This window comes from Antechinus flavipes, chromosome 4 (assembly GCF_016432865.1).
Source record: "Antechinus flavipes isolate AdamAnt ecotype Samford, QLD, Australia chromosome 4, AdamAnt_v2, whole genome shotgun sequence".
Lineage (NCBI taxonomy): Eukaryota > Metazoa > Chordata > Mammalia > Dasyuromorphia > Dasyuridae > Antechinus > Antechinus flavipes.
Window position 1 is genome coordinate 330,454,153 of NC_067401.1, and position 288,358 is coordinate 330,742,510.

The 288,358-nt window shown below is 34.5% G+C and overlaps 3 protein-coding genes, 1 long non-coding RNA gene and 1 pseudogene across 4 annotated transcripts; 2 read left to right on the plus strand and 3 right to left on the minus strand.

Moving 5' to 3' along the window:
• Positions 1–96,805: 96,805 nt before the first annotated feature.
• ADAT2 (adenosine deaminase tRNA specific 2) lies at positions 96,806–143,629 on the minus strand. The gene is made up of 7 exons (XM_051996741.1): positions 143,617–143,629; positions 138,695–139,431; positions 119,839–119,943; positions 107,141–107,291; positions 101,204–101,310; positions 97,274–97,346; positions 96,806–97,172 (listed from the first exon to the last, which is right to left on the minus strand). Exons 1-7 carry the CDS (start codon positions 143,627–143,629, stop codon positions 97,129–97,131), a joined length of 1,230 nt encoding a protein of 409 aa, XP_051852701.1. The 3' UTR covers positions 96,806–97,128.
• PEX3 (peroxisomal biogenesis factor 3) lies at positions 139,242–197,661 on the plus strand. The gene is made up of 12 exons (XM_051997877.1): positions 139,242–139,334; positions 144,689–144,820; positions 163,508–163,589; positions 169,071–169,114; positions 169,725–169,849; positions 170,184–170,250; positions 170,354–170,408; positions 170,913–171,081; positions 179,685–179,755; positions 192,397–192,519; positions 195,460–195,556; positions 196,745–197,661. Exons 1-12 carry the CDS (start codon positions 139,262–139,264, stop codon positions 196,826–196,828), a joined length of 1,122 nt encoding a protein of 373 aa, XP_051853837.1. The 5' UTR covers positions 139,242–139,261; the 3' UTR covers positions 196,829–197,661.
• Positions 153,757–160,083, plus strand: LOC127559243 (GTP-binding nuclear protein Ran-like; annotated as a pseudogene).
• Positions 167,866–179,663, minus strand: LOC127562283 (uncharacterized). The gene is made up of 3 exons (XR_007953647.1): positions 177,606–179,663; positions 170,896–170,958; positions 167,866–168,175 (listed from the first exon to the last, which is right to left on the minus strand). It is a non-coding gene; the product is annotated as an uncharacterized LOC127562283 (long non-coding RNA).
• A 9,980-nt stretch (positions 197,662–207,641) lies between the features above and the next one.
• Positions 207,642–227,553, minus strand: FUCA2 (alpha-L-fucosidase 2). The gene is made up of 7 exons (XM_051997878.1): positions 226,446–227,553; positions 220,921–221,108; positions 214,141–214,480; positions 212,770–212,980; positions 211,830–212,020; positions 209,595–209,703; positions 207,642–207,952 (listed from the first exon to the last, which is right to left on the minus strand). Exons 1-7 carry the CDS (start codon positions 226,685–226,687, stop codon positions 207,812–207,814), a joined length of 1,422 nt encoding a protein of 473 aa, XP_051853838.1. The 5' UTR covers positions 226,688–227,553; the 3' UTR covers positions 207,642–207,811.
• Positions 227,554–288,358: the final 60,805 nt, after the last annotated feature.

Sequence of the window (288,358 nt, forward strand, 5' to 3'; positions counted from 1 at the left end):
TATCTCATAAAGATTGTCCACTTCTAGACACAAAAGCTGGCTCCATGACTGAAATGTACAATTATATTTTGGCTTAAGGATTTATTTCAAATTGGGCAAGAATTGAATTATGGAATTAAATGGTGACATTTTATTCCATGGAAGAGTTCTTATGTATCTATATACCTACAAATTTCCATAAGGTAATTATTTAGTTCAAATTCAGATCCCATGAACATGATGGCTGACATCTGATGTCTTACACTAGAAATCTCAATATCATGACTAAAGTCATATGGATGTGAAGGTATTTGTGGAGGCTATCTAATATTCTAGGGCCATCTTTAAAATAAACTACAAGATTAGGAGGTATGTGGTAGAAGGAAAATGATCTTGACTTTACAGTGAGAGGACTTGGGTTCAGATCCTATCTCTGATGTTTTGTCTCTGTGCACGCGTTAGGCAAACTCTTCAAGCCTAAAGCCTATAAAATGAGGGAGCTGGACCTTTAAGGCTCCTTTTAGCTCTAAATCTATAATCCTTTGATCTCTTGAATGCCTTTCAGATCTCCTATTCTATATCTAGAACCAGATTAAACCCATCCCCAAAAGATGAGAAATAAAAGTGTAAACACCATCTAGAAGATTTTTTTTTAAACAACCCACATTATTGGGAAAATTCTAATTCTCAAAATAGGAAAATAAAGGCCAAGTTTGAAGTCTTAGTCTCTTTGATAGTAGAAACTGTTTTGTTCTTTGCATTTGTATCCTTAGTGCTTAGCGTCACATACTATGTACCTAATAAATGCTTGTAAAATGACTAGGATAATACAAGCTGGTCATAAAGTTATATCAAAGTTGGGTATAGTTGCCTGGAAAATATTCATAAATTACTTCTATTCTATAGAAAACACTTAATTTTGCTATTCACTTATTAATATAATTTAAGGCAAGTCACAAGCTCTTTTGAGTTTCAGGTTTCTTATTTGCAATGTAAGATTAAATTAATTTGATTAATATTTCTTTCACCTCTGATATTCTGTGAGTCAACTGAAAGTTCAAGGTACAGTTGAGATCAATATTTCACATTCCTTACAAGCATTCTACTAAATCAGGATATATAATGTTTAGTAGTAGAAGTAATTGTATAGCTAATATTTACTTACATTCAAACAACATTTTATAGCTGCAAAGTACTCTACATTTTGTCTTCAGACATTGAAAGAGCCTTCATGAAGAGGACATAAACATTATGTTATGGGAGAAGAACTATCTCTGGAATCATAGACTTTGGATTCCATGTCTGATATTTACTACCTATGAGACCTTTTTTTTTTTTAATAACTTTTTATTGATAGAACTCATGCCAGAGTAATTTTTTCAGCATTATCCCTTGCATTCACTTCTGTTCCGATTTTTCTCCTCCCTCCCTCCACCCCTTCCCCCAGATGGCAAGCAGTCCTTTACATGTTGAATAGGTTACAGTATATCCTAGATACAATATATGTGTGCAGAACCGAACAGTTTTCTTGTTGCACAGGGAGAATTGGATTCAGAAGGTATAAATAATCCGGGAAGAAAAACAAAAATGCAAGCAGTTTATATTCATCTCCCAGTGTTCTTTCTTTGGGTGTAGCTGCTTCTGCCCATCTTTGATCAGTTGAAACTGAGTTAGGTCCCTTTATCGAAGAGATCCACTTCCATCAGAATACGTCCTCAAACAGTATCATTGTTGAGGTATATAATGATCTCCTGGTTCTGCTCATTTCACTCAGCATCAATTCATGTAAGTCTTGCCAGTCCTCTCTGTATTCATCCTGCTGGTCATTCCTTACAGAACAATAATATTCCATAACGTTCATATACCACAATTTACTCAACCATTCTCCAATTGATGGGCATCCATTCATTTTCCAGTTTCTAGCCACTACAAACAGGGCTGCCACAAACATTTTGGCACATACAGGTCCCTTTCCCTTCTTTAGTATCTCTTTGGGGTATAAGCCCACTATCTATGAGACCTTGAGCAAAATACTTAACGACTTTGGGCCCCTCGATTTCCTCATCTGTAAACTAAAGGGGTTCACCTAAATGGCCTCTTGCAGAGTACAAACGGAAAAAAGCATTTTCATCAGAGGACCTTTGTTTTAAAGCTAACTTTTTTACTTATTACCTGAGTCATGTTGGTTGATGATGATGATGATGATGATGATGATGATGATAATTCAACTAGCATTTATGTAACACTTTAAAATGTGCAAAACACTTCATAAATATTTCATTTTATTCTCATGACAACTCTGCTAGGTACTTACTATTATTCTCATTTTAAAAATGAGAAAACTAAGTCAGACAAATTAAAACATGCTATTTCATTTCTTTAGTTTCTTATTTCCTGCCATTGTAAAAATAAGAGTGTTAACTTAGATGATCTCTAAGATCCTTTCCAGTTCTAAGTTGGTCATCAGATGATTTTAAGAGTGATATGAAGAAAAATTCCTAACAATGAGAACTAATCAAAAATAGAAAGGGTTGCTTCCAATGGCAGGAAAAGTTCCTTTCAAGAGAGATCTTCAAGTAAAGGCTACATGTCCAGTAGTTGGGTAAATTGTTAAGGGGAGTCTTGGGTCTGTTGAGATTTTATAAGATGCTGCTTCATTTGATCATGACAATCAGCCTATGAAGCAGACAGTGCACATATTTTCCTCATTTTACTTATGAGGAAACTGAGGTTCAGAGAACCTATATGACTTGTTCAAAGTCATAGCTCCTGAATGGAAGAAAAGGGACTAAGATGCTGGTCTTAGTTTTCTAAGTCTAATACTCTTTTCATGTTTTTATTTTTTTCCTGCTTGTGAACTTAATGGGATAAGTAACTCTCTGGGTTTGGGGGTATTTTGTTTCTCTTCTTGAAGGAAGATAACACTTAAATTTTCAGCATGAATTAAATGGTTTATTTATAAATGGTTTGGGGTTTTAGTAAGAAATATTTCTAAGTGATAAGTATGACTATAATTCTTTAGTAATTTCTATTAAGTCATTTCCCTCATAAAATAAGCACTTTGCTCCCAAAGGGCTATTTTATTTGCATTAGCCAGTTATAAATGCCAATAAGAATATAGAGAATTCTGTTTTTAAAAATCTTAGAGAATACCTTACTATAACTAAATTGATAATTCCCCTAAAACCATGATATTCTTCACTCAGAAACATTACAAGCCAATGAGTGTTCAAGAAAAGGCATTACCTAAGAATATGAATCATCATGGTTTTCCTGCCTACTCCAATATCTCTGATTAGATCTTCCCCCCCTTTTTTTTTTTACAAGAAGTTGGCAGTCTATCATTCCCAATTAGCCCCAGAAAGCTCTAAATGACCCAAGGAGTCTTTAGAGAAGGGTTGAAGTACTTGAGTGTGAATGAATTACTTACATCCAAACTCTAAATGAAAAGAAACCTTTCCTTTCCTTTTGATTGGCCACAATAAAATGCAAGTTGAGTAAAAGGACTCTCTGGGTATGCACATGACTGCCCTTTCCTGAAGAAAGTTATTGTTGTTCTGAAGTGAGTGAGACCTTCATTTTCAGGTTTATCCCACTCTATCCTTCTTCCACACTATTCCCCTACATGCCCTCCACATTGCAGCCAAGCTTGTCTGCATCCCTAAACTTGATGTTTCTATCTCATCTTAAGTCTTGGAGAAATTTCATCCCATTTATGGAACATACTCCTTTCTCGTTTTCATCTCTGGGAATCCTTAATGCCCTTCAAGGATTAGGGAGGTTGCCACTTCTAGAAATTTTCCCTGGTCTCCCCCAGTGATCAGTGCTATCTGTCTCCAAAAAATATCTTCTGTTATTTATATGAACATATTCTATATCTTTTCATGAGTAAACTCCTTGAGAAGAAGGATCATTTTTCCTAGTCTCCAAGATCTAGTTTACAACTATTTAACCCAGACTCCATATTTTATAGCTAAGGAAGCAAAGGCCCAGTTCTCTAATTGGGTTACTGAAGATCACATGACAATAAGCATTAAATGTGGTATTTGCATCCAAGTCCTCTATTTTTAAAGACACTTTTAAAAGAGTCCTGATGAGATTCCCTCATATAGACTTTATAAAAACTGAGGTCTTTAACACAATTTCAATATTTGGTGTCTAGGCTAATTACTATTTCTCAGGCTTCTAGGATAGTCTTAAAAGTACTGGGATTTTCTCTAATGCCATTGGCTCCCCATTTTAGTGTTTTCTTAACCACCAGTGATTAGGATCATAGAATCATTTAATTAGCTAATAAATTAACTTTTATGAAGGCTTATTTACTAAAATCATATAGAAGTTGTCAAAGCATACCCTCCAAAACCTGGGGCTGTGCTCTCTCCTGTGCCATCCCATTCCCTAGGAAGAGTGGAATTTATTTTAAAACAGATGCTAAAGAGCATTCACCCCATAGAGTTCGCTTACTAATGTGGCCTAGCTGATGGACAAATTACTGTTAATTCCTCTTGGCTTCCTTTAAGCCACTGCTATCTTGGGTCTAACACATTGCTCAGAATTTTGCTGTTTACCAGGTTTTACTATCCACAAAATCCATAGGCTCCAGCTCCAAGAGTTTTGATCTCCTGATTTTTCAAAACTCACAAGATTGCATATATAACCTAGTCTCATTCTGCTTTACCTAAGAGCAAAAGAAGAGCAAGGTACACAAGTCCCTACTCATAGTCTACATGCCAAACCAGATAGAAAAATGAAGGCCCAAGGCCCACCTAGAGAAATGTCTTCTTCTCTCAAATCAGTCAGACAGGAAAAAGGGAGGGGATGAGGGAGAAGAAAGAGGGCAGCCTTGTACCTTGAGAATATTTTTTGTATTTCTCAATTCCAGTTCAGAGGCCAAGCAAACAGATCCTATAAGGTAAGTGGCTAGGAAGCACAGAATACCTGCACCTGCTCTGAATCAGGAAGGGGAGCCCTTCTAACATCCTCATGCCTATTTCTAGACATAGATTCCCCAGCTTCTTCCACATGGATTCACAGTAGACACTGTGTGTACTGGGTCTTGATACATATAATTCTATGATCCTAGGAAAATTTCCACAGTTTTCTTTATCTCCATCTCAAAATTTCTACCTTCTTCTCTTTCTTTGTGTCTCTGAGGAAGAAGTATCCATTTTCCCTTGTATAGCTAATCTCATTTATCTGCCCTTGATCCCACCTTCCTTCAGCTCTTTTGGGATCTTGTTCCCTAATTTGTCTCATTTCTCTAATAATTTCAGGATATCCCTCTCAACTGGCACCTCTTCCTCCGAATTGAGAAAAAAGCAGATGGCCCCACCATACCATACAAAATGAAATTCTCTTGTCCATTAGCCCTCTAACTCGTTATCATGCTTCTTTCCTTCACCACTAAACTTCAGGACAGATCAGCCACATTACCTCTACTTCCTCACCATCCACTTGCTCTTCATCCCTCAAACTTCAGTCTCCACATTTCACTTTAGTAAAGTTAGACCATCATTGTTGTTTGTTCCATCTTCCTTTTCTTGTGCTCAGCTTCCTTTACTTCTCTGAAGTTCACAGTATTGTTGACCATTTTCTTCTTGGAACTCTCATTTCTCTTGGTTTATGAGGCACTCTGCCTTCCTGGTTTTCTTCCTGCCTCTCTGTGTAAGCATATTCTGTATTTCATGCTAGCTCCTCTCCTTTTCTCTGCTCTCCCCATAAACAAGTCTCCTCCAAGGTTCTGCGCTCAGACCTTTTCGTCTTTCTTTCTACTCTTGAAGAAACTGGAACTAAATTCATGACTCAGTACTTCTATGCACATAGAAGCACATTTATGGTGCTGCTTTGAGCAAGTTTCCCCTCAGTAAGCTGCAGTTTTCTAATGAGTAATAAATGTCACATGAAAAATAAGGGAATGCATAGTAACACTTGTTCTATCCATCTCACAATGTGGTGAAAAAAGTAATTAATGAAATATAAAGCATTATGTAAATATTTTGCTATATAACTTTTATAGTTATTCAGTCATTTCAGTTGTGTTCAACTGTTTGTAGCCCCATTCAGGCTTTTCTTGGCAAGGATATAGGACTGATTTGCCATTTTCTTCTTTAATTCATTTAAGAAATAAGGAAACTAAAAAAAAAAATTTTAAAACAAAAAAATAAGGAAACTGAGGCAGAGTTAAGTAACTTGTCTGGAGTCACACAACTAATATATTTCTTCAGCCAGATTTTAATTCAAGAAAAGGAGATTTCCTGATACCAGCCCTGAAACTCCCATCCATTGAGCTATTTAATTACCCTTTGTTATTTAACACTTTACTTATATAAATGTTATTATTATTTTTACCTTGGTGATCTTATCTATGCTCATGATTTCAATTGTAACCCCTATATAAATGATTTTCAAATATATTTCTTTATCATTAACTTTCTTCCCTTATTCCAGATTGAATCTCCAACTGTCTGCTATGCATCTCTAGCTAGATTTTTTTCTGGCACATCAAACTCAACATGTTCAAAACTGAACTCAACATTTTTTCCTGCTTCAAACCTGATCATCCTGACTTTCCAATTTCTGTTAATAGTACCATCATTCTAAGAGTCGACTAAGTTCTAAACCTTAGTGCCATCTTAAGTTCTGCCCATTCCCTCATTCTTCATGTAACAAGTCCTGTCAGTTTTTCATTTAAATATCTTTCATGCAAGTCCTCTCCTTTCCAGTCTTACAATCATTCTCTGCCCCTTCCCTAGTAAAAGCTTTCACAAGCTCTCATTGGAACTATTGCAATAAGGTTCAAGTTGATATTTATGCTTCCTATTACTCATATAACCTATACTTAACACTGCTGCCAAAGTAATCCCACTTGAGTAAAAAGTTAGTCATACCACGCTTCTGCTGAAAAACAAAAACAAAAAATAAAATAAAAACCTTCAATGGCTGCCTGTTGCCTAATAAATAAATTCTAAATTCTTTATCCTAGGGTTCAAACTCTTCTAGGATATGATATAAACCACCTTTTAACCTTACAGCTCTACTTATTTTCCTTTCCTTTCCTTTCCTCTACTTTTTTTCTACATACTAGTAATAATATTAATAATAGTTTGCATTTGCACCTTCTGATTTTACAAAGCATTTTGTATAGACCACCTCATTTAATTCTCACAATTTTATGAGATAGATATCATAAAGACCACTATTTTATAGATGAGGAAACTGAAACTTATGGGAGATTAAAAGAATTGCTTAGTCATATAGCTACTAAGTTTTTAAGGCAGAATTTGAATTCAGGTGTACCTCACTCAAAATCCAGCACTCGGTCCATGATACCATTTAGACTACTACTATATTCTTCACAGAAGGCTCTAGGAAAGAGGTAGAGTAAGATGTATCTCCCTTCTTCTGCTTGGTACTTTTATCCCACCTCTTTTCTGGGACCTTCTATATAGAAGAGAGATAGCTTGTCATAAATAAAACATATAGATCTCAAGAAGTCCGCCAAACCAGAGGTTTTCTCCATCTACCATAGCACTCAATACATTCTTTGTTATATATTTTTTCTGTGCAATTTCTTCCCTGTGGAAAGTGACTTATATATGAACAGGAATTATTTTATTGAATATTCTTATTAATAATAACATTTGTATGGCAAATTACAAACATATTTCTTTTCCAAAATCCTATAAGGTAGTTAGGGCAAATATTATCATTTTCATTTACAAGTGAGGAAACTGAAGCCCAAAGAAATGAAAGAGAACCAGATGTTTTGAGTTCAAAACCCATCCCTGACACTTTCTAATTGTGTAACCTTGGGGTAGCTATTTAACACTATCTCATCTGTAAAATTAGAATTAAACTATTTGTCCTCTTAAGGCAGTTCTCTGTCTATGAACCTATAATCTCATGACTTGCCCAGGGTCACACTGTTTTAAATGTCATTGTCAGAACTAGAAGCCAGGTCTTCTGACCCCAAGATCAGATTTCTTTTTCCATTGTTATTTCCAACTATTATAGCCAAGTTAGCAAAGCAGCCATCTGCCTGGATGATCTTGTTAACTTAGAAACTTATATTGGAATTACAAATGGTCTCATTAAAAATAAGACTTGATTGCTTACAGTATTTGTGCTAAGTTTTGACCTGGTGGTCCTTGAAAGCCAGGGAATATTCAATTATTTTCACTTAATTCAAACTCAATCCATGAAACTATGCATTCTGTAAAAAGCTGAATTAGGAAGAGCAGAACAGAGCAGGAAAGCATTTTCCTCTGACACCAATAGCAGCTGATTTCCCTGGTTACAGCTTATTCCTCTTCTCTGGCACCCCAGCAATCCCAGCTCCTTTCCCCTCCACAGCTGAGTAGTTATGTTAGCTCTTACCTGTAGGGATTTCACAATTCAGAATGATTCCAGACTGAACAGGAAAGGAGGTTGAGGGAACATTGCCTTTTTTTCTGTTTATAACTTTTATGACATTTCTCCCCAGTGTGTAATATGTGTGTGGTTATATTTTATGAAACTTTTATGAGAGCACTTCATTTTTGTTCTCCTCTGTCTTTTATGGTGGGCTTGCTGCTATTTTTCTGTAACTGAGATTTTATTTTTTTAAATTAAATTGTGATTATAAAATGAGGTTCTTTCTTCCCAGAGCTGCACTCATCTGTGTATGTAACTTCTTCTGACTTATGGGGAAGTGACTCCCACATCAGAGCTTCAGCAGCGGGTCCATAATTTGCAGGCATCAAATAGAGCTAGTCAGCTTCATATTGCAATGCAAATTATAGTACCCAGGGAACAGCAATATAATCTCCCAGTTAGCTAAGAAGGTAAGAAGGAGAAGAAATTACCATAATGGGCCACAGAATAGACACCAGAGAAATCACAGAAGTATGCACATGGCAGATTTCACTGGCTACCTAAAGATAGACTTGCTGTACTGTGCAAATGTGTTCTTATTTGTACACAGAGATGATGGTATTGCCCCAGCTTTGTAGGACCTTTGCTTGTTGCCTTTCCAATATCAGTGATAACATTGGCAGAGTCATACAGATTTTTCCACCTACTGCTGTTTATGAGATGGTACAGGGTGAAATATCTGGCCATGTAGTACTATGGTTTGGGGGGTTGTTTTCTTGAAAGTTTATGGTTGTTCCTGGCTAGGGCTCAAAGACAGAACTTTGGACACATTAGCCCCATGCTCTTGTCAGTGAAGTTAACTAGTGAGTCTAGATAGTTGCCTAATCTTCAAAGGAAGCAAATCTATATGGCAAACATAAAAAGAATGAAATTTAGAATTATTGAAATTCAGAGCTGGAAGGGACCTTAAAACTGAACTGGTTAAACTTTCCTCTTCCCGTTTCCAATTGTTCTCTACTTTCACCAGACTTTAAGGATAAAGTAACAAGATCAGAGGATATTTTATCAATATGTATATGTAACTAAAATGATGACTAATTTCTTATAATTCCCTACCCCTAAATTAGCTGGTTGCTGTGTTGTTATAAAGATAGAGTGGAAAAATAATATCATCAAATCGTTTATGGTGAATTTCTGAAACAGGGAACCTTAGATAGCATAGAGTAAAGAAAATCTTTGCCTTCTGTTTATTGCAGGCACATCAAGTTACTCATAAAAGTCACTGGAGCTTAGAGTTTTCCTCACATCTTTTTTGACTATTTGAACTATTAACGCCTACTCCTCTGATCTCATAGAGCTATTAGTTCACACAAATGCATTTATTATCTAACTATATAAAATCTTTCTGTTATTCTGGTCTCCCCAATTAGACTGTAAGCTCCTTGAAAGCTTGTCACATTTCTAAAAGAATTCATGCCATATTTCTACAATGAGACATGTCATATATTTTTAGGAGTGAGTTCATCAAGCTACCTTCCTTGAACCTCAAAGTAGTCTCTATCTTCTGGGGACCTAACCTGAAAATGTGAATGCAAGATGGGAGAACAACCTAAAGTGGCATATGCTTATCTGTTTTGCAATATCCCTCCAATAAACTATAAGACTATTTTGCATTTTGTCTTTGTATTCTCAGTGCTTGTCATTGCTCTTAGTATATAACATAGACTTAATAAATGATTGTTGAATGGGTTCAGACCTGCCATAGAAAAGTCAAGAGGATTAAAGCATATATTGAACAAATTATGGTCAATCAGATGATCGGCCCAATAAATTAATCTATTGTTAGATTAATGGGCAGACACAGAAGAAGGTGCTATACTTCAGATATGTTACAGTTCTTTCCATGATTTCACATTTTTCAGTGCCTAAAACACCAATATTCATGTGGTGATATTATATGTCTATGAATCATGGAGTAACACTATCTCTCAAAAATTTATATTATAAATGGCCTGAAGGTCATTAGAAAGATATATGGTGGGTTTCAGTAAGCAAGGGCACATTATCATTGATAATGTGCTCACCTAAAATTGTCAATGAATTGGTATAAAAAACAAGGACATATATGTAAAAAAAAAAAAAAAGAACATGAGTTGGTCATGTAGCAAGTATGGCAGAATCATACAGGTTTTTCCACCTACTGCTGTTTATGAGATGGTACAGGGTGAAATATCTGGCCAATAGTACTGTGGTTTTGGGGGTTGTTTTCTTGAAAGTTTATGGTTGTTCCTGGCTAGGGCTCAAAGACAGAACTTTAGACACATTAGCCCCATGCTTTTGTCAGTGAAGTTAACTAGTGAGTCTAGATAGTTGCCTAATCTTCAAAGGAAGCAAATCTATATGGCAAGTATATGGCAAGCATAAACAGTCTTAGTTCTATGGTAGTTGATCAATCAATAACAAGCATTTATTAAGTGCTTCTATTGCTAGAGTCATAGCAATACAAAGATTTTTTAAAAAAGAAATAATTTCTGCTCTAAAGAAGTAACATTAAAGGAGGTAATATGGATTATATAATTACATAGAGAACAAATACATACAGAATAATAATAAATATAATATGATATAGTTAACTCTGAGATATTTAGGGAGCCCTACTAGTTAAAGAAAAGGTATCAGGACAGTCTTTCTATATAAGGTGACATTTGAACTAAGTCTTGAATGAAGAAGGAATTACATGAGTTAGAAATGGGAAGGGAGTGAATTCTAGGCATGGACAATTGCCAGTGCAAAGAGCTGGAGTTCTATGGTCAGGAAACATCAATATCAAATTGACAAGATCATAGAGGATTGTTAAGAACAGTGATGTATAATGAACCTGGAAAGATAGGTATGAACCAACTTGTAAAGAATTTTAAAAGTCAAAGACAAATTATATTTAAATCTAGAATCAATTAGGAGCTACAAGAGTTTATTGAGAAAGGGGTGATATGATCAGATATGTACTGAGGGAAAATCACTTTGTTAATTGTGGACAAGATAGATTGGAGTGAGCAAAGACTCAAGGCAGGGAAATCAACTAGGAAACCATTACAGTAGACCATGCAAAAGGTAATGAGAGTCAAACTGGAGGTAATGGCTTGGAAATAGATAAAAGATATGAGATATTTCATAAAGGGAGAAATCTTAGAAATATTTGGTAATTGGCTGTATATTTTGGGTCAAGCATTGAAGATAATGTTGAAGTTATAAACATGGGAGACTGGAAGAATGGTGAAGCCCTTGACATCGATAGGGAAGCTTGGTAGGGGAGTGAGGATAGAAGAAAGTGGGTTCCGTTTTTGATATCAACTTGAGGTGTCTCTGGGACATCCACAGGTAATTGATGATGTGCAATAAGTTCTGAAAAGAGACTAGAGTTGGATATAATGATCTGTGAATCACCAGAATAGAAATGATAATAAAGCCCATGGAACCTGATGAATTCAACAAGAACAAGGGCAGAGGTAGATAAGAGAAGAGGGACGAGGTCAGGCATGATATGGATCATTAGCCATTAATAGCAGTTGTTTATGAACCACTAAAATAACTTTAAAAAAGACTTTGATCATTAGGAACATACTCTATGGAGGTCTAGAAAGATATGGACAAAAATGTATGGATGAGTGTGATATTCACTGATAAAGAAACTACCCCAAACCAAAGAGATTACAAATTCATTGAATTGTTGAAATACCTCTTATTGTTCTTAATATAGTATTCAGCATAGTTCTTAAATACTGATTGCTGATTAAATACTTATTGATTGAAAACTGCCAAAACTTATAGATAGATATAGCAGACAGTGATAGACAGATGATAGAAGAGCCAAGTACATACTTACATATATGCATTTTGTGGTATTTATACCTAGTAATGCATAGTAGCAAAATCATATAATATTGTTGTTCAATCATGTCCAACTCTTTGTGATCCCATTAGATTTTCTCTTTCTTCCTTTCTTTCTCCCTCTTTCTCTTCCTCCCTTTTTCCCCCTCCCTCTTTCTCTCTGTCTCTCTCTCCTCTGTGTGTGTGTCTCTCTCCCTCTCTCTCTTTCTCACTCTGTTTCTTCTTTTTTCTAAGGCAATGGGGGTTAAATGACCTACCAGGGTAAACATAGCCAGTAACTGCCAAGTGTCTGAAACCATATTTTTTTTTTAATTTTTTATTTAATAATTACATTATATTGACACTCGTTTCTGTTCCGATTTTTTCCCCCTCCCTCCCTCCACCTCCTCCCCTAGATGGCAAGCAGTCCTTTATATGTTGGATATGTTGCAGTATATCCTAGATACAATATATGTTTGCAGAACCGAACAGTTCTCTTGTTGCGTAGGGAGAATTGGATTCAGAAGGTATAAATAATCCGGGAAGAAAAACAAAAATGCAGATAGTTTACATTCGTTTCCCAGTGTTCTTTCTTTGGGTGTAGCTGCTTTTGTCCGTCATTTATCAATTGAAACTCAGGTCTCTTTGTCAAAGAAATCCACTTCCATCAAAATATGTCCTCATACAATATCGTTGTCGAAGTGTATAATGATCTCCTGGTTCTGCTCATTTCACTTAGCATCAGTTCATGTAAGTCTCGCCAGTCCTCTCTGTATTCATCCTGCTGGTCATTTCTTACAGAACAATAATATTCCATAACATTCATATACCACAATTTACCCAGCCATTCTCCAATTGATGGGCATCCATTCATTTTCCAGTTTCTAGCCACTACAAACAGGGCTGCTACAAACATTTTGGCACATACAGGTCCCTTTCCCTTCTTTAGTATTTCTTTGGGATATAAGCCCAATAGAAACACTGCTGGATCAAAGGGTATGCACAATTTGATAATTTTTTGGGCATAATTCCAGATTGCTCTCCAGAATGGTTGGATTCGTTCACAACTCCACCAACAATGAATTAGTGTCCCAGTTTTCCCGCATCCCCTCCAACATTCATCATTATTTTTTCCTGTCATCTTAGCCAATCTGACAGGTGTGTAGTGGTATCTCAGAGTTGTCTTAATTTGCATTTCTCTGATCAATAATGATTTGGAACACTCTTTCATATGAGTGGTAATAGTTTCAATCTCATCCTCTGAAAATTGTCTGTTCATATCCTTTGACCATTTATCAATTGGAGAATGGCTTGATTTCTTATAAATTTGAGTCAGTTCTCTATATATTTTGGAAATGAGGCCTTTATCAGAACCTTTAACTGTGAAAATGTTTTCCCAGTTTGTTGCTTCCCTTCTAATCTTGTTTGCATTAGTTTTATTTGTACAAAAGCTTTTTAATTTGATGTAATCGAAATTTTCTATTCTGTGATCAGTAATGGTCTCTAGTTCATCTTTGGTCACAAATTTCTTTCTCCTCCACAAGTCTGAGAGATAAACTATTCTATGTTCCTCTAATTTATTTATAGTCTCATTCTTTATGCCTAGGTCATAGACCCATTTTGATCTTATCTTGGTATATGGTGTTAAGTGTGGGTCCATGCCTAATTTCTGCCATACTAATTTCCAATTATCCCAGCAGTTTTTATCAAATAATGAATTCTTTTCCCAGAAGTTAGGGGCTTTGGGTTTGTCAAACACTAGATTGCTATAATTGACTATTCTGTCTTGTGAGCCTAGCCTTTTCCACTGATCCACTAATCTATTTCTTAGCCAATACTAAATGGTTTTGGTGACTGCTGCTTTATAATATAATTTTAGATCAGGTACAGCTAGGCCACCTTCATTTGATTTTTTTTTCATTAATTCCCTTGAGATTCTCGACTTTTTATTGTTCCATATGAATTTTGTTGTTATTTTTTCTAGATCAATAAAATATTTTCTTGGAAGTCTGATTGGTATAGCACTAAATAAATAGATTAGTTTAGGGAGTATTGTCATCTTTATTATGTTCGCTCGGCCGATCCAAGAGCACTTAATATTTTTCCAATTATTTAAGTCTGACTTTATTTGTGTGGAGACTTTTTTATAATTTTGCTCATATAATTCCTGACTTTCCTTTGGTAGATAGATTCCCAAATATTTTATGGTATCAACAGTTATTCTGAATGGAATTTCTCTTTGTATCTCTTGCTGTTGGGTTTTGTTGGTGATGTATAAAAATGCTGAGGATTTATGGGGATTTATTTTGTAGCCAGCTACTTTGCTAAAATTATGAATTATTTCCAATAGCTTTTTGGTAGAATCTCTGGGGTTCTCTAGGTATACCATCATATCATCTGCAAAGAGTGATAGTTTGGTTTCCTCATTGCCTACTCTAATTCCTTTTATATCTTTCTCGACTCTTATTGCCGAGGCTAGTGTTTCTAATACGATATTAAATAATAATGGTGATAGTGGGCAGCCTTGCTTCACTCCAGATCTTACTGGGAAAGGTTCCAGTTTTTCCCCATTGCATATGATGCTTACTGATGGTTTTAAATATATGCTCCTGACTATTTTAAGGAAAAGTCCATTTATTCCTATGCTCTCTGAAACCATATTTGAATTCAAATTCAGGTTCCCTGTCTCTAAGGCTGGTGCTCTTATCTCTATACCACCTAGCTGTCCCTTGGAGTTTTTATAACAAAGATATTGGAATACTCTGCCATCTTCTTCTCTAGCTCAATTTACAGATAAAGAAACTGAAGCAAATAGGATTAATTGACTTGCCCATGCTCACGCAGCTAGTAAGTGCTTGAGGCCAGACTTAAACTCAGGAAAAGGAATCTTCTGGATTCCAGGCCCAGCACTCTATCCACCGAATCATCTAGTTGTCCTGTGTAATAATTATTATATACACATTTGTATGTATTGTGTGTTGTATTAAAGTTTTTCTATGTCTATATAATATATAGTTTAATATTTACCAGATATAGACAGATAAATACACATCTATATTCAATATAGTAAGTAGCTCTAATTTTTACTATTCATAGTATATATACTTTACTATACTATATAATAACAGTTTTCTGTACTCAAATCTCTTTTACTATATGTATACTACACTATATATACACTATACTATATAGCGTAATGTATATATGTTCTCATTCTGGAAGAGGATCTATAGTATCAAAAGGGTGATGTCTTAATTTGCAAGTGAATTGGATTTAAGTGAGGCAAAGCTGTGCAAAATCTCAGTCTTGCTCTTTCCTCCAAACATTAAAGTCCAATGGCAAGACATAAGTCAAGACAACTAGCCATGGCTCTGGATTCAGTGGGAGACCTTGGCCTCTTTAAACCAGTTTTTCCCAGATCTCAGTTTGTCTGAGACAATGCCCATTCAGTGATCAAGACTAGGTAAGTCTGAGGCAAAATTTCACCTCATTTGCCTTCACAGAAGAATCTTTCTGAAAGGGGAAGACTCTTAGAATTTCTGGTCAGAACAGAAAAAAATTCTAATTATACTTACTCTGGGCCATATATATACATGGAGAATGCTAAGGAGAAATGCCGTCTCCTTGCCTGTTCATTCTGAAATTGTTCCGAGTTCTAAAATCTCCATACCTAAGAGTTCACTTAGCTACTCAGATATGAAGAAAAAAGAAGTTAAAAATATTGAATTGAAGGGTTGTTGCTTTGGGAAAGAGCCTATGAATTCTTGATCCAATACTATGACATATCCAGAGTTATTTTGGGTTCTTTCCCCAAAACTGTTTAAGTAGCCACTGTCTAGAGTTCTCAGACTATAGGAAAATCAAATGCACTTAAGTTATGTATAGTTTAATAGGTTAATTTATTTTCTTTTTCTTATTATAGCTTTTTATTTCCAAGATATATGCATGGGTTATTTTTCAGCATTGACAATTGCAAAACCTTTTGTTCCAACTTTTTCCCTCCTTCCCCCCACCTCTTCCCCCACATGGCAGGTTGACCAATACATGTTAAATATGTTGAATACAATATATGTATATATGTCCAAACAGTTATTTTGCTGTACAAAAAGAATCGGATTTTGAAATAGTGTACAATTAGCCTGTGAAGGAAATCAAAAGTATAGGCAGACAAAAATAGAGGGACTGGGAATTCTATGTAGTGGTTCACACTCATTTCCCAGAGTTCTTTTGCTGGGTGTAGCTGGTTCACAGTTCATTACTGCTCTATTGGAATTGATTTGGTTCATCTCATTGCTGGAGATGGCCACGTCCATCAGAATTGATCATCATATTGTATTCTTGTTGAAGTACATAATGACCTCCTGGTCCTGCACATTTCACTCAGCATCAGTTCATGTAAGTCTCTTCAGGCCTCTCTGAAATCATCCTGCTGGTCATTTCTTAAAGAACAATAATGTTCCATAATATTCATATACCACAATTTATTCAGCCATTCTCCAACTGATGGGCATCCACTCAGTTTCCAGTTTCTGGCCACTACAAAGAGACCTGCCACAAACATTCTTGCACATACATGTCCCTTTCCCTTCTTTAAAATCTCTTTGAGATATAAGCCCAGTAGCAACACTGTAATAGGTTAATTTATAGAATTTTATAGGTTACATATAGGCTAATATATAGTATTTTACTCTAACCAGTTAAGTGTGACTGAGTCTTTGAATCTTAGATCCCTTACCCAGGAATACCTGAAATGTCTAGGGAAAAAAAAAACTCTTTAATCATTGAGTAGCCCACCCTGAGTCAGTTTTCATATGTAGCTCCTCTCTGCTATCTGTTGCCAGGTTTTCTTGTCTTATGCCTTCCAATCTCCATGGTGATTGTAAGCTTCTTATTCTACTAACAAAACACTCAATATTCATCCTATGTGTTTTGTGGGAAGAAAAACTGAACAAAATGCATATAAAAGTATGATGAGTTACATATAAGCTTACTTTCATCTTAGATAGAGCATATTATAATTGAGAGAGAATTAGATTATTACCAAGACTTGCCCTGTCCTTTCCCATCCCTCAAATATGAAAATTTCAACTTTTCGGATTTGTGCAGAATGGAAAGGGAAGGGGAAATAGGCAAAGAGCAAGGAAGAAAACTAGGGGCAATTAACTAAGGGTAAAATAGAAATAATCCAATAGTAATAGCCTGAATAAAAAAAACTGAGCTTGCAAAGAGATAAAACAACAAAGATGGTCATAAAGCAAAAAGTAATGTGGCTAGAAAACAGTGCAGGTGAAATGTTTTGGTTTTGAATCATTGAGCTGAGGGGACTGTAATCTTAGTAGGAATAAATAGTGTGACATGGCAGCCACAAAGAACCCCAGTTAACTAATGAGATATTAGGCTGCACATGGAGAGGTGGGGTATGCGGAATGAGGAAGTTAATAGTCTTGTGCTTGACCCTGGCCAGACCCTTTCTGGATTACTGTGTTTACTTCTATAGGCCATATTTGGCAAGGAATTGACAAGCCAAAGTGTGACTTGCTTGGTGAATGGAGACCATTCCACTCAACAGCATTCATTAAGTACTTCCTAATATACAAGGTAGAATGACAGCATGATATAGATAGGACCTCAAAATACAAAAAGAAGTAGGAACCAGTCCCTTCCCTAAAGCAGTTTACATTCTAGTAAAATAAGGGGAATCACTTATAAGGAATGGAGATGCTTAGCTTGGTGAAGAGGAGACTTAGGGAGGGATGTAGTAGCCACATCAAGTATTTGAAGAATTGTCAAGTGGAAAAAGGATTAGACTTATTCTGCTTGGCTCCAGAGAAAAGAGCTAGGAACAGTATTTAGCATTGGCAGACAGGAAAGTTTTAGTTTGATGTAAAGAGAGTATTTGAATTACTCATACTCTACTTATTAGTAGAATGGGTAAGTTATTTAACTGTTATTAATTAAGCCATGTGCCAAACACTGAACTAAGTGCTTTGAATGCAAATGCATGTAAAAAGAAAAAGCCTCTGCTTTCAATGAGATTCCATCCTAATGGGGAAAGACAATATATAAAAGGAAGCTGGAAAAGATGGAGAAGCAAAAGTGCCCATATGGCATGGTAAAACAATGTGTGGCCTGAAGAGGACTGAGACATGGAGGCTTTGGGAGAGCCATTCAATCATAGGGAAAAACTGAAGAGGCAGATCTGGAAATTCTGGGAATGGAATAAGTCTTTAATATGAAGAGCTAGGGTATGGAGGAAGAAGTCCTGAGTGTAGACTGGAGATAGTAAATTTCCCTTCACTGGAGGTCTTTAAGCAAAATTGAGTGACCACTAATCAGGGATGTTGTGGAAAGGATTTATGTTCAGATGATTTCTAATCTCTTGCTCACTTCTGAGAAAAAAACTCAGTCACACTAGTGAAGGGAGAGGGAAACTGTTCCCTTTACTGAAGCTGTGTTCCCTTTAAGATATCACTCTGAAACTGTGTTCCCTTTTGATCTGTGATCCCTTTTGGAGTCTCAGCCCCTCCTGGGGAAGGCATATTCGGGCACACACCCCCCCCCCAATTAGAAATCCTGGTCAAAAAGCACCCTTTTGAAGTATTAATTCCAATAGATCTGGGCTGGATATTGATAAGCATTTAGGAACCTTGGCTTCCTGAAGCCTCAAGATTCCTTTTAAAGGGCAGCTTTTCTAAACTTATTCCTTGCAGAGGCCCAAGCAGCTTGCTAGGACCCTGCCCACTAAGAAGGCATTCTTTTCTCAGTAATAGACTCCATTTCCCCAAAAGGACTTTGCCACTATAGAAGTCAGTCTCTTAGCAAACTAGTTCCTATCCAATAACAAACTTTCATTTTTGCCAATTAATAATCTGAAGTTTCATTAATTCTTTCATGAAGAACCTTTGTGCAAACCATAAGGGGATTTTAACAACTCTCTAACTGCCGCTAACCTCATCACTAGAATGTTTGTTTATGTGTGATTACACTTGAATAGAATGATTTACTTGAATGACTTTTCATTTTATTCTGTTTAGTATGTGGTCTTCTTAATTCATATAGCACGTGTCCAAGAGCTGTGAATAAACCAGAGAAGGTCACTGGACTAGAACTATTTCTCATTTGTTTTGTGTTAACATGACTTGGTCTTACATCTGACCAGTGGGAAGACTTTTTTGGATTTGTTCACAGGTCCAGCAGATTATAAAGCAAGGACTATTTGTTTCTTACTTTGTATTCCAGTACAGTGTCTGGCACATTGGTGCCTAATAGATGCTTATTGAATTGACTGAATGCTGAACTGAGGTGAGCTAAAACTGTGGCTTCCTGAACACATAATCCAAGCTGTGTGAGTTGCCTAGCCCATGAATACAATAGTGACTGAGTTCTTTGGCCTTCAAGACCCATACAAGATTTTTCTGCTTCCACAAACATCTGCTCAGTTGGTTCTCCAAGCAGGAGTGTGGGCAGTGGGTGACTGCCCAGCTCTGTGACTGCCCATTAGGAGCAGCAGATCATCTTACATTCCATTAAGCATGTTATTACACCCAGATGCTGTGGTGACGGGCACACAACAGCTCCCTATAATAACAGTAATTACTATTATCCCAATGTTTCTTTCTCTCTCAACACAATCTGAACTTCTCAAGTCAGAAGACATTTGCAAGCAGAACTTAATAGAGTCTGAGATTAGAGAGATGGAGATCTTTTCTTTTGAAAAAAGAGGGGAAAATCCTGCCTGACATGTTGGCTTTCTCACAGGCTGCACTGACATCCTGTGGCCTGGTTTTGGAGACTTATCATGAACAGGATTGAGAGGCAAGTATTGCCACTCATGTTTCCCATTCTCCTCACGCTGAGCTCTCTCCCCACTTCTCTGCTGGTTTCCTCTCAGTTTCTTCCTCCAGGAAAACAAGCACCTGTCTGCCCATTAGCTCAGGTTCACCCTTTTCCATAGCCTGCTGACAGGCAAACCCAGTCTGACCAGTTGAGTGAGGTTCTCAAAATGCCCAGGAGGAGCGGAGCCAGAAAAAAGCTTCTCCAAGGCAGACCTTAATGCCTTGATCAAAGACAGCCATGTTGATAGATTTCTTTACGGAATATGGAGGGATTAAGGTTGGGTTTTTTTTGTATTTATTTATTAGTCTCCCCCTAATAAACAATAGTCTCCCACTTGAAAGATCTAGAAGTTTTGATCCCGAGTCCTTGAGCCACAAAAATCTGCCCAAATGAACCCAACATACTGAAGGCTAATTTCAAAGATAATGTTAGTATTCTGTGTCTCCTTGGCCCTGATCCCTTCAAGCATATATTGCCACTCCATGGTTGCATTTCACTTGGGCTCCCCTGTGGGAATAACATCAATCTGCAACTTTTTAGGCCTTATCCCATCTGCTGAATAATAGCTATTAGCTCTGGACTCTCGGCATTTTTATGAGATATTAGTTCCAGGGTTTGTGGTTTGGCATAAGGAGCATATTATTCACACACAAAACAACTGCATTAAAATAACATTAAGAGTCTGGCTTCAACTAACAAAACCTAGGAAGTTCAGAATTATGGTGGAAAGGCTGTCCTGAGTTCACCCTCACCATGATATCAGCCTGAGCAATGCAAGTCATGGAATAAGATGAACTGGAGGATCCAGCCTCTAACAGGCCATAGTCATTCTGAGGGATAACCATGTGAGATGAGATTGATAGTCAGAGTTGGAAGCAGAAAAAATAGCAGGGACATCAATTCCTCCTGCCCTGAGATTGTCCCCTTCCATATCAGCCTTCTAGGACTTGGTTGTAACCATGTGATATTAGATAATAATGACAATTCCAAAGAGCCATGATTTTTTTTTCAACATGGGTACTGCCATCAGAAATACAGATAAATACTCTTTCATGCTCTGAGTTCCTGTGTACAATTTATTATTTATTAAATAGGAGCCCTTCTTCTAATGAAGAGCTATTTGGTTTGGTTCTTGGACCAAAGACAGGACTATCTTTGGTGGTAAGAATATTTGTAGCACATAAAATAATTTATGGTATAGAAAGTGTTTTCCTGACCATTAGTTAATACTGTATCTCAATTTTACAAATGATGCAATTGGGCCTCAGAGAAAATGACAGACTTGTTCAAAAATTTACCCTGCCAGTGAGTGACAGATCTAAAACTCCAAACTCAGATTTTCTAACTCATAGTCCATTGTACTTTCCACTATCCCTCCCTAGTAACATGATGTTGGCCAAATGGGGGAGGGGGATCTACATATTTGGAATCATCATTGGCAAAGAAAACTTCCCAGCATAGCATGTCCTTTATAGCATTTCAATGAGGGTGGTACTTGACCCACTGCAACTCCTGGAGTTGCAACTCCAGGAGAATATAGCTATCAAACAAATTGTGTGAGGGTTCTATCTATAGAACGTTCATGGAGTTATATAAACTCTTATGGTTATGTGAGTCTTGGGGCTTGTGTATTAGCTCTTGGTGGGATTATTGAAATCATTTCCTAGTTGGTCTTCCTACCTCCAGTTTTTCCTGTACACAGCTGCCAATTTAATATTCTTCAAGTATATATATGACTGCTATGCTCAAGAAGCATTAGTGGCTACCCATTGCCCTTGGGATTAAATAAAAACACATCTGTTTAGAATTTAAAGCTCTTCAAACCCTACTTTCAACCTATCTTTTCAGACTACTTTCACATAATTCCTCATGTAGTTTACCTTCCAAATTGGCTTCCTTGCTTTTCCCCTTCTACTACAATTCAACTTACATTTGTTTAGATTTGCGGAGGCCATTCCCAAATCTCCCTCTCCCCATACCTAAAATGTTCTTTCTTCTTCCATTTGCCTCTCCTTAGTTTTCTTCAAGAATCAACTCAGGTGCTACACCCAAAACAAGCCTTTCATTCCACATACCCCTCCCCCAACTAGTTAATGTTCTCCCTCAAATATAAAATTGATTTATTCATATTTTGTCTGAGTACATGCTCTAGAATGTATGGTTTTGAGAACTGAAGCTATTTCATTTTTGTCTTTGTATTTCCAGTATGTAGCATGTAGGAGGTGCTTAATAAATGCTTCTTAAATTGAACTGAATTGAACTGTGAGGATTAAGAGTTTCTTCATCGAACATTTTGGAAAGTTCTGGATAGACAGGTGTTTAACTGGTCATATTACTAGCAACAGAGTTAGAGAACCAGTCTGGTAAGTTTGGGAATTCTTTTTTCGAATAAGGCTTTTCTTTATTCTGATTTGGACAGGGAATGAGGTAGAGAAAAGGTTTACTTCACCAGAAAAAGAAAAATAACCAAACCCCCTCCACTAGGGAAGAAGAACAAGCCCTAATTATTTTTAATGAAATCAATTTGTTCTCTAAACTATTTTCTGGGGAGGAATATCTATGATTCCATAATTCTCCAAAACATTTTCAGGAAGAACTTCTAGAAACTTGAAAGATATTCAAATGCAATCAGAGAGCTTAGAAGTGGGACAAGTCCATTTCTGATAAAGTAAATATCATCTCCATGCAATAAATTTTAAACTGGACAAATGTAGTTCTCAGGCTGGCTGCCATACTCCACCCTAGAGGGGATTGTATTTTAGCAGTAAAAGAGAAGGTGCAATATAACTATTTTAATATATGTGTGTATATATAGATATGTAATTTCAAAGAACTTTATTTGTTGAAGTAAAAATATATTAATGCATATTATTGTTCTTTCCCAGTGGCTTCCTACCTGCTTTAGAATTCATTCTTTTACCACCCTCATAAAGTTCCGCAGGCTTCCAATTATCTTATGGTACACACACACACACACACACACACACACACACACACACATTAACCCTTAATAAAGCTTAACCCTTCCTAAATTTCCATTTTTTTAGATACTGTTTTTGGTACCTCTTTATGGCCTGGTGGCGAATCATAGAATCTCAAAGCCAAATATCAGCTAGTCTGGGATTTAGTTAAAAAAATAAAAACAAAACAAAAAAACAAACAACAAAAAAAACCCCTCTTCCTCTTGGTTTTTAAGTCCCTTCACACCCTGACTCCAACCCATCTTTCTATCTTTTCACACTGATTTAGTGCTATTAGCAGTAACAGCAGCAAGCATAGCAGTGTTGGATATATACATTCCCCATGGAGGTAATGTATGTCTCAGTAGGAGGTATTACATGCCAGGCAAATAAAAGCACCATCACCACCTTTACCACTATCTTCCCTCAAACTCCAGTGGAGATAGTCCACGAATTTGAACTCAAGAGCTTTAAGAAAATCAGTACCTTTTAAAATCACCAGACTTGCTTCCACCCTAGTCCTCACAACTTTCACTGAGGGGAAACATCTCAGTCACAAGTGCTGATCATCAGACAGACAAGTATGAAACCTAAGATGATCTTCAAGTGATGATCATCAAGCAGGATGAAATTAATGGGAAAAGTGGGTAGCCATCTCATCAACTGCCAGCCTTCTGCCACTCACAGGTCAAGTAAGCTAGCTTGGCTGAAAAAGAGAAAGAAAGCAGCATGCACCAGGCAAGTCAAACCATCACCTTTCCCATTCCACAGACTCCAAAGGCAACAGTCCAAGGACCCTTTACCCAAGAGCCTTGGGAATAGTAGTGCTTCTGGTTGAGTATCCACAATCATCATTCTAGGAAGCAATCCCTATGAAAATTTAGTTTGACAACTGCTTCTGGTGATGTTATAGCCATAGATGGTGAAGGCTCAGAAAAGAAACTATTGTCGCTGAAGTCATTTTCAAATGGTTCAACATTAGAAATAGATGTGATTTTTTTAAATAGAAGTGATGCTAAAGAGGCATTAACATCTATTTTGTCACTGTACTCTAAGGACCAATGGGGTCTTTCTTTTTGACTTGCAGCTAGAGCAATATGTGTTGTCTTCTCCATTAGAATGTATGCTTAAGGACAAGCTTAATTTTCTATTTATATCTCTAGGGCTTAACACAGTGCATTGCTTATAATAGTTACTTTATAAATGCCTTTTTTCCTCATTAATTCATTTATTCTAAAAGTAATTCAAGGGACATGAATATATATCTTTGGAATCCTGTTCATCCCCCTTCAAGGGAGACTTCAATCCTTGCTTGGAAAGGAATGTGAGAAAGGGGAGAGGAGTGTGAAAAAGGGGTCATAAGGATGGCCATATTCTATGATTCTGAGAGAGATGGATACTGGACTAGAACTACATTTATTTTCATCCCTAAATAGTATTGGTCTAGGTAAAAAATTTTTAAGTACAAACTTCTTTCTTGATTGCTATCCTTTAAGAGGGAAGTAATGCCTCAAGCTTATATTTATAGGTTTGACTTGTCCATCAAATGTTAGTTATACAAGAGATTGTCATAGTTAATAGCAAGAAAACCAAATTATCTGAGCAGATAGCAAACAGAAATTGGAAAAAGTTATACACATTAGGATAAAATACAAAATACTCTAATGCAAATGAGTTCTCCTATTTGAAGAGCTCAACTTCAGCCCTGATTTCACCTAAAGAGAAATTCTCCAGTGTCTCTAGGGTGGTATTTTAGAAATCAGAGGCATGTTTAGGAATCCTGTCTTTCCCCTACATGTGTCTTCCAAGTCTGTTCTCCCTCACCATGGATTGCTCCCTAAAAAGAATTTGGAACTGTATATGATCTCCCCAAAATCAGGAATCAAAAAGAATGTCCCTACTCACTAAGGTTCCTAAACCAATTCTAGGTCCCTACTGAAGGAATACTGCATAAAATTTTTATTTCCCTCAATGAGGAGAGTCTTATGAAAATGCACCAGACTTGAAACTCTGGGTTATGTTATGATGGTTGTTCTTGTTATTTCTTTATAAATTGGTCTTATCTTTACCTGAACGGGTCTTTCACAACTTCCTTGACAAATGCTCATTCAGCTTCTAAGTCTCCAAGATTTTAAATTATAGAAAGTCCATAATTCCAAAGCTGTAAAGTTTATGAAGTTTTTTTCCTTAAATTGCCTTGAAATTTGGTCTCTTCAACTTCAATTCAATTAAATAAACATTTATTAAATGCCTTCTAGGATGTATTTGGCACTGTTATATGTTAAGAATACAAAGACAGACACATAAAAAGATCCTGGCTTTCAGGTGCTTCCTGGGTGGGTGCCATAGTGAATGGGACACTAATAATTAGGTAATTAAATTCAAGGTAATTTGAAGGAGAGAAGAGAATATATTAAAGAAGGTTTCCCATGAAAAGTTGCACTCAACAGAAACTTTAAAGGAAAATAAGATTTCCCCCACCTTTGGGGCAGCCACTATATAGAGTACCAGGCCTAGAGTCAGGAAGATTCAACTTCCTGAGTTAAAATCTGGCCTCAGACACTTACTAGCTACATAAGTCACTTAATTATTTGCCTTAATTTCCTAATTTGCAAAATGATTTGAAGAAATAAATTGCAAATCACTCCAGTATCTTTGCCAAGAAAACCCCACTTGTATTCTGTAGAGCTGGACATAACTGAAACGATTGAACAATAACAAAGAATTTTTCATGACTGAGATGAAGAGGGAATTGTAAGTCTGGAATGTACAACTTGTAGGAAGGTATGGAGATCAGAAAGAAAATTTTAGATTTTGAGAGTTTCTACACATTGCTGTTAGTTCTGTCTTCTAGGGTTAAGCAAAATCAACTAATTATCAAGCATTTATTAAATGTGTGCCAAGAAATATGCCAAATTCTGAGGATACAAAAACCAAAGGGAAACAGTCCTTCCCCTCAAGGAGCTTACAGTCTAATCCTTTTATATGACCAATAGTCCTTCAAATACTCAATGACAACTATAGACCTCATTACCATCAGTCTTCTCTTGGCTAAATATCCAGTTCATTTTTCTGAAGCCATGGTTACCAGTGCCCTCATCGTCTAAGATGCTTTCCATTAGTCACACACCAATTTGTCAACATCTTTCCTAAATGAGGGCACCCAGACTTAAACACAGCATTACAGATATGAACTGATCAGAGTGAAGTCCAGTGAATTTATCATTTCCCTAATTCTTAGTGACTATAGTAGATTACAGGGGCAAAATTCTTTCAGGTTCCTTTATATTGGAACAACTTAAAGATGTTTGTCTAGTATCTGAGGACCAACTTAGCAAATCTTAGAGAGGCTCATTTCTTCAAGGGTTGGCCCTTGACATTTTTTTACAATCACATATAAAGTAATATCTAGAATAGTGTAGAAGGATCTGTGGAGGAGGTGCCTACATTATAAAATAAAAGATAATTTGAAGTAATGTACCAAATTATTTAGCTATTCAGCATTCCAAAGCTTTTCTCTCTCATAATATTTCAACAGAGTTAAAAAGTTTAGTTATTGTAGGAAATATAAGGGGAGGACTGAGGAAATTTGTTCACTAATTTTACAAGTCCAAAAGTCCCCGCTAAGACCTTTATTTGGTCCTCTTCACACAGAGCTTGTGACTCCTTCAATAATCTTCAGCAACAGCTTCCATTAAGTTTTCCTATGTGTGACACCCGTAGATATAAAGATAAAGACAGACTTCACCTTTAAGGAGCTTAAAATCTTATGGAAGGGAATATATTACACACATGAAAAATTGATTAGTAAAAGAGTGAATTAAATGCTATGGTATGAGAATTCAAACATTATGTTAAAAAAAAATCTAAGAGCTGTAAGGTTATTTTATCCTGAATAGAAAGTGGAAGGAAGGGGGATGACACTAAAAATGGCTTCGTGGAGGTGGCAGCAAATGAATTGAGCCTCAAAGGAAGGAATAAATTTCAACAGAAAATCACTGGGAAGCCCATTATAGGCTCAGAATTGAGGGGGAAATGTGGTTTAGTAGATAAGACTACTGTACCTCCAGTCCAGAAAACCTGAGTTTGAATCCTGCCTCAAGACATTTTCTAACTGTTTGAACTTGGACAAATCATTTTAAATCTCTGGGTCCCATTTTCTCATCTGGAAATGGAACCATTACTGAGTCCCCCTGAATCTCCAATAACCTCTAATAACAATCTCTAAATTCATAATCCTATGATTGATGTGGGCAAAGGCACAGAGATGGAAGGGGGTAGATCAGGAAATTGCCAAGAGTCTAATTTGGTTACAGTGAAAAGGTAGAATGCTTCTTTTTACTTTGTTGCAAATAAGTATATACAAATCCTTTGAGGTATGTGGGATGCAAATCTCATTAGCTTCACCTTTTCAAAGAAAAAGCCTGAGAATTATGGTATACATGCAAGACCAACAGCAGCTCCATAAACAGTCCCTCTACAAATCCCTAACCTAATGTTATGTGCCTGAAATGTTTATTTCTTTACCTGAACCTATAATTTCATTATTATAGGGAGCTCTCCAGTAGGAAAATTCCCTCTACCAATGGAAATCAGTGATTGTTTTGCAGTTTACAATCTTAGAGAAAGACTGAGAACTTGACCAAAGCCACATACCAATATGTATCACAATCTGGGCTTCAACTCAGTTCATCCTGATGTTTAGACTGGATTTGTATTCACTATGCTATTCTGCTTCTCTAAAATGTTTGTGAACTCTGAACAAAAATGCTTAAATGCAAAGATTTGATAAGTGGAAGAATGTTACTCAGATGCCTCTGTCTCAAACACAATTGAGGACACCTTATATTTTGATACACCACATTAGTCACCTGATGCTCAGCAGTAGAACCCACCTGTGTCTTTTGGAGTTGGAGCAAAGAGTTATAAAGCACATCAATCAAGAAAGAAATGAGTTGGGGATGGGGGGAGGAATGGTTAACATGGCCTTTTAAAAATTCAAAAGACAGACGCACACAGCTACAGTGACATCAGTGGAACCAGACATTTCAGGGCTGGTGACAGACTTCACATGGCAGATTTCCTGTGGAGGCTCTAAATAATACTGTTATGATTGGAACTTTTATTCAGCAGTTTAGACGAGTGTATTAACTGTTACTTCACTTGAAGCAAGTTACATAAAATGCAAAAGAATTATCTGTGCCCCTTTGTGACATTTTTTGGGCAAAGAGACCCAGTTGACGCAAGTCAAGGTCTAGACTTCTGCTGTTGGGGCTCCCCCTTTTTTGCATCCTTTATGATTTGGATCTTGTTTCAATTCTCCTCTTTTTACCCCACCCCATCCCCATCTTCCCAAAGGAGTTCACCTTCAGTAAGTGATTTTACCCCATGCAGAGCTGAGATGCTGAGTCATGAGAGATGTGTATCTGTTAAGTCAAAGCAATCTGGCTCCATCAAAACAAATACTCATAATGTCTGAGCCAAATATGTTGTGGTGGAAATACTTCCTCACTTTCCATGGGAATGTTTCTCATTATAATAATAGCTCCCATTGATACTTCCCTTTCCTCCTAACAGCCTTTAGGACTAAGAGGTAGATAATATACGGATTGTTTTGTCTGGACATGACTTGCCCAAGTTCACATAGATAATAAATGACAGGCTAGATTTGAACTCAAGTCTTCTGAGTCTGACTCCAGTGATCTTTCCACAGGTTTGAGTTCTCTCTCTCTCTCTCTCTCTCTCTCTCTGTGTGTGTGTGTGTGTGTGTGTGTGTGTGTGTGTAGATATGAGTTTGGAGAAGATTTGAACATAGCAAATGAGAAAATGAGAAAATGGACACTGAAGATCAGAACAGTGAGAAATAAATTGTGGGAATCATTTAGAATTCTTACCCTTTTTTTCTATTTTTTTAAGTCTGAAAAAGATGAACTTTTAATAACTGCTTTTATCAACCTGTTAAGTCATGCAGTTACAAAATAGGGGGGGAAACATGAAATGTCTGTGATTTTTTTCTCTCCTAAACAAATACTCAGAAATCTATGCTCAGTTGAAAGTAGGTATTCCCTACCACAATGATGTTCACAATTCATCTCTACCTGCCTATCCTGTGCAAGTCTTGACCATGGCCTTCCATAAACAACATGCTGAGGGCCTCCTTTGACTTTTCTTGATGAGGTAAGGGCAACAATAAGAGCAGGTCAGCTTACTGCTTGCTTTCAACACAGGACCAGCCTGTCCTGTATAGTTCTAAATCCCACAGGTGTGGACAAAACAAAGCACGAAGCCCTGAGTTATTGTGCCATGAAGCAACACAACCTGCTGGGTCAGGTTAAATCAAGAAATGTTCAGGTTCAGAAAATTAGATAGTGGACATTGAAAAAACACCTGCCAGATTAAATCATCAGGTTCATTCTCCTGGCACCAGCAAGGGGTGAGACATTAATCTCCACTCACTTCATCATCAGCTTCTCTTGGAGAGTAATAAACTCATACAAACATTTAGACACCATGGAAACAATGGCAATGTGGTCTAGTCCTTCAGGCCCAACAGAGAGAATTGAATCTCATTGTTGATTATACCCTACAACTGTCTTCCTGTATTGTCACTATGCTGTGGTTTTTCCTTCGTTAAAGTCAGAGATAGTCCACAAGGTACAGCAAACAAGATAGCCATCTGTCCATCTGGACATATATCTTGCAGAGTGGCAGGAGAATAGACTATATACTAGACATATTTTTTTATTATTATTATTCTGCTTCTCTGCTTTCTGGCATCGTGGGGACTGACTGTAACAGATTCCTACCAGGGGTGGGAGTTTGAACTAAATGACTAGGAATGTCCTAATTTTGAAGACTGAGGATTCATGTCTGAAAATCTCTTGAGCTGAGAAGTATTACTGAATTACTTGTTATCACTACTATAAATGCTGAGACTGTTTTAAAAAGATAAACTGCTTATATGTTTTAAAATTATAAGCTAGAGACAAATGATTTCATCACTTTTATATAGTACCTGTGGTGTCTTTAGACTAGGTAGCATGGTAGATAGGGCACTATGCCTAGAGTCAGGAAAATGAGTTTAAATCTGGCCTCAGATACTTACCAGCTATGTGGCTCTAGTCAAGTGACTTAATCCTGTTAAGCTCAGTGTCTTTGTATGTAAAATGAGCTAGAGAAGGAAATGGCAAATCACTGAAGTGTCTTTGACATGAAAACTCCAAATGGGGTCACAAAGAGTTGGACATGACTGAATACCATGGTGTCTTCACATAGTAGGTGCTCAATAATGTTGAGCTGGAATGAGAAGATCACTGATTTAGATCTAGAAGTGAGCTGAGAAGTCATCTATTTTCCATCTGAGGAAACAGAGGCTCAGAGATATAGAATCATGTATCCAAGGTCACATATGTATTAAGTGACAGAATGAGGATTCAAACCAAGGCCTTCTAACTCCACATTTTGCAATCTTTCCCATGTTGTACATTTCTTCTTTAATGGAGGTCACTGAAGTTAATACATGGGGAGAGTTGCAAAGGAAAGTAATGATGCTGTATCTGAGCATAAAACACACAATATACATTCAAAATAGGTGGGAATCAATATTCAACATTTTCATAAATAGCAGGCTAGATGCATAGATGCTGACGAATTAATGAATAGACTGATGTCAAATTACTCCTCCCCATAAATTCTATGGTCTAATTCAGTGGTGTGAAAGTCAAGTACAACAGAGGTCACTAAAAGATCCCTACAGACACATATTGACTTATAAAATCATATATGAATATCATCTATTTTATTGTATTTTTACTTTGTTAAATATTTCTCAATTACATTTTAATTTACTTTAGACCATACTTGGGAGTGTTGTGGGCCACATGTGGACCACAGATCATGTGCTTGAAACTTCTGGTTCAATCAGCTTTCTGGCGCACTTTCTGTTCTTTCCAAACACTATTTCATTTCCAACCTTTAAGGCTTTGGACAAGCCATACCACATACCTGAAATGCTGTTCTCTCAGAATTATAAGTTGGCTTCATGACTAAACTTGTGCAACCTCCTACATAAAGACCCTCTTGATTCCCTCAGATATTAATGTTCCCTGATTACTTCTATGTATTTCTTTGTTCAGTCGTTTTAGTCATATCTGATTCTTTGTGATCCCATTTGGGGTTTTCTTGGCAAAAATACTGAAATTATTTGCCATTTCCTTCTTTAGCTCATTTTACAATTAAGAAAATGAGGCAAGCAGGGTCAAGTAACTTGCCCAGAATCACCCAGCTAGTAGCAAGTATCTGAGGTCTGATTTGAACTCAGGTCTTTTTGATTCCAGGATTGGAATCTGCTATGCTACTTAGCTGCCTCAATATATGGATAGATAGATAGATAGATAGATGATAGATAGATATATAGATGATAGATAGATATACATACCTATAGTATACATGCTGTCTATCTGTATATAACATATATGTATACATATATATATATTTAGACACACACACATACACCCTGTATTTACTTTTCTTTGAAGATATTGCATCTCTTAAGTTCAAGGCTTCTTAATCGATTTTTATATTGTGTAATGTACCCCTTTGACAAGTAATAAAACTTATGGACTTCTCAAAATAATGTTTTTCAGTGCATCAGTGAAGATAGGATTGCAAAGGAAATCAATTAGATTTAACTTTGGTCATCAAAAAAAAATTTTTTTTTAATTTCCTGAAGCCCAAATTAAGGACCTCTGCTTTAGTAATGCTTTAGGGATAGCTTTTTGAGGGCAAAGTCTAGAAAAATACCTAATTCTCACCATCAACTTTAGATTTTTTGATTAGGGTAGATATAGTTTGTATATATTGAAAAATAGAAAGTGCTCTTAAGAATATGTGTTTAAAATTAAATATTATTCATAAACAATTTGAATAATTTCTTTAATATGCACACAATTCATCATGGCCCTCACTGTGATGATGAAGGCCAGAGAAAGGCAGTGTTTGGTGAGCAAGCAGTAAACACACCAACAAAGGGTGACAATAGAAACTCAGATCAAATTCCAAACAAGTCACCACAGACTGTAGGCTATTAGGACTCATGGGAAGAACCAATCTGTCTATTCTGATTAATACTGACAGATCAGAATGGTAGAGATCAAGTAATCAGTCTACAGCCAAGAATTTTCTTCCAGACTGTAACTAACTCATTTCTGACAATATGTTGAAAGTGAAACGTGCTTCACATCCCCCCTCCTTCCTCAATTTATGAATTTTTGCTATTTTATTGAAACACAAAGCTAGTCAACATGTTCAGAATAAGATATTCCATCATGTGCAAAGCATGCAGAATATGGCATGTAGGAGGAAGAAAGGAAATTTGGTTTGAGTTTTTAAAATGACTGTTTAAAGGTACATGAGATAAAGTTTTTCTCCAAAAAATAAGAGAGAAAGAAATTAATTATAAAACAGAGAGTATAGAAAATATTAAAGAGGCTTGACAAGATTTTTTGTGATTTTCTATTGATTAATTTTCATTCCTGAAGGATCAATGTTCTCATAAGAGCAATTACCACACCCATTGGTTTTGCTTTCAGCAATGTTAACTAAAGACTTCAGAGCCAGAAGAGGAAAATTCACTTCTTTCTGGCTATCTGATTACTCTAGGTCAAAGCTAAGGTTCTCATTCATAGACCAAACACTTATACTGTTTGGGGTAGCTTATACTGCTATTCCTATCTCAGTATCATGTTTGTAACTAAAATTAGATATTGATCACTGCTCATTCATTCATTCCACAAGTTTTTATTAAGTGCCTACTATATTACAGGAATTGTGTTAGGCACAAGGAATACAGTCAAAGAGGTTTTATTGTTTTGAAAAAACTTACCTTTTCCTTCAGTTATTCACCTGGTATGTGTTTTTTGTTTGGTTAGTTTTTTTATACACTGAGCCATTGTTCTAAAAAATCATTGTATCCTTAGGAGGGCTATTGAGAGGAGCCCAAGTCTGTAGTGCAGAGGCAGGAGCTTTACTTGCTGAGGACCTTGTGTGTCCCCACAAGTAGAACAGAGAGAGATAAAAACTTCCAGGTTCCTGTAGAACCACTTGGACCTGAGGTACTAGTAGAGGATGTTGAAAAAGCAGCTACATTGGACCAAGTGTATTTAGAGGAGATCCATGTGGAAAGGGTTACAATTATGAGGTCTTCGAGGGATTGATAAACAAGAAACCAGAAGGAGGCAGATAAAAATCTTCTGACCTTAACAATACTGGAAAAAAAAAAGTGAATGAGAACACATAAGTAACTACCAACATACAGGGACATATAGGACCACTATATAAAATCTTTATGAGAGTTACTTGTCCTTAAATAACACCTTGAATTCCCTCTCCTTTGATAAGGGCATATCAGTACCTAACAAGCTATATGCAAACACGGACTACATTTTTACCATCTCACAATTCACAAGGATGTAAATCATATGAGATCCCATTTTATTGTTGTTTAAGTATTTGATTCAGTAGAACAAAAGATAGTCTTAAAGATTTTTTGACAGCAAGGAATCCTACATTCATATATTCAAATTAATCGAAATTCCTTGGGGGAGGGGAAGGGTAGTACTAAAAATAATCCTGCCTATTGTCTCTCTAATAACGAAAATCAGTCAAGGCACAAAGCAGGAAAAGCTTTGATTCCCAGTAGTTTTGACCATAGAAGCAACTAGTGGCTCAGTGAATAGAGCACTGGCCCAAGAGTCAAGAAGAACTTAGTTCAAATATTACCTGTCTTCAGGTCACCTGTGTGACCCTGCAAGTAATTTAATTTCTGTTTGCTGTAATCCACAGGAGAAAGAAATGGCAAACTACTATAGTAACTTTGCCAAGAAAACCCCACAAACAGTATTGTCTAGAGTTGTAAAGAGTCAGCCACAATTTAATGATTGAAAAACCACAACAGGATTCACCTTTGTGGTTAAAAAAGGTGACATGCAAGGCAAGGAGGAATAATGTCCTGTTCATGGTGAGGTCCTATAGACACTACAGTTTGAGTTGACATGGTGTTAATGGCATCACACCACAAGGCTTTGAAAAGCTTCCTGGAAGCAATCTCCAAACATCTCTCAGATTTTTGAACAATGAAAATAATGAAAAGGTCAACAGAATACAAAGGGCACAGAACTGGGGTAAGCAGACTGTAAACCTATAATCAAGTAGGAAATTCAAAGAATAGCAATATTAAAAGACGTCATCAGAGAGTTGAGTGATAGGAACAAATGAGCTAAACATGTGACAAAAGTAAAGGATAGCTCATGGGCACCCAGAATGCTCTCTTAGAACACTTAAAATATTGAGAGAAAATAAGGAAAGTATCTAGCATGTTGGGTAAACATATTGGAAACACATCGATGAATAAGTTGGATCATCTATGTTGAATTTTGAGGAAAACATGGTCTATAATTTCAAAGAATGAGCTGGTAGGGGTTACTTGTAATCTGCATCACTGGAGGGAATTTTTGATTCAGTGAGATTACAGCTGCCTTTGAATATATGGGCTGGAATTGAGAGAATTTAGAAAATGCAAAATATGACTCCTTTAACTAGATTTAAGGCCAGTTTCTAAGATGAAGTTACTTATATCAGAAAAGAAAAGATACAGTGTCTTCCTTTCTTTGCCTTCACAGGAATTATGTTATTTAGGTAGGAAAATGTTAGAATATCTCTTTTGACTAGGAAATCCCATTGATAAGCAAAAATTCCAGAGGTCAAATATAAAAAATAAAAACTCACATACAGCAAAATATTTATAGCAACACTTTCTTTGTTAGCAAAGAAATGGAAATAAAATAGATGCTCATTAAATAGGGAATATTTATACAAACTGTGGTACTTGAATGTGATATTAGATTACTATACTCTGAAAATTACAGAATACAGAGAAGTTGCAAAGACTTTATAAACCAATGAAAAGTGTTGTCAACAAAATCAACAACAACAAAAAAATATTACCACCCCAAAATGGGAATGACAAAAACATTAACTACGAATTTCAAATGAGTTGCTCCGTCTACATGAGCATCAGCATTTCCATATTGGTAATTTCTACAATGAGAAAATCATAGAACTGGACAAACACAAATAAATATGTAAAAATAAAAAGTTAATACAAGATCTTAAAAACACAGAAATTCAGTGTAGGAGAAAATCTCTCTCCATGCCTCAATAACTTTTGAAGGCATCACTGTATTAAACATATGTTAACCAGGATTCACAATGTTGAAATGATATCAAGAAAAAATTAAAATTCTGCTTAAGAGAATATGATGAAATCCATTTTAGAATGATTTCTAATAAAACTGTTAAATATGAAAAAAAGTTTTGTGAAAAAAGTTCAAAGGGGTGAAACCTAAACAGAAAATACTAGTTCAGAATGCCTTGCCTTAAGTGCTCAGGATAGCTAGAATTTTACCAAGAAGCAGTAGATTGGAATTATCTAGTGGATAAGACATCTATTGTATGATCATGAGCAAACCATTTTACTTTTCTGTGCCTTGGTTTTTTTCCTATGTAAAATGGACAAAATAATGGTTCTATTGCCTACCATACCTTTGTTGTAAGTTATTTGTACAATAAATATTTTAAAAATAAATGTGTCAAGTTCTGTACTATGCACTGGAGATACAAAGACAGTAAAAAGCCCTGTTCTCAAAGACCCCAAGAATCTAATAGGGCAGACAATATGTGTTAACTATGCACAAGCAAGCTATTTACAAGATAAATTAGAGAAAATTCACAGAGGGAAGATTCTAACATAAAGGATTAGGAATGGCTATCAGTAAAAGGTGGAATTTTAGATAGGACTTGAAGGAAGCAAAAAAACAAACAAAAAACAAAACAAAACAAAACAAAAACAAAAAAAAAAAAAAAACCCAGGAGGTGGAGGTGAGGGGGTAGAAAATTCCAGGCATGAAAAACAATCTGTGAAAATACACAGAGCCTGGAGATGAGAATAACTAAGGACAACAAAGATGGGATATAAGATGTAAGAATACTGGAAAGTTGGGAAGGAGGGAAAGACAGGTTTTGAAGGGCTTTGAATGATAAAAAGAAGATTTTATATTTCAGGTGATAAAGTGCCACTGAAATTTATTGAGTAGTGAGTGTCATGGTCAGGCCTGTGCTTTAGAAAGATAATTTTGACAGCTGAGAAGATGGATTAGAGTGAGGATAGATTTACAACAGGGAGAATAAGCATCAGGTTATTACAATAATCCAGGAATAAAGTGATGATGAACACCCACTCCCAACTCCTCACTGGTGGCAATTAGAAGAGAGAAGGAGAAATTTCAAAAGTTATATATAACTATATTATATTATATATAACTATGCTATTGTATAATAAAGTTATTATAAAATCTAAAATCAATAGGCCTTGGTAAGATATTAAGTACGAATGATGAGAGAGTCAATGAGGCCACCTAGATTGTCAATTTGAGTGACTAGGAGGATGGTGGAACTCCAAACAGCAATAGTTAAGTTAAGTTAAGGAAGTTAAATTACTCTCCTAACATGGATTCATAGTTTAGTGGCTGATTACCTTACTCTTGTCTATATGCTCTGCAGTCTAATGACACTGGCTTCCTTACTGTATCACATAAGATACTCTATTGCCCTGCTATTTGTATTTTCACTGGTTGTCATTCGTGCCTGGAATTCTCTCCCTATTCATCTCTATCTCTTGATTAATTGTCTTCCTTCAAGTTCCAGATAAAATCCCACCTTCTATAAAAAGCCTTTTCTGATCTCCTCATTTCTGTTGTCTTCCCCCTGTGGATTAAGCTTAATTGATATTTATATATTTTTGTACATACTTATTTGCTTATTGTCTCCCATGTTAGACTTTGAGTTCCTTAAGATCAAGGACTGTTATTTGTCTTTCTCAAAATCCCAGTTAACACAGTGCCTTGTACATAGTAGATATTTAATAAATGCTTGTTGATTTGAGTTTTATTCTCAGAGTTCTAGAGGGCTAATCCTGAGGGGCCTTGATTCCAATGTGTCCCTTCTGGTGGACTTCCCATTAACAATATACCAAAGATATTTAGCAATGGTGTTTTCTAAAATAATAGAATAAGATTGGTTAGTATAAACATGTTCTCCTCCCCACCCAAAAACAAAAACAAAACTGGGGCATACTATCTCATAAAAACACATAGGCCCATGGAAGAAATGACCTCAAATTAAGGTATAAATGGTAGTGAGAGACACACATAGCACATGTGCATATCAAAAATATGTACGTCACAGCTCTTGATATTTCATAGCCTAGAAGTCTTTTCCTGAATCCATAGTTACTTAATGTTCTCTTTTGGTTCCAAAGGATCATGGTCGTTGAAGTGACTATAAACTTAAGCATTATCTTTCTCTATCTCTTGCACATGCTTCCACTACTGTTGACCACTACCACTTCAAAGAATGCTGCTACTATCATTGAGCTCTTACCATTAATGGAGTTTCTAGTGAATATTTTGGACCTCCCAGGCTTATGAGGTTTCCTGGATTCCTTCCTCCCAGCACACTCATTCACCTAAGATCAGAAAAGAATAAATACAAGATATAGGTAGCCATGTTCTCATAGCTGTCATGGACAGCTGAGAACCATGACATATACCTTTCCTTTACCTAACTTCTAAAAAAGGAGCTCAAAATAGTCCTCAATGCCAGAAAGAAGATGCGTATAAAGACAGATAGTCCCTTGGTGAGTCCTGACTGGGCCACCTCTAAATCATCAGTTCTTAAAGCTTCATCAGACAAGTAGAGAAATCTGTCATCACACATTATCTATCCCCGAGTCATTCAAGTAGTTGCAAGTTCTTCATATGCTTCAAGAGCTGGTCTCCATAGGCCATTACAACTATGCTAAGGTTAGCTACATCACTTAGCTACATTCAGTATATATATTTACACTGCACCATAACACTCTCTGAAGGTTATTGTATCATACTAAGGTGATTTTAATATGGGGATGGAGGAAGAGGAAGCATAATTATTACCCTTAATGACTCCGAAATTCAAAATACAGAAATATACAAAATAAAATATATTTAACAAGATAACGACTGAGTCCCTATATACTAAAGTTACTGTCTCTTCCTACCATGTTTTCTGCACAAATTTCAGACATCTTTACAGGGCTGTACTTTCCCCTAAAGGCACTGATAACTATCAACTTTTAATTCTTCCCCTTAGCATTCAAGATTAACCAAAACCTTCTTTCACTATATTTTCTTGAAAGCAACAATGTAATATGTGACTTAGGGAAAACATGTTACAGTGGCTAGAATACTGGGATAAGAGCCAGGAAGATATGGGTTCAAATTTGATTCCACTAAGTATGTAACCTTAGGAAAGTCATGTAGCCTCTTGTTTGCCTCAATTTTATCATCTGTAAATAGGGATAATAGTAGCATCTATACAGGTTATATTGAGTTAATATGTATAATGCATTTAGCAGCGTAGTTTGCATATAGTAGGCATTTAATAAATGTCTATTACCTTCCTTTCATATGTTCAGCATGACTCTACTCCAAAATTTATTAATTTATTATTATTAATCTAGTACTTTTGGTTTTATATTTTTATTATGAATTTTATAACCCACAAACACAAACTTCCCAATATACAAACAGGGAATAAAAGGATGTATATGAAGCTTTGGGTTTCTATTTTATATGAGCCTACTTAAAAAAAAAAAAAAGAAGAAGAATTCATTGGATACTGTGAGACATCTTTTCACAATTATTTTTGTTAAGTTAGGAAACTGTTTCTATGCCTTCTTTTCCCCACAGTCCCTCAGGAAATGGTAAGTTTTTCCATTCCCCCCTCCCCCTACAAAGGTCTCTCAGGAGCTAACAGGTTTTTCCATTTCTTTTTTCCTCACCCCCATCACTGTTCCCACGAAAGAATGTCTCCTGAGAAAAAGTTCCCCCACCCATAGAATTCCAGAACAAGAAGAACTAGTCCATTATCAGTTTCTGAAAACTCAGTCTTCACCTTTTCCTTCATTCTATTTTTTAAAAAAAACAAACAAACCCAAAGCCCTAACCCATCTGCACACACGTATAGTTTGGACCTTGGCTCCATATGTGGATTCCCTGTGATCATTTACAACCACTTTTCCCTCAGAACAATACACATCCTTCTTTGCAACTTGATCAAAGACTTTAGGGACTCACTGACTAATAAAAGTGTGCTACAGTGGAAATATCGTTTTTGTTTGTTTGTTTGTTTGTTTTTTTGGTTGAAAGACCTAATTCAAATCCTGTTACTAACCTTCATTATCTGGGAGACTCTGGGCAATTCAGCCTTCATTTTTTCATTTGTAAAACTGAACTAGATAGCCTCTGTGGTCCTTTCAAGTAATAAATCATCCCACTGACCATTTCTTATAGAACAATCATATTCTATAACATTCATATATCACAATTTATTCAGCCATTCTCCAACTGATGGGCATCCACTCAGTTTCCACATCTTTGCCCCTACAAAAGGGTTGCCACAAACATTTTTGCACACATGGGTCCCTTTCCCTCCTTTATGATCTCTTTAGAATACAAATTCAGTAGAAACAATTGGATAACTTTTTGGGCAAAGTTCCAAATTGCTCTCCAGAATGGTTGAATCAGTTCACAACTCCATCAACAACATATTAGTGTTCCAGTTTTCAAACATTCCCTCCAACTTTCATCATTGTCTTTTCCTGTCATCTTAGCCAATCTGAGAGATGTTTAATGGTACCTCAGAGTTGTCTTAATTTGCATTTCTCTGATAAATAGTAATTTAGAGCACCTTTTCATATGACTAGAAATGGTTTTAATTTCTTCACCTGAAAATTGTCTGTTCATATCCTTTGATTATTTATCAATTGGAGATCAACTTGAATTCTTATAAATTTGAGTCAATTCTCTTTATATTTTAGAAATGAGGCTTTTATCAGACACTTGAATAAAAAAATGTTTTCCCAGTTTATTGCTTCCCTTCTAATTTTGTCTAATTTGATTTTGTTTGTACAAAAGCTTTTTAACTTAATATAATCAAAGTTATCCATTCTGATTCAATAATGTATTCAAGTTCTTCTTTGGCAATAAATTTCTTTCTTCTACATATACCTGAGAGGTAAATTATTCTTTGTTCTCCTAATTTGCTTATAATATAACTCTTTAATTCTGTATTTCCTGCCATCTTATTTACCCCAAAGTATGCTTTTCTCTTTCCTTTTCTCCTTTTCCCCCCTCCTGGTATTTTGCTTCTGACCATCACCTCCCTCAAATAGCCCTTCCCCTTTACAGCCCTTCTTCCCCTTTTCTTATACCTTTCCTCTACTACTTCTGTTTCCGCTTCTATTAACCTCCCCCTTCCTTTTTTCCTTTCCCCTCCTACTTCCTTATAGGATGAGACAAGTTTTGCTGTGAAGCCAAATGTGTCTGATATTCTCTCTTTGAGCCAAATCTGATGAGAGTAAGATTCCCACAATGTTCATCTCTCTCCTTTCTTTCCCTCAATTATAATAGGTCTTCTTTGCCTCTTCATAAGATATAATTTCCCTCATTTTACCTCCATTTTTCTTTTTTTCTAGAACAATCCCCTTTCTACCTCCAGTTTCTTTTTATGTTATCACAATAAAATCAAATTATACCTGCACTCTCTCAGTGTATCCATAACAGAGATATAGTTCACAAGAGTTCTTTTGTTTTTACTTTTTTATACTTCTCTTGAGTTCTATATTTGGAGATCAAATTTTTTGTTCAGCTCTGGTCTTTTCATAAGAAATAAATAAAGTTCACCTGTATCATTGAATGTCTATCTTCTTCCCTAAAAAATAATGCTCAGTTTTGCTGGATAGTTGATTCTTGGCTGCAATCCAAGTTCCTTTGATCCTTTAAGGTGGAAACTGCTAGGTCCTCGGTAATTCTGATTGTGGCTCCTCGATATTTGAATTGTTTCTTTCCGGCTGCTTGCAATATTTTTTCTTCGATCTGATAATTCTGAAATTTAGCTATGATATTCCTTGGAGTTTTCATTCTGGAATCTCTTTCAGGGAATATTGACGAATTCAATGACTATTTTACCTTCTGATTCTAGGACATCAGGACAGTTTTTCTCGATGATTTCCTGAGAGATGATGTCTAGGCTCTTTTTTTTTTCATCATGGTTTTCAGGAAGTCCAATAATCCTTAGATATCTCTCCTAGATTTATTTTCCAGGTCAGTTGTTTTTCCAATGAGAAAAAAATGTATTTTATATTTTCTTCTATTTTTTTTCATTTTTTAAAATTTTGTTTAACCGATTCTTGATATCTCATTGAATCATTTATTTCCATTTGTTCAGTTCTAATTTTTAGTGAATTATTTTCTTCAGTTCCATTTTTTGCTCCTTTTGTATTTGGCCAATTGAACTTTTAAATGAGTTGTTTTGTTCAATGAATTTTTTTCCATTTCACAAATTCTGTTTTTTCAAGGAGCTAATTTCTTTTCCCATTTCATCAAGTCTATTTTGTAAGGAGTTATTTGCTTTTTCCATTTCAATAAATCTATTTTAAGGAGTTCCCCCCCCTTTTTTTTTCCTTTTCCAAACCCTTTTGCAAAGTTCTCATTTCCTTTCCCCATTTTTCTTCAAAACTTTCTTTTAAGATCCTTTTTGAGTTCTTCTAAGAGAGCCTTGTGAGATGGGGACTTATTCATATCACCCTTTGGGCTTAATATGGAGATGATCAGTTTTAAGTATCCTCAGGGTTTGAAATCTGTTCTCTTTTTCTATAAAAATTATCTATGGTCAGAGTTCTTTTTTGCTTTTTTGATCATTTTTTAAAGGTTGAGATCTGCTTTCAGTGAAAAGGGGAGATTGTCCAAGCTTCCTCTACAGGTGACAGTGGCTGCCCTGGGTCAGTGCTGATTAATTTCTAGTGCTGAATGGCTGTGGCCAGGTCCCACATTATTCTGGAGTTCAGGGACTTATTATTTGCCTTTTATATTTGTGTTGGTTGTCTTAAAGCTAATCTGCTGATGTACTGGCTTGCAACCAGGACAGAGTAGTTAACACTGCTGTATATTACTCCAATTATACTCCCCAGCTCACAGGATGCCACACCATCCTGAAATGGCCTGTTCTTAGCCTTCCCTCCAAATCAGATTGAAACAGACCTTTTCTGAATTTCTTCCAAAATATTTTCTGCTGGAAATTTGTTACACTCCAAAAACGTGTGAATTCTGTCACTCCAAATATGTGTGGATTCTGTCACTCCAAATATGTGTGGATTCTGTCACTCCAAAACCAGTTCAGAAGCTTGATTTAGTGTTGATCTGAAAGACATCAGGGAGGGCTCGGATAAAGACAGTCTCCTCTCTGCCATCTTAGTTGTTGTCTATACTTCTATATATATACATTTTTGCCTCTATTAGAAAATAAACTTTTCTAAGGTAAAGGTTATTTTATCTTGACTTTATACAGCTCCTGGAACAAAATAACTACTTAATTGATCATTCTTAATTTAGTATTTAGACTAATTTCTACTTTGTGGTCCCAAAAGACTATTAATGCTTCCAATATTAACCACAGCAGCCAAGGGATAAGCTGGTTTGTCATATCATCAATAAATTGCTCTTAGCCGTTCAGTAGAGAAGAAAGAACCTTCCATTTGGAATTAAAGAACATGGGTTCAAATCATACTTCCAGAACTTATCTTTGGGCTCTTACCTCTTTACTTACCTTTAGACAAATCTAATCTCTCTAGACCTATTTCCTTATGTGTAAAATGGAAGCACTGGACTACATCTCTTCCATCTTTAAGTTTATGATCTTATGAACATATGTGTATTGAATTTGGGCCTACCATGATGCAAGGTAGCCATTCCAAAGGAATGTTTGTTGTACAGAGTTGGCTAATCAGTTAGGATCAACTTGCTTCAACAATCTCCAATTTTACAACAGATGGGAAACACTCCCTCATGAATGCATATAACAATCTTTGTTATACCTCCATCAATGATCTTCCTGAGCTGCTGTGGCCCACTCTGAGTTTTAAACCATACTAAATACAGAACGTAGATGTAGGGCACATCCAAAGCCCAAGTACTGCACTAGCCTAGAAACCACAACTTTGAAATTTTATTTCTGGCCAGGTGCATAATATTCTTTGACTTTAAAGCCAGACAATGTCTATTTCCTTCAATTATTTAAAATTAGCTATTTATTTCTTTCATTTATATCCTTTTAAAAAATATGGGTGTTATTCTCAAGACAAAAATATTAAAATATTTTTATATTTTCTAACATAGCTTATAATAAAAATTTTATATAATTTCTTTATATCATAATATAATAATTAAAATTAATAAAGCATTTTAAGGTTTACAAATCACTTTATAGATACTGAATCTCACAACAATTCTATGAAGTAGGTGCTATTATTATTCTCATTTAATATCTGAGGAAACTAAGATAACCAGAGGTCAAATGACTTGTAAGTATTGTATATAGGATTTGAAGGTCTTCCTGATTAGATATACTTAACCTAATATGCTTTTGTATATGAGGATTTGGATCTTTTCTTCTTACTTTAAGACTCAAAATTCAGCATATCTGATAGTCTTGTTAATTTCCACACTGGTTAGTGGGTTAGTGTGTGTGTGTGAGGGAGGTATCTCCTGTTTAAAATATATGAATAAAACTTTTGGTTTCAAAATTTTGAATTGAGCAATGAGAAACTGTGATCTTTCAAGAACCAAGTGAAATAAAGCTGACTTCAGAGATGTGGAATGAATGAGCACATATAAACAAATGCCCCAGGAAGCCATTTCTGGGTCTTAGTCTGGACAGGGGTTCAACAAATTATTCCACTAAAAATCCAGTGTAATTTAGTGTCATCAGAGGACTTGAAGTTTGTGTTCTCCCACATCAAACATCCTATGCTTCTCTTTGCCAAAACAAAAGGCTGTTGCTCTTTCCATCCCCTCCTTGTCCTTACCACAACTTTTGACCACTCACTCTGAAACACCCTCTGCAACCTTAGCCTCCAGGATACAATATTTGCTTCTGGTTTGTCTCCTATTTCTTTGGGTATTTTTCATTGGCCAACCTGAGTCCCTTGCAGTTCTATCCTTTCTCCTCCACTATGAAACTGAGCCATATTATTTGATCCCGTGGATTCAATTAATTTTTCTTTGATGTTGATTTTCCCCTAAATTATAATATCTCATCACTGACGTATTTCATTGGAGCAAATCCAAATAGAGGCAACCAGGGAAGTGAGAAAAGCCAAACAAAGACTTGGGACTCTAACCTAGAGAAGAGAAGACTTGGTGGGAATAAGTAGGTAGAATGACTATATATGCTATATTCAGGTATTTGAAGGAATATCATGTGGGGTAACATATTTATTTATCTTATAGTCCCAGAACTAGAAGCAATGAGTAGGAGTTAGAAGCTTAATCTGGCCCAATAGAAGAAAAATTCCCTAGCAATTAGAACTATCCAGATGTAGAATATATTGTCTTACAAGATAGTAAGTCCCCCCAGGATTGCTGGATCTGGAACAATAAAGGACAACTCAAGTTTAAATCTTGCCTCTGCTATTTAATACCTTGCAACCTTGGCTAAATCAGGAATTTTCTGGACTTTAATGTCTTCAAGATTAGACTAGAGGATCTCAAAGGTCTTTTTCAGCTCTGGACCTATGATGCTACAATGAGAAGATAGATGATACAGGGATATTATAAAATAAAGGCCTATTCAAGTACATATTATAGTAGATTACTACTGAAACCCTTTCTTCTGATTTATTTGTGATTTCTGAGTATTATCCTGACAAATCTGATTGTCTTTCCTCCTTGGTTTGGCCTCAGATATGTGTCTTAAATGAAATATAATAAAATCTAGTTACTTATCTTATACTTTCTTCCATCAATCCTTCTTTTCTTCCCATCCCAGTTGATAGTAATATCACCCTCTTTGTCAGACAGCAGTAGGAAATCATTTTTGATTCATTACTAGCTTTTGACAAATGATGGCACCTTTCCACTTTTCTGTGGCAAACTTATGCAATTGCATCTTTTGACCAATTTTGACTAATAATAATAATAATAAATAACTCACATTTATATAATGCTTTAAAGTATTCACTTTGTAACTTCATAAAGCCCTATTTTTAATGAAATAATATTAATATTCCATGGACAAGTAGATAATTGAGTCTCAGGGCAAATGTGCTTGCCTGCAAGCACATAGTTGTAAATGTTTTTTCTACTACACAGTACCTTCTCCCATTCCACAATCATATCTAAAGCTGTTCCCTTACATTTTATCAATGTCTTTCCCTTTCATTTAAATTTATTTGTTTAGAGATAGTTAATTTAAGGAATTGAGAAGTAAGCTAATAATTTTCTCAACAATTAGTAGCAGCTATAACTCATCCTTTTGTTCCCACAGGTCACCATACCATTAGATACTTATAAGACATATGTGACCAGGAAATATACATGGAAGTGTACACAAGTAAAGAGTACATATGGCCAGGACATTTGTAAGCCAATTTATCTTGATATTATCTAACTGTTCCCAACTACCATCAGGTGATGTTCAGCTGCAATGTAGCTTCTAGGTCTGTAGCTTTTGATGTTACAGTTTTGTGATTTAGATTCCAAACACATTCAGCTAGCTACTCTTAAGAAGTTTAAAATTTTTCTTTTGAGTCCTTTCTCCTTTTGGTCATTAGGTCCTTTCCTTATAAACCCTTATGTGCTTTAGAGTAAGAAAGTTCCTTTCCATTCTTGTGATACCAAGCATAGTTTCACAAATAACAAAATTTTTGGGGAAAGGACTGAAAGGAGATGATGACTTTTCTAGTATTTCCCTTTAATTTTGCCTTCCTACTCAACAAAATCATTGTTTTCCCTTCCATTTTAAAAATGTCTTTTGTGTTTTCAGGAATTGAATGATTAAATCAGTTAACTACTTTTCATGTCCATTTGCATTCTCTACCAAGTGCTTAAAAGACTTAAACATAAAAACACATGACAGCTGAACTTTTCAGTGATTTAATATCAAACCTAATACAGTTGGCAGCTCTCAAATGGAGTGAATTCTGTTCACTCCCTTCTCTGTCTCCTCGCCCTTTTGCTCATAAAGCCAAGATGCATTAGGGTAGGAGTTAAGGTGAGCCTATAAAGATTAAGGAGGGTCACAATCTTGTCTTTTCCCTCTGGAAAATAGCCGAGTAATTTTTTTTTTCTGCTAGCAATTGAAATGGTTTTGCTAATGGTCTTTCCTTTACTATAATAACCTGGAGATTTTATTTTGACTTTCTCCTTAGTAAAATATCCAAGAAGAAGTTTATTCTTGTCACATGATAGAGGAATAATAATAAAAGTAACTGACATTTATATAGCATTTTAAGGTACACAGGAGAATATATGTACATACATATATATAATTATACACACACACACAGCCATCTATACATATTTGTATACACACATATATGTAATTTTGAACCTCACAACAACCTTGTGAGATAAGAGCTACAGAAATTATCCCAATTTATAGATGAATAAGTTGAGGGATTTATTTACTTGTCTATGGGCAAGAGAGTAAAGGTTAGATGTGGGATTTGATCCCAAGTTTTCCTGACTCCAAATGCATGATTCTTTCTATTGTCAGAAATAGGAAGTAAAGATTCATACTAGGAACCTGTATCAAAATGGTAAGAATGGCTGAAGAGTAATTTGGAATATGCCAAAGGCTATAAAACTATGTATACCTTTGATCCAACAATACCACTACGAGAATTATATCCCAAAATGTACATATAAATATTTATAGCAGCTCTTTATATGGTGGCAAAGAATTGGATATTGAAGGGATGTACATCAATTGGGAAATGGCTAAACAAGTTGTGGTATATGGATATAATGGAATACTATTGTCTTAAGAAATGATGAGCAGATCTATTGTCATGGGAAAAATATTCTGAATCACTATTGAATTAGAGAAATGATCTAGCACTATCACTATGGGGCCTGTATTCCAAATAGATAATAAAAATGGAAAAGGTCCCACATATACAAAATTATGTATAGCAGTTCCTTTTGTGATAGCAAAAAACAAACAAACAAAATAAAAAAAACTGGAAATTGAGGGGATATCCATCAATTAAGGAGTATCTGAATAAATTGTGGCATATGAATGTAATGGAATACTATTGTGATATAAGGAATGATGAGAAGGCAGATATCAGAAAAACCTGGACTTAGATGAGCTGATGCTGTGTGAAGTGAGCAGGAACAGAAGAAAACTACATACAGTACAACAACATTGTATAATAATCAACTTTGATAGACTTAATTCATCTCAGTAATACTATGAACTAAGACAATTCCAAAAGACTCATGATGAGTTATCCACATCTAGAGAAAGAACTATGGAGTCTGAATGCAGATCAAAACATACTATTTTCTCTTTTTTATTTGTTTTCTTTCCCTTTTGTTTTGATGTGTGTGTATATGTGTGTGTATGAGAGAGACAGAGAGAGAGAGAGAGAGAGAGAGAGAGAGAGAGAGAGAGAGACAGAGACAGAGACAGAGAGACAGAGACAGACAGAGAGACAGAGACAGAGAAAGAGAGACAGACATTCAGACAGATGGACAGAGAGACAGAGAGACAGAGACAGAAACCGAGAGAGATAGAGAAAGAAAGAGAACCCATACTTTTACCACCACATTTGTTAGTTTGAGAATAGTGAATACCAAACAACTCTGGAGGAGAAGTGGAGGGGCATCATCTAGGTTTGTTCAAGAATATGACTGATGTTGTGGTTATTTTATAATTCAGTTCTTTCCTTACTAAAAGTTTACTGTTCTGATGCTGTTTATTTCTCAGGTCTGTTAGCACAGTATGCAACTGAAAACTGAGGCTTCATTAAGGTTTATCTGGGGCCTGTGTAGAAGCAAAAAACCCAGACAAGTCAATTGCAATTAAAAGTCCATAAATCCATATATCAATAGTCCATATAATGCAATAATGTTTGTGGCAGGTCTCTTTTTAGTGGCCAGAAACTGGAAACTGAGTAGATGCCCATCAATTGCAGAATGGCTGAATAAATTGTGGTATATGAATGTTATGGAATATTATTGTTCTGTAAGAAATGACCAGCAGGATGATTTCAGAAAGGCCTGGAGTGACTTACATGAACTGATGCTGAGTGAAATGAGCAGGACCAGTTGATCATTATATACATCTATATGTACAACAATATACTATCTATACATCATTGTACAACAATACATCTATATACAACAATACTATATGATGATCAATTCTGATGGACCTGACCATCTTCAGCAATAAGATGAACTAAATCAGTTCCAATGGAGCAGTAATGAACTGAACCAGCTACACCCAGCGAAAGAACTCTGGGAGATGATTAAGAACCACTACATAGAATTCCCAATCTCTATATTTTTGCCCACCTGAATTTTTGATTTCCTTCGTATACTATTTCAGAGTCCGATTCTTTTTATACAGCAAAATAACTGTTTGGACATGTATAATTATTTGTATTTAATTTATACTTTAACATATTTAACATGTATTGGTCATCCTGCCATCTAGGGAAGGGGGTGGGAGGAAGGAGGGGAAAAATTGGAACAAAGATTTGGCAATTGTCAATGCTGTAAAATTACCCATGCATATAACTTGTAAATAAAAAGCTATTTTAAAAATAGTCCATATATCAATATATCCCAAAGTCCATATACCAATAGGCTATGCAAGCATACATCATCTTCAGAAGTATTAAGTAGTAATGTAGAATTTAGAGTTAAGAGAATCTCATTTTTTTTCAAGTACCTAAGACCAAGTTTCTTCATTTCTAAAATGTATATATTTCTTTCTATTTTGCCACTTCACATAAAGATTGTGAGGCTTTTCTAAAGCTGCTGAAACCTATGTGCATTTTTTTTCTATTAAAATGTGAACTCATTGAAAGCAAAGGACTTCTACCCAGGCCCCAGATAAACATTATTGAAATGTCTTATTTGGATTTTTATTCTTTTTCCATAGCCAAGCTTAGCACAGTGTTTTGCAAACAGCAAGAGCTTAATAAATTCTTTTTTTTATTCTTCAAATTCTTATTAGATATCTTGAACTATATATATTTCTAAGTATCTTAAACTTAATATGCCCTAAACTGAACTCATTATCTTTTCCCTCTTCACCTCTCCCCATTTCCAAACTTCTCTATTACTATCAAGAAATTACCACGACAAGAGTACCTAAGTCACAAAGTGGATAGAGTACTGGGCATGGAATCAGGAAGACTCATACTTCTAAGTTCAAATATAGCCTCAGATATTTATTAAAACGCACAACCCTGGGCAAATCACTTTACCTTCTTTGTCTCAGTTCCCTCATTTTAAAAATGAGCTGAAGGAGGAAATGTCAAACTGGAATCACAGAATCAAAGACGACTGAAAAACAAACTATTATGACTATCATTACAATCACAAAGCTCAAAAATGGAGGTATAATCTTTGACTCTCATCCCTCATATCCAATATGTTAGAAAGACATATTTATCTTACCTTTACAATATCTCTTACATATGTTCCCTTCTTTGTTCTGACATCACCTCATTTCTGAACTATTGCAAAAGGCTTTGATTGGCCTCCCTGCCTCAAGTCTTTCCTCACTCCAGTGCAATTTTCACTCAGATATCAAAGAGATTTTCTTAAAGGACAAGTCTGACCTTATTAAATCTCCCCCATTCCAATTCCCATTCAATAAGCTCCAGTCACTCACTATTACTTCCAAGATCAACTATAAATTCTACTGTTTAACTAAAACTTCATAATCTGATATCTTTCTATCTTTCTGGTCTTCCTACCTTGTACTTCCCTCCATGTATTCTAAGATCCAATAACACTGGTTTCCAACTCAAACTCTTCATATTTTCTTTGGCTGTCCCCCTACTTAAAATGTTTTCCTTCCTCCTCTCTGTCTTTGCCTCTTCCAGCTCTCTTTTGCATCTCAGCTAAAATCTCACCTTGGCTAAGAAAGTTAGTGCTTTCCTTCTGAAATTACCTCTCTTTTATCTTGTATATAGTTGTTTGCATATTTTCTCCTGCATTTGAAGATAAGCCTCTTGAGAGCAAGAATGATTTTTTAACTTTCTTTGTATACCTAGTATTTAGCACAATGAGTGGAACATGATAAGAACTCAATAAATGTTTTAAAATATAAAAATATATATATGTATATACATATATATATATATACATATACATATAGGGATCTAAATCACTCCTTGTTATTAAATTAGACATCAAGGTACCTTTTTTAAGGCCATGTGGATACTTAACAATATAATATCTTTAAAGTAGCTACATAAAATTGTCTTTATGTAATTGGGGGAAAATATAATTGGGGAAAATATTTTTAAATAAAGCACTAAATACATAAATAATAAGAAAGTGTCCTAATTTAAGAAAACTTTATGTAGGCATTTATAACATATTAAACAGGTAAGTAGTAGAGGAAGGGAAGATATATACTCTGAAGAGGTTCCCTGGAGCATTTAAAATTGGACTTCATCTATATAAGACTTTCTGGAAATATAATTATTTATATAAAACAACTTACTGTGAAAAAGAAATCATTAAACTGGAGAAAGGAAAGTGGCAGGTAGAATGCTATCATTAACTAACTAACTTTATGGCTTTGCATAAGACACTTTTTCTGGTGTCTGTTTCCCTATCTGTAAGATTAGAAAGTTGACTTAATTATTTTTAAAGTTTTTTCCAGATCCCAAATACTCTGACTTTATCACTGCAATGCATGAAATGACCTTAGAATGTAATCACCAAGGAGTGGGCTTAGACATTGATGAGAAGCTAGTTCAGTACCAATGTTACCAATGTTGACTCTTCCAAAGCACAGAAAGAATCAAAACTATTTGGTTCATCTCTTCCAAGCAGGCTCTAAACTATTTAAATGTGGTGACATAGATCAAATATTTGAGGTTAAGGATTGCTTGTAAGTTCATGCTTTTTCTTTTAATCCATTTTTGAGATAACTCCAGGATAAATAATAGGCAGAGCACAGAAGAAGGTTGAGCATGGCTAAGTAGGATCTAATTCTTTTGCTAAGTAAAATTCTGAAGTGCTTAGTGTTTTAAGTAATATTTATTTTGTGAAAAGAATATAAGATCAAGGGAAGAGTCAAAGGAAACTCATCCATATATAAATAAGGGGGCAAACCACTACAAACAAAAATATGGCATTCTTCTATGGCTCAATATTTCTATTATTCCTATAAGTCCCAGAACAAAACCTAAATTTCTTTTTTAAAAAATGCTCTTATCTCTCAAATTTGAATATTTTCCAAATTTTCCAGAGCCCCAGTTCCCTATACATTATTCATGGTGAACATTTATAAAAACAGCTCCCATTCATTCATTTTTAATAACCCTACAGAGGTGATACTTCAAATTTATGTTAATTTCAACTAAATCTTTGTTGCTTCTCAAATTTTTTATTTCTCTTAATTACCATTCCACCATACACACAACTAACTACCCCCAATCTACTTTTCAATCTAATCACTTTCTAATTTATCTTCATTCTCATTCATTCTTGGTTGAAACTTCACTTCTAGGAAATCTATTGTGAACTCTCTCATAAATTCCCTTCTCTTCTTTGTATTGGGGCATCTAAGAGGCTCAGTGGATAAAGTGCTAGATCTGGAGTCAAGAAAACTCATCTTCTTGAATTCAAATCTGGCCCCACATATTCACTAGCTGTGTAACCCTGAGCAAGTGACTTAATCCTGTTTGCCTCAGTTTCTCATCTGTAAAGTGAACTGGAAAAGGAAATGGCAAATTACTACAGTACTTTGTCAAGAAAACATCAAAAATAGGGTCATGAAGAATTGGACGTCTGAAATGACTGAACAGAAATCTCTGTATCTTTAATATTTTTCTTGATTTCTGAATCATAGTTCAAAATATAAGAATGACAGGCTCCTAGTCAGGCATGGAATAAACCTAACAAAAGATGGTAATAATTTGTTTACCTAGAGACTTGAAAAGTACTTTAAACTGAAAAGAAAGAAATTTATCTATTTCTATTTTTCTATGAAGCTAAATGCAAGAGAACTTTAACGGATTATAATTCAAGCCTCAAAGGGGATTGGTGAGAGCTAAAAAGAAGAGAGATCCTAGTCTTTTGCTTTGTAGAGAGAAGAAATATGGTTCCAACCTCCTTTCAAACTGAAGGAAGAGAAAGACTGGAAAAACCCAATATGTACTGGAACAAACACTGCCACTATTTCCATGTCACTCTTTCCAGTTTACTGTGCTAGATATTTTAGGTAATGTTTTAGAATTTGAGACTCTCTCTTGATTGAGCTGAGTTATCTCACTCCCAAATAGAACTCATTCATTCTAATATATATGTGTATATATATATATATATATATATATATATATATATATAGAGAGAGAGAGAGAGAGAGAGAGAGAGAGAGAGAGAGAAGTATATATATGTGTATGTGTATATATATATTCCTAAATAAGCTTTTTTCTGATTTTTATTTTGCTATTGACTTGGATAAATGGGTTTATTTTCAATTCATTATGTATTCATTGTAAAACTGGCATCTAGTGGAAAGGGAAATAATCCTTGGATATGTAATTTGGGGGTCTCCTTCCCTTTAAAAAATAGTATTCAGAAGTATAACTTGAACCTAAAAATTATTTCCCCTAGACTAGCAATATGTTAAAGAATGATATAGATATCTTTTTGAGATGAGTACAATAGCTAGCCTATAGCCCCAATCACCTGCTTCCTGTCCTGAAAAGAATTAAAGTCTACCTTGGGGAAGGTTAGTGGGATTAGACCTTAGAGATAGCTTTTCATGCCTCCTTGAAAAGTACATTTAGACAGACTGTATGGACACATGTAACCTTCATGGGTAAAACAAAACAGCTTACCACATTCGCTACAAAAGTAACAAAAAACAATAAAAATGACCTTAAATTCATAGGAAACAACATCCAAGAAAGGAGCAAACAATAGGACCAATACCTTCAAATATCTATATGTTTACAAATAGACAAAAAATGGATATGCTAACACAAGAAGAACAAGAAGATTTGACATCATAGGTATTACTTATATTTGGTAGTATAGGACCCAAGAAAAAATTCCCCTTATTGAAAAGAAACAGGATAGATAAAAGAAAAGATGGTAAGAGTGGAGTAATATTGTCTAATGTTACATATTAGAGAATCCAAGAACCATAAGGAAAAGTATAATGGAGAGGATAATCAATGAACTCAAGAATAGAAGGAATATTATCACTGAAATATACTACATACTACCTGGACAGAAAGAGTAAAGAGAAGATGTTTTGAAAATCATATAAAGTTTAATATGGACGCAGGATGTAGCAGTGATAGAAGGAAGGGAGTAGCTTCTTTGATAAAGGTAAATGATAAAGCCTTTTTTGACAAAAGCAGAGTAGCTAATTATACTTTAGTTTAATGTAGTTCATTTTTCAAAAGGCAGAGGAAATAAGAAAAGAATTTTTCATTATGAAATTTACCCTTTCCACTCTGGTTGCTTGAGTAAAAATGATGGGAACCTCAAAGATAAAGATTTGATAGGGAAAGTTCAGTTAGAAATGTCTGAAGAATTAAATTTTAAAGACAGAAAAAGAAATTATTCAAGCGAGGAGGAAATAAAGGGAGTTAGCTAAAGATTCAAATGTAAAAGTATACAAAACTTTTTCACCAATAGATTTGGAAGTAAGAGCAGGTGAGTGTAGTGTTCTGGTTAGCTTTCTAGAGGACCTTCTAATCAGCCTTGGTCTCAACAGAATAATCACCACTAGAATAGTCAGGGATAAAGTCCAAAGTCTTTATTATCTCCTTCAGTCTCCCAGTCTGTGTAAGCAGTCTTAGTCAGCCAGCCAGTCAGCAGTTTGAACATCTAAATGTAATGTCCTGTTTTCTAAGAGCCCCCAAGTTGGGGTGACAAAATGTACCATTGCTTTCTAGAGCCCCCACACCAGGGTAGATTAAAATATAGCGTCCAGACTAGCTCTCTGGAAGATCCTGAGATCAACCTGAGTCCTTGGTCTTAGTGGAGGAGTGATGAAGGCTGGTCAAGTCTTCTCCCTGTGGCTGTTTGTGCCCAGTTTATATACTCTATTACAATTAAATCAATTCATCATATTGAGTATAAGCCAATCATTATATCACTAGGGAACCATTATTTGTTGCAAGATTAAATTAATCATACTGAACTAGAGAACTATTAATCACCATGCTAAATTAGATAACCATTGTCTTATCAATTCCACTAAGTTAACACTTATTATAAGAATCCTTGCCTCAAATATATTTCTCCAGAGTTCTGATCCATTACAGGTGAATATTATGGATGAGTAAAAGTAAGAAAGAATAATCCAATTAAAAAAAAAACTATCAAGAAAACCAAATCTCAAAAGAAGCTGAATTAGTGAAGAAAGCTAAGTAGAAACAACATAGGGTTTTAAGAATATATACTGGGGAATAAAAGATGAATGATGAGTTTCTCAATTCAATGTCCACCTGGATTCTCTATCAAGGAGAATGATCTTTGGCTTGAAAAGGACAGAACAAAAATGTCTAATAGGTAACTAATTATCAAGATAAATTGGGATTTGATAAAAGAGCAGCAGCTCTACTTGTTTTTGGAAGCAGTGTAGTCCCCAATCTTTTCTACATCATGTCTTCGTGCCAGCCTTATCATCTATTCCCTGAACTCTTCATAAATATTACCTTTATCTATACAGTTGGTTTGTAGTATACTCTAATGACAAAATCACTTCTGTTTTTCCCTTCATTGATCTTTTGTTTTGATTATGATTACCCCTTTCATTTCCTGAATTTCTTTATGAATATAGCTTTTAATAAACAACATACTATTCTTTACTCTACATTGTTTTAGTTCCTCTGTTTCTTTTGAATAAAGTATAGTTGGATTAAGTCAGAGACATATTCCAGGAATGGGTCTCATCCAACCAAAATACCTAAGAAGTAAAATTTGCATCCTTGGATGAAACATCTCTAGTCCATCTTGATTGGGGTCTAAACTTTGTATATTTGCCTATAGATGTTTGAAGTCAGATGTTTATCATGGATCCCTTCCTTGGATTTTGTTTCCTTTGCTTTTCAGAGTTTAAAGTTATTCTACTCTCATTGTAGTTAGTTTTTATGATATCTAGCTTGGATATATATTGGATATATAGGTATGTGTCTATATGTGTATATTTACAAACATAAATGTTTATGTATATATTTATATGTGCACACACATTGCTTGAATATGCATGTATATGTATGTGCATATATACAATATATGCAATTTCTTTGCTCTTTTATTCTTTCTGTTTTAATGTCTTTTTGATAAAATTTGTAATTCACCAAGCAAATATATTCTTACCAGTCTTTGTTATCTCTATTCCATTCTTGTCCAAGATTATCATTCCAAGATTTTAAGCCATAGTCCAGAAATTCAATTTCTGTTCTTAAATACCACTTTAATCAAGTGTTGATTTCTCAAGTTTTTCTCTTTTATATCCTTGAATCTAATTACTTGAAGGACAAGCAACTTTTTACTTCCCTCTATCATCAAATTATTTTCTCTCCAAGAGTAGCTTCAAATTTGTTTTATTTTGTTTTTTGCTTCCAAATACACATGATCCTTCTTCCTTTTCTCTTGTCTGACTTCTTTTCAATACCGCTTGCCTAGATCCTTATCCATATCACACCTTGACTTTGAGTATTCTCCCCAAGGCTTAGTCCTAGGCTCTCTTCTCAATATACTGACTGACTTGGTAAAATCATCCACTCTCAGTGTTTTAACTATCAACTATTAACTATGCAACTTTTTTTGCAGATTACTCATAGAATATATATACATATATGTATGCTTATATGCATATATTATATATGTTTACATATGATTTATGTGCAGCCCTAATATCTCCCTGAGTTTCATGTGCTCATCATAAACTGCTTATTGGATATTTCAAACAGTGTATCAGAAATAGCTAAAACTCAGTGTATACAAAGCTGAACTCATTATCTTTTCCCACAAGCCCTCCCTTTCCTTCTCTGTTTCTGACAAGAGTACCATTCTCTTTCTAGGCTCCTAGATTTATAAACTTGTCATTATCCTTGACTTTTCATTTTCTTTCACTCCACATTATCCATATGCAACATCTCTCATATTCAATCAATTCTCTCCACTCATATAGCCTCCTCCTTAGTTCAGGCCCTGAGGATTCTTTAAGCTCAGAAATGACTATGTCACTGCCTTAATTAATCAAATTTAGTGACTTTCTATTGCCTCTAGGATAAAATATAAACTGTTTAGCTTTTTCAAAATAAATGTTTGATGATTTCTTTTTAAAATATTTACATCAGCATTATTTCCTTCCTAGAAAGTCATCCCATTTAAGAAATATTATTTTTAAACTAAAAGAAAAAGAAGAAAGTCAGAATAACTAAACAACACATCTAAAAAGTCTGAAAATATATGCATTGTACAAGGATGCTTTTTTATGTTTCAACAAGTCAACAAGTATTCATTAGATACTTAACTATGTGTCAGGTACATTGTTACACTAGGAACAGAAATATAAGCAAAAAGATAGTTCCTGTCATCAAGGACCTTAAAAAAAATTCCAATAGAGGAAAACAATATAGAAAAGGGAGCTAAAAGGTACAGTAGATAGATCAAAGAACCAAACCAAAAGCATGTTAGAAAAAGATGAATCAGCAGTGCAGTATATGAAGGTACAAAGACATGACTGACCTAGGCTTCCTCCTTGAAATGAAGGTTCTTGAAGGACCCAGATAATCAAATGGAGAGGCCAGAAGGGTAAGAGGATATTTCCAAGATGAGAAGGAATCCAGGAGGATGGTGGACTTCCAGCATGAAGAGATATCTATGGCATAGAGAAAGTACTGTGGAGATGAGTCAGCAGTGAAGTCTAATCATAATAATTAACAGTTCTATGGTCTCTTCTTGGATCCTCTCATTATTTAGGATTTCATTGTTAAATCTGTGTTTGGGATTGGGTCTTTTGTTTATTAATCCATGAACTGGTTGCTATTTTTATTGCATTGTGGTCTATAAAAGATAGATTTACTACATTTGCCTTTTCCCATTTGCTCACTCTATCTCTGTATCCTAAATCATGGTAAATTTTTGTAAAAAATACTTTGTGTGGTGCAATGAAATGCTTATCTTATTTAGTGACCCTATTTAATAAACATCATATAGATAGATAGATAGATAATTAGCTCTAGTTTCTCAAACAATTTGTTCCATCTTATAATTCCCTTTTCTTTATCTTCTGTTCATTTATTTAAAACTGAAACATTGAAATCTCCTCTAGTGTATTACTATCTTCTTATGCATCAGCTAATTCTTCCTTTATGTATTTAGATGCTAAGGTTTTGGGAAGTTGTACTAAATAGAAAAATAGCTTCATGAGATATTTAGAAATTAAAAAAAAACATTCTAACCTTGGATCATGAGAGGTTTAAAAAGAAGGAAAATTAACCATATAACTTCTTCTATATATAGAATTCCTGCCTTCTTTTTTTATATGTATACTCATATATCTCTTTGTGAACTTCAAAGATTGAAAAAGTAATGTTCTCAATAGAAAGAGAAATTTGAAGTTGGAGTAGTTTGGGAGGGGATGAAAATAATTAGCTTTGTTTTAGACATATTGACTTTGAGATACTGATGAGTCAGTAACATCTAATAAGCATTTGGCAATGATGGACCAAAGTTCTAGCAAAAGATGAGGGCTTAATATAGAGATCTGGCAGTTATATGAATAAAGAAGACAAATAACCATTGAACTTATAGGAGTTAATGAGAACAGAAAAGATTTTCATTTATTAAGTCACAGTTTATTACCTTATGGATAAGAGATAAAGATTATTATATTGATGAAAATCACAGATCCTATAAATATATTTCATTAAGAGATGTTACTGATTAAAAGGGATAGTAAGATTGAGCACTGGAAGAGATCTTAGAGGTCACCTAGTCCAAATTTATCATTTAATATGCAAGGAAACTGAGGTCCAGAGATATTACACTATTTGTCCAATGTCACCCCGTTAATATGTAACAATGTAAATTTGAACCCCAATCTAGAACTTTTATCAAGAACAACAGATTGTCTCATTAAAACACAGTGCTTGAGGTAATAGGGAGAAAGAGCTTTGGGGTAGTTAAAAGAAAAATACTAAAGAATATGAAAAACTGGGGAAGGAAAAATATATAAAAACTTTGAAAAGAAGACAATAAGGAAAGGCAAAAACAATTATTCAGCCTCAAAGCAGGAAATTGGTACTTAAAAAGGAGACAGATCACTCAGGTTCCGCGTACTTAGTCCAGAAAAACCATGAATTTTGTACCAGGCCAAATAGTGATCAAGGAATCAAATGATAAACTAGAGTAAGTGACTTCTTCAGCAAGAAGCCTATAGTTAACAGGAAAGGGGGTCATCAGTAAAGTAAGAATCAATATGAACAAAGATGGGCTACCAACACAATATCTTCAAGGTTCTTGGTCTAAAAGCAACAAGAATGGAGATTTTCCTCCAAGAAAGCCTTGGAGTTATTAGAAAGACTTAGGCTGGGAAGCTTAGAAGTTCTGGGGAGAATGCAGATGAAAGCAACCACTATTGTTACACTGTGCTCAGTGCTTACATAGTGCTCAAACCAGGATAGCGTAAGACATTGGACCTACTCTATCCAATGTCTCTGAGGTCCCAAATACTCCATCTTGACATACCAGAGAGGTATGTCAGCAATTGAACTTTAAATATCCAAGTGGACAGAAGATGGCTAACCACAGGAGGACATCAATGAAGGAACTTAAGGAACCAGAGTAAGATCAAGTAGAGCAGACCTTCTAACTCTGTATCTGATAAAAGTCCCCATGCAAGAAAATTGATTAAATCAAATAAAACACTAATCAATCTTTTTTTTAAAAGTTACAGATTTTTCTAAAACAAAGCATGAGTAATTGTGTAATACCTGCAAGTTGAGCTGGAAATTGATACAGCCATTCTGAAAATTTGGAATTATGTCCTCAAATTAACTATGCCTTTGATCTTATGATGCTATTAATAGTCTTTCCAAAAGATCAAAGAATAAAGAAAAGACTCCATATGCTCAAAAATATTTATAGCAACTCTTTGTGTACCAAAGAACTACAAACTAAGGGGTTAGGGTGTCTATTATTTGTGGAACTGCTGAAAAATATGGCATATGAATATAATGGAATAGTACTGCATTGTAAGAAATGATGAAATGAATGTTTTTGGAAATACCTTGGAAGGCTTGCATAAACTAATGTAGATATATTTCAAGAAATCATAAATGCAAATTGCATAGAAACAATCCAATGATTACTTCCCAAAAATTGTCCCAAAAGAAAATGTCAAAGGAATGCCATAGCCAATATCCAGAGCTTCCACATCAAAGAAAAAATACTATAAGCAATCTAGAAAGCTATTTAAGTACCTAGCACCTTCTACTACAAATGAGTAGATCTTAGAACACAATATTCCAAAAAGAAGACAGAGAAAGGTTTACAAATAAGAATAATAAACAAAACTGAGTATAATCCTATACAGCATACAGAAATAAATGAGAACAGTAGTCTAAATATTACATATGCCTAGAGATGCTAGATTATGGGATAAAAAAAATCACTGTTTGATAAAAATTTCTGGGAAGACTGGAAAGCAATCTGGCAGAAACTATGTTAAAACAAATATCTGATAGCATATACCAAGGTAAGTTACAAATTATACTTAGAAATATCACATTTAGACATAAAGATACAATTAGATATTAGACATAATATCATGAACAAATGAGAGGAACAAAGAAAACTTACCTGTTTCAGATCTATGAATGGGAAAAAGGGATCAAAGAATATAACTAAGTGAGGTTTCAAAAGAAGAAATCTAAGTTATCAATAGCCATTTCAAAAAAAATGCTTCAAATAACTAATAATTAAAGAAAGGAAATAATGAAAACAACCAATATTCCACTTCATATCTCTCAGGTTGACAAAGTTGAAAAATAATAACTAAAATGACAAATGCTGGAATAAATATGAGAAATTGGGTATATCAACATTACCTGTGTGAAGTTATGAACTGGTCTAGTCATTACAGAAATCAATTTGAAACCATGCCCAAAGAATTACAACACTTTGTCCCAGCAATACTACTAAGCCAAAGAGATCAAAGAAACTGGGAAAGGAATCATATATACAAAATTTTTTGTAGGAGCTTTGTATATGTGTGTGTGTTGGCAAAGATCAGAAAACAAAAATAGGGTGCTAATCAATTGGTGAATGGCTAAACAAAAATATGGTATATAATTATAATATATAGCTGTTATGGTATAAGCAACAATGAAGGAGAAATCTCAGGAAAACTTTGGAAGGTTTCTATGAACTGAAGCAGAGTAGAATGAGAAAAACAATTTCTAAAGTAACAACACTGTAAAAACTAACAACTTTGAGAGATTTAAGAACTCTGATCACCACAATAATCAACCATGTTTCAAAAAGATTCGTAATGAAACATACTATCCACTTCTTAACAGAAATGAGAGGATATCAAGGTACAAATAGAGATATATTTTTTGGATATGGCTACTGTTGGATTTGTTCTGCTTGATTATGAATATATATTAAAAGGATTTTGTCTTTATTTCTTTTTCAATGGAAGATACGAGGGTTAAATAGAAGACAAAATAGATATTTGTTTAAAAAAATAAGCTGTTAAAAAGTCCCATTTACTTTTAAATGGACCACAATCTTTCTATTCATTCAAGTTCACAAACTATCATCCTTTACTCTTCTCTCAACCTTCACAAAAAATCAGTTGCTAAATTCTGTTTTTTCTATCCTTCATAAGCCTCTCAAATTCATATCCTTTTCTCCTCTGACATTCTGGTGTTGGTCTTCATAACTTCATATCTGGACTCTTGCTTAGTTTCCTTGCCTCTCTACTCTAGCTATCTACTACTCAGCTATCAAATTGATCTTCCGAAAATGTGGGTCTGATCATGTCACCTCTGATACGATTGAAACAATTGAACAACAAGAAGCAGCTAGTGAAAAATTTAAGTGGAGCAGAGAAGACATGAATGGGTAATGAGAATAGGGATGGGCATATTGATTGGTGATTACAATAAGGAAAAAGAATAAAAGAGGAAGAAGTGGCTGGAATAGGTTGTGGGTTTTTTTTTCAAGGATTTCAAGGTTTTAGATCTTAAAAGTAGTACAATTTCATTAAAATTTCAAGGACCTCAAAGGATGAAAATCTATTGAGAGAAAATACAGATATGAAATTGACAATAGGAAGCAAGAAGCATACTTCCTATTTCTTACCCTGGCTATATATGTGGGGAAGAAGAGTGAGAGAAGAAGTCACTTAAGGAGAAAGTGATATGATGACATAGTGATCTTAGGAGAGGTGGGAGGATATTGATTGTGAAATTTAAGAATTTGGGAACTTGGTTGACAACAGACCAGAAATTCTAGAGGATTCAGCTGAATGGGCCATGAAATGAATTAAGTGGGGAGAAATGGGATTCACAAGGAAAAAAAGAAAGATTAGAATTCAGGAAAAGAGGTATGCCTAAGGTAGAAAAGCTAGGTGACTGAAATTGGGAAGCCATTACAATGAGATATAAAGTAGTGTGGCATGGACCATAGGCAGAACTTATTCAATAGATCATTTGAGCATTTACTGAGATAATTCACTCCAAAATTTAGAATGTGGGTATCTTGAAGACTGTCTTTATGAAATATGATTCCTTTCAATGAGTAAGATCAGATTTTCTAGTCTTTGCTTAGCAGGACAGTAGAACTGCAACAGATAACCAATAATATGGAGTTTTCTTCATATTTATATGGTAAAATACACATCTTATCCTTATATATCCCAGTTTTAGACCAGTGCATGGCACATAATAAATACTTGATAACTGATGACTGATATTTGGATGAATTCGTGGTCATGGTTCATTCTATCTTTTCAGTCATATTTCATACTACTTCCATCAAATACTCCATATTTCTGCTTAACTTGATTAGTTGTTATGCTTTGTTCTCTTCCTGTTTACCATAATGTCTGTCATGTAGTAGATACTCCTCGTTTCTTGGAAAACCTGTCTTTACATTTCTATCTTTTGAAACACTGTCTTTTTTTTTTTTTTTTAGCAAGACCCATTTCAAGTCTTCATAAAGCTTTTCTTGATCAACTCACCTACAAACAATACATCTTTCTGTAATTTCTCCCCTCTTTGTTGGCCATCCCTAAATACTTTGGTAGAGGAAGGAGAAGCAATATTAGAGATTTCATAGATATGGAGAATCCCCAGGCAGGAACTCTTTAGGCAGTTAGATAACATAGTAGACAGGACCCTGGGCTTGCTGTCATGAAAACTTATGTTCATGTCCTGCTTCATATTCTTAGTAGTTGTCATTAAATTTCTGTTTAGAGTTTAGATTCTGGAACTATCATCTTAAAAAAAACCTTGCCTCAGTTTCCTCAACCATAAAATGAGCCTATAATAATACCTATTTCCCTAAGTTGTGAGATTTCAAATGAAATGATATTTATCAAGTGTTTACCTGGCACAGATTAGAGGTTTAACAAATATTTATTTCCTTCCTCAACCAATTCAGATTAGCAATTCCTCTGCAATTTATTGCAATTTAAGAAGTTTTCTGGGTCCATGAAAAGTTAAGTGAATTGCCCTGGTTTGTATAGTTAATATTAGATTTGGGACATGAACCCAGGTATTCTTGGCTCTAACACCAGACCTCTGATTATTGTACCACTTTGTCTCTAATTCTATATGATTAGTTCATTCTAATTTTTATCATAGTAATTTATATTTTGTTAGACTGCAGGTCCTTGACATGAGGAACTATGCTGTTTTTCATCCCCAATGCTTAGCAGTAAGTACTTAAATAAAATGAAATCTAACAGTAACAGTGAACAATGCCCTGAAACTGACTTGGGACATCTCTGCTGAAAGTGTACCTGACCTAAAACTTGGATTTTTCATAAGTTTTAGACAACAGTCTTTAAGTTGTAATGGGGAAAGCAGCTAGTTTGGTGTTGGCAAGAAGGCAAGACAAGTCATTAATTCCATCCTGTCCCATTAGTCTAAGTAAAGGACCTAGGAAATGATTTGCATGAATAATAGACTGTTGGGTCAAAGACACTGGGGAATTGAAAGGAATTGATAATAATTTTTTTATTTGTAGTTGTTGTTCCATCTTGTCTGACTCTTCATGACACCATTTGAGTTTTCTTGGCAAAGATACTCTAGTAATTTGCCACTTCCTCCTTCAGCTCATTTTACAGATGAGAAAAATAAGGTAAATAGTGTTAAGTGAGCAGTCCAGGGTCACAGAATTAGTCTCTGAGGCTGGATTTGAACTGAAGTCTTTCTGACTCCAGGACTATCCCTTGTGTCATCAAGTTTTTTTTTAATTGTTATTCAAAGAGTAAACTGAATTCAAAGAATAATCACTGAATCAGACAAAAAGCTATTTATTTACAAAAGGTTTAAAATGCCTAAATTTCTCAGACTATGGATTGGAACCACAAAAGAGATAACATAGACCCTGAAGCTATAATATAAAATAGATAATAGATCCTGTCCTCTAAGGGAGTCTTCATTTCACCTGCAATTAATAGAAAACCAGTAGGTGACAGTAGGAGAGTTCCAGACTCTTGGGACAATGTTGTAAAAAAGCTAATAAGCCATACCTCTATGAGGAGGCATCATATCAGCTGCAAGGAAAAGATAAGTTCAGTAGAGAATAGATTATCAGATGATCCCAGCAGTGTGCAAAACTGGAGAAAACCAACAATGGTCCAATAGTAGATTATATTGTGGCTCTTTGGAGAAGTATCAGCACTCTTGTTGAGAGGTATTCCAGTGGAGAGGCCATCTTAGTAGTAAGTTGCCCTATTTACATATGTTCCCTATTCATATGCTTTATCCCACAAATGGCATTATGTATTTGAGGGAAAATATTCTTATATTTATTTTGCTGTTAAATAAATCCTTTGTATTTTTGAACCTGTGTCTTCAGATTGGTCTAAAACAATGTTGGGGACTAATGAGCTGTGGTTTTGAGCAGATAATAAAGCAAAACATGCCTTCAATCTGGAATATCTTTTCAAGGATGCCAGAAGTAGGGAGGTAGGGCTACAATATATTTAAAAGTTACATTTAAAAATATAAATATATAAACAATAAAATAGTTAGATAAATAAAACTACAATTACACTTCCTGTATTTATAGTGTCTGGTAAAGTCCTTGACATTTAGAAGGTGCTTAAGATTTGTTAATTGACACCATTGATTAGAGAAATATAAATTAAAACAAGTTACATCTCTCATACTGGTTAGCAATCAACTGTGCATACCCTTTGAAAAAGCAATATCTTTTCTATAAAAAATAATCAAGAGGATGATTTCAGAAAGGCCTGGAGAGACTTACATGAACTGATGCTAAGTGAAGTGAGTAGAACCAAGAGAACATTATATACAACAATAACAAAATTATGTGACAACAATTCTGATGTCAGAAAAAGATTTGAATCTTTTCAACAGTGAGGTGATTCAGGCCAATTCTAATGGATCTGTGATGGTGACAGCCATTTGCATCCAGAAGGAGGATTATAGGGACTGAATGTGCATTACAACATAGTGTTTTCACTTTTTGTTGTTGTTTGCTTGCTTTTTTGTTTCCTTTCTCATTTTTTTTTCCTTTTTGATCTGATTTTTCTTGTGCAGCATGATGATTGTGGAAATATGTATAGAAGAATTGCACATGTTTCAACATATGTTGGATTGCTTGCTCTTTAGGGGAAGGGATTGGGAAAAGGGAAGATGAAAAAATTTGGAACACAAGGGTGAATGTTGAAAATTATCTTTTCATATATTTTGAAAATAAAAAACTACTTAAAAAAGAAAAAGCAATGTCATTACTAGGCTTGTATCCTGAAGAAACCATAAAAAAGAGAACATGACCTTTATGTAGAAAAATATTTATAGTAGCTCTTTTATGTGATGGCAAAGAAAAGAAAATTGAGAGGATGCTCATCAACTGGGGAATGGCTGAACAAGTTGTGATATATGAATGTAATGGAATACTATTGTGCTATAAAAAATTATGCACAGACAGATTTCGGAAAAACTTGGAAAGACTTACATGAACTGATGCTGAGTAAAATGAACAAAGCCAATAAACATTCTACATAGTAATAGCAACATTGTGCTATGATCAACTCTTCTCAGCAATACAATAATCCAAAAGAATTCCAAAAGATTCATAATGGAAAATGCTATCCACCTCCAGAGAATGAATTATAGAGTCTGAATGCAGATCAAAGCATACCCTATTCACTTTCCTATTTTTTGTGGCTTTTCCCTTTTGTTCTGTTTCTTCTTTCACTATATGACTAACATGGAAATATGAAAGGAAGAAAAACTATTTGTTGGTTAAAAAAGAAAAGTCAATTGCCAAAAAGCCTTCTTTCCTAGAATGGTTGCAGGGCATGTTAAAGAAGGATACATTTGAGGGATGGAAATTGAAATAGATGCCTCCTGAGATCTGTTTCAATTTTGAAATTCTGTATTCCATGAATCTTTGGCTATCTTAGAGATGTGTCTCAGACAAATAATTAAGAGATTTTCTTTAAGACACTTTCCATTTTAAAAAACAAGTTACTGATGGCAGGTTTGATCATAGGTAGAATGATCCTACTTTGATAAATGTACAGTTTGGGATAAGAGAATAGGACAGGTACAATATGTGCTCATGATACATTGTATCTCATAAATGTATAAACCATATTGGGGAAAAAAGAGATCAGGATGATTAAGAAATGTGAGAATAAGTATTTGAAAGCTGTGCCCTTCATTGATGACACATAGCATTTCTTCAAAGGATTTTCCAACACTCACTAATTACTCCTGCCAAGATTCCAACTGTGTAGCAAGTTTCTCTTTGGTTCTGGGTAAAGATGTCAACAAAGGGTTTTCCCAGTTTTAAAAGGCCCTCAAAAAAGCACGAAGGGGCTAAAGAGATTCTAAGCCTGACATTTAGATCAACTCTCCCATGGATACCGTCTTTTTTTTGAGATTTCATTTATAGCTCTTGGACCCTCTCATAGGAACAGATTGCTTTAAAAACCTTGGCCAAAGAAATTAAGTGCTTCATTGAATTTCTATAAAATCATCCGGGTTATCTTTATGTGATGTATAAGAACAACTATCACAAAAACTACCACTAGGCTTGACTCTTCTCAACAATGAAGTGCTTCAAGGCAATTCCAATAGATTTCTGATGGAAAGTGTCATCCACATTCAGAGAGCGAATTATGCATACTATTTTCACCTTTTGTGGTTGTTGTTTGCTTGTGTTTTTTTTTCCCTTTCTCGTGGTTTTTTTTTTTTTCCCTTTTGATCTGATTTTTCTTAGATAGCATGACAAATATGGAAATATGTTTAGAAGAACTGCACATGTTTAACCTATATAGAATTGCTTGCTAACTAGCAGAGGTAAGAGGCAGAGAAGTAAATGTTGAAAACTATTTTTGCATGTATTTGGAAAAATAAAATACTATTTAAAAAAACTATTGTCAGCATCAAGGAATATTCATTAATGAAATTCAATAAACACTTATTACATGTAATTGTGCAAGGTACTATGCTATTAAAATCCCAAAGGGACCTGGAAGCTTTCATAAGTCTCTGGGCACCATTAAAATCCTAATATTAAAATGAGCATTTCCAACATGTGAAAATCAACAATCCACAAAGACTAGCATATCCAAAGATGAATGAATGAATGCCCAACTCATTCACTGAGGGACTGCAACAGTTTGAGCCAATCTCAAAAATAGAAAATTATAGATGACATAGGGTTAGTGTTACTGTGGAGCCTGAGTTAGAGAAGGACACAGAGAAAGGAAATCGATCCTATTCCCCAGTGCACAGGAATAATCTTCAAATGGAAGCAATTAAGCTTTCTCTTTTCTGATTCCCCTTAAGGCTGACTAAATACAAAGAATCAACCACTGGGGCTTTGACTATATGTTTGCTGCTTGAAGGGTCAATCTGATTTTTTAAAAAAATAATCATCATTTTATATCACTGTAAAAAATACAACAAACTTGTAAAGTAAGTAGGATAAGCATTCATTATTATTCTCACTTTTTAAATAGCAATCTAAATAGAAAAACTAAGGCTCAGAGAGGGTTGTGTCTGATCCTCAGACCATTAGCATTATTCAGAGTCAAGTCTCAAACCCAAATCTTCAGTCTCTAGGATCATTCTTCTTCCTATTCAAGGATAGTGGTTAACCCTTTAAAATCAAGTTTTTATTCACCATTAAGATCCTGATGTTAAAATGTTACAGATGAGGGATGTGCCTCATAGAACGGATAGGATCTGATCCTGGGGTCAGAAGTCCTGGGCTTAAATCCCTGTTTATACCATTCATAGAAATAAAGACCTAGATGATTTAGAAAAGAAACAGATGCAAAAAAAAAAAAAAATGACCTCACTTTTTAACTACCACTTGTTAAGTTGCATAAAGCAAGAAGTAACCAGGTAAACTTGGAACACCTCACTACTATTAATGAAATTTGAAAATGTGAATCTTTTGTTTTTGGTTGAGAAGCTATCATTTTAAACATTACTATGATAACCAAAGAACTAACTTCTCTTTGGTCATAATACTGTTTTTTGTTTGTTTGTTTTTGTTTAGGATTTTTGTTGGTTTGGTTTTTATGAGCTATGTTTGATTTTGAGCAAATAAGAAGTCACTTAACTTCTCTGTGTCTCACCTGTAAAATGAGAACATTGACCTTCATGATCTTGCTAGTGTTTAAGTTCTAAGTGTATGATTCACTGCTAAACTTTGTTGTTATGCAAAGTAATAATAAATAAATAATTAGATAGCTACTGCTAACAAGTTTTCACTTTAAGGTTACTGAAAAGCATGCCTCATGGTATTATCATAGTCCCTTAAAGGTCAGGTTTTGTTGTTGTTTTTTTTAAACAACCAAAAAATCTTGGTATGGAAAAACTCATCATGTTTCTTTCCTCTTTTCATTTTTACATTTCATGATTGAAGTTATTCTTTCCATGGTGGTCTCCAAACCACACTTGGTTTCTACGTAGATTGGCATGTCAAATCCCCAAATTTCACCAGTTGCCTTTCCCTCAAGAGAATTTGATTAAAATATTAACCCAGCTTTTGGAGAAACTTATTAAAAGGGTTATGTAAACCTTACTTTACTTGCTGTGAACTATAAGAACTGCTTTCCTCCTTGTATTTGTCCAGCATTTTAAAGGTCAAATTATTTCAGTCAAAGTCATCAAAAAGTTATAAGATCACACTAGTTCAACTCTCCCATTTTAAAGATGAGGAAATAGGTTGAGTAACTTCTCCAAAGACACACAAATAAGTCTTGCTGTTGTTCAGTCCCTTTTCAGTCATGTCTGACTGTTTGAGACCCCACTTGGGATTTTCTTGGCAAAAATTTTCTTCTTTCTAGATCATTATACAGTTGAGGAAACTGAGGTAGCATGGGTTTGAACTCAGGAAAATGAGTTTTAGTGACTCTAGACCCAACACTGGTCTATTCACTGAACTACCTAAACTAATATTAGATAGATGAAACAAACTTGAGTCTTTTGACTTAGCTAATAGCTAATATTCTTTCCACTGGACTATACTGCCTTTCTACCTGCTCTATAACCCTATAAGTAGGAAAAAGTAAACTGAAGTCAAAGTAGTGAGTATTCAAGAGGCACAGGCCCAGGAAGATTTGAATTGTGCTGATGTGGCTCTCCCATCCTTCTGAGGACAGTGACTTTTTACAAAAGAAATGTCTCTATTAGAAATCAGCCTACTTACTATACAATTTTCTTTTCATGTTTTTTTTCCCTACCTGATTTACTACCCATCAATTACTATTTATTACCTACAGTTATTATTTATTATTTACTATTAACAATTGTGATTTTTACTTGACAAACAAGTATTTATTAAGCATCTCCCATGTGTACTATATATATAGGGGAACTAGGTAATACATTGGATAGCCCTGGAGTCAGGAAGACTCATATTCCTGAGGTCAAATATAGCCTCAGAGCGTCCCTGGGCAAGTCACTTAACCTTTTTTTTTTTTTTTTAACCTCAGTTTTCTCCTCTTAAAAATGAGCTGGAGAATCTTTGCCAAATAAATAAATAATTTTTTTAAAATGTGATCACAAAGAGTCAGACACAACAAAAATGGCTGAACAACAACATCGATCCAGCAAGAGCTTCCAAATCTCTTCAAACCTATTACCTAATGGATAGAGGACAGATCCTAGAGTCAGGAAAACTATGCTTGTGTCACTTCTGACATACATTGACTGTGTGGCCCTGAGAAAGTTACATAAATTATTAATATCTCCAGGCAAGGTTCTAAGAGGATTATAAATTGAAGAATACTTCCTAGCTGTGTGACTCTGGGCAAGTCACTTAACCCCAATCGCCTGAGCAAAAAATAATAATAATAATAATAAAAATAGATAGATACATTGAAAAATAATTTAATTGGAATTGATAAAGGGAATTTTTTCACTGTGGGGTACTCCACATGGATAAAAATCACAAATCTAAATCATGTGCTGAGATCTATGAAAAAGATAAAGAATTTTTAGGATGAAATCCTAGCCCTCAAGAAATTCACATTTATAATGACAATATCAAGTAAGAAAAAAAAAAAGTCCTGGACCAATACAATAGGAATTCAAGTAAAGGAAAGAAATATAAGAACAACTGGAATTAAACATTCATTCAACAAACATAACAGCACTTCCTTTACAGCAACCTCATAAGATAGGTAGGACAAATGATTATAAATTATTATAGAATAAGGAAACTGAGGTTCTACACCATTCTCAAAGTCATTAAGCTACTAAGGGACAACTGAATGAAGCTTCAACTCCAGGTTCCCTGACCCTAAATCTGGTGCTTTTTTCACTATGCCACACAATATCACCTTGAAGATAATCCACAAGCATTTTTTAAGTACCTGCTGTGTGCCACATGCTGTGCCTCTGGAAGAGGTGGGAATAGAACTGAACCTTAAAGGATGGATAGAATTTGTGAAGATGGCTAATGCTGTGCTCATGAAAATGGAAAATTATGCAGGCCCATGTATGCTGTCTTGCCTTAAGGGAGATCCCCTGAGGATAACAGGGTGCCAAGCTTCCACTGGCACCTCACCAAAGGGCCTTGTTACTAAAACCAATGAGATTATTTTCCAGGTCAAGGGGTAATATGGTTTCTGTTTCTCTGGTGAAATTGCCAAGGAAATGCCAATCATGATCATAATGTTTGTGATGTGGAAATCACACTGACTTCATTGACTTATTTTTATATGCACTACATAGTTCTTGCAAGGAGAAAAAGAAGGGGGGAAAAACCCTTGGCAAGCTGGGCTAGGTTAGAAGCAAAGAGAACTTTTCCTTCTGTATATCCAAATTTTAGTTTGGAATGAAAAGGGTTGGGACTCAGAAGTTCTCAAAGGAACTTCCCCCACTGGGCACAAATAGGGGAAAGGGGTATAATAGCTCTAGAATAGTAAGAGAACTCATAAGCAAGCTAGTCCAATCCTTTCATTTTATAGAGAAGAAAATGCAGAGAGGATAAATACCTTGCCCAAAGTTCTACAGTGAGCATCTCAGAACCAAGGTTTCCTGCTGGCAGAGTGGTTCCACTGTGACCAAATTGCTTTTGGTACCACAGTGGTCTCTTGATGTTCACTCCCCATTGTGCCCTTCAGTCAACAGAACATTTCTTTCTTTCTCTTTAGCTTAAATAATTAAATTCACTAAATATTTTAGGTGAGCTCTAGGCAGTGTGTAGCTTTGTTCTTGTCAGGAAATCAGGTTTATTCAGCTTTTCATAAGACTAAAGACAGAATAGATAAGGATGGTTTCAAGCCTCTTTAGAAAGGACCACATGATGTGATGGAAACCAAGCTGGACTTGGAAGCAGAAAAATGTGGGTTTGAATCTTGCCCTTTGTGCCAGGAGAGAGCCTCTGACACATGCATTATATTAGCCACTATCCCAGAATCGCTCTAGTCACTAACCCTTCTTCATTCCCAATCTGTTCATCTTCAACCCTGAGTAAGCCTCATGAAACAATTTCTCCAATGGCTGCTGAATACTGCTGGAAGTCATGAAAGAGAGTTGATTTCACTATAATTCATGGTATGTAACTTCAGCTGGGCCCGGGCTGCTGCTTGGCAATCTTCCTGTTCAGCTCAAAGTGACTCCCTATCCAGTTGCCTACAACAAATATTTCAAACTTTTACCACTCTTCTCAGGCAACCAAGCATAGATGTATTTGCTACACTTATAGTAGTAGATAATCGGACTTCCTATTTCATTGAAATCAATCAAGGACATTTTTTTGTTGTTGTTGTTTACTTGTTGTTCAATCATTTCAGTTGTATTTGTCTCTTTAAGACCCCATTTGGGGTTTTCTTGGCAAAGATACTGGAGTAATTTGTCACTTCTTTCTCTGGCTCATGTTTATAGATGAAAAACTGAGATAAACAGGGTTAAGTGACTTGTCCAGAGTCACACAGCCAATAAGTATCTGAACAAATGTGAACTCAGGTCCTTTTTCCTCCAAGATCAGCACTCTATTCACTACTGCCTTCCTTGACTAGCTGCCTTCATTAAATACCTACAATTAACAAATTGAGTTTCTACAAAATGTTGTTCCAAAGAAATTTTACCCACACTCAAAACTTCTCAATATCATTTCCTATTCTCTCCTTTTTCTCTCACAAGAGAAGGTTGCTGTGTATCACAGTGGATAAAGCTCTAGGCTTGGAGTCAAGAAGATCTGAATTCAAATCCAGACATTTCAGAGTCCAAATTAGGCATTTACTAGCTATGTAAACTTGAGCAAGTCACTTGACCTATTTATCTCAGTTTATTAATCTATAAAATGGGACTAATAATAGCATCTACCTCACATATTTATTGTGAGTCACAGATAACATATTTGTAAAGCATTTAGCTCAGGGACTAGTATTTAATATGTAGCACTATATAAATGTTTCTTCCTTGCCAAGTCCTCTTCATTGCAGTTTTTCCCATGATAATGTCATTCAGTCCATGGTTTCATAACATCATCAGTTTAAAATTGGAAGACACCTTGGAGACCATCTGTCATTTTACAGATGACAGAACTGAAGTCAAGAGAAGTGGCTTTTATAGGGTTATATAGCTAATATCTAGAGCAGGATTCAAACCCATATCTTCCTGATTTTAAGTCCCATTTGCTCTACTACACCATGGTTTCAACTATCATCTATAAGCAGACAACTTCCATGTTTATATCTGTGACCTTTCCCCCTCATCCAAATTTCAAAGTGGCCCTATTATATAAGGCCCTATTAGCACCTCAAATTCAACTCATAAACTTTTCCCTTACAAATGCTCTTTATTCCAATTTTGCTAATTTTTATATTACCATTAACTCAGTTATCCATGTGGGAAATTCATGTGTTATCTTGACTTTTTCCCTCTCCCTCATTTTCTGCATTTCCTCATTTGTCAGATTTTGATTCCTCCCTCTATAATCTCTAGGTGAGACATCAAGCATAGTAGACAGAAGACTGGGAAGACCTTAGGACATGTATGAGTCCATGAATAAATTACTTTGCTTCTTAGTATTCCTGATAACTTTCTAAGAGTATGCAACTTAGATGTTGCTAATCAATTTTGGTAGAAGGAGTCTGCAGCCAAAATTTCCTTAACAAAATGAAATCACAGGTTCAGTTTCTCTCTTCCCCCTCTCCCATCTTTCCTTCCTTGGCCCTTTCCCTTCCCCTTCCTTCCCTTACCTCCCCCCTCTCCCCATAAACCACCCGAACTCTTTTATCAGTTACTTCCTCTCTGTTTCTATTGTCTCCATTCTTATTTACCCTGTTTAGATTTTTGTATTAGTCTCCCAAAAAATATTTTACCTCTAGTCTCTTGCTCTCTAATCTATCCTTCACATCACTCCCTTAATTAATCTTCCTTATATACAAACTGGTCATGTTTACTCTTCTGCTTGGAATAATTCAGTGCTTTATTACCATTTACTGAATGAAATCCAAACACCTTAACTGGCTCCCATCCTCCACATGGATCAGATTCCAGTTAAACTGAATTACTCACCATCCACATGTTCTGTTATCCTTTCTTTATACATTTCATCCTATTACCTATGCCTAGGATGCTATTCCTACTCTTCTATCCCTAATTATATCTTTAGATGTAAAATATCTATTATTCCTTTAAATTCTAACCCAAATACTATCTCCTCTCTGAAATCTTCTCTGATCCCCTCAAGCAATAACCTCTCTGTCCCCATCAGGCTTCAGATCAAATATTCTTCATTACTCTTCACATTTGGTAGAAGTTAATTATGTCTTCTCCTTCTAGATCAGGAACATAGAACATATGGAGGACAAAACCAATTAAAGAGTTTGAAGGTTTTTTGTTTTTGTTTTTTGTTTTTTCTATTAGGCAGTAGTAAAGCATTGAATTGTTATGATTGAGGACTTGATTGAGAATTGTTATAATTGTGGCTAATTTGTAAATAAGGAAGAAGTCTTAACTTTGGATTCACAAACTTGATACTTTTAATATTATGATAGTGGTATTTCATATGATGAATTTCTTTTGTAATTTTATATATTTTATGGATTTAAAAGTATTGTGAATTCTCCGTAGGTTTCTCTAGCTTGACAAAGGGAGTCACACAAGAAAGGTCTAAAGAGGGCACAAAAAAGGGGACAAGAACCCCTACTCTAAACTGTAAAACCCATTAGGGCAGGGACAATATCATATAAATTTTGCATCTTTCCTAGAGCCTACCACAGTGCTTTGGTATAGTTAGGTCTTTAATAGATTGTTTTTGTTGAAGCTAAACTATCAAAAATCAAGGAGCCATTAGCTCAAATCTGAGGTATTACTTTAAATTAGATTGTTTCTGTTAACTAAATTTTTTCCCTCAATAATGTTTCATGCTCCATTCTATTATTCATGAAATCAAGTTTTTCTCAAAGTAGGCAGAGCAGTAACCTAATCTAAGAAAACTTCTAACAAGTTCTTTTGTTCTGAGGCTGAACTGCCAATAACACAGACAAGTTGTTTTCTATGGACATCAGAAAATACTGAGGGAGGGGAGAGAATATGATTTCACAAAGTTATAGGACTTTGAACTGGACAGGATGTTAGAAATGATCATGTCTAATCTCTTTTTTTTCGAGATGAGGAAACCAGGCCTAGACAACTTAAGTGACTTGTCCAAGGTCATACTAGTAAGTAGATATGTAAAGGATATTGATTAGGGGTGTCTCTAATCAATTTGATGACCCTGCTAATCAACCTGATGAAATAATAGCTTATTTTTGAAGATATTTAAGCATCACTTCCCCATGGAATATAGGGATTCTCTCTGGTACTTTGATGGTACTACACAGGGAACTCAGGTATTTGGCTGATTGAAAGTCAAAGAGAAGGACTTTCATCACAGGAGTCACCCCACTTTGTTACTGTATTTGGAATTTTATAATGTAATACAGCAGAGTGACTTCTAATCTGGGAGAGAAAGAGAATCTGTGTACATTTATAATCTCCTTCCCCAGAAATAATTTATCATGACGTGACATACAGAGAAGAAAAATCCCAAGTGTACTTTCCCAGATCAATAGATAGTAGCAACTAGGATTCTGAGCACTGATAGATTTCCTATAGGAGTACAAGGCAGAAATTCCAAAGGGAGCTGACGAGCAATTTTAGTGCTTTATGTATTTTCTATATCCTATGAGGATTTTGAATCTTATACATTTTCTATAAGATAAAATAAAGGCTGTCCTTTACCTGATAATTCTATTATACCTTGAATGCTTGTATAAAAGCTACTTTTACTTACAATTACCACATAGATCAAAAGTACCTAGAAACTTTCTTATCAAGAATATGTTTTATCTTTTTGTCAGACAGAAAGACACAACAGTCAACAATAGCAAAGTTTACAATATAAATTCATTTATAAAACCTGGTGTATGGGAATGGTGAATCATGAACAGCATGGCTTCATGAAATTGTGGTAAAGGAAAAACAAGCTTATAAAATGCTTGATGAAAGATCCAATTAAGCAAGATCATCTTGAAAATATTTAAGGATGAAACTTAGAGAAAGACAACACACACACATAAAGTGGGAAAATCTTAATAAGATTACTATAAACTTCATCAATGACAGTTATGGTACCATACATTTAGATTATAATATCCCAAGTCCTTGATATGTCAATAAAATGATAAAAAGTAAAATGGCAAGAAGAAAGGAAAAAAGAAAGAATGAATGAATGAATGAATGAAAGGAAAGAAAGAAGCAAGGAAGGAAGGAAGGAGGGAGAGAGGAAGAAAAAGTAGGAAAGAAGGAGGGAAAGGGGGACAGAGGGAGGAAAAGAAGGGAAGGAGAGAAAGGAGGAGAAAAAAGAAGGGAAGGAGGAGGAAGGGAGAGGGAGGCAAAAAGGAAGGAAGGAAGAAAAGAGGGAGGGAGGAAGGGAAAGAAAAAAAAGAAAAAGGAAGGAAGAAAAATAATTGGAAGAGTAGCAAATATACACAGAGTAGTTTCCAGAGTACTGGAAGAGACACAAAATTTTTAAGAGATCAATTCTGAAAATATCTGAAAAAGAAAGAGAAAATCAAATGTTTGTGAAAGACATAGGTGCCCATATGTAAAATTATATATGTGGTCTCATGAGTTGTCTATCAACATATAAACATAACTTATGGATGACATGAATGGATACGATTTGAGCTTTAGTTCATCTCTTCAGGAATTTTTGCATTTGGGTAGGACCCAGGAGGATTCCCAAGGATCTCTTTCAGAATTCTAAAGGAATATCACCTCAAATACCACTCGAGAGGAGTGAACCTGGATGCAGAAAGTTAGCTGTTTCTCTCTTTGCTATTAAGGTAGAACATAATTCTTATTCTATATTCAACAGCTTAAACTTCTTTCCACCAAATGGTGTCTGCACAAAAGACCATCACAAATAAAGAATAATAAGTAAATCCAATTACCCAAGCAAATAAAAAATAGAAGTTATATAAATATATCGAATATATCACAGAATACACAAGACTATATGAGCTTTTCAGATGAAAGAAAAGATTCAGTTCAAACCAGTCTCTAAAATTTCAAGTAAAATGTGATAGAGCTAGCTTCCCATAAATGTTTCCTATTCCAAAGTATTTCTTCTTTTCCTACCTACAATATTTCTGTCCATGGGTCTCTACTAAAAAATCTCTTGAACCAGTTCACTATGATCCTAATGCAAGTATGCAGTGTTAGACTGAGCATTCTCTATACTAATCAGGAGATGATTCCACATATGCAACAGCATGCAAAATGCTCTAGGTTTGGATGAAAGCCAGGTTATATTCTTCGCTTGGAAAAAATAAAGGATATTATCTTTACTGAAAAAATACAAGTGAAAAATACTTCTCCATATGCCTTCTCTACAATTATTTTTCTAAGAATAATCTACACACAAATTGAAGGAATATTGATAAAGATATGCCAAGGGAACAAGCTAGCTTTACTAAATAATATTCTGCAGAAGACATCGTTAGAGTCATATAATTGATTGAAAAAATATAGAATAAAAAAAGATGCCATGGTGTTTATTTTTCCTTAACTATAAGGAAGTATTTGATTCAGGAGTACAAAATGCCATCTTAAAGGTTCTTCCTTATTAAGTCACTTCTATATGTCCTATAAGAAATGAACAGCAGGATGATTTCAGAAAGGCCTGGAAAGACTTGTGTGAACTGATGCTAAATGAAGTAAGTAGAACCAAGAGAACATTGTACAAAGAAACAAGAAGATTATGTAATGATCAACTATGATGAAGTTGGCTCTTCTCAACAATGAGGTGACTGAGGCTAATACCAATAGACTTGTGATTGAAGAGAGCCATTTGCACCCAGAAAAAGGACTAGGGAGGCTGAATATGGATCACAACAAAGTATTTTCACCTTTTTTGTTGTTTCTTGCTTGCTTTTTTGTTATTTTTTTCCTTTTTGATCTGATTCTTCTTGTGCAGAATGATGTGTGGAAATTTTATTTTTTCACCTTTTTTATTAAAGCTTTTTATTTTCAAAATATATGCATGGATAATTTTCAACATTCACCCTTCCAAACCTCACATTCCAAATTTTTTTCTCTTACCTCCCTCTAACCTCTCCCCTAGATATCAAATAATGCAATATATGTTAAACATGTGCAATTCCTCTATACATATTTCCACAATTATCATGCTGCACAAGAATCAAATCAAAAAGAAAAAAAATAGAAAGAAAACAAAATGCAAGCAAACAACAAAAAGAGTGAAAATACTATATTGTGATCCACAGTCCTCTCTATCAGTGCAGATGGCTCTCTTCATCACAAGACCACTGGAGCTGCTCTGAGTCATCTCTTTGTTGAAAAGAGCCATGAGCATCAGAACTGGTTATTGTATAATCTTGCTGTTGCCATGTACAATGATCTCCTGGTTCTGCTTACTTCACTTAGCAACAATTAGTGTAAATCTCTCCAGGCTTCTCTGAAATCATCCTACTGATTGTTTCTTATAGAACAAGAACATTCTATAACATTCATATATCATAACTTATTCAGCCATTCTCCAACTGATGGAAATTTACTCAGTTCCCAGTTTCTTGCCACTACATAAAGGGCTGACAAACATTTTTGCACTTGTGGGTCCTTTTCCCTCCTTTATGATCTCTTTAGGAACCAAGCTCAGTAGAAAGACTGCTGAATCAAAGGATATGCACAATTTGATAGCCCTTTGTGTATAGTTCCAAATTGCTCTCCACAATAGTTGAATCGGTTCACAACTCCACTAACAATGTGTTAGTGTCCCAGTTTTGCCACATCCCCTCCAATCTTCATCATTATCTTTTTCTGTCATCTTAGCCAATCTGAGAGGTGTGTAGTGGTATCTCAGAGCTGTCTTAATTTGCATGGAAATATGTTTAGAAGAATTGCACATGTGTAATCTTAATTGGATTACTTGCTGGCTAGTGGAGAGGGAAAAGAAGAAGAGAGGGAGAAAATTTTGGAACACAAGGTTTTGCAAGGGTGAATGCTGAAAACTATCTTTGCATGTATTTTGAAAATAGAGGTATTATTGAAAACTAAAAAAATTACTTCCACGCATATATTAAAGTCATATGTGATGCCTTGAAATATATAACAAAGAAAACTTTATTCAATGAGCTTCTGATTATAAATATCAAAGGACACATTTATTTTATTTTTTTAAATAACTTTTTATTGACAGAACCCATGCCAGGGTAATTTTTTACAACATTATCCCTTGCACTCACTTCTGTTCTGATTTTTCTCCTCCCTCCCTCCACCCCCTCTCCCAGATGGCAAGCAGTTCTATACATGTTAAATATGTGACAGTATAACTTAGATACAGAAGGTAGAAATAACCCGGGAAGAAAAACCAAAATGTAAACAGTTTACATTCATTTCCCAGTGTTCTTTCTTTGAGTGTAGCTGCTTCTATCCATCATTGATCAACTGAAACTGAGTTAGGTCTCTTTGTCAAAGAAATCCACTTTGATCAGAATACACCCTAATACAGTATCGTTGTTGAAGTATATAATGATCTCCTGGTTCTGCTCATTTCACTTAGCATCAGTTCATGTAAGTCTCTCCAAGCCTCTCTGTATTCATCCTGCTGGTCATTTCTTATAGAACAATAATATTCTATAACATTCATATACCACAATTTACCCAACCATTCTCCAATTGATGGGCATCCATTCATTTTCCAGTTTCTAGCCACTACAAACAGGGCTGCCACAAACATTTTGGCACATACAGGTCCCTTTCCCTTCTTTAGTATCTCTTTGGGATATAAGCCCAGAAGCAACACTGCTGGATCAAAGGGCATGCACAGTTTGGTAACTTTGGGGGCATAATTCCAGATTGCTCTCCAGAATGGTTGGATTCATTCACAACTCCATCAACAATGCATCAGTGTCCCAGTTTTCCCGCATCCCCTCCAACATTCATCATTATTTTTTCCTGTCATCTTAGCCAATCTGACAGGTGTGTAGTGGTATCTCAGAGTTGTCTTAATTTGCATTTCTCTGATCAATAGTGAGTTGGAACACGCTTTCATATGAATGGAAATAGTTTCAATTTCATCATCTGAAAATTGTCTGTTCATATCCTTTGACCATTTATCAATTGAAGAATGGCTTGATTTCTTATAAATTAGAGTCAATTCTCTATATATTTTGGAAATGAGGGCTTTGTCAGATCCTTTAACTGTGAAGATGTTTTCCCAGTTTGTTGCTTCCCTTCTAATCTTGTTTGCATTAGTTTTGTTTGTACAAAGGCTTTTTAATTTGATGTAATCAAAATTTTCTATTTTGTAATTAATAATGGTCTTTAGTTCATCTTTGGTGACAAATTTCTTCCTCCTCCACAAGTCTGAGAGATAAACTATCCTGTGTTCCTCGAATTTATTTATAATTGCGTTCTTTATGCCTAAATCATAGATCCATTTTGATCTTATCTTGGTATATGGTGTTAGGTGTGAGTCCATGACTAATTTCTGTCATACTAATTTTTAGTTATCCCAGCAGTTTTTGTCAAATAATGAATTCTTATCCCAAAAGTTAAGATCTTTGGGTTTGTCAAACACTAGATTGCTATAGTTGACTACTTTGCAAAGGACACATTTATAAGGAAAGTGAAACTATTTCCCTAATCCTACATGAGCTAATAAGCTAGTAGGTTAGATTCCCAGATTGCATCTGTCTACATCTCTCTCCCAGGGTTCTGGGCTAACTCTAGGGAAAATGATACAACTTTTCCAGTGTTATTGGCCAAAGTACTTATTCTACTCTGTTTCCTCAGTATCCTCAATTAAAATCTCTCCTGTATCATTGATTGACCTGGTGATGTTATCTCATCAGTACCCTCTGCTCCTGTGATTGGAAGGCAGAGCCACACATTCTTCAATTTATAGACAGGAGAAGGGATAAGCATCTCATCATTTCCTACCCCAATGAACTCATTTTGGACTTCTTTAAGTTGTCTATCATGTCCTTGAGCAGAAGTGTATAATAAATTCTATATGTTAATTTCAAAATTATCCTGTTTGTCCTTTTCTATGAACTTTCATATTTATCTCTTGTGTATTTAAAAAATTTTATAACATCCCCTCTTTTTGGATTCACTATTCCTAACTTCTTCAACCATCGTCTAACTACTCCCCAAATTAAGAATGTGAGAAAGAAAAAACCCTTGTAATAAATAGGCATAGTCAAAATAAATCTAGACACTGGCTTTATCCAAAAATGTATGTCTCTGAATCATGAGTCAATCACCTTTCTATCACTTGAAGAGTAACATGCTTCATCCTTAGATTCTCTGCAATAATCAAAATTCTTAAGTTTTTCAAAACTGTTTTCCTTTACAATGTTACGGTCTTTGCATAAAATGTTCTACTGGTTCTGTTCACTTGCTGTCAATTACCAGAGATTCTCTCAAATTATCTCTTTCATCATTTCTTACACGGTGATAATATTCTGTTAAATTCAAAACCCACAATTTATCCTGCCAATCTCCAAGTGACTAAGAAGAAATATAAAATACTTTTTAAGAATTTGATTCTTTGCTTTTTCCACCCAACTCTTCTTCTTTAAAAGCATCCTTTATGACCCTGAAGTTAGTTTTGCTTCTCCTCCTTTCTTTTCCTCCCAATATTCTCCTTTCTCCTAATGCCTCTCCCACTTCCCAATACATGCTTGTTTCCATCTTATGGTATTTCTACTACAACCTATGGGTTCAGCCACTCTGTTTCATGAATGATATTCATCCAATGCCCACTTACCTCCCAATCCTTGCTCCATGTTTGTATTCTCATTTCACATTCTCTAATTATGAAAAATATCAAGTTCTATCTCCTCCTTCCTTTCTATATTAATATATTCATCTTTCCCCTCTAAAAGTCCTCAGAATAAAATCAATTCATTCCCAGATCCTCCCTTTGAAGACACAAAAGTTCTTTCCTTATTAGAATGTAAATGATACATCATCATATCATTTCAGGGCATCTGGTGATTCTGAATTTATCTCTTCTTGATCTGTTGCTCATGTCAGTTGTTTTTGATATTAGATAGCTTACATTTTCTATTTTTTATTCAATTTCTAAAATTTTGCTCTTATATTTCTTGCTATGTCATGCAATCATTGATTTCTATTTGATATGTTCTAGATTTTAGGGTACTGATTTCCTGAATAAGACTTACCATTTTCTCTCCTAAGTCTTTTTTAAATCTCTTGCTTAAATTCTCTTAAATATTAATGTAGTTAATATCTATTTACAATTCATACAATTACTCTCTCCTCTAGGAATTGTTCAGTTTGCAATAACTATTAATACTAATTCATCTTCTCTTTGATTTATTTATCTTTCTACCATTATTGAATTGGGACTTGGTACTAGGTCATGCTCTGTCTCCTTGTTACATTTTTGGGTGAGGTGACTGGCCCTCCCTGATTTAATCTGAGCTCCTCTGGGTTCTTGTGCTGACCTCCTCCTTCTAGGATTAGTCTCCTTAGAGCTTTGAAACTCAAAAAGTTGAATCTTCAGGGCCTTGACTGGTGTCTCAAGAGACAGTGTTAGAAATCCCAGAGGCCCTGGGCCTAGACTTTTCTGATCACTTATGTTACTCGATGTTCTTTGTCTGTTGCTGCTGTTCCTTAGATCTTCCAACATCCTGCCATGGGATTTTCCACAACCCTGGTATTTTCTCATAAGTTCCCTCCATTCTTACTGCCTTAAGACACAGTTTTGAAGGCTGTATGTGTACCATCTCTCATCTTATGCATTGGCACTAATTTTGCTGGAGGGGTCCCTTTTTCGAATGCTCATAAGCTTTTAGCAGACTTTTAATGCATGTCTAGGGTAGAAGTCATTTACTGTAGTTTCTTACTGTGTTTATTGATTATTAGTTGATCTTATAAACTTTAGAGGTCAAAGTGATCTCAAAGCTTTTCTAGTTTACCTGTCTTTCCCTTCTTCTTTACAGGTGAAGAAATAGATTCAGAGAAAAGATTTTTATAAGAATAATCTACACATGTATTGGATAATTCACAGAAAATTGTACTTTGAAACTAGAACTTTAGAACTGCCATTGGTTTTAGCCCAACAAAAAAGATGTCTGCTAAAAGGCCAGAATACATATGTCCTAGTTCCTTATAACACACAAAGTTGGTGATTCTACTTGGCTCAGTCATCAATTCTTTTTGGCACAGCTCCTGATCACAGTCAAGCAAGGACCAACCAGGAGTAGCTAGTTATACTTGACCTGTTTCAGAGAAATTTGAGCATAAATTCCTTTCCATAGAGCCAAAGCACATCTGCCCTTTTGCTCCATAGGATGTACTCCAGTCCAAAAGGTCAAGGAGGTACTCTGATGATTCCCTACTATGCTTATATCATGCCTCGTGGAATTCAAAGGGCTTTACATATTATAGCTTTTGAGCCTCACTACAACCTCATGAGGCAAATTGTAACTCTCTTTAGTTAAACAATTTATCTAAGGTCACACAGCAAATAAATTTCAGAGCCAAGATTTTGAGGATAGCTATATCCACAGATAGGTATAATACAAGAAAGAGTTTTTTTTCAAGGGCTAAAAAAGGGCCTATGTAAAGTACTATAAGAAATATGAAGGAGGATGATCTTTCCTAAAGCTGAATACTGTTGTACTTGTGGTCTACCTCACACAATTTGGCAATTAATGACATACTTTCTTTTATTATCTAATTGCTATGTATGTATTTAGACATACCTCCCCAACTCAGCGCTGGCACAAAGGAGATGAACAATAAATACTTGTTGAGTGTATTTAATCTGTGTATAATGTGTATATCATTTTAGAACCTAAGAATTAGCAAATTTGTTGAATAATGGAGATGGTATTCTAGACCAGTAATAATTTCTGGTTTAGAAAAAAGAGCAATAGCAGCTGTGGGGAGAAGATGGGGATGGGGGGGGAGGTGTGTGGATATAATTACATCATTATGGATCATAGATTTAGGATTATAGCTGTGGGGAGAAGATGGGGATGGGGGGGGAGGTGTGTGGATAGAATTACATCATTATGGATCATAGATTTAGGATTAGAAAAGAGCCTGGGGTTATCTAGTCCAGCTCTTCATTTTACAAATGAGGAAATTGAGGGTCAGAGTGGTAAAGCAAGCCACTCAAGGTCTTAGAGAGAGTACTGGCAGAGCTTGGATGTAAACCTAATTCTTATGATTCTAAACCCAGCTAAAAACTGGTTTTAATGATTAATTATATTTCAGGAAGATGATCATAAGCAAAATTGAAAGTCAGATATGGATTTTTAAATCATATTTCCAAACAAAGACAAAAAATTTTTTTCTTATTTAGAAGTAGCTTCTTCCTTCCACCCTCTCAATTTTTGTATTTGGCAAAATAAACCCTTGAAATAAGAAAAAAGAAGGAAAGAAAACCCACTATTCAAGTGCTTTGCCTCCTTTGGATATTAAAAAATATAAAAATCAAGGCATTTGGCTAGTTTAACACAATGTTCAATGAATCAAAACAACTTAATAGTTAAAAATCATAGAAAGGGTAGTGTGATACAGTGGACGGGATGTTGGATTTAACTTTAGGAAGTTCAGGGTTCAGATTCTTTCTTAGATGCTTATTTATGTGATCCTGGAGAAGTTGTATGACCTTTAATTTTATTCCTTTGTAAATTAATGATTGTAGCACCTATCTCACAACATTGTTCTAAGAATCAGATGAGATAAGGTTTGTAAAATATGCTACAAACCTTATAGGGCTATATGAATATCAGCTATCATTTATTTTTATTTGTTACTTAATATTATTTCATTTACTTCCTCCAACAATTCTATAAGATAGGTACTATGATCATCCCCATTTACAGATGAGAAAACTGAAGCTGAGAGGGTAAGTGCCTATATCTATAGTCATATGGCTATTAAGTGTGTAGGGCAAAATTTGAATTCAGGTCTTCCTGACACAAAGTTTAGCACTCTTATCTAGGTCATAGATAATGCTATGTCCTACTCTACAAATGAGGAAATTATGGTACAGAGAAATTAAGTCACTTGTCTGAGGTCACATGAATAACTACTGACAGTGATGAGTCTAAAACAAGGTGCTTTTGACTCCTAAGTTCCTGCTCTTTTGGGACTGTTGCTTCTCTATATCAATCTTGACAAATCAGCAAGGGTAATCATGTACTAATTCAATTTTACAATGGCATATGTTAAAAGGAGAAATTAGGCCCTTTTTAATTTCAATAACAGCAGCTAAATGGCTCAGTGGATAGAATACCAGGCTGGAGTTAAGAAGCTCTGAGTACTTACTATGTGACCTTGGACAAATCACTTAACCTAGTTTGCCTCAATTTTCTCATCTATGAAATGGAGAAGAAACAACAAACCACTCCAATATCTTTGCCAAGAAAACCCCAAATGATATCACTAAGAGTTAGAGATGACTGAACAAAGATTCAAAAAACAAAATAGAAATTACATCAGTACCCAAACGTAGAAATTGTGCCAGTCTTGCCTTAGAGTATTATTGTCTACTCCTACCCCTGTCCACTTCACTCCCTCTTCACCACCATAATTAGCAATTTTAAGTGTAAAAAACCAGTTGGTAGTTTTGTTAAAAATGAAGTCAACCTCTAGTTCCCCTGCCAAGAAAGTCAGGAAAGCAAGCAACTTGCTTCTTTCCCCAGGCCATTCAAGGCTAGCAGTAGGTTCAACTAAGAGGGTTGGGCTAAACATAAGCTGACAGTTTTATATTTGAGTTATAAGTATAGACAAAGCAAGTCTCTTCTTTTCCCTGGGCTTTTTCTATTTTTCTGGATAACACTTAATTTGAAAGAAAGAAAAAGCATTGGAAGGATTTTAACTTTCAATATCTCTATGGAAACCCAAAAGAACTTGTATTTTATTGCCAAATGACTACCTAACTAGAGTTTTACATCTTATTGGATCACTATAGGCCATCTGCCATACCAGAAACAGCTCAGGCCTAGTTTTCCAAAGGTCTGTCTATAAAATGGCAATTAAAATTAATATAATTCTTGGCTTTGATAAAGAGGGGTACAGGAGGGAAAGAAACCAAAATATTAATGTGGCTATCTTTTAAGCTAAGGAATTATTTTGCTAATTTCAATGAAAATACCCCAATTTTAAATATTTCTTAATAAAAGAACTTAGTTTTGGCAGTCATAGAAGGAGAAAAAATTAAATTAAAACCAACAGCTGTTTCCAGGACTTTATCACTAATTGTCCTCCCCCCTCCTTTCCATCAGTATCAAACACATTTTCTCTTAAAATTTCTAACAGTTACTGCCTACACTGGAGTTTTTGGCCACCAATTCCTTCACCAACATACTTCAAATACAGCACAGGAAGAGATTTTTATTCCAAATAGTAAGAAAATGCAGAGATATTCTAATATGAGCTTTTATCAGTGATTGAAGCTTGCCAAAGCATTTCATGTCATATTTAATATACAGTGCTGTAAAGAACTAGAAAACTCACAGATTTCTACTTTGGACCAATTTTTTTTTCTTTTCTCTCTCTTGTCTCTCTCTCTCTCTCTCTCTCTCTCTCTCTCTCTCTCTCTCTCTCTCTCTCTCTCTTTTTCTGCCATAATGTCCTCTCTGAAATGGCAGCCTTTAAAGTCTTAACCTGTAACTCTTCCCCCAACATCTTATATAACAACAACAACAACAACAACAACAACAATAAACCAAGCTTTCCTTTGGTAATACAGGTACTATAGTTATCAAGTAGCAGTAACATCTTAGTGTCTCCCCAGTGTAATTGAAGAGCTAAATAACAATAATAGTGCTTTTCATGGTGCTTTAAGGGTTGCAAATATTATTTCAATTTATCTTTACAACAGTCATGGGAAGTAGGCAGTATTATTATCATTCTCATTGATCGCTGCTCTTTCTGATTCTAGTCCCATCCAATTCTGTGAGTTGGATTGCTTAGGCCTTGTTAATTTTTGAATTTCCAGTGACTATTTCGGACCTTGCACATTGTTGTTATTCAATTGTGTCTGACTCTTTGTAATTTCATGGACCATAGAATGCCCATGTTTGTCCATGGTTTTCTTGGCAAAGATATGGGAGTAGTTAGTCATTTCCTTCTCCAATAGAGTAAGGCAATGAGAAGTTAAATGACCTGCCCACATTTGAACTCAGGTTTTCCTGACTTAAGGCCCAGTGTTCTATTCCTAGCTGTCTCACACATAGTGAAAACTTAATATCTGTTGAATTGAATAGAATTAAACTATGCTAGGTGTTAGCAGGAGAGACACAAATATCAATTAAATATGATCCCTTCCCTCATGGAATCTATTACAATCTGTTAGGGAGGCTAAATTTTTTTTAGAATACAAAAAGAGAACAAGATAAGTTCATGGGAAAGCACAAAAATCTTTTCGAAGGTCTAAGCAAGGAATATTTTAAAATCTGAGAGAATGAAAATGATCAGGAAGTATGAAAGAGTGAATCATTCCAATATTCTAGTTTCTGTATTCTACAGTTCACTGCCATAAACAGAAAAGTCTAAGCTCTGCAGCCTGATTTCTATGACCTTCTTGGAATTCTCTTGTGATACCTTGGGGAGTCCTGAATACCTATTTTGAAAAACACTGCCCTCCTTAAATAATAGAGAGCAATTTTGATGCTTCCCAAAATTAAGTTTAAGATTTTTAGGGCAGAATTTTAACATCCTAGTCATTATAAAGAAGAAAAAAGACAAACTAAAAAGAATATGATCATGCAGTAGAAATCAGGAGTCCCTTTCTCATTTCTCAAAAATTCAGCAAAGAAGGTCAAATTTTATTTAGAAAAGATATTTTAAAAAAGAATACCTTTTTCCTATTATGTAATTATCGGCAGTTTTGGCAATGGGGTTTTTGTTGTTTTGTTTTGTTTTATTTTGCTTTGGAGGAGGATAGTTTAAGGAACAATTATTTCTGATTAATACTTAAATTCTATTTTGACTTCATGCTTCCTAGATATTCTCCCTACAATTCTATTTCTTTTCCAAAACTTCAATCAATAAGCCCAAACACTAGATATGAAGACACGTTAACTATTTCCATAGATAGCTTGCTATTATGGAAGCACAACATTTATCTGCCCTAAAAATTATTGGGACAATAATTAGTGAAGCTTTCTACTCATAGGAAATTGATAAGGCTAGCAATGAATGATGTTCATTAAAGAACTTATGCAACCACTCATATGAAAGAGTGTTCCAAATCATTATTGATCAGAGAAATGCAAATTAAGACAACTCTGAGATGCCACTACACACCTGTCAGATTGGCTAAGATGACAGGAAAAAATAATGATGAATGTTGGAGGGGATGCGGGAAAACTGGGACACTAATGCATTGTTGGTGGAGTTGTGAACGAATCCAACCATTCTGGAGAGCAATCTGGAATTATGCCCAAAAAAGTATCAAAATGTGCATATCCTTTGATCCAGCAGTGTTTCTATTGGGCTTATATCCCAAAGAAATACTAAAGAAGGGAAAGGGACCTGTATGTGCCAAAATGTTTGTAGCAGCCCTGTTTGTAGTGGCTAGAAACTGGAAAATGAATGGATGCCCATCAATTGGAGAATGGCTGGGTAAATTGTGGTATATGAATGTTATGGAATATTATTGTTCTGTAAGAAATGACCAGCAGGATGAATACAGAGAGGCTTGGAGAGACCTACATGAACTGATGCTAAGTGAAATGAGCAGAACCAGGAGATCATTATACACTTCGACAACGATATTGTATGAGGACATATTTTGATGGAAGTGGATTTCTTTGACAAAGAGACCTGAGTTTCAATTGATAAATGACGGACAAAAGCAGCTACCCCCAAAGAAAGAACACTGGGAAACGAATGTGAACTATCTGCATTTTTGTTTTTCTTCCCGGATTATTTATACCTTCTGAATCCAATTCTCCCTACGCAACAAGAGAACTGTTCGGTTCTGCAAACATATATTGTATCTAGGATATACTGCAACATATCCAACATATAAAGGACTGCTTGCCATCTAGGGGAGGGGGTGGAGGGAGGGAGGGGAAAAAAAAATCGGAACAGAAATGAGTGTAAATATAATGTAATTATTAAATAAAAAAATTTAATAAAAAAAAAAAACTTATGCAAATCACTAAATTAAAATTAAGAATTTAGGCAATTCTATTCCCTTTCTGGGCTTTAGCTTCCTCATCTATAAAATGAATGGGAATTTACTAAGGTATTGTTTCTAATATTATTTGAGGTGTGAAAAGAAGTGAAATATTTAAAGAAGTAAAATTTAAAGAGATTGTCACTTTTAAAAATAGGTAATATCAAGCAAAAGCTACATATAGGGCATTATTGAATACTTAAAATCAAGTATGCTCTTCCCCATGAAACTTGTCATAGGTGGCAAAAATAAAAAGCGAAAAGAATAAATCTCAATCATGAAGCCCAGTAGTTATGACTAATTACTATTCTTAGCAGTTATAAAAAATACCTTTATCAGTTGCAATGTAATCAAAAACAAACAATTCAGATATTTCTTAAAACCACAAAATTCACAAAAACAAATACCTTTGTACTAAAGAAATGAATCTCCAAAAAGTAACAACTGAGGGACCAAAATTTCCTTTCTACCTGGAGCTCTGCTTTATTAGTGGAACATGAAGGCCCTCTTCTGGGCTACGCTGTACAACACAGCATACATATCACAGCACTGCCAAGTAGAAATATAAGGCCAACCAACAAAGAGCAACCCTGGAGACTACAAATCTTTGCAATTGTTTGTTGCTGCTACTGCTTATGGAGGGAATATGAGAGCTACTAATGTCCCTTATAAAAATGGTTTGGATGACCAAAAGAAAAAATTCCTGAAATGATATTGATGTAATGATTGTTTCTGCACTAATTCTTAGTCTATTTGTCTCAAAATATCAATCAAGTCCAGAAAGTATACCCACTGAATCTGCTTCTCTGGTTGGCTTATTTTAATACCCAATTTATCTGTCCTAAGAATAATTACTGGGACAATGAAGTTAAACTTGTTTTAGTCTTAATATTAATTTCAAATGGAAGAATCATATATATTAGAAATCACTGAAAAATTATAGCATGAGAGATTTATATTTTTAATAATACTTGTTTTAGTTTTTCTATGAAGCAGATATTCTAAAATCTTTATTGAGGAGTATATTGAGTTTGAAATGACACATCTAATCTCTTTATAAATGCTTTCAGTAAGCAGAAATCTTTATACCCCCATGGAAATCAGAAGAGACTTGCCCAAAGTCACACAGCTGTCAGATGTCTGAAGTTAAGTTGAACTCAGTTACTCCTGACTTCAAGGCCAGTGCTCTATTCACTATGCCACCTAACCCCCTAGAGCTCTCTTCTAAAAACCACGTAATTACCATATGCATTCCACTCATAATGCTACTCATAAGATTCAGGGCTAAAAGTAGTCAGGAATCCTTGTGGCTGCAAATAATTAGGGATCAAATGCTGATATAACATACTCATGAGCATTCACTTACAACTGTGGCATATAATAATCTACACACATATCAGGTCATTGTGTCTTACAGTACATACTTTGATTTGTCAGCACAAACCAATATTTTTAGAGAATTGTTTTTGGCTTTTAAGCATTCACTAGTTGCTAATTTCTGAAACCCTTAGGTTTTTTTTTCCATTTGCAATATTATTTTAACTTGGAGGAAATGGTATTTACAAAATATCAGGTTTTGGGAAAGTGTTCACTGGTTCATTTGATATAGCATATTATAGAATCACCAAATTTACAAGTTTGAAGAAATCTCAGCATTCATCTAATTCAACCCATATACAAAATACATATTCATATACTGAACAAGGGATTAGCTAATTCAGATTCTGCTTGAAGATCTCCAAGGAGGGCAAACTTACCATCAGCTTTTTACCCTTTGGGACAGTGGTGTCAACTAGTAGGATGTTTTTCCTGACATCAAGTCCAAATCTGCCTCTTTGCTATTTCCGCCCATTACCCTCTGAGACCCAAACAAAACAAATCCAATCCCTTTTTCAAATGACAGTTCTTCAAGTATTGTATATAACTGCCATATCATATTTATCCACAAGTTTTCTTTTTTTATTATTATTCTATTTTATTTATATTTTAGCAAATAATGGATAAAACCTGATTTTTCTGTGTATAATGGATAATTGACCTCCAAGTTAAGAGTTGTGTTAGAATGGGTATCTGAAAAAATAGTAATGTGTCATAGTAATGAGAAAATATTCTTGTCTATTTGCCAATTGTTATAAAACTTGAGATCATCTCAGACATTAACAGAAAAGGTTCCACCATATCACTGAGTCTTGCTGAGTACTCTTTTTAAAAAGTGCATAGAGGTACAGATTATCCAAGTACTAAACAGAAGGCCATTATATTTAACAACAATTTTGAACAAATGTATCAAATGATTACAATTCAGCGACTTTCAGAAAAGTGGCTAATCAGGCTCAATGACCAGCTGTTCAACAATTTCTAGCAAGTTGGGGGTTCTCCATTGCAGCTGCTTCTCCCGATTTTCACTGATTTTCTTTCTTCAGTAAAATGGGTTCTTTTAGAAATGTAGATTTCCAACTACGTTTGAAAAATAATTTCTGAAGTTTTTTCTCATTAGCAGAGCCTGATAAAAGTAGATAGAGAAAAGTGAAGTACTGTTGAGATGAACTTGATAACCAGTCTTCTTAACATGTACCTCTTTAACTTCCACAGAACTTTGTTATCACTTTCAGTTCTTCTAATGTGTTTGGCTTCTCTGAGAAGTCTTCTTTTCTCTAGAATAAACATGCTCAGTTTTTTCAAATGATGTTCATCTGTCAGGATTTAAAAGTTCTTTGTCATCCTGAATGCCAGCCTTTTTATAGTCTCCAATTTATTTGTTTTTTATTAAAGTTTTTTTTTATTTTCAAAACATGTTTTCTTTTGAAATTTTTTCAAAACTGACCCTTGAAAAACCTTGTTTCAATCTCCTCCCAACCCCATTCCTCCATTGTTGTCCCTAGATGGCATGTAATCCAATCACATGGTAAAAATAATATGTTAAATTATGGTCTCCAATTTATCCATAGCCTTTTTAAATAATGGTTCCCAGAACTGAACAGAGTACAATAGATGTAGACAGAAGTCTAATGAAGTCTTAAGAGTACAGTAGAACTATCATCTGTCTTTTACTGGAAGCTCTGTCTCTTAATGTAGTCCAAGATCTCATTACATTTCTAGTTACCATATCATACTGCTAACTCATATTGAACATTGTATGTTCAATCCAATAACTTCCAGATTGTTTTCAGAACAACTACTATCTAATCATACCTCACTCATCTTTGTGAAGGTGGTTTTTGTCAATTTAAACAGAGAACTTTACATTTATCCTTATTGAAATTCTTTTTTAAATTTAATTCTGCCCCTAGCTGTTCCACATCACTTTGGATCCTGAATCTGTCATCCACTGTATTAACTATTTCTCAGTAAATTTTATGAGCATAACTTTCATTCCTTTAGCTAAGTGACTGATAAAAATGTTAATAGAGCTAAGTACAAATACCTGGGATACTACCTTGAGACTTACTGATATGCTGACATGGAATTGTTAACAATTATTCTTTGAGTTTATTCAGCTAATAAGTTGTGATTCCATCTCGTATTACTGTGTAACCTATATCTTCTCCACAAGAATCATATCAAATACTTTACCAAAAGCTTTGATAAAATATAGATAAACTATACTCACAACATTCTTCTCACCTACTGATTACAGAAATCTGTCAAAAAAGAAAACGGTCATTCTGATATGACCTATTATTGATGAAGCCATAATCATCTTTATAATCATCACTTTCTAGTCAAGGTTTTTGGCAATCATCTCTTTAAAATTATTATTATAGAATTTCCCCAGGAATTGAAATCAAACTCATAGGCCTAGTTTTCAAATCTTGTTCTCTTTCTTCTTTGGATAATTTTTACATTTGTCCTTCTTCAGTCTTATGGTACCCATTTTTCATAATCTTTCAAAAATCACCAAGAGTGGCTCAGTAATCTGCCAGTTTCTTCAGGATTTAGGGAAGTAGTTAATCTGCACCAGATGACTTGAATTCAAGATCAATTAGGTGTTTTCTTAACTGCCTTGTTATTTATCTTGGATATCAACTCTTTAAGTAATTTCCAGTATTTTTCTAATTTTTTTCCAGTACAAAAAAAAATTTTCTTTGTAGAGAAAATAGAAACAAATTAAGAGTTAAGCAGTCATACCTTCTCCCTATTGACAATTATCATTGTCTCATTCTGAGTCTCATTATCTCAGTCAATCTGAGCAAAATTTCCCTCCCATCTTTGATCCTATTTTTTTTTACCAACATAGCTTTAAAAAATCCTTTTTGTTTCCCATAGCATTCCTGAAATTTTTAATAGGCTATATACTTTTACTTATATTCATTTTTGTTATCTGGTTCTTGCTTCTATTTTTTGGAATATTCTTTTTTTAAATCTAATGATCAGTTTCCTGTGCAAACACATTGGTCTCAAATTAAAGCTAATTTTCTCTCTTCATTTGTATTGTTTCACTTTTTTCTTAAAAATTTCATGTTTGGGTTTTTTAATCTCCCCAGGAGAATTTCTCTTAAGCATTTTAGAATCCAGAAAGTCCTCCCTATCTTTCCTCTGAACCATTTGAAATTTGCTTTTCCGGGATGCAGATTGCTTAGATTTCATCTCCTCTAACACAAATTCTATGATAGTGATAAATTGTCCCCAAAGTTTACATAATTTTCACCCAAGCAACCAGTTCTTCCCTACAGAAGAGAACTTACCCTTCCTAAATATTCTACCTTTTGAAGGAGTGAAATTATGAGCAAAAAAATTCAAGAAGTTATTAACTACCTTGCTTTTGGCAGAGTGGTTGGTTTAGGTTTGTGTGAATAATTTAAATTCTTTCAACTCTATTATATCATGCCTTTATGCTAAGCTTGTAATTTGTTTCCCAAACCCTACAACTATTTCCTCTTTTTGTCTAAGTGGCTGATAGTATATACTTTAATGACAAAAATCATTTTTCATCCTTTCTTTGGCTATGTCAAATAGTGAAGTGCCTCATCTTTGTGATTCCTAGATTTCCTCACAGGTATACATTCTTATACACAATGCAACCTTCATTCCCCTTTAACCTATTATATTTATTTTGAATATGTATGCCTCCTTTGTTTTAAGACATCTAGTTCTTTTAGTTTGTCATTCCAACTTTGGGCATATGTATATAGATATTTGAGGTTCTGGACTTTGTTAGTGATATCTTTCTTAGATTTTGTATCTCATGAATACTAGTGTTTCAGTTACCATTCTTGACATTACAAAGCCCTCCTTCACTTAAATCCAGTTCACTTGCAGGTGATGGCATCACCTCCCGAATGTCTTAGTTCTCTTCAAGAAGGAAGGACAAAGCTAGAATGACAGGGAAAGATAATGCGGAATGTTGGAGGGGAGGTGGGAAAACAGGGACACTGATACATTGTTGGTGGAATTGTGAATACATCCAGCCATTCTGGAGAGCGATTTGGTACTATGCTCAAAAAGCTATCAAACTATGCAAACCTTTTAATCCAGCAGTGTTACTACTGGGCTTAAACCCCAAAGAGATCTTAAAGAAGGGAAAGAGACCTGTATGTGCAAGAATGTTTGTGGCAGCCCTCTTTGTAGTGGCCAGAAACTGGAAACTGAGTGGATGCCCATTAACTGGAGAATGGCTGAATAAATTGTGGTATATGAATATTATGGAATATTATTGTTCTGTAAGAAATGACCAGCAGGATGAATACAGAGAGGACTGGCGAGACTTACATGAACTGATGCTAAGTGAAATGAGCAGAACCAGGAGATCATTATACACTTCGACAACGATATTGTATGAGGACATATTTTGATGGAAGTGGATTTCTTTGACAAAGAGACCTGAGTTTCAATTGATAAATGACAGACAAAAGCAGCTACACCCAAAGAAAGAACACTGGGAAACGAATGTAAACTATCTGCATTTTTGTTTTTCTTCCCGGATTATTTATACCTTCTGAATCCAATTCTCCCTACGCAACAAGAGAACTGTTCGGTTCTGCAAACATATATTGTATCTAGGATATACTGCAACATATCCAACATATAAAGGACTGCTTGCCATCTAGGGGAGGAGGTGGAGGGAGGGAGGGGGGAAAAAATCGGAACAGAAACGAGTGTCAATATAATGTAATTATTAAATAAAAAATTAAAAAAAAAATAAATTAAAAAAAAAAAAAAAAAAAAAAGAAATGACTAGCAGGATGATTTCAGAAAGGCCTGGAGAGACTTACGTGAACTGATGCTGAGTGAAATGAGCAGGACCAGGAGATCATCAACAACAATACTATATGATGATCAATTCTGATGGACGTGGCCCTCTTCAACAATGAGATGACCCAAATCAGTTCCAATAGAGCAGTAATGAATTGAACCAGCTACATCCAGTGAAAGAACTCTGGGAAATGAGTATGAACCATTACATAGAATTCCCAATCCCTCTATTTTTGTCCATCTGCATTTTTGATTTCCTTTACAGGTTAATTGCACACTATTTCAAAGTCTGATTCTTTTTGTGCATCAAAAGAACTGTGTGGACATGTATACACATATTGTATTTAACATATACTTTAACATATTTAACATGTATTGGTCTATCTGCCCTCTGGGGGAAGTGGTGGGGGGAAAGAGGGGAAAAATTGGAACAAAAGGTTTTGCAATTGTCAATGCTGAAAAATTACCCATGCATATATCTTGTAAATAAAAAGCTATAATTAAAAAAAAAAAGGAAGGATAAAAACAATAATGATGGGACACTACATAAGTTGCCTTATCTCTTTCCCATCCTTATTAGTTTAAAGCACTTTTGATTAGATTTGCAAGACAACTGGTAAATACATTTTTCCAGTCTTTGATAAATGTACTCTGCTTCTCATTAGAAATCTGTCAACACCATATTGTTAACCACGATTCAAAATCCAAATCCCAGTTTCATATGCCATTTTTTAGCCAGCTATTCACTTCCAGATTAAATCTTCCACTACTTTTCTTCTTTTACTAGATAATCTCATTCCCAATTATCTTTTGTGGCTCTTACTTTATTACTCTTGGAAGGAAGAAGCAGCTTGGAAGAAGCTTCTTCCTCTTCAGAAAGAGCATCATGTCTGTACTGAGCTCTCACTTCACAGATGTCAAATGTCTCTTCTCCTCTGTATAACACTTTCCCATTCTTTATCATCTTGACAAGAAATCCCTTCCTTTATCACTGAAACCTTTCTTTTCTTTCTTTTAGGAATCCTTCATTCTCCCTAAGAACTCAGAGTGCTAAGAGGTTTTCTTTAAGTCCTTTCAAAGCCTCATTTGATAAATAAGAATCATTTATTTGTGGCAGAAATAAAAATATTTCATTTTCATTGTTAGTTACTATACAATTTCCCCTACACTCCTTAATTGTTGAGATTTTCAGCCTTGTTTCTTTAAAATACTTATTAGTATTTACACCTCAACAATAAACACCTGATTAAAAAAATTTAGACAACCTTATTCAATGTTCTTTCCTTTGTTTCAACAACTCCCACCTTCCCTTTGGTGCTGTCCAAATCTCATGTCAGTTTCACCAATTTGCTCCCTTACCACTCTATTAATTTATTCAAACCACTAATATTTTCACTAATCTTTTGTTACTTACCTTGCTTTGTGTTGTTAACTATCCTCTTTATTTTTAAATCGATTTTAGTTTCTATTCCTTAATCCTTCTCAATCTTTTTTTCACTAATCTTTTGTTACTTACCTTGCTTTGTGTTGTTAACTATCCTCTTTATTTTTAAATCGATTTTAGTTTCTATTCCTTAATCCTTCTCAATCTTTTTATATTCTCCTTGATTCTGTTTCTCTTGCAACCTGAAGGAGAATCAGGATAAGTAACTAAAATCTAGAATCTGTTCTTCCAATTCTCAATTTTTCCCATTTTTTTTCAAAGTTCTGCTCCTAAAACTTAACCTTTGAACATTATTAGGCCAAACCCTTTCAAATCAGCTACATAATTTTTTTCTCCTTATTTGGAAAAACCTTCTTTTCTTTCTTGCCTTATAACATTCTCCCGTGGAAACTAAGAGTAGCATATTGTCAAAGGCCATTTCAACTGATTAAAATAAATCATTATTTACCAGCTACTCCGTGCCAGGTACTATGCTATCTGCTAGAGATACAAAAGAAAAGCAAAACAGTCTCTCCCAAGAAGCCTAAATTCTAATGTACAACATGTGTATATATATATATTTAGAAATAAGACATATACAAGGTAAATATAAGGTATTCTTTGTTAAGATAGTAAGACATTTCTAGCTGGGAGAACCAAGAAAGACTTCCTGCAGAGGATGGGACTTGAAATGAATTTTGAAAAAAACTAAGTATTTTGAGAGGTAGAGCTAAGAAGGAAGATCATTCCAAAAATGAAAGACAATAAATTGACAAGGAATTGAATTTGTGAAACATTAGATTGGCTTATATGGATGAACCATTGTTATGTGATTCAATCATGTTAAATGCTTCCATTCCAAGAACTGTGTTGAAGTAATTATTAAGGATTGGTCTTCTATTGGTCTTCTATCAGATGAAGTTCAACATTTGTGTCCTTCCTTTTTCCGGACTTTTGATTTTGGTGCTACAAAAATATTAGAGAAGAAGGAGAAAAAATCAGTAAGCATATTGATGTCAGAATTTTTTATGTTAACTTGCTTCAATGTATGCTCTGGGAAAACTGACCGTTTGGATTTTCTTGTTTATAAAAGGTCTTTAGCATTTCCACTGCTTCCTCAGCTTGATAGCCAGGAATGCACTGTTAAAATGAGAAAAATGAGAAAGAAATATGAAAATACATCTCATTGGAGTAAAAGAAAATATGTATACCAAAAATTCTGCCAGCCACTTTAAATATAACAGTACATTTAGCATCTGGGGTCACTGGAAATGTAAACATAAAAAAAAAATAGAAGTAAAACTCTTCTCTACTTTTTCCTTATTTTCCAAAATAGTATCATGTTGTCTCAATTTAATATGTCAATTAATTAATGATATACTGACTACTATGTGTCCAGACAATTTAGCTGGAAAGACACTAATATATATGAAGCAAATAATTAATAATTAAATCCTATATTATATGGCACTCAACAGAAGAATTAGTTATAAGTACAAAAAGAACACATAATCTGGGAAAATAAATGCTGATGGGAATAGCTGAGAAAATTTTGTAGAAGAGATGAAACTTGAGGTGGGCCTCAAAAAATGGATATGATTGAAAAGAGATGAGGCCACTTCAGTTAAGAATAACAGTCTTAGCAAAAGCAAGGAACTAAAAATGCTTGGGTTGGATGTTTTTATTTGGGAATTTTTTTTTCGTAGGGGAGGGCAGTGAGGAGACCAGCCTGCCTATAAGCAAAGGGGATGTGTTAGAAAGCAATAGGAAATGAAATAGCTGTGTAAATAGAATATTGAATGCCAGATAGGTGTTTGAATTTGATATAGAAAACTAAAGAAGGCTTCATGGGTTGAGCTAGGCTATTCAAAAAGGGATGGAAATGGCAATTGCTTAATGGATCTGTACTCACTGTGATGAGAAATAATGCCTCCAAATGTAAAAAGTGGAGGGCAATAATAAGTCACTTCAGGATTGGGTTTTTTTGGTTTATTTTGTTTGTTTGTTTTTTTGAGCAGAAAAGTAACATGATGAAAATACATTTTAAGGAAGATCAACCTGGCAGCATTATACAAAATAGACTGAAGGAGTAAAACTTGGTGTTAGGAGAGCCAGAAAGTAATCCAAGAGGGAGCTAATTAGGACCTGCACTAGAGTTAAAACTGTAGAAAGAGGTCATAGGTGGTAGACATTTCTGAGGAAAAAACTAGCAAACCTTGATAAATAACTAGCTATGAGAAATCTGTGATCTTATTATTGAAGACAGAGAGGCAAAAATGACCCTAAGATTTTTTTGACCTGGGTGACCTGGAGAATAATAGTGCCACTGTTTTGTTTTGGTTTTTTTAAAGGTAGACAGGAGGAACTTGGTTTTATTCCTTCTTATTTATTTCCTCTCCCTCTCCCCACATTATACTACTCTTTTATTCTTTTCTTCTCAAATTAAAGCTAAATGTTGCATACAACTTAATCACCATCTCTTTCCAGTTAAGCTAAACCAGGAAGAAATGATGAGCACCACCCCTTCTTTTCTTCTCCAATCTCCCTTAGATCATTTTTGGTGCCTATGCATATGCACTAACACACTTAAAAATAAGAGAGCAGTAGCTGATAAGTTTTATACTCAAAGCACTGTTACTCAGGAGAGATCTGGGGCAAAGTAGGAAACTTTTCCTTTCAAAACCATGGCCATCACAACACAGTTAAATCATTGTACACAAGCCCATGTCATATTTAAGTGATAAATGGACAAACAACTTCTACAACATTTGGTACTTTTCAAATAACAAGGAATTTTATGCACATTTCCTATAAGACAATAGCAAAGGAAAATAGAGATATACCCAGGGGGTGTAATACTAATGTGCTTTTGCTTTTAAGGGAATTAAGAGCTATATGTTCATGTTGTGAATGATTTCTAGGTCTAAAGCATAAAAGGGCTTCCTTCATGTAGGCATTAAAGGCACAGGATAGTCCTACTAAGTTGTAAAACATGAATTTTAAACAAAGCAACATTAATGATGACAATTGTGCCAGCTGTACAATATTAAAGGTAGATCAAAAAGTCACTTAAAAATTTGACAGGTTATTTCTCACATTTTCTTTATTTTAGGAATCTATAACATAGTCATCACACTAAGGCCAGGAATATGCCTAACAATTCAGAAAAAAGAAGCATAGCCAAAATCCCCAGGTGTCTTGGTGATCTCTTACTGTAGGAAGGCCAGAGGTAAAAGTGTGCTGACAGAATTTCCTAGGTAAAAGTATGCTATCAGAATTTCCTGGATTTTAGATATGTGAACTCCAACTCTTGTTTGTAATTCAATATGGTCATAAATCCTATGTTGCAACTGAACTCTGTTTTTCAGACAGACTAAAAAATACAAATACAATGCAAGCATATATGCACACAGACATACGGTTACATATACATATTCAAATGAGATTCCAACCACATTCAACATCCAAGAATTTTTCCTTTATCTTTTCAGAAACCTCTCAGAAATGAGAGGGAGAATAAGCCAATTGCACAAGAATAATGCAAATAGAAATGAAAGGGGAGAAATGGGAAAAAACCCAAACCATTAGGAATGTTTTAAATAAAGTTGCATGATTTGTTCTCCTTTCTTCCATAACAATTCAGCTTCAGAAGGACTTATACAAAGAATCATGTATTTTATATTTTTACATACATAATCACAGATTGTTAGGAAAGTCCATACTCCTACACTCAAATTTTTTCTCTCACACATTTTTCCTCTCCAGGATTTATCCAAGATTCAATCCTTCATATCATAACTACAGATTTTTTAAGAAGTACAACTTTAGAGAACTTTGAAGTAAACCTATCATAATGCCCATCATAAATTAGGCCTTTATTAAATATAACACAACCAGATCTAAACACATTTTATAAAACACGAGGAAGAAAACAACCTGGTCAATGAAATCATGAAAATTAGCAAGGTTGGGCCAAATTCTAAAGGAAATACAATTTAACAGATAAGAATTTCAATAGAAATTTAATTTTGATCTACAGTATTTTTACTGCATTGCATTAAGCCCCTAATCTATATTGTCATCAAATTCATATAGGAAGGTTAATAAAAATTAGGAGACTATGAAGATTTGTTACTAATTTTGTTTTGTTTTTTAACTTATCATGAAGACAGATCAAACAATTAGAAATTGGAATGGTGAAGAAAAAGTTAAAAGTTAAAGAAATTGGTATGGAAGGAGGAAACTTCGATTAGAAAAGAACTGAAAAACATGAAACCTAACTTGGAAATACAGTGATTGATTTCTGTGAAATATCATCAATATATGGAAATAGAACACACATAGGTTAAATCGAATAAGGATATACCATATCTACCATAAATCATCACTAATATAGATTAAACCACATATGTATTTAATGTGTTACGAACCATAAATTGCAGACATGACAATATTTACCAACATAGACTCTATCAACCTCAGTCTTCACAAAAATGAAGGACTCCTAAACACACAAGGGATAGAAACTATGTTGGATGATGAAGGAAGGTTGTAAAACAGTGGTTCTCAAGAATGGTCTAGAGAATCCTGGGGATCTCTGAAACCCTTTTAGAGGGTCTACAAATTCAAAAATAGTTTTTATTTCCAATATGGTAAATGTCTATAAATATAATTCAGATAAACAAAAACACTTTGGAGAGATCCTCAATCATTTTTAATAGGATAAAGATACTGAAAACAAAAGTTTGAGAACCACTGTTGTAAAATCTCCTTCACTGTGAAAAATAAGTCATATACCTGTTTAACAGAAATAGTTTCTTTGTAGTTCTAACCAGAGGCAAGGGTAAGAGCTGGATTAGATAATCACGAAGTTCTTTTTCTGTGAAGTTCATGACTTTTGGAATCTACCAACCACTAAGAATAACTATTCACAACTGTCAAACTAAAAGAAAAGTAACACTTCAGTAAGAGCAAGAGAGCATCTTTTTTGATTTTACCTTGAAGGGTATCCCTGTATTTGGTAAGTCTGCAGAGGCAATATCAAGAACAGAGCCGCAACCTCCAAATCGTTCATTCTGGCAGCCATACACAACAAGAGGGATTTGTGTGAAAGAATTAAGGTCTTAAATAGAATGAGTCAAAATATGTCTCCACCTCCAGTAAGTCAATTCAACAATTAAATTAACTCTAATATTTACTAAACACCTATATGCAGAGAACTCTGTAGGTCTTGGGATAGAGACAAAGTTTAGAAAACATCCATCATAAAGCATTTGGTCTATTAGGAAGAAAATATACACACACAGATAACTATAATTTATGATAAATGATTATACAGAGATACAAAAAAAATGTTACAAGCTCTTCAAAGGAAAGTTTTTTGATTTTGTTTTTTCCAACAAAGGGGATCAGGAAAAACTTCATAGAGAAAATGGTAAAGTGGAGGCCACTTAGGAGTTATTCTACTTACATAATACCTATAAGCTGTGGGGAAAATATCAACAATTTGGAGACAGGAGAAAATCTCAACATAAGCTCCTCATAGATAGAGCATTTACAAATAAAAAAAGGACTTAAAAACACTTAGTAAAATACAAACAAGTACAAATTAACATGGTTTAAACTAAGTACTAGAGGAAAAAAGAAAACTACATTCATAGAAATGATTCACTGTGATTTTTTTTTAACTTCCTGACCAGGATTTGGTTTGGTGCATATTTTTAATGTTTGGAGGAGGTCTTTGGGAGAGGGGGAACTCTCAGTACTCCATCCTGCTACTCTGATATAGTCAAGAAGTGATTGAAAAGAAAGAAAGGCATTTGGAAAGACATCTTTTTCAAAGAATTTGGCTGAGAAAGGGAGAAGGGATATAGGATGCTAGATTAAGGAGATAATAAAATCTAATGATTTTTAAGGGCATATTTAAAAAAAGAGACCAGTAGATAGGGAAAAGTTGAAGATCTGAGAGAATGAAGGAGAGATCAAAGATGCTGGAGAATATGGAAAGGAATAAAATCAAGCATAAAGGTAGAAGTCCCTTTGCAACGGAAAAAGTCTACCTCTTCTCAGAGACTGAGAAAAGGAGGAGAGTGTAGGAAATGGCATTAAAGGGTTTTGAGATGTTGAGAACAGAGCAGAAAAAATTCATGCAAATAACTTTAATTTTCCCAATAAAGTAAGAGGCAAAGTGATGGGTACATGTGAGAAGCTGGAGAAGGAAAAAAGAAATTTCACATAGTTCTATATGGACTGAAATAGCAAATCAATTTTAAGGAGGAATAAAAGGACTGCCTTGCTACAGTGAAAGCCCAGTTGAAATCAGATAACATGAAATGTTAATGTACCCCATCAACATGGAAGCTTTTTGTATTCCAGGTAATTAAGACATGAACTTACAGGTGACATGTGGAAAGGGATCATCTAATATGAATCAGAGGAACAAGTAATGGCTTGTGACTCTCTGATGAGGAGTACTGAAACAGTTATCTGTCATCTTGAAATTAATAACAGTGATGTCTTCTGTTGTTCCAGGACATGAATCCAAGATCTGATGGAGAATATACCCAGATTAATGAAACCTAATAATCAATAAAAATTTCTGATAATTCATGTGGAATCAAATGATCCCATAAGAAGAAAACTCAAAAACATAGCTAAAGATTATGAAGTCCTATGCAGAAAAGCAAAGACCATAGGAAAATAGGGGAGTGTCTATAACTGCTATCATTTGAATATAAGAGACTTCAAAAGAGAAAAGTAGCTTTGCAAAGTAAACAGCTGAGTAAAAAGATGATATCTGAAAATGGAATCTAAAATTGTGGTTCACAGCTTTAAAAAGAGGAATAATCAGCTCTTGTTCTGAAATAGCATGCATTTTAAAAGGTGTAACAGCATATACAGTTAGCTGGAATCTTGCAAATTAAATCAAGAGAACTTTAAATTTAAAAGGGAGGAGAAAGAAAATTGCTTACATATATCCAGCAGAGCAGATATCTCAGAAAATACATAGAAAAAAATAGCAGTAGAGAGTCCAGTAATTTACAGGAATCAATATTAAGGAAGGGAGTCAATAATAAAAACCCATGACTTCAAATAATTATATACAAATGCAGAAAGCATGGGTAAATTTTAAAAAGTAGATGAGATCCTACTTTAAGGAGGTATATCTGAATTCAGAAAGATCACTGGGACTTAAGAGACACGAAACCCATGCGTAGATCTTAGCTATATAAGGATATACCTCATTGAGAAGGGAGAAAATAGATAAAAGGAAAAAGAGAAAAAAATAACATTTTAAGTTTAGAAAATATACTCAAATGAGGACATGTAGGAACTAGATTAAGATCAACAGGGGAAAAACAGGAAGCAATATTACTATGGGAATATATCATAGACTACTATGAGAAGGTAAAGGTGTTAAAGAATTCACCAAACAAATCATAAGCCTGGAAGAGAGTCATGAATTAGTAGTGAATGTGGATTTCAATTATCTGGAAATTTGCTGCAACTATTTCTCTATCAAAAGCCAGCTAATAAATTCTGGGCTCATCAATTATAATGTTATATTTCCAAAAAGCAAAGCAATGAAGAACATTTGTTATTCTGGAACTGATGCAAGCCATCAAAAAAAAGACAACTGTTGAAGTAAGAATGATGTAAACTTTGAGAAAATAAGAAGCAGTCTATCTTAGAGTTCAGATACAAGAGGAGTCATATGTAATCTAAAACATATTTTGTGAGAACAAATTTAAAAGAGTCAAAGAAAGGTGATGAAGAAACTCATGGTCTTAAATTATACAGGGAATGTATGCCCAAGAGCAATCGGAATTTCTGAAGAATGAAATTCTGAAGACTCAAAAAGAAAAAAACTGCAATGAGGAAGAAAAGTAGGCAAAACCCCATGTAGCCAATGTGGGTGAATAAGAAATTCATGTAAAAGACAAATACAGAAGATGAAAGCAAGATCAAGTGCTGGAAAAGGAACACAAAAGAATGGCAGTCTAAAAGAGTAATGTTAGAAGAGCTGAAGACTGAGCTATGAAAGGCTTTTCTTTTTTGCTATTTCAAGAACAAGATCAATTAAGACATTGCTCCATTGTCTTTGGAGAATGGAACAATGATAATAGACAATAGAGAAAATATAATTCTGTTTGTTTTCCCTGTCATGTAGAATGATCTTGAGACTAGAAAATAGAACAAAAAATAAGTGACAAGGGTATAAGCAAGCAATTTTGTATTAACTATATCCCCAAATGCTTAAAAAAGATCTAGCATGCATGACTGTCAAACCATGCTCACTCATCTCTGAAAGATTTCAAGAATAGGAGAGATACTATAGGATTAGAGAAAAGCAAATGTTGACATGATTTTCAGAAGGAAATGAGGGAAAGTCTAAAAACAACAGACTTGCGAATATGAACAATTCCTGGAAAATTTCTAGAATATATTGTTAATGGAATGGCCCTTGTTCATCTAGAAAAGAAAGTGATCACCAAGAGACAGTATGGCTTCATAAAATAACAGGTCATGTTAGACTAACTTCCTTTCTTTCTTTTAATAGTTACTATAGATCAGAATTCCATAGTCAGAATACAGCTAGATTTCAACAATGCTTTTTTCAAAGTTGGTCATGCTATTTTTATTGGGAAGAAATTCAGGTAAACTGAACTGGCTGAATAATCATTTTAAGGGTTATCATGAGTGGAAAAGGATTATACTTATTCTATTATATTCCTGAGCACAGAACTAGGTATTATGTGTAGAAGTTAAAGAGAGACAGATTTGAGATTGATTTAAGGAGAATTTTCCTAACAGAGCTATCCAAAACCAGGATGGAGGCAGTAGGTTCTCAGGAGGTACTGGATTCACCTTCAATTGAAATCAGTAAATAAAGTTGGATTATAGTTTGTCAGGCATCTTGTATAGAGGAATACCATTTAGTTATGTACTAGAATAAACAGTCTTTGAAGTTTCTTCCAACTCAGAACATCTGTGAATCTGTAAAAATCATAGGCCAAAGGCTAGAGATAGAGAGTAATGAAATATTCCTTTCCTTCAAAGTATTTAGAATAACACTTGGCATTAAAAATAAAGATAACTAAAAGTTATTCAAATATAGAATTTGAAGTCAAAGATATGGATACAAGTTCTAAGTAGGATAATTTATGATATATTAAATCAATTTAATTTAATATTTAATCATTCCATCAAAGAAATCTGATTTCTAATAATAGATTTATTTTCAAGAGACTATAATGACCCTTGGAAGAATTATTCAAAAACCTGGATTTTTGTTTCTCTCTCTCTCAAAAGAGATGATATTCAAAGCTATGTATAGGCATATAAAGTACTCTAAATCACTTTTAATTACAGAACTGCAAATTAAAACAATTAAGACTTACTACCTCATACCTATAAGAGTAGCCATTATGAAAAAAAAAAAAGGAAATTGATAAATGTTGGAGAGGACATGAGAAAATTGGGACTCAAATATATACTGTTGTTGGAGTGGAGTTGAAAACTGATCCAACCAATCTGGAGAGTAATTTGGAACTATACCCAAAGAGCTATCAAATTGTACATACTAATGGATCTAGCAATACCACTACTAGATCTGTATGCCAAAGAGATCATGAAAAATGGAAAAGGATCCATATGTATAAAAATACTTACAGTAGCTCTTTTTGTTGTGGCAAAGAATTGGAAATTGAAGAGATACTCATCTATTGGGGAATGGCTAGACAAACTGTGGTATATAAATACAATAGAATACTATTGTGCTATAAGAAAGGATGAGCAGGCAGATTTCAGAAAATCCTGTAAAGATTTATATGAATTGATACTAAAGTGAGCAGAACCAAGGAGAACATTGTATACAATATTGTATGATGATCAACTATGATAGATTTAGTTCTTCTCAGCAATACAGTGATCCAAGACAATTCTGAGATCTGGGATGGAAAATGTCATTCACAACCAGAGAAAGAACTATGGAGATTGAATGCAAATCAAAGCAACCTATCTTCAGCTTTTTTTTTTTTTTTGGTGGTTTTTTGCTTTTGTTCTGATTTTTTTTTCTATATGACCTAATATGGAAATTTGTTAAAAATTATTATAAATGTATTACCTATATAACATTGCTTGCTGTCTTGGGGAAAGGGGAATTAAGGAAGAAAGGGAGAAAAATATTTGGAATGCAAAATTGTACAAAAATGAAAGTCGAAAACTATCATTACATGTAATTGGAAAAATAAAATACTATTAAATGAAAAAAAGAATGCTAAAAATTTTCTTGACATGTAACTGGGGAAATAATAAAATACTATTAAAATAGATGAATTTAAAGTTCCTCCCCACTGTGAAATTTTTACAATTCTAACTTGTTCATTACTTATAAATTGGAAACTATGTGTTTTTCTCACACACCTGTGTAGGTAATTAAAATAAAATGCTGTAATTATGTGTATATGGCAAGATGGACAAACAAAAATATATAAAACTAAGAAATTTTGAATCTTTTACATTAAGTTTGTTAGTGTCTTTCTAATCCGCTTTCATGCTCACTATTTCTTTTTAGAAAGTTCTTTGAGTAAGAATATGCAATAACTAAGTTTGTGGCATATTATTTTAAAATCTTATGTTTTCATATTGACTTAAATTATAATTTCATTGATACTTTATTTTCATTTATGATTTACCATTAGATGGCACTGGTTCCCCATAGGCTAACTTTAAAATTTTTCTGCTTCCAGTTTCTTTAAGCAGTTAACTGGCTTCACATAAGCAAATAGTCAAATTTTATTTGTAAGAACTCTCCAAATTTTTTTTTGTAAAAAAAAAAAATATATGGCTTTTTGGTGAAGGGGCATATATCCAGATGCTTTTGTGATAACATGAAAGAGTCAAGAGGACAATCTCACAAAGTACAAGGATACTCATCAGGCGAAGGGCAGCTGCACACATTATACATGGCTCCACGGTGACATATAATACAGTGTGTTCAAATACTTCTGTAGGACTTTTACCATAATGATGACACCACTCTAAGACCTGGTCAATTGCAACCATCTCTGCATGTCGTGTAGCCTGAGAATAGAAAAAATATTTTTCTTTTTATTTGATATTTACATTCTTTAAATTGTTATTTTACTTATTTATATTCAAGTTAACAAAAATATAATACATTATAATCATTTCTTGTATATTCCCTACTCTATGAATATAATACCTTGCCTTTTTCAAAACTGTTAACAAAGGTAGTCAAATCTTTCAGATCAATAGATAATAAATTAATTCACCAAATATCTATAATCATTACCTAATGAAAAAAAAAAAAGAAAATCTGCAATTCCACAAAATTCCACTTGATTTAGATCTTTCTTTTAGCCAAGGATTCAAGGAGAAAAAATTTGATTAAACTCATATATAAAAAAGATATAGTTCAAAAGAAAGATGTGAAAATAATGCTTCTGAATATTTCAAGGGAACTCTGAAATTTTCATAAGTTTATGCCCCAGTTTCAAATATGTTCTTAGATTTTCATGATCTCTCACTCTAGGAAAATGTATACTTAATTTAATATAGTTTTATTATTTAACCTATCTTTAGGATGAGATTTTATATAAAATACAAATTTTCTAAATGAAAGCAAAGATTTAGTACAATAAATATCTTGAGAACATGATTTAAATGTGAGTTATAAATATAATAACAATTATTTAGCATATTTCTCAGCAACATTTTATATCGTATGAGAAAAGTTTTGTTTTACTATTGCAGAATAACAGAATTTATAATTGGAAAGAAGCTTAGTGATTGTTTATAGTCCAATTTCCTTCACTGATAGATGAAGAATTTGAGGCAATGAGAGTTCAAGACACTGTAAAAGATTAGATTTCAGCAAAACATTTGTCAAAGTTTCTCTGCTTGTTGATAAGGTAGGTGTTGATAATACAAATAAGAGGAATGGGAACTAATTAGACCCAAAGATTAGTGAATTTGTGTCAACTTGGAAAGAAGAATTTAATGAAGAGCCAATATCCTCTGCACTGTTCTATCAGATTTAAATGAAGTCATATATCAAGTAATTTGCAAATGACACAAAGCTTGTTGGGATACTTAATACAATAAATGATAAAATTCAGATTCAAAAAGATCTCTTAGGGTTAAAAAAAAGGGGGGGGGACAAACTGAATAAGTTGTAATATGGATAAAGAAAAATTTTACATTTGAGTTCAAAAGATCAACTTCAAAAACCAACAGTTCATGTAGAAATGATTTGGAAGTTTTAGTGAAATGCAAACTCAAAATGAGTTATCAATATGATACTATAGCCAAAAAAAACCTGATGCAATTTTAGGGTTCTTTGAGAGTCATGGTTTCCCAAACAAGTAGAAGTTAGGCCAGATCTAAGATACTGTGTTTGGTTCCTCGGATTACATTTTTATCCTGGAATATGTTCAAAAGAAGGCCGTCAGAATGCTATAGAAACTGGGAGAGAAGGAGACATTTAATTTGGAGAAGAAAACGTTTCTATGGGGCATGAAGACTGTTTTCAAATATATGAAGAATTGCCATATGGAGGGAAAAAAGAGATCTGTTTTGCTTACCAAACTGGTCAGGCAGTCAACAAGCTTTTAGTAAGCATCTATATTTTCTTAAGCAAAGTTATTAAAAAGAAAGGTAAACACTTGGTCCCAGCCTTTGGGGAACTCATATTCTAAAAGAGGAAACAACATGCATTTAATTATATACATACAAATTACATACATATAAATAGCATATAATCTCAGAGAAAAGGTACTAGTTGGTGAGTGTGAGTGAATACCTATGAAAGACCTCTTGTAGAAAATGAGCTTTAAGCTGTTGTGAAAGAAGAGTCTTGTAGGTGATAAGGGAGTGCACTCTAAGCATATGGAAGATCAAGTAGCATTGAGGAGAAGTTGGACAAAGATTTTTGTTCTAAAGAAGGAAAAATTCTTAAAAATTAAAACTATCTGAAAGTAAAAAGAATGGATTTCATCAAGAGATAATGAATTCCTTTGAAATTCATCAAGTCACTTCTGGTTAAGATGGCGGAAAGGAGGCACACAGTTGTGTAAGCTCCACGCTTTCTCTCACTACCCATGTCATTACAAGCCTCTGAATTAATGCTTGACTGAAAAAAAAACCCCACAAATAGTTACCAAGAGAAGCCATCCTTGAGATTCGCCAAGAAAGGTCTGTCTTTACTGGAGGGCTGGGACAGTTTTAGATCGGGCGCAGGCGGCAGCCAGCGGCAGTGAGAGCATGGGAGCAGACTGGAGAGGGGGTGGGAAGTGATCGCAGCCGTCTCTGCGGGGAGAGCTTCGCTACAGGTTTGGATACTTTGCCCTGGCAGCAAGTCAGCAGCCCAGCAGAGAAGCTAAAAACACCGGGGTTGAAGAATACAACCCCAAACAGCTGGAGTCTCTCGGGACCTGGCCACCCCCCCCCCCCCCCCCCACAGTGACTCAGCACTCTCTGGGATGTCAGAGCCCACGCGCACACAGTCCTGCTAGTGCCTCACTGCTGCCTGGAGAGGAAGCTCAGTAACACACCCAGCCCCTACCCCAAAGAAAGACTCCAGTTTTTTCTTTTTTTCTTTGCTAGTCTGTCTTTGATTATTAGACAGAATGAGCAAGAAACTGAAGAGGACTTTAACCCTTGACAGCTTCTACACAGATAGAGAGCAGACTCTAAATCCTGAGGAGACTAAAAACAGACAGTCCCCAGGTGAATCCCCAAAGGAGGAGATCATCTGTTCCTCAGCACAGATGAACCTCATAGAAGTAATTAAAAAGGCTCTCACAAGGGAGCTAGAAGAAAAATGGGAGGCTTGGCAAAAGAGCCTGGAGAAGTCAGTTAAAGAGAGAGTGGATAAAGAAATAAAATCCTTGAAAAATAGGACTGGTGAACTGGAAACAGAAAATAGCTCTCTAAAAAAACAAAATTGGAAAAATGGAAAAAAAATTCCACAGAACAAAAGAACTCAATGGGACAATTAGAAAAAGATTTTTAAAAAGTGAGTGAAGAAAATACTTCACTGAAAATCAGAATTGAACAATTGGAATTGAATGACTCGAGGAGACAAGAAGAATCAGTCAAGCAAATCCAAAAAAAATCAAACAATTGAGAAAAATGTGAAATACCTTCTGGGGAAGACAACAGACCTGGAAAATAGATCCAGGAGAGACAATCTGAGAATCATTGGACTCTCAGAAAAACATGATGAAAAAAAGAGCCTGGACACTATTTTCCAGGAAATTATCAAAGAGAACTGCCCAGAAGTCATAGGAACAGAGGAAAAAATAAACATTGAAAGGATTCATCGATCACCCACTGAAAGGGATCCTAAAATCAAAACACCAAGGAATATAGTGGCCAAATGCCAGAACCCTCAGATGAAAGAAAAAATATTGCAAGCGGCTAGAAAAATCCAATTCAAGTATCAAGGAGCCACAATAAGGATCACCCAGGATCTGGCAGCATCCACATTAAAGGATCGAAGGGCCTGGAATATGATATTCCAAAAGGCTAAGGAACTTGGTATGCAACCAAAAATAACTTACCCAGCGAGAATGAGCATCTTTTTCCAGGGAAGAAGATGGACATTCAACTAAGTAAGCGAATTTCACCTATTTTTGGTGAAAAAGCCAGAACTTAACAAAAAGTTTGATCTACAAATATAGAACTCAAGAGAAATCTAAAAAGGTAAAGATTAATGTTGGGAACTATATTTCTGATATAAAGATGTATAAAGAATACATGTATACCTTGTTCTAGAAACTGATGTGGAAAGGACATTGTACCAGAAAAAGGGTAAAGTGGAGGTACTACATCTCATGAAGAGGCAAAGGAAACCTATTATATCTGAGAGAAAGAATGGAGGGGGAAGAATATAGTGGGTATCTTACTGCCTTCAGAATTGGCTTTAAGTGAAAAATCTTAAGACATATTCAATCTATGGTGAAACTTCTCCCACCTTATTGAAAAGTGAGAAGGGAAAAGTGAAAAGGGAAGGAATAAGCTAAGCGGAAGGGAATACGGAAACTGGGAGGGAAAAGGGTAAGATAGGGGGAGGAACTCTAAGGCGGGGGGAGGGATACTAAAAAGGGAGAGCTGTGAGAAGCAAGTGGTGCTCACAAGCTTAATACTGGGAAGGGGGGAAAGGGGAAAGAAGGGAGAAAAGCATAAACCGGGGTTAACAAGATGGCAAGTAATACAGAATTGGTCATTCTAACCATAAATGTGAACGGGGTAAACTCCCCCATAAAGAGGAAGCAGTTAGCAGAATGGATTAAAAGCCAGAATCCTACAATATGTTGTTTACAGGAAACACACCTGAAGCGGGGAGATACATGCAGGTTAAAGGTAAAAGGTTGGAGCAAAATCTACTATGCTTCAGGTGAAGTCAAAAAAGCAGGGGTAGCCATCTTGATCTCAGATCAAGCTAAAGCAAAAAAATGATCTAATTAAAAGAGATAAGGAAGGGCACTATATCTTACTAAAGGGTAGCATGGATAATGAAGCACTATCTATATTAAACATATATGTACCAAGTGGGGTAGCATCTAAATTCTTAAAAGAGAAATTAAGAGAGCTGCAAGAAGAAATAGACAGTAAAACTATAATAGTGGGAGATCTTAACCTTGCACTCTCAGAATTAGATAAATCAAACCCACAAAATAAATAAGAAAGATGTCAAAGACGTAAATAGAATACTAGAAAAGTTAGATATGATAGATCTCTGGAGAAAATGTAATGGGGACAAAAAGGAGTACACTTTCTTTTCAGCAGTTCATGGAATCTATACAAGAATTGATCATATATTAGGACATAAAAACCTCAAACTCAAATGCAGTAAGGCAGAAATAGTAAACGCATCCTTTTCAGACCACGATGCAATGAAAATTACATTCAACAAAAAGCCAGGGGAGAGTAGACCAAAAAATAATTGGAAACTAAATAATCTCATACTAAAGAATGATTGGGTGAAACAGCAAATCATAGACATAATTAATAACTTCACCCAAGAAAACGATAATAATGAGACATCATACCAAAATGTATGGGATGCAGCCAAAGCGGAAATAAGGGGAAATTTCATATCTCTAGAGGCCTATTTGTATAAAATAGAGAAAGAGAAGGTCAATGAATTGGGCTTGCAACTAAAAATGCTAGAAAAGGAACAAATTAAAAACCCCCAGTCAAACACTAAACTTGAAATTCTAAAAATAAAAGGAGAGATCAATAAAATTGAAAGTAAAAAAACTATTGAATTAATTAATAAAACTAAGAGTTGGTTCTATGAAAAAACCAACAAAATAGACAAACCCTTAGTAAATCTGATTAAAAAAAGGAAAGAGGAAAATCAAATTGTTAGTCTTAAAAATGAAAAGGGAGAACTCGCCACTAATGAAGAGGAAATTAGAGCAATAATTAGGAGTTACTTTGCCCAACTTTATGCCAATAAATTCGACAACTTAAATGAGATAGAAAAATACCTCCAAAAATATAGCTTGCCCAAACTAACAGAGGAAGAAGTATATATCCTAAACAGTCCCATCTCAGAAAAAGAAATAGAACAAACTATCAATCAAGTCCCTAAGAAAAAATCCCCAGGACCAGAAGGATTTACATGTGAATTCTACCAAACATTTAAAGAACAATTAACTCCAATGCTAAATAAATTATTTGAAAAAATAGGGATTGAAGGAGTCCTACCAAACTCCTTTTATGACACAGACATGATACTGATATCTAAACCAGGTAGGCTGAAAACAGAGAAAGAAAATTATAGACCAATCTCCCTAATGAATATTGATGCTAAAATCTTAAATAAAATATTAGCAAAAAGATTACAGAAAATCATCCCCAGGATAATACATTATGATCAAGTAGGATTTATACACAGGAATGCAGGGCTGGTTCAATATTAGGAAAACTATTAGCATAATTGACTATATCAATAACCAAACAAACAAAAACCATATGATCATCTCAATAGATGCAGAAAAAGCATTTGATAAAATCCAACATCCATTCCTAATAAAAACACTTGAGAGCATAGGAATAAATGGACTTTTCCTTAAAATAGTCAGAAGCATATATTTAAAACCATCAGTAAGCATCATATGCAATGGGGAAAAACTGGAACCTTTCCCAGTAAGATCTGGAGTGAAGCAAGGTTGCCCACTATCACCATTATTATTTAATATCGTATTAGAAACACTAGCCTCGGCAATAAGAGTCGAGAAAGATATTAAAGGAATTAGAGTAGGCAATGAGGAAACCAAACTATCACTCTTTGCAGATGATATGATGGTATACCTAGAGAACCCCAGAGATTCTACTAAAAAGCTATTAGAAATAATTCATAATTTTAGCAAAGTAGCTGGCTACAAAATAAATCCCCATAAATCCTCAGCATTTTTATACATCACCAACAAAACCCAACAACAAGAGATACAAAGAGAAATTCCATTCAGAATAACTGTTGATACCATAAAATATTTGGGAATCTATCTACCAAAGGAAAGTCAGGAATTATATGAGCAAAATTATAAAAAAGTCTCCACACAAATAAAGTCAGACTTAAATAATTGGAAAAATATTAAGTGCTCTTGGATCAGCCGAGCGAACATAATAAAGATGACAATACTCCCTAAACTAATCTATTTATTTAGTGCTATACCAATCAGACTTCCAAGAAAATATTTTAATGATCTAGAAAAAATAACAACAAAATTCATATGGAACAATAAAAAGTCGAGAATCTCAAGGGAATTAATGAAAAAAAAAATCAAATGAAGGTGGCCTAGCTGTACCTGATCTAAAATTATATTATAAAGCAGCAGTCACCAAAACCATTTGGTATTGGCTAAGAAATAGATTAGTGGATCAGTGGAAAAGGTTAGGTTCACAAGACAGAATAGTCAACTATAGCAATCTAGTGTTTGACAAACCCAAAGACCCTAACTTCTGGGATAAGAATTCATTATTTGATAAAAACTGCTGGGATAATTGGAAATTAGTATGGCAGAAATTAGGCATGGACCCACACTTAACACCATATACCAAGATAAGATCAAAATGGGTCCACGACCTAGGCATAAAGAATGAGATTATAAATAAATTAGAGGAACATAGAATAGTTTATCTCTCAGACTTGTGGAGGAGAAAGAAATTTGTGACCAAAGATGAACTAGAGACCATTACTGATCACAAAATAGAAAATTTTGATTACTTCAAATTAAAAAGCCTTTGTACAAACAAAAATAATGCAAACAAGATTAGAAGGGAAGCAACAAACTGGGAAAACATCTTCACAGTTAAAGGTTCTGATAAAGGCTTCATTTCCAAAATATATAGAGAACTGACTCAAATTTATAAGAAATCAAGCCATTCTCCAATTGATAAATGGTCAAAGGATATGAACAGACAATTTTCAGAGGACGAAATTGAAACTATTACCACTCATATGAAAGAGTGTTCCAAATCATTATTGATCAGAGAAATGCAAATTAAGACAACTCTGAGATACCACTACACACCTGTCAGATTGGCTAAAATGACAGGAAAAAATAATGATGAATGTTGGAGGGGATGTGGGAAAACTGGGACACTGATGCATTGTTGGTGGAGTTGTGAACGAATCCAACCATTCTGGAGAGCAATCTGGAATTATGCCCAAAAAGTTACCAAATTGTGCATACCCTTTGACCCAGCAGTGTTTCTATTGGGCTTATATCCCAAAGAAATACTAAAGAAGGGAAAAGGACCTGTATGTGCCAAAATGTTTGTAGCAGCCCTATTTGTAGTGGCTAGAAACTGGAAAATGAATGGATGCCCATCAATTGGAGAATGGCTGGGTAAATTGTGGTATATGAATGTTATGGAATATTATTGTTCTGTAAGAAATGACCAGCAGGATGAATACAGAGAGGACTGGCGAGACTTACATGAACTGATGCTGAGTGAAATGAGCAGAACCAGGAGATCATTATACACTTCGACAACGACATTGTATGAGGACATATTTTGATGGAAGTGGATTTCTTTGACAAAGAGACCTGAGTTTCAATTGATAAATGACGGACAGAAGCAGCTACACCCAAAGAAAGAACACTGGGAAACAAATGTGAACTATCTGCATTTTTGTTTTTCTTCCCGGGTTATTTATACCTTCTGAATCCAATTCTCCCTGTGCAACAAGAGAACTGTTCGGTTCTGCAAACATATATTGTATCTAGGATATACTGCAACATATCCAACATATAAAGGACTGCTTGCCATCTAGGGGAGGGGGTGGAGGGAGGGAGGGGAAAAATCGGAACAGAAATGAGTGCAAGGGATAATGTTGTAAAAAAATTACCCTGACCTGGATTCTGTCAATATAAAGTAATTATCAAATAAAAATTAAAAAAAAAAAAAGAAATTCATCAAGTCAAGATAAAATGATGATTTGATGCAGATGTTTTAAAAGGGATTTTTGTCAGGTATAAAGTTGGAATAGCTGGTTTCAGAGGTTCATTCTCAATCTTGGACTTGGTGATATCCTGAATGACATATTCTTTTTATCCATCTAAAACTAGTAGTGGTAAAAATGAAGGCTCAGAAGGAATAGTCTCTATTAAAAGTGAGCTTATCAGCCTATGTAAGTGGGACATAAGAGTGAAGATGAAAATCGACATTGGTAGTTCACAAGACTTATCATAATGATAAGTAATGAAGAGTCTTTATGATTTTTTTTCAGAAAGTTCTGCTAATATGAATATTTCAGAAAGATAAACAGGCATAATACCCTATGATCAGGAATGTCATAATAGTGGTAATGAAATGTGGGCTATAATAATGATCTGTACCTTGTCTTAAAAATACTTTATTTATAGAGTGCAATACAACTTGGCTGACTCCAACTTTCCCTAATAATTAATGAATATAAGAATTCTGGTGTATGATTTTTGGGGACCAGATTTATGATTTCATTGGCATAGCGAACTACTGAGTAGGAAATTCCCTATACCAGTACAGATTGCCATCTGTTCTACAAAATAAAGTCTTAGAGGATTGCTTATGTATAAATCAGGGAAAGAAAAAAACTGAAGAAAGAAATCTTAGTTCATATACAGAAACATATTCTGGATAGATGAATAGAGAATAAAGAATAGGCAGTAATATAAGATGGTACCAGACAAAAGGTATAGCATCAAAGGTATTGCTAGAGGGCTTAATTTATATAGTCTATCTTCTCATTGTACTGAGGGTGATCTGTATATGAAGGTGTCTTTATCTGGAAGTCCTTAACAGTACAGTCCAGAAATGGAAAATAAAATGGGGATCCTGATCAAAGATGATGTAAGTCATGACTTGACAATGAAGTAAGAAATTTCCCCTCACAAATATGTAGGCAAACTTAGTCACAGTGGGAGTTCAGCCCAAAGAAAGAAGGAAGAATTTCTACCAAGACTAAAATGGCATCCTATCTCTGGAATCAGAAGCAGAATCATGGCAAAATAGGAAGAGAAAAAAGCTGATGGATAAAGGTTATAAGAAACAACCTGTTGGCTAACCCCACTGCATTCTCAAGCCCTAACTCTATGTCACTGGATATGTCAGGCACTACCATACATACTCCAGCTGGGTAACTGGTGATTCACAATGGGTACAGTGTGGGACTCAGAGTCAGGAAGTCCTGAGTTCAAATGCTGCCTGGTAGCCATGTGATCTTGGGCAAGTCATTTAGATCTTTATCTGCCTCAATTTTTTCATCTGTAAAATGGGAATAATAATAGCACAGGTATGAGGATCAGATGAAACAATGTTTAAAGCATTTTGCAAATTTTCAAGCACTACATAACTGCCAGCTAGCTATTATCATTATGATGATGATAGCCATCAAAAGTCTCAGACAGCTGTGTATAAGGTCTAGAAAAGATCCCTATGGCCCACCAGATCAATGTGGGATACAAAGACATAAGCAGAGGAGCATAAGCCTATATGAGAGTCACTCTTTCCTTTGGTGTTTGTTGATGTGGATGATAGCTAACTGGACCTAATATATGCATACTTTGTCTGTTGCTGGTAGATTGACACTAACAAATTTGGTTAAGGTGCAGTGGCTGCAAAGTTTACAATCTGTAGAAGAGCTGTCCAAATACAAGTCATTTTTTTTTTTGGAGGGGGGCATTATTTGTTTTTGTGATGACTGGGCATCTGCCTGAAGACTGTGATGTCCAGGAGTTCAAGTTAATCTGAACTTGAACTACAGACAAATAATGGCCTGCAGCTTTGGTGTTAATAGAGCTGCAAGACAGTCTAAAGGAAGACAACTTTCCCTTAATGGTCTAAGAAAACAGAGACAAAAAAAGCAAAGTAGCAAAAAGAAGTATAATTGGACTCTCCCCTTCCCTCTCTTTCAAACAAACAAACAAAACAACAACAACAACAACAACAACAACAACAACAACAACAACAACAACAACAAAAAACAGAAAACAAAACAACAACCTTTTTCAAATATATCTAAAAATTACACCAAGCCAAATCATGATGGGGAGTCCAATTTTTAAAAAACCATGTTAAGTCACTTTTCTAGCCCAGGTCAGAACAGGAAAGCTGACAAAGAGGTTTGTGGATCCTAGGGACAGAAATAGACCACAAAATAGACCATAGTGGAGAGTGATCAAACTCTGGGAAAAGATATACACCAGGGCAAGAGGAGGTACTTGACCCATGCTGGGGCACTATGTCCTTAACCCAGGGCATAGATACATATGCTGAATGATTCACAACCCAGTTCTAGGTCATAGATTCAAGGCAGATTGACGTGGGGATCCATACCAAAGAATGGTATGTTGGCCGAAGGAGCAGGAAAAGGGATAGGAGCCCATCCTATGCACCAAGCAAGAAACAAATTCAGAAGAAAGAAGAAGTATGGTTTGGAATCCAGGAGCTCAGTGGATTTCATTTGTAATTTTGCGTCTAGTCTAAAGCCTGAAGAGAAATAATCAGAATAGGATGATAAGGCCTGGATAGTAACAGTCTAACTAGTTCAGCAATTTGCAGACCTCAGACCAAAGAGATAATAATCAGATTTTTATCTTAGATCAGATAATAATGGAGCACTCTAAGTTGGTAGATCCTCAATCTGAACTTTATCTGAGAATCTAGAATAATATAATATGCAATACCAAAAAAGTAGCAATAGGACAAGCCCAGACCTTTCCTCTAGAAGAATACAGAATCTGGCTCTAACGTCAAATCCAAAGTCAAAAAGCAAGGCTGGAAGAATAAGCAATTTTTAAAAATCCCATCACAGAGATGCTTAAGACTTAAATTTACAAAATGAAAGTGATCCCCAAGCATCTGCAAAGTAAAGCCTTAAAGAAAAACATAGCTTGGACACAAAATTAACTAAAACTCCCAGAAGAGATGAAACAAGAGTTTTAATAAAAGTTTTAAATGGTTTTATAAATAAAATGAGAGCACTAAAGGAAAAAAATAGAGGTGGGGGAAATGAGAACTCTCAAAATGAGAATTGGAAAGGAAAATAAAAGACTGGTACAAGAGGTATAAAAATAAGTCCAACCAACAAACTTGGTTTTGATGAATGAATCAAATTGAAGTCAATGATTCCTTGGGACAATAGGAAATATTAAAATGAAATCAAAAGACTGAAAAAATATATGATATGTCACAGCAAAAACAGCTAACATAGAAAACAGAAAAAGGAGAAAGAAATGTAAGACTTATTAGATTTCCTGAAAGGCATTATGAAGAGATACAGAGACAGATACAGAGAGTAAGATCATGTTTCAAGAAATCGCAAAAGAAAACTGACCACATCTTTTAGAACTGAAGATTCTAAGAACTAGAGAATGAAAATAGAATATACTGGCCACCTAAAAGAATTGGAAACATTAAGTGAGGCTGTAGATCTTACCTAAGAAAGGTTCTTGCTTCAGGTAGGATGGGGTAGAATAGACGCTGTAAGATGAGTCACATTCTACTATGCACTATAAAGCAAGAAAGGTGAACACTACATGAAAATGTAGGTTCAATTGAAGATTATGAGGGTTTTCCCTCCCTTTCTTTTTCCTTTCCCTTTCCCTGTTGCCAATGCTAATTGTGCCATTGCAGATGTCACCATAGAGCTGAACACTAAGATGCAGGAACTGGGATTAGAAGCTGAGGGTGCTAAGTGGCTGTAGAATTTACAGCAGTAGACAGGTATAGAAGGGAAGATGAGCTGCTGTTCTGACCCAGCTGGGAGGCCATTCATATGTAAATGATATAAATAAGTCATAAATGAATCCCATAAAGTAGAATTTTGTACTTCATATTTTCCATGGGATTGGAACCATTAACATATTTTTATATAATTATAACTTTGAATAATGCATTTGAATAGATGGGACCACTTTACAAGCTTTACTATTTATGTTAATTGGGAATTAGCATTTTAAAAAAAGGCTGACAAAATGAAAATATCATTAAAGTATAGGAATCTATATATGGAGATTTTTCTTTTAAAAAACTGATTTATACTCTCATCTTCTCCCACATTTTCCTTCATTCCTTTTATTATCATTATATCTGTAAGGCAACATACATTTTTAGTTTGATTAACTTCATTCCTTCCTTTTGCCAGAACTTCATTGTTATAGACCATGAGGCACCCAACAGGAACTTCTCCATTTTCTAAGGCTTCTTTAGCCTGTAAAAAATAAATAATAATAATAAGGAAAATTGTAACGAAATAGTCAAGGTTGGAGTAATAATAAGAACGTTAAGGTTTACAAGGTGACACAAAATTATCATATCATATCATATCTCAATTGAATCTTACAACAGTGTTGTGAGACAGGAGTTATCATTCCCATTTTACAAGAAACTGAGGTTGAGAAAGTATTTCTGGAATAAAATACATATATGCAACATATAAGGCTTCTGGAATCTTTTATAACAGTATTATATTCATCTTTCCAAAATCTCCTTCTGTCTGCAGTGTTTGGTACTAAATTTGAAAAATTGATAATCTAGGATCCATTTTGCCTCTGAAATACTGAATTGTCTTTTTTGTGTATTAATGTGGCACTAGATGTTATAGTAAATATAGCACAGCACCTAGAATCAGGAGGACATGAGTTTAAATCATGTCTCAAACCCTTGCTAGTTTATAACAATGATTGAATCACTTAACTTTTGTCACCCTTGACTTCCTCATTTGTAAAATGGGAATAAAAATAGAACCTACTTTCTAGGATGATTGTGAAGATCAAAAAAGTACTTCATAAATTTCAAAGTACTTGTTATGGAATATTATTGTTCTGTAAGAAATGACCAGCAGGATGAATACAGAGAGGCTTGGAGAGACATGAATTGATGCTAAGTGAATTGAGCAGATCCAGGACATCATTATATACTTCAACAACAATGCTGTATAAAGATGTATTCTGATGGAAGTGGATTTCTTTGACAAAGAGACCTAACTCAGTTTCAATTGATCAATGATGGACAGAAGCAGCTACACCCAAAGAAAGAACACTGGGAAATGAATGTAAACTGTTTGCATTTTTGTTTTTCTTCCTGGGTTATTTCTATCTTCTAAATCCAATTCTCCCTGTGCAACAAGAGAACTGTTTGGTTCTGTACACATACATTGTATCTAGGATATACTGCGACATATTTAATATATATAGGACTGCTTGCCATCTGAGGGAGGGGGTAGAGGGAGAGAGGGGAAAAATTGGAACAGAAGTGAGTGCAAGGGATAATATTGTAAAAAATTACCCTGGCATGGGTTCTGTCAATAAAAAGTTATTATAATAATAATATAAAAAAAAAACTTGAAAGTACTATCTACCTAAATGCTAGCTATAAGTTTCAAACTCTTTAACATGCTTTTGCCCATCTAAATCACAATAAATCTTTCAAAAACTAGGTGATATAGCAACTAAATTTTGACATACTTATAATCATGTTTACAAAAGGGATTTTAATGTTTAAAAAAGTGTTATATGGAATGAAATATTAATATGATTGATATTCTCTCCACATCCTACTCTCAAGTGACTGTGTGGGCATCATATACCTATCCTTCTTTGAGCAAATAGGACTAAAAGGAGATGTGGCTAATGATAATAAACTGAGCTTCCTTTGTCCCAGTCTGTGTCCCAGAGGTAACAGAGGTTGTATACAAAGGAAGTAATCTGTAGATTTAAGGAGCATCTGAAGTATCTACCTTGTTCTAGCTCCATAATAATAGTCAAAAGAAGTTATACAAACATGCAAAATAGGGAAATGACATATTGTGGAGAGGCTATGGTAAAATACATTAATGCTTCGTTGGTTGACTTATGAAGTGGCATTGCCATACTAGGAGAATGGACAATATACTCAAAAAGTCACTAAACTGTTTATCCTACCCTTTACCTCAGCTGTACCTCTATGGCACTTATACCCCAAGATGATTAAAGAGGAAAAGGACATTAAGTCCCAAAATGTTCATAGCAGCTCTTGGTTCATTTTGGTGATGAACAAATTATGAACATAAATATTTTGAAGTATTATTTAACTAAATTAAGGAGACAACTTGCTAAGATGTAAATGTAAAGTGGAAGAACATTCTAGGCATAAGAAATATTACCTTGGTAAAGTTATGAAAGAAAACATGTCAAGTTTAGGAAAAAGTGAATACAGAATATAGAAAAGAATTAACGTAAAGTAAATCTGGAGAGACAAGAGCAGATCTATTAGGATCTTTAAATGTCAAAATAGAAAGACTCAGTGAACACTTGTTGAAATTGAATTAATGATGATACCTTCAACAAAAATAAGAGAGGAAATGAATTTTGTTTTGAATATGCTGAATTTGAAAACAGTGAGAAAACAATAGAACTAACTAGTAGGTAGTCAGTAATATAGCTAAAGAGAAAGATTTAGGCTAGATATATAAATGTGAAAATCATTTGTGGATAAATGAAAATAGACTAGGAAGAAAACCAAGAAAGTACTAAAGATTAAAAAAGAATGTTGAATTCACATTATGTGTACATGTGTATATGTATACATATATGTGTATATTTACATCTATAGACATTATAGGCTAGGAGGGAAATAGAACAATCTAAAGAAAAAGGGAATACTGATGACAATGGGAATGTTTTTGTTCCAAATGATCTTAATATTTCATAATACTATGCAAAATTAGTCGAGGAATACATGTGACCAGTTACATGCAAGAACATGAAAAAGCTAAGCTGTAGGTACAATTTGTGACTTCTACCTAGTTCCCTTCTTATATAACAAGACTCTCTTATCAGAGAAGACAACTGTTCCACAATTCAAATACTTACATGCTGAGACTTTATCAGGATTTCCACCATAGTAAATATAGTGACTTTATGAAGTAGACCCATAAGAACTGTTGAATAGTTTATCTAGTTTAAGGAACAAAGGAAAAAAGAACAGATGAACTGGAAAATTAGAAATAATGAACAGGAAGAAAAAAGAGAATGTGTTCCAATTGAGAAGACTACTAGAAACAAATAAATGAAATCAGACAAGATGATGATTATTTTGTAAAGCAATCTCCTAAGGAGGTGTATATGCAACTGTGTGGGCTATTTCAAACATGATGAAAAGGAAAGTCAGGAATTTGGAGCAAAAGTATGGGGGGAAGTAGGAACACAGTTCAAGACAAATTCATTTAATTTGTTTGGGCTTGTTCTAATGAAGAACTGCCAGGATCACACTGCATGTTATGGAATACTATTACTTTATACACATACAGCTTTGGGCAATTGGGGATGTGCATTACCTTCTTACTTTTATTGTTCTCACCTCCTTACTTTTATTCCATTTTTTTCCTACTCTTCTATCTTTCTACCTCCTATCTTATCTTTCACTCATATTTATACAGTGAATCAATTATATTCTTTTTGTGATGCCAGAGACTGTTGTCAGAACTATAAAGAAAAGATGGTGTATATATATATTTAAAAAAAAAAAAAAAGAAGAAGACTAATAATTTAAATGACTTCAGTAGTTTCCCAGCTTAAGTGTCTAAATATTTTACCTGGACAGAGATGTGTACAGATATGTGGGTAAAAAGCACAAAGTCCATGAAGAATACCTGGCACTACTACCATGTTCTACTCACTTTGTTTAAAAAAAAAAAAAAAGACATTAAACAAAGCACATGCAAATACGTTTGGAGGCAGGTGTGTGGGCTAATGCATACCATAATATTTGGATGATCCTGAGTTCTCAAAGGCTATGCCAATAGAGTACAAGTTCTGGCAGGTCCTACCAAGCTGGAAATTCTATATGTATAGATCTAATATTGTCCAGGCATCAGCCTAGATAAATTGAAAAGCTTACAATAAAGCTGGGCTCTGCCCAGGAGGATACATCTTTTAGTTACACGAATTCTAAAAATTATCTACCAATTTATTCAAACTGTTATCAGTGGAAAGCATACTCACATGAACAAAATTACAGATCCTTTAAGTATCAAAGATATAATACACAGATCCTATAAGAATAGAAGACATAATACATCAGAGAAGCAGTATATATGTATGTATATAAATAAATACATAGGACATATTGGAGTACTATATTTGAAGTCAAAGTCAACAACCATTTACTAAGTGGTTACTCTGTTCCAGGTATTATGCTAAACTCTAGATATATAAAAACAAAAGAAATATTGTCCCTTTACTAAAGAAGCTCATAATGGAGGAGACAAAATGCAAACAGTTATGTATGTACATAAATATGAAAGATTGACAGAATAACCAGAAAGTAATCTCAGAGGAAAAGTGCTATTGGTGGTTAGAATGGGTGGGTGGAGCCTCTAACAGAAGGTGAAATTGGGGCCAAACCACAAAAAAAGCCAAGAGATACTGGTGAGGAGTGGCTGAATTCTGGTTCTACTTCTTGCTACCTATAAAACATTGGTTTAATCTCTAAAGGTCTCTGGTTCTTTGTTGGTAAAATGAGAGAGAGTTAGATTCGATGATCTTTAGTTCCCTTCCAGTTCTAAATCTGATGAAGGTATATTAGTTTTGCTAACAAGTTGGTTTTTTTGAGGGGGTTTTGTTTTTTTGTTTTTTTTTAATCCTGGAAAGGTTCTCATTCATTTGTTTAAGTTGCATATGATTTTTCATGTACTACTTGGGGTTTTCTTTGCAAAGATGTTAGGTGGTTTGCCATTTCCTCCTCTAACTCATCTTACAGATGAAGAAACTTTGACAGAGTTAAGTGACTTGTCTAGGGTCACACGACTAGTAAGTATCTGAGGTTAATTTAAACTCAGGTCTTCCTGGTTTCTTGACCACCACTCTATCCTCTGAGCCACCTAGCTGCGTGAAACTATTCTTACCCACTTCCAATTTTTCATTTTTGTAAAAATAGCAAAAGAGATTAGTCAACAGTCAGTAGTACCTGCAATCATCTTTTTTTATTATTATTACATTATGTCATGGAAATGCTGGTTTTATTTCACAAATTAAAAATACATTAAAAAATTTTTAAGACAATAGAATGTATGCAAAAAGATTGGAATTTCACATTTTTTGTCTTCTTAACACAGATTCAAAAAGCATTTCATATCATAACTTTCCTATTAATGAAAGCATAAAAGGTACAAGAGATTGTCTTAACCATTTACATTGTTGGGTTTTTTTTAATGGTGGTACAAACAATTCCTATTGCCTATGCAAGAACTTAGAGCTTTTGAGTCAGCCTGTTAATATGAATCTTTTAGATTGGTAAAGTGAACAAAATAAGATTCCCAAAGGTGACTGACTCAATTTATCTATTTGTATCCTCAAATATACTTATGTATTTGTATTCCCAATATGCTAGGGCACAGTAGCTGACACATAGTAGTCACTTAATAAATGATGATTCATTGATTAAAGGAGACTGAACTGGATTTCATGTAGGAAGTTAGACAAATCACTTTAATAATCCTAACTTGTTCAGTGCCACAAAAACCCACCTTTTTAAAACCAATAAAGTTCTGGTAATGCTTATTAGTACAATCATGGAACATCAAAATCTCAGAAGAATCAAAATCACAAGTATGCAGAAGAGCAACAAAACAATGCATAGTGAATATAAGTAAGTAGCATGTTTTAACTTGTGCAAAGAAGGGGACAAAGACATCTTCAAGGACAATACTAAGTAACCAAGTTATGCATGAGGATTGAGAGGCAAAAGAATCACTAATATAAAATAGAGGGGAAAGAGTTGTCAAACAGTTTGCAGGCAGCATGCTACCCACAACATTCCAGTTACACCTGAATCAGATTAAATGCAATTTAATTCAATTGAAAAATATTTAATAAGATAAATAAAAATACATATAATATATGTTAATATGTGGTTCTCTAAGTCAATATGTGGCCCATAGGAGTACAATTCAATGGTCCTGTTTCTATTTCAGTTTGAATCCACTGCCTTGGAACATCAAAAACAGCTCACTTTGTTAACCAAAACAAATCTAAGTTCTCAAAACAAGCATTTAGGGCTTATTACTTCAACTTTCTCGACTATTTAAATTATTTGGTACTCTACTAGAACAGAGGTGTTAAACTGGCTGCCAGTGAGCCAATTTGCAGCCTCCCAAATCCAAATGGAACCCAATTAAAATGTATTTGGGAAAGAAAAATACAATAAAACATGGAAGTGTTAAGTTATGGTTTTCTAAGTTTCTAAGCTTCTAAGTTCTATGTGGTTTATAGAAAGCCTTACAAAATTCTTTTTGACAATAGAGTCTCAATTCCAGTTAAACTCAACTGTCTGGGTAGGGAGTAGACATGGCAAGGAACAGGCCTTGGCAAGTTATATTTTGGCTTTTCTCTTATTCTACCTTTGTTCCTGGCACCTCTCTCCTTTTGCCACCTTTATTAACATCCTATTGCACTTATTTATCACTGGCAGTCAAAGTCTTATCATTCTAGTTTCCAATATTCTTTCTCACTATTCTCTTATAGTAAATCTGCTTCAAGGTCACTTTACTTAATTAACACTGTCTTCTAAGCACGTTTCATGTACTCCCACTTTATTTTTACCTTTTCACATGGCATCCACATGTCTCACTGCATACTACTGATCCGTCAAGTCCATTGTGAATCCTTCCTTGAACACATCAGCAAAACTCTTTCTATTATGGAATCTTAAAATCTATTACCTATAAATTATACAGCACAAATCCTATCTTGTATTACTATATTTTATGCACATCTTGAGTCTCCAACTAAATTTTAATATCTTTAAAAACAGAGATTAAGAGGCAGCATGGTGTAATGGATAGAAAGCTGGCCCTGAAGTTAGGAGGACATGAATTCAAGTACTAACTGTGATAGATACTGGCTTCAGTCGGTAACTTAACCTCTCACTTAACCAGGACATTCCCGGCATATAGTAGGCACTTAATAACTGCATGCTGACTGACTTTTTACAAGCCCAAGCAACTGTCTAAAATTATAAATTGGGCAACAGCTGTTAATCTCCATTGGCAGTTTTCCTTCACCAATAAAGTCACTGATCCAGATCTCCATCCCTCTTTTAAAAGGGGAGGGACAATAGAGATACTTCTTTTTGTTTCCATGATATTTAATTTAGCAGGAATTAGACAAATATTGGTTGATTTTTAAAATTATATATGTATGTATGTAAATATATACATGTATGTATATACACACACATATATGTGTATAACATATATATATATATATATATATGTTAAAAGTGTTGATTTAAAATTTTGATAAGAGACCTTGATCACTGTTGGAGAATCCAGTGAAGAATTCATAATACAGGTAAGAGTTGAAGAACTGATAGGATTTAGAGAGTCAGAAAAATGTTAATTCTCTTTGGAGAGGTAAAAGTAAAGAAATGGGAATACATGAGACATGATGAAGGGACAGCAAATAGTATGTCAGTATCCCTAGAATAGATTTTATATTAAGAGAATAGTGGGAAATAACTAAGGTGACTCCCTCCCTCACACACCTGCAGGGCAGTCTACCCCAAGTTCAAGGTGTTTGGTGAGTCAGCATCCCTTATCCCCTAGTGATGTATATAAATGTAATCAGTAAGACCACAAAAATTGCTCAAAGTAAAGGCATTTAATGAAATGGCAATGTAGGAAAGTAGCAAAACTCTGACACTACAGTGGCATTAATGTCCTTGGGTGATTATTACACTTCTCAGAATGGTGTTCCTGGTCTTATTGTTCGTTGTGGGAACCTATTCCCTATTGGTATTGTCATCTTTGCCAGACACTAGAATAAATGTCAAGGCTAAAATTTGAACCCAGGTCCTCTGATTCCAGGTCCTAACCTCTTTCCTCTACAACACAGCCTCTTAATTCGACTGAATAAACATTTTCTGAATACCTATTATTTACTAAGTAGTAACTATTTATTATGTAAGATGTAACACATTTAAAAAGAAATCAATCATATCATCAAGCCAAATTGAGAAGTAGGCATTCAAGATGATGACTACACTTTAAACTCTATCTAAAGTGTCCCTTGAAGGAAAGTGAAATGTTAAGTTTGGAAGAAACTAGACTCAGTGATGATGATGATGATGAATGATAATGCTGATGATGATAGCTTAAAAACTTGCTTTAAATATGCCAAGAGTAGTCATATGGACAAGGGATTAGAGTTTTCTGCTTGGATATCAAAAGGAAAAACTAGGGTCAATAGAAATTTACAGGAATAAAATTTCTGGTTTTGTTTTGTTTTGTTTTGTTTTTAACTTAGTAACAGTGCATAAAGTATCCAATTATTGGAGATCATTTGTTGGGAATCTTGTAGGAGTAGTGCTATATATAGTACTAAGTGGTCATAGTTCATTGAAAATAGAAGTAGATTTAAACCTCAAGTGGGTTCAGATCCTAATTCAGGATTTGAGTTGTGTGACTCATATTCTTTTTTAGGCCCTCAGTTCCCATATTTATAAAAAGAAATTAAATTGAATTAAATAATCTATAGGGTCTTGTCCAGCAGTAAAACTCTATGATGCTATAACTTTTAATTCTATTTCTATGTCTGACATGTCAAAAGTAATCTCTTAGGAATCAAACTGGGAATGATGAGCAGGATGCAATAAAGAAAATAAGACTGAAATAAATAGTCTTGGTATAGGACATGTTAATAAGGGCATACATTAGAAAGACTGTGGAATGAAAAGAAAAGGATATTCTTAAGGGAGGCAAAAGAAAGGAATTAAAACTGACTTCAAATCTTCAAGCCTGAATAACTTGGGAGAATTATCATATTGATGAAAAAACAAGTAAAAGATCTACCTAATAGGCTTGCGTTTATGCATTATCTAGGTTTGAGTTACTCATATGCCAAAATCCTTCTTTTGCTCCCTCCCTCTCTTTTAGGTCTTTTTCCATTTCAAATAAATAATAGCTTGCTTAGTGCAGGTGCATGATCATTTTCAGGTCAACTTCTGTTTAAAAAAAAAATACTAGCGTTTTATGAGGGCTGGAATTTCATGCTCCTCAAGCAGATTCAATTAATTTGTTTGCTCCAGATCTGGTCATATCTGTACACTTAAAACCATGTTGAATAGTTCTCAATATATTTATAGAATATTATCATCTAGTACTCTAAATTATAAAAATTCTTTTCCTTGAAGTGTAGGGAGCCAAATAATTTATCACAAATTTCCTAACTTAAGTCCAAAAAGTAATATAATTGAACCTAAAAAAAAAAAAAAAAAGCAATAGGCAAGTAAGATACAACATCTGGCACAATGGTAGATAAACTAAGGGTCTGGCATTTGTAACCCAGACAGTAAAAGACTAATTATTTAAACCAATTAATACTGCTTGATCTAGGTACAGTGCATTCTCAAACCCTGCCTAATTTCAAAGTAAGGACTTTAGATTGTTCTGTTTTGATGAATTCCAAAACTATGAGTAAAAAAAAAAAAAAATGCTAAAAGAAAAAAAAAAAGACTAATCCTTTCTCTTATACATGCAGAATACAAAAACAAAACACAGAAACAGATAAGGCTTCTAATTCTTTGCAACTAAGATAACACTAGAAGTGAAATAAATTTAAATTCTATTCCTAAAGTTTTCTAAGAAGACCATTGGTAGTTAGATTTCTCTTCCATTTCTATTCTAATAGTATTGAGGTAAGAAACCTGGTCTGTAAGCTACTGTAGCAATGCTTTACTTTTAAAAGACTGATATGACTAGTATGTGTTAGATATTAAGCATATGATACCTTAAAAATAGCTACAAGGAATTACAGATAGTAAAGTTTTGTTTTTGTCTCTAAAGCCTATGATACAAAAAAATAAAATAAAGTATATCAACAAATGTTACAATCACATATATGTAAACTTATTCACAGATATGTAATTTGTGTTTATTGAGTATGAGTTAATTATGTATCAATAAAAGCATGAAGATGATGATGAAATTTACACATTTATATGGTGTTGTACAGTTTCTCTATGGAGAAAAGTAAATTTTGAATTGCACATAAGAAATTATTTGTTTGCAGAGAGTGGTATAGGCACTAGAAACAACAGAGGAACAGCCTCAAATGGGGGAATTTTTTTTTTTTTTTAAGGTTTATATAGACAAGAGAGTGGGCAAAGGGAACTAGAGAAAAGAAGAAATTTCTTAGACACTGTGAAACCAATTGGTAAGATATATATGAAAGCCAAAAGAATGTAAGTAGGGAAATTAGAAGCTAGTAAAGAGAAGACTGATGTATTGGAAGATATAATTAAGAAAAATGGTAGTAGCATCATTCAATGTGAACTGAAGGCAGCCAACACTGAAAACATTACTTTGGGGCTGCAGAGGAGTAAAAAGAGGAAAGGAAGATGAATGAATATCTTTCATATATGTAATGCTTGAAAAGTTATAAAGCCCTTTCTTTATAAACTTGTATATTACAGCAAATTAACTGTTTGGACATGTATACACATATTATATTTAACTTATACTTTAACATATTTAACATGTATTGGTCAATCTGTCATCTGGAGTAAGAGGTGAGGGGAAGGAGGGGAAAAATTGGAACAAAAGCTTTTGCAATTGTCAATGCTGAAAAATTACCTATGCATATAACTTGTAAATAAAAAGCCATAATAATAATTTAAAAAATTTTTTAAAGAAAAAGAAAAAATAAACTTGTATATTGAATAGTATATTGAATAATATTAGTATTCTATTTACAAGTGAGGAAAACAAAGCTACATAAGAATATATAGGCTAAGGAAAATACAGGCTAAGGATATAATGATTACCATACTAGAAAAGCTCATTCTTTGCCTCATTTCTTTCTTAATCACTAAATGGTGTTGTGAGCTTTTTCTTCTCAAACACAGCCAGGTGATAAAAGTTCAGATCTTTTATTATCTCCAATATAGCCCAGTTAGCTTAGAGGCCTATTTCTCTGCTTGGTTCCAAGAGCTCTCTCCGAATGTCGCCAAATCCAAAGGTCTGGTCCTTCAGCCTCTGCCTCTGCTTTCTTCTGCCTCCAGAGCCAGCACCACTCTTCATGTCATTCCGGTGAAATCCCGACTTGTAGCTTCTTCACTCTGAAGAACTTCTTCGACTGGCCCATTGAAGCTCTATTTATGCTCCTTTCTCCTATAGTGCTCTCTGGCCCAAAGAGCTTCAAGAGAGGTGTGGACTCATTGAACTCCAATGAGTAAAGGTATAAACATAAGCATTGTACTAATTAGTTCTACTTAGTACCTTGTTTCAGGTTCTGCCCAAAATCTTCTTGTAAGATTAGATCAACTCTAATTAGTTAGCAGTTTGTAAGGATTCCAACATCTCCCCCTTTCTTTTGTTTTAAAACATAGGGGGTTTCTGAGGGAGTACACATAAATCCATCAATATGGGCCAGAACTTTGTAACAGATATACATGGTATACATAAATCCATCAATATGGGAGGCATTACACATAATTTACATAAGCACATAGCAATATAACACAGGCTAGTAGTAATGTAACAACATGAATCAACCTGAAAATTTACACATGTCCATAAGTCCTAGAAATAGTCCATAAGGAATCCATTGTCCATTAGTTGATGTGCCAGGAATCTAATAATTCTTGTAAGCTCTGAAGTACTGCAAAAGGTCTCATCAACAATTTTTCATCTCAGGGAACCCAATGATTCTTGCTGATTTTTCAAGAACTAAAACAGTTTCATCTTGTGTTAGGAAATCCAATGATTCCTGAAGATTTTAAAAGTCTTTTTAACAGTCTCCTTGTCAGCCATTTGATTCTTTCTCCATCTGTGGAAATATAAGCAGATCCTCTTCCCCAAGCAGTTAATCTAATTCCCTTCTATTTACCAAATTTGGGATTTCTCCTCATCACCTGGTAATTACATTGGAGCTGTTTGCACTGGATATTGCCTTGTTGTCTTAAAAGGCCTGTATTCTTCCCAACTGTAATCCTGATTGCTTTTCTGTTGGTTGATGACATCAGAGTTCTGAATTTCTAAAGTCTCTCTGGGTGTAACCTCAGCTGCTATCATGCCCCACCTGTCCTTTGATTGATACTTTGGAGCTGGGCCCTGCCTCTCATTCCTCTGGGTCAATATACATTTAGAGGCCCAGTGAAAGCCTCGATTACATTTTGGACATGGGGTTTTGGGTTTTCTCTCACCCTGTCTTCTCACTCTATCTCCATTTCTACATTGAGCTCTCAAATGTCCAACTTTTCCACATTGAAAACATCGACGAGTTTCTCTAGAATTCCTTTGCCAAGAAGCTCCTTGTCTTTCCATGTTCATCATAGTTTGGGCATAATAAGCATTTGTGCCCACTGTGGCACAGCGTCTTATGATCTCCTCCAAAGGAGTATCTTTGTCTAGCCCCCATATAATTCTTTTGCAAACCTCATTGGCATTTTCCTTAGCCAAATGTCTAGTCATTATTTCTGTTGCTGCATTATCTCCAATGGTTCTTATTACAGCTGTTTGTAAACGTCCCACAAAATCTGCAAAAGGTTCATTGGGACCTTGCTCTATTTTTGTGAAAACATTATTTCCATCTTTCTGTCCAGGGAGAGAATTCCAAGCTTTTATTGCAGCCTTAGAAATTTGCTCATACACTGTTATGTGATAATAAATCTGTTCTGAACTCTCTGCATACTGACCTTCACCAGCTAGTTGGTCAAAAGCAACTTGTACAAAAGCTCCTGTTTGCCTATTGCGTTGGGCTTGAATCCTACATAATTCATGAAACTCTGAAAACCACAATAAATTTTGTCCCGGTTCTAGACATGTTTTAGCGATGGATTTCCAGTCATTCGGGATTAAGATTTCATAAGACAAATTATCCAGTAACATCTTCACATAAGATGATGTAGCCCCATAAAGAGTGCAACCCTTTTTCAAATCTTTAATTTTTTCCAAATTAAAAGGAGTGTATCTTCTCCCTTTTTGACCTGAGGAGTTGAGCTCTTCAATCACAGGATATGCATTTATAAAATCAGATATATCTTCTCCTTCATTTTTTGCTTTAATTAATGCCTTTTCTAATCTTGTCAAATTCTGCTTTACAGGAGAAGTTGACTGTGTTTCTGTCTCTCTCCCTCCCCCTTGTTCCACCCATGAAGGGTTAATTGCCGGGGGAGGGTCATGAGATGTGGAATCACCTAATTCCTCCTGCTGTGAAGTATCATACTCAGAATTGTAATTAACTCCATTCTCATCTGATTCGTCCTCCTTTTCACCTAGTAAAGTTGGCACTTCTTCCTCCTGAACTTTCCTTTTCATCATTCTATCACTTAAATAACTTCTTATAGCCAATTGTATTACATTATATGTATTAATTATTGAATTAGCCCATTTTTATCATAGAATTGACAAAGATCCTCTCCAACCAATTTCCATTCATTTAGATCTAATTCCTTATCAAGAGAGAAATAAGGACATATGTCCTTTACAGTTTGTAAAAGTTCAGTGATTTGCTGTAAACTTATAATTAAACCTTGGCTTTCCATAATTTTGACAATGCTCTCTAAACATTTTCCTTGAACAGAAACAGGCTGTTTTCTAAATATCTGTCCCATCTTAGCTGAAATTCTACTTTAACTCTTCTAACAAAATTTCTTTGTTGCACTCACCCTAATTTCTGGGTTGAAGAGTCTTTTCCACTGGATCAGGATCAGAGGCTTTTCCACTGGATCAGGATCGGAGCTTTTCCACTGAAATCCACTGAGGGATCTGTTTGTCCCACGTTCAGGGCGCCAAAATGTTGTGAGCTTTTTCTTCTCAAACACAGCCAGGTGATGAAAGTGCAGATCTTTTATTATCTTCAATATAGCCCAGTTAGCTTAGAGGCCTATTTCTCTGCTTGGTTCCAAGAGCTCTCTCCGAATGTCGCCAAATCCAAAGGTCTGGTCCTTCAGCCTCTGCCTCTGCTTTCTTGTGCCTCCAGAGCCAGCACCACTCTTCATGTCATTCCGGTGAAATCCCGACTTGTAGCTTCTTCACTCTGAAGAACTTCTTCGACTGGCCCATTGAAGCTCTATTTATGCTCCTTTCTCCCACAGTGCTCTCTGGCCCAAAGAGCTTCAAGGGAGGTGTGGACTCATTGAACTCCAATGAGTAAAGGTGTAAACATAAGCATTGTACTAATTAGTTCTACTTAGTACCTTGTTTCAGGTTCTGCCCAAAATCTTCTTGTAAGATTAGATCAACTCTAATTAGTTAGCAGTTTGTAAGGATTTCAACAAAATGGGAAAACTGAGACTGGTTAAAGACCTTAGCTTAAAAAGACCAAGGTCTCCCACTGATTCAAGACCATCTCTAATGCTCCTGATCTATAACTGGTTACTATTCCCAGATGATTCCAGAGGAGAAAGTGAGGCTGGTGACTTTGCAAAGCCCTCTCTACCTCAAATCCAATTCACTTGCATGTCACAGCATCACCTCCCTGATATTATGATCTATCTCCAGAATGAAAGATAAATAACAACAATCACATTAGAAAATAAAAGTATTGGGCCTTGAATCCAGGACTTTCATTTCAAAATTCAGAACTCTTTCTACTATACAATTGAAAGTTACAATGAACTTAAGACAAGCTCTCATATGAAATTTGCCAATTGATATCTGCCATTTAAAACTAAAAATCAGCACACAGAAATGACTAAAAAACAAAACAGCACAAAAAGTACAATAAAACAAGGACAACAGTTGAGTGCAATAGAAAAAACTTTGGCTCTGAATCACAGGATCTGGGTTCAAATCCTGCCTCTGATACTAATTGAGTGACCTTAGCAGAATCAGTTAACTTCCATACATCTTAGTTTTCAAAATTGTAAAATGATTGTATTGTTCTAGATGGCCTTTGAGTTCTTTTTAGTAATCAATAATCATTGATTAAACACTTTACCAGGCAAAGTTGTGCTAAATGCTGCAAATTCAAAGGAAGTCAAAAATAGTCCCTGGCCTCAAGGAGGGCATATTCTAATTGGGGACACAGGATAAAAACTGGATGATTTCACTGATATAGGAAACTCCTAATGAGAAACTATTTTAGAGTAGTAACTTAGCTAGAGTTAGCCAGCCAATATGTCAGAAGCAAGTTTTTAATTTTTATATTTTATTTTTGTATCCTCCTCTGACTCCTTGAGAAGACAAAAAATTTGATACATTGCAGATATGAAAAACATATTTCCATATTAGCCATGTATCAAAAGAAAACATTAAAAAAAACCCTAAAACACCAAGCCTGTCAAAAATAAAGTTTTAAAAAATTAGTATATGTGTCACTATACTATATGTGACACTATATTAGGAGACCCCTGTTTTCCATATCTAAGATCTAGGAAGCAAGGTATGCCCTGAGATTGCCATAACAATCCTTTGTTATGATCTCTTAGAGCTCAGGCAATCATCAACAGGCCCAAATAGGAAGTCCTGATTTGAAGGGAATTTTTGTCACTAGACAACTTTGCTTCAATGTTGCTGTTGTACCTCATTACTCTTGCTACACTACACTATTTGAGTCTTTGTCTAGCCACAAGTAAATAAATAAGATCCAGCCACACTACAATGGTCCCTCTACTAAGGATAGGGCCCTGGTACATGTGTCTTATCTCCTTCTTTATTTGCAAGCTGTTTCCTTCACTTTGAAATTAAACTTTTATTTGATTCCTGACTCTTTATAAACTTGTATATTACAGCAAATTAACTGTTTGGACATGTATACACATATTAAATTTAACTTATACTTTAACATATTTAACATGTATTGGTCAATCTGTCATCTGGAGGAAGAGGTGAGGGGAAGGAGGGGAAAAATTAGAACAAAAGGTTTTGCAATTGTCAATGCTGAAAAATTACCCATGCATATATGTTGGAATCTTTACAAACTGCTAACTAATTAGAGTTGATCTGATCTTACAAGAAGATGTTTTGGGCCAGAACCTGAAACAAGGTACTAAGTAGAACTAATTAGTACAATGCTTGTGTTTACACCTTTACTCATCAGAGTTCACAAGTTTGCCAGATTCACAAAGTAAACTTTGTACCTTTGTGAATTCACACCTCCCTTAAAGCTCTTAGGGCCAGAGAGCACCATGGGAGAAAACCCATAATCCCATTCTCTCAGAAGAGTCAGATATAAGGCCAGTGAAGAGAGAGCTATTCCAGAATATTTTCCATTTGGCTGGCTGGTGGTATAAGAAGAGTTTTCAGAGGATAAAGCTACAGGTGGAGAGTTCAGTGGACAACCAGATTCATCTTCATCTCACACCACTGTAGTTGGTGGCTGGGCTCCTGCACTTCCCCCACTGAAACCAAGCTGGTCTGAAAGACTCACCAGAAAGCTAGCCAAGCCCCAAGTGAAGGAGACAAGAGATTCATTCCATCTCTGTGCTGGTTGGAGGCTGAAGAAAGCAGAGGCAGAGGCTAAAGGATTTGGATTTGGAGATATTTGGAGGGCTCTAAGCTAAACCAGCTGTGTTTTGAGAAGAACAAGAACTCCAACACATATAACTTGTAAATAAAAAGCCATAATAATAATTTAAAAAAATTTTTTAAAGAAAAAGAAAAAATAAACTTGTATATTGAATAGTAAATTGAATAATATTAGTATTCCTATTTACAAATGAGGAAAACAAAGCTACATAAGAATATATAGGCTAAGGAAAATACAGGCTAAGGATATAATGATTACCATACTAGAAAAGCTCATTCTTTGCCTCATTTCTTTCTTAATCACTAAATGGGAAAATTGAGACTGGTTAAAGACCTTAGCTTAAAAAGACCAAGGTCTCCCACTGGTTCAAGACCATCTCTAATGCTCCTGATCTATAACTGGTTACTATTCCCAGATGATTCCAGAGGAGAAAGTGAGGCTGGTGACTTTGCAAAGCCCTCTCTACCTCAAATCCAATTCACTTGCATGTCACAGTATCACCTCCCTGATATTATGATCTATCTCCAGAATGAAAGATAAATAACAACAATCACATTAGAAAATAAAAGTATTGGGCCTTGAATCCAGGACTTTCATTTCAAAATTCAGAACTCTTTCTACTATACAATTGAAAGTTATAATGAACTTAAGACAAGCTCTCATATGAAATTTGCCAATTGATATCTGCCATTTAAAACTAAAAATCAGCACACAGAAATGACTAAAAAACAAAACAGCACAAAAAGTACAATAAAACAAGGACAACAGTTGAGTGCAATAGAAAAAACTTTGGCTCTGATCAGTTCAGTCTGGGTGACACTTGGATCTGCATTAGAACTTCATCAATTCTTTTTCTGGAGGTAGATAGCATTTTTCATCATATGTTCTTCAAATATATCTTGGATCCTTGTATTACTGAGGATAGTTAGTCATTCACAGTTGATCATCATATGTATTGCTTTTAGTGTTCTGCTCACTTCACTTTGTATGAGTTCCTATAAGTCTTCTTAAGTTTTTCTGAAACCTGCCCGATTATAATTTTTTACAATTCATTTTTTAATAGTATTCCGTCATAACCATATACCTTGACTTATTCAGCCATTTTCCAATCGATGAGCATCCCTTCAATTTCCAATTTTTTGCCATGAGAAAAAAAGAGCTATTATAAATATTTTCATACATTTGATCCTTTTCCTTTACTCGGAAGTGAGAGGTTGGGGAATCTCTTTGGGATTGGAATTGCTGGGTCAAAGGGTATACACAGTATTATAATCTTTGGGCAGTTCCAAATGAAAAGGTAAAGATTCAGATTGTAAATTCCTTTAAATGACAAATAAACGGGTTATATTTCATCCTTCAGGTAATAGGGAATCACTTGAGTTTGTTGAAAAGGAAGTGAGGAAAATCACTTTGGCAAATTATATCTAGAATAAATTGAAGTAGGGTGTGTGACCTGAGGCATAAAGTCCAAACAAAAAGTTATTGCATGTAATAGACAAAGGAAAAAAGTGATAAGGGCCTAAACTATGATAGAGGCCTATAAGAGGAAAGAAGGGAAAAAAAAGATGTAAAAATGTTGTAAATGACAAGATTTGGCAAACTGGGATAATAGTAAAAAGGTAAGAATGTGAGGATAACCGCATTCCGGATCTGAATGACTAGGAGGATGGCCTTTCATTTATAGCTCTAGATCTAGAATAAACTAAGCACAATATTTAATAAACTCGTATTATGATTACTGTTATTTCTACAGTACTTTATATATACACATATATATTATCTCATTTGATCCTCCTTTGAGGTAAGTACTATTATTTGTATTTGAGAATATTTTTATCTGAGAAGCAGGTTCAAGCGGCTTCTAGGTGAAAACCACTCAAAGAGGCCCTTAAAATAGGAAATTACTTTTTGGGGGGGAGTTAAGGAAACAGGTTTCTTGGCTCACATTTCTCAGAACATGGCTGTGGGACGTTAGAAATCAGAGTCTCAAATTGTGGTTTGAGACCTCCATGTGAGTCTCTTAACAATGTCAGGATTGTGAAATTACGGTTTATTATCAGTTAATGTTTGATTTGTATACTTATTTTGTACCTACCTACCTAGAATGGTGTAAAAATTTCTGGGGCGAAAAGAAGTCGGGAGTGGAAAAAGTTTAAGAAGCCTTGCTTTAGACCATGCTGGAGAAAAACTCCTCCCGTCCGCTCTCCTCCCCTCCCCCACTCCGACAGCCTTGAGAACGAATCCAGCTGTCCAAAGGCTGGGGCTATGCACCAGGTATTGGCAGCCGGCGTCGGGGTCACGCTCAGCCCCAGATTCTAACTAGGTTAAAGTACTAAGGCGGAGGGGGAATGGGGGCGGTGTTCTTTCCCAGGGTAAGAAGATGTTCCGCCCCACTCCCCGGAAAGGTCTCGCTCAACAAACAAGAACTCGCGGCCTGCCCCCCCAGGGCGGCGTCACCCAGCGCGTCCTCTCCCATACCCCTTCGGGGCGCCCCACCTCCAGCCCCCTCACCATGAGCATAGCCCTCTCCATCCACGCCTCTCTCTCCTCTGCTGACACGATCACTCCCTGCGATGTAAGCGCTGCCTTAGTAGGCTCCTCCATCTCACTTAGGCAACCCGACGAATCTACGGGGTAGAGAGAGCGAAAACAGGCAGCTAGGCAGAAGAGAGCGGCCGACGGAACGTTGGAGGCCGCGGCTACTGTTTCCGGGGAACCGCCGGATAGTGGGCACACTGGGGACCGAATTCGCGACGGACACGGCTTTCCGGCCCGAGGCAGCCGCATTAGCGGCGGCGGCGGTGGGGACGGCGGCCAGGACGGCTCAGTCGGGTCTCCACGCCCCCTTCCCTCTCCAGTGACAGTCGAGCTGGAGACTGGCGGCTGTGATTTCCCCGGGAGGACCCGGGGAAGGGGCAAGGGTGACTGGGTACCTTGTCCCCAGGACCAGACCGACCAGCCACGTTCACCCGAGAAACCGTTCCCCTTTCTCCCCACTCCTTCCAGGTCCCCGCCACTCCCGGGGCTCGCGGTCTGCAACCCCCTACACCCCCTATCTCCCGCCTCCGGGACCGGAAGATGCTGAAGTCTGTGTGGAATTTTCTGAAACGTCACAAGAAGAAATGCCTTTTCCTGGGTACTGTCCTCGGAGGTGGGTGCAGGCGCTGGGGGGACGTCTGGGACCCGCGCTCCCGCACCCTGTGCCCTACCTTCCGGCTCCTCTGCTTGCTCATCCTTTCTCTCCTTGACTGGAGGAGGTGGGGGACGGGAGATCGGGGGAATGATTTTCTCTTATGGCTTCATAGAATTAAAGCGATAGTCTGGCTGTCAGAGGTTCTCCTCCCTCATTTGACAGATGAGGAACCTGAGGCCCCGGGAGATGAAATTACCTAGACAGCTGGTCTTCCCCCAGCTCCCTTGTCACATATCTCGGTTAGACACATTGCCTCTGGATTCCATATGCTATTGACCTACGGGAGCGAACTATTGCAAGCAATCTAATTGCAACATCCAGAATTTTGAATTAATTTCTCTTTACTAGGAGTTTCCCAAACCTTAAAGAGATTACCCAAAGTCTGTAGATGTCTTTCTCTTCCCATCTTTCCTTCTTTTCTCTTTCACTTTTCCTTTTCCATCTACCTCTCTTCCTTTGCTCTCTCCTTTCCCTTCCCCACTTTTTCTGGTCGTCTCCCCTACTCCCATTTCCACATCCACCCCTCCCTCTTTTTAAAAACTATATTGTAGTATTTGAACGCACAGCTTAGATGTACTGAAGGATCCAAGTATTTACATTATTTAGTATTTATATTATTTATATCATTTAGTCTCTATATAGTAAGGACCACAGTCTAAAGTATGACCTATAAAGACAACTGACATCAATCTTCCTTAAGCTTAAAATATTCAGCTCTGTTCTGTTTGAAATCTGCACTGGAATCATAAGAACAGGTAAAAGAAATTCTTAGGGGCCCTTCCTATCATCCTGTAACCATAATGAATAAAATTGATAGGAGGCCAAAGAGAGGAAATGTTGGCAAATACCCATAAACATAAGTAGGAGATGGAATTTTATAAGCATGGGGTTTTGATGTTCTTATCGCTAAATAAATGCACTAGATTCAAAACTGCTTATAAATCAAAGAACAATAATTTCCCAAAGAGTTTGATCCATCTATTTTTTATTTTGATTATGGTTTTCCATGCAAAACCACAGATAAATAATAACATTCTAGATATCACGAATTCAGATTTGTGGCTAATTTTGTGTTTTAATCGTAAAAGCCTGAAATCAAATCCTTATTATTGTTGTGGAAGTATGATTTTGATTGATGCTATGAGCAGGTGTGGGGTTTTTTTGGCTGCTTTGAAGTCTGCATACTTTCTACACTTAAATGTTTTTATCTCAAATGCACTGGTGGCACTCAGTATTCCATTGTTTACATTGAATAGTTAACCTGGGGAAGTGTTAGTGAGAATTTGATAAAGGTCTTCAGTAATTTAAATTCTCTTTTGGAAAGAGAAGGCAAGCTGATTTGCTTTGTCTCAGAGGACAGAACTAGGAATAATGGGTAAAGGTTAGTGAGATACAGATTTTAGCTAAAATATAAAGGAAAACTTACTGAAAATTCAAGCTGTACCTTTGAAAGGAAGAAGATAACAAAGAAGCAAATAAATATGTGGCTTAGTAATAGAGCATTGGCCCTGGAGTCAAGAAGACCAAAATTCAGGCCTCAGATGCTTACTAGCTTTGTGATTCCAGGCAAATCTTTTTAACCCCCTGACTTTTATCAGTTTTCTCATCTGTAAAAATGGGAATAATAGTATTCACCTCTTTCAAAAGGTATTGTGAAAATAAAATGAGATAATATTTAAAGTGCTTTGCAAGCTTTTAAACTTTATATAGATTCTATTATTAATAATTAATAGCCTGTGTTTGTATAGTGCTTTAAAGTTTAAAAAAACGATTTCTATGCTTGCTAGTACATGTTTTATCTTTCCTTTAATAGTAAGGACATTGTGACTCAGAGAATCAAGTGATTTGGCTATTTTGTCATAGCTAAGAAATGGGAGAAAGTGATTTAAAACTATTTCTTTTGACTTAAGAGTTACAGATTTGATTTACTTTGTAGAAACCAAGAATTTCTTACATGATGGCAAAGTATAAATATATCATTTTATTGAATTTTTGTTGATTTGTAAGGAAGTTGAAAACTTACAAGAGTCCATTAAGGAACAGACATGCCATCTTTCAAGAATAAAGGGAAGATGGAAAGAAAGTTGAGAAGACATTTCTTAGGCTTTTTTTTTCTGGATGATTTGTAGTTCAAGGAGCAAGAACTTTGGCCCATATGTTGTAGATACAGATGCATATAAATGGAATACAAGAGAAATATTTAGAAATAAAAGAGAAATTGATTTCATGATCTTACAAACTATTAAGAAAACAAATTTTTCCCCCATCCAAATTATAGTTGGTCAAGGAAAGAAAAAACAGTGGAGGATCACAATAAACATTTACCTAAAGCACACCAAACTTCTCAGTTTAAAGCATTCAAAATTTAGATGTTGCAACCAAAGATTTGATTCAAAAATAATAGAAAAAGAAATCACTAAAACAATAGTTCTTCCTATATGCTCAAAAAGATATCAAACTGTGCATTCCCTTCAATTCAGCAGTGTTATTACTGGGCTTATATCCCAAAGAGATCTTAAAGAAGAGAAAGGGACCTGTATGTGCAAAAATGTTTGTGGCACACTCTTTGTAGTGGCCAAAAATTGGAAACTGAGTGGATGCCCATCATTTGGAGAATGGCTGAATAAATTGTGGTATATAAATGGTATGGAATATGATTGTTCTGTAAGAATGACCAGCAGGAGGATTTCAGAAAGACCTGGAGAAACTTACATGAACTGATGATGAGTGAAATGAGCAGGACCAGGAGATCATTATATATTTCAACAACAATACTATATGATGATCAATTCTGATGGACATGGCTCTCTTCAACAATAAGATGAACCAAATCAGTTCCATTTGTTCAATAATGAATAGAACCAGCTATACCCAGCGAAAAAACTCTGGGAAATGAGTGTGAACCACTACATAGCATTTCCAGTCCGTCTGTTTTTGTCCGCTTGCATTTTTTATTTCCTTCACAGGTTAATTGTACGTTATTTCAAAGTCTGATTCTTCTTGTGCAGCAAAATAACTGTATGGATATGTATACATACATTGTATTTGACATATACTTTAACATATTTAAAAAAAAATAATTGTAGACAAAATAAAACATTTGGGTACCTACCTGCCAAGAGAAACTTGGGAACTATGTGAACATAATTACAAAATAGTTTTCACACAAATAAAGTCAAATCTAAATAACATGAAAAAATATTTATTGCCCATGGGTAGGCTGAGGTAATATAATAAAAATTACGATTCTATCTAAAAAAAAAAAAAAAAAAACATGGTTCTTCCTAGTATGGGAACTATCACTTCTGTTGGTTGATTAGGTGACCATATGTTTGCCTGATATATGTTTGAAGGGGAAATCTGGATGACTTCTAGTAAGACCAAATAAGTAAATGTTACAGAAAAGTGGGTCACTGGTTATATTTTATTTGCTCATTGACTATTTAGAAAATATAAGATTTAATTTGTGATTCTATATTCCTTTTATGAGCAACCAGAAATTACTAGATTATTCTGTACATGTTTATATTTACAATAAACAAAACTTTTACAGAAAATCTAAACGAGCAAACTATTCAGAACTCTTATTCCCTATTCTTTATCTCAAAACCCATCCTTTTTTCTTTTATTCCAGCCTCTGATGAAGAGGTGGGCTCTTCTCCTTGCCAGGACCATCCCCTCTAATTATATTCATGCTCCCATCCTTTTTCTTTCCATTAGGAAATTCCACAATAATCCTCCCAACCCTTATCTTCAGTTTCTTCTTATGTACTGGCTTCCTTCTTCTTGCCTAGATTCTTTTCCATCCTTAAAAACCTTCAAAATGTCCATATAGCCATTCCTGAGAGAGGGGGGAAAAGTCATCTGGATTGCTTCTACTTCTCTCAATTACTTTTCCAACCTTCTGTAATCTTTTGCTTCCAAGATCACTCAAACTGTTTGTCAAAGTTACATCGTTCTTAATTATTAAATCAACCTTTTATTGTCCCCATTTGACTCTCTGCAACATTTGACCACTCTCTCCTCCTAAATATTTTTCTACCTAGGTTTTCCTGACTATCCATTCTTGCTTCTCTTCTTACCTTTCTGATCACTTGTCTGATCACCTGTGCCATTCACATTATGCCCTCTAATTGTAAATAAGCCTCTATGACTCTGTCCTATGCCCTCTTTTCTCTCTTTACAGTAATCTGTGATGTCATCAACTTCTCTTGGTTCTGAGTTCTATGCAAATCACTACCAGATTTTGTCATCCTCGTTTTTCCTGAGCATGGATTCCACATCAATTATTCATTAACATTTCATTATCATTTCTCCCAGACTCTACACTATTCTTAACTTCTTTATTTCTGTTTATAGTGTCACCATCTTTCTGTTCACCTGAGTTCATAAACTTAAGAGTTATCCTCTACTCATCCTTTTTCTCGAATTCATGTTGTCTCCAGGTTTTGTTGCTGCTACCTCTATAATTTATATCCCATCTTTTCTTTCTCTCTATTCAGATGTTTACCACTCTATCTTAAGCTCTCAGCACTTATAACTTTAATTATTGTAATATCCTTCTACAAATCCCATTCTTCTCCAATCCATTTCCCCTACAGTTTCCAAGATATTTTCTTGCTTATAAAGTTTCAAGTATCTCTAGGATCAAATACAGACTTGCTATATGAATACTTAAAACTCTGGTTTCTTCCTACTTTCCCAGTTTATACAAATTGATATCCACATTGCTCCCTTTCAAAAACTATGGCATTTAGCCAAACTGGCTTATTTGTTCCTTGTATGTCACATTCTGTCTCACTCTTGCAAAGACTATACTCTTTCTTGCCTGGAATGGGCTCTCCTGTTTCTCAGAATCAGCACTTTATATGCTTTATATATACTTTATGTGATCAGCACTAGCCCACTACCTACTAATGAGTCCTTTTCTGATTCCTTTGCTTTCCCCTCCAACTGGGAAAGTAAATTCCTTAAGGACAAATAGTTTATTTTTTTCATCTTTGTATCTCTGGTGCCTGTTACAGTGCCAGGCACATTTATTTAAAATTTTAATATATGCAAGTAAACTTATTTCATATGCTCTTTGTTATTTATTTTTGTAAAATTCAAGACGGTGGTTTTGTCTCTTGTATGAAAAGAACATTTACTTACTACCTGTGTGACCCTCAATTACCTCCCCCCAGAGTATTTAATTTCGTCTTTAATCTTTCACAGAAATTTCTAAACAGATACATAAATAAATAGATAAATCTGAGTGTTTTCATAATGCTAAAAAATTTCTGATATAATTAGTTCATTTTTGTAACTTTTAGGCGTATATATCCTTGGGAAATATGGACAAAAAAAGATCAGAGAAATACAAGAGAGGGAGGCTGCTGAATATATTGCCCAAGCAAGGCGACAATATCATTTTGAAAGTAACCAGAGAACATGCAATATGACAGGTAAGACAAAAGAATATTTCTCCATGTATATAATTGTTTATATGTGCATGCAGATGTACATAACTCTTGTACACATATATACACACATACGTAATTGTGTGTGTACATAAATTTGTGTATATATGTATTGTAAAAAACAAACTTTGAGGCTGAAGATTGGTGTGGTTTTTTTCCCCCTTGGATTTTTTTGGGGGATATCAAATAAAGAAGTAGCACAGAAGCCAAAACTTCTGAAGTCCAACTTTTGACACATACTGGCTGTCTGATCCTGAGTAAGTCACCTAATCTCTATGCTCTGGGTGTCAAACTCAAATAGAAATGAATCCTTACAAGTCACTTATTGATTTAAAAGCCATAAATTAACATTTTTGTTTTGTGGTATTTTTATTTATTCTATTAGATATTTACAAATTGTGTTTTAATCTGCTTGGGGAAGGATTATTAGCTTTGAGTTGACTTACACTACACTATTTTCTAAGATCAAAAGTTTTCACAAAGTGCTGAACTTACACTGGGGTAGGGAGTTTCTTAAACCAGTGAAATCAGAGGTCTAGTCCTTATTCTTGTCCCTAAGGTTATATAGAACACTCTACTTTTCACTTAATGCTTGATATAAATGTCTTTTGATTTGAAATGACTGGCTATCTATCCATTGATCAGTTATTTTGGTCAGGGCATCTCGTAGAGATCCTCTGCTAAGACATAGAGGAGTAGTAATCTACCTCCACTGATGAAATCATGGTTCTTTTAAAGTATTGAAATAATTTCAGAGATCAATGTTTTAGTGAAATATGCTTTTTTGTTGTTCATTCATTGTCATATCTGACTGGTTACCCCATGGAGTAGGCCCTTCTGTCCTCCCTTCTCTATTTTTTTTTTTTTTTTGGTTGAGGTAATTGGGTTTAAGTGACTTGCCCAGGGTCACACAGCTAAGAAGTGTTAAGTGTCTGAGGCCAGATTTGAATTCAGGTCCTCCTGACTTCAAAGCTGGTACTCTATATACTTCGTCACCTAGCTGCCCCCTCCCCTATCTTTTGAAGTCTGTCCAAGTTCATTTTTATTGTTTCCACAATACCACATAACCATCTCATTCTTTTCCTTTTGCCTTCAATCTTTGCCATCATCAGGATCTTTTCCAATAAGTTGTATTTTCTCATTATGTGAGTAAAGTATTTAAACTCCAGCTTCTACATTTAACCCTTGCTTGAGTCCAAGGCACCCTCAAAATATGCTAAGACTATATATTAGTTGGTGATAAAAGGATTTTTTTTTTTTTTTGGCTGAGGCTGAGTTGGGGTTAAGTGACTTGCCCAGGGTCACATAGCTGATAAAAGGATTTTAATGTAAAAATCAACAACATCAAAATATAAATATTTGATGGTATAAGAATATATAATTTTTTTATTTAAAAAATTGCATACCTTTTAGTTTAGCAAAGTGTCTTTCATAAAGTAGATACCAACATGTGTTGGATAAATCTAATACCTATGATTAGAGAAATTTGGATAAATATGACTTCCTTAATGATAATAAATGCCTCAGCAGTCAAGTTGTTGATTACAAAGACTTGTCTTCCCTCTGCTGTTATCACTTTGGATTCCCCCTTCCCCCTACTTTGTCAAATAGTTCTCATATTTTTCACCTCTTCTAAATCTAGGGTAGATTTCTAATTTCAAGATGAATGGTATAGACATATACATTGATTCAGTGAAACATTTATTAAGCATCTATTTGTGCAATACTATGATAGGCTATGGGGAAGGTACAGAATTTCAATGAGATTACTTTCTGCCTAGAGATGCCTTTACCACTTTATTCCATTTCTTACTACCAATTCCTAGACTCTTCTCTTATTCTTGCTTTTGATCTGGGAGTCAGGAGAGGCTGAAATATCCATGATATGGATGTGATAGAGCATTCCTAACTGGAAATCAGAAATGGTAGCAATGGGAATGGAAAAAAAAAAAATAGGGTGACTCAGAACTGGGAATAAGACATGTTCCTGAGTATTTATTTTGGGACTCAAATATTGACAGGAGCTCCTCTCTCCGCATCCCCCAGAGTTTGATTTTTCCTTATCCTCAAGGAGTTGTTTGACTCATTTCTTCCATTTTTTCTTCTTTGACCCATCTCCATGATGCTAATATCAAAATTCCAATCTGCTACTTCCTACAAGTATCTGTCCCTCTTCTTCTTAACATATTACTCTTTTCACCAGATTTTGAGAGCCATATAAGCAAACATCATGCAAAATGGAAGCTGGGCAAGTTCCCATTCTTTGAGCAAAGTGAAGCCCTTCTTATCCAGGCAGATGAAAAAAAGCTGGTGGAAAAGATTCTTTGTATCACAAGATAGAATTTTGAATGTATTTTCCCATGGAAACACATTCCATACAGTGGTTTAGTTCTGTTGAATTGAAGAGTTGTATACAATACTGTACTCCATAAGCGTGTTAAATTGGTTTTTTGGACTTCTTACAAATGGCCCCACTGATTACATAATATTATATTTAGGGAATCCTAATTGAGATCTGAAGAACCAACTGTAACATGAACTTTAAGAACATAACCTGTTCACAATACAGGTTTATCAGTACTAGAAAAATGTTATTACAAAAGCAATTTGTTACCATCTTGATAGGACTCTTACAATAGGTTATTGTAAGCCCAGCTTTATGAAGAACAAGTTCTGCCAAAATTATCTTATTGGGAGCCAAAAAATAAAGCTGTCAATAGCTACAGGCTATCTCAGGGGCCATATAGTACAAAACCCTTATTTTACAGATAGGTGCCCTTGCCATATTACTTCTAATGCATCTATTTGTTTAATTAACTAGAAATTGAGATTTTCAGATCTATATCTTAATAACCTAAGAAGGATTCTATTAATGTAGCTTTGTGATTAATTAAAAGTCTATTAGAGATACTTTTAGTATAAGCAGTAGTTTGGAGGAAGATTTGGCCCAGGATTTCCCTTTCTAGATAATGACTTTTCAGATTATAGCAATGTACAACAAAAAGAACATTGGTAATGTGGACAAAACCTTGGTAAGATCTTATTGGCAGCTGTGATTTCTTGGTAGTAAGAAACTCACAAAACCTGATCTAAGATTACGTAATAATTCAAAGGATTCCCTGTAGATTCCTAAGATCTTAATCCTTGATTTTTGAAATTTATTGAGAGGCCTTAGTATTGTCTTTCACAATAACCTTTCTTCTATATTTTTTATTCACTATAATTTCTCCCTTTATTGCTATCTCTACTAGAGAACCATTCCACATAATAGAATTTTTTTAAAAGAAAAAGAGGAAGAGTAAACTCAGCAAAACTGATGAGTACATCAAAAAAAAAAATAGATCTGAAAATATTTGCAGTGTTTTACACTCACTGACCTTCCCCCCCACCTTTGCAAATGTTTTGGGTCAGGTATTTTCTCATATCTTTTCTTTGGAGTTATGCTTATTTATAATTTTGTAACATTCACTTTATTAACAATGAAATTTTAGTGACATCTTTTATCAAACTCTCTCCTTCAGAGATCTCTTCTCTTCCCCCTCATAGAAAGCCATCCCCTATAATAAATATTTTTCAAGAAAAAATAAGCAAAACTGTTGAATACATTCCAAAAAAATCTATATCAAAATGTATAGCACTAATCAATTTCTCTTCCTTGCAAAGAAGTGAGATGAAGATAGTCTCATAATGGTTTTTTTGAAGTCATGCTTGTGATTTTGCAACATTTGCAACATTTACTTTTAGTTGTTTTAAAGTGCTGGTTCTTTCCAGTTACATTGTTGTAGTCATTGTATATACTGTTTTTATGGCTGCTTACATAACTCTGCATCAGTTCATATAAAGGCTTTTCATATACCTATATTCATCATCTATTATAGCAAAGTAAAATGTCTTAATACATTTTCATTCATAACTATATTCATAAACTACAATTTGTTTATTCATTCTCCAATCATTGTATACCTATCTACTTGGTTCCTAGTTATTTGCTATCTCGATATGTGTGTGTATCATTATTTATTAGTACTTTTTTTTTTTTTTTTTTTTTTGCTGAGACAATTGGGGTTAAGTGACTTGCCCAGAGGCACACACCTTGGAAGGGTTAAATGTCAGTATTTTTTATAGTAGCAAATACATATGGTATATATGAGGACTTTCTTATTATTATGACGTACTTGAAGTATGTCTTATAGTAGAATATGAATTAAAAAGCACAAATGTTTTAGTCACTTTATTTATATAATTTCATATTGCTTTCCAAAATGTTTTTCTCTTTCATAACTATCTTTCTAATTCCCTCCAACATTGACTATTGTCATTTTTTGTCATCTGAGATAGGTGCTGAGTGAGAAATGAAACCTCAGGATTGTTTTGATTTACTTTTACTATTCATTATTTTATAAAGTTGTTAATAGTTTGTGGTGTTTTTACTTTTACTCATATCTTTTTCTTTTTTTTTTTCTTTTTATCATTTATCCACTGGGGAATGGCTCAGATTTTCACAAATTTGAGCCAGTTCTTTATATATTTTGGAAATGAGGTCTATATCAAATAAATCTTCTAAAAAAGATTTTTTCCCCTCAATTAACTTTCCCTTCTAATCTTAGCTGCATTAAATTGGCTTGCACAAAAGGTCAAATGCCTGACCATTCATGTTTTACCATAAGTCTTCCCAAAGTGCTGGAATATTCACCCATTCTTATCTTTTTTTTCCAGTCTCCATTAAAGAAATAAGCCCTTAAATTACCCTGACATGGATTCTGTCAATGTAAAGTTATTATTAAATAAAATAAAATTAAAAAAAAAAAGAAAGAAATAAGCCCTTTTTGCCAAGGCATTGGTCTCATCTCTTTCAGTAGATTTTGGGTCTTTTCTCTTTAAAAACATACCTATCAAACTGAATGTGGATCACAACATAACATTCTCACTTTTTTGTTGTTGTTCACTTGCATTTTGTTTTGTTTTCATACTCATTTATTTTCCTTTTTGATCTGATTTTTCTCGTGCAGTAAAAAAAATTGTATAAATATGGATTTAACATACATTTTAACATTTATAACATATATTAGATTGTCATCTAGGGCAGGGAGTGGGAGGAAGGAGGGGAAAATCTGAAACACAAGGTTATGAAAGAGTCATTGTTGAAAAATTATCCGTGCATATGTTTTGAAAATAAAAAACTTTATAAATGCAAAAAATAAAATAAAATAAAATAAAAACACACCCATTACCACATCCTTAAAATACTCTCACAACCTCCCTTCCTTTATCAACCAAAAGCCTATTTTTTAAAAAGCCTATACACTTGTTGCCTCTTTTTCCCACCCACTTATTCATTGTCAATCTATTGTAATCTTGCTTCCAATCTCAGCCTTAAATGAAAATGCATTCTTCAATGTTGTTATCACTAATAATTGCCAAACTTTTTGTCCTTTTCTCATTTCTTATCCTTGAACTTTTTGAATCACTTAAAACTATTGGTTCCCCTCCCTTCCTATGCCATTCCTTCTCTCTAGATTTTTCATGATTCTTTTTCTTGGTTCTCCTCTTCGCTATCTGACCTTTCTTTTTCATTTTTCTTTTGCTTGATCATCATTGTACACATATCACATTTCCTAAAAGAGAGTAAACCAAAGCTCTACTACTGTTTCTGCTTGTTATCCTTCTTTACTCACAGTAACCTCATCAGTTCTCATGTATTTAAATAGCATATATATGAAAATAACTCCCAAATCTACATACCTAGTCTTAATATCTTTACTGAATTCTGATCTCACATTATCAGTTGCCTGTTTGGATATATCCCATGAACATCCCAACCTCACTATTCTTAGACTTGTTCTCTTGTCTTTACTTGTTAAATTATTTAGTTCAAGGCCTAATCCCTTTCACCTGGGACTATATTTTCTCTCCATCTCAGGTTTCTCAATTCTTCAACCCATTCTCCATAAATTACCAGTCTCATTTTCCTAAAGTACAAGTCTGTGCATATCACTCTAGCTACTCAATAAGCTTCAATTGGCTCTCTGTTACTTCTAGGGTACAATATAAATTCTTTGCCTTGACATTTAAAACCTTTCACAGACTTAAACATATCTTTCAAGCCTTATTATGCTTTATTCCTCTTCATACTCTCAATAATTCAATAAAAATAACCTTGCACTAATACAACACTCCATTTCCTGTCTTTCTGTGTCTTTGTATAGACATACGTCCATACCTGGAATGCACTTTTTAGCTCTGCCACTTAGAATCTCTAGTATCTCAAGTGTCACATTATAGTTTAGGTCTTTCCTGATTCTCCAGGTGTTGGTATTCTCTCCCCCCAAAAAAAAAAAATTTGTTTAATTATTTTTGTATATGCTTTTATGTTTTCTCCTCATAGAATGTAAATACCTTAATGACTGGGATTGTTTATTTTTTGTCTTTGTATCCCCAGTTGTTAGCACAGTATCAGGCACATAAGAGTCACCACAGTCACAATCAAACAAGATTTAGAGGCTTCCATGTTAAAGAAGTGGAGAACTTGAATTATAACTAATTATTGTCTCAGTTTTTTTGCTGATTCTCTGGAGTTTTCCAAATATACCATCCTGTCACCTATAGATAGGATTAATTTTCTTGACTTTGTGAATGTTTATGTCTTTGATTCTTGTTCTGTTATTGCTACAGCTAGCATATCTAGAGATAGCTTGGTAGTATATTGGAAAATGAAAAAAAAAAAAAAAAGATAGACATCCAAAAGATTCTGAGTTTTCCTGGCATGTAAATGTTTATAGTGAGTTTTTTTTTTTTCACTTTCTCTATATGTATATTCATCTTGTTAATTTTTAATCCTGGCAATTTGATTTTCCTGATCATAATTAATGATTTATTTGAAAAAAATAGCATTGAATTCAATCACTTCTATATAGACTTTTCTGAGATTTTCCTTCCCTAATTTTCAAAATTTTTCCTTTTGACTAATTTTTAATTGTCTACTTTCTAGTATTTTTAAGTTCATGATCAATCAGTTCACTTACCCTTTTTTAAAAATAAATATTTCAGAGATAAGTTTTTCTGAGACCTGCTTTTAGTTGACTGTAAAAAGTATGAGTAGGTTTTTTTCATTGCCATTATCTTTAACATAATTATTATTGGTTTCCATGATTTAGTATTTGAGACAATTAGACATTATTTAAGTCTGCTAATTATCATTTTATATAAAGCAGCTAGATTGGCACAGTAGACAAAACTGCTTGTCTGGAATCAGGAAGATCTGAGTTCAAATCCAGTCTCAGACATTTACTATCTGTCTGACCCTGGAAAAATAACAACCTTATTTATCTCAATTTCTTCATCTGTAAAATGAGCTGGAGAAAAAAATAGCAAACTTTCTTTCCCAAGACAATCCCAATTGGGGTCACTACTCAATAGAGAATTTTATTTAATTATGATCTGCAAATAGAGAGGAGTCAGCATGGCATGGTAAAAAGAAGGAAAAAAATCATGTCAGTAGTGCAGTAGTGCAGTAGACAGACTAAGGCTGTCACGTTTTTATCTAGATTGGAAGATTCAATAAGAAATAGGAAAGCTGACTGCTCAGCACTGTTAGAAAAGATAGAAAATGAAGTTTATATTGTATATTGTTCCTATTTCTCTCCTGTGGAGAATGACCTTTGGACTAGAAAGAACAGATAAAAAATGGCTAATGGGGAGATAATTTGTTTTTTGTTTGGATCTCTATTACATGAGTATTCACATTTCTGCAGTGAAGAAACTTCCTTTACTACAGGTTGACAGCTTGTCTGCTATGCATCATCTTAGTGTAGAGTAGTAGTTCTTAAATTTTTATTCTCAGTATTTTTATACTATTTATGGGGGTGCAGCTTCTAGGGGAAATATAGCAGTAATCCTGAGATCCCCTGACCTTATGAGTGCTATTGTTTTTAACAGTCTATTTGTCAATAACCCTAAGGTCTCCCGGCTGTGGAATAGACAATTCTGAGATCCACTAACTTTAGGAGTACTGCAGTCCTACAAACATTGTTGACTGTCAGATAAATAATCTTTTGGTCAGTGATAACAAAATCCTTGAGACAATTGTGAATAGACTACTCCTCAAACCTACTTATAACACTTAAAATTAGCAAATAGTAACATGAAGCTCCTGGATATCTCTAACTTTTTCGTATAAATATTATCCCCTTGCTTCTAGTTCTTTATTGAATTCTTTTGGAACTTAACCTTCAATTGGTGTTACAGTTATAATAAACTTTGGAGATGGGTTCAAGCCTGCAAATTCTTTTGAGATACCTTGTGACACCATTTTGAAACCTCAATCTTTTGGGGTCTCCTTTTGAACCTCAGCACTATTAAAATCATTGTGGATCTTTCCAAAGAGTTTTTGTTTACATAGGTTATGTTTATAGATCTTTGGCACTTCAGAAATAAAGAACAGTTTTGAATTTTTAGACCCTCTGAAAGGGTTTCAGAAACCTCCCCCAGCCCCAGGAGTTTCTGGACCACACTTTGAGAACCACTGGTATAGAGAATTATCTAGGGCACTGAAAAAAGTTATGGAATTCCCATGGGGTCATACAATCATCAGTATTTAAGCTTAGATTTTCTTGAATCTAAATTCTGCTCTCTAAATACTATACTAAATAATCTTTCTGTTGATGCTCAAAATAATCAATTAATAAACATTTATTAAATGCCTACCTTGTTCCAGGCACTGACTAAACAGTGGGAATTAAAAAAAGAAGGCAAGAGACCATATCTACCTCAAGGAGCTTCAAGGAGTTGTTAGGGAAGATATCCTATACAAAGTGAAATTTTTAATTAGGACCTAAAGGAAGCCAGAGAGTCAGCAGTCAAGAGGAAATGGGATAGAATTCTAGGCATAGGAAGTAGCTGGGGGAAATGCCTGAACCCGAGACATGGGATATCTTGTTCACATACTCACTGGGAAACTAACATCACTAGATCAAAGACTAATTGGTGGAGAGAAAGATGTAAGAAGACTGAAAAGGTAGGAGGGTACTAGGTTATGAAGGGCTTTGAATGTGAAATAGCATTTTGTATTTATTCCTAGAAGTAATAAAAAGCCACTAGAATTTAATGGCTCTGAGGGAAGGATGGGGTAAAGTGTGAAGGATTAGATCTTTTTTAAAAGAGGAATCATTATAGAGGGCTGAAGGTAGAATGTATCCTAGTGGGGAGAGTTGAGGCAGGCAGACACACGTTTAGGCTATTGTATTAATCAAAGTATGAAGTTAAGAGGATCTGCATTAGAGTGGTGACAGTGTCAGAGAAGAAAAGGGATAGATTTGAGAGATGTTACCACAACAAATTCTATAAACCCTGACAACAGTTTGGGCAACAAATAGCTAGGAATCCAGGTTGTGAACCTAAAAGACTGAGAGGATGGTGGTGTCCTTTACAGTAATGAGACTGGGGAGGGGGGAGGGGGGAGAGTTCAAAGGGAGAAATAATATGGCTTCTGTTTTGTACATGTTGAGTTTGACATATTTATTGAACATCCAATTGGAGATGTCTCAAAGGCAGTTGGATATGTGAGGTTAGAGATCAACTTAGAGATTGAGGCAGGAAAATTAGATTTAAGAGTCATCAGCTTAGAAATAGTTATTAAAAATATATAAGCTGAAGAAATCATGAAGTGAAGTAGTATTGAGGGAGAATAGAAGAGAACTGTAGATAGTATTCTGAGGGATACTTATTGTTAAGGGACGTGATCTAGAGAAGGATGTAGAAAGAAGACAAAGAAGAAACAGTCTGATAGGAGGAAAACCAGAAGAGAATTGTATCAAGAAAACCTAAAAAGAAGAGAATACCAAGGAGAAGAGCATGATCGAGTGTCAAAAGGCTACAGAAAAGGTGGAGAATAAGGATTGAGAAAAGGTGATTACATTTGTCAACTAAGGATCCATTAGTAATTTTGGAGAAAGCGATTTCAATAGAATGGTAAAATGGAAGATCAGATTGTAATTGACACTTTTCAGTAATGAGGTAATTAAGGTCAGTTCCAAATAGGCTTGTGAGGGAGAGAGCTCTCTACATCCAAAGAAAGGATTATGGGGACTGAATATGAATTGCAATATAATATTTTCATACTTTGTATTTTGTTTTTTGCTTGCGTGTTTTTTTCTTTCTATTTTTTTCTTTTGATCTGATTTTTCTAGTGCAGCAGGATAGCTGTAGAAATAGGTTTTTTTTTAATTGAAAAAAAAGGGAATAATTAGAGTACCTACTTTACATGACTATTCTCAAGATCAAATGAGATAATATAGGTAAATCATTTTTCAAATTTTAAAGCACTATGTAAGTGTTGATTTTTATTAAAATATTTAAGAAAGCTAAGCCTTGTTTCTCCTACTTCCTCTTTTAGGAAGTTTTATATATTCCAGAAAAATATGATTTAAGGTTCATTTTTAAAATATCTCCAGAAATGGTATTGTTATTTGAAAAAAAAATGACTATATAGACCACTCTGAGAAAGAAAAGAAATGGAAGAAAGAAATACCTCAGAAGACATTTTTGTTATACAACATTTGGTTTTAAATGTATAGGCTTCCTACTGAAAATATATTATATATGTCAAAGGACCAATAATCAAACTGCTCCCTTTAAGCCTTTTTTGATAGGCCATTTTCAGAATGAATGTTTGAGGCTGAGAAAGGATACTTGGCATTTAAGAACCCTATCTTTAGAATATTATTCTGCTTGATTTTTCCCTTCCTATAATTTTTACATTTTCCCCCCACCTTAGAATAGCATTAACATCTACTTTTTTAGTGAAAGATGACCTTACACACAAATATAAAATGAAAGTTGTTTATGGTGTACCTTTTTTAAAAAATTAGATAGTAAGATGTATAAAGTGAGAGGAAAAAAAGTAGATATACCTGTTGTAAGTGATCTTTTTGAGGAGTTTAGCTACAAAGAATAAAATAGACGTAAGGTGATAGCAGGGATGGAAGAATGAAGTCAAAATTTTTTTCAGGATAGGAGAGAGATGTGCATGCTTGTAGGCAGTAGGAAATGAGCCAGTAGAGAGGAAGAGATTAAAAATAAGAAAGTGGGGATGGTAGAGAGGACAGTGTTGAAGGAGACAGGATAAAATAGAATCACTTGAATAAATAGAAGGGTTTGCCTTGGTAAGACCATTTTATTGTGTGAAGTGGATGAAGGAAAAGAAAGTGACAGAAGACATCTGAGTGATAGGAGATGAAGAAGAGGGGAAAAGAGTGTTATTATGGCGAAAGGCCTCAATTTTTTCCATAAAGTATGAGGCAAGGTATTCAACTAAGGGTATTGGTGATGGGAGAACCGTAATAGGGATAAAGGGGAATGAAAAAGATTTAGAAGAACTTCTGCAGAGAATGAGATAGTGAATCAATAAGGGATGTATGGTAGCATTGTCTAGGAGCAGTGAGGGCCTAGTTGAAGTTATATAACTTAAATTAGTAGTGGAGCCAGTCAGAGCAGTTGCATGATTTTTTCCACCTGCATTCAACAGCATTCAAGTAGGCTTGAAAATGTCATGAATGGTGGGAGTGATCTACAATTGAGGCTTACCTGGACATAATTTGTGAGTGAAAAGTAGGCTAGGGATTCAAGAGAGGAGTACATCAACTGGCTCTTCAAACCATAACTATCAAATCAAGATGAGGGGGTAGGGGGGATTATATACATATTCAGGCACACACATATGTGTGTGTATCCTTAGGTACTTAAAGAATTTTAAAATATGATTACTGAATCAGTTGTGATCTTTGAAAGATAATGGAGAATAAGAAATGATTGTAAAATATGATTGTAGAAGAGGAAATGGTCAGACTTCTCCCTCCTCCCCAAAGTGGGCAATGAAAAAAGAGAATGGATTTTGCAAACCATAGACCAGTGAGTTGACTTCAATTCCTGGCAAAATTGTATAATATATATTAGAAAAGAAAGTGACAGTCACAGAAATCTGTATGTCTCCATTCAGGAAAAGTCATACCAACAGGTCATGTAGTGTGCAAAAAGTTGGTTTTAGGTAGAATAAATGTTTGTGTTGCTTTAATATAGATCTTAAACTTCATCCTTTAACTCATCCATTGTGAGAGCCTGTTTTCACAGACAGCTGATAGTGGAAGGGATTAAGTACTGGACTGAAAGTGAGGAAAACCTAAATTCAGATCTGAACTCAGATACTAGCTGACTGTAAGTATCAAATGAAACGATATTTGTAAAAAGTACTTAGCACAGTGCCTGGCACATGATAGTGTTTTATAAATGTTTATTTCCTGCCCTCTACCTACCCTCTCCCCCCAATCAGATTACTGTTGTTTGACCTTCATGTTCCTTAAACATTTGTTTTATATAAACTTATAAGTGTATGTAGTTTTCCCCTTTGAAATGTAAGCTCTTTAAGGACAAGAATTGTTAATAAATAAATAAATGAATGAAAAATTAAAAAAAAAAAAGAAAAGAAAAATAAATAAATTTTTTTAAAGAATTAAAAAACAACCACCAAAAAAAAAAAATTGTTTCATTTTTGTCTTTGGATCTCCCTAACATATAGCACAATGTTGGGCACAATAATGGGTATTTAATAAATGCTCGTATATTGATATATCTTATTCTACCTTATTTTGTATATGTGTAGTGCAATGCCTCCTTCCTACTCCCATCTTAATTACATTGGAAGCTCCTTAAAAATTAGGACTGTTTCTTTTCATCTTTATATCTCCAGTGACTTACACATAATGTAGGTTAGCTAAATATTTGTTGAATTGAATTGAATTTGAATTTTTGTGTTTAAATATGCTGTAAATTAACAGCTTAAAAAAAGACCATGGAAAAACAAAAGCAAAAAAAAAAAAAAATCATGGAATTGCTTTTTGCTATCTTTCCATCATTCAGTCCTATGAAAGAACCATCATGATCACATCCTAGTAAAACCAACCTCAATTGTATTTCAGTTTTGTATTATTTGGGGATGAAGGTTATGGAAAAACACTCATTTGATTGGTGAATTTGAGCTATAGCTGCTTTGGGTGTTGAGGTCCATCATCTCATGTTCCATACTAAACAAAGTTCCTATTACATCAACACATGGAATATAGCTGACCAAGAGAAATTTGGTTTTCTTGAGATAGTTATTGTATCTAAACTTAACATGCCATTATGTTGTTTGATGTAGCATTGAATTAACTTTCAAGAACATACCTAACTGGCATAGAGATCTGGTATTGCTATGTGGAAATAACCCTATAGTATCAAATGGCAATAAGATGAAAATTAAGGACAAATAAAGTCAAGACAAAAATTGGTTCCCAATACTATGACACTTCAGCCAAAAGTAACTATATTTTTCAGAAGTCCTTCCTTTGGCTTGCTAAAAAAAATTTGTAGGAGACCCTAATTTGGAATTTTTGCAAAACTAGCTCTTGTACCTCTTGTCATGGATACAGCACTAGCAACACAGTATAAAAAGAACTTATAAATTGCTCAGACCTTGATGGAGTTGATGACTTAGAAGGGGATAAAACTAAGAGCCCAGCATCAAAGTTTTGTAGACAACTGTTCTATGATGTCAGAGGTGCAGTATGTTTGTGATTATTATATAGCTAAGCGGAACATGTGCTTAATGTTTAGGATACTGAAGGATATAAAGGGAGTTCAGAGTGAATGTAGAAGTTTTAAAAAATATATGTATTCATATTTTGGACCTTCATATTTAGCCGTTTTGGACCACAGTTATTTCCCCCTGAGTTTCAAATTAAGACTGCTGAAACCCCATCATGATATTAAATGGTGAATTTTGTTACTTCCATTCCCATTCTTTTTTTACTTAGATCATAATAAAGTATTTCAAATATCTTGTTTCAAAAGATCATTCAGGACTTAACTTTATGTATTTTGACATGTTTGTCAAATTAGCTAATAAGGGAATATTCTAGAGCTTAACATTCTAGAGGTGGTTAGTGAACTTTTAGAAAAGGAATTAATATGACAACAAATTATCAGCAGAAGATAATTTTAAAGATCACCAGAAAAGGTCTGTTTCAATTGGAAACAGGAAGGAGGCAGCCAGGGCAACCAGTACAAATGCTAGGGCAGACAGCTCAGAGTCTTGGGGCAAAGAATTTATGGGAAGAAATAGACCAGAAAAGATCTGTTTCAATCAGAAACAGGAGAGAGGCAGAGAAGCACAAACAGCTGACTACAAATGCCAGCTCAAACAGAGCAGAACCCCCAGGGTAGAGCAGTCTTAGTGTGGTGGTCAGCGGGTGAGAGGAAGGAAGAGGAAGGAGGAAGAAGGGGACCAGAGAAAGTCTGTTTCAATCGGAAGCGGGAGAGAGAGAGTGCGGCGTGGGCAGCTGACCACAAATGCCAGGGCAGACAGCTCAGAGTCCCAGAGCAGTGCAGTCTCAGGGTGGCTGAGCGGACTCAGGCCACAAACACCAGAGCAGATGGCACAGAGCCCCAGGGCATTGCTGATGACTCCATGTGGTAGAGCCAGCACAAAGAGTGAATCAGCACTGACCCAGTGGAGCTGCAGTAGCTAAAGGCAGACTTTAACTTTTAAAAGAATGAATAAAAAAGTAAAGAGGACTCTAACAATTGACAGCTTTTATGGCAAAAGAGAAGAACAGATTTCCAACCCTGAGGAGACTAGAGACTAAAGGCAGATTGTCTCCAGATGAAGCTCCAAAAGGTGAAATAACCTGGTCTTCATCACACAAGACTGTCCTAGAAGAACTTAAAAAGGATCTTAAAAGAGAGCTAGAAGAAAAATGGGGAAAGAAAATGAAAGCCTTGCAAGACAGTTTGGAGACTGATCTATTCTATTTGGCAACATAAAATAGATATAGTGAAATGGAAAAAGCATATAACTCATTAAAAAATAGATTAGATAAACTGGAAAAAGAAAGCAACTCCCAGAAAAACAGAATTTGTGAAACAGAAAAAGAAAATTATCTCTTAAAAAACAAAATTTGTGAAAAGGAAAAAGAAAATAATTTCTTAAAAAACAGAATTTGTGAAATGGAAAAAAATTCCATAGAACAAAACAACTCATTCAAAAATTCAATTGGACAAATACAAAAAGAAGTTAAAAAAAAAAAAGTAAATGAAGAAAATAACACACTAAAATTCAGAATTGAACAAATGGAAATGAATGACTCAACAAGGCAACAAGAATCAGTCAAGCAAAACCAAAAAAAGAAAAAAGAAAAAATAGAAAACAATGTAAAATACCTAATGGGGAAAACAAATGACCTGGAAAAATAGATCTAGGAGAGACAATCTAAGGATTATTGGGCTCCCTGGAATATATGATGAAAAAAAAGAGTCTAGACACTATCTTTCAGGAAATTATCAAAGAGAACTTCCTAGATGTCATAGAATCAGAAGGTAAAAATAAACATTGAAAGAATTCATCGATCACCTACAGAAAGAGATCCCCCCAAAAAAACTCCTAGAAATATTGTGGCTAAATTCTAGAACTATCAGACTAAGGAAAAATACTACAAGCATCCAGAAAAAAAAAATTCAAATACCGATGAACCACAATAAGGATCACTCAGGATTTATCAGCTTCCAAATTAAAGATTCGAAGACCCTGGAATCTGATATTCCAGAAGGCAAAGAAACTTGGTATGTAGCCAAGAATAACTTACCCAGCCAAACTGAGCATTTTCTTTCATGGGAGAAGATGGACATTCAATGAAATTGGTGAATTTCACTTATTTCTGATGGAAAAAAAAAACAGAGCTAAACAAAAAGTTTGGCCTCCAAATATAGGACTCAAGAGAAAAAGGTAAAAAGTACTCTCGAGAACTGTATTTCTGTTATGGGTGTACATAAAGAGTACATTTATAATTTGGTTTACTGTTGTAACATAAAAAAGGATCTAGAGGTGGAAAGGAAATTGTACCAAGAAAAAGGAAAAGTGGAGGTACTATATCTCACAAAGAAGCAAAGGAAACCTCTTATATCTGAGGGAAAGAAGAGAGGAGGATGATCATAGGGTGAATCTTACTTTCATCAGAATTGGCTCAAAGAGAAAATATTATACATATTTGGTTTACAGAGAAACTTCTCCCATCTCATTGAAAAGTGGGAGGAACCTGTATGTGCAAAAATGTTTGTGGCAGCCCTTTTTTAGTGGCCAGAAACTGGAAACTGAGTGGATACTCATCAATTGGAGAGTGGCTGAATAAATTGTGGTATATGAATGTTATGGAATATTATTGTTCTTTAAGAAATGACCACCAGGATGAATACAGAGAGACTTGGAGAGACATACATGAACTGATGCTGAGTGAAATGAGCAGAACCAGGAGATCATTATACACTTCAACAACAATAGTATATGAGCATCAATTCTGATGGACATGGCTCTCTTCAACAATAAGAGGATCCAAATCAGTTCCATTTGATCAGTAATGAACAGAACCAGCTATACCCAGTGAAAGAACACTGGGAAATGAGTGTGGAATACAACATAGCATTTATACTATTTCTGTTACTGTTTGCTTACATTTTAATTTTTCTTCTCAGATTATTTTTACCTTCTTCCTAAATCCAGTTTTTCTTGTGTAGCAAGATAACTGTATAAATATTTATACATATATTGTATTTAACACATGCATTAACATATTTAACATGCATGGGACTGCCTGCCATCTATGGGAGGGGGTGGAGAGAAGAAGAAGAAAAGCTGGAACAGAAGTTTTTGTAAGGGTCAGTGTCATGCCATGCATGTGTTTTATCAATAAAAAGCTATAATTGAAAAAAAGAAAATAAATTTATTTTTTCCATTGCAAAAAAAAAAAAAAAAACAAAACACTGATCCAAGATAATTCCAAAAGATTTAGAAATTATTAGAAATAATCCACAACTTTAGCAAAGTTGTGAAATACAAAAGAAATCTACATAAATCATCAGCAGTTTTATACAGCACTGACAAAATCCAACAGCAAGAGATACAAAGAGAAATTCCATTTAAAATAACTGTCAATAGTATAAAATATTTTGGAATCTATTGAGTGGAATCTATTGATGAAAAAGAACTTAGGCACAATGAAAAATACTATTTTCCCTTTTTTTCCCTCATGTGACGATTTTCTTTTTTCTCTCTTTATTCTTTCATAACAGGATTAACATATCTTATACCAAATCGCTTACCATGTCAGGAAGGGGGTGAGGGGAAAAAGGCAAAAATTTGGAACTCAAAATTTTATAAAAAATGAATGCCAATGGGGCAGCTAGATGGTGTAGTGAATAGAGCATCAGTCCTGAAGTCAGGAGGACCTGAGTTTAAATCTGGTCTCAGACACAACACTTCTAACTGTGTGACCCAGGGCAAATCACTTCACCTCAATTGCCTCAGCAAAAAAAAAAAAAAAAAAAAAAAATTCAAGATTTTTCTTTACATGTAATTGGAAAAAATAGGATACCCTTGAGAGAAAAGTAATGATAAGGTATATGAATGTAGACAGATCATCTTACTTGTGCAACTTTGTAGATGCTAAAGGTTAATCCTATGTGAAGGGATTGGTGGATTGTCCCAGCCTACTATCCCACCATGTTCTTTTAGATGATCCTCTTTTAAATGATCTAAATCAAAGGTTATTTTGCTCTCCTCATTGACTGTACTTTTCTGTTTCTAATATAAAGTCTTTTTGGTCTTAGTAGACCCTGACAGTGATCCCAACCTTCATTTTTTTAACATGAATAGTTTTATCAGTGATACCAAGCTGTAATTAATGGAAATGACCATACTCTCTGAAGAATTAATATTGCAGATTATCTAAAAAAAAAAAAAAAAAAAAAAAAGGTTTTAAACTGTGGGTCACAACTCCGTATGGGGTCTCATAACTGAATATGGGGATCATGAAATCATGATTTATTATCTGTAAATGTTTGATTTGCATACCTATTTTTTATACCTATATGCCCAAAGTCATGTAAAATTTTCTTAGGTGAAAAAAGAGTGCTAGTAGGAAAAGTTTAAGAGTCCCCGATCTAAAAGACAATAGAGAAATATTTATTCAAAGAAAATGAATACACACTTATTTTTCACATTTACATTGTAGAATTAGTGATTTATGCTTAATAACTTTGTTTTGTATTTACTTTTCCTAATTTTGTCATTTTAAGTTATAAACTAATATCCTAAATTAATTTTATTTATATTTGTATATTTATTTGGAGTTTCTTAGGTTATTGTTAGTATCAGTAAGTGAGATAATAGCCTGTACATTGCTAGTACCTACTGCATTGTTTCCAAAGCATTTTTTTACATAGACTTGCATTACATCTTTATAGCATTCCTGTGAAGTAAGGATGAAGATAATGCAGTCACACAGATATGTACATTAATTCACTCAAAGAAATAAAAGGAGGACTCTGATTCTCCTGACTAGTTTAGTGTTCTTTTTACCAAAATGTGTAACTATTTTTCTCTTTTGGTATTTTAATAAGTCCTTTCCCATTAAATTAGCACAGAAGCTGTAAGTAAAAAGAAACACTAATTTGAATTTCCATTCTTCACTTTCTTTTGCCAACCAATCAAATTTGTTGTATTACCAAATAGTTTAAGACTTTCATATTGTTCACTTAAGATACTTAGATAACTTCTAGTGTTTTTACGGGTATTTTTTGTTTGAATTACAGTGCTATCAATGCTTCCCACATTGAGAGATGCCTTAATGCAGCAATTAAATTCTGAGAACCTCACAGCTCTCCTAAAGAACAGGTAAATACAAGAAAAATGTATTTAATAAATCTACATACTCCCAAATTTACAGATTGATAGACATTATCTTTTTAGTACAGAGGAATAATTTAGGATTATGAAGTTTATAAGAGCTTTATTCATTAATATGGGAAAATTTATGAAGTTAAGAGTTTTTGTTAGGATTGGTAAATAGTTTCACAGAGGTTTTAATTAATATAGCTTAAATGTTCTTGATCATTAATCATATCCTGTCCTTCTAATTTTCCCAGTCCCTCTATCTAAACATTAAATGTAATTGCTCCAAACCCCAAATTCTCTGGCTGCCAACCTAACTAATCATTCTTCTGAGGACAGAAGCATGTTATCTGGAAAGAACAGTTATAGTTGTTAGTCCCAGCTTTGTCACTTAGCTATAACTCAATTTGTTTAGCCATTTGTAAAGTGGAAATAATACCATTTCTCAACTTACAAGATTGTCATAAAGATCAATTGTAATTACATGTATGTATGTATATACATATATGTGCATATGTGTACATACATACACATATAATGTACATGTGTATACACACATATATTTATATATTATAAAGTGCTATATAAATATAAACTGTTATTGCATTTGAGTGATATTGTAATCATGTATTTGCCTCATCTTTCCCCTATTGCAGCTCTCTAGTTCTTTCTATTTTTAGTTACATTGTTCTTGGTTTGTTTAAAAAAAAAGTCTTTAATAAAATAATAAACACTGTCTTGGTATCTATATGAATTGATACAAAGTGAAGTGAGAAAAATAGGGAAATTATTGTGCACAGTGATGGCAATGTTAAATGGTTATCTCTGAAAGACTTAAGTACACTGATCAATATGATAATCTGAGACAATTCCGAAGAACCTAGGAGAAAAAATTGCTATCTAGCTCCAGAGAGAATTGATGAACTCTGAGTATAAGAAATATAATTTTCAAACTTTTTTGCAGTATGGTTAATATGCATTTTTGCATGATTTTACATATGTAATTAATATGAAAATAATATGCTTCAGTCTGTATTCAGACTCCATAGTTCTTTCTCTGGATGTGGATAGCACTTTCTATCATAAATCTTTTGGAATTGTTTTAGATCATTGTATTTCTGAGAAGACTAAATCTATCAAAGTTGATCATTGTAGAATGTTGTCATTACTGGGTACAATATTCTCCAAGTTCTGCTCACTTCACTCAGCATCAGTTCATGTAAATCTTTCCAGGTTTTTCTGAAGCCTCTCTATTCATCATTTCTCACAGAACAATAATACCCCATCCCACTCCCATCTTTAAAAAAAAAAATTGATTATTTTTAAAACATTCTTTTCTTTTCAAATTTTGAGTTCCACATTATGAAATACAAAATGAGTAATTCTGATTACATTAAATTTAAAAGGTTTTACACAAAGTCAATGCAATGCAATTGATATTAGAAAGGAAACAAAACTGGGAAACAATTTTTATAAACAATATTTCTGATTAAGGCCTGATTTCTAAAACATTTATATACCATGACTTGTTTAGTCATTCCCCATTTGATGGGCATCAACTTGATTTCCAATTCCATGCCACCACAAAAAGGGCTGCTATAAACATTTTTGCAAAAATGGACCCTTATCCCTCTTCTATGATCTCTTTGGGATCCAGACCCAGTAGTGATACTGCTGGATCAAAGAATATGTACAGTTTGATTGCCCTTTGCACATAATTCCAAATTTCTCTGCAGAATGGCTGAATCCTTTCACAGCTCCACCCACAATGCATTAGGGTCTCCAGTTTCCCACAGCCAACATGTATCTTTATATTTTCCTGTCATCTTAGCCAATCTGATAAATGTGAGATATATCTCAGAGTTGTTTTAATTTATATTTCTCTAATCATTTGTGATATAGAACATTTTTATATGGCTATAAATGGTTCTAATTTTTTTATCTAAAAATTGCCTGTTCCTATCCTTTGATCATTTATCAGTTGGGGAATGATTTGTATTCTTATAAGTTTGATTCAATTCTCTATATGTTTTAGAAATCAGGCCTTAATCAGAAATATTGTTTATAAAAATTGTTTCCCAGTTTTGTTTCCTTTCTAATATCAATTGCATTGCATTGACTTTGTGTAAAACCTTTTAAATTTAATGTAATCAGAATTACTCATTTTGTATTTCATAATGTGGAACTCAAAATTTGAAAAGAAAAGAATGTTTTAAAAATAATCAATTTTTTTTTTTTAAAGATGGGAGTTGGATGGGGTATTATTGTCTTTGGGTTTTCCGTGATAGACAAGAATTATTTACATGATACAATGGAAGGAACAATAGGTTTGAAGTCAGAGTACTGAGTAAAGTTCAAATACTGGCTCTGCCATTTATTATCTGAGAGACCTTAAAGAAGATACATAACTTTTCTTGGCTTCAATTTTTTTCATTATCAAATTATGGCCTAAATGACCTCTCTGGTCCTTTCAGCTTCAAATTTATGATGCTGTAATACTATATATATATATATATATATGTATATATATGTATATATACATATATATATATAAGATAAGATGCAATATGTGCCAGGTCAGGCTTGACCACCATCATCATCACCACTATCACCTTGTCCACCATTTTTCCTCAAACCACCCTAGAGACAGGCCATAATCCTCATCTCAAGAGCCTCCCATGAGGATCCGAAGTATCTTCAACTATCATCTTTGGAAGCAACTCCTTGCAAAGATGCAATCTAACAACTGCTTCTATAGGTTCTACAGTTAACAGCTACTGAAGACAAAAAATAAAATTCTTACACCTGAAGTTCTTAGAATTATCAAATAGTTCAATAGTCAAAAGTGGTATAATTTATTAGTGAAAATGACATTAAAGAAAATATATTACTATTTGCTTTGCCACTGTACCCTAAGGACCATAAAACTATTCTCTGACTTAAAGCTGAAATCTTCTATAAGTATGGTCTCCTCCATTAGAACGATAGCTCTTTGAAAGCTGGGACTGTCTTACTTTTCTCTTTGTATTCCTAGAACTTAGCTGAAGCACTTAAGTAAAAAAAACAAACAAACAAACAACAACAAAACAACTTTATTCATTCATTTCTAAGAAGTTTTATAATCTGAAAATGTTTTAAGAGATGGCAAGTATATGCAACATAGCATGTTTTCATGTGAAATTGATACAGATGGAGTTTATACCCGTCATTTTTCTGATGAATGTCCTTTGAAGGAATTTTTTTATAGTGAAAAAATTTCTAGGAGTTTGTGTGCTTAAATTCTCATTTTTGTTTCTAGCTAATATAATTAGATATATAAATATTCCAGTTTCTTGTAGTTGAAGAAAGAACATCCAAGATCAAATATATTTTGTGATTATTATTTGATAACTGTTGTATGTGCCATAGTTTGCTAACTTGTTTTTGGAATAGGGTAAACATCTGAGATAGATCACAATTAATTTAAGATAAAGTAAAAATTCACCAATATCAAATAAATGTTATTTTAAAATAATAAAACAAATTAAGTTCAGCAAATATTTAGACTCTAAACCCCATTAGATTGTAAATTCCTTAAAAGCAAACTCTATCTTTTGCCTCTCTTTGTATTTCTAGTGCTTTGCAAATTCCTGGCACATAGTAGGAGCTTAGTAAATCCATATTGCTGAATATTTAAGGGCAAAGTGTTGTTCTATGTACTAGAGATAAAAACCCTTGCCCTCAAAGAACCTATCTTCTATTGAGACGAATAAGATATAAATACAGATAAGAATAATTCAAAGTTGGGAGTAAGACAGTGAAATAAGAATCCAGGCAAAATACTCTTGGAGTAATTTACAAAAGGAGAAAAAAACCATTTTTACCTAAGGAAATTAGGAGAGGATATAGATAGAAAAGAAGGAACATGAGAATTCCAAGAGGCTAGAGAGGAGAACAGAGTAACCATGAGCAACTGGAGATGATGTATGCAAATGTGCCATATGACATATGAAATATGGGGAAATTTCTATTATCCAGTTTGACTGAAATATAGAGTGCATAAAAGAGGATGATGTGATTCAGACTGAAAAAGGTAGATTGAAGATACAGTATGAAATGCCTTACAGGATAGACTAAGAATTTTGTATTTTATCCCAGAGGCAATAGAAACCACAAAGTTTAAATGCTAGAAACTTGAGACTAGAAAAGAAGTCATTTAAATAAAGCATTCCATTTTTATCATGATGCCAAGTTCTTGGATCTTTTGGTCTTCTTGTTGAGGCAATAGATTTACAATGCTTAAAAGTTTTGTGTGGTTATCATCAGTATTGTTGTCATCTATTGACTTTCTCATTTTACATTATTAATTAATTGTTAAAAACTCAGGATAAAATTACTACCCATATTTTTCTCATGTTCTTTTAATGAGTTTTGATTTTTACCTTAACAAATCAGTAGTCCAGATTTACATAAACAACTTTATAGGGATAAGAGACAGTGGAAAAATCAAGAGATTTGGAATCATTTGCTTTCAGATTCCATTTCTGCCATTTATTACTTGTGGGATGTTGGACAAATCTCTTTACATCTCTAGAATTCTTTTTCCTCATCTAGAAAAAGAGAAAATTATACTACATGACATTTCATATTCCTTCTACTAATTCTAAATCTATGGTACTATAATATAATTTCCACATTAATAATGTCTTTTCATGTTTGTTAAAATATGATTTATTTTAGTTTTTGGTAACATAATAGGTGCTTACCATGTTCAAATCCTACAAAATCTTTTCTTGAGAAAATGTTCGTGATGTAATAAAATGAAGCTTCTGTATAATCTGTTCTTAGTCTTTCTTATTTCCCCCACCCAAGCTGTTTTTTCAATTATTTCTCCTTATCCTCATCTTTTCCCACCCTTGAATTAAAGTCATCAGTGAGCATGTTGATTTAAAATGGAGGATTTTATTGAATGGTATATAGAGGTTATCTCTTTCCTTAACAGCTAAAATTGGTGCATTGGCTGCAATTATTTTCATGATGGTCTTTTTGCAAATACTTATCATTATTACTATGACAAGATGACCAACTATACCATACAATAATGCTTCTTTTTTGCCTTTGGATATACAATAAAATCAATATCACTCATTCTTTTCTTTGCCTCTTAAAAGGAAAATATGATCCACCTTTCCATTTAACTGCATTTCCTTCTTCTGGTTTTCTTTATAACAAGAAAATCAAACAATAGATTTAGGTTTTCCTTTCCATTTATTTGAAAGATCCATTTCAGAAACATACTATGTTGAATTATGCGTTTGTTATTTTTGCACATGATAAACACAGCATATCATAGTATCTATATGATGAAGATAGACAATCTGTTTCTTAATAATTAATATATTGGTTTTAATAGCATGTTCTATAAAAACCATTTTTTATTTTAGATCCTATAAATTGATTTCTCATTTTCTGAATTTAAGTATTGTAAATTTTTTTTCCTCTTAGGCCTTCAAACAAGTTAGAAATATGGGAGGATCTAAAGATAATAAGTAAGCTTGCATATTTCGTGTGTATATGTTAAACTGTAACCAACATGATTTAAAATTCTAAAACGAATGTTTGTTGCTAATATTCTCACTTTCAGTTTTAGTACTTTGTTTTGTGTGAATTCTTATAAAATATGGTCCTAAAACACTTAAAGTAGCCCACAATAGGTGTTTGGATTCTATATATCTCCATTGTCATAATTAAAGTGAATAAAAATTTCATTTTATTCAAGTTAGATAGAGGCTTTTATTCAGTTAGATGTTATTGTAAAACTATTACTAAAATATTTTTGTTTGTTATTTTAATTAAGAAACAGGATTTCTTTAAATAGTAAGTAACTTTGAAAAATTAATCACTTGGTATAGTAAATATCCACTTATATCAATTGAAAACAAAAGGCCACTTATTTTTCTTTTTTAATTTTGCTGCTCTCTATCCCTTTATTATTCAGTTAAAAAAATTTTGGACTACAAATTTCTGCACTTATAAATGTAAGGCAGTATTAGGTATATTTTTAAAAGTAATTCTGTGAATGGGTAAAATCCTGGGATAATGTAGTTTTGTTGTACATGCAGCTATTTTAGTTTAAATTATTTTCTTTTCCCTTTGAAGGTTTCACAAGAAGTATTGTTGCTGTATATAGTACTTGCATGCTTGTTGTCCTTTTGCGGGTCCAATTAAATATTATTGGTGGATACATATATCTGGATAATGCAGCAGTTGGCAAAAATGGCACAGTAAGTTTATCATATTAACTATATAACTATCTCCCTTTCTTTCAAGAAGCTCTGCAAATTCGTATGTTGCATAAAAAATGTTCTTGTAGCATACCTCTGTGTCTGTATTTCAGATAATGAACTTAGGTATAAGATTATGATCTTTAATATTTGCATTTCCTTTTTTATTATATATTAAATGATATTGTTCTTTGCCCATTTTGGAGAATTGGGTCAATAGCATATAGACCAGGGAAATTATGTTAAGAAATGTTACTAAATATAATGCAATATAATAGGAAAATGAAGACATTTGTGAATCACTTTGACTCAACTCTATTTTTTACTTTTGTAGACACTTCTTGCTCCTCCTGAAGTCCAACAGCAGTATTTATCGAGTATTCAGCACCTCCTAGGAGATGGTAAGATGCTAAGATGCTTATCTGAGAACTGACTAACATTTTGTAGTAATGACAAATTACTAAAGAAATTGCTTGAGTTTTTGTTTTTGTTTTTTATCCATAGGTCTGACTGAATTGATCACTGTTGTTAAACAAGCTGTACAAAAAATTTTGGGAAGGTAAAACTAGCTTGGTGAACTTATACTTTTTTTTTCCCTTTATATTTCTAGAATACTGATAGATTAAAAAAATTAATGAAAATAAATTTGGTGAGAGAGTCAACTTAACAAATAGTAATTCAGGTAACTATTACTTATAATATTTAGGTGAATCCTTCCTATTCCTTATAGCTCTTTCTTATTAAGGTAAATGTTTTATTATATTCAAAACTTTTTCATTTTTAGGATAATGTGTCATTAAGGTTTTTTTATATAAGCCCAGCAGACAGAATTATTTCACATACCAGCAATATCTATAATTACCTCAGAACTTCTATTGTGAAATCCCTAAGAGCACTACTTTATTAAAATCTCTACTCTATTCATGGCCTGACTGCTAGAATCCTGTCTGTTAAAGTGTTTTGTTTAGTTTTTTTTTCCCCCACCAGCTAGCAAGTAGTGAGAAGAAAAGTATGTAAATGTATTTAGTTTGCTTTACCCCACTTACCTTTTCTTTATTCCCAGTGTTTCCCTTAAACATTCTTTGTCCCTTTTGGAGTTGGAGCAGAAACTAAAAGAAATCAGAAAAATAACTGAACAGCATGCATCTTCATCATGGACTGATAAGACTGGATCCAAATCTTTACTATGTCAGTATATGATGCCAGATGAAGAAACTCCATTAGCAATTCAGGTGCTTATTTCATTGCCCTTTTAACTGTACTGATTTTTGCCCTGATTTTTTTCAAATAAAATGTTGATTCAAATTTGTTTTTTTTCAACCTCTTAAAATTCAAATGTATGGATTTTTTTAATCATTTAAAGATGGTACTATTAGATTTCAATAATTTGGAAATCAAAACTCTGAAGGGAAAGAAAACAGATTAATTTAAAATATTGTAGATTGATAATTACTGTAGTTGTCTCCTACTAAAATAATACTTGAATGCTTGGTTATAGAATATAAATAATCTTGAGTTTTCAAAAACTATACCAGGGAATACAAATTTTGACTGCCCATCAAGCTGGGAACATTTTGATTATGAACCCAACAACAGACTGTATTTATTCTCGAGCCACCATCCTCATTATATTTAGAGAGATACTTTAACATAGGTTGGCTGCAAGGTCATGAATTTTTTTTTCAACTTTGGAAACTTACAATTTAGAGGACTTATAAGTCCTATGCATCAATGGAAGGAAAAAATGAAAACATTGATCCTTGAAAAATTGAAATATAGGATCTTAACATTGAAATCATTTTATGTTCTCATTTGAGAATAATAAGGTATCAAATTGGTTAATAAATATCAATTATGGCATATTTTATCTTTTGAGGGAAAAAATGAGTATCAGAAAAATAATATTTTATTTTATCTATTTCTTTAACTATTTCTTTATAGAGAACATGCCATCCTATTTTATGCATTGTATATATATGGATATATATCCATGAACAATATTTATTAAATAACGATGAGTCTTTAAAAGATTTCTGCATATTCATCTTAGTTTATGTCTTCACACTTTTTTTTGTTTTACATTTATTTAATTTTGAACATAATTAAACATGAACATTTCAGCTTATAAAGCTGAATAAAAAAGATTGTTTATAAGATTGTACATGCTACTTTTTGTGAACATACTTTTGCTTTTAAGAGTATGTTAAATTTAATTCACTACTAAAATTGGCCATTTGTGTTTCCTTAAAGATTTTTCTGTTGCCTTCTGTGTTGTCTTTTTTTATTTTTTTTTAAATTTTTTTTGAGTTAATCAGGTTTAAATGACTTGCCTAGAGTATAATATATCTAGGAAATATCAAGTATCTAAGACCAAATTTGAACTCAGGTCCTCCTGACTTCAGAGCTGGTGTTCTATGCACTATGCCACCTACTTTCCCTTTCTGTGTTCTTATTAAATGTTTTGTTGATGTTCTTTTTCTTTTTTTTTTTTTTTTTTTACATCTATATCATTGCCCACTGACTCCTCTTAACGCATAAACAGAAGCCTTCCTTTGTCAAGGAAAATAATTCAAAACATTGACCAAGTCTTAAAATATGTGTCTCATTCTGCATTTCTCATGCATCTTTCTGCCAAGTGATAGCTGGCACATTTCTTGTTTTCTCAAGTTATGACTGGTCACTGCATTGATCCAGAATTCTTTTTTCACATCCTTCTTGTCATCATGTAAATTATTCTCCTGTTTCTTTTCATTTCAATCTGTATTCATTCATACAAATTTTTCCAGCTTTCTTTGAATTCATTTTACTCATAATTTCATGCAGTGGAATGATATTTCCACTATATTCATATGCCATTTTTTAGTCTTTCTTCAGCTGATGAACATCAGTTTGTTTCTAGTTATTTGTTAAAACAAAAAAGTATTGCTATAAATATTTAAGTATAACATGGAACATAATAAGATGTAGAGTATAGTTACAAATTGTTTTGAGGGGGGATTTTTATTTTTAAATAAAATAAGGACTTTTTATTTCACATAATTTTGTGGGACAACTGGGAAGTAGGGTCCTATTCAAATTAGGTGTAAATCTATATATCTTACATCATATAATCACAATAAGTTCCAAATGAATATGACCTAAAAAGGGTCAGAGAAATCTTTAATAACTAGAAAAAGAATTATTTCTTTTTTTTAATTGGTATTTTATTTTTCCAATTACATGTTTCCAAAAACACCCAAAATCTTACAGAAATGAATGTTAAATGTAAAGATAGTTTTTAACATTCATTTTTGTAAGATTTTGAGTTCCAAATTTTTCCCCTTCCTTTTTTACGTCCTCCCACCCCAAAGTAGCAAGCTATTTGATGAAGGTTATACATGTATAATCATTTTAAATATATTACCATATTAGTCATATGTGGAAGAAAAATCAGAACACAAGGGAAAAAACATGAGGAAGAAAAAACAACCAACAAAAAGTGAAATTATTATGCTTCAATCTGCATTCAGTCTTCATAGTTCTCTCTCTCTCCAAAAGCATTTTCCATTTGAAATCTATTGGAATTGTTTTGGATCATTATACTGCTGAGAAGAGCCAAGTCTATCATAGTTGATAATCACATAATCTTGCTCTTACTGTGCAATGTTCTCCCGGTTCTGCTCACTTTACTCAGCATCAGTTCATGTAAGTCATATACCATAATTTATGTAGCCATTTTCTAATTGATGGTCATCAATTTGATTTTCATGCCACCACAAAAAGAGCTCTACAGACATTTTTCCATATGTGGGTTCTTTCCTTCTTGAAAGATCTCTTTGGGATACAGATCCATGATACTGCTGGATCAAAAAATATGTGTAATTTGGTTGCCCTTTGTACATAATTCCAAATTTCTCTGCAGAATGGCTGGATCAGTTTACAATTTACCAACAAAGCATTAGTGTTTGTTTTCCCATATCCCCTCCAACATTTAGCATTACCTTTTCCAATCTTAGCCAATCTGATAGATGTGAGGGCATACCTCAGAGTTGTTTTAATTTACATTTCTCTAATCAATAGTGATTTAGAACACATTTTTATATGATGATAGATGACTTTTTAATTTCTTCATCTGAAAATTGTTAATATCTTTTGACCATTTATCAACTGGAAAATGATCTGTATTCTTATAAATTTGACTCAGTTCTCTATATTTCTCAGAAATGAGACCTTTATCAGAAACCCAGCTTTCTGTTTCCCTTCTAATATTGTCTACAATGTGTTTGTGCAAAACCTTTTTAACTTAATGTAATCAAAAATATTGATTTTGCAATCTCAATAGTTTCTCTATTTCTTCTTGTCGTAAATTCTTCCCTTCTCCAGAGATCTGATATGTAAACTATCTGAGGGAGAATTTTTAGTAACTTATAGAAGGTATTTGCACATTTTTCTCAGAATGGTTGGATTATTTCACATGTCATTCTCAGTGAATCAATGTGCCTATCTTCCCGTATCCCATCCCCAAACTTCCACATTCATCTTTCATCATTTTTGCTAATCACATTGAAGTGAAACCTCAAGAGTTGTTTAAATATGTATTTTTGTTATTCTTAGTATTTTGATGTATTTTTCATATAGCTATTGATAGTTTGTATTACTTCATTTGGAAACTGTTCATATTCTTTGACCACTTATTAATTGGAGAAGGCTTTTAGTCTCATATATTTGCATCAGTTTTACATATGTCTTAATAAAGAAATTTGCCACTTAAATTTCCCCTCATTTTATTACTTCCTGCTAATTCTGATCTGAATTTGTTTGTGCAAAAGCTTTTGAATGTTATATGACTGAAATTATCTACTTTATCACCTATGATCATTTCTATATATACTTAAGCACTCTCCTTCTGGACTTAGTTAGGAAAGGTATTTCCTTTTCTTCTCTCTCTTGTATATCTAAGTCATATTCTATTTGGAGTTTATTATTCTATATAATATAATATATTGGTCTAAACCTAATTTCTGGGGAACAGCTTTACAGATTGTTCAGTAGGTTTTGCCCTTACTGTAATAGTGTTTATCCTTGGGATTATTGAATATTATACTACTGTGGTCATTTACTTCTGGAATATTTCTGCCTAATCTGTTCTTTCTTTTGTGTTTGTCAGTCAGTACCAAATCATTTTAATAATTATTATTTTGTAATGCAGTGTGAGATCTGGTACTACCAGGCCTCCTTCTTTTCTATGTTTTTTCCCATTATTTATCTTGAAATTCTTGAATTTCATTCCTTCAGATGAATTTTTTTTTAATTTTGTTTCAACTTTGAGTTACCACTTCATGCCTCTCAGACTAAGATGAAAGGAAGGGATAATGATAAATATTGGAGGGGATTTGGGAAAACGGGCATACTAATACATAGTTGGCATAGTTGTGAAATGATCCAACCATTCTGGAGAACAGTGTTGAACTGTGCCCATCAGGCTATAAAACTGTGCATACCCTTTGATCCAGCAGTGTCTCTATTGAGTCTATATCCCAAAGAGATTATAAAAGAGGGAAAAGGATCTACATGTTCACAAAAATGTTTGTACTAGCCTTTTTTTTGTGATGGCAAGGAACTGGAAATTGATTGGATGCCCATTAATTGGGAAATGACTGAATAAGTTATGACATATGAATGTCATAGAATATTATTATTCTTTAAGAAATGATGAGCAGGCCGATTTCATAAAGGCCTAGAAAGACTTACATAAATTGATACTCAGTGAAGTGAGCAGAACCAAGAGAACATTGTACACAGTGACAATTAGATTATGTGATGATCAACTGTGATGAACTTGGCTCTTTTCAACAATGTGCTGATTCAAGGCAAATCCAGTAGATTGGGGATGAAAGAGGCCATTTATATTCAGTGAGAGAACTATGGAAACTGAATGTGGATCAAAGCACTGTATTTTTATCTTTTTTGTTGTTGTTGTTTACTTGTGTGTGTTTTTTTTTCTTTCTCATGGTTTTTTTCCCTTTTGATGCAATTTTTCTTGTTCAACATGACAAGTATGCAAATATATTTAAAAGAATTGCCCATGTTTAACCTATATCAGATTGCTTGATATCTTGGGGAGGAGGGAGGTAAGTGAGGGAAAGAGAGAAATTCAGAACACAAAATTTTACAAAAATGAATGTTGAAAAATTTTTGTCTGGTATCTTTGATAGTTTGATTGGTATGGTACTAAATCTATAAATTAGTTTAAATGGCATTTTTCTTATATTAGCATGACTTTACTTAACTTCTTCAACTATTTATATCTTCATTTCCCTGAAGAGTATTTTATAGTTTTATTTTTGTAAATTCTGAGTACATTTTGGTAAATTGACTTTCGGGTATTTTATATATTTTTAATCATTTTAATGGAACTTATCAGCTGGTGTTTTGTTTGGAGAAGGAAATGGCAAACCACTCCAATATCTTTGCTGTCCATAGGATCATGTAGAGTCATACACTCTATGTATGTATGTATGTATGAGTCATACACAATAAAGACTAAACAACAACAAAATTGTTAAAGATATACAGAAAAACTAGTCATTTCTTTGGGTTTATTTTTTATTATAAATATATTACAACATAATATATGTTCCATTATATTTTATATTAATGTAGATTTATTGTTTCAGTTTCTTTTTAGCTGAATTTATAATATTCTATAAGTAATTTGTATGCAAATCATAATAATTTTGTTTTTCTTCTTTACCTGTGCTTATTGCCTCGGTTTTGTTATCATGTCTTATTGCAATAACTAGCATTTGTAGAACTTTAATAAGAATAGTATGACAGGAGATTCCTTATTTATCTTGATTTTTTTCTTGCTATATGTATTATCTCAATCCTTAGAATAATCCTTTGAAGTTATTATTAATTATATGTTATAGTTAAAGTAAGGCTTTAGAGAGACTTAGAGGGATTGTGACATGCTCAGGTTCACATAGCTAAAGCCTCAGATTGGCAGGAATTTGGCTTCAAGTCTTCCTAACTTGAAGTCCAGCATTTTATCCACTATAGTACCTAGCTATCTAGTTGATTATTGATTGATGGTATCATATACTTAGTGTTTTTGCTGGGAAAATATCCATAAAAGATCATTCTAGGGAGAGATTCTTCAAAAAATCTTTATATGCATTTTAGGAATGTGTCACTAGTCTTAAAAATATTCCCCTCCTCCCCGCCCTGTGACAAAACTTTTATAAGTATTTTGAATGGAATAAAAGAATTGTGTTGTGACAAAGTAGAAAAAAATGAAGGCAGCATGATAATAGTGGGGGGAAAAAACCCAGTAAAAATAGAGATTCAGGGCATGAGTTCAAATCCTGTCTGTTGCTTATTACTTATGTTAAATGATTTAACTCTCAGGGCTTATTTTTCTGAGTTGCTAGCAGTATGAGAGCTATGTACCAGATGGTCACTTCTAGCTCTAGATCTATAATCCTATGACATAGGAAATGGCAGAACTCTTTAGAGTATCCACATTTATGGACTTTTTTAGAAGTGATCAGGATCTGGGGGAAAAACTCATGCAAATTTGCAAGAAAATACTTCATAAATCAAAATGTTAATGATGTGCTTAGCCAAGAATTGATACCAGATATCTGCACAAGGCCATTCAGGTGAGTAAGCCCATTCAGAGGTCTAATTCATTAGTAAAGTGCAGATGCTTTTACTTACATGCTAACCAATATTAGTTAGACAATTAGGTGATGATATAGCTTAGAGCACTCACCATAAAGTTAGGAAGAATTCAATCCAGCCTCAGACACTGGCTCTGACTCTCTACTGCAAAATAGCGATAATAAAAACATTTACTTTGCAGGGCTGTTATGAAAATAAAATGAAACAATATCCATTAAACTATAAACTTCTACATTTGATTGTAAGCTTCTTGTGTACATGGATTGTCAAGGGAAGCTAGATAGAATACTGGACCTAGAGTCAAAATTTGTATTCAAATCTGATCTTAGACACTAGTGGTATGAATCTCAGCAAGTCATTTAACCTCTGTGACTCAATTTTCCTTAACTGTAAAATAGGAATAATAATAATAGTACTTACCTCACAGGATTGCTTTAAGGATCAAATGAGATAATAATTGTAAAGTGATTAGCATTTCAAACTTTTTAAATAGGGGGCCAGTTCACTGTCCCTCAGACTGTTGGAGGGCCGGACTGTAGTAAAAACAAAAACTTTGTTTTGTGAACCTTTAAATAAAGAAACTTCATAGCCCTGGGTGAGGGGGATAAACGTCCTCAGCTGCTGCATCTGGCCGCGGGCTGTAGTTTGAGGACCCCTGGAATGTATAGTAAGCACTATTTGCAGAAGGTATTCCCTTCTAGTTGGGTAAAGCTGCTTGAGACCAAATTATACAATCAAAAGACTGAATGTAGAAATAGAACAATATACAACTTCCTAATGGTATAATCTTAATGGATATTCCTAGATTCTTCTCTTGGCAAGATTAGTGTTAATTAAGGAGTGGGAGAATTGGCTTAATCTAGGGCAGAATTGGCAAAGTATTTAGATAAGAAAACAAAGATAGCCTCAGACTAAGCAAAATCAAAAGAGTAAAGATGTGCTTTTCTCTGGTCTGAGACTAATAAGAAATTTATGCCAATCTGATTCCATGGCCAAGAGTTCTGCCAGAGTTTGAGAACCAAAAATGCAAGAAGTCAAGGGGTTAATTTTTTGCCTAACCTGAAATCACTTCCCTCCAAACTGGTCTTCTTATTCGGGAGGATTTTAATTCCTGCCTCCAGATGGCACTAATGAGTCAAATAGTCCTTGGAGGAGCCCTACTACCTTAACCTTTCATACCCAGTAATGTACCTATGAACTATAACTTGCCCCAAGGACTAGTAGAAGTTAGGGATAGATGTATAGTAAAGACTGTGCTTCCAACTATTGGGACACCAAATTTAATTCTTAAGTAATAGAGAAAATCCTACCACCCATTCAGCCAGTTTTCTGTATAAGTTTCTTTGGGTAAATATTATGACACTCTTTGATTCTCATAGGGTTTTAACCTGGTAATTTGCTGCTATATTCCTATGCTTCAGAATCTCATCTGCAAGATGAGTAAGGATACGAATTTGACCTAAGATTTCACAGGTTTAGGTAACTCTCAGGTGAGGAAATATTTAACAGTTTAGCTCCTTTTCAACTTAGAGTGTTAGAGAATTGCCTAAAACTCTGAGAAATTAAGTGACTGGCCCAGAATCACACACTGACATTATGTCACATCTTGAATCCATGCTTTCTTGTGAATCTACTTTTCTATCTTCTACTTTTTGTTGCCCTTCTTAAGATTAATAAAAAGAAAAAATGTGGCTATAAAGTTTATATTATGTAGAAAAATCTGCCAGGCTGATAAATCCATCCATATGATGTCAAATTCTGGATTTTATTACCAGTAGCCTTCTCAGAGATTGCTGTGTCCAAAAATATAGGTGATGAAAAAACTGTACTTACTGAAAAGATCCCGTGTTTTTATTATTAACTAAAGTGCTAGGCAATATGAAGAAAACTCAAGTTATGAGCTAATAAAGTTTTTTTTGGTATAACCATCTTGAATAAGAGAATTAATTGGAAATCTGTAAGGTATGAGCCAAATTTTAAAAGCTGTGCTTCTGTATCTTTTAGTTATGGTTTGTAAATACACATACATTAGATTTGAATGTGTATGTAAATAATTTCTTCTCTAAACATTGGTTTGACATTGACAAATTTTCTTTGAAAATTCTGAATTCTTAAATCTGATAATTTGATTAGTTTCTTAAAACCTAAAATATGGCCTTTCTTTTTTTAGGCTTGTGGTCTCACAGCAGGAGATATTACTACTATTAAACTACTTAATGAAACAAGAGATATGTTGGAAAGGTATGTGTATCCTGCATATTAAAAAGTAAATTAATGAATTTTGTGTACTTTAAAGCTTCAAAAAATAGTATAAATTGAATTGGAATTTCAAGTTGATTTCCAAGATTGAATCATAGGATCCCAAAAATCTAAAGATATAACTACTCTGTTTACTAACTCCAGATATAATATCACTTAAACATTGGAGATGGATGTGTTCTTAAATGTTTTCAGACATAGCGATTCTATGCCATACTTAACTAATTCATTTCATACTTAATCATTCTTCATGTCTGAAAATTCTTCTTTCATCTAAATCACTCATCATTTAAGTCTGTAGTTGTCTACAGACAGTGGACTCATCATATTTCATTGTAGGCATTTTCTCCATCAGTACCAAATCACAATCTACCTTCTCATCTTATGCTAGTATATATGTATGTACTAGCATAGTTTCCACAGAGTGTCCATCCCACATGCTTGAGCTCTTTCTCTATATCTTTTACTTTTGTAGTTATCAGATGGTACCTCTCAAGGACATGTTTTTGGAGGGTTTTTGTTTGTTTATTTGTTTCATTTGTAATCTTAGAGTTTGGTGAACTTGAGCTCTTTAGCTTTGGCAGCAGCGAAAAAAAGAGGATAGTAAACAAACCTCTTCCTATGTCACACCAGTTTGCAAACACTCAAAACTTGTAGGTCTCCAGACTGAGCCTAGTATTTCACCCCTGCCTGCAAAAGTATACAGAACTTAACACTAATATCAAGTCTAAAATCAAAAAGTAGTCTGGAAAAATGAGCAAACAAACAAACAAAAATAACCTGATGGTAAAGAATTACTATGATAATAGGGAAGCTTAATATATACAGAAGATAACTTGAAAATTTATTGAAGCAAAGCCTCAAAGAAAAAATGCAGAATAGATTCCAAAAAGAATTCCTAGAAAAGGTCATACTCAACTCTTCATTTTCTCATATTCCCCATATGTCATCAAGATTTGTCATTTTTACCTTCACAAAATCTCTCACATACAACCCCTTCTCTGGTTGGTCTCCTCACCACCCTCCCCACTGCAATCCATCCTCCACTCAACTGTCAGTCATCCTTCTAAAGTGATAGTCTAATCATATCACCATCCCTACCTACTCAATAAGTTCCAGTGGCTCCCTATCATCTTGAAGATCAAAAATAAAACCTCTATTTAGGGTTCAAAGGGTTAATGCAAAAAAAAATTTCTTTTAATATTTAAGAGACAAATGAGAGTGGTAAAGGAAAAAAATGAAAAAAGAAATGAGATCTGTGGAAGAAAGAAAAAGAAAGATAACAGCTTGGAAAGATATGTACAAAACTTTACCGAAGGAAATATTGCTTTGAAAACTATAATTGGCCAAATTGAAGCTAATGAGTTCATGAGATATAATAACTGACAAAACAAAGTCAAAAGACCAAAAAATAGGGGGAAGATATGAAATATCTCATAGGAAAAACAACTTTCCACTTGGAAAACAGATCAAGGAGACATATTTTAAGAAACACTGAACTAACTGAAAGCCATGAATAAAAAGAGCATAAATGTTGCATTTTAAGAAATCATAAATGAACACTGTCCAGATATCTTAGAACCAGAGGTCTAGATAGAAATTAAAAGAATTCACTGATCCAAAGAACTCCCAAAATGAGACTCAATAATATAGCCAAAATGTATAGCTCCCAGATTAAGATTAAGTTAAGAAAATACTGCAAACAGCCAGAAAGAATTCAAGTCAAACATAGTCAAGATCACATAAGATTTAGTTGCCACTACTATATAGGTCAGAGAGCTTAGAATATGATATTCTAAAAGGCAAAAGATTTAGATTTAACAATCAAGAAGAACCAACTCAGAAACATTTAGTATTATCCCACTGAGGGGAAAATGGATCTTTAATGAAATAATGGACTTTGAAGCATTCTCCACGAAAAGACTAGAGTTGAGAAGAAATAACTCAAACACTATACAGGAGAAGTATAGAAAAAGATAATCATGAATGAGGAATCATAACAAGTCGAACAAGATTAAATTATTTATGTTCTTAAATGGGGAGGTGATGCGTGTTACTCTTTAGAACATTGTCAACAACAGAAGCTTGAGAGGAAATATAGACCAAAGAATCTCAGTGTAAATCTATTATGCCTAGATAATCTCAAAATAAAAATCGGGGAGGCAAAGCAAGGAAAAACGGGGGGGGGGGGGGGAGAGGAATTATCTTATATAAATGAGGCACTCAAGGGTAAGTTTATATAATAGAAGGAGCAGTGGCGGGAGCAGGTAACACTTGAATCTCACATCTGAACTACTTAAAAGGGGGAAGAATATACATATCTACCTACATACATAATTGAGTACAGAAATGTATCCTAACAATCAAATAGGGAAATGGCTAACCAGAAGTAAAAGATAGAATAGGAAGAATGGTAGGGAGGTGTGGTCAGGAACAAAATAGGCCCTTGAAAAGACTGAGTGAAAAAGAGAAAGATAAGAAAAAGAAAATAGCATGGAAGGAAATATACAATTAACAGTAATAACTGTGAATGTGATAAATTCACCTATAAAACAGACCAGAATGGCAGAATGAAACAATATGTTCTTTACAATGGAAATGTTTTGCATAATTGCATATCTATATATATTTACTTTTCAAGGAGGGGAGAAAATTTGAAACTCAAAATTTAGAAAAACAAATGTTAAAAATTTTAGTCTACATGTAATTTAGAAAAAAAATTAAAAATTAAATTAAAAAAAAGAAATTGCCAGTATTATAAATGAAAAAGAATTCATTACCAGTGAAGAAAAAAAAAAAAAGTACTTATTAGGAACTATTTTGCCCAATTGAATATCAATAAAACTGACAATCTAAATGAAATTGATGAATATTTGGAAAACTATAAATTGCCCATATTAGCAGAACAGGTAATAAAATGCTTAACCTATATTAGACAAAGAATTAAACAAGCCATAAATGAACATCTTCCTACCTTTCCCTCCTGTCCCCAGAAACAAAACCCAGGACTGGATGGATTAATAAGCATTTCATAGTTATCCTTCTATTCTGAAAAACCACCAAAATGAAATCACTGTGTTGGAATTAAGTTATAGTATGTCTGACTGTGGCTGATCAGACCAATACAAATTGGGAAGGCATTACATCACAAATAGGCTACATGGACACTGAGTAGAGATGCTTCTAAATTTGCTTATCTCAAGTTTCTTTTGAGCTACTTCAGTTCTGCTTCATTCATAGAGCACAGTGCCTTCTTTGAAGGTGAGCACATTGTTTTAGGAGGTCCAGTTTCTCCCACATCACACAATCAATACCAAAGTTGTATCATTTCTTCTGACCTCCATGTAAGTACTTGCCTTGTGTTGAGTCCTTTATTAAATAGTTTTTTAGGCAAATTGAGTTTGGAATCTGAACAGCATGGCTGTCTCATCAGAGTTGTGCTCTCTGCAGTAGCGTTTATATACATGCTTGAGAAAGAACTTCAGTGTCTAATACCTTATCTTGCCCAGTGATCTTCAGAATCTTCCTAAGACAATTTAAATGAAAATGACTTAGTTTCCTGGCATGGCATTGGTTTGCTATTCAGGTTTCATAGTCATACAACAATGAGGTTGTCATGTAACAGCTGTATAGATCTTCACTTTGGTAGGCAATCCAAAACCTCTTCTCTCTTACAATTTCTTATACTGAGCTAGCTCTGGCAATGCTGTGTGTATGTCATCATCTGTGAGTATATCCTTGAAAAAGATAAGATTAAAGTAAGTGAATTTATCCAATAAGTTCACAATATTCAGAATTTCTCCATTTGCTGTAACCAGTGGTTCCATGTATGAATAGTGTAGTACTAGCTGATGGAAAACCTTTGTTTTCTTGGCATTAATTGTTATCACAAAGCACAAGCTCAAAATTTGCAAAAACAATAGAGAAGCAATCCATATTTTTTTATGTCAGCTTCAGAATCTGCATTAAGTGCATACACAAAAAAAGTGTGAACAAAAAAAAAATCTTGCACCAACTCTCCTTCTATTTAAGTCTTGGATTGTAGCCCTTTCAAGGTAAATAATTTACCATCTCTGATAACTAATCTTGATGCTGTTTTCATCTTCATTGAAGGCATCCAAGAACATCACTGAAAACATCATACTAAAAAGCATGGATGGGAGCAAGCACACAGCATTGCTTCATTCCATTGGTGGCTAGGAAAGCATGACAGAATTGTTCATTATTCAGAACCTATGCAAGCATGCCATTATGGAATTAATATACAACTTTGGGCAACAAAATTTTGCCATATTTTTTCAGAAGCTCTCATAACTGACAGTATCAGAGGCCTTGGTCATATCAAAGAACATTGTGTACAGATCTCCATTCTCCTCCTGGCATTTCTTCTGGGGTTGTTAGACAACAAATAGTTATTCCTTGACTCTTTCTGAAGCAAAGAATCAGCTTACTAAGGAGGACTTTGGTTAGAATCTTGCCAACAATGAGAAAGTGATAGGCCCCTCTGTGTTTGTCACAGGATAATATATTTCCTTTACCTTTATAGAAAATGGACAGTGGAGGCATCCTTTACAACGGGATAATCTCCTCTTGCCATATAGCTCAGATTCAGTCAGCTTTGTATGAGCAGTAGTTCCCTACCTTGTACATCTCAGCTAAATAGAATCAGTATGAGGCACTTTGCCAAATGAGAACACCCTAATGGCATATAAAGCCTCTTCTTCAATTGGAAATTTGGCTAGAGAGTGATTGACTTCAGCCTGCAACAATCAATGGCCTTAGTATTGTTTGATAACACTATTCAAAACACTATGGAAGTATTCAGCTCATCTCTTCAGGATCATATCCTTATCACTGATCACTGAGGCTCTATTAGCACTGACTAGCTGAAAGGCATGATAGGTCTTAGGCTTAATAAATAACCTTCAGGGCACCATAAAAACTCTTTGAATTGTTATTGTCAGTGTGAAATTGAATTTCCTCTGCCTTTTTTACTGAGCCAAGAATTGTATACCTCTCTAAACTTTACTTTCCCTTTACCTTTGATGGAGTTAAATTCTGCCTTCTTAAAAATAGATGAACTATCCTACTGGTAAATCCAATGTAGTTCTCATTTTTTATTTAAGCAGTTTCTTAATTTTCTCATCATTTTTATCAAATTAGTCTTAATGTTTTATGAGTGTTCTGACCCAAATAAATAAATGTAGTGCTGTATACCAAATCTCTGAAAGCTGCCTTTTCTGTTCCATTATTGTCAGCCTTGTATTGGATCAGCTTTCCCTCTAAGTAGGCAAGCACTCTAAGCTGTTGGCATTAAGTCTTCTGGTACAGGCCACCACTTTTGTTGAATGCAAATATTTAGCTTAGAGAGGATGTCTGTGATCAGTCCAGAATCCTGTCATATATAGCTTTTATCACTCTTCTAGAATGCCTCTTCTCCTTATAATGATATGGTCTGTTAAATGCCAGCATTTACTACAAAGGTGCATTTGTGAAATTTTATTGTGTTTAGAGAAACAGAAGACAGTTGTTGGTAATGAGGTCATAAAATATACAAGTCTTCAGTAATAAATACCCATTGCTTTTTTTCCAAATCTCTTCCTCCCAAGAACTCCCTGCCATGTCGTGGAGTCTGTAGCTACTCTTTCATTATAGTCATCTAAAGTTATAAGCTTGTTTTCTTTCAGCACATTGATAATAAACATTTAAAATGAAACATTTAAAGAACAATTAATTATAATATTATGTAAACTATTTGAAAAATAGCCAAAGAAGTCTTACTATATTCTTTCTTTGACACAAATATGATCTTGATATCTAAACTAGGGAGAGTCAAAACAGAGGAGGAAAAAAGAAAGAAAACTTTAGACCAGTTTCTCTCATGAACATTGTTGCAATATGTGACAAAAATTATATACTAGGCTGGATTTATACCAAGAATGCAAATCTAGTGCAATATTGGGAAAATTGTAAGCCTAATTGCCCATATTAATAAAAAGAATTTTAAAAATCCACAACACTCATTATTTTAGAGGAAAAAAAAAGATTTTGATAAAATCAAATACTAATTCTTGTTGAAAACACAAGAAAGCATGTGAATAAATGAAGCTTTCCTTTAATAAGTATATTTAAAATCCATAAGCATTATCTGTAATGGAAACACTCTAGCAGCTTGTCCAGTATGATCAGGGGTGAATCAAGGATATCCATTATTATTTACTATTCAGTAATATATTAGAAATTCTAATCATAGCAATGAGAAAAAGAAACTAAAGGACTAAACATAAGCAAAAAGGAAACAAAAGTAGCACTTTTTATAGCTAATATGATTGTTTATTTAGAGAACATCAACTAAATAACTTAACTGAAATAACTTCAACAAAGTTGCAGAATACAAATGATATCCACAGAAATCTTCCACTTTTCTGTATATTATCAATAAAATGTAGCAGGAAGATATAGAGAGATTCTATTTAAAATAACCATAGACAGTATAAAATACTTGGAGATCTACTTGCAAAGACATACATAAAATTTTATTAACATAATCATAAAATATTCTTTACATAAAGGCAGATATACAAAATTAAAAGTTTAATAATTACATATGGATACATTTAGCCAACATAATGAAAATGACAATACTGCTTAGATTAATTTATTTATTCAATGCCATGCTAATCATACTATCAAAGGATACTTTATAGATCTAGCAAAAATGAAAACAAAATTAACTGAAGGGATAAAATGTCAAAAATGTCAAGGAAATCAGTTTTAGAAAGTATAAAAAGTGGCCTCTCAGTACCTAATTTCAAACTAGACTACAAATTTCTTTAAGTGTCAAAATAACTTGACACTTAATAAGAAATGAAGGTTGGTTAGTGGAAAAGATTAGGCAGAAGTAAGCCTGTACAATAAACTAGTATTTGATAAGCCCAAAATCCTAGCTTATTGGCCCAGAAATTTGATATTTGACCAAAAAAATGGGATAACTGTAAAATAGCCTGGCAGAAACTAGTTTTAAATCAATATCTTACATCTTATACCAAGATAAACTCTAAAAGGGCACATGACTTGGACATCATAAGCAAGAGAATTGTGAAAGAAATTATCAGTGAAATCTTTGGATAAGAGTCCACCATCAAATAAATAGAATGGTCTGCAGCAAGTAAAATGGAAACTTTGAATTACATAAAATTTTAAAAGGGTTGCTCAAACCAAACCAATGAAGCTAAAATTAGAAAAAAAGCAGGAAATTGGGGAAAAGATTTGCAGTCAGTTTCTCTGACAGAGGTTTCATTTCTAAGATATATAGGGACTTGAGTCAAATTTGTAAGAATAAGAGTCATTCCCCAATTGATAAATGGTCAAAGGATATGACTTGGCAGTTTTCAGAAGAGGAAATCAAGCTATCAGTAACAGCCATATGAAAAATATTTTAAATCTCTAATAATTAGAGAAATGCATATTAAAGCAACTCTTAGGTTCTTCCTCATATCCATAAGATTGACTAAGTTGGGAAAAAAAAAAGGAAAATGACAAATGTTAGGGGGATTGTTTTCTAAACACTATTTATGAAGTTGTGAACAAGTCCAACCATTCAGAACTATGCCTAAAAAGCTTTTAAACTATTGATCCATACCTTTTGACCCATACATTTCATTACTAGAATTATATTCTAAAGAGATCAAAGAAGAAAAGAATACATATATACAAAAACATTTGTAGCAGCTCTCTTTGTGGTCGCAAAGAATTAGAAACAGAGAACGTTCATCAATTGGGGAATGGCTGAACAAATTATAATTGGGATTGAAAACTCATATATATATAAGAAATTATGAAAGCAGATGATTTCAGAAAAACCTGGAAAGATACTATGAATTGATGCAGATTAAAATGAGCAGAATCAAAACAATTTATACAACAGCAACAATATCATAAAGTCACTTCACTCTGAAAGAATTAAAGGTTCTCAACAACTCAGTGATTAACCCCAATATCAAAGAACTCAGGATAAGTACAGATTGAAACATATGTTCTTCTTTCCTTTCTTTTTTATATAGCTAGTATGAGTATTTCTTGCATATGACTAAATATGTTTGCAATGAGATTTGTTTTTCTTGCCTTCTCAAAGGGAAAGGAAGGGAAGAATTTGGAACTGAAAATTAAAATGGAAAAAAATATTGTATCATAAGGATGTTAAAATATTACATATTTTGATCATATTGGGAAAACTGGCATAGAAACAAGAACATAAATAATGACTCATGTACATAATTAGTTCATTCAATTGATTATTTTGCATTTTGAATTTCTCGTAGTGAGTTTTACATCCTGCCTGAGAATACACAAGGCCAGAGTTATTGAGAAGAGAAGACATACATAAAAGTAGTGTAGTGTTCTCTTCTTTTTTATAATATATATATGATGGTTCTCTGTGAGCAGGTTTCTTGGGCAGGTTTTCTGGAGGCAGCCTTAGTTTCAATTCAAAGTAATAATCACCCCAAATACAGCCTGATAAAATCCAAACATTTATTTTCTCCTTCCAAGTCTTGTCTCTTTCCTTGGGTTGGGTTAGCTTTCTTAGAAGTCTCTCTTCCTCCTTGGTTCCAAGAGCTCTTGCAGCTTGTCTTTTAGCTCTTCCAGCTTCTGCCTCTAGCTCAACTCCAACTCATTCTCCTCCACTGACTGACTGACTGAAGTTCTAAGAGCTTCTTATATATGATCTCTTAAAGGTGTGAACCCAAAGGTTGACTCCTCCTCTGAGAATGGGATTATGGGAGGTATGAATCCACAGAGTTTTGTGTATCTCCTGTACTTGTGAACTCCGATGTGTGAGCTAATGTGTGAACTCTCAAAGGTGTGAGCTCTAATGTGTAAACTCTTAAAGGTGCAAACCCAAGCACACAGGCATTGCTTCCATCAATTCCAGTGAGTCAACACCTTATTTCAAGTTCTGGCCCATAACAAAGTAGAATTTGAGAATTAAAATATAAACAGTGAAAATATCTTAGGAAAGAGGAAATAAAGGATTCATACCTTTCTCAGGACACCATTAGACTCTTCTTGTTAATATGTAGGGAAACTCCTGCGAAGGCAGAAAAAGCAAAAGAATTTCTGAATCTTGGTCCAAAGAACAAGTGAAAGATATGTAAGGGAGCATAAGGAACAAGGCAGAAAGAGACTTCCAGAGCTCCATGCTAAAGAGCAAAGAACACAAATAGCCTACCCAAAAAGCCTGCCTCCTTAATGTGATTGTGAGGATGTATGTACATATGTATGTGTGTATCTATAGATGTCCATAATCTGATAATGTCTTTGGAATGTCCTTCACTTGGTACTTTTTAGAGACTTTTGCTTTTCCTTTCATGTTCTTCAATGTTCTATGAGCTCTATGATAATATTAGTATTAATGTTTTGTGACATTAGTATCCTTCCTCTGTACTACTCCATAGTATTTTACATGTTCATTTATATTCTAAATCAGCCTTGAGTGCCATATCTATCTTCTGGGCATGGGAGATCCAGTTGAGACAATTTTCAGACTTTATCAATTAAACTTATATAAGAAATGGTGATAATCAAATTCAAAATGTTGGACTTTTCTATCTCTCTTTTTAAAATATATTGATGGCTCATTTAAATCGGTTGAAGCTATTGTAATTGTCATAGTGTCATATTTTGTCTTTTTTTCAATGTGATTTTTATTTTGATCTTTGTTTTAACTTGTGGCTGATATGGTATACACCAACTGACTCCCACATAAGTAACTAGTTATTCCCTGTCTTATAAGATGTTTATGGTCAGATTTACTTTTTGTAATGTTGTCTGTCCATTGCTTGTCATATCTAGAAGCTTCTGACTCTTCTTTAAGAAAACATTCATAATAGAGAAATGTGAGGTTTCTGAGTAGTCTGTGTAATTCTTTGATCTGTTCCCACCTTTGCATTGAAGTTACTAAGCAACAGTTTTATACTGGCTTGTTTTGAAAGTTTATGCCAAGTTCATGATCTCTATATCCTTTGCAGTGGATATTAAACTTAAGCTGCATTCATCATCAGCTCTGCAGTTTGAAATGATCAAGATTCCATGAAATGATCCTTTTTATTGCTTTTGGACACATAATGAAGCCAACTGTGCCAGCTTCTTATTCTATACACATGCATACATATATGTGTGTGTGTATGTGTGTGTGTGTGTGTTTCCCCAGTTACATGTAAAAACAGTTTTTAATACTTTTTAAAATTTTGAGTTCCAAATTCTCTCTCCCTGTCTCCTTATCCTCTTGACCCATTGAGAAAGCAAGCAATTTGTTATGAGTTATATATGCATTCATGCAAAACATATTTCCATATTGTGAAAGAAAACATAGTGTGAAAGAAAACACAGATTAAAAATTTTTTAAATCCAAGAAAGTTAAAACAAAAAGTGTGCATCAGTCTGCATTCAGATTTCATCAATTATTTCTTTAGAGATGGATAGTATTTTTCATCATGTTCTTCCAAATTGTCTTGGATCATTGTATGGCTGAGAATAGCTAAGTCATTCATCCCTGGTAATCATAAAGTATTGCTGTTACTTGTATACTATTCTATTCTGTATACTGTTCACTTTGTATTAGTTCATGTAAGTCTTTTCAAGTTTCTCTGAGTTCATCCTGCTCATCATTTCTTATAATAGCGCAATAATATTCCATCAAAATCATGTACCATAACTTGGTCAGCTATTTCCCATTGTTGGGCATCCCCTGAATTTCTGATTCTTTACCGCCACTGAAAGACCTGTTATAAATATTTCTGTACATGTAGGTCCTTTTCCTTTTTTGTTTCTTATCTCTTTAGGATACAGAACCAGAAGTGGTATTACTTGGTATAAAAGGCCAGCTTCTTTTTCTACCTGTCTAGGGCAATCTGTAAGCTCTTCCCTCCCATAATCCTCTTATCTTCTGGTTTTATTTATCATAAATATTTCCATATTTAGCAAAGTAATAATTACCTCTACTGACATCTATATATAGTTTTTAGGCCTGATGTATTAAATTCAAATGGAAATAGGGCCTTTAAACCATATATAAAGATGCTTGAGGGCCTCCTCTTATTAACATATTAACATTATCTTTGCCATCTAGGGGAGGGGGTGGAGGGAGGGAGGGGAAAAAAAATTGGAACAGAAACGAGTGCAAGGGATAATGTTGTAAAAAAAAAAAAAAAAAAAATTACCCTGGCATGGATTCTGTCAATATAAAGTAATTATTAAATAAAAATTAAAAAAAAAAAAGAAAAAAAAAACATTATCTTTATTCTATTATGTATTTGTTTTGTTAAATATTTCCCGATTATATCTTAATCTAGTTTAGATCACATTTAGGAGTATTGTGAGTCTTATGGAGCCTGTGCAGTTACATGTCTGACTAAATAGCTCATTTTATCTTCATAGAAATTTTGTGAGATGAATTCAGTCTATAATTATCCCTTTTTGTACATAGAAACTAAAACTGAAGAAGCTTAAATAATTTGTTCAGGGTTATATAGCTAGTATTTGAGATGGAATCCAAACCTAAGTCTTCTTGACTCTTAAAAATCTGAACAGCCCCCCAAAAGATCATCCTGCTTTCACTTGCTCATCTGTCCAATCTGTCATTTTTTTCACAACCAATTTCAACTCCTTACATATAGATTTAGTCATTATTTATTTCTACTCAGACTTTTCCAGTATCTCTTTACTGTCAGTTGAATAAAGTTCATATTCTTTCACCTAGCATTCAAAGACGTTGTCTTGCAATCCTTCTGTACTCTATGTACTCTTTGCTTTAACTAAACTATTTTCCATATGTGCACTATATTTTCTAAGATTATAATATTAAAGATCACAAAGCAAAGATATCTAAGATTATAAAAGCGAAGATAGAAGACAGGACTTGGTAATTGATTGGCTACGAAAAGGTGGTTAGAGAAAGAAGAGTCAGATAAAATACACAGTTTCCAAATATGAGAGATAAGTTGAATGATGATGCCACAATAGAGAGTTAACTATCAGTCATTCTCTAGACTTAAACCCACTTCATTAACCATTGTCCCTAAGTCCCAATTATCATTTTTTTAAAATTATTCTGCTTTTTTAAACCTTTCTAGTTTCAATTTATTTCTCCCTGTTTTAAATGGAGATATCAGAAATAAAAGCAAAGTAAGTAGGCATCTTTTACTGTTTATAATAGTCTGTTTAATCATTGTTTTTCTTGAGATTTTAGTACCATTACTAGTTACAGTTTATGGAATATAAACACCTTTATTCACCATTAATCTAACAATGAATCTAATAAAGCAGAAGAATTTTCCAAGGTAAACAACATTGACACTATGATGTCAAACTAAATTCTGTAAATCAGTGTATAGCATAAAGAAAGATATGCAAGTTTCTTTTCTGTGCCTAATACATATTTTTTTTCATTTTGCATTTATTAAAATAACATTGATTTCTATGGGTATTAATATGCAGTTTTAACTGAAGTCAATATAAATTTGAAATTGTTAATGTTAACTATTGATTATGATCATACTGGGGCCAATTTTTAAAATTTTCTTCTATAAAATAAATAAATATTGACTTTTTTTTTAATTTTACAGTCCAGACTTTAGTACGGTTTTGAATACCTGCTTAAACAGAGGTTTCAGTCGACTTCTGGACAATATGGCTGAGTTTTTTAGACCTACTGAACAAGATCTAAATCAGAGTGATTCCATGAATAGGTAAGATCATATATTTTAAAAGAGTTTAATAATCACCATAAGATAAATGCTTTGAACATAAATTTATTATGTTAAAGTTTTATTCCATCTTGAGGTATTAAGGACATACTGAATACCTTCATATATAAAATTGGAGAAGTATTCCATCAGTAGAATTAAATTCTGCTAAGCCAAATTCTAGAGTTCTTTTGCAAAAATTTCTGTATGGATTAAGGATAATATTATTTTTTCCCCCAAAGAAGTTTTTCTGTAACATAATAAATGGTTAGTTAGGAAGTAAAGTGAGCTATCTTTCTATAAGTTACTTTCCAATGATCTCTTTGAGAAGCACATGGTACAAAGGAAAAAATACTCACTCTGGAATCTTGGGTTTGAATCTTCCCTCTAATACTAAAGATATCCTAAGAAATATCTTAAATCTTTAATAGCATATTTTTTGTGTGTACCATGCTATAGAAACTATTGTAAATATCGTTGACTCAGTGTTTATATAATTCAAAGCATAGTTGTCTTTTTTTAAAAAACTCATCAGTTATAATTAAATGTAAGAAAAGCTCTCTGAATTGGATTTTTTAAAGATATATATATAATACATACATACATATAAAACTAAGTTAATAAAAGGTCTAATACAGTTTCTTATGGAGATATATTTTAATGAATGGCCACATGTCAAGGATAATATAAATATGATTCCTGTTTATGGTGAGATTAGCCTAAATTGCCCCTGAAGTCCCTTATTACTCACTGTTAAGTGATTATGTAATTAACTTGGTAATTATTTTGTTGTATAAATGCTTTTGAAATATTTCTAATGGTGTTTCAAAACAACTAAAGTACTTTAAATATTTTCCCCAAAATTGTATTTACATATTTTACTTAGTAGACCTTTTCTTTAATGTAATGTAAAACTACACACAAAGATTAGTCTGTCAAATCATAACTTCCAATGTAGGAGTTTTAATTAATGTGCTTTTATTATAGTATCTAAGCTGTTGACTATATTTTCCTTATGATCAAATCCATAATGAAATTTGTACCATTAGGATTTCTGAATTGGGTAAGACGCTGAGCAGAAAGATTTTTACGATTTCTTACAACTCAGAATTTCTTTGATCTTATAAGACAATAGTAAGATAAAGATGGTGGTGAGATTATAAATCTATTTTGACAAATTAATGATTGGTTAAAGTCAAGAACTCAGATTACAGAATTTTAGATCATAAAGTTAATAATGAACAGGACCTTAAAAATCATCTAGTCTACCCCTTTCATATAGTAAAATACAGAATGGTTAAGTAAAGGCACATAAATACAGGAGCATACAAGTAGTGAGTTAGCAGAACTAGGATTCAAACTTCCAGTCCAATACTTTTTCCATTGTTCCTCTTTCCTCAAAATTTCCTAAGGTACTTTGCATAGATCTATTTTTTTGTCCTTATCATATTTTACCTTGTACCTTACTGATTTGTATACATACATGGCTCATGTCTTCATTAGATTGTATAATCATTGAGGGCAAGGTTGTATTGTTTTATATCTCTGTATGTTGGACATCTCACATAATACCTTGCACATTGTAGGCATGACAATTAAATGAGCTTACCTATATCATTCATTTGCCTATAGATCATCTAGTTGTATTCTTTCCAGAAAAACTGAGGTTTTTGCCATTGTTATATTCTTTAAAGTAAAGTAAAGTAAATGTTTTATACTTCTGTATTCTCCACAGTACCTAGAATAACAATCTGCATATAGTAGACATTAAATAAGTATTGAATTCCAAAGGAATAAATGCTATCTGAGCAATGTCTTTTATCTTTCATTATCAGATGTAGCATCAGAAAAGTTTTTAAAACTAATATATGAATGAAACTCTTTTGTTACATATAATTTTAGAAAATCCAAACCTCAATATGATGATAATGATGCCATTTCACTATGGGATTTTGTTGCATAAATGCAAATTGACTACCTTTATGAAAATTCAGATAAAATGTAATTATATATAAAGTTCCAATTCATAAACTGGTTCCAAGCTTATTTATATATATTCAAGTCTCCTACTAACTCCCTCTTTTACTTTATCACACACTACTCCCATATTCAAACCTGTATTTTATTTTAGCCAAGCTGTTCTGTCATTATGCAGATGTTCCTAACAGGTTTCTTCTTCTTCTTCTTCTTTTTTTTTTAAACATCTTCTCTCTTCTTTTGTGCTTTTTAAAATTATACTTTTCTTTGAATGTATACTTTATCCCACTACTACAGGGATAGTATTTCCTTACTTTGTTGCAATATCAGTAAACATTCCTTTTCCTTGTGCACTCTGAAATCTGACAAAACTGATCTGCTCTATGTTTCTTACAAATTCTCTTTCTCCTATCTCCTGGCCTTTGCACTGGCTTTCCCCTATACCTAAAATTCACTGTCTTTACCACTTTCCCTTTAAAATGCAGCTCAAGCACTATCTTCTACATGAAACTTTTCTTAATGGCCCCAGTTGCTAGTGCCGTCTTTCCCAAACAATTTTGTATTTGTATTTGGTCTGTATTTGTTTTTAAATAGTAGTAATGCAGCACGGTATATTTTATATCACTTCTATTTATTATATATTATCACTCCCATTTAGGGTATAAACTCCTGTGCACTCAAAATATATGCCATTCTTTCTTTTTATATCTCCAGAGCCTGCCTAGAGCAGGGACTTAATAACTATTGTCTATTGACCCATCAATTGGGAATTTAGTGTATGCTGCCTTGTTCATTCTTTTATGTATATGCCTTTTCTCCAGTGACATTATGAATATCTTGGAAGTAATATACCTGTCATAACTTTTTTATATTCCCAGCACCTAACACAATGTTTTTAATGAGGAGAACATTATATTCTGTTTTTGCCTGACCACACCAAATAATTCTCCTTGTGGTTTTCCACAGTCTCTCCAGTGTCAGCCTGCCATTAGCTAAAATAATTCCAATAATAAATGGACAGATCCATTCAGTTTGCAGTGAGACTCCTAGTCATTTTGTTCAGGTAAGAGGCACATTTTCTTGATACCATGAAATAAAAGAGTCCAAGTAACTTGGGGTTGTTAATACTGGATTCATATATATATAAACTGTATTTCTCTATTATGTTTTTGAAAAGCTATAAAGCACTTGAGAGGCAAACTGTTGATATTATTCTAGCTAACTTGTGAAATTTGGGAATGAGTCTTATCATGTTTCTGTAGAACATCCTATTGGAATACAGATTGAATTCATTGTATCATAATAGTAGTGAGTGGAATTCATATCATCATTGGAAGAGATCATTAATAATTTATATGTAACTTTTATTGTTTTCAGAGGTCTTTACTCACAACACCCTATCTAACAAAATTAATATTAGTGTTCATTTTTAAGGAAAATCCTGACTGCCTATATTTACATTAAATTCCTGTAAAGGGCTCCTTTACTTTGAATCTACAAATTTAGTGTATTTTTTAAAAGTTTTTGATACTTGTATTTCAGCATAATTGGTTTCCTTTATGATTTGTGTATTTTATTTTATGTATATAAAAAACATTCTGAAAAGGAGTTCCTGATTAACCTCTCCCCCAAAAAAAGGTTAAGAAATCCAAATCCAAAGCAACCAAGTAATCTCTAATGTGTTAATCTATCTTTTTTTTTAGTTGTGATTTCTATAAATGAATATACTAAATCATTTATTTAAAATGTTATTATAAATTACTATAAATAAATTCAGAAGTTTAGTATTTATAACTTATAATCTTTGTTAATAGGGAACCGTTTTTTGGTGGGATTTTTTAACTCAGAAAATTTTATTCATTTACTGAAAAATCAAGTCTTATGAATTACAGCAGCTAATCCAACATCAAAGAGATGTAGAAAAATTACAAGATAGGAAATGTATTTTGTGCTATTATGATACAAAAAGTGACATGGAAAAATTAACATTAAAAATTGCAAATACATTGAAGTAAGGGAGAGCCCCATTTCTTTGTATTGATAACTTAATTTGAAAAAAACATTGTTCTCAAATCATTTTATATATTTTAAGAAGTCAAATTTTACAGATAGCTCACAACCCCATGATGTGATTTTAAAATCAGTTTACTGAAAATCCATTTAAATTTTGTGGGTTTGTTTTCTTAAGAACTTGTTAAGCGCTATAAATAAATTGAGTAAGATTTTAACACTGCATTGTCATCTCTGTTAGGACCTATTGATGATGGAACAAGTGAAAGACTTTGCTGCTAATGTGTATGAAGCTTTTAGTACTCCTCAGCAACTAGAGAAGTAATTCTCTTCTTCAAGATTCCAATGATGTTCACTTGAGTGGGAAACACATAGATACACTGCATACAGATCAAGTATTTACGGTGCAATGATTTGTTACTGAAATTATCATTAAAATTATTAATCAAAATATTATTTCATAATAGAATATTTGGCTGGTTAAAAGTTCATTTGGAAAAAAAAAAATCCAACTGCACCAGTTGTTGACATTTCTGTGTGCTTACTGTACACACAGTGGAAATATCATTTGTATCCTTTCACCATTAATATCCTTTTAAAATTGCTCTTATTAAGAGTTGAGTATACCATGGTTATTAGTATCAAATCTACTAAACAATTAGTTTAGTTATTTTTATAATATGTGAAATTCAGTATACTTTAATGTTAATACCAAGGAATTTTTGTTTGGAAAATAAACAGTGGGGTTGGAAATAGTAGAGTCTAGAAATATTTGCTATTTAATTTTTTTAAAAAGTTGTGCAGGCTATATAATAAACAGAATGGGTCAACCTTTTTTCCCAAGTTAACATGCAAAAAAGGTAAACTACTCAGTCTCAAAAAATGCACTGGTAGAGGACTTTTCTCCTTTATATGAAAATCAGTGAATTTTAGCTATTTATTAGATATACCTGACCAAAATGTTAGGTTTTCTCTATCAAGCCTTAGAAAATTATATTGAATTATTAGAGGTTAAAATTGTGTTCATGCTGTTTACTAACAGCTCTTGTTTTACACAATTGTTGTGAACTTGTTTGTAAACATTCTTATTAATTTACTTTGTATTGATTTTTGAACCCTGTGAATGTCTGTATTGCAATAAAGTATTTTAATGTAAAATGTGTTTTGTTTTGAGTTAATCTTTTCCATTCTTAATCTGTTTATTCCATAGTATGAGCAAAGTTGCTTTTGGAGGCTAGATTTTCTAAATTCAATTTAGCTTCCTTTTGACTGGCAATCTGATTAATACCTTTTCCTTCATAGGTGGTACAATGAGAAAGTACTGGATTTTGAATCAGAAAGATCTGAGTTCAAATACCACTTTCAAATACTTATTAATTGTGCATGACCTTGGACAAATCACTTAAACTGTCTCAGCCTATTTCCTCATCTGTAAATTGGGGGTGATAAGAGAACTTGAGAACTTATCTCATAAGTTTGTTGAGAGGATAAATGAGATAACATGTATAATGCTTTACAAACTTTTAAATGTCATACATATTGTCTTCCAAAAGTATTAGTACAGCTTTAAGCTTTAATACTTTAAATAGCCATTAAGTGAATAAGCTATAATGGTGTAAATGCTAGACAATTTTAGCTATTGCTCAAAGAACAAACTTTTCAATAAATAGATTGTGCAAGCATGTCTATAGTTCTTTATTTAGAGATAAAGTAACAATAAATGAACTGGTTTTTATACGACATGATGCAAACTGAAATCTCTTAATAGCATTCATTATTCTTATTCTGGTTGATGGCAGCCTCATGAAAGGAGTTATGAACTTGAAACTAGGAGAACTAGGTTCCAGCTTGTTTCCAAAGCTTACTAGCTTTGATTTCAAAGTACAAAATTTAACTTTTCAAAGTCTTATTTCCTTATCCATTAAAAAGGAATTCTGTTATTTGAACTACTTATCTCACAGGATTATTGTGATGGAGGAGCTCTGCAAACCTTGAAATAATATATAATTGTTAGGTGTCATTAGTATGTCCTTCCATCTCTTTAAGGAAGTATAGATGATATACTTTAAGGAAGTATAATATAGGTAGAAATTCAATTCTGGAGTGCTTGAAAATCTGGACCTAGAATAGTCATAAATAAATCACTTCAAATCACTTTAACACTGTGGAGTGCTTCAGAAGTCTGTGTTTGGCCTTGTGCTATTTAAAATGTTTATAAATAACTTGGGTAAAAATTATCACTATTCCCCATATAAGTGTTCTATTTCTGTTATTGCGCCCAGTCACTTCTTTCTTGTAGTCCACTGCCCCCCTTTCAGAGAATCCACATTACCAGATCTCGGCTTGAATATCATCTCCTTTATGAGACCTACCCTTACTCACCCAACTGCCAGTGTCCTTCCACAAAATTACTTTGAATAAAATTATTACATATTTTGTTCATGTGTGTAGGCATCATTCCCATGCACTTATAATAAAATTGTAAGCTTCTTGAGAGCAGAGGCTGTTTCATTTTTGCCTGTCACATAGCAGGTACTTAATAAATTCGTGTTTCCTTCCTTCCAGTGTTGGGTACTATCCTTTTTAAAAAGAACACTGATAAACTGAAAAGTATCCAGAAGAGGGCATCCAGAACAGTGAAGAGACTTAACTTCATACCAAAGAAGAACTGGGTGAAATAAAGGCAGATGTTTAACTTGTAGAAAGCTCGAGGTGGGTAGCATCATAACTGTCTATAGGTGTTAAAGGGCAACAGGTGAAATATGAAATATAAATAAATCTAGGCTTTTTGTAAGGAAAACCCTAATTAGAGATATCTAAAAATGGGATGTGCTATCTTGGGCAGTAGTGAAAAAGCTCAGTGGAGAACTTTAAGAAAAGTCAGTCATTGAGTATTTTATTAAGCACCTACTACACCAAGTATTTGGAATACAAAAGAAAGGCCAAAAATAGTCACTGCTGTGGTGGAGGAGCTCACAATCTGATAGAAGAAATAACATGCACACAGCTGTAGGAAAAGAAACTAAATATAGGATAAAATGAATGTAGACTCAGAGAAGGTCTTCTTTCAGAAGATGGAATTTTAGCTGAGATTTTTAAAATATCAGAGAAGTTAGGAGTCTGAGAGTAGAGAGATAGAGCTTTCAAAGCAGGGAGATAAGCAGTGAAAAAGTCCAAAGCTAGGATATAAGAGATGTCTTATTGGAGGAACAGAAAGGGAGCCAGACTTATGTAATATAAAAGATGTGCAGGGGAGTAAGATGTAGAAGACTGGAAAGGTCAGAAGTGACCAGGATACTAAATTCTTTAAAAGGGAATTTTCTATTTGAGCCTAAAGGCTCAAATTTATTAAATATTAATTTTTAGTATTTAGTAAATTTAGTAAATATTAATATTTAGTATTTATTAGTATCTTCTGTCTTCAAAATTCTGTGATGTTCTGAGCCCAGGCTAGTCCAGAAGCTGAGTAAGGAACCTTTGAAAGAAAGCTCTTCTCAGAATCCTAAAATTAACTAGGGAAGACTATGAGACTAAAGTAGATTAAAAGATTAAGATCAAAGAAAGAGGGAAAAATAACCATGTATACAAAAGTTTACATATTTTAGAGGTGGTAAAGCCTTGGAAACTAAGGAGGTGCCCAATAGTTGAGAAATGACTGAATGAATTATATGTGTGTGTTGGAATGGAATACTATTGCACTGTGAGAAATTAAGAAGGGAACACTCTCATAGAAACCTAGAAGACATGTTATGAACTGATGCATAATGAAGTGAGCAGAACCTGGAGAACAATTTATATAACAACATTATAAAGACAAACAATTTTGAAGGACTTTAATAACTTTGATCCATACAACAACCAGAGGACTCATGAAGAAACATGCTTCTGATCTCCTGACAGAGGTAATGGAATCAATACAAATTGAAAAAAAATTTTTTTAACATGGCTGGTCTATACATCTTTGTTGCAAGGATTCTGCTATGGGTTTTTCCCCCCATTGGAGAAAATGTAGGGGTAAGGTGGGAAGTAGAAATTTTTGTTTATTGAAAAAAAATAAAATTAAAGAGGTTATGCCCTGATGATGAAAAATGTTACCTACTTTCTGACAGAGGTAATTGTGGTCTTAGTCAATGTGGGAAGTTGTTTTGTTTGATTATATTTATTTTTTACAAAGGTTTTATTTTCTGAAGAGGGGTAGCTGTTGGGAAGGGAAAAAAATGCTTGATAATTGAAGAATATAAAATGAAATTTAAAATAACTAGGAACTATCAGAGATGAAGATAACCCTTTATCAACTGTCAAAGACCGATACAACTATACCAGTATGTCTTGAACTGTAATTTCATTCATAGAGCGCACTCTCCATGAGAAAGTTCCCTCTACCAACAAATTTGCAACTACTCTGTAATTTAGATTTTTAAAAAGATGCCTGAGGAATTGAAAAGATTATATGACTTTTCTTCAGTGGAATTTAAACTCAGCTCTCCCAGACTTCAGGGGTTTCTGAGAGTGAAGGCAGAATTATTTTAGAGCAGAGCCAAATATATACGTATATATATAATAGTGGCTAGGAATCCCTTCCTATATTTTGTGGACAACTAAGTTGTACATATATGATGTAGCATCTGGAGATCATATGAAATACTAAATAGAGGTGTCTTGGTCAATAAGGATATAGGACTGATAACTGGCTCAAAAATTATCTAGAATAGTGCCATCTATAAAGAAATCAACTAGTTTAAAAGGGATAGGCTTCAAATTAACTAGTTTTAGTTTTAAAATATGATTTTTTAAAAAAGTTATGTGGAAGTAAATCTCCCTATATCATCTAGTTGTTAAGTATAGTAACCACTCATGGGCTCATTCTCAGTATTATTCAGTGTAGAATCTTTAACCTCTATTTCTCTGATCTATGCTAGTTTGCCCCTCAATCAGTGGCCCTCCAATCCTGGGAGCTCACTATGTTAGTATCAGACTTAGTACAGAGATCCTTGGCTTTACTCCTACTGTAACTCAGATCCCAAATTCAAGTAATCCACCATTCACAGACTCCTTCAAGAGCAGAGGCTATTTGCATGCCACTATGTCTGCTAAGTATTTTGCTCAGTCATTTTTCATTTGTGTCTGATTCTTCATGACCCCGTTTGGGATTTTCTTAGCAAAGGTACTGGACTTGTTTGCCATTCTCCTCTCCAGTGCATTTTACAGATGAGAAAGTAAGGCAAACAGAGTTAAGTGACTAGTCAAAAGTCACATGGCTATTAAATGTCTGAGGTGAAATTTAAACTCAGGATGAGAAGTATTACTGACCCCAGAATTCTGGGGTCTGTCCTCACCATTCTGTAAAATAGAAAATAATTTTATTGTAGCTTTTACAGATGAGGAAATTAAGACTCTAAGAAGATAAGTAACTATTAGGGACATGCATGTGAGTTGACCCAAGCCTCCCTGATTTCCAAGATCATTGATTCTTCTACAATGATTCTATTAGCTCAATTTAAAATTCCATCATACTAATATGCTACTTATGTTGCAGAAGTATCCACTTAAATGTGAAAAGACTGAAAATGCAAGGAAACTGGAAGTCAGGTAAATTTCTAACTTGTAACAAACAGTAGCTTCACTTACAAAAATAAATTGAACAAAAACTGTAAAAATTTTTAAAAGCTGTAAAAAAAATTGAACTGATATAAAATCACCAATTATCTCCATGTTACCAGCACCTAGCCTTTTTTGTTTTGTTTTCATTAAAAAAAAAAAAAAACCCACTTTTCTTAGGGTGCTCTTTTCTGCCTGTATATTTTCTCATTTGGTGATCTTATCACCCCCCATAAATTCAATTACCATCCTTATGCTGATGATTCCCTGTTGTGTCCTGCTTTCTAGAGCCCCAAGTTGGGGTGACAAAACGTACCAGGCTTTTTAGAGCCCCCTTACCAGAGTGTTGTGTGCTTTCTAGAGCTCCCATATTGGAGTGATTAAAATATGCTGTCTTAATGGAGAAGTGATGAGGTGAGACTCCTGAGGATGGTGGAAAAATCGAGTCCATTTATTCCCAGTTCTTTCCCCTTTATATGCCCTAATACCCTTATGTAACCAAAACAACACTGGGCATGCACCAAGTATATACTGCACACATGGGACCACATAAACAACTTGCTATTGTATGTAGTTTGCCACCTGGTATCACTCTGCTTCAATTACAACACAGGTTGTCACCGCCCCCTGACTTCTCAGGAAGGCCAAGAGCCCTTAGGGGAGATGGGGAGCTGAACCAGACATTGTTAGCAGGTTCCCTCTGGGCTGAAGGGTCTTTATAACTCATCTAGAGTTCCCCTACTGTCTGTGACCCTCTACATCATGCCCTTTCTTTTGTTTTAATTGAAGCAAGTATACATCAGTGGTTAAATCCATTACCATGGGAGGAATCACACAGGCAAGTTGTAATATCATACAAACAAGTAGTAATACAACAAACAATATGAAAAAACAAAATACTATAAAAGATTTCCATGAGTCCCAGAAGGAAAGTGTAGAAAATATCAATTCACAACCACACATATACTTCCTTCAGCAGCCAAGAGGTAGTCTAAAGCCAATCTATTGTCTATTATTTCATGTGTTATGGATTCCAATGATTCCTGCAAGTTTTGAAGTCCTGCATCAGTCTCATTGAGAATTATTTTTGATGTTCATCAGTTAGTTGCCATATAGTTAGCTGCTAGGTTCTTTCAGTGGTGGGCAGTCAGGGATGGAACCACCTGATGTTTCTTGAATCTCCCTCATTTCAAAAGTCTTCTCCTTTTCCATTTCTCTTTGATGGACAAGGCAGGTGTGGCTCATTGGCATCCATTGGGTTCCTTCTCCATCTGTTGATATACAAGCAAACTCTCTCCTCCAAGCAATTAACCTATCTATAAGTCCCTTCCATTCACCACTTTCTGGCTCTCTCCACCTCACCTGGTGATTAAAGATATTGGAGTTGCTTGCACTGGATACTGCCCTTCAGATGGGTTATGAAACCTGTCTCCTGAAGCCAGTGAATCTCCATCCAAAGTCAAAATTTTAATATAGAGTTAAGTTTAGAAGTTCTCTAGAGTTATCTGTGGCTCCCTCTTTCTTTTGTTTGATGGTGTCTATTTTCCCTCTTACTCCTTCTCTTTCCACCCATGAAGGTGGAGTTGAGGGAGGAGGATCAAAAAATGGGGAATACCCTAAGGGCAAATGCTCAGGTATAAGCAGAATTGAAAATGAACTTTGAAGGTTTAAAGCAAGCTTCTCAGCAAGGTACTTAAAGTACTTAATTCCTTTCCTGCCCAACAGGCCATGATACTTAAGATACTTAACTCTTTTCTGGACTAATTGGCCATGCCCTGCAAATTTCATAGAGCAGTAACAAGCTATATAAAACAGTAAAATACCTAACAAAAAAAAAAAAAAAAAAAAAAAAGACTTCTTTAGCTCTACCCCATGAACTGTACCCCCCGGGATTACAGGCACCAAACCTCTGCTTGTTTTTCTCCTTGTACTTCCTTGGTTTAACCACCCAAGTTAAAATCTTTCCTTGTTTTAAAACTTGTGGGATTCCTTAAAATGATTTTATTCCATTGTATTCAGTGAGTTGTTCTCCCACTAACTTCCACATCTCTAGCTCCAAACTCTCCTTACAAATCCAGGGAAATGGGCACTCCAGAGCATCTGAAAACCCAGTGATCTGCTTCTGAGTTACCAACAAACCTTGCTTCTCTGTTAACCTAAGCATGCTTCATACTTCCCTAAGGGGGAGGGTCTTTTCTTAGTATTTGTCCCATTTCATCTGAAAACAAAAGTGACTAGATTAACCCTTATCAATTCTTCCAGCTTGCCTATTTTTATACTTATCCTAAACTGGGTCTAATATGGTTTAGATTTAGCGAACCAAAATGAGATTAGGATTTCTGGTGGTCAGGGAGTTAAATGATAAGGTCTCTAGTGGCAGGTTTAGGGTTCAGGGAACCAAATGGAGAGGTTTGGCTCTCCTGCAACCCTTTGGGATTTGGCACAAGGATAGGGAGTTTGGGGACTCCCTTTTGGCGGTGCAGAGGTTCTCTGTAAAAGAATTTACAGACTTGAAAACCTAGATTGATAAAAAAGTTTATTATGGGAAGTAGAAATAAGGTTAGAAATCCTGACAGAGGTGTAAAGCCTGGTTAGGGAAATATGTGAGGATAAAGAAAGGATAACACAGGAAAAAATATTATTCCAGCGGGCAGAGGTTTCCTTAGCATAGCATGGCATAGCATGGCATGGCATGTTTGGAATCTCTGCAAAGAGAGGGTTTTAGTTTGGCACTTTTATAATGGGAGCTTTAGCTGCAGGGGATTCTTGGGTGGAGTCCCAAATTGGCTCATGTCTGGGTTTCAGCTTAAGCTAGAATTTGAATTGAATTCAATGAATTTCAGGACTGAGCCAATCCCAGCTAGATAACAAAGATGAAATTGTTTGTCCCTCGGGGCGGGGTCCCTCCCTCCCTGAGGCAGAGTTGAAGATTTTCTCCTTTAAGCATTTTTAGAGTTTTGGAGTCCCCTCTTCAGGTCATGGGCACTTCTCCACTGAACTAGGCTAATCACATCAGTAGAGCTGATGTGGGGCTCATCTAGAGCCCCTTTTTATAACCCATTACCCTTATGTAACCAAAAAACTGGGCATGAGCCAAGTATATAAACATAACTTGCTATTGTATGTAGTTAGTCACCTGATATCACTCTGCTTCAATCACAACACAGTCACCACCCCCTGACTTCTCAGGAAGGCCAAGAGCCAGACATCTCTAGGCTGAAGAAGGATCTTCTACCTCACCAGAATCCCCCCCACCCCACCCCCATCCCACTGTCTGTGGCCCTCTACAATTTACAAATTTACTTATCCAGCTCCTACCTCTGCTGAACTCCAGATTCACATCTCTGGCTGCCTATTGGACATCTCAAACTGGGATTTCCTGTGGTTGCCTTGAAGTCAACAAGTCCAGAACAAAACTTGCTTGCCTCCAAAGCTTCCCTTCCTTCCTAACTTCCCTGTTACTGCTGAGAATGCCACCGTTCCCACCGAGGCTTACAGGTTAGATGTTATCCTCAGCTCCTAACCCTCCTCCCACCAAATCCAATATGATGCTTGTCAATGTTACTTATGTAACACCTTTCAAATCTTCATTACTTTCTCCTTTTCTCCTTTTTCTCATAACCTCATGCCCCGACTATTGTAGTAGTCTCTTAATTGGTCTCCTCACCCTCAATTATCTCCCCACTGCAGTCCATCATCCACTCAGCTGCTTCCTGAAGTACAAGTCTGACTACGCTGTCAGTAAACTCCAAGAATATCCTATCACTTCTAGGATCTTTCTTTTTCTTTTTTTTTTTTAAATTTAATTTTATTTAATAATAACTTTGTATTGACAGAATCCATGCCAGGATAATTTTTACACAGCATTATCCCTTGCAATCACTTATGTTTCGCTTTTTCTCCTCCCTCCCTCCTCCCCCCCCCCAAGATGGCAAGCAGTCCTATATATGTTAAATATGTTGCAGTATATCCTAGATACAATACATATTTGCAGAACCGAACAGTTCTCCCGCTGCACAGGGAGAATTGGATTCAGCACTTCTAGGATCAAATATAAAAGACTTCCCCTCAATTCTGGGGTCTTCTCTTTATTAATTATTCTGACTTATTCTGTATATGGTTTGTTAATATATAATTGTGTGTGTATTATCTCCATTAAATTCTGAGCTTTTTAAGAACAGAGTCTTTTATCCTCCTTTTATATCTCCAGTGCTTAGCACAGTGCCTGGCATATAGTCAGTGCTTAATAAATATTAATTAACTATTTCTTTCAATATGTCTGTCTCTCCTAACTTCACAACAAAGAAACTCAGGACTATTTGAGGGGAAATGAAACAATAACTTAATATAAAAGTTTCATGTAACTTTTCTGAATAAAAGTGCTATGTATAGTTATTACAATAAAATTTTGTTTTTCAGTAGGATTCCCCAATTTACATTTATCTTTTAGGTATTTAAAAGGTCTTCATAGATACTGACCAGTTAATATGTATTTTATTGTTTTCTCTGGGTTATTCACCAAAAAAAGTCTGGCCAAAAGACAAGCATTTGTAAATATCTAAAAAATTTTAAGTTTCTTATTGTCTTATACACCCCAAAGAGAAAACTAAGAATAAACATCATCATTTCTCTTACTAGTAGGTTTTTGTCTGGAAGATTCCATGTCAAATAAAAAGTCAGCAACTTTTTATAAGTGGACCCCCTGTCATAACTAGTTCCTTACCAGGCAAAACATTTGTATAATGTCCTATATTTGTATGGTGTTTACTATAAGGAAAATACTATTACAAGAACTTGAGGGAAAACAAATTAGTATTTTTAAAGTGTATGCCAAAATGTACTTCTAATTCTTGGCTGATTTTTTTTTTTTTTTGATATGGACTTATAATTCTGGTTGTTTGTGAAACCCCTGAATATATTTTTTTATTCTTAAACTAAAAAATAGCAGCACATTATATTAGAATGTCTTAATTATGCCTAATGCATAAATTCATTTAAGGAAAAGAAATTCCATAAAACAATGGTACAAAACAATGAGATGGATTTTTTAATTATTATTACAGTTATAAATTGTAAAGTTCCCAGTAGTTGATTTGATTGATAGCAGCAAAGTGAAAATATCTAATATTCAAAATAGAAGTTCTATCTGTAGCTTTTCACTTTACTCCAGTCAGTTAACAGTAAAGTCCTTACCTTTCTTCTTGACTCAATAGGAATCTATATTAGAATTAAGTACATTTTTTCCTTGATCACAGGATCAGAAAAAAAATAGCCTTTCTGCTTAGGTCAGAAAATGGTCTTAAATTAACACTAGAGCAAAGATAAAATAGTGAAAAGCAAAATAAATTACCTGTATATAATTACAATCACCTGATTACAGAATATCAGCTGCTTGATCATGAGGAAACAAATGCCATATTTAAAGTGATTAAATCACACACACACACACACACACACACACACACACACACACACACACACACACACACACACATCTCTTATGACCAGCATGTTAGAAAACTGAAGCAATAGCTGGGCAATTCAGGCTCAAAACAAACCTTTATCAACCAGATAATTGCTTCTGCTCTTTGATTTTCTTTATGTACTGAATGTGAAAGGATTCTGTCTTAGGCTCCTTTGTAGCATGTTTTTCTTCTGCAAAATAGCAGAATATAAGTAAATCTGTAACTTGAAAATGAATTTGCATCCTTCAGTTTACATTTTTCATTTCTAAAGACCAGGCCCATTTACACGGCAGTTCATCAAGAGTTAGCTGTGGAAGTTCCACCACTATTCCATGATTTGGCAAAGAAGTCCATTTAAGTGGATGTTCATAACCCAGTAATTTTACCTGCAATTAAATTTGAAAAAAAAAAAATCACCAAAATGCATCGCTTTAATTCATTCATTTTCTGTTTTGTTATTTTTATTTTACTTTTTTCTTTAAAAAAAAAATTACACTGACAAAAAATGACAATTCTCCCATCCCATCTGAGGGAAGCACTATGTATCTGGTGATAGCATCTGGTATTAGTGGTTTTATATAGTATCCTAAGTTCATTAAATGAGGTGTATACTATAATCAGAGAAGACAAAAAAGAGCAATCTTTTATGTCGGTATTAAGCAGGACAGGGGAATCATTAATCCTCTTTAAATAATAATTCACCTATCTTGATTTAAATAATAGCTTCAACCCCCAGCTATTAGCACATAGCTAAAGGATGGACAGTCCCAAAAATAATTTCTATCAAGCATATGATAAAAGTACATCAAAGATATCTAGGGAATTCTTCCACACATGTATGACCAAGAACAATTTCTTTTAAATAAATGGTCAAAAGGATATGAGGTAAAAGTTTTCAAAAGAAGAAATGGAAATTAAAATAAATTTAAGTAGTCACTACATACCCACAAAATTAGAAAAAATGAGAAAAGATCTAAAGGAATCTTAATGGTTAATTACATTGCAAAGCAAAAGCAGCATCTAGACATTTTATATTCATGTGAATGTGGTTGTTTTTAAAATTTCAGCTTTTTTTGAAATTGAACTCAATTTTTTAGCTCAAATTTTTAAAGGCTTCTTACTTGTAATGATTACTTAGTTGCTAAATCCTTACATAGACTAAGTTAACAAAGCCAATCTGTTGCTAAGTCTTATTGTTTTTATCTTGTTGTCCTTATTTCACTATTCATACAACTGCCACTCTAATGCAGGCCCTCATTACTTAACTTCTGGACTATTATAATAGCCTTCTGGTACATCTTCCTACCTCAAGTCTCGCCCTGTTCCATTGCACTCAACTGCCAAAATCTTCTTCCAAAAAAACCAGTCTGATCAAATCATTCTTCTTTATCAAGATTCCATATAAAATTGTCTGTTTGCTCTTTAATTTACAATCTGGCTTCTTCCAACCTTTCCTGTCTTCATATACTTTACTGCCTTCTACTTATTCAGCAGTCCAGCTACACTGAGCTTTGCTTTTCCTTGAAGAGTATACTCCATCCTCTGATGCTATGCCTTTTCCCAGTTGTTCCCCATGCCTACAATATCACTCCCCAGACTCTGAATCTGGGTTTCACAGTTTTCCAGACTCAGATTCTTCCTCTAATAGGCATTTCCAAATTCTCACATTCCCATCTTCCCCCAACCCTCATTTGCTAGGTTCTTTTTCCTAAGAATAACTTCCATTTAGATTGTATAAATTTTTATGTACCATTTTGTGCATATTTTTCTCCCTCTTTAGAATTGGGGACTGTGTTTCTGCCTTTTTTTGTACCTCCAAAACACTTAGCAAAATGTCTGGCACAAAGTATTTAATAAATGCTAATACATAGTCACTATAAAAATTATTAGACATTTCTCTTATATTAAATTAAATTAAAATCAGAAAGAGAGAGAGAGAGTATGTGTGTGTGTATGTGTGTGTGTATTTCAGGAGATGCCAGGCAGTAAATTTCCAGAAATAAAAAGGTTAATGAAATTCTTTCTTACTTCTGTTGCCCCAAAAGTTGCTGTGGGCTGGCCAAGTACCAGTATCCTTGATGATGGCCACTGAAGGAACATAGCATAGACGAGATTTTCTTTAGGTTTTGATGTATACCTATTTTAAAATCAAAAAAAAAAAAAAAAAAAAAAACAAGCAGGAAGCACAAGAAGAAACCATTAAAAGTTTAAACATCTAAAAATAATTCCTTCATCCTAATTATGAATTGAGTTTAGACACATATTTTATCTAGACACTGTTTTTAAAGACATGAATAGTTTACTGCAGTCTTAAGAATTAGCTACATTAGGGCAGCTACGTGGCACACTAGATAGAGCACCAGTCCTGAAGTCAAGAGGACCTGAGTTCAAATCTCACCTCAGACACTTAACACTCTCTAACTGTGTGACCCTGGGCAAGTCACTTAACCCCAACTGCTTCAGCACACACACACAAAAAAATAGCTACATCCCCACATTCCTTCATATCCCAGCTTGTTCCAATATTACTCACTATTCCCTATACTGCTTTCTCCTGAATATGGTTTTCATACAATTGGCTATATTAATTATAGAACACCATATCAATTACATTAGGTATGTAATAATAGGGTAGATCTGTACTTTTACTTCTCTTTGAAATTAAAAAAAATTTAAATTTAAAAATAATTATCCTTACATAATTAATCTTTGCCTAAATTTATGGTTTTCATAAACTTTAAGTGGATAGCAGGAAAAAAGGTAGCTGAATATAGTACAATGTCTCCTGAGACAAATCTTCATGGTAAATATTGATCCTTATTCAAAGATTAATTTTCAGAACATCTTATTTGCTGTGTTCAAATGCAAATAAAGGAAAAAAATATTCCAAATGGTTTTTTAAATTATCTTTAATTGTATGCTCTCCTTATTTTGGCTTTTCTCCATTAGTATGGATAATTATGTATTAGCCACGCAACAAATAAGAATAGAGATCAAACATTAGGCTAATGTAATGACTCACACTCCACTTTATGTTCCAGTTATTCCTGTTGAGATTAGGCGTGCTGAATTTACCATATTCTATATAACTATTGTACTTCTTTATCTTTTTTTTAATACAGGCTTATATACAGAAATCCAATCTATTTTAATGACCTTTTAAGATGAGCAGATTTCACTACAGACTGGCAACTGCCCAATGCAGAGACGTAAGTGATTTTGAACTTTTTAAAAAAGATAATAAAGAGAAAACAGCAATTTTTTTAATGTTTTTAATTCTCTGAAAATCATATTTTAACTCAAAAGTGTTATTTTTTTAAATTTTAATCTGACTCAAAATATATTTTCTCTATATGCAAATTCTAGTCTTCAGATTGCATTTGAGCCAATCTGTCTCTGCAATTTCTATCCATTTCTCCTAGTTTATCCCTATGTAGTCAAGAAAAATAAGCTAATCTCTTTTACAGGCAGTCCTTCAAATAAATATTTGACATTATCCTAAGGCCAAGATGATACTATCTGGACCTTGCATCTCCCTATTCCCAACATAGACATATACAGATATACACACACACAATCAGACTTCTCTCCCTCCTTCTCCCCTATTCTCTCTGTCTCTCTGTCTCTCTCTCTCTCACATACACACACACACACACACACACACACACACACACACTCTCTCTCTTATTATATAAAATACATCTGAAAAATTTCAGAATTCTGATAATCGGTGAAGTCATGGAATATAATGACAACCATATGTAAATGTGTGTGTGTATGTATTTCATCAAGAAAATTCTTCTATCAGCCTTCATCCAACTAGATTTCTTGAGTATTTAAGACTATTTTTCTTCCAAAATAAAGAGCAATAATCTTATAATCCACTTAGTTGTTTATTGTGTGATTTTAAAAGTACATCTGTTCTGAAGAAAGACTTCTACCTTCTTACGTACACAGAATCAAAAATTCTTCCTTTCCTCTTACCTCACAAACATAAGGAATTAAGCAATCCTTTCCACCCAGTATTTTATATGAGTTAACCCATAGTATAGTAGCTAGAGAAGGGGCCTTACTAGTCAGGAAAACTTGGGTTCAAATTCTGCCTCTTATGATAGGCAAGTGACTTAAACTCCTGGGGTTCCAGGCAATCCCCTAAGCTTTTAAATTGCAGAGAAGATGTCCATCTGCCTTGGTAAAAGAAGTCCTTCACCAGGAGATGGCCCAGTAAAGGAAGACATAGTATTTTTTTTTTTAATTACTCACCAGACTCTAGGTGTGATAGTGTCATTCTGTGCTCGCCAAGGTTTGCTTCCATAAATGGATTCCCCATTGACTTGCATCCAGCTTCCTATTTGCCTCAAACGTTCTTCATATATTGGAGAAATAATGCCGTCTTTTGTGGGACTAATATTCATCAAAAAGTTTCCTCCACATGAAACTGTTTGCAGAAGTTGCTAAAGAATTAAAGGGTATAATTGTAGTATTATTGTTATTGCTGTTGTTATGAGAAGGGGTAGAATGGGAACAAGCATTTAAATGCATATCATGTTCTAGAAACCATGCTAAATGCTTTACAAATATTACCTCATTTGACTTTAAAATAATTTTGTACTTGGTTCCTTCTTGTTTTTTTTAATTCCTTCCATAACACAAGCATGTATGTATTAATCCATCAACTGACTGCAATTCATAGTGCAATTTAAGGGCTATACAGTGCTTTACATACATAAGTTCATTAATCTTCACAATAATCCATTGAGATAGGTAATGCAAATATTATTATCCCCACTTTTTAATGATAAAAATTGAGGCTCAAAGCAGTTGTCATTTGTCATCTTACTTTACTAGCAAATAGCAAAGTCAGGCTGTGAACTCCCATTTTTCTTCTAACTCCCACACTAGGTGCCCTTCCACTACAACAAATATAAATAGATGCTAATAAGTAAATTTTACTTTGTATTAATGGATCAGTGCAGTTTTCTATTTTGAGCTGTATTGCAAGAAAACATTATGGCTAGAATTGTAAAGTTTGGAGAATCCTTAGTGATCATCTAGTGTAACACACTGAGTCTGAATAGGTGGTGACTTGGCTATGGCCCCACATCCCTCAGTTAAAAAGCCAATACCACAATCCAGACCTCCTGACTCTTCAGGCTACTGTCCTGCACAGTTACCATAGCAGTGGTTAGTATGTATACTATACCTCCACTATTTCTTCAATTGTGAGATAATCAGATAGTGGAGCATTCCTTCTGTAACTCCAAGATTGCTTATCTATTGTCAAACAATTTTCCCACTTGTGAGGCAAGAGGTGTCCTGGGTTATAACGGTCAGAGCAGGTATAGAAGCCACCATGCTTGCAGATGTTATTGAGGCCCCAGCGATCATTGGTTACAACAGTATCCCGAACTGGGCTAAAAAGGAAAATTACAGTCTCTTTTGATAACAAGAAAAATAACAAGAAATTTTGATTTAGAAACTCATATTTTAACAATAAAGATCATGGGAAATTTTAATTTAGAAACTCATTTCTGTAAGTCTGAATTATCCAATGCTCTTAATTTTTCTAGTTGTAATCTACCCTGAACAAGTGATTTGGAGCATTTGTTTTTTAATGCTCCCCAAAACTCAATCCCTCAATAATAAGTGGCACCTATATATGGCTTGAAGATTTGCAAAGTACTTTACATACATCAACTCATTTAACATTCAAAATAGCCTTGTGAGAACAGTATTATTTTTGTCCTCATTTTACACATAAGGAAACATAATGAGAGATGTAAATAGCATGCTCATAGCTACAGTGATAGAAGTTTCAAGCTCAGAGCTCTCTTGACGTTTAAAAACTATAACTCTTTCTACCAAAGGGTAAAATGGTTCAAGAAAATGAGAAGGGAAGGTAAAAGACATACAGCAAAAGGAGGAGGTAGAACTTGCTATTTCTCATAAGCGAGATACATGAGAAGACTAAAGGAGGGTGTATTCTTCAGATAAACCTCTTCTCCAAACAGAAAAAAAAAACTGAACACACACATACACACACACATTTGGTATAGAAATACCAAAGTCAGAAATAGAGATGGATTTGGGGAAGGAAGATGGTGATAAGGCAGTGGACAATACAGAGAATTTAAGCTTATATTGCAAGCAAAAGAAACTTTCTGATCCTAAAAGAAGAAATGTTTAAGAAATGACTAAGGAGACAATTTCAAGGAGCTCTGGGTAATGTGAACTGATGCAGACAAATGAGCAATACCACAAAAACATTTAACAATAGCATTGTAAAGGAATATAATTCTGAGAGATTTAAAAACTGTGATTAATGCAGGGTGTAATCCATCTATGTATTCAGTGGCCCTGTAATGAAGCATGTTAGTACCGTTCTGCGAAAGGTAATGGACAAAAGATCCAGAAAAAGACAAAGATTTTTTGACACAGGAATTGTGTGGAAACATTATATACAGTGACTCTTGTCACCAACAAACCAATAAAACAGGAATTTAAGAACTTAAAATATCACCAATTTAAAAATAAAGATAATGATAATGATAAAGTTTATAGAAACTGTACATACCTGTCATTATATAACCAAGCCAAGAAGCCAGTGCTATTCCAGTAGGTATCTGGTGCATCTCCATCACCATCTGCCCAGAGAATCTCAGGTTTGTATGTGTTCACTAAGTCATAGAGATCAGGCAGGCACTTAGAGGGTGGGTAATATCTTGTCTGGAAGAAATTAGCTTGATCCTCAAGGAAAAGGGGGTTGAACCATTCAAATAGGGAGTAGTACAGGCCAAAGTGCAACTTGGTCTTACTTCTAATGGCTACTTCCATTTCTTTTACAATGTCCCTTCTTGGCCCTCTATCAACAGAATTCCAATTCCATGAATAATTAGATTTCCAAAGGTTGAAACCTGAAAAACAGTATAAGAAACAAAAAACCTTTATAAATAACTCTGGGTTGTACAGTATTTATTGTTTTGTTTTTGATATGTATCAGCGCAATTTTATCTAGCAGAATATTACGGAAATTCCTTCTACCAAGACAAATTATCCACTTCGTGGTTATTTGCCACATTATAAATTGGCCTGAGGCTCTAAGCTATCAAAAGGCTTTCCCCAAGGTTACTCAAACTGTTGGTTGGTTGGTTAGTTATTGTCTTTCATTCTCAAAGAGAACCAAAGTGACATCTCTGTTAAAGTCAGTTTCTCCAACTGTGGCGGATCAGAACAATATGAGCTTGGAATGCTCTGTCACAGGTCAGACACAAATAGTCCCTATGAACATTTGGGGTTGATTCTCTAACTGTACATCTTGCATTTCTTCTGAGTTAATTCAATTCTGCTTTTTTTACGGAGCATGGCACTTTCTCTGATGAGAGCACGCCATGCTGGGCAATCCTGTGCCAGTGTCATACAATCAATTCTAAAGTTCTTAAGAGAAACCCTGAGAATTTTTATATCGCTTTTTCTGACCACCTTGTGAACATTTACTAGGTTTGAATTCCCCATAAAATGAGTCTTTTTTGGCAAGCATTCATCCAACATTTGAACAATGTGGCCAGCCTAACAGAGTTGCCCTCTCTGCAGTAGAGTTTGAAGAAGTACTTAAATCCAAGTTTTCCTGATGCTATCCACAACTTCATGCTCCCTCTCACGAGGTAAACAAATGTATAATTTGTTCTTAGTAACTCTTATTTGTACAGAATCCAGCTTTTTAAAAATTTAGACTTTACTCTATTTCTCCCTACTCTCAACTTTTTATACAAAAGGACAAATGACAACTTTCTATCAGAAATATAGATAGAATCTATTTTTCTCATTCTTATCCTCCCTTCTATGCTTCCTTTGAGTCCCAGATAAAATCCTGCTACTCCTTAATCTTAGTGCCCTCTCCCTACTATTTATCTCCAATGTATCCTATATCTTGGATACATCTTTTTTGTAACTAGTTGTTTAGAGGTTGTATTACCAGCATTTAACAGTGTTTGGTACAAAATAGGTATTTAATATAGCTTTTTTGACTTATCATCATCATAGCTGACACATATAACTCATTAATATTGCAAAATACTTTTCAGATATCTTATTTGATCCTCATAACAAGCCTCAGAAGTTAAGTACTACTATTATCCCCATTTTATTGATGGGAAAACGTAGGCAAAAAGGTTGAGTGAGTTGCCCACAATCATACAGCTAGTAAGTGTCTTGAGTCTACATTTGAACTCGGATCTTCATGACTTTAGATCCAGCACACTATCTACTGCGCCACATAGATGCCTACTGCCTGATAAAGAACTATTTTTAATATACTCTGTTTTATAATCATTTCTAGAAGAAGATACTGCTGCTGAGTGTTTGGTTATTGCCAGGAAATGAGAACGTGAATTTAGCAGCTGATTTAGAGGTAAATGAGTTACAGATTCAGATTAGAGGTAAATGACTAATACAGATTAGAGGACAAAATTCCAAGAGAAGTTAGGAAGGAAAGGGGTTTTGGTAGTTAACAAAGGGAAAAACAAGTTCTCTAGCAGAACTCAAAATTAGCTGGGAAGAAGATGCCATTAAAGCATGGCAAATAGGGTATTAAGGGACTAACTCTAAAAGGAATTCAGGGTTCTAATAGGCATTAGGTGACACTTGGCAAGTAGACTAACACCAAAAAGGAGTTAGCTATAACAAGTAGAAAGAGTTAGCCATAATTAGAAGTATACTGTAGACAGGCAGGTTAAATTCATAAGAGAAGTTAGAGAGAATCTACAATATGAGTACATCTTTTATAGGGAAATTATAACCTCCGGATTTGACATCATAATTTGGCTTTCTGATTGGCTATAGTAAAGATGAGGTTTCTAGAGACTTCCACCAGGGATGAGACTGTAATCAAAAGTCCACATGAACAAAAAACCTACTTAAGAACAAAAGACTTAAATAAAATCCAAAGTGTCCATGAACCAGGTTTCTCAAGACCTCAGCACTCCCACCTCAGCTCCTTCTCTATCCCCCTCCATTGTGCTGCTTGAGACACTGAAACATTCAGTGTCATGTATTCCAATTTTCTGAAATTTGATAAGCTATGTACAGTAAATCTCAGTCAAACCAAAATTTAATTAAAAAGAACACCACTCCCCAAAAAATCAGCATTATCACGTACTTTATTTTGAAATGAAGACATATTTAATTTTGTAATAACCTCAAACTATAAGCAGTGCTCTGGAGCTACTGATTTTAATTTTCTATAAAACTGAGATGAAAAAATAATTTTGTGTGATATTTTTCTAGCCCTTTTGAATAACTCATACCTAAAAAGGGCCTACTAAACTAAACTTGGTTTTTATACATAAAGAAACATAAAAAACAAATTCTCCCAAAACTTCTGTAAAACAATAAAGAAGATTTGGAAATTTCCAAGTCTCCTGAAGAGAGAATCAGATTTATTGGTATTCACTTAGATCCAAAGGAAAGACATTTACTTTTTTTGGTACCAGAGGAATATAAAGGGCATTGGGAAGATTGACTCACTTTTATTTGTAACAAGGAAAATTTGTAAATATCTTCTTGTTCTAAAGATCACAGAAGTAAGTTTTAGTGTAGTACTGATTTTTATAAAATTCTACCTAAAATCTCTTAACTTAGAAAATGTCTGCCTGTGTTAAAAACTATATGGATCTTCAGCTTAACAACATCAAGCACTGTGGTATATCCTTCTAACAGAGTTCAGCATATATATCCCCTGTCTGTGACAGTATGGGTCACAAAGGATCTATTTGTCACTAGTCAGTCCATAAGGCTAAAAACCTAGTGGGAACTATCACCAGTCTTTTTGACCAATGTCTTGCCACTGGTAGCTTTAAAGGAGAAAATAAGGCTGATAATTTTTATGCCTTGCACAAATACAATTCACTTGCAAGTTAAGACATCACCCTCTTGATATCATTAGTCCTCTTGGAGAATGAAGGACAAACAACAACAACAACAACAATAAAGACTATCTCACTGTGAACATATTTTGCAGTTTGGGGAAGTAACAAGGCACCAAGAAATCAAGATATTCACAATCCAAAGACATCTCAAAAATAAATTTCTGTGGGAACAATATCCTTTAGAAAAAAAACCTGTGAAAATGAAACTCAGTGTGGCACCTAACATATAGATAGATGAACCCACAAAGAAAAAAGAAATAGTCCTTTCCCCTTATAGAACTCTTCTACTGGGGCTTCCTGATAGCCTACTAAATATCTTCATTACAAGTCCCATAATTGCGTGTGTGTGTGTGTGTGTGTGTGTGTGTGTGTGTATAAATATGTATGTATGTATGTATATGCCTACTAACAAGATGAAATTATTTCTCCCAACTCTTTTTTGAGGGATTTCATTTCTGGATTCATCATACTTTCAGATTTAGTGTGGGCAAAGTATAGAAAGACTGACTCCCTACCATGAATAATAATAATAATAATATATAGTCTCTCACTTCTTTTCTCAATTGAAAAAAAGTATCTTCTTCATAAAGAATTTTCTCATAAAAGATGAGTTATATTCATACTTCCTAACAATACCATGGATTTTATATAAAGATTTTATATGATAAAAAGTAACACTGTTAAAAGATGAAATAGAACTGGGAAAATATTTGTGGTAAATAAATCAGATAAAAAATAACATTCAATGTTATAAAGATATGATACACTTGCAATTATATGGTTATAATTGCATAATTATAATGACATGAACTGATCACATTTGGAGGAAATGCAAAATGCTAATTAATAATCCCAGCTTTTTACATTATCAGAGAAATAAAAAAGTCTAGATAACCTTAGAATAGCACCCATAGAATTAGCAAAAATAACAAATTACAAAACTTATTGTTGGCAATATGTCCAACTGTTGGTAGGGCTGTAGACTAAAGAAATTTTTGGCAAGCACTCTGGTCAGTACAGAACTAACCCATTGGTGGGATTATGAATGAGAAAAGTATTTATCATATACTTACTATGTGCCAATCACTATGCTAAATGATGGAGTTCTAAAGAAAAAAAAAAAAAGCTAGACAATCTCTGTTCCCAAAGACCTCACTTTAATTGAGAGAGACATCATACAAAAGATAATTCAGTAATAAAGAGAACAGAAAAACAATGGCTGTCCTAACAGTGTAGTGTTGAGTCAGATAGCAAAGCCCAGGGTTACTGAGGTTTTATCAGCAAGCATCTGCTTGAGGATATGTACAGCATATGCCAAGGCCTGGAGGACTGTAGAAGACACTGGTTGAATGGATGGTGAGGCTTACTGATGCTCCTCATCTTCCTCCTTTCTCTTCAAGAATTAAAAGAATTGGAGGCTCCCATCTCATGTAAGTAATTGGGAGAGATGAACAGTTACACAACTAGGATGGGTTCTACAGCTAGCAGAAGGGAGCATAGTGGATGCCTGGGAGACAACTCCTGGTGTCTTTGCTGGCAGAAGGAGAATAATGAGGAAGTTAGAGAGGGAAGGGAAAAAAAGGAAGGAAGCATAAGGAAGACAACTTTAGTAGTTGTCTAGTAGGCTACAAATACTCTTTACGAAAATATAAATCTATATATTGATCATAGCTAATATGACAAAAATAACAGTACTACCTAAATTACTCTATTCAATATAATACCAATGAAACTACCAAAGGAATATTTTATAGAACTAAAAAAAAAAAAAAAAAAAGAATAAATTTAACTGGAGAAACAAAAGGTTAAGAATCTCAAGGGAAATAATGGGAAACAAAGTAGGACATTAGGGGTCTAGTAGTACAAGTCTTAAATTATAATACAAAGCAGTAATCATCTAAATGATTTGGTTTAAATTTTAAAATAGAGGCTGACCACTGAAACAGATTAGAGATACAGCATACAAAATCAAACAAACCACATAGCCTAATGTTTGGTAAATCTAAAGTCCCCACCTAGTATGGTAAGGATTCACTATTTGTCAAAAACTGAAAAGTAACAGCAGTTTGGCAGAAATTAGGTTGTATCAACATTCATACCATACATCAAGCCATATTCACCTGATCCATCGGAGAGATCCTTAAAACGAAGGAGAAGACCTAAGAAACATCATGTGGTTCCGTCGCTGACTGTGCCCGCCACTGAAAGAGCCTGGCAGTTATGGTGTTTGACTCATAGACATCAAAAATTGTTGGACTTCAAAACCCTCAGGAATCATTGGAATCCCTGAGACACGATAAGACTGTTGTAGGACTTCAAAACCCTCAGGAATCATTGGATTCTCTAAGAAATGATAAGACTGTTGCAGGACTTCAAAAACTTGCAGGGATCATTGATTTCCCTGACACATGAAGCAATGAACAATAGATTGGTTTTAGACTATTTCTTGGCTGCTGAAGAAGGCATATGTGTGACTGTTGTTTACATACCCTCCTTCTAGGACTTCTGGAAATCTTTTACACCACCATGGTGATTCATATTCTTTGTTATATCACTACTTGCATGTACAATTCATGTTTGTTACACTACATCGAGCCTGCACCGGCTGTGGGGAGAGTCATCACTAATAGCCTGTGTGTTATTGCTATGTGCTCGTGTAATATCTCCCATGCTGATGGGTTTGTGCATATCTGTTTCTAATAAGACCCTTCAGCCCAGAAACCCGCTAGCAATCCCCACTTCCCTTTGGTGCTTTTCACCTCCCTTCCTGAGAAGTCAGGGGGGTCGCGATCACCTCCTTTTCGGTGCTTTCACCTCCCTTCCTGAGAAGTCAGGGAGGGCATGATCATCTCTTTTTTAGTGCTTTCACCTCCCTTCCTGAGATGTCAGGGAGAGCATGATCATCTCCTTTTGGGGGTTCTCATCTCCCTGATAGGTCAGGGAGGGCATGACCACCTGTGTTCTAAAACAAAAGAAAGCAGGAGATATAGAGGGCTGAAACTCGAGTCAATGCCCTGAGGTCAGGACAGCCAAGCACTTGAGGCTAATTACCAATTGGACAATACTCTATGGACATATGCTTGGAAAATGGTCCTTCCCACTATCCGTGCTGGCTTAATGATTGGTGTATACAGAGGATTGTAGGAGGGACTAGGGGGTGGAGTAAGACTAGCCAGGATCACTTTGGCCGTAGACAAGGAAAAAGGTGGTCACGGAGATTCTGCTTCCATTCTGTTCAGTTCTACCTCTAAAGACCAAGAATAAAGACTGAGGACTTTTGCTTATCCTGACTCTGGCTGATTCTAAGGTACCCAGGGTGCTTACGCGGTCGCTTCATTTAACCCAAGGCTGCTCCAGAGACCTCCCAAAAACCAACCAAGATCATTACAAATAGGCACTTAACAAATGCCTTATTTCAGTATTACACTCACCTTCATGATGTTTGGTAGTTAAGACAATGTACTTGGCACCAGAGGACACCAAAATATCTGCCCACTCACTGGCATTAAAAAATGTTGCTTTAAATTCTGATGCAAATTCTTCATATGTGAATCCAGGAGGATAGTTAGCATTCATAAAGTCTACAAACTTTGGTAATTTTAACCCTCTCCAATACCACCTAAAATGAGAAAAGAAAAGTCTGAAGTACTAGTGGTTAACATGTGAATGATGGTATGTATTAAATCTCTTTTTCTTTTTTTCTCTCTCTCCCAGCCTGCAGTCCTGCTAATTATGGTGTGAAGGTAACCCTGGATTGTGGAGACTAGGCCAATACTAGTAAATCCTATGAAATTAGGAATCATTTGAGTAGAGGCCTGAACTTCATGTCTGAAAAGAGATGTCACTTACCCAGCTAAATTCAGAAAGATTCCTCATAAGAACAAAGGCCACAGGAGGAGAAATATAAGTTCCTAGAGGATAGGGATTGTTAGATTTTGTTTTTTGTATGCACTGTATCCAGAATACGGCCCATACTATGTACTGAATAAATGCTTGTTGAATTTAATTGAATTTTTAGAGCAACTCACAAAAAAAAAAAAAAAATCCATAATCCTTGTTACAGTCTATAGAGGCTGCCAGGTAGTGCCATAGATGAGAGTTAGGCCTAGAATAAGGAAAACCTGAGTTCAAATCCAGCTTTAGACACTTACTAGCTGTGTGAACCTGGACAAGTTATTTAACCTCCTTTTGCCTCAGTTTCCTCATTTGCAAAATGAGGATAATAATAGCACTTACTTCCCAGGGTTGCTGGGAAGATCAAATGAGATATTATTTGTAAAGCACTTAGCACCGAACCTGATACACAGTAAGTGCTTACTAAATATTTTTTCCCCCTTCTCTTGTTGTGAGCTTATTGTGAGTTGTTGTGAGCAGACCAAATCAATCAATTAACAAGCATTTATTAAGTACCTACCATATGTCACTTTGCTAAGTAAAAAAGGAACAAAGACAAAAATGAAACAAACTCTACCCTCAGAGAGTTTATATAGATCCTTTAAATAGTGAAGAAATATCATTTCAGTATTCTAGTGATCCAGACAAATATGCAAATAAAATAGATTTCTCTTCATTTACCCTTCCATCCCTTAAAAAAAAGAAAAAAAAAAAACTTTATTCTGAATGTACTTATTATTTGCAACACATAAGTGAGAGAATCAAAGATTTTGAGCCTTAAGGAAGCTTAGAGTTCATCTAGTCCAACTCTTTCATTTTTATATATCTGCACTGAGGTCCAGGATAACTGATTTTGGGAAATATCAAATACTTTCCATAGAAAGGAGATTCAAACTCAGGTGCTCTGACTTCAGATCCAAGGCATTTTTCATTGAATCATTCTGTCCCTCTTTACACCTTCCCATTCTCTTGGAAAACCTATTTATCCCTAAAGCTTATGCCTCCTACTACCCTTTTTATTTTCATAAAAGAGCTTAAGAATGATATATGTTTTGTGTCTTTAGACAAGCTTATTTGAGGATATTTTCTAGCAATGCTACAGCACTTAGTCTGGTATTGACTAATAAAGTGAAATGATAACTGGTGGAAATAAGATCAAATGATTTTTAAAAAGTTGATTCTCATATCAATGTTTATTTCTTGTACCTTCATTCTGAACAGTAGCAAAGAAAGATACTGGAAAATGGAAGAAGCATTATGAGTCTTCTATAACCATAAAATTCAATAGGAAAGGTCTCCCAAAAGAAAGACCTAAATATGCATTACAGCTATATGGAGAAATGGCCCTTTATCTGGTTCCCAAGACCACCCAATATATTCTACCTATCCTCAATTATAAAATAACAGTTTGAGTCTAGACAGTCTTGAAAGTCCCTCCCAGGTTTGGTCCTGTGATTCTATGACATTAACTCTGAGGTTTCTTGTAGCCCTAAATCCATGATAGCAAATTTTGTGTCAAGAAAATATCAATATTACCTTTTAGACTGAACTGATGTTTCTTTTTTAATTTTTATTAAAGCTTTTTATTTTTCAAAACATATGCATGGATAATTCTGCAACATTAGCCCTTTGCAAAACCTTGTGTTCCAGTCCCCACCCTCTTTCTCCCACCTCTCTCCCCTAAATGGCAAGTAGTCCAATATATGTTAAACATGGTAGAAATATGTAATGGGCTGAGACTTGAGTTCATGCACTGAGGTCCCAAGCACATGAGGCTAAATAGTAATTGGACCATACTCTATTAATATATAAGCTTGGAGAAAGAATGCCCCTCCCCCCCCCCACTCTTTGTGCAAGTCCTGATGTGTTGTATAGGAAATGACGATTTTGGTGGGTGGAGGCAGGGGAGTGGAAAAGGAAGAGGAAGGAGAGACTTTTTGCATTGCCATTGCAACGGTTTGCTCAGCTCAGATCTCTCTCTGTTAGCTGGCTTCCTGTCGCAGCTGCCCATATTGCTATTGCAATCTTTCTTGTCCATATTGCTATTGCAATCCTTATTCACCTCTTCACTTCAATAAAGATTGAAGATTTTTCCCTTAACCTGAATTCCTGCCTCTGGCTGATTTTAAATACACGGTCATTACAGAAATATATATTAAATCCAACATATACATACATATTTATATAATTATCTTGCTGTACCAGAAAAATGAAATCAAACAAGAAAAAAATAAAATGCAAATAATAACAAAAAGAATGAGAATGCTATGTTGTGAACCACACTCAGTTCCCACAGTCCTCTCTCTGGAGGTAGATGGCTCTTTTGATCACAAGACCACTGGAACTATCATCTCATTGTTGAAGAGAGTTATATCCATCAGAATTGATCATTGTATAACATTGCTATTGCCGTGTACAATGATCTTCCTGGATCTGCTGGTTCATTTAGCATCATGAACCGATGTTTCAAAAGAAAGTATCAGGTCAAGGTTCTAGTTTGAACAGGCGCTGGCACTAGGTCACTTCATTTGGGCACTCCAAGCTTAACAAAATCTCATGAAAAAGCCACCCTGAACTATGATATTTTTGTTATTTCCATCCAGCCTAGTTCCAGATTGTGGCTAAATGCTACATTCATCACTAACCAGAAAGTTACAAAGATGAGGAAAAACAGATTCAAGTATAGCAAGATAAGGTGGAAGATAAGGTTCATGATTTAGACATAAAGAATGATGTTATAAACAAATTAGAAGAACAAAGGATAATTTACCTCTCAAATTTGTGGAGGAGGAAGGAATTTGAGACCAAAAAAGAACTGGAGATCATTTTTTATCACAAAATAGATAATTTTGATTATATTATGTTAAAAAGGCTTTGTACAAACAAAACTAATGCAGACAAGATTAGAAGGGAAGCAATAAACTGGGAAAACATTTTTACATTCAAAGGTTCTGATAAAGGCTTAATTTCTAAAATATATAGAAAATTGACTCAAATTTGTAAGAATTTTAGCCATTTTCCAATTGATAAATGGTCAAAGGATATGAACAATTTTCAGATGAAAAAATTGAAACTATTTCTAGTTATATAAAAAAGTGCTCCAAATCACTATTGATCAGAGAAATGCAAATTAAGGCAACTCTGAAATACCACTACACACCTGTCAGATTGGCTAAGATGGCAGGAAAAGATAATGATGAATGTTGTAGGGGATGTGGGAAAACTGTAATACTGATAAATTGATGGTGAAACTGTGATCGGATCCAACCATTCTGGAGAACAATTTGGAACTATGCTCAAAAAGTTATCAAACCCTTTGACCCAGCAGTATTTCTACTGAGCTTACATCTCAAAGAGATCTTAAAAGGAGGGAAAGGGACCCACATGTGCAAAAATGTTTGTGGCAGCCCTTTTGTAGTGGCTAGAAACTGGAAACTGAGTGGATGCCCATCAATTGGAGAATAGCTGAATAAATTATGGTATATGAATGTTGTAGAATATTATTGTTCTCTAAGAAACGACCAGCTGGATGATTTCAGAGTGGCCTGGAGAGACTTACATGAATTGATAAAGTGAAATGAGCAGAACCTGGAGATCATTATACATGACAACAAGATTATACAATGATCAATTCTGATAGACAAGGATCTCTTCAACAATGAGATGGTTCAAACCAGTTCCACTTATTCAGTGATGAAGAAAGCCATCTACACCCAGAGAGAGCACTATGGGAACTGAATGTAGAACACAACATAGACTTTTCATTCTTTCTGTTGTTGTTTGTTTACATTTTGTTTTCTGAGTTTTTTCCCCTTCTTGATTAGACTTTTCTTGGGCATCAAGATAACTGTATAGCTATGTATACATATACTGGATTTAACATATATTGTAACATATTTAACATGTTTTGGACTATCTGCCATCTAGGATAGGGGGTGGGGGAAAGGAGGGGAAAATCTCAAAGAGAGATGCAAAACAGAAGGTTTTGCATGGGTCAATGTTGAAAAATTACCCATGCATATGTTTTATAAATAAAAATCTTTAATTAAAAAAAAAAGAAATATTTAACTCCCAAATTAGTTCTTTCATTGTCTTAACTTGGACAAGAGAATACTAAAGCCATCAAGTTATGCTCCATTCAGTGGTCAAAATGACCTTCCAAGGCTATGAGTTAAACCAGGTAACACTCCCAATTAAACTCCAATGGCTCACTATTACCTTCCTAGTTCAAAAACTATAAAATCCTTTGGCATATAAATTCCTTTATAGCCAGTCTTCTCACATCTTTATTGGACAATCCAAACTACATTTGCTGGTTTTTACACATAACATTGCCAAAATATTGAGCCTGTAAATTAATTATTTGCCTACCATGTGGGAAGTTCTTTACCCAAACTGTCCATCTCTCTCCTCCCTGCCCATACCGAATTTCACCAGGAATATTACTATTCTCTACATCTCTAGTTTCCTGATTTCCTTCATTAATGATATCAAATCCCAGTTTTCTGCATAAAGTCTTTCTTTAAAACCCCACCCCACATTCCCTCAAAGATTATGTCCAGAACCTTTACATTTGTTGCAAGGCCATTTTTGTTGTCTCACTTTCCAATAGGGAATAGAATGCAGTTTTGTTTCTTTGTATTTTATTTCTTAAGTGATCCCACTATTTAGCAGTGTCTGGCATATAGTAGTCGCTTAAATGCTGACTAACTGCTGTCCCTTGTGAAGACCAATGGGAATACTTTTTGAAAAATGCTTTGGAACTCTGGGAGAGAAATAAGTATAAAAATGTTAAACATTTTCAGTAAAAATCATTGTATTATTAACTATCTGTATACCAGAGTGAAAGGAAGACTACAGCAAGAACAGCATGGAAAGACACGAGTCAAGGGAGTGAGAGGCAGAGGGATGCACCCAAGAGTCATTGAAGGTAGAAAGTGGACAGGTGACTGGGGGGAGGAGGTTGGAGGCGAGAGGAATGGTTAGGAGCGAGAGGGACGGAGGGAGCAGCAGAACTCAAAAGGGGACCGAGAGGAAGGCAAACAAACAAAAGCGCACTCACCAGAACCACTCGCTTCCGAAGCTGGGTACAGTATATACTCCCCAATGAATGAAGATGCCGAACTTCGCCTCATCGAACCAAGCGGGGAGCTCGCGGGCGTCCAGAGACTCCCAGGTGGGTTCGTAGCGCTTGGGTTCAGCGGAGCATCCGGGCAGGAGGAGCGGAAGCAACAGGAACAGTAGCAGAGTCCGGCCGGCCGACGACGCTGCCCACGGTCGGGCAGAGCTCTCCAGCTTTCCCATGTTCTCTCCACTGGAGAACCTCAGCAATCAGAAGCTGGGCTTTCAGCACCCTGATAGGGCAAACCCGCGCAGCTCAATCCCATGTTCCCCCTTCCGCCTTTAAAGCAATAGCCTGTCACCTGACTCGAGAGGGCAGGCCTCTTTTCTGAGAGCTCAAGGGAAGACTCTCCCCAGAGCAATATTCCCGGCACGCAAAGCTACGAACTAGCTGATTTTATCGTTTGGCTTGAGAATTTTTTTTTTTTTTCCCCCGCATATCTCCTGCGAGCTTGTTTGCCACTTATCTCCTCCCTTCCCTTTAGAATGTGACCTTCTTGGGGAAATCACAATTATTTTTGACCTTAGTATCACCAGGACTCAGCTCAGAACCTGGTATATAGTAGATGTTTTTAATATATACTTATGGACTTGGCTTGACTTGAATATCACAGACCGTAAGAACTGTAAGTTTAGAGAGAAAAGTTGCTTTGGATGCAGTTCCGGTGGTAGGGAAGAGCCGGAATTGAAAGCTGAAAGACCTGGGTTCGAATATTGCCTTTAGACTTTGGTTGTATGAGCATGATTAAGTCACTTAATTACTGTTAGCCTGTTTCTTTACCTGTAAAATGAGAATGAGAGTAACACTTATATTCAAGGCACTTGTGAGGATCAAATGAGACAGAATTTGTAAAACAGTAAATAAATGCTTCCTAATATTACCTTCCAGGTCAGGTCCTCAGAAACTAAGATCTATAGAGGTTAAACGCTTGCCCTGGGTCACACAGCAGAATTAGGAACAGGTCCTCTGACTCCAAACCCAGCATTCTCCATCCTATACTATGAAGTGGGGTTGACTTTGAGAGCAGGAGGACTTCCAAGGCAGAAATATTGCTGAAACACGTGGCGGGGGGGAGGGGAGGAAGGGGAAGAGGGGAGGAAGAGAGGAGAGGAAGAGGGGACGCTACATTGTTAGAAAAGGGAAGGAAGGAAGGAAGGAAGGAAGGAAGGAAGGAAGGAAGGAAGGAAGGAAGGAAGGAAGGAAGGAAGGAAGGAAGGAAGGAAGGAAGGAAGGAAGGAAGGAAGGAAGGAAGGAAGGAAGGAAGGAAGGAAGGAAGGAAGGAAGGAAGGAAGGAAGGAAGGAAGGAAGGAAGGAAGGAAGGAAGGAAGGAAGGAAGGAAGGAAGGAAGGAAGGAAGGAAGGAAGGAAGGAAGGAAGGAAGGAAGGAAGGAAGGAAGGAAGGAAGGAAGGAAGGAAGGAAGGAAGGAAGGAAGGAAGGAAGGAAGAAAAGCATCTGCTGGGTCAGGAAGCCCTGGGCACCAGACCTTTAGAAGCTTTGCAAAAGTGCTACTTTCCTCCAACATCCTTTATCACTTTTCTCTCCTTCCTACTAAAAATTTTTTTAAAGGCTCTGCTCAAAACAGTATGACATTTGTTTAAACCTCCTGAAGGTGGCAATATGGCCCAGCACTGCAGACAATTCTTTTGTAAAGAGATAGTAAGGGTGTCTTCGAGACAAGTGACTTAAAACAAAGAACCTGTAGGTGGCGATAGTTCCGGACTTTTAAGCATACTAGTCAGCCTCACAATTGTCTAAGCTTGTTTTTTTTTTTTTTAAAGTATCACATTTATATTGCGCTTAATTAAAAAATGAAGTTGGAGTAGTAAAAAGAAAGAAATAAAGAAAAGAAAAATACACAGATGGATTAAAAGTAGAAAATGAGATATATACTTATTTTTTTTTAATTTTCTTCATATTTTATTATCAATTTGACAAATGATAGCCAACTCCATCTTTTCATATCGAAAGAACAGAAAAAGCTGTTATGAGCTCATGAGCTGTTTAAATATCTTAAATTTTATTAGTACCACCAACCCAACTAACAGTTTTTCTGCATCCCTTCTGAACTTCCTTTTATTTTCTTTTAGATACTTTTAAAATATTTTATTGGTGCTCTTCTTTATTCTTTTTTTTATATAATTATCATTCCATACACATTCTCTTATATATCTCCCTACCAAAAAAAAAAAAAAAAAACTTAAAGCCCTCATTTCTAACAGATCCAGCTGAGAAAAAACAAATCCAATATGGGGATGGAAATATAACAATTTGAAATTTGTCAAATATATTTCTTTGTTAAAAAAGCGACTTTTATTGGGCAAGGAGTTCAGTGGAGTGAAAATGTTTTAAAAAAAAAAGGAGGGGGAAGGAATACTTTTGTTGTTGTTTTGTTTTGTTTTTTGTAAAGAAATTACTTGGGATTGAATTCCAATTCTAGCATGGCTAATGAATAACCTGTATTATTTTGTGGAAGCTGTTTAATATGTCTGGGTCTCACTTTTCTTAATTAAATGATCTCTAACGTCTTTTACTACTGAATTTGATATGCTTAAAATGGTGAAATAATCATAAATTAAATTTGATGCCAGAAATGTTATTACTTTCCTGTATTTTTATATCAAGTGCAGCCCCTGAGAATTTCAAGAAGGAGGAGAAGGCAAAGAAAGAAAGGAAAAAAGTCAGGCAAGCAAAATTATCAAACCTGGCAATGGGGTGTGAAAGCATATGTAGTTTGTTTGTTTGTTTTACCATTATAGTAATTCCCTCCTCTTACTGTGGCACACAGCTCTAAAAAAAATAAAACATAAAATAAAATAAAAAGAAGAAGAGAGAAGTATTTCATCATATCTTTTCTGGAAATATCAATCATTACATTTAATTGAATTTAGCTGCCTATCTAAGAGATTGTTCCTCTTTGTGGTCATATTCTACTCAAAATTCTTGGAATCTTTTTTCTATATCTGGTATATAGGCCCTCCCATTCATAAATATTTAAGAGCATGGAGTAAGACACTAAAGACATAGGTCTATTTAAGACTTAATCCTACCATTTCTATAGATAAATGGCCAAAAGATAGAAAAACTTTAAAAATCTTTAGTATCAGGGATCTGTCCAAAATACTTCTCTCAGAAAGGAGTCACCTGACTCCAGCCTCTTTTTACAGAATATAGAAAAAGGTTTGTCCTTCAGCAATCTTTTCTGCCTTGTAGACACAGCTGCAAGATTTTTTCTCCCTCCTTTGGGTTGAAAAACCTTACTTACTCTACAATTTGTACTGTCCTCTTTCTGCAGGGTTATTTGCCAATTACTCCCTTTCTCATATCCCTTTTACAATATGACCTTCATCAAGAATTGGGACTTTTTTAGACTCATTCAATTTAATCAGGAGCATTAATTCATCCTTGCTTTTCTATATTCCTTTCTGAACTTACTTTTACATGCTTCTGGGTACTTTTAAAAATGTTTCATGGGTGCTCTCTGCTCTATTCTTTTTGCTTGATTTTTGTTTTTGCATCACTATTACTCCCCCCCCCCCTTTTTCTTTCATAGCTGTTCTTTGGGGGAAATAAAAGTTCTTCTTTTAAACATAAATACATTCAAGCAAAAAAAAAAAATCCAAATAACTGTGGTGTGAGAAAATAAAATACAGTTTCTTTATTATAAAGAAGGGTTCTTTTGAGGAAGAGGTTCAGTTAATATTAAATGTTTTTAAAAAGGAAGCATCAAAAAAACTTTTTTTGGTTTGTTAATTAAAGAAAGGCCTTTTGATTTCAGAGCAAAAAGAATTGGGTTCCAATTCTAGGTTGGTTAACCAATACCTTTGCTATCTTGAGCAAGTTGTTTAATATATCTGGGTCTCCGTTTTCTTAATTAAATGATCTTTACCATTTTTTCTAGTTTTAAATTCCTTTGTCCTGCTCTCCTGAATTTGATAATATGCTTAAAGTGGTAGTGTAACTATAAATTAAACATAAAATGTGTTAGGCACTGAAAATACATAAAGTCTGATTAATACTTAATCCCTCCCCAATAGATAAGCAAAGTATATAAACTAACATTTCTCAAAAGAAGAATTAAAAAATTATTATTGCATGGACCCACACTTAACACCATATACCAAGATAAGATCAAAATGGGTCCATGACCTAGGCATAAAGAACGAGATTATAAATAAATTAGAGGAAAATAGGATAGTTTATCTCTCAGACTTGTGGAGGAGAAAGAAATTTGTGACCAAAGATGAACCAAATGATGACCATTACTGATCACAAAATAGAAAATTTTGATTATATCAAATTAAAAAGCCTTTGTACAAACAGAACTAATGCAAACAAGATTAGAAGGGAAGCAACAAACTGGGAAAACATCTTCACAGTTAAAGGTTCTGATAAAGGCCTCATTTCCAAAATATATAGAGAACGGACCCTAATTTATAAGAAATCAAGCCATTCTCCAATTGATAAATGGTCAAAGGATATGAACAGACAATTTTCAGATGATGAAATTGAAACTATTACCACTCACATGAAAGAGTGTTCCAAATCACTATTGATCAGAGAAATGCAAATTGACAACTCTGAGATACCACTACATACCTGTCAGATTGGCTAAGATGACAGGAAAAAATAATGATGAATGTTGGAGGGGATGCGGAAAAACGGGGACACTGATGCATTGTTGGTGGAGTTGTGAACGAATCTAACCATTCTGGAGAGCAATCTGGAATTATGCCCAAAAAGTTATCAAACCGTGCATACCCTTTGATCCAGCAGTGTTACTACTGGGCTTATACCCCAAAGAGATACTAAAGAAGGGAAAGGGACCTGTATGTGCCAAAATGTTTGTGGCAGTCCTGTTTGTAGTGGCTAGAAGCTGGAAAATGAAAGGATGCCCATCAATTGGAGAATGGCTGGGTAAATTGTGGTATATGAATATTATGGAATATTATTTTCTGTAAGAAATGACCAGCAGGATGAATACAGAGAGGCTTGGCGAGACTTACATGAACTGATGCTAAGTGAAATGAGCAGAACCAGGAGATCATTATACACTTCGACAACAACAATATTGTATGAGGACGTATTCTGATGGAAGTGGATTTCTTTGACAAAGAGACCTAACTGAGTTTCAATGGATAAATGATGGACAGAAGCAGCTACACCCACAGAAAGAACACTGGAAAACAAATGTGAACTATTTGCATTTTTGATTTTCTTCCCAGGTTATTTATACCTTCTGAATCCAATTCTCCCTGTGCAACAAGAGAACTGTTCGGTTCAGCAAACATATATTGTATCTAGGATATACTGCAACATATCTAACATATATAGGACTGCTTGCCATCTAGGGGAGGGGGTGGAGGAAGGGAGGGGAAAAATCGAAACAGAAGCGAGTGCAAGGGATAATGTTGTAAAAAATTACCCTGGCATGGATTCTGTCAATATAAAGTTATTATTAAATAAAATAAAATTTAAAAAAATTATTATCAACCATATGAAAGAATGTTTCCAATTATTAATAATAAGAAAAATGGGGATAAAACAACCCTGAGATTTCACTTCATACCAAGCAAATTGGAAAAGATAACAAAAGATGATGGAAGATATAAACACTAATGCATTATTAGTGAATTTGTGAATTGGCACAACCATTTTGGGAAAGCAGTTTAGAACTACACAAGTAAAGGCACTAAATATCCATACCCTTTGACCCAGAGATCCAACTATTGAACTTTTACCTCAGCAAGGTCATTGATAAGAAAAAAGGTCCCTTATTACAGCATAGTATTTATTACAACGCTTTATGGTAATAAAGAACTAGAAATAAAGTAAATGCCTTGACAAATTGTGATACATATATATAATTGAATATTACTGTGTTATAGGAAAGAATATGATAAAGACAGAAAAGCATTAAATGATTGACATGTTCTGTTGTAGAATGAAGTAGACAAAGTTAAGAAAACAATATATGTGATGAATACAACTATGTAAGTGGAAAGAATGACAAATTGATAATTAAAATTAAAAATAATTAAAAGTGAATTTTTTATTTTAATTATCAATTTGTCATTCTTTCCACTTACATTGTTGTATTCATCACATATATTGTTTTTTGGTCTGCAGATTTATTTTCTTTCTTTTTTCTTTAAAAATATAATTTGCTACATGGAATGGTGCTTTGGAAAGAGGAAAGAAAAGAAAAAGTATACTGGGAGAAATTACAGTGATGTAAAAACCAAACATCAATAAAAATTTATTTTATACATATATATATGAATCTTTGTATGTCTACATCTATATTTAATCTTTATACTTTTTAACAATATGGCTCTTCAAAGAGAAGCAGACTGTCCAGCTCCTAGACTACTTCAGCAAAAAGCTGAAATTTGCCCATGACCTAATAATGATTAATAAATACAATGAGAAACTACAGTGAATTATTTCTCCCCCCTGGAGCTATAGATACACACATACGCAAACACACACAGAGTCAACCAGAAGTTTTCAAGCAATAGGAAAAAGTATTATTGGTAAAATCAGTGCCAGTGTAAGCAAACACTGTTTGAATACTGAATATCAACAGGGATATTTGAGTTCTGAATATCAACAGGGATCCAAACCCCAGAAAGTACTAGGAGGCATAAGAATTGAGGGCAAGATCAAGCAGGATTAACCACTCTTCTTGAAAAGGGCAGCAGGCAGCAAAACCTAGCCCTCACATAAAATTGAATTAAGGAACCAAAGTCGGAGATGTGAGTAAATTGAAGACAGTGCTGACCAGTATAAAAATTATTTTATAGTTAGAGATTCCCTGTAAATAGAACTGTAACAGCTACAAGGAAAAGGAGGAGGGGGGAGCGAAAAAGTATTTTCTATAAGGATTACAAAAATATCTGGAAATAATGAAGCAATAGAAAAAAAATTAATTAAAACTCTTGAGGAAAGAATTGAAAGAGGAGCAAATATTGAGAAGAGAAAGTGGTGAAAAGAATAGACTAAATATCAAGCAATGGCTGCCAATCAGAACTTCCTACTTCAAGCTCACCATCAACTCAGCCTCCTTAAAAGCAGGAATTCTGGGTATATGCTATCATACTTGTCATATTATGGCTACATACTAGACATGATAATTTCTTAAAGGATATTATATTGGAGATTTCTACAGTAGGATTATAGATCTTTGCAGGTAATTTCCCTAAAGATCCTGCTCCAAAGTTTATATACCCATTCATATCATCAACAAGTCAACTTGCCCAAGAGGACCAGTTTTCTGTGTGAAAAACATTATCAGCAGCATATTCAGCACTTTTATGGACAACTCGATGGCCTCAGATAGTTACTAACTGTATGACCCTGACCAAGTCACTTTATCCTTTTTGCTTCAGTTTTCTCATCTATAAAAGGAAGTAGAGAACACAAAGTACTCCAGTGCCTAGAAAACCCCAAAAGGGATCATGAAGAGTCAGACAAGACTGTATAACAACAGTAACAACAAACTTAGCTCCTAACAAACCACTGGCAAGATACAAACTTTTTAAAGATCAGTTACTTTGAACCACTAAACTCTCAAAATTCAAAATGTATAAAAGGAAAGAGTTCTAGAAAAACTTCAAAAACTTCAGTATTGAGGCTACTGCTATGAAAACCTCTCCACTTTCTTGGGACTTTATAGGGAAAGGAATCATTGATTGCCCTTTGGGGGAATGGGCCATACTCCCTGGGAGTAGATGCTCCTAATTATAACTGTCTCATAGAAAACTCTCTTGTGAAACAATGATATGGAAGAGTATGGCCAGCCTGTTTCCAGAAGTAAAATCTCAATATTAACCCTTTCTGCCAGAATTCTTAATTATAGCTCTGTCCCTCACCAAAAAATATGTCAGTCAAACTTGTTGCTTATCATTACATTTAACCCCTTTTGAAAAGCCTCTCTTTAATCCCATTCTCACCTTATGAAAGAGGTTAGGTCCAGTTTCTACTAGCTTTGCCAGGCTTCTTTGGTTCTGCCAGAGGAAGCAGTCACACTTACTTCGGGTGTCCTCAGGGATATCTTTAGCTGTTTAGAGTGGAGCTGATATCTGAGGAACACTGTAGGACACATTTTGATTTCAAATAGGAGAATTGGATGACTGCCACTTGCCAGCCTGGGGCAATTCCCAGAAGTTCCCTGAAGTGGGCTGGGAAAGAAATAAAACATTCACATCATAAGTGACATCAATATACACATATTCACAAATACATGTGTACTTTTTGATTTTGAAAAAAAGATCCAAATGAAATTGAATTGGAACACACTTAGCTCTTTTTATGGTAACTTAGTGTCCATGAAAATCGTAGAGGCTTACCTATGGCTAGCATAAATTCTGGCAGGTCCTGCTAAACTGCAAGAGTTTAGACTACCAGCCCAGTGGTTGTCAGTTATGTCAGCCTAGAGATGATTCTCATAAAGTTCAGAAAATCTCATTCCCATATTGATTACAATATTTTTTTTGGTGATGGCAACTCTCAGAGAGCATTTTCTAAGTTATAAAGTGTTCTGCCCTTTTCCTATATTTGTTGAATGTTAATCATAAGATCATATATGTAATGCTGGAAGAGATTTAAAGATTAACTGGTTCAATCTCTTCATTTATTGTTAAGGAAACTGAGGCTTAGTTAGAGTAAATGACTCACCAAAATCATTGAACTTAGATCTTCTGATTCTAAATTCAGTGCTCTTTTCATAGTGCCACACTAGCTCTTTCATTCTTTTCCCCTCTCTAAAATAATAATAATAATAATTAGCCTATGTAATAAATAATAGTGCCTAAGGATGGGTGGAAGGATAGCCAGGGAGGCACTATCCCTTTTATCACCAGCAGTCCCTTCTCTCTGGATGCTATATATTTTCTATTAAGTGAGAAAAAGAGCTTCCTTCTATAGCAGACTTCAGGCCCATTTTAAAAAAAAGATATTTTGATAGTTGTATTTCAACATAATTGGTTTCCTTTGTAATCCTATGTATTTTATTCTATGCATTTAAAAACATTATTGTGAGAAGGGATTGATAGGCTTCCTCAGACCATCCAAGGGTTCCCTGATACCAAATATGTTTAGAATTCCTGCTTTAAAGTGATGGTGGAAAGAATGTGGAAGGTTTCAGATCCTGACATGACAGAAGAAGAAAAGATAAAAACAAAAAACCAAAACCAAAAACAGAGGCATGGAAACTAAAGAAAATGATAACAGAAAAGAGATTTCAAAAGAGAGTAAAGAAAGAAAAATGGAAAAGAGAAACTTTCCTCTCTCCAAAAAAGAGAAACATGACTGAAGGAAAAAAAATCACAAGAAAAAACATAATAAGTTGGAATAGAAAAGAAAAACTAGGAAGAACAAAGATGAAGGAGACAGATAAATAAATAGGTAGATATATAGAGAGATAAGTAATAGTTCAAGACAGATAAAAAAAATCAACAAAAGACAGATATGGTGAGTTTAAAAGGAGTGAAGAAAAAGAAAGATGAATTCTATAGAAAGAAAGTGGATATATAATAGGAGTGGGTGGATAAAAATGGGCAGGTATAGTGTGGGAAAGTGGTAGATATTTGATAAGTAGGAGAAACTGAATGAGTAGGTGAATGGTTGGAAAATGTGATTAAGGGCAAGTAAGACATGTGGGCTGACAGACAAGTGGGAGGGAATAGGAAATGGGTGGAGAGTAAGTGGAGATTTGTGGGTATTCTTTACATAATGCTTTTAGTTGATCATAGAACCTTAGAATTGGAAAGAACTTCAGAGCTCAGTAAGTCCAACATTTACCTGGGTGAAAATACCCAGTATAATATACCTGATATATATTATCTTTGCTTAAATACCTAGAACAAGAGATAATCTAAATCCACTCCTTTCTAAGATAGTCCATTACATTTGATAGGGGGGATGAACACTCAATGTTATAATTTTTTTTTCTACAAATACAAAAATAAAGTAATCTCAAGGATCTTACATTCTATTAGGGGGAGATATGAAGCATTTTCCACTCTGGAACCTCCTGAAGAATAAGGAAACACAAGTCTGAAATGAAAATTTTTATGGTCAAAACATTTTCTCTCAATTGGTCATCAGAGACCCTAATTTGAGATATTTGTAATTTTTCCCTTGGGATTCTTCATATAAATGAAAATTCAAATTCTACTGTTGTTATTTATTCTGTTGTTTTGATCTGTTTGACCTCACTTTTCAGTCTTCTGGGCAAAGATACTAGAACAGTTTGAGAAACTGATGAGATGAGAAAACTGAGGCAGATGAGAAAACTGAGGCAAACAAGAGTTAAGTGATTTGCCCAGGCTCACACAGCAAGGATGCTCTAATCTAGCTGCAATATCAATATTCATACATTCCTGCACAAATGTGTATTTTTTATTTAGGAAAAAAATCAAATGAAATTTCATTGGAATCCACTTAGTTCTTTTTATGGTGAATCAAAAGTCTTGCTCACAGGCCTCATTGTATCATAGAATTAACTGGATTCTCAGAGGCTAGACCTGCAAAACACAAGTTCTGGCAAGTCTGGCATGTATAATTGGGTAGGTTAATGTATATTTTCTATAGAAAACAATATAAATTCATTTATATTCTCCTGTGAAAGGAAGGCATTTGCAGTTACAAAATTCTAAGAAGCAAACATCATGAGAAAGGTCATAGAAACCACAAACTAGACACTGAAATGAATCATGTCAGTGGATAGTTCTACAATCTGTAGTCTACAACAGTGATGTTAGACTCAAAAAGAATTGGGGCCAGCAGACCTATATCCCAATGGGTCACATATTGACTTAGAAAACCCCATATATAGATATAGATATAGAAATCTATTTCTTTTTTATTATTAATACATCAGCACATTAAAAACAGATTAAAAACTACATTTTAATTTGGTTCAGGCCACACTTGGGAATGTTGTGGTTCACTGGTCTGCAACAATCCAGAGCACGTAATTAAGAGCAGTGATGTAGGTTATAAAGTGATGGACTTATGTTCAATATATGGAAGTATTTTCTAATTATTAGAGCTATCCGAAAATAGTATAAGCTATCTCAATAATGTAATGAGTTCCCTGTCAATGGCAGTTTCTTCTAGAGACTATTAATGTATGAATAGTCTATCTATCTTTAAATATGAGATTTTATGACTATAATTGGGGACATATAAAAGACATACTCCTTTATAATTTGCAAAGTGCTTTGAAGACACAAGAAGATACCAAGGATTGGGGAAAAGTCATGACATATGACAACATTACAGCATTCATTTTTTTTGAATTGGGACAAAGTAAAATAATTTACTTATACATAAATCTTACAACTTTTTACATCTTAAAAAAATTCAATAAGCATTATATTATTCCTTTAACATCTCTTTTTTATGATTTAGTATTAAATTCACAAAACTTTGAGGCACATTTTTAATCCTTCACCATGAAGCCACATGACACTAGATATTAAGAATATCTTTGATGAACAGTCCCATTTTCCCAGTCTCATTTTGACCATAGCCCATAGGTTATCAATGGAGTTAAAATTAGCCAAATTCCCAGGACATTAAAACATGTTTCTTTCCACTTCTTGGATATTTTTCTTTATCTTCCATGATTTGTGACACAAGGTAAACTCTTATTTAGGAATTTCTATGCTTTGGGAACTATTGTTTCTCAGCACATCATTATGTTTGTCATCGTTTCCAATCCCTTCAATTGTTACAAGGCTTCCTGGCCCATTGGGAAGTTAAACAAAAATCTCCTAAACATTTTGGGGTAGATACTTTGCACTTTGCTGAAGATACCCAGATCTTGCAACGGTCCTCAAAGTGTAGTCCAAAGAATTGTGGGGGTCTCTGAAACCCTTTCAGAGGGTCTACAAATTCAAAATTATTTTTTATTTCTAATATAATAAATAGTTATAAATATAATCCATGTGAACAAAAACTCTTTGAACAGATCCTCAATAGTTTTTTAACAACATGAAGATACTGAGAACAAAGGTTTGAAAACCACTGTCTTAAAGGCTTCTTCTGACAATGGTTTCATTATAATTTTGAATAAAAGACAAAAAATAGTTTCATTCCTAAAATTTACTTTTATTCAATCTTTAATACTCCAGTCTTTGTATTATTTTGCTTATGATAACTTTTTTTCCATCATCAGCATTCATTTTAGAGCAAGAAATTATCACTGCCATGAAAAAAAGTACACTGTAATATTCTCTCTAAAATGTAATGTTCTCTTTTTTCGGTTTTCTTAGGGTCTCTGGGAGCAGCTTTCATTTCAGTTCAATAATCACCACACAAGTAGCCAAGAGTTAAAAAGTCGAAATCCTTTATTGTCTCCTTCAAAGTCTTGTCTCCTTCACTTGGACAAGTAATTTTTTTTCTGGAGGCCTATCTCTCTCCTTGATTCTGAGCGCTTGAGCTCCTGCCTGCTTTCTCTGGCTTCTGAATCTCCCCTACTCCAAAGGTTTGTGCTTCAGCCTCCAGCCATCACAAAGGTAGATGATGGAATGAATCTGTCTCAGCCTTGAGAACTTTTAGTGCACTTGTCTTTTTTGGCCCTGAGAGCTTCTACTTATATGTTCCACACTGAGTATATATATACCAATCATTATATCACTAGGAAACCATTATTTGTTGTAGAATTAAATCAATGCTAAACTAGATTTAACCATTGTCTCCTCAATTCCACTTAGTACCTTGTTTCAAGTTCTGGCTCATAACAGCTCCTTGTAGGATTAAATCAATCATACTGAATCATGCTAAATTAGATAACTATTGTCTCTATCAATTCCACTGACTTAATACCTTGTAAGAATCCTTTGTTTCAAATTCAGAGCTCTGTTCCATGACTGTACACAACTCACCAAAATGCCATCTTGGAAATTTACTGTAATACTTTGGCATAATTATATTTCACTACATCAATGAATCTCATAATACATTTGTGGAGTATCATTGAAATCATAACGTCTATTTTTGTCCCTCCTTTGGGCATCAATTTCCCTATTTGTAAAATGATGGGGTTGAATTAGGATTCTTGAGGTCCCCTCCAACTGTAGAGCCTTTAAATCTTATCTTATAATCAGCTTTTCCAAAATCATTTGTTAAATGTCCTTTGATGGGGCAGCTAGGTAGTACAGTGGATAGAGCACCAGCCTTGAAGTCAGGAGGACCTGAGTTCAAATGTGGTCTCAGTCACTTAACACTTCCTAGCTATGTGACTTTGGGCAAGTCACTCAACCCCAATTGCCTCAGGGGGAAAAAATGTCCTTTGGCCCTGACATTATTTTTAGATATTTGTAAAGAGAGATCTCTTTTGATATACTTATCAAATTTAGAAACATTAAATTAGGCATTGTCCCTGCCTTCTAGAGACAATATTTTAACTGTGTCACATAATATAATATCTTCTTTCTTGTCCTGAATTGATATTCTATAAGATAACGGTTCATATTTTGGAATATTGGGAAACCAGGATTAGAAATCAGTGCTATAATGGTTTAGAAATGAAGACATTCAGTATTGTTACAGTTTTATATGCTGAGAACTTAGAAGCAACTAAATAATAAGCATTGAACAAATTTATAAATAGATTCAATTAAATATTTATGTTGTACACAAGCCAAGGGTAAGTGCATTTGTAGGCCAGACTTGAGAGTGATGGTCATGACAATCTCATGTTCACATAAAGTCAGGTTGTATGAAGAGGAATCACCTCACCTTTCTCTAATTATTATTTAGGGTAAAGTGGATTTAAGGACAACTTTAAATAATGGAAGAAAGCTTCTCAGGCTGGTGGAGGGCATGGAGAAGTGGCTTGAAAGTGGAATTATAACTGAGGAAATCTGACTGAGGATAAAAAATAGAGGCGAGTAAGGTAGTCTGAGATTAATAAAGACTTTCAGTGGCAAGGATGAGAATATTAGGATATTTCATTAATTCATAGAGTAGTGAAAAACTATTACAAATCCCTAAAGGGGGAAAAACATTTATGGGGAACAGGTAGTATAATCAATAAGTTCTAAAGGAATAAATATATCATTAGAAATATCATAAAATTAAGACAGAGTATAGCAAGGAGAAAATTTCTTTTTTTAAATAATATTTTTATTTTCTTTTTTCTCAATTACATGTGGAATTATTTTTTAACACTTGTTTATCTGTTTGTTTTTTAATAATTCTGAGTTCCAAAACCTCTCCTTCTCTTTTTCCTTGTAAGGAGGAAACTTTATTAATGCAGTTGAGAGATGACAAGGTCTGAAGTGGTAAGAGAATGGAGAGAAAGACATAGATACTGTATTGTGATGATGAAGAAGAAAAAGAAAGGAGGAAGAGGAGAAGGAAGAGAAGGGAAAAGAAAGAGACAGGAGAAGGAAAACTAGCACCTCACCAAATTAAAGTCTTCTAGACAAGTATTTATAGGCAAAAATTGAAGGATTAAAAACCCATGATGATAAATTGTATTACTCCTTTCATAGAATCTTGAAAATAATAGGAAATCAATAACATCAATAATACATGGAATTGAATTGAAATACAAAGTGAAGCTAGGAGAGACATGTGGAACATTTCCTATTTTGTGTCTACTGATATTGTATTCATAATAGCTGAAATTTGTATAGCACTTTAAGGTTTATAATGTACTTTATATATATTATCTCATTTGATCTTTCCAATAAAGTAGGTACTCATAGGTAACATTTTCTTTCTTTGCATCCTCAACATTAGCACAGTGCTTGCACACAATTAATAAATGCTTGTTGATTTATAAATAAGAATGCGGCACAGAGGGATTGAGTGATTTGCCCATAGTCATAGTGTTGTAAGCAGAATTCAAATGATTGTTTTTCTGCCTATAATTCAAATCTCTTTATCCAATACCATTATGTCTCTCAAGCTATATTTAGGTTGTAGGTTAAGATAGAGAACCATGGAGCCTCATATCCTTTCTCTGTAGCTTCAGACTGAAACTCACAGATGTAGTGGTGGAGGAATGGTTCTTGGAAACTTTGGTTCAGTTTTCTTTAGGGCAAAGATCCATATTTACCTAAACAAAGTAGTTTAGAACTCTTTCTGGACAACTTTAGCTATAGATAAACTGCTAAGCACTATAAATTTGTGAATCACTGTTATTGTCATAGTTTATAATGATAATTTGAATATTTCACTTTGCTGGAGTAAAAGCCTGACTAGCCAGCCTGCCTTTCCCAGTCTATGTCTAGATTTCTAGAGTATTTTCTCTATAACCCAACATACTACTTGTCATATTTATTTTCATTCATTCAATAAGTATTTATTATGCCCCTACCATGTGCAAGGCACTATATTTTATCCCTGAGAATAAAACATAAAAAGGGAAAAAAGGTCCTGTCCTCAAGGATATGAGGTGACAGGTGAGAATGGGGGTTGGAGAATAAAATGTACACAGACATAACAAAACAAAACAAAACAAAACATTTCAGAAGAAAGTACTCTAATAATTTGGGAGCATGAGCAGACTCAGCTGAAGTCTCATTATATGAACTGAATCAAGCTGAGCCTGGAAGGAAGCTGGCTGTTCCATGAACAAGACATGCCATCTCTTGGATACAGGCATTTTCTCTGGCTCTCTGACTATTGACTTCCCTAGCTTCCTTTAAATCTAATCTAAAATCCATCTCACCCTTCTTTCTACATTCAGCCTTCCTCAATTACTCTTAATTCCAGTGATTTTCCTTTGGTAATCATTTCCTAATTATTCTGTATATAACTTGTTAGCACATATTAGTTTGCTTATTATCTCCCCCATTATAGTGTAAGCTCCTTAAGGACCAGAACTGTTTTCTTTTTATATCCCCAACACTTAGTAGAGTAGGTGATTACACATGTTTGTTGATTCATTGATTAACTGATAGTGATTTCTGGAGGTAGGTGAGAAGGTAGAGCATTTCAAGCAGGAGAAATAGTTTGTGCAAAGACAAAGTTCAAGAAGTGGGAGAAGGTCTATCATGGATTGAATTTTTAAGCCACAACTTTCATCATATGAAGTGTATAATATGAGTGTATCCACATATTTATAGCTATCACCTTTTCTGGGTATGTATGTCTATATCCATAAGCCTTCATCTTCATCTTCCTTCTTTCCTTCTATTCCTTCTCCTTCTCCATATCCTCTTCCTCTTCCTCTCCTCCTCCTTCTTTATCTTCTCTCTCTCTCTCTCTCCTCTTCTCCCCACCATAATCATAATCATTTCTTCACATATACCTTTGTTCATACTATGTTCTCTCCTGACTCTTTCCCTTCAAGAATGTCTTCCCTATTCTCCTCCATCTTTCAAGGATTTACTCATGTCACCATTTCCCTTTCCTGATAGCCACCCCCCCCTCAATAGCAACATTTTCCTTTTCCCAGTTACATATCACTTAAAATTTATACTCCAAAATTTAGCATTTAATCATATGTACTCATTTTATATTGCTCAATTTAACTAAAAAAACAACAACAACAACAACAAAAAGTTATCAAACACCTACTAAGTAAAGGAATTAGCTATATGCTACATAGCTTTGTTTCATGTGTAGTCAGTATTTTCTTTCCAGCTAGATTATAATAAATCCTCACTCCTTAGAATAAGAGGCCTTCTCTTTTACTTTTATCCTATCCAGAGGTCTAGTGCTTATGGAGAAAGGATACAATGAAGGTTGTTATTGTAATTGTTGCTGTTGTTATTGTTTGCTTGTTTGAGGAGCCCTGAGTAGGTGGGAATTGGCATGTGTGTGTCTGAGATTTCCAATGTTGCTCTACTTTTACTAAAAATTTTCATTTACTTTCATTTTAACTGTTATTGGAAAGTTTTATCAAGTTCTTAGCTTCATTGACTCAGGGTACTTGAATTCTAATGCTGACTCTACCACTCCTTGCCATGATACATTAGGCAAATAGCTTCAACTTTTTTCATTTCCTCATCTAAAAACAAACAACCCCCCCTTCCTCCTCCCCCCCCCCCGAAATTTGGACCACACTAAAAGGTTGACCTTCGAGTTCCAATTCGAACATTCGTTGGTTCTGTGACTCTATATTGACCTCTGATCACCTCATTTGAATTCTGTTTTTTCATTTTTGATACCATTTTGATTCCTTTTTTTTTTTCTCCTTTGGAGAGTTGTGTTTTTTTTTTTTAACCTATATGTATTATGCAAACAAAATATGCAACATAGGATAAAAACTTGGTATTTCCTAAAAAAATCATATTATTCAGAAATCTATTATGAGTCAAATATTATGAATTATATTTATTTATGTTTATATGTTTTTATTATTGTGATTATCTTCCTTAAATATCAGACTCCTTTGAAATATGATATATTAATAGGCTTCATTGCCTTTTTTTTCTTTTAAGTCTTAAATAAAAATCTCCTTTCCATGTCTAACATGAGAAAGTTTAAGGTGCCAAAAGATGGCCCAGAGCAGAATGCAGATTTTCTTTGATGTTTTTCACAAAATGACAAGAAAAGAATGCTGAATTGGCCATATAATTGAAAGAGAAACCCAATGAAAGTGGTTTCATTGGATGCTTTGTATGTCATCTTAACTTCACCATGTGACTAAGATCAGTGGCTACATATACATCTTTGATCTGGGGGATGGGTTTAGTAATTTGGGTTTTTATTTTCAGTTACTGGGACATACTGGTTTCTACAAAAATATTTGAGTGAGAATAAATATATGGCATTTAAATACGTTTATTTAGAATTGAATTGGATCAAATGGCTGGGCTTTTTTTGTTATCAGTTTGCTAATAAGTTAACATTTATTAACTACCCACTGTGAATATCATAGCCATCGCTATACTAGATATTATGAGAAATTGATAAGGAGATAGAATTCATCGTCCCCTCTTGAAGAATCTTATAATTTAAGGAAAGCAAAAATGAACCCAGAAGTTCTCAAATGTAGATGTAGAAGGCTTACCATGGTCCAACATTTTCATTTTACAAATGAGGAAATTTTAGTTCCTTTGGGCCTAGGTCACACAAGTAACTAATGACAAAGGCAGTATTTTAATCCGAATCTTTGACTCCAAAGTCAGCACACTTTCTACTGTATCTTCCTGTTTTTCATTTGTAAAATAAAGGGGTTGGAGAAGTGAATTTTTGAAAGGTCTCTTTAGCTCTAATATCCCATGATTTTGTAGTGAGGCTTAACTATTTCAACTGTATTACATTGTTGTTCAGTTTTGTTTGATTTTTAGTGACCCCATTATGGGGTTTTCTTGGCAAATATACTGGAATGGTTTGTTATTTTCTTCTCCAGAGGATTAAGGCAAATAGAGTTAAGTGATCTGCCCAGAGGCATGTAGTTAGTATGCCTCTGAGATCATATTTGATCTCAGATCTTCCTGGTTACAGCATTTCAACTATATATACACAGAGATAAAATTTAACTCCTCACTCTCTCTTGCTTAGAATCTAATCTGTTGCCAAGACCTGTTCATTTTATCTTCATAACATCATTTCTACCATTCTAATGCAGAATTCTCATGCACATAGAACATTACAATAATCTGCTGTTCCACTGCTTGCCACAAGTCTCTTGTCATTCCAATCTATCCTTCATTTAGCTATCAAAGTGATCATTCTACAATGCAGGTCTGATCATTTCACCCCTTCTACTTAATCAACTCCAGTGACTTCTTATCACCTCTAGAATCAAATATAAATTCCTTTCTTTGGTGTTCATGTCTCCCTTACCTGGATCTCTCTCCTTCACCTCTGCCTCCTGACTTTCCTAGCTTCCTTTAGGTTTCAACTAAAGCCCTACCTTCTGCAAGAAGCCTTTTCCATCCCTCCTTCTGCTAATTATTTTCAATTTATCCTACATATAACTTTTTTATTTGTAATTGTTTGCACATTCCCTCCCATGTTGAGGTCAGAGACTGTCTTTTATCTTTCTTTGTATACTTAGTTCAGTGACTACTACACAGTAGGTACTTAATAATTGTGTATTGCCTGACTGATTGATGTACACCAGGACTAATAAAGTGATTAGGTAATACAGTCAGAGAAAACTTTATGGGGGGAGTCTTAAACAAAAATATTTAAGAGGAGAAGAATGGTCATATAGGGAAGAGCTTCATGTGCTATCATTCCTTAAATGATGCATATTTATAGTTCTTTGCTACTACAAAAAATGCTACCAAAGTACCCTTTCTTTCATTAACTCATTAACTAACATTAACTGCTAAGTCTAGCAATGGAATCTCGAGGTGAAAAGGTATGAACATTTTAGAAAAGTGGAAGAGGAAGAGATGCATGGTGAAGATGAAGGTCAGATTGTAATAGTGAAGAAAAATAGTAAGCAAAACTCAGTGGGTGTAGCTTAATTGTCTAGTCAATATTAAGGCTAAAATATGAATTTTAATCTGATATAGGTTATTAAAGGTCAGCTGAAAATTTTTTTCAGATGCTACTTCAGTTATATCTGATAGAAATTATTCTTATGCTTTTATTGATACTTTTTGTATTTACATCACTTTTATTTCCATATGTCAGATGTCTCCAAAATTTTAGTGCAAACTTTAATTTAAGCTTTAACAGCTACTTCCTTCCTCTATCCAGTCATCACTGTAACAAATAAAAAAGCAATTCAACAGAATTAACTAAAGCATCATCTGGGTGACAATATATGTAATGTTCTATTTCCATTATCTCCTACTTCTACAAAGGAGGGATATGTATTTTCTAATCTTTTCTTTTGTAATTACACACCATTCCATTCCATTGTTTTTATTTTCCATTTACATTAGTGTAATCATTGTCTATACTCTTTTTTGGGGGCGGGGAGTTCTATTTACTTCACAGTGCATCAGTTCATATGTCTTCCATTGTATTTTTTCATGTTTAACATTTCTTTATAATATTCCATTTGGTTCAGGTATGTCATCATTCCTTAATTGATTCATATCTATAGTTCTTTGCTATTACAGAAGTGCTTCCAAAGATTTCATATGGGATCCTTTTTTCCTTTAGCTCCTTGAGGTATAAGCCTAGCAGTGGGATATCTGGATTAAAAAAGAAATGAACATTTTAGTCAGTTTCTCAGATTAATTCAAAATTGTTACAGAATGATTGGACCAATTCACAGATCTACCAATAGTATATTAATATCCTGGACAGAAATATATATATATATATATATATATATATATATATTATATATATAGAGAGAGAGAGAGAGAGAGAGAGAGAGAGAGAGAGAGAGAGAGAGAGAGAGAGAGAATGCATAGATAGAGATAGAGATGGAGATAGATAAATAGATAGATAGATAGATAGATAGAAAGAAAGAATATATAGCAAGTCTAGACAATCTGTAGAATAATCCATCTAGGATTTGCCTAATGCTGGCATCCAAGTTACTCATGAAAAATACATTTCTAGGATTTACTTTTAAATTTGAAATAGGATAAAATGGGGTTGTGATCTTTGTGAATGGTTGAGAGGTTTACGTAAGAAAGCACAAATTTTTGAATTATCGACATGTAAGTATCATCTTTATCAGTGTTTACTTGATAATCCTAACTTTCCACCAAAATCTCAGACAATAAATTGGTAGACCTTCAGAGATGAAAATGACCTTAAAAATAGGTACAACCTCTCATTGAAGAGATGAGTAAATGGAAGCCAAAACAATATCTCCTCTAATCCTTGTTCACTTCCCCCTCACTCTGTCTCCCCAAAAACACTTTAGAAAGACCTTTCAATACTCAAAATTCATCATTATTTTTCTCAGATTTTTCTGTTACTACTCTAAAATAATAAAAAAAACACTAATAATAATACCACTCTAATAATAAAAAATGGAATTTTAACAAGAAGCAGCTATGGTATCATGGAAAACAACACTGGAATAGGAATCAGGAGAAGAATTTCAGACCCTCCACTGATACCAATTACATAGTTGAGCTTAGCCAGGTAAATTTCTCTGGGCCTCATCATATAAAATAAGGAGGGTGGTTTGGAAGCATTCTAAGGTCCCTTCCATCTCTAAAATTTTATGATTCTGAGTTGGAATTGTCTAGTCCTCAACAAGTCTTTCCTATCATGAAACAAGAATTCAGCTTCTAAACATCATCTGAGGGGTAACAAAGTGGTTCCTGCTCCTCCCCTCCCCCAGAAGAAAACCAACTCCTAACATCCAATAATTTGGGAGGAGTGTGTGTGTGTGTGTGTGTATGTGTGTGTGTTAGACAGACAGACAGAGAGAAAAAGTAGAGAAAGAAAGTGAGGCAAGAGAGACAGAGAAATACATGAAACACATAAGGGAAGAGAGAGAAGGGAGAGAGAGGGAAGCGGAAAGAGAGAAAGATAGGAAGAGAGGAGAGGGGGAAGACAAGAATGAGAAACAGAGACAGAAACAGAGTGGGAGAGGGAGGGAAAGAGAAAGACAGAGAGGAGTAAGGGGGGGAGAGTAAGAGAAGGCAGGCAGGGAAAAGAACGGAAAAGAGAGGAGAGAGAGAAAGACACAGAAAGAGATGAGGGAAATAAGAGGGAAGAGAAAGAAGAGGGAGAAGAGGGGAAAGAGAGGAGAGAGAGAGAGAGAGAGAGAGAGAGAGAGAGAGAGAGAGAGAGAGAGAGAGAGAGAGAGAGAGAGAGAGAGAGAGAGACAAAGACAGAGAATAGGGTTGGCCAAGTCAATTGTGGCAAGCATCTCTGGTGGCACCACTGTCCATGCCACAAATGCTGGTGCTAACAAGGGCCAGCTGTAGGCGTCTCCTTCCTGTATAAACTTTTTTTCTCTCTCTCTTTTTTTCTTCTTCCTCTCCTCCTGTCCTCCTCCTTGGCATCTCCCCTCTCCGTGTTCACCCCACCCTCCCTGCCCCTTTTCTCCCCTTTCCCCGAGGACCATTTCTGTCACCGGGAGCTGAAGAACTTGTCTTTCCCCGTTTCGCTCCAGCCGCTCGCGCCCGAGGGCACAGCCCCCTCGCTGTGCCTGCTGCCCCACCCTGCCCTAGTAGCGGTGAGCCCAGACGTCGGCTCAGGCTCTCCAGTAGCCCCAGCCGCCTCCGCCCGGGTGGGAATGGCAGAGGAGGGTAAACGACAGACCCCGGAGCACCCGCACCCTCATAGGAAGGGCGAGGAGACTGCCGGAGAGGCAGCGGAGAACAAGGAAGGGCGGGCGGGGGCCGCAGCTCCAGGGGCTGGCGAAGCGACCACGCCGGCCCCCGTTCCTCAGCCTCACTGCGGTCCCCGCTGGCTGCCCGGCGACCCCAGCCCCCGAGGCCGCTCGCAGAGCGACCTCTCCTCGTTCTCCAGCAGGGGCCGCCCGCTCCTGCTCCACCTTACGGGCTCAGGTAAGTCACGTCCCCGAGGCTAGTGGGGTGGAGGAAGACTCGGAGATTGGAGACCCAGAGGCTTCAAGAATAAGGACTAGAATAGAGGGAAACGGGCAGCAGGTGTGTCTGTCTTCTCTGGCTCTCGTGTGTAACGGAGAACGTGTGATGTCCATGATTGTGCATGGGCACAATCCATGCCCCACACGTGCCCATGCTCTGGTCAAACAGAAGCTTCGAGATCTTCTGGGGTACTGAGCTTGCCCCAGACTTCGGGGGAGCAGGGGTGACGGCGGCGCACTTGGCTGCAGGTGGCCGAGTGCCCGGGGCTGCCGGCAACCAAGCCCCTCTTCCTGAGGGCCGGTCAACTAACTCACCCATGTACGGCGTGTCACTCTCGCCCCATCCTGGGCAGAGTGGAGAACTGGGGACCACGAAATGCTCTTTGGATTGGCCCCAGGAGTCTTCGGATTGCTATTATACCCTTGTGTTATCGCCATCAATTGTTTGACATTGTTAAAGCAAGGTATTATGTATTTCTGCTCTAACTGTCCTTTTGATGAAAACAATCTTAAAGCAACGTGACCTGGATCTTTTGTTTGTGGTAACTCCTTCAATGCATCCAGGAAGCTTCATTACTTTGGAGGGCTAGGGTTTCTCTGTCAGGAAGAGGAAGCTTCTATATGTCAGCAAGAAAGGCTTTCCTTTAGTTCAAGTTTGAAATTAATCTGCAACAGAAGTGATGCATTAATCAGTCCTTTTCCAAAGTCTATCATAATCGGATGAAAGTTAGGTAACTTTCTCCTTAGCAATTCTTAGGTAAATTGCTCATTTAGGGTGTTGTGTATTTTTGTTTTTGGTTTGTTTTGTTTTTTGATAAGCATGAAGAAAATGTGAAGGACTTTCCCTTCCAATCCTAAGCAGATAGTCAGCATTTGGATTGCCTTGGTCTTGAGCATTGCTTTGTGTTTGCTGGAGTCCACCTCTAATTTGCTGTCAGTTCTACGGATCTATCCACCTGTAAAAGATTTTTGGGAAGGACTTAGAGTTTTGAGGTGAATTTTGAAACAGCATCTAAGGCTCCTGAAGGAACCATGCCAGATTTTCTGTTTGTGTTCTTCCTTGACATTATTCGGTGTTGAATTGGGAGCTGGGTGCTAAGCAGACTGACTTTCTCTATGGCATGTTGCTTAACCTTAGACAAATCACTTAACCTTGTACGTTGTCTCTCCATGTTTAAAATGAAGATGATAATATGGACCAACCTTAATGAGGAGGTGAAGTGGATTAAATAATTAATGATTGTAACTCCCTTTGAATAAAGCATTATCCTAAATACTATGGTGTTTTCTATAATGCTTAATGGCAGGACTAGTCTTTTTTTTTTTTTTTTTCTTTTTCTAGTTACCTATAATGAAACTATTTGAAAGGAAAAAAGTTGAAATAAAAATCATCCCAAAAAACCCAACCCATTTCCACTTTTTGTTGTTGTTTGCTTGCCTTTTACTTTGCTCTTCATCTTTTTTTCTGGTTTGATTTGCTTTTTTCTTGTGCGGCAAGATAATTATATAAATATATATGCATATATTGCACTTAACATGTATTTCTACCATGTTTAACATATATTGAACTACTTGCCATCTAGGGGAGAGGGGAGCGGAGGGGAGAAGGAAATTGGAACAATTTTTTTTGAAAAATTTTTGCAAGGGCTAATGTTGAATAATTGTCCACACATATGTTTTGAAAAATAAAAAGCTTTAATAAAGGGGGAAAAAACCCAAACCCATTGAGATTTTTTAATTATCAAAATACATTGGCATTATCTTGAGACATTTTTTAAAGAAGTTTTGAAATTCATATGCAACAATAGTGCCACTTTTAAAAATAAGTTTGTTTTTATTTCATATTAATTTTGACAATTAAAAAGAGTAAAATCAGCAAAAATAACCAATATATTGAAAAAGTCTGATATTATATGTAACAATCTATCATTATAGTCCTTCACTCTGCAATTAAGAGGGCTGTCTTCTCCTATCTTCTTTAGGGGCAAGCTTGATTATTATTAAGTAGTTATGTAATTTACATAATGAAAACAACAACAACAGAATTTCTAGAAAAAACTCTGGCAAAAATCAGGAAATAAAAAAGGATTCATCAAATAATTAAGGGGATTTTGTCCACATCTTATTAACTGCATGATAATCCATTTTTCAAGAATATGAAACTGGACCCCATCATCCTCTACTAAAGGGATCTTAAAAGAAATTGGTGTCATGTAGAATAAAGTCATGTGACTCAAGTGTATTGAGAGACTGGTGTCTAGTCACAATATGACCAATCATTTTATCTCTTTGGGCATGACCTAAGATCATTTCCAGTTCTTATATTCTATGATTCTAACTTCCCTACACAAAGAAAGAACAATAAGGATCTAGAAAACTTAAATACACAAAATGTGCATCAATATAAGTTGCAGGTCTTTTTTTCCCCAGAAATTTACTTTTAAAGCCTTTTAAAATATTTTTTTAACATCATGTTCATTTCCCAATGTATCTCATTTACTGCTTCTTCCAGAGAGCTTTCCCCTTATAATGAAGTATAAAAAAGAAAGAAAAACAGCAAACCAGTAAATTTAATTAGTGCATTGGCCAAGTCTGGGAGTATATGCAATGTTCCATCTCTGTAGGCCTCCCTTTCACAAAGAAGGGAGAGAGGCACCTTGTCATATCTTTTCAACGAAGTAAAGTTTGGTCTTTATAATTACACAACATTTAGTTTTGATTTTTGGTGTTTTTTAAATTTCCATTGTTATCATCATTGTACATAGTATTTTCCTGTTTCTGCTAATATTTCATTATGAAGTGTTCCCATGTTTCTCAGAATTCTTCATATTAATCATTTCTCAGGGCATAGTAAAATTCTATCACAGTCATATACCACAGTTTGTTTAGCCATTTGCCCAATCAATAGACATCTACTTTGTTCAGTGTACTTTTTTATCACATAGAGTGCAGTTATAAATACTTTGATGTATATTGGATCTTTCTTTTTGCTTTTAACCTTCTTGTGGTATATGACTAACAGTGAGAACTTTAGGTCATCGTGTATAGGCATTTTAATCACTTTCTTTCTTTGCATAATACAAAATTGCCGTCCAGAATGGTTGGACCAATTCATAGCTGAGCTAACAGTGCAAACTCTCCTCTTCCTATCTTCTGTCATTTTTGCCCATTTGCTCAGTATGGGGTGAAACCTCAGAGTTCTTTTTTTTTTTTTAATTTTACATGATTTTTAAAAAATAAAACCACATATTTACAGTTCAAAATGTTTGATACACTCGCCTAAACAAAAAAAAATGGATAACTGTACAGTCAAAACATGATATGTAGTAAATGCTTCAAGAGTTATATATAACAATTTGAATTTACATTGAAAAACATAAGCAGTTATAAAATATTTTTAAAATGAACTTTAAAAATAATCGAATTAGACATTTAGACTGACTAATGATTAAAGATGCCAAATTAGTTCTTTCCTATAAAGTGCAGGTTGCACAAATCCCAAACATGAAATCTTAAGAGTTCTTTTAACAATTCATGTTTGCTTTAGAAAAATCTGGAATAAATTTATCATGTTTTGTGGTTATTTATCTTTTTTTCACCCTATACCCCAGGAAATACTAACCTCACCCACCCCCACCAAGGAAGGAAAGGCAGCTTTTTTTCTTATGCTATTATGTGCTATTTCAGAACTAAAGCTTTTGCTCAATTTAGGAGTAGAATCATTGTCTGTAACTGACAGCCTTCATGTCCAGTAATCTTTTACATTATTCCTTGCTAAGAGACATATCACATAAAACTGCAGACAACTTCTTTCCATCTATTGCTGATATTCCCTGAATCTCAGATGCAAGTGGTTAAAATTTCTAGATAACAGCACATTCTATTAGTAGTAGGGTGATTAGAGTTCTAATATTGGGGTCAAGAATACCTGGTATTAATTTCAGTCTTTTAGCCTATGAGCTTTGTGACATTGGGCACAAGTCAAAGTCAGGTGACTCCTGTAATTCCCTGATTTTTATGATGGTACTCATACCATACAAGAGTGTTGGGGGGCTCAGAGGAGGTAAGAAGTGCAAAATTTTAATAAATCTTAAAATGTTATATAAATGCCTTTTATTGTTGTTGTATTGTTGTTGAAATTGAGGACCTACACCAACACCACCCTTTCCCACATTCTATTTTTCCACTTCTTTCTCTTCTTCCTTTTGAGGGAGTGAATAAATGAAAACCTGGCATATCATCTTCAAGTGATCTTAAGCAGCTAAATGGTGTAGTGCATAGACTTCTGATCTTGGAGCTTGCAAGTTGTTGCTGTTGTTTTTCAGTCCTTTCAGTTGTGTCCTATTCTTTGTGACCCCATATGGGATTTTCTTAGCAAAAATATTGGAGTAGCTTTCCATTTTCATCTTCAACTCATCTTACCAATAAGGAATGTTTTGTTACAATAGACATTTTTCTTTTTTCAATAATATTTTTATTTTTCCAAATACATGCAAAGATAGTTTTCAATATTCATCTATGCAAAAAATTGCATTCCAAATATTTCTTTCTTCTTCCCTCATCTTCTCATACCAGACAGAAAGTAATCCAATATAGATTAAACATGTGCAATTTTAAAAACACATTTTCATATTTGTCATGCTGTATAAGAAAAATCAGATCAAAAAGGGAAAAAATGAGAAAAATCAAGCACATAACAACCAAAAAAGATGAAAATACTATGTTTTGATCCACATTCATTTTTCATAGTTTTTTTCTCTGAATGCTGATGGCATTTTCCATCCCAAGATTACAAAAGACATTTTTCAATGATTGAACCTCATAATCACATTTCAGGGTACCATAATGGAGACTGGATTTGGCATTGGGTAATCTAGATTCAAATCCTAAATCTGCTACTTAATTATGTGATCTTAGGCAAGTCACATATTATCCATGGGTGTCAGAGTCTGTTAGAAGAGAAAGTTGGACCAGCTGACTTCTAAGGACCTCTAGCTCTAAATGTATGATAGTGTGAGCATAGTTACTCCCTCTAATGCTCCAGATTACAATCAATTCACAGCTTCTTATTCTATATTATTTTTATCTATGTTGTCCTATAAATCATCCAGAAGGGGGCCCTTTCTCAAAGTCCTTTATCATTGCATGGATACTAATGGAGGACAAATCCATCCACTGATTTTCCTTCCCTTGTACTATATGATTATCCCACTTCCTTTCCTGGTCATACATCCCTCCAAAGTATATATGTGTTTTTTTTTTTTTTTTGCACAATCCACAACAGCAATATATTTCAGGTTACTCACACCCACTCTGAGTCTCTCCACTGACCTTTAACAATCTGCATATAACATATATACATATATACATATATATATACACATCTATGTATAAAGTACATACATGTATCTATACCTATATATGTTATCAAAACATTTAAATGTATTTAATTGTATTTAATGTATTTAAATGTATAATAGCTCTTTTTTGAGCAGCATGCTACTTAATTTTTAGCTAACTCAACTAATGCCAATTTTTTTAGGTTTAATTTCATCCTCTGTTAAAGTCCTACTCCAATACCTCATTATGGCAAAGTGACTCTGAGTTCTCAAAAGATATGTCAGGGGGATGCAAACTTTCATAGATTCTAGCAAACTGGAAAGACTAAGTATGGAAATGATTGGATGTTCAAGACCTAGCCCAGCTAAGTATAGCAAGACCTATCAACAGGTGATAATTGTCATTGTCATTGTTGTCATCCTCCTCCTCCCCTTCCTCATTCTCCTCCTCCTCCTTCCCTTTCTTGCTCTCCTCTTCTTCCCCTTCCTCCCCTTCCTCCTCTTCCTCCTCCTCTTTCTTCTTCTTTCTTCTTCCTCTTTTTCCTCCTCTTCCTTCTCCTCCTTTTCCTTTTCTTTCTTACCACAGCAATTCATAGAAATTATCTGTTAAGGTGGGGAATGTTACTTGTAGTAGGTGGAAGGAATATCCACCTCAATAAATTATAAATCCCAAAAATAAGTAAATTTAATCAGTGAATTCAAGATCAAATGGTTAATTGTTGTTTAAAATAAACTCTCTAACCAAGCTATTTAATCAGTTTTCTGTTGAATTTTTAGGTTTGTATTTGAACTTAGATTCTTTGGAATGATCTGACCTGCATGGCTTGGGAATTCATGTTAACCCTAATATATTGTGCATACTTTTGATCAGAGTGAGTGTTGAGTGAGAGAATATCTAGCTTGAAACAAGGGAATTATCTCTCCAGCAAAATAGCATCTCTCCAGCTGATAAAGGATATATAAAATTCTTTGCTTCATACAGGTCTCATTATAACACCATCAAACTAGAAATCTCTACATTGCAACAAGATTTCCAAGCACTAGCTCTTGCAAGGCCCATTCATTTCAATCAGTATTTAATACAAGAAAATTCCAGTACAATTAAAGGATTTTTTTTCTATTTTAACTAATATAACAATTTTACCTGTTTATTAATAATAGCACATTATAATTTAATTACTTAGACTCATCTTAAATTTGCTACATAACAATCACTTGGCTTAGAGTTAAATAATAATTTCAATTAAAGTAAAGCTAAAAACATTTCAAAAGTACCATATTGTTGCATGACTCATTATTTTTGATCATACTAGATGAAATTTACAAAAGAAGTAGGTTGCATTAGCTGTTACCAGTATGTGGGATCAATCTGTGACCTATAGGCTAAATCTCTGATGTTTGCTTATTTTGTTTAGCAGCTTTTAGCTGCCTACATATAGCCTTGAAAAAGATATATTTCTGACTTGTCTCTAATAACAATATGAACCCTGTGTCTTAGAAGATAGAAATGGAGGCCAAAAGTGAAAATGTGTTCATAATGCTTAAAAATAAAAATTTCAGAAGATACTTAAAAATCCATTTTTAATTGTTTACAGACTTAGAAAAAAGTCAACCTAAGCAACTACATTAGATGAAAGATTAGTTGTTTGGATCATGTGACATGAAGTTTATGGTCATGAATCAAGAAATCTATTTCTGGATTCTTATGTATATTTTTGTTCATTTAGATGCTTGCTATTTTACCTGTACAAGTTCTTAGATAATTACTGACTATATATAGAATATATATATACTTACATATGTATGTATTTATTATTATGATATTCATTATCTTTATCCTCATCATCACCCATAAATATTTATCAAACAATGAGACTATTGAGTACAAAATAAATAAAGATTTTTCATTCTTTGTATTTATATTCCTAGCCAGACATATAGTAGGTGTTTAATAAATATTTGTTGATTGATTGTTGATCAATATATGCTTTAGTTCCTACCTTTAAAGAGATATCAGGTATAATTGCAAACTGATGAAACCAGTTTTTGATAAACATATGATAGAGAAACACCATGGTGGCTTAGTGAATGAGGATTTGGCTTCGAAAGTCAGGAAGAGCTGAATTTACTGTTTTCCTCTAACACATACTGACAATGTGATCCTGGACAAGTCAGTGCTCTAGACAATTCTCTCAGGCTGTAAGTTGTGGAGAAAGTACTTTATAAGTAGGTGAAATTTCCTAATTTGGGAGTTCCTTATATCAATAATGTTACAGATTCAGTCTTTCTATCATTGTCGTAGCTTATATATCCAATGATGTAGCTAGGTAGCACAATAAATCCTTTGTTGGTCTGTGGTCAGGAGGACCTGGATTTAAATTTGGCTTCAGACACTTTTTGCATAACCATGGGCAAATCACTTACTCTCTGTCTGCCTCAGTTTCATCAGTTATGAAATGGAAATGATAATAACACTTAACTCCCATACTTATTGTGATGTTCAAATGAGATAGTGCTTAGCACTGTGACTGGCACAGAATAAGTGATATATAAATGTTAGTTATTAGCTATAATTGACATTCTCCATAGAAATCATCTTTGGGAATCTCTGTTCTAATTCCAGCAGTGATGCTGAAGCTCCAACTATATTCTTGGTTCCTCCTCTGCATTTGCCTCCAGGGCTAGTTCTAAATCACAAGATGATTTCATGAAACTCACTAATCTATAGTCACATCTTGGTTTGGTTGGGTTTTTGTTAAACTCTTCCATTAAAACAAAAGCAATCTTAATTGCTTTAAATACCTATTTCTTCACTAAGCTTGCTATCATATGGAATTAGCTTTTTGTTTTCAAAGATGGAATTTCTCCTCAATGGATAAATATTTTAAACTATGTAGAAGGCTTTGAATACAATAGAAAAATAATAGAATTTTTGAAATAATGGCCAAAAAAACTGAAAGGTTTGAATAGTTTATAGAAAACTATAGATAAAAGAATGAGGACCAAGAAGAGGTCATCTTATTTGGAAATTAAAATGATTATAGATGTTTTACCCATGTAAAAATGACTTTGGAGCAACATGATACCTTAAGTAATTTTTTGGCAAGGCAATTAGGGTTAAGTAACTTGCCCAGGGTTCCATAGCTAGTGAATGTGAAGTGTCTGAGGCCAAATTTAAACTCAAGTTCTCCTGTCTCCAGGGCTAGTGCTCTAGCTACTATATCATCTAGCTGTCCCTGATGCCTAAATATTTGAAGATCTTCTGGAAGAAAATGGACTTTTTTTCTACTTTCCTCCACAGATCTCGTATCAAATTAGGAAAGATGAAAAGCTATAGAACAATTAGAGTTAGTCAAAAGGAGAATGTGCTGCCTCAGGAAGTAATGTTTATCCCCTCACATAAGGTCATAAAACAATCTTTGAATAACCACTTATTAGGCATATGATAAAGGGAATTCTTTCTTTAAAAAATTGATTGATTTAATTATTTTAATGAAATCCTTCCCACCTTCCTTCTTCCCCATTAAAAAAAAGGAAAAACAAAATACTTTTTAAAAGAAATATGTATAGGCATTGGCCATGTTTAAAAGTGTTACATTCTATTTTTTGACACCATCATCTTTCTGTCAGTAAGTGAGTAGAACTGATCATCACTGTTCCCTTGAAGAAATTATTTTGCAGGTACCAGTAGGACCAGGTGGCTCCCAAGCCTCTTTACAACAGAAATTATGCAATTCTATTTCAAGGGAAACTAAGTAATGCATATTGCTGGTTTAGTATCCAATCTCTGGACTAATTGATTAAATCAGACATCTTTCTTTTTCCACTATTCCATAGCTGCACTTCTGTTGTGAAGCATCAGGGATTGGACTAGGACCTAGCCTATGAAAATAGGAGGATTTGGGCAGTGGTGTCTCAATCAATCAATCAATCAATAAACATTTATTAAACATCATGCTAATTTCTGGGCATACAAAAAGAAGCAAAAGACAGTCCTTATTCTGCAGGAATGTAATGTGGAGGAAGAGACAACACACACACACACACACACACACACACACACACACATCAATCAGGATATACAGGATAAATAGGAGGAAATAATTAACATAGGGAAGTCACTAGAATTAAGAATAGTTGGAAAAGGCTTCTTATAGAATATGGGATTTTAGTTGGACCTTAAAAGAAGCTAGGGAGGTTAGTAGTTAGAGTAAAGGAGAGAATCCAAACTTGGGGACAACTAGAGAGAATTTCCATAGCCAAGAGATGGAGTGTTTTGTTCTTGAAACATTCAGAAAGCCATTGTATTGAAGAGTACATGTGGGGGAGTAAGGTGTAAGAAGACAGGAAAAATAGGAGGGGGCTAGGTTATGAAGGTCTTTGTATGTCAAACTAAGTAATTTGCCTTTGCTCCTGGAGGCAATGGGGAATCATTGGAATTTTTTGAATCGGGGGAAACATGATCTGACTTGCATTTTAGGAAAATCACTCTAATAGCTGAATGGAGGACAAATGGAGTTGAAAGAAACTAGAGGCATGCAGAACTCACCAGCTAGTTATTACAATAAAAAGAACTCTTAAGATCTTTGTAAACCTTTATAGAATTACATAAATGTTAGCTACTGTTAGCATTAATATGGAGGAAAAACAGAAATATGTGAAGATAAAAGGTTAAAGATAACTCAAAATTGAAGCTGGATTATGTACAAAGAAAGCTAACTAAGATGGTGAACCAGTTGAGTTTATGCCATATAGGACTGCTTGAAGCAACTGGGGGTATTTAGGTAAAGAGGAAATGAAGGTTTTGATAGCTGCATTTGAATATTTAAAGCGTTGTCTTGTGGCAGTCTTGTGGCAGATTGACATGTCTAATCGGAGAAGGCAAAACTAGGAGTAATGTGTACAGTTGCCAAGAGTCTTGTAAGGAAAAATGTTCTTATTATCAGGACTTGAGAGAGAGAGAGAGAGAGAGAGAGAGAGAGAGAGAGAGAGAGAGTAGAGAGAGAGAGAAAGGAAGGAAAGAAGGAAGGAAGGAAGGAAGGAAGGAAGGAAGGAAGGAAGGAAGGAAGGAAGGAAGGAAGGAAGGAAGGAAGGAAAGAAGGAAGGAAGGAAGGAAGGAAGGAAGGAAGATAGGAAGGAAGGAAGGAGGGAAGGAAGGAAGGAAGGAAAAAAAAGACTACCTCAGAACATAGGAGGTTCTTCCTTATCTGAAGCTTTCAAGAAGTGGATAGACCGCTTATTGGGCATACTATAAAAAAGGATTCTTGCTTAGATAGGTTGGATTAGATTGGTTCAAAGGTTCCTTCAATCCCTTTGATTCTGTGGCTGTAAGTTGAAATGTTTTCAGAGCTAGGAGAGCTAGGAGAGCCTCTGACAATAATGGCAACACTGCAAGGGAGGGAGGTTCAAGTGTAAACATGATAAACTATTTTTAGAACACTTAGTTTTAGGTGGCAGAGTAATATCCAAAAGTGAATATTCTGCAGATACAATGACATTCAATGTTAAGGAGAGGTTAAAGTTATATAAATGTAGAATTATGACTTATTTTCTAATAACTCATGACCCAGAATTGGAAACTCTTAATTTTTTTTCATTTTAAATTTCAATACAAAATAAGAAAGAGAAAGAGAGAGAGAAAAGATTTTCTTGTACACAGCAGAAAATAAAGAGAATATTCAATATAAAACCAACATTTTCCATTTCACACTGTTGCCATTTCCTTCTCTAGCAAGGCCTATTGGGCCAAATTCAATTGCTTTACATATCCAGCAGGTTTTTTTTTTTTTAACTATGTAATAAATACTATTGTTTTCAAAACTACAAAGCTTTTCCATGCTTCCTTTTGCTTTCTTTTGTTCTCTACTATGTACTAGAATGGAAATTTTTGAGTTTTCATGAATGGGTTTAATCTTGAGCACATCTCACAAATTATTTTCTTTGGTTCAGATCCCAAGTCAGAGTTTCTCTTAGGAACATCAGAATACGGTTCAAGTCTCAGATAAAATAAAAATGTCTTTCTCTCACACGTAATCATGCAGGTTAACAACATATCAAATATGGGGCAACTAGATGGCACACTAAAGTCAGGAGGATCTGAGTTCAACTCCAGCTTCAGACACTTAATACTTCCTAGCTGTGTGACCCGGGGCAAGTCATTTAACCCCCAATTGCCTCAGCAAAAAATAAAATAAATTTTATTTAAACACACACACACACACACCAGAATTTATCTTAGCTGACAGAAGATAAAAAACACAAAAAGTTTCTATCTAAGGCCACAACAGTCAAAACATCTTTCTGTGCCTATTATTTTAGCCTCTACCTTCTGCCAAAATCCTCCAAATTTTCATATTGTCCTACTCACTCTGGAGGAGAAAGTGAGGCTGATGACTATGCACAGATCTAGCTCACTCAAATCCAATTCAGTTGCAAGTCATCTGCCTTTCTGGTGTCTGTCATTGATCCTCCTCAAGAATGAAGGATGAAAAACATCCTAAGATTGAAACCCTTCCAAGAAGGGAAAGGACTTAGGGTCAAGGGAAAAATGAATTACTTTTTCCCTTGCACCCAAACTTATAAATAAGATAATTCTCCTTCCCTTTTCTATCAAGGGACTTAGACTGCCTTCCATACTTTTATTACTACCCTGGTTGGGCCTCCTAAAAGAGAAAAAAACTTCAGAGAATTAATCTTCTTTCCCTCAATCCAAGTCACAATATCAATAAAGGCAAAATCTAGATTGGTTTTTCTATGCTAGGGTAACTGAAAAGATGATAATATGGGAAGAAATACTGTAAGTGTGCCAAGATCAGCAAATAAGTCCAACAAAAGAAGTTGACATTGGCCAAAATGTATTAGTATTGATACATTAAAAATATATTAGTATTTTGGGCTTAATTCACTAAAATGCAAAGCAAGTCATTCTGAAAAAAATAGTAAAAATGTTCTATCTTCTATGTTCTTGTGAGTATTACTATTATGGTGCTACTGAGAGTTTGGATTTGGTTAAAAAGAAAAATGCCATGGGTTGCAATCCTCTTTCTTCCATGATTCTTCCCTCCCAGTTCCATTAATAAGCTTATCATACTAGTTCCAGTTATGTTATTTGATAATGTTTGTTCTGATATTATATATATTTGTTTGCAAACCAATTTTGCTCAATAATATCCATGTAAACTGCTTTTCTGAAATAAATTTAAATACTAATTAAAAAAAAAAAGAAGTAGCTGGGAGATTTAACCTAAATGAAGTGACTGGTAACCATATCCATAGCAGGTTCTGTGGGGCTGGCAAGGATATTTCAGATAGCCAGAATTCAACTAAGAAGTTGGTAAAAGAAAGAAAGAAAGAAAGAAAGAAAGAAAGAAAGAAAGAAAGAAAGAAAGAAAGAAAGAAAGAAAGAAAGAAAGAAAGAAAGAAAGAAAGAAAGAAAGAAAATGAAAGTAAAAATGTCATATTTGTGTAAAATACACCTTTTTAGATGGGCATTTTATTTGCTGAAAGGAGCAGAAAAAGACTTTCGTTAAGAAGAGGAAGTATAGTAGTGAGTTCTCAGAAATTACTACAGCAGATAGTTTTTGTCTGTTCTTCATGCTCAGAGAGCTACAATGACACCTCATTGTTGGGGTGAATGCACTACATATCTACCTGTGGCTGATCATGCCAATACAAGCTTGGAGGGCTCTACCACAGATCGGTCACAAAGAGTCCACATGATCATTTGGGAGGAAAAGTATTGGTATGTTCCCTACACCAAGACTACCCCTTAGTGCCCTACAACTTTGATTATAAATTATAGCAACTTGGCCATTTGTGACTATTTTTCTTCCATAACCTCCCATGAAAATCCCTGAGACATGTCAACATCAGTGCAGGATGGAATGAGTGAGCCCACTCAATACCCAGGAAAAAAAAGAAGGCATGGTGCCATGTTAGGTATCATGATTTGTATACATATTACTATATAGCTAAATAAATTTTTTAAAACACATGGGATACTTGCCCCAGTAAAAAATACTTTATAGGATTATTGGGTTTTCTCTATGAAGCAAATATTTTTACATAATAATTTTGACAGAATATTCTCTTTATTAGTGAAGCACTTTGTGTTCTTTATTTTATAGAGGATATTTATATTAAAAGAGTTTGTATCTTGTCCCCACTCAACATAAACCAAAGGGTAGACTGGGGGAAATGACCTATTAGGCAAAGAATTCAATTGCCTTACATATTAGGCAGGGATTTTGTGAGTGCCTGGGGAAAGTACCAGGAAAATAGCAGTAAAAGTTTTCAAATACATGCAGTTGGTGAGCTAGTGTTTTGGGTAATTGGAGGCCATATGAAAAGGGTTTGTATTAAATCAGGATGAAGATAAAAAGTAACAAGCCAACAAAGACACAAAAAGGCTACAGTATCAAAAGATTGATGATTCTAGAGTCCAGCAGTCTTAGGTACTACTATTGTTTAGTGCTTTACTTTCATAAACTGGTGTCTTCTTGAACTGAGGCTGGGGCTACCATATTTCATCATTCCATGTATGTGTCTATTTGACTCTTGAATAGCCTGCAATGAAACTATTCACATTTCTGAGATTCTTATCTTTTCTTCCTAGTGTGGGAGGTTTCCTGCTATGCTTCTGTCTGTACTCTGTATCTAGTTAAAAACCAAGGTAAAAGTAAAGAACAATGTTTTCAAAAAGGTGAAAATATGAAATGTTTATTTGAATTGAATTGAAATCATGTGATTTAGATAGAAAAGGTGATGCTAAGAAAACTGTGTTGCTTGAAGTAGTTTTTTTTTTAATTATGATTTTTTGAGGGGATAGATTTTAGAATTTTGAGTAAAAAGTTTAAGCTGTTTTAGTAGCTCACATTTATATAGCCTGTCAAGGTTTTTCAAAGAACTTTGCAAACTCCTCTCACTTGATTTTTCAACTATCCTATGACATAAATGCTCTTATTATGTACCTTTTAGAGTTGACTAAAGTAAGCTCATAAAGATTAAATGACGTGTTCACAAACCCTGTTAGTTTCCTGAAGCAACATATGAACCTGATCTTCATAACTCTAAACCTAACACACTCTCCATTGTACCTCCTTTGGCTCTCTTCAGTGCCTTAGCACTAAGTAACCTGTGTAACTGATTGAGTTGATTTGTTGTTTGTCCATTGTTAACTATATCCCCTATTCATGAGGGCATGATACAAAGAAAAAACCTCAAGACTTCCCTGCAATGAATGGTTTTTTTGTCATTCTGTTTTGCTCATAGAAATTAAAAAAAAAAAAAAAAAACTGAAATACTTTGGGAATTCTTTAAAAAAAATTTTCTAGCCATTTGATTGTAACAGCAATATTGTAACAATAGTCAATTGTAAAAGACTTAGGTTACATGGATTCGATAGAATGATCCACAACATTTCTAAAGAACTAATGATTTAAAAAAAATGCCATCCACCTCCAGAGAGGGAACTGATGGACTCTGAGTGCATGTGAGGTGATTTAATCTGAGTGATTGAAACATTTTTCTTTCTTTCTTTCTTTTTCTTACTTCCTCCTCCACTTCATGACCAATATAGAAATGTTTTCATGACTTCCTATGTATAATGTGTATTGTATTTTTGTCTTCTCAATGGATGGAAGACAGAGTGGAGGAAGAGAGTAAATTTGGATTTGAAAATATAAATTATTTTTAAACCCCAAAAGTTTCACTAAACTTTTGATTCAATCACATACTTTTTTGATTTAGCAATACTACTTTTAGGCATGTATTCCAAGGGGGTGAACAGAGGTAAAGAATACACACAGACACACAGACACACACACACATACATATGTATGTATGTATAACAACTTTTTATTTTTATTGGAAACAAAAATAATTATTCAACAATGGTATAATAGTTGAACAAAGTGTGATATATGAGTGTCATAAGAAATAAGGAATATGATAGATTCAGATAAATATGGAGGACATGTATTAACTAATATAGAGTGAATTTAGCAGAAACAAGGGAGCAATTTACAAAGTGATCTCAATGATTATATAAGAGGAAATCTCTGAAAGACCTCAGCATTAACCAAAATAAAAGCCAATCATGACTTTGAAAGTCTGATGATGAAACATACCTTACTCTCCTTGGCAAAGAGGGGATGTTTCATTAACTCTTTTGACTTTGACTGGTGAAGTTTATGAGTTCTTCAGAATTTCAGAATTCTAAAATCTATCCCCTCAAAAAATATCATAATTAAATTATTAATTTCATAATAAAAAAACTGCTTCAAGCAACAGTTTTTTTTAGCATCACCTTTTATATCTAAATTCAGAAAACATTGAATTTTGAAAACATAAATGCAAAAAAATTCATATTATTATTATAAGGAAATCAATTACAATACAATGCATTATAAAATTATATATATATGTTAAATGGCATGGACCTTAAGTTAAGAAGTTGTGGTATAGAAGTACAAAACTAGACACACTCTCAGCCAATGTGACCAATTTATTTTTTGCCTGACTATACACAGGGGAAAGGATTGAAAGGAATGGGGGAAGTGGATAGGTAAAAAAAATAGTTGAAATAACCTGTGGCTGGAAAGGGAGAGAAGAGGAGTTGGTAGGAAGTAATATACATGGAAAACAAGGGGGGAAAGTTATAAGATTTTTGTTCATTAAAATGTTAATTAAAATAAGTCGTTGCTTTATGTTTAATTTTTAAAAAGAGGTCCTTAAGTTTAAGTTTCAAAACTTATTCAAAAAAGTAAAAAAGAACAATCAGGCTTTGAGCTCACCCTTTTCATAACTGTTTCATTTGTCCTGTCACCATGAAAATGGTATGTCTGAAAGAAGCAGGAAATAGTGTTCTTAGACAAGAGCTCTATTTTTGTAGGTAATTATAATAGCTAATGTTTACATAGTGTGTCAAAGTTGCAGAGCACTTTACCTGTATCATCTCATTGTTCTTTACAACAACACCATGAGGTCGATGCTGTTTTTATCTTTACTTGATATATGAAGAAACTGAGTTTAACAGCTTCTCACAGCTAATACTTGTCTAAGACAGGATTACAATTCTAAGCCTCCATACTTCAAGTGCAGAACTGGGGACTAATGGCCTCTTAAATAATCACCGGTGTCCATCCTTTGGTTAATGTTTAGTCTATAGTACTGTCCAAAAAGCTTGTTTGTATGTACTTGTTTATATGGTGTCTTTTGCTATTCTGTTGTGAACTCCTAGAGGACAGGGGTTGTTTTTGCACTCTTTTTATCCCTAATTTTTAGCACAGTGCTTTGGCAGATAGTAGGTCTTAATAAATATATATATTTTTTACTTGGCTTGAAGCAGAAAGAGTGCTATATTAGCAAATACTTCACAATCTAGAATGTATGCTTTCTTAGCCCAAACCATTCATTCTCACTGATAGCTAGTTCTTTGGGCATACAAATTTCACCAGGGCCAGCAGAGGGCAGCATCAGCCTGGATTTGTAGCAGATATACATTTTGGCTGTTAGGTAGATATCTGCAGGTGAGATGAATGTCATACATCCCAGTATTGTCTATGACTTGTCAGCCAAATGTGACCCACCTGGTCCCAGTGTAGTCTATCTGCATTATTTAGCAAAACCAAAATAAAACTCAATAACAATATCCACTCTCTTTAACTAGTTCACCGAAGATGAATGTGGCTGGGTATCATGCTAGCTAGTAATAGAAATTGTAATTTAAAAGCAAGATAATTAAAGCACCCTGCACAACATGTTTTTCTTGGTCCAATTTTAAAAAATATTGATATCCTTGCCACAGAGCAAAATGACCATTCCAACTCAACAAAGGAATTGAGGGATGAAAACACAAGATTAGTTTACTGCTACTAAAGTTAGTTCAGCCGCAAGACATGTCTGTGGAACTTGAAAGGCAAGCTAAATACACAATAAAGTCAAGTAGTTAGAAATAAATGGAATCATAAAGAGAGAGGGTATGGACAAAGGAAAAATGTAATTCATTCAGGTGTCAGCTAACAGGGAAGAATTATCCTCCAAGGAGTGTACCTGTCTTGGTGGGGCTAACCGCCTAGTCCGTGTCAGTTTCTTAAGAAACCACTTATCCAACACAGGATATGAAAGTTGCAAGTCTACTACAAAAGCCTTGTGAAACTTGAAATTATCTAACTAAAAGCATTATATTTAGGATCTTAACTAATTGCAGACAGCACCAATGCTGTTAGGCACCTGTATAAGAAGAGAGGATATCAGTTATTTAAAGAGAGAGAGAGAGAGAGAGAGAGAGAGAGAGAGAGAGAGAGAGAGAGAGAGAGAGAGAGATTCATAAAAAGGAGGCTGTATAATACCCCAGCCTCTTTTGAAAAAGCAGATAGGAAACAGCTTCTCCTTTTGGAAAATGGGACAAAGTCATTGATTAGGGAATGATTAAACCGTTGTGATATGTTCCTGAAGTGGAGATGAGGGAGAGAGTTTTAGACATCTGGGACAGCTCTATACATCAGAGACAGCCAGAGAAAATACCTCAAATTAAGAGATGGAGTGAACACAACAATATGAAAGGGGAAGCAGAAAGAAGCTAAATACTATGGAATTATAATGACCAAGGAAGTTGTCCCTGAAGAAGAGAGGAGAAAAGCAATTTCCTTTCTTTCTTTGCTGCAATGGAGGTCTATGGGCATAAGACTATTGCATGACTTGCCAGAGGTTGATTGGTTTCAATGAAGTGGTTTTCTTTTTTTCCTTTTTGAAAAATTACTTGCTGCAAGAAATAGCTTGCTGGTTTTGGAAAGAAGAATGAGGGGGAAGTGGTGAAATAAGAACAAAAGATATAATTAAATTAAAAGAAACTGAGGTAAGAGAATAAAGACCCTCATATCCCCTAGCTTCTAGTCATCTAGTCCTAGTGGGAAAAGATCATCAAGAAGCTTTTCTATTCAAAACTGTCTTCCACTTATTGCCCAATAAAAATCATTTGGATTAATAAACCTCATCTCTTAAATTCAAAACAATTCCTTCAGGGATAAGAATCATGATTATTTGGACACAATTGTCATAACAATTATTATTATTGTCTTTATTTAATTCTCATTGATATTTGATGTAATGGTCTTCTGAGATAGGAAGCTTTCCTACCTTTGGTCTTTTATGCTTAATATATGGCAGACTATTACAAAAAAATCTATTGTATAAATTAGATATAATAATTGCTTTTGTAATCAACTAAAATTATTTGCTTATAAGTTTATCTTCTATATTGTTGTTGCTATTATTTAAGATAATAATTTGCACTGGAGTATCCTCAGTAATAATGATAATAGCAGCAACAACACTAGGTGACATTTACAGAATATATTAAGGTTTAAAAAGTGCTTTAAAAATTTGATCTCATTTTGTGCTTGCAACAACTCTGGCCAACAAGTATTCTTATTACCCCCATTAACTTGTGAGAAAATTGAGGCAGATAGAGGTTTAGGGACTTTCCCAAAGTAAAACAAATGATTAGTGTCTAGAATGGGATTTGAACTTATATCTACCTGACTCAGAATCTAGTACTCTCAATGCCATACTCCCTAGTTAAATAATCTGCACTATTTCCTACATAACAAAATTATATATACATATATATATGTATGTATATACATGTTTATTATACAAGAATAAACCTAGCTAAGTTCAGAGAGGCTTATAACAAGCCATTTGACCACAAGATGATGATTTTATTTTATTTTTTTGCCTTAATAATACACAAAGATCATCTAATACGTACTGATCTATGTTAGTTGACATTTTCATCCACAATGATGAAATGATAGATCCTTGACAAATTGACAGTATAATAACAATATCAATATTCATATATTTAGATTGCTGTTCATGGGAATAAAATATTTAATTGACAGGCGAAAAGACAGGACAGCAAGCAATTTTGAAAATTTGGACAGTTCAAAAGAGAATTGGCTTGAGAGAAGTGATATGGTAGGGGTGTTTGTATAGTCAGAGAGTACAGAATGCCAGAGGATAGCACAGGAACACAGAAAAGAAGAGAAAAAGATGCCTAAACCAAACCTGGCTCACTTACAGTTTTGCTTAGGGCCCTAATTATGATAACTAGACCAGTTACCATAAGGAAGCCTCTAAAGCAGCTAATTATTGTCTTAGAAATCCATTGAGGCTTCTAAATTCATCTCATGACTTTCTCATCATTTGATATTTTGGGAGAAAAGACTCATCAAAGGCTGTTAGTTCACTTTTTGTAGGCCAGATTTGGCCCCAGATATGACTGAATGTTGCCAAATATATATGTGAGGTTTGCTAGCAGATGGGCAAGAGTGATTATGTACTAAAGGCATAGGAGGTTCCAGAGGAAACAAAGGTTTCCTTTATTGGAAAGGGAAGGGATGTTGGTATGTTATTTCAAATCTTTCAGGTCAAGGAACTTGGATAATTGTAGGAACTATTTTGGTGGGTGGTGCAGTAGATATAATGCTGGGCTTGGAGTCAGAAGGAGGAGTACAAATCCAACCTCAGATACTTATTGGCTATGTTTCCAAAGGCAAAACTTTTACTCTGTTTGCCTTAATTTCCTCATCTGTATAATGGGGATCATAATAACAACTTCCTCCCAATGTTGTTGTGAGGGTCAAATAAGATAGATATTTGTAAACTGCTTAACAGAGTGCCTTGTTCTATATCAATGTTTATTTTCTTTTCTCTTCCCCCAAAGTCATACTACCAGAGATATGGTTTCAATAACTCATTGTCAAAGCTTGAGTAGCTATGTATTGTATAAGTGGTTTTCCCACCTTTGGACACAAATTGTTAAACAAGTAGGAAGTACCAGGCATTCTAATTAGGTGCTGAGAATACAAAGACACAAATTAAAACAAACCCTATTCCAAAGAAGATGGTGTTCTTCTGGTCCAGAGGGATAAAAAAAAATCTGTCTTGACAACATGTAGGTTAAAATAGGAAGGTCTAGAAGAATTAGACTTGACTTAAGAATATAGAAAAGAAAATTACTTGAATCCAATTAAATAAGGTTATCCTTGAAAATGTTGTCATTGTCTTCTCCTCTTGTTTTTCCTCCTCCTTACCCTCTTCCCCTTCTTTCCTCTCCCCCTTTCTCTCCTCTCTATCTTTTTCTTCTTTGTCTTTGTCTTTATCTTCTTCTATCAATCTGGGCTAAGGACTTGTCCAGGGTCACACAGCTAGTAAGTATTTGAGGCTGAATTTGAACTCAGGTCCTCTTTACTCCAGGACCTGTGTGTGTGTGTGTGTGTGTGTGTGTGTGTGTGTACACATAAATACACATACACACACACACACACACACACACATATATATATATATTATATATATATATATATATATATATATATATATGTACATGACCAAACTTAGGGTTTTTAACCTTTGCTTCATCATTTATAAAATGAAAGGATTGAATTAGATGATCATTAAAGTTCTTTATTATAATTCTGTGACAGCTATCTAGGTGGAAAAACAGAATAGCCCCATTCCTAATAGAGAGGTTAGCTATGGCTGATGGTACAGGATTTAAGAAATATTAAAAAAAAAAAAAAAAAACCAAAAACTTGAGTCTTCTAACATATAAATATACATATATATTTGAAAAGTTAGAACACACTCTTGAACTTCCTTGTGACTGATGGGAGAACAAGCCCCAAATGAAGGCCCTTCAATGTTAATGAATAGCAAAAGTTTAACACTGAAAAAGATAGATGAAATACTGAAGCTGGGAATTATTTCCACATCCGAAGCCCTTGCTTGGACTTCAACACTAGTTTAATTGCAGAGACACATGGGAAAAAGGATTTCATGTTAATAGTAAAAATTAATATTATTACTAAATAAGATAGTCACCTCATGCCTACTTGATAGTCTTTTGGGGAGCTTGTAAAATGATTTACATGCTAGACTTGTTGAAGAGGTATTGGCCCATTGAAGTAGCCTCAGGAGTCAAGAATTTAATGAAATTCAATTTATCAAGCATTTATTAAATTCTGCTATGTGGCAGACACTAATGTTAAGGACTTGGGATACAATGGCAACAAGGAAATATTATACGCCCTCAAGGAGAATTTATTTTATGGGGAGCAAAAGAAAAAGATAGCTTTGTTACTTCAGAAATTTTGTAGCAATTTAACTAACAACCTTTTGGGTTAAGGCATGTTTCAGTTATTTTTCATTTGCTGGTCAATAATTTGTTTTTTGGACTAGGATTTTTTTTTTTTTTTAACAACATGAAGAAAATAGCTGTTTTGGGCCCAATTGTGTAAATTTATCTAGGCTTGTTTTCCAGACAATTCAGAGAACTGACTTAACTGTGAAAACCAGTAAAAGTCTATTTTGGATTGCTTGATGGGGGTATGTGTGGGCTATAATCGGGGAGTGAAAAAGCAAACTCTCTTTTGGGATAAAATTGGTGTTGTTTTCAAATCTAAAAAGCCAAAAAAGATGAGTTTTAATCTGGGCATACCTGATAATGATTTTAAGTTTGTACTTCATTTCTGCACCTTGGTTTTTTCCCTTTATTGTTTTCAACTTAGAAAAAAGTCAGATGAAATAGGATGGACACATAAGTGACTTTTGATAAATTCGAAGCTTGCTTCTGAGGGGGAAATTTTCTGATTATTTCATATTATAACAAAAGATTCTTTCAAGGTTATGGATGCTTTAGAGCAGAATTCCAAAGTGTACTGATACATGAAGGAGAAGATATTAGTTGGCTTTTGTAAAAAGAGTACCTAACTGTTGTTTGGGTATAGGGACAATAGTTCATTCTTTAGATAGATAATAAAACCTGCCATGTATGAACACTATAAGGACCTTTTAATACCAAGCCACAGAAATGGATGTGGCTCTTATAAGAACTCAGCTTAGATTTTGGACATATCCATGGATCTCCCAACATTGTTTTCAGAAATCCTCTCCTAGAATTGTTAAAGATATTGGACTTTTGATTTATGATGTGAATGAGAATTTTTTAATGACCTGATTTTATTTGTTTTTTTAAATAATATTTTATTGCCTCCAATTGCTTGTTAAAAAAAAAAAACAATTTTAGACATTCTTTAAAAAAAATAAGCTCCAAATTCTATCCTTTCCTTCCTTCCCTCACTCCTCCCTAATATGGTAAGCAATCTGATATAAGTTAAAGAAGTGCAAACATGTAAAACATATTTGTATATTAATCATTTTGAAAGAAAAATAGGAAAAGAAAAAAGAGGGAAGGAAGGAAGGAGAGAGGGAGGGAGGGAGGAAGGGAAGGAGAGAATGAAGAAAGGGAAGGAGGGAGAGAGGGAGAAAGGAAGGAAGGAAAGGAAGCAAGGAAGAAAGGAAGGAAGAAAGGAAGCAAGGAAGAAAGGAAGGAAGAAAGGAAGGAAGGAAGGAAGAAAAAGGAAGGAAGGAGGGAAATAAGGAAGGAAGAAGGGAGGGTGGGAAGGAAGGAAAAATAAAGAAAAGAAAAGGAGAGAGAAGAGAGAGAAGAAAAGAGAGAAAAGGAGAAGGGAAGGAGAAGAAAAATTAGGAAGAGGAGGAGAGGGAGGAAGAGAAGGAGGAGAGGGAGGAGGGGGAGGAGGAAGAAGAGGAGAGGGAGAAGGAAGAAGACAGGGAGGAGGAGGAGGAAGAGGAAAAAGAGAAGAGAGAGAGAGGGAGGGACGGAGGGAAAGAGGAGAGGGAAGGGAAGAAAGAGAGGGAAAGGGAAAGGGAAGGGGAGAGGGAGGGGGAAAGAGAATACCTCAGTGCTTGTATAGTATTTTTAATCATGAGTCCTTTGGGAGTGTATTGGATCATTGTATTACTGAGAATAACTAATTCATTCACAGTTGTTCATTGTACAAAATTGTTATTACTATGTACAATGTTCTCCTGGTTCTGCTCATTTCACTCTGTATCTTTTCCTTTAAGCCTTTCCAGGTTTTTCTGAAATCATCCTGCTCAGTTTGATTTGGATGAGAAACTTGTAGTGAATGTATGATGCATGACGTAATAAATTTCTTTTTTTTTAAAATACCTTTTTATTAACGGTACATATGCATGGATAATTTTTTTTACAACATTATCCCTTGCACTCACTTCTGTTCCAACTTTTCCCTTCCCTTTCTCTATCCCCTCCCCTAGATGGCAAGCAGTCTTATACATGTTTATCTTAGCTACAATATATGTGTGCAGAACCAAACCATTCTCTTGTTGCGCAGGAAGAATTGGATTCAGAAGGTAAAAATAACCTGAGAAGAAAAACAAAAATGCAAATAGTTTATACTCATTTCCCAGTGTTCCTTCTTTGGGTGTAGCTGTTTCTGTCTATTATTTATCAGTTGGAACTGAATTAAATCTTCTTTTTGTTGAAGATATTTACTTCTATCAGAATACATTCTCATACAGTATAGTTGCTGAAGTATATAATGAGTTCTTGGTTCTGCTCATTTCATTTAGCATTAGTTCATGTAAGTCTCTCCAAGCCTCTCTGTATTCATCCTGCTGGTCATTTCTTACAGAACAATAATATTCCATAACATTCATATACCACAATTTACCCAACCATTCTCCAATTGATGGGCATCCATTCATTTTCTAGTTTCTAGCCACCACAAGAAGGGCTATCGCAAACATTTTGGCACATACAGGTCCCTTTCCCTTCTTTAAAATCTCTTTGGGATATAAGCCCAATAGTAGCACTGCTGAATCAAAGGGTATGCACAGATTGATAACTTTTTGGGCATAATTCCAGATTGTTCTCCAGAATGGTTGGATTTGTTCACAACTCCACCAACAATGCATCAATGTCCCAGTTTTCCCACATCCCCTCCAACATTCATCATTAGAAAATAATAAATTTCAAAGTGCAGTCTGAAAATGTAGATGATTATCACATGGACCTTTGAAAACTTAGCTACCTGCTATTGAGTAGAACTACCTAATAGCTATGTGATTGTGGGAATGTGACCAAACTTATGGGTTTTAGCCTTTGATTCATCATTTATAAAATGAAAGGATTGAATTACATGATCTTTAAAGTTCTTTATTATAATTCTGTGACTAGTTATCTAGGTGGAAGAAACAGAATACCCCCATTCCTAATAGAGGGGTTAGCTATGGATGATGGTACAGGATTTAAGAAAGCACAGTTTGGGAAATTCAGCTGTGATCTAAGTCTGTTAAGATTTTCTCTAACCCTTTTAAGTTCCTAAAACTGGCTTTACTATAGCTCTAAATCATAATCACCACTCCTCTTCCCCATACTCCCAGGGGAAAAAAAAATACTTTTCTTTTAAAAAAAAGAGTTTATAATTATTTCAAGAGAGTAAGGTAGAATCGAAGTAGAAATAATGCATCCTTTCTTTAGGGGGCAAAGAAGAGGAACCCAGAAGGAAAAGCTGACATTGGAAATGGATCAGGAGCTTATAGACCTAGCCTTAAGATCCATGGAAGAGAATTCGTAGGATTTAAAGCTAGAAGTAACCTAAGATATCATCTAGGCCAACACAGAAGGAAAATCATGTATAAGGAAGGGTTCTTGCGGTCCCAAAGAATATCATAAGTCTTAAGCATTGAGTTGAATTTTATTTATTTTGTTTACTGTATTTGTTTATGATAATAAACTAGTTGCCAGGAAAAAACAAACAAACAAACATGTTGTTCTATGAAAATCACAGACCTTAAATTGAGGCTTTTTCAGTGTTCAAACATATGAAGCCCCATTTAAATACAGTTTACCATTTATTATTTTTTAAAGTATTTGCCTTGTAATTACTGAAAATATTGTCCATATTTTTCAAAGAGCTTAACCTCTTCCATGAGACAAAACATAAAACAAATCTGTCTGTTTCCCTGTCTACCTATCTACCTACCTACCTGTCTACCTACCTAGCTAGCTAGCTGGCTGGCTATCCATCCATTATTTCCCCCCAATATATGGCAGCTAGTTAAAAGGTAACCTGTATTTGGCCTACAAGACACATAATTGGGCAAAAGCAGAGGATATTATTTTGCAAAGGGATAATTGTTTGTCACTTTAAAAAACTACTGATTTGCAGATAGATACTGATATTTTAAAATTCAGGTGTTTTTACACTGGAGAATCAGTCTCTGACCTGGAGAGTCAATTTGTAATGCCGGAGAAACTGAGCAAGACAGAGATTAGAGATCAATTTAATAATTTATTAAATGGAGAGATATATGGGACCAAATGGATCCATGGTTAGTCCCAGGGCTGAACGAGACTATCATCTCAAAGAATCCAGCACTAAGCATCAGGACAGCAAGATTTTTATAGGATAACAAGAACAATGATATAATGGGGCAGGTACCTGGATGGGGATAGCCTAATGGGGGGGAAGCACTTAGGATGACACAATAGAGGGAGATACTAGAGAGGTTATTGATATTCTAATGATGTCTAAAATGAATAGACCTTTATCCTGTCAAGCATTTAAGAGGGAATGATTATAGCCTGGGGTTTTGGGGCAGAGCAACTGAGGTAGACCTTTATCTCATCAAATATTAAGAGGGAAAGGTTATAACCTGAAACAGAGTAACTAAATAGGACAACAGGGTAATTAGGTCAGGACATCAAAAGGGAACTGTGGCACAACAAATTATTGGAGGCAAGTTTTATCCTCCTCCGCCAGAAATCATCAATGAAGTCAGGAAAAATTCACTTGAGAAGGCATATATTCTCACATAAACAGTTATCTTATCAACCTTAACATTGGAACATTGGGGGTAGTTAACTTATTGTTTTCGTTTGCCCTTCCTCTCTTTGGCTAATATATTTCTACAACCTACTTTCTACTTTTATAATTCCTGTTATGCTGATTTACAACCTTTTCCCTTACTCCAATTATTCTTATTTTTAGCTGTCTCAGCCATAACTCCTTCTAAGACTTAACTCACTTCTTTTTGCTTCCTACCAGTTTGTTCCATTGTGCTTTTTTGAATCTTTATTCTATTGTAAAAACAAAACAAAACAAGAAAAAAAAACTTCCCTGAATCATATCTTGTTCCTTCATCATTAGTCAACAGTTCAATTAAATCTAAATGAACATAGATTAAGTGTCATTATGTAGAAGGCAGTTCCCCTCCCTTTGCAATTATTTATGTTGTCCTTTCCCTTCTGGTAAACAGTCTTTGTTTAAAGACTGGCTCCTGCCTGACAGACTTTTTGCCCACTCTGTCCCTTGACTCATTAATGTTGAAGATGCTTCTAATAAGCTGGCTTCACATTTGTCAGTTTTTTCAACACCATGACTTACATCTCCAACCACAATCAAGACTTAACCCTTACTTGAAACTAATCAAACTCCTAAATTTTTGAGCTCTGAATGTTGTGCCGCAGTTCTCTTTAAAGTCCTGACCCAGTTTCCCTAAATGTCCTATTTAGTTACTCTGCCTCAGGTTATAACCATTCCCTCTTAATGTTTGATAGGATAAAAGTCTTATATCTTAGACTTTAGGCTATACTTATTCCCTCTTAATGTTCAATGGGATAAAGGTCTTTATCCATTTTAGACATTATTTGAATATCAGGAGCCTCTCCAGTACCTATTGTTCCTGCCTCCATTATATCATCCTCATCCTAGGTTCTTCCCCCCATTAGGTCATCTCCATCCAGGTACTTCCCCCATTATGTCATTGTTCTTGTTACCCTATAAAAGAATCTTGTATCCGACATTCAGGGCTGGATTCTTTGAGACGACAGTCTCATTCAGCCCTGGGATCAAACATGGATCCATTTGGTCCCAGTAAATCTCTCCATTTAATAAATTATTAAATACTCTCTAATCTCTATCTTGCTCAGTTTCTCTGGAATTACATGAAAATTCTTTTTTTTTTTTTTTTAACAGTAATTTGTTCTACCATGTCATTTTCTTTTTCACCCCAACTAAACTTGTTCCTCATCCTCATTTTGACTTCTTGTTCCTATTTTTCTACTTCCATTTTGGTTTTCCTTTCTTCTTTATCTTGTCTGGATCATTATGGTCAATCATTTCAATTATACTTTGCCCTCACACTAAAATCGTTCATCTTCATGATCAATTTGCCATTCCTGCTCTACTAGCTCTGACTTTGGGTTACTCATACTACTTTAATTGTTATTAGGATACTAAACAATGCCATAGAAAGTCACGAGATGATGGTATCAAGCATCTCAACTACAGACCATACCTACTCTCTCATTCTTCCTAGTAATCCATTTATCCATCTCTTATTAACTCCCTATATAGTTTCTCTAGAAGCAGTTCTCCATTCCTCATCTTCAGCTTGAACCTTTCCACAATTAAAAATGACTATTTTTCAAGGTGAAATCTTTAATTCCCTTCTGTTTCTTCCTTTGGTGAGCTCACGTTACAATTTCAGCTATTACCTCTATGAAGATGACTATAAATCCTCCAAATTCTTTCCATTGTACTCTTTTGAATCCCCATGCTATTGTAAAAACAAAACAAAACAATAAAAAACTTTCCTGCACCATATCTTGTTCTTTCATCATTAGTCATCTCCGAAGTGCTTTATATATTCCACCAGCAGACATATTCAGTGCTACATATGGAACATATTCAACTATATTATCTCCCCCATTCCCACCACAATTATATCCCTATTTCTCTGTCTGGATGCCCTTCTCTTCTGTCTTTTTTCCCTTTTAACTATTTACTTATTCCATTTGATTTTATCTTTGACCACTGTGTTTTCCCTCCCTTCATACATCCAATTAGTGGCCAAATCTTATCAATTCTACCTATATAGTACCTTTTTTATTTGTCCTTCCCTTTTTATATAGCCACTACTAGTACCAGTACCACTATTATCCAAAATAGACCTTTATTGCCACTTGTCTAAATAATTTCAATAGCACAGCTAGATGGCACAGTGGAGTGCCATGCCTGGATTCAAGAAGACCTGCGTTCAAATATGACCCCAGATACTTATTAGCTACTTGACCCTGGACAAGTACTTAATCCTGTTTGCTTCCATCTTGTCATCTGTAAAATGAGCTGAAGGAAATGGCAAACCACTCAAACCACTCCAGTATCTTTGACAAGAAAACATCAGATGAGGTCACAGGGACTTAGATAACTTAAAAATGACTAAATAATAACAAAAACAACAAGAAAGGACTGCAGTAACTTCTAACATCTCCCTTCCTCCAAATTGCTATCCCCTTAAATCCACATTTAAAACTACTTCCAGTTAATTATTCCTTATGCACACATATGCTCATTTCTGGGTTTGTTTTATGTTTACTACCCTTTATAGATTGTATTATCCAGCCAAAATAACCTTCTTTTTTATATAACTATTCTTATATAAGACATTCCATCTCTATTTCTCTGTGTTCCAGGACTGGTATCCTCACCTTAATCTCTTTAAGGCCTTAGTTTCTTTCAAATCACAATTTAAGTGTCACCTCTCCTTCACATGAGTTTTTTTCTGTTTGTTCCTGGTACTGATTGTTCATCCCAAATCAACTTGTATTTATTTTGGCTATATTTATTCACATACACTTTTTATCTTTCATGATAGAATTTAAGTTCCTTGAAGTCAGAAATCTTTTTCATTTTTGTTTTTGTATACCATAATGACTAAAACAGTTTAGTGCTTAATATCAGTCAATAAACATTTGTTAAGCACCTCCCATGTACCAGGCATGTGTGTAAGTACTACAGAGAAGCAAAAGACAGTGCCTCCTCTCAAGAAGTTCACAGTCTAATGCAACTATATGCTTATTAATTGATTGTTGATATGAACTGGATTGTAGCATAAAATTTTATCAATAGCCATTAAATTGGTCTATTAGTATATGTAAAGACAAGTAATGAAGATGAACATTGAGATGTTTCTAGAGTAGAAAAGTAAGAGGAGACTGAGGAGGGTAGGGTTTCTTTTGTGAAATTATGAAATGGCTTTCAATGAAACCTAGCTATTTCCTAAAAAATAAAATAAAACAAACCCCAAACCAATAACAATATTCTTTTAGGGTTAGGGTTAGGGTTAGGGTTAGGGTGGGTTGTGAATCACAGAATGTCATATTGTCAGAAGTTAGAAGTCTCAATCTACTTTCACCATACTTGTTTATATCAATACATTTAGTGACTATGGATTTAGAGAAAGGTATGTCATTCAAAGTTTACTAAATTAAAAATGTGTTCATGCTACTCCCTGTCGACTGTTTATCTTCCTCTTTCTCAATAATCCATGATCATCCTTTTCTTTAAAGCCTATGTAAATTCTTAGATTCAAGAAACCTTTCTTTTATATAGAGTGTCCCAAAAGTTTTAGTGCAATTTTAAGCTAATAACTTCACTAAGATTTTTGGGACACCCATATAGAAAAAAGACTTTGGGATCCAAGTCTTTAGTTTGAAATTTTAGTAGCTTAAATCTTCAATAAGATTTTTGGGACACTCTGTATTGGTATTTACTTGCTTTAAATTTTATTTGTGTATATAGCTTTTTTATCTAAACATTTCTTCTGTTTTCCAGTTAATTTGTTAAATAGTTAAATATTTGCTATGAACCCACTCATATGCCTAGAACTGTGAGGAACAATAAAGAATTATAAACTCTTCAAGAATGTTAATATCTCATCAGGAAAACATGACTATCACACAGGAAATAATTCAGAGAAAAAGCATATAATATGCTAAACTGTGGTACAGATGGTAAATGCAATTGGAGATTTATTTTTGGATGTTCATTTTTAACATTTTGAAGAGGACTTTTGCTCAAGATTGTTATATTAGGTATGGGTCATAACAAATATTTTTTTAAAGAAATTTTCAAAATTAAAAACAAAAATTTTTTAAAATTTTATTATTTATTGAGAGTATATGACCTAAAAAGAAATATTCTGTGTTTTTTCAACAATATTATAAATTCATTGATAATCTAAGTCATATTTCTTATTTCTTTTATATCCTCTGTGGCATAAGATAGAGTAGTCAATAAATATTTATTAAGTATCTATTAGGTGCTAGCCACTGTGCTAAGTGCGTAGTGATAGATGTTTTTGTTCATTCATGCCAGATTCTTCACAGCCCCATTTAGAGTTTTCTTTACAAAGATACTGGAGTGGTTTACTATTTCCTTCTTTAGCTTATTTTACAGAAAAAGAAACCAAGACAAACTGGGTTAAGTGACTTGTCTATGGTCACATAACTTGTAAGTATCTAAAGCCAGATTTGAATTCAGGAAAATGAGTCTCAATGACCTCAAGGCCAGTACTTTTATCTATTTTGCCACCTAGCTGCCTGAGTGGTGGATATAACTGTTAGAAATAATAGAAATTTACTGATTATTGCCAGGTCATTTGAAGATCAAGTGGATGAAGTGGGAATATTTGGCATGGAGAAGAGATGACTTGAATGGGTTGCCATAAATGTTGCACAATATTTAAAGAACTATAATATGGAAGAGGGGTTTTATTTGCTCTCCTTGCTTTCAGAAAACAGAACTAGGAGCAAGGGAGTATAAGATGCAGAAAGGAATATTTTGGGTTTAATGTAAGACAGGAGGTTCTTAATCTTAGGCCCATGAATTTAGATTGCTTAAAATATATGCATACATACATACATTCTATCTATCTGTCTGTCTGTCTATCTAAAAACTATATTTCAATATAAGTGGTTTCCTTTATATTTTTTTTTATGCAATTAAAACAATTATTTTGCAAAGGGGCCCTTAGGTTTCACCAGATTACAAGAGAAACTTCCCCATAATAAAAGCTGGTCCAGAGTAGAATGGGTTGCCTCAGGAGATAATGGTTATCACTTGAGCGGAATTCTTCATGCAGAGAGTAGGTGACCTTCCCATTTATGGGTGGATAGAATTCTGGTTCAGGTTTAGACTAGATCAGATGATCTTTGAAGTCTGTTCCAGCTCTGAGATTCTGTGATTCAGTAGACTTTCAGTTTGGTCAGATGCTTGATGTGACCCTAAAGCTTCACTATTTAAGCTTCCAGATGACACAGTTGCTTGTCTTGCTTTTGGGTTTCTGCCCTTTGGTGGTGATACCTAGGTTCAAACAAAGTTCTGTGAATATTGAGAATGAGTACGTTCTCAATAAATATAGAGCAGAGAAGGATGGAAAACAGTAGTACAATCTCCAATGGTCTCAGAAAAGGGGAGATAATTTTTAAGCTGGGGCTTTGAGTAGATATGAGTCCAAAAGGCAAAGTCACAAATGGGATCCTGGTACTCCCACCTTTTGCCATAATAAAAAGATAAATGGTTCAGTCCTTGTTAAGGATATTGTAGGGGAGATTTTTTTTTTCAGGGACAGGTTGGAGTAAACTTCTTTGTTCTTGATGTACTCTGTAAAAGTGGCTGGCATATAAGTACATAATAAATGCATTTTTCAGTGATTGATGTACTCTATGGAGAGTACTGCTGTGTATGATTGGTGTTTTCATTCATATTCATGGATGGTGATACATATTAGAAAGAAACAATATTCTTTGTTATATGAGAAGGCCATGTGGGAGGAGTGAAAGGGATCCAGGGGGAAATTCAGGTGATATAGAAACAAGCAATAACAATACAAATTTATTTTTAAAAGATTAGAAACTACAGTTTTATAAAAATACAAGATCAATGCACATTGAATAAAAGAAACAGTTGTTTGAAATGGGGCTAGTGGCTGTAATATTTGGGAGAATTTTAATTTCCATAAGTCCAACACAAATACTTCAGGATACAAATTTCTTTAAAGAGAGAGAGAGAGAGAAAGAAAGAGAGAGAGAGAGAGAGAAAGGAAGAGAGAGAGAGAGAATAAGGGAAGGGGGGGGGGGAGGGAAAGAGAGCCGATAACCTGTTACTTCAGTAATCTTATTGTATTTTCAGCCCTGTGTTAAGCTTCAAAGGATTTTGAGTTATATGTACTGCTTACCATTGCCTTTTTTTTGTCTTAGTTAACAATTTTCAGAGTTCTTTTAATTGGCTACTTATAAGTAACATTATAGACTTAATTGTAACAAAGAGAGTTGCAGTCATTTTGAAGGCAACACAGGAAGACTTAGGATGTGGTTTTTTAAGAAAATGAAAGTTTATTTTCAACGGTTATTGTTTTCTTTTGAAACGACAAAAAAATCCAGATTTGACTTACAATATTTATTTATTTTCCATATTTGTATTCCCTCAATCTCCATTTTGAAAGAAAATGAATAAAAATAATTACTACGCATAATCTTTACCCCACTTATAAATGTCTAAACGACAGTAACCATGGCAGAACATTTTCATGTTCTTCTTACTGTCTTTGGACTGAAAATACTGGGCTTTTTGCTCCCTAATTCTTCAAATTTATGAGGATGTTAAATAGTAAAATGTGATATGAGAAGCTGCATTATGGATGAAAGGGGTTTGAATCCTAAAACGAACTAGAAAATTAAGAAATTCTTAATGTAAAAACCACCTTCTTGTTACTTGCATAAGCTTTCTTCCTCTTTCTATCTTTTTTAAATTTCTTGTCATGTCTCTACTCATCCATTTTCAATCCTCAAAGCTATATTATTCATACCATGTGTCTTTTCTGATACTATTCAGAGACATCATACAACCATAGCTGCCTGGGCTCATTACTGTTGTTTTGTTTGTTCAGTCATGACTGACTTTTTTTTTTTGACCCAATTTAGGGTTTTCTTGGCAAAAATACTGGAATGTTTTGCCATTTCCTTCTCCAGTTATTTTATAGATGGGGAAGTTGAGACAAAAAGTATTAAGTGATTTCCCCAGAGTCACACAGCTAGTAAATATATGAGGCCAAATTTGAATTCCTGAAGATGAATCTTCCTGACTCCAGGACTGGGTTCTATTTGCTGTACCACATAGTTGCCTCCACAGGGCCTTAACACAAATTACTTCTAATTTCACCTTGGCTCTCTTAAGAGTTCTACACTAATTTTTCTATTTTTCCTTCACTGATTATCTCTTTATCCATGACTTTTGTTCCAAACCTTCTCTTCTCTTCTCTTCACATAGTTCCTGCACCATTCCCTGGCACCAAGTACTTAGTTTAAGAATTTGTTTTATACTTTACCAAGAATTTTGAAGCCATTCTTCTTGAGCTTTGTCTGTTCCTTATTCTATATTTTGAATTCCTTGAATGTTTTCTCTCCTCCATTGTTTCACTCACAGAAGAAGATGCTCTTTTCCTTGCCCAAGTCAATTCCTCTGTGCCTTTGATCTCATCTACTCTCATATCGTTCTGGAGCTTCGGCTTTTGAACATTTCTTCTAAAGTGCTAATGTTCAATCTCTCTGGTTCCTTCCTTGCTACCTACACACATACTCATTTCTCTTCTATCTTTTTTTTTTTTAAGAATTTTTTTTCAATTACATGTAAAATGATTTTAATATTTGTTTTATTTTTTTTATTTTTAATTCCAAATTCTCCCCCTCCTTTTCTTCCCTCGCCCCTCCTTGAGATAGTAAACAATTCGATATAGTTATACTATATATGATATAACTTGCAATCTTGCAAATCATATTTCCATATTGTAAAAGAAAATGCAGATTCCCCCCCAAAAAAAATCACTTAAAAATAAAGTGAAAAATAGTTTGCTTTGATTTATCTGTATTCATACTTCTTTAGTTCTTTGTCTGGATGAGGATAGCATTTTTCATCATGAATCCTTTATCTCTCCAATCTTTGATTAAAACCTATACTTTATTTCTTTATCCACTATTATATTAATTAATGTCCAACTAAATAATTTTCACTATACTTAGCTAATAACAGCTAATAATTATATTTTAATAATATTGACTCAGAATTAGTTAACAAGAATTAACTAATATAAAAATAATTAATATTCAGTCTCTTTCTTTATCTACTGACTTCTTCCTACCATTAAGCTTGCCTGTATCTTGTCTATCTTTAATAAAAATCATTATTTATCTGAAACTATCATCTTATTGTCTATATCTCTTTTCTATATCATGACCAAATTTCTCTCTTTTTCATATCCTATCACTTCTAAACTCCTTGCAATCTTGATTCCAATCTCACCACTTAAGTGTTCCCTTCAGAATTATCAGTGATTACTTAATTGCTAAATCCACTAGTCTATTTTTTTTTTAAGATCTCATCCTTTTTGTTCTTTCTGAAGCATTTGACCACATCCTTTTCTTGGACATTATTTATCCCTTGGCTTTTCCTAGTTAGAGCTATTATGATTAAATACTGACACCATGTTTGTATCCCAAGTGCCTAACACCTGGTGGGTGTTACATGCACAGTACTTGTAGATGCAATGCTTGGCACATAATAGGTACTTAATAAATTCTTGTTGACTTGATTTGATTATTCTTTGGTATCTTTGGAGACTATATTTATTTGAGGGTGATGAGAAAGATGGAATAGGAATATATCTCTTTTCCCTTCCTGTTTCACACCACTACCCTGATCTGTTTGAGGTTAACTAATGAGAAACCACTGATTATTACTTTATTAATTATCAGCTAGTCTAATTAATAAGTTGATTATTAATTATCCAGGAATTGTGTCTTTCAGGTTTTTCATTATTCTCATTGCCTCTTAGATTCCTAGTTCCCTTCATAGTTCAGTCTAGCTTCCTACCTGATTCCTTTCCTGATTAACCTCCCTTTAGTGTAAGCACATCCCACTCCCAAAATTGCTTTGTGTTTACTTTGTGTGTACTACTTATATCTCTTTTAGTGACTTGTCTAAAGTGCATGTTACTTTCCCTTTTTCAGTAGAGTGTAAACTCCATGAGGGTTGCTTTTCATGTTTATAGCTCTCTTAACAAGCATAGTACCAATTTAGTCAGTGTTTAATAAACATTTTATTATACATTCATTCTCAAAGTCAAAGTATTCACCAATAGTTCTCATTCCTGTTCCATGGATTTATGTATCTTCAGCACCTGACCCCAGTCTCTAGTATTGTTTTTAGATTTTCCTTTGTGACTTTTTATTGTTTTTGCAGATTTCTTCTCTCGATCCTATCCTTTTCTCTTGTATTTCACTTTGTTCTTAACTTTTTATTGGACTAAATTATTTTCATTTCTGGTAATAATATCATTTTTTATTCTGTTTCTGATACTTTTTTTTCTGTTTCTCTGAACCTTATGACAACTTACTGATCAGTGTGATTCACATAGTCTGAGCAAATAACTTCTGTCTCACATGAAAGCTAATTTCATTTTCTGATTTTGTAATCTACATCACCAGTATTATCTACATAATACTTTATTGTAGAATCCATGAAAATTTTATGTCATGCATACTTCAGAAATTTTTTTCATAACTTCATAGAAAATTTTGCTATTATGTATAAAGGAAACAATAAATAGGAATCTCTTTTAGTTCTTTGCTGTATTACCATAAGAGAGGCTTTACAAAGAAAAAACAAAACTTGTACCTTAAACAAACAAAAAAAGTAATGACATTTCAAATAGATTTGAAAATGGAAACTTTAATATAATCCCCCAATTTTATTTTTATACTTATTTTTAAAATATTTACCATCTGAACAAAAACATTACTTAATTCAGTACTAGATATTCTCCAAGCTATGAGCCTTTTACCTTAGAAGCCTTTTACCTTAAATGTTCTCCACAAAAGCTTTAGGCAGTAGATATAAATGCATAAACAGATGACATTTCACTTTAAGTGTTTATTGCTTTGCCAAATGATGCAGCTAGGTTTGCTTCAATGAAAGCTTTTGATACAGTTGGATAAAAATGACTGACTCCAAAAACATCTTCACAGGCTGATCTATACTCCAAAGCAAGTATAGCTTCATTGACCATTTCTCCAGCCGCTTTCTCTAGAATATATGCTTCAGGTATTCTGACTGTTGACTTCTGACCCTGGATGTTTATCATGCCACACTTGTGGCAGCATTAATCTTAGCTCTGTTATTGGTACCAAAAGAAAATATCCAACTTTGTACTTAATACTCTTATCTTTCAGTTGTTCATCTGATTTGCCAACCTACACAACTTCAGGATGTGTCTAGGTCATATATATAGCACATGATTATATTCAGTGTTTATAATACCATTGGCTGGCTGCCTCTTTAACATAAATAAATAAATAAATAATATTCTAGTTTGTGAACCAGCTTGGGACCAGCAATTACAATCTAAAAGAGAGTAGATAACAGAGGGTTAGAATTTAGCATTAGCTAGGACATTTCTGCGTCCTATTCCAAATTCTTTCAGTCCCAAATTTTGGTGAAAGGTTATAAAGCAAAGCAAATCAAAAGTGAATCACAAATGATAACTTCCATTTTCTACTAGAAACACCTTCACTTGCTTTTTCAATTTTCCTTTTAAGTTTTTTTGGAAGCTCCACTAACTTTTTAAAAACTTACATTCATTTTTTGAAGGATTTGCTGAAAACTTTTAGAAATATCCCTATCAATTCACATACTATTGACATGACCCAAGAATTTATCTGTAATTGCATCTGTACTGTCACTGACAAAATGAACATATTCCCACATCAATAATAAAATCTTTTCTGTAACATTTTTTAAAGGATAAAGCACCTTCTAGATAATGCAATGTTTATCTTCACCAGTCAAGTATAGGGAAGGAAGATATCTTTGAACCTGTTCCTTATATTGATAACTTGAGAGCTGAAGTCAGATTGTGACCTGATTTTTGCCTGTTATCTTTCTATATCCAAGTACATAAATTACCTTATTTTGCTTAAATAAATGAATGATTGCACCAGTTAAAGTCTTTACTGCACCACATCTCTATAAATTCAAGCAGACATCTAAAACTTCAGTTCCTCTAGATGCAAAATCTTGATGAATCACATGGTAAAAGTGTATTATTAAATAAAACCTTAAAAACAATATAGGCAACATTCAAATAAGTTTTACCAAGGGTTTCACTTTTTTAAAGACATAGACTGTCTTAAAGCCCAGTTAGTGTTAATAACAACAACATTTCTCCCAGGAACAGATTCTATGACTATGATATTAGCATCAATTGGTTGATTTGCTTAAATCCTTAATGTAAATGTAGAAATTCCCTATAACCCATGAGGCATTCAACTCAAATGATCTCTTTTGAGAAGAATAAAGAATATGTGGTTTTAGCTCTGCATTTTTATCTTTTTTTGTCTCCTCAACTTTGAGTTGTCACTTCATCTGAATGCCCGGTTTTATCTTATGATCACAGATTTATAGAATTTCAGACCTAAAATTAAAATTTTTAAAAAATCTATATTAGAACATAACGGATTGTCTATTGAAACAAAGACATAAAGGAGGATTTAATAGTAAATTAAGAATAGAGAGCTTAATTGAAATAGGCAATAGGGTGCGTACACACTGCCTGTCACCCTCTTCGATAAAGTAACTTTCTATACCTAATAAGAATACGCAAAAAAGAGGAGAAAAGTAGTAACATGGTAAGTGTACTGGAAAGTATACTTGGATAATCAAAATATAGCTTAAATAAAGCATTTAGCTTACACCTAAAAGATTTCAGCTAACTTTGAGACCTTACAGTTTATCTTGATCAATATGTACGAGAACAAGAATTCTCTCTGTAGCATATCTAATAAGTTGCCATAGAGCCTTAGGACTTAACTAAGTAAGGAAGAATCCATTGCCTTCCAAAGAGGTTCATCATACTTTTCAACACCTTTAGTTGTTAGAAAGATTTTTCCCCTTATATATTCCTATTCCAATCATATTTAATCAGTGTCTTTCTACTACAAAGTTTTGAAGCAGAGAAGATAGATAAAGTATTAATGGTAAAGTTATCTCCTTACCTAGCATGATCAAGTTTAGAGCTGGAAAGAAATCTTAGAGAGGGTTGTGACACTTCTTACAGTTATGTCTTTATTACTTTACTATCATTTTATTTCACCACCAAAGTTGCTTTTGGATGCTTCTTTGCCAAATTCTGTTATTATGGCTTTTTCTTCCCAGGATAAATATGGAGGAAGAGGAATGGAGCTAATTAGTCAGATAATCAACAAGCATCTTTTAAAATACACACTCTGTTCCTGGCACTCTGTTAAGCTTGTGGGAATAAAAAAAGGAAGAATGAGAGAAATTGTCAGCTGTCTAGTTAATGAGAATTCACTATACTTAGTTGATAGAAGGGGGGTTACTCACAGGGTTGTTAAAATCTTTTTTAAAAATAGGATTTGTTCTCTGTTCTTAGTTGGGTGAGGGCAAATCAAATTCCTTTCAACTTCCTTACTTCAAGGACCAGTTAGCTAGATATTGGCCATGCAAATTTCTTTGATGTATCATTAAGCCTCACTGTGGCAAATAACATCACTGGAGGGGGAAGAATGGAGCTGATACTTTTGCCTTACATTTCTGTCCTCCTCCTGATGATATTGATGATGATAATAACTACCAATTGTAAAGTATATTTAAATTTTCAAAGTTCTTTCCTTGTAATATTCCTCTGAGATAGGTATGAATGAACAAAAGGAGAGAGTGAAAAAAGTAGGTTAAACACTTACTATAAGCCAGATTCTGTTTTAAGAATGCATGTGCAAGAATTTTTATAACTATTTTGACATAGAAAACATTGAGGCTCACAGAGTTTAAGTGACTTGCTCAGGTCATATAGTTGGTAAATAGCAATGTTCTTTTCCCTATATTGTGCTGTCTACCCTCCTCCCTCAATCCTAAGTAGTAGATAGATAGATGCATGGATGAACAGACAGGATAGATAGATAGACAGACAGAACAGACAGACAGATAGATGATGGATGATGGATGGATAGATGTAGATGATAGCTAGATGGATGAAATAACAGAATAGATGATAAGATACAATCAATCATCAGCATTTGCACATTTAACTTTTGTGACTTCAAGCATTTGTGTGATTTTATTACTAGCCTCTTTCACTTTTCCATTCATGACAATGTGTGATAGAGGAAAAAAATGATAGATACAATGTGTACAAGTTTGTAGAGCTGCTGGTATGATATTAAAAACTACACTGGTCTTGTTTACCCTCTAGTTGTAAAGAGCTCCCTGTGCATTCATTGGGTGTTTTTGTATTTTGCCCTCTTTTATCTGATCAAGTGGGTACATCTTTCCAGAACTCCAGCGCCATTCACTAGTCATGAAAGA

Excerpts from the sequence above, each read along its gene's own strand:
- PEX3 (XM_051997877.1), top strand. The coding sequence starts at position 139,262 with ATGCTGAAGTCTGTGTGGAATTTTCTGAAACGTCACAAGAAGAAATGC. Across the intron at positions 170,409-170,912 it reads GTACAAAAAATTTTGGGAAG|TGTTTCCCTTAAACATTCTT; the intron begins GTAAAACTAGCT and ends CTTTATTCCCAG. Across the intron at positions 192,520-195,459 it reads CAGAGTGATTCCATGAATAG|TCTCTCCAGTGTCAGCCTGC; the intron begins GTAAGATCATAT and ends GGTTTTCCACAG.
- ADAT2 (XM_051996741.1), bottom strand. Across the intron at positions 119,944-138,694 it reads TGGAGAGGGCTATGCTCATG|GCTAAAGAAGCCTTAGAAAA; the intron begins GTGAGGGGGCTG and ends TATTTTTTACAG. Across the intron at positions 97,173-97,273 it reads TAAACAAGAAAATCCAAACG|CACCAAAATCAAAAGTCCGG; the intron begins GTCAGTTTTCCC and ends ATATTTTTGTAG.
- FUCA2 (XM_051997878.1), bottom strand. The coding sequence starts at position 226,687 with ATGGGAAAGCTGGAGAGCTCTGCCCGACCGTGGGCAGCGTCGTCGGCC. Across the intron at positions 212,021-212,769 it reads CAATTGAAGAAATAGTGGAG|CAACTTCTGCAAACAGTTTC; the intron begins GTATAGTATACA and ends TTAATTCTTTAG. Across the intron at positions 207,953-209,594 it reads CAACTTTTGGGGCAACAGAA|GTAAAATTACTGGGTTATGA; the intron begins GTAAGAAAGAAT and ends ATTTAATTGCAG.